We start from the raw sequence: 217718 nt of genomic DNA on the forward strand, positions 1-217718 counted from the left end.
ATTTAAATAATACATGTATTGAAACCCAGGTCTGGTAGTCATGCATAATCATCTTAGATGTTTTTGTTGTTGTTTGTGCCTCTTGGAAAAGAAGGTGTAATGCATTGTGAAACATTTGAGAGTTGTTTATCAGAATTATGCCATGTGTTAAGAGGAAAATATCACAGTATTAGAATTCTACAAATGATGCATAATTCATACCATTAAACTTCTCTTAATTATACCATTCACCAACCACTCCATCACCATCAATAGTTAATTACTGTTCTCAGAAACCCTTCCACAAACTGAAACAAATACTAGAAAACAATCATTGAAAGCAGGGATGGGCAACTTTGATGGGGGTGGGGGCCACCAAAAAAAAAACAGAACTTATCATGATGGGCCGCAATGCCCGTTTTTTTTGTGCAGTTTTACAACTAACTTCCTGCAATTCTACACATTTTGCCATAGGCAAATGTTTTCAGTTTTTAATATGATAACTGATAATCAATGGGCCCCACCCTGGTCGGTAATTGGACCATGCTTACTACAAGTTTAGATAGCTGGCCATTAGACTAACTTACCAATTGAATTTTTTTTGTTGACATGGGCTAATTGAGTGGCTGCTGATGCACAACTACATTTCGAAATTGCACCTTGTGTATTCTATTATTTTAACTCTCAACAGTAAGTTGAGATCCCAACTGAGTTCTTAAAACCTTGAAATTGGTCCGCGGGACTACAAAAGGGGGGCCACAGGCCAGTTGTCCATCCCTGATCTAAAGAGCCCAGGTAAATACCTCACCAACTGTCATCCATCCACCCATCCCCCGCTCCACAGCAGGGAAAGGAGTAATGACAGAGAGAGAAAAAAGGAACTCAAGGACAAGTTCCAGGCAGCTAGCTTGACCATTCAGCAGCGCTAACTTTTTCTCAGAATGAGTAGGAGTGGGAACACAAAGGCAACTCTTTGCCTTTTCTCACTATTCAATCCTGTGCCTCTCGCTTGCTGCTTATTGAATAGGGCCAGGGTCCTTCAACACTGTACTGTATTGCCTCCTGGGTGCTCTCACTCTCTCTCTCTAACTCTCTCAGCTCAGGTTACCATAGGAACCATGTGTTCAGCTAGCTGGTACACCACACAGGTAAGAACGACAATCTTTAAAAGCGAAATTAGGATGGAGGTTTGGCTGATCAATATTTAATACATTAGAGCATTGATTACAGTGAACAGCACTGGTTAATGTACACAGGGTATTGTACCTACGAACAGTGTAGGGTTTGTGTGAGACCAAAAAATGGATGGGACTACTTTAACATGGAAGTGACACCAACGACCAAGTGGGTTAAGTCCTATTTACAAAAGCACTCTGTAGACTCAGTTTTACTCTCTTGGAGGGGGAGAGACACGGTATCAGGAGTGCTCAGTGTCCTTTTACCGTGTCTTTAAGTACATGCTGTGTAGAGAGAGAGAGAGAGAAAGAGAGAGAGAGAGAGAGAGAGAGAGAGAGAGAGAGAGAGAGAGAGAGAGAGAGAGAGAGAATGTGAAGGCTCCATCTTGTCAGAGCTATAATGTAAACCAAAAGACAAGTGATTTGCTGTGTAAGGCTATCTGACACCAGCTCTCAACCATATGTCACTTAAAATAGCTAGAAAATTGCTTTTCCGACAGTGCTATAGCAATTAAATCAGTACTTAACGCTTAAAATGATGCTCCAGAACTTTACATTTAATTTCAGCCAGTAGTTTTGAAAGTGGTGCTCACGAGGTAAAACGCGTCCCTGTTTTGTGTGTACAACGTCATCCAATTGTGTACTATGCCATCCATTTCATTTGATATGTTACACCCTGCACCATTTTTTTTGTATTTTTTTTACAATTCGTATGACACTGTATGTTACGGATCCAATTCGTACAATATGTTATGAATTTGTTGTGCTTAAAAACCCGGACTGCATCTTTAAGATTCAAAAGGAGACCTGTATGTAAAATGAGGGTATTTACAAGCTTTTCTTGCAATTGCAATTAGGCCTTACCATCGAGAGAGAGAGAGAGAGGGAGAAAGACAGGGAGAGGAAGAGAGAGAGAGGGATAGAAAGAGAGAGAGAGAGCGAAACGGTGCAGTGGTTTGGCTACTCCTTCAATAACAAAAGGGCCAAGACGTGTCATGGATGACTTGCTCGGATGACTTGAGTTTAATTGGTAGTTTATGCTATGACCTTCCTCTTCTGAGCACAAAAGCCCCCGGCATCCCTCACTTCTTAACACACAACCCTGTCTCATACCCCTCTCACTGTCTCTTGCGCTCTTTGTCTTTCTCTCTCTCTCCTCTCTCTTTGCTGTATATACAGTGCATTCGGAAAGTATTCAGACCCCTTGACTTTTTCCACATTTTGTTATGTTACAGCCTGATTCTAAAATTGATTAAATAATTGTTTTCCCTCATCAATCTACACACATTACCCCATAATAGCAAAGCAAAAACAGGTTTATAGAAATGTTTGCTAATTTATTCAAAATAAAAAAACAGAAATATGACATTTACATAAGTATTCAAACCCTTTACTCAGGACTTTGTTGAAGCACCTTCGGCAGCGATTACAGCATCGAGTCTTCTTGGGTATGACGCAACAAGCTTGGCACACCTGTATTTGGGGAGTTTCTCCCATTCTTCTCTGCAGATCCTCTCAAGCTCTGTCAGGATGGATGGGGAGCGTTGCTGCACAGCTATTTTCAGGTTTCTACAGAGATGCTCGATCGGGGTCAAGTCGGGGCTCTGGCTGGGCCACTCAAGGACATTCAGAGACTTGTCCCGAAACCACTCCTGCGTTGTCTTGGCTGTGTGCTTAAGGTCGTTGTCCTGATGGAAGGTGAACCTTCACCCCAGTCTGAGGTTGTGAGTGCTCTGGAGCATGTTTTCATCAAGGATCTCTCTGTACTTTGCTCCATCCATCTTTGCCTCGATCCTGACAAGTCTCCCAGTCCCTGCCACTGAAAAACATCCCCACAGCATGATGCTGCCACCACCATGCTTCCAGGTTTCCTCCTGACGTGACCCTTGGCATTCAGGCTAAAGAGTTCAATTTTGGTTTCAAAAGACCAGAGAAACTTGTTTATTTTGTACCTTTTACTGAGGAGTGGCTTCCGTCTGGCCACTCTACCATAAAGGCCTGATTGGTGGAGTACTTTAGAGATGGTTGTCCTTCTGGAAGGTTCTCCCATCTCCACAGAAGAACTCTAGAGCTCTGTCAGAGTGACCATCGGGTTCTTGGTCAACTCCCCGACCAAGGCCCTTCTCCCCCGATTGCTCAGTTTGGCTGGGTCGCCAGCTCTGGGAAGACTCTTGGTGGTTTCTGTAAGGGCTGTCGTCGGAAGAAGACCAAGGTGCAGCGGAGTTAGTGTTCATCTTGACATTTAATTTCAAACAAAGAGAACACTATACAAAAAACAGGAAAACCGACAGCCAAACAGTACTGACAGGAAACACACTGAACAGAAACAATTACCCACAAAACCCAAAGGAAAAACATGCTCCTTATGTGTGACTCCCAATCAGCAACAACGAGCTTCAGCTGTGCCTGATTGGGAGCCACACACGGCCCAAAACAAAGAAACACAAAAACATAGAAAAAGGAACATAGAACGCCCACCCAATGTAACACCCTGGCCTAACCAAAATAAAGAACAAAAACCCCTCTCTATGGCCAGGGCGTTACAGTTCCAGACTTCTTCCATTTAAGAATGTTGGAGGCCACTGTGTTCTTGGGGACCTTCAATGCTGCAGACATTTTTTGGTACCCTTCCCCAGAACTGTGCCTCGACACAATCCTGTCTCGGAGCTCTACGGACAATTCCTTCGACTTCTTGTCTTGGTTTTTGATCTGACACGCACTGTCAACTGTGTAGACAGGTGTGTGCCTTTCCAAATCATGTCCAAATCAATTATTTACCACATGTGGACTCCAATTAAGTTGTAGAAACATCTCAAGGGGGATCACCGGAAACAGGATGCATCTGAAGTCCATTTCGAGTCTCATAGCAAAGGGTCTGAATACTTATGTAAATAAGGTATTTCTGTTTTTTATTTGTAATGCATTTGAAAAAAATTCAAAAAATCTGTTTTTGCTTTGTCTTTATGGGGTATTGTGTGTAGATTGCTGAGATGTTTTTTTATTTAATCCATTTTAGAATGGACTTAACAAAATGTGGAAAAAATCAAGGGGTCTGAATACTTTCGGAAGGTACTGTATATATACAGATGAAGTCAGAGGTTTACATACACTTAGGTTGGAGTCATTAAAACTCGTTTTTCAACCACTCCAAAAATGTCTTGTTAGCAAACTATAGTTTTGGCAAGTCGGTTAGGACATCTACTTTGTATATGACACAAGTAATTTTTCCAACAATTGTTTACAGACAGATTATTTCACTTATAATTCACTGTATCACAATTCCAGTGGGTCAGAAGTTCACATACAATAAGTTGACTGTGCCTTTAAACAGCTTGGAAAATTCCAGAAAATGTTGTCATGGCTTTAGAAGCTTCTGATAGGCTAATTGACATCATTTGAGTCAATTGGAGGTGTACCTGTGGATGTATTTCAAGGCCTACCTTTAAACTCAGTGCCTCTTTGCTTGACATCATGGGAAAATCAAAAGAAATCAGCCAAGACTTCAGAAAAAAATAAAGAATACAAAAATTGCAGACCTCCACAAGTCTGGTTCATCTTTGGGAGCAATTTCCAAATGCCTGAAGGTATCACGTTCATCTGTAAAAACAATACTACTAAAGTATAAACACCATGGGACCACGCAGCCGTCATACCGCTCAGGAAGGAGACGCGTTCTGTCTCCTAGAGATGAACGTACTTTGGTGCGAAAAGTGCAAATCAATCTCAGAACAACAGCAAAGGACCTTGTGAAGATGCTGGAGGAAACAGGTACAAAAGTATCTATATCCACAGTAAAACGAGTCCTATATCATCACAACCTGTAAGGCCACTCAGCAAGGAAGAAGCCACTGCTCCAAAACCGCCATAAAAAAGCCAGACTGCGGTTTGCAACTGCACATGGGGACAAAAATCGTACTTTTTGGAGAAATGTCCTCTGGTCTGATGAAACAAAAATAGAACTGTTTGGCCATAATGACCATCATTATGTTTGGAGGAAAACCGAAGAACACCACCCCAACCGTGAAGCATGGGGATGGCAGCATCATGTTGTGGGGGTGCTTTGCTGCAGGAGGGATTGGTGCACTTCACAAAATAGATGGCATCATGAGGCAGGAAAATTATATGGATATATTGAAGCAACATCTCAAGACATCAGTCAGGAAGTTAAAGCTTGGTCGCAAATGGGTATTCCAAATGGGCAATGACTGCACTTGAAGAAACTTTCAAAGTTCTTGAAATTGTCCGCATTGACTGACCTTCACGTCTTAAATTAAACATTGACTTCTCTTTGCTTATTTGAGCTGTTCTTGCCATAATATGGACTTGGTCTTTTACCAAATAGGGCTATATTCTGTATACCACAACTACCTTGTCACAACACAACTGATTGTCTCAAACGCATTAATAAGAAAATAAATTCCACAAATGAACTTTAACAAGGCAAACCTGTTAATTTAAATGGATTCCAGGTGACTACCTCATGAAGCTGGTTGAGAGAATGCCAAGAGTGTGCAAAGGTGTCATCAAGGCAAAGGGTTGATACTTTGAAGAATCTTCAATATAAAATATGTTTAGATTTGTAACTTTTTTAGTTACTACATGATTCCATATATATACACTGCTCAAAAAAATAAAGGGAACACTTAAACAACACAATGTAACTCCAAGTCAATCACACTTCTGTGAAATCAAACTGTCGACTTAGGAAGCAACACTGATTGACAATAAATTTCACATGCTGTTGTGCAAATGGAATAGACAACATGTGGAAACTATAGGCAATTAGCAAGACACCCCCAATAAAGGAGTGGTTCTGCAGGTGGGGACCACAGACCACTTCTCAGTTCCTATGCTTCTTGGCTGATGTTTTGGTCACTTTTGAATGCTGGCGGTGCTTTCACTCTAGTGGTAGCATGAGATGGAGTCTACAACCCACACAAGTGGCTCAGGTAGTGCAGCTCATCCAGGATGGCACATCAATGCGAGCTGTGGCAAGAAGGTTTGCTGTGTCTGTCAGCATAGTGTCCAGAGCATGTAGGCGCTACCAGGAGACAGGCCAGTACATCAGGAGACGTGGAGGAGGCCGTAGGAGGGCAACAACCCAGCAGCAGGACCGCTACCTCCGCCTTTGTGCAAGGAGGAGCAGGAGGAGCACTGCCAGAGCCCTGCAAAATGACCTCCAGCAGGCCACAAATGTGCATGTGTCTGCTCAAACGGTCAGAAACAGACTCCATGAGGGTGGTATGAGGGCCCGACATCCACAGGTGGGGGTTGTGCTTACAGCCCAACACCGTGCAGGACGTTTGGCATTTGCCAGAGAACACCAAGATTGGCAAATTCGACACTGGCGCACTGTCCTCTTCACAGATGATAGCAGGTTCACACTGAGCACATGACAGACGTGACAGAGTCTGGAGACGCCGTGGAGAATGTTCTGCTGCCTGCAACATCCTCCAGCATGACCGGTTTGGCGGTGGGTCAGTCATGGTGTGGGGTGGCATTTCTTTGGGGGGCCGCACAGCCCTCCATGTGCTCGCCAAAGGTAGCCTGACTGCCATTAGGTACCGAGATGAGATCCTCAGACCCCTTGTGAGACCATATGCTGGTGCGGTTGGCCCTGGGTTCCTCCTAATGCAAGACAATGCTAGACCTCATGTGGCTGGAGTGTGTCAGCAGTTCCTGCAAGAGGAAGGCATTGATGCTATGGACTGGCCCGCCCGTTCCCCAGACCTGAATCCAATTGAGCACATCTGGGACATCATGTCTCGTTCCATCCACCAATGCCACGTTGCACCACAGACTGTCCAGGAGTTGGCGGATGCTTTAGTCCAGGTCTGGGAGGAGATCCCTCAGGAGACCATCCGCCACCTCATCAGCAGCATGCCCAGGCATTGTAGGGAGGTTATACAGGCACGTGGAGGCCACACACACTACTGAGCCTCATTTTGACTTGTTTTAAGGACATTACATCAAAGTTGGATCAGCCCGTAGTGTGGTTTTCCACTTTGATTTTGAGTGTGACTCCAAATCCAGACCTCCATGGGTTGATAAATTGGATTTCCATTGATTATTTTTGTGTGATTTTGTTGTCAGCACATTCAACTAAGTAAAGAAAAAGTATTTAATAAGATTATTTCATTCATTCAGATCTAGGATGTGTTGTTTAAGTGTTCCCTTTATTTTTTTGAGCAGTATATATATATATATAGTATATATATCCCTCTCTTTCCTCTCTCTCTTTCTCTGACTCTCTCTCCTTCTCCCTCTAATTTGTGCTTCGGCCACCTGAGAGCAGTACTACATGCATTGTGACGTCTCTTGTCAATGTCACAACCAGGGACATTTTCAAAAGGTTGAATCGCATGATCTTGAATATTCAAATATTTTCCCTCTGCATTGCAATACTGAATATTACTTTCCATCTACGGTTAATTTTCATCTCAAGAGTAATACCTACCGCACAGTAATTTATGTTTAAATATTGAATTTCACAGTGGTTATGTAGCCAGGCGGAGTTTGACAGAGAATACACTAGTGTGGTGCAGTACACTCAGCATCACAATGCTTTCCCCTACCAGATGCCCAGAGCATTGGCCTGACCCTCACCTTTAACCTCTAACCAAAGACCGATGTCCACTCCACAGTGTGGATGGAACAGACTTGACTAGGGGATATACTGTATATGTTGTTATTGTTCCTGAGTTAGCATACTAATGGCCTTGAGGTAGCTCTGTTGACCGGAGCAATTAACTCAACCCTTTCAGTCAGTCTCCTCTCGTCCACCATTCATTGCCACTGGGCTGGCTTAGTGGGCGAGAGAGAAGACATGCCAGCGTTCCACTTCTACTGCTAAAGGCTCTGACCTTGTGAAAGCAGGTTCAGGCACGCACACACACACACACACACAAGGGCATGCAAAAGATTGCATAATGGTAGTGTGATTGTGTGAGCAGCCACCAACCACATGCTGTGTAGTCTTAGAATCATGCCAATCATGACAGCCTGAAATATGGTGAGGGTAAAGGTCTCAGGATATAAGGAATAGCCCATGACATAGTGAGCGATTGACAAGTTGATCACTCAACAAGAGAACTACACTGCTGTAACAGTAGGGGAGAGTGGTGTAAGTTGAGCCATTTTGTACATTCAGCATCACTCCGTCAAGGGAAATATAATATTATTTCTAACAAATGTATCTACATATATTTTCAGGATGTTGTGTATCCCGGGAAATAATCAGAATTCACGTCAACATTACAGTTTTGAAAACGTAGCTTGTCCAAAATAAAGTGGTCTCTTGGCATAGGTTACCCAGGGTATGGGGTAAGTTGAGCTGCGTAACAGGGTAAATTAAGCCGCCTATACATTTCTGTACTGAATTAAATATTACCACTATCTTTTTAAAACCATGTCTGATGTCTGTCTTTATTTCCCAAACACAATCACAGCTGTGGTTTTGTTTTTTAATTATTTTAAGCATCGTTAAAACACAGGTTTAACCCCTAACAAACACTTTTTTACTTTTTAAACACTTTTAACATAGGCCAGGCCCTGTTGTTACTTTATATCCCAGTGATAATGCCTTGCATTACGCCTGGGAAGAAAACACTTCAATTTGCTCAACTTGCCATTGACTCAACCATTGGGTCAACTTACCCCATGGCCATTGGCTCAACTTACCCCAAGGCAAACATTTTCATTATTTAGCCCAAACAGCTACAAGGATGGGAAAGGGGGATACCCAGTCAGTTGTACAACTCAATGCATTCAACTAAAATGTGTCTTCCACATTTAACCCAACCCCTCTGAATCCGAGAGGTGCGGAGGGCTGCCTTAATCAACGTCGACAGCGCCTGGGGGAACAGTGGGTTAACTGCCTTGCTTAGGGCAGAACAACAGATTTTGACCTTGTCAGCTCGGGGATTCGATCCAGCAACCTTTCGGTTACTGGCCCAACGCTTCTACCCGCCTTTCATGCTAGGTTTAGGACCTCATATTGAAAGTTATATGCTAGGTTTAGGACCTCATATCGAAGCTTATAGAGACCCCAACTAATGTATAGAACAATCTTTAAATGATCTACTTTGGTTTAGATACAAGCATCGTGAAACCTCTAAACACAATAAATTCATTTGACTTAATGAAAATCTTCTTTTTTTTTATTTTCAATGTGGTTTCTTCCTTCAAAGACCCCATGAAATGATGATCTTCCCCCACTCCCCTACATGAGAGAAAAATGTTGTCCTGCAGTTCACCTTTCACACCACTAGATAGCGGTCTTTCCTCTCAAAAGGAATGCACTGAAGTAACTGCATGAGCTATGACCACAATAACAAAGTAGCATCTCATGGATAAGACTACCACACATTGGCAGATACTTGAACAGATTACGCTATGATAGAATGGAGCTCAGATGTGAATATTTATATGTGTCTGCAAGTCCAGGGGGGTCTTTCAGATAAGGCTTGCCCTGTCACACACACCCTCTCCTCCTCTTGGCATACAATGCCATGGGGCACAGATGTTATCCAAAACAGGATCTCAATCATGTGGAATGAGAGAATCAGATTTTGCGTCAACCACGAACAGCATTCTAACCAAATTGTTGGAAGCTGAAGTTGCATTTTAAATCATAATGAATAAGCTATCCTAGATCAGCATTGCTATGCTGAAACGCTTTGTCAATACAGGCCATGGTTTAAAATGCAACATCATATTAATGGTGATCATCCCATTATCAGCCTGAAAACATCATCCTGGCACATTTTTGCAAAAAGGTCAAATGTCACAGAAGCTGTCATTTTTCTCAAAACATTGTAGTCAGTGGGATTAGATGAGTGTCACAGGGTTGACGTTTTTCTCAACACATTACAGTCAATGAGGTTAGGGTTGAGCCAAGATGTGGAGATGAAGCAAGGGTTGAGCCGGGAGTTGATATTAAGCTAGGGTTAGGGTTGAGGCTAGGATTAGGGTTAAACCGGGATGTGGAGATGAAGCTAGAGTTGGGGTTAGGGTTAGGATTACGGTTAGGGATGAGCTAGGAGTGGACGGGAAGCTAGGTTTCGGGTTAGGGCTTCAACCCTAGACATAACCCTGACCTTAATCCAATTAACAATTCATGATTTTGCCCCTCCCCCCACTACATGAAAGGTAGGCCTCACTTGAAGCCTGACCTACAGTTAATGTGCTTTTGAGTGACATCGGCAGAAAGGTTGAGCCAAGATGTGGAGACGAAGCGAGGGTTAAGGTTAGGGTTAGGGTCAGCGTTACAGTTAGTGTTGAGCCGGGAGTTGATATGAAGCTAGGGTTAGGGTTAGGGTTGAGGATAGGTTTAGGGTTGAGCCAGGATGTGGACATGAAGCTAGGGTTAGGGTTAAGGGTTGAGGATAGGTTTAGGGTTGAGCCGGGATGTGGACTTGAAGCTAGATTTAGGTTTAGGGTTAGAGTTAAGGTTGAGCTGGGAGTGGACATGAAGCTAGGGTTAGGGTTAGGGCCTCAACCCTAGACATAGCCCTAACCTTAATTAATTTCCCCCTCCCACCACTAGGTGGCAGAAAAGTAGGCCTCACTTGAAGCCTAAGCTAGTTATTGTGCTTTTGAGGGACATTGGCAGAACGGTTGACAAAATTCACGCAAGAGATCATTCAACAGACGCTCCCGATGAACGCAAACCTACATCTGACCATGTGAAATTAGCTCTTCACAATGAAAACTTGTTCCCACAGAGAACAAGGCTTTTCTTCTATAGAAAAGCATTACCTACAGTTCTCACATGACTGCGATTGAGCTAGCTAACCGTCCTTGCACACAACCAATCGTGGCCTTATAGCGATGCTCTATGTTGAGGTTCAGCTTCCAAATTAATCCTCAACATGGTCCTTCATTCTCTCCCTGCACTGTCTGAAACTCAGGGCATCGTTAAAGAGTGTCCCCAGGAGACTGTACATAGAATTTTAGCTTCCTGCGATTACAGGAAGTGACTTAATAGGGGGGTCATAGGGTTAAAAAGGTTTAATCTTCCCAAATTGTACATATTTGTGACCGTGGGATATGGCATATGAAATTTGAAGTTAGTCAACCTCCATTGGTACACAATGGTCTTGCAGTTCTAGAAATGAAGAGCCTTGCTATGAATTAATTCATTTTTTTAGATTGACTTGAAACTTGAAGCTCTCTGGGTCTGTCTAAGTGTCTGCCTGCTTACCTGTCTGTCTGACTTCCTAACTGCCTGCCTGCCAGTCTGTTTGAGTGTCTGTTCCTGTCTGTCTGTCTGTTGGTGTCATGGTTGTCTGAATGATCGGACCAAAATGCAGCGTCGGTTTCGTTCCACATATTTATTTGACAGGGAAACTTAATGCGATACAAAAAATTAACTGAAGGAGCAAAACAACAAACCATGACGCAGGAGGCACAAACACACTCACAAAATATAATCACCCACAAAACACAAGTGGGACACACATCAACTTAAATATGACCTCCAATTAGAGACAACGACAACCGGCTGCCTCTAATTGGAGGTCATGCCAAACAAAAACCAACCTAGAAATACAAAACTAGAAACTAAACATAGAAATACAAAAACGGACAAACACCCCCTGTCACGCCCTGACCTACTCTACCATAGAAAATAACAACTTACTATGGTCAGGACGTGTGACAGTCGGCCTGTCTGTGGGAGAGAGGAAGGAGAGAGGAAGGAGAGAGAGGAGGGAGAGAGAGATGAGAGGAGAGGAGGGGGAGGCAGAGAAAAGAGGGAGAGAAAATGATGTGGAATTAGACAAAGAAAAGTAGAAGAGTGAGGAAGGGTGAAAGAGGGGGGAGAGAGAGAGGGAGATGGTGAAAGAGGGATGGGGAGAGAGAGGAGGGAGCGAGACAAAGGAGAGTGCGAGAGAGAGATGAGAGGAGGGGAGAGGGAGAGAGAATAGAGGGGGGAGGGAGGAGGGAGGAGGGAGAGAGAAAGAAGAGGGAGAGTGAGAGTGAGGGAGGGGGAGAGAGGGAACAGAGAGACAGAAAGGGTGAGAGAAGGGAGAGGATGGGGGAATAAGGGGAGGGAGATAGAAGATATAAATTGGAGGTAGAGAGTAAGAGAGATGAGATAAACGAGAAAAACATCCATCCTGTGACACTCATCTTTTCCCATTGACTGTAATGTATTGAGAAAAACATCCATCCTGTGACACTCATCTTTTCCCATTGACTGTAATGTATTGAGAAAAACATCATCCTGTGACACTCATTTTTCCATTGAAAATCGTATTGAGAAAACATCAATCCTGTGACACTCATCTTTTCCCATTGACTGTAATGTATTGAGAAAAACATCCATCCTGTGACACTCATCTTTTCCCATTGACTGTAATGTATTTTGAAAAACATCAATCCTGTGACACTCATCTTTTCCCATTGACTGTAATGTATTGAGAAAAACATCAATCCTGTGACACTCATCTTTTCCCATTGACTGCAATGTATTGAGAAAAATGTCAGCTACAGTGACGTTTTACCTGTTAGCAAAAACATGCCAGGATGATGTTTTCCTATAATATCGTGTTGCGGCGATACCATATCTTGGTAATTCATTTATAGTTGAAGTCGGAAGTTTACATAGACTTTGGTTGGAGTCATTAAAACTCGTTTTTCAACCACTCCACAAATTTCTTGTTGACAAACTATAGTTTTGGCAAGTTTGTTAGGACATCTACTTTGTGCATGACACAAGTAATTTTTTACAGACAGATTATTTCACTTATAATTCACTGTATCACAATTCCAGTGGGTCAGAAGTTTACATAAACTAAGTGGACTGTGCCTTTAAACAGCTTGGAAAATTCCAGAAAATGATGTCATGGCATTAGAAGCTTCTGATAGGCTAATTGACATCATTTGAGTCGATTGGAGGTGTACCTGTGGATGCATTTCAAGGCCTACCTTCAAACTCAGTGCCTCTTTGCTTGACATCATGGGAAAATCAAAAGAAATCAGCCAAGACCTCAGAAAAAAATTTGCAGACCTCCACAAGTCTGGTTCATCCTTAGGAGCAATTTCCAAACGCCTGAAGGTACCACGTTCATCTGTACAAACAATAGTACGCAAGTTTAAACACCATGGGACCACACAGCCGTCATACCGCTCAGGAAGGAGATGCGTTCTGTCTCCTAGAGATGAACGTACTTTGATGCGAAAAGTGCAGATCAATCCCAGAACAACAGCAAAGGACCTTGTGAAGATGCTGGAGGAAACAGGTACGAAGGTATCTATATCCACAGTAAAACGAGTCCTATATCAACATAACCTGAAAGGCCACTCAGCCAGGAAGAAGCCACTGCTCTAAAACAGCCATTAAAAAGCCAGACTGCGGTTTGCAACTGCACATGGGGGCAAAGATCGTACTTTTTTGGAGAAATGTCCTCTGGTCTGATGAAACAAAAATAGAACTGTTTGGCCATAATGATCATCGTTATGTTTGGAGGAAAAAGGGGGAGGCTTGCAAGCCGAAGAACACCATCCCAACCGTGAAGCATGGGTGTGGCAGCATCATGTTGTTGGGGTGCTTTGCTGCAGGAGGGACTGCTGCACTTCACAAAATAAATGGCATCATGAGGCAGGAAAAATATGTGGATATATTGAAGCAACATCTCAAGACATCAGTCAGGAAGTTAAAGCTTGGTTGCAAATGAGTCTTCCAAATGGACAATGACCCCAAGCATACTTCCAAAGTTGTGGCAAAATGGCTTAAGGACAACAAAGTCAAGGTATTGGAGTGGCCATCACAAAACCCTGACCTCAATACCATAGAGAATGTGTGGGCAGAACTGAAAAAGTGTGTGCGAGCAAGGAGGCCTACAAACCTGACTCAGTTACACCAGCTCTGTCAGGAGGAATGGTCCAAAATTCACTCAACTTTTTGTGGGAAGCTTGTGGAAGGCTACCCAAAACATTTTTTCCCATGTTAAACAATTTAAAGGCAATGCTACCAAATACTAATTGAGTGTATGTAAACTTCTGACCCACTGGGAATGTGATGAAAGAAATAAAAGCTGAAATAAATAATTCTCTCTACTATTATTCTGACATTTCACATTCTTAAAATAAAGTGGTGATCGTAACTGACCTAAGGGAATTTTTACTAGGATTAAATGTCAGGAATTGTGAAAAACTGAGTTTAAATGTACTTGGCTAAGGTGTATGTAAACGTCCGACTTCAACTGTATTCAGTATTATTGTAACTTTCATTACTGTATGTTAGATTACGCACCATGGTCATATGCTGATGTAGAGCGATATACAGTATCTTATCACTATTTGACTAGTCTGAAGCCACTCTCCTGCTGGCTAAATTGCCATGTTCCTACTACACAGTATGTGACTTTTCACCCCATTACACATGAAACGCCCCTCCATTCAGCCAGGATTAGGATGTAAACAAGTGGGTTTGTGACAATCTAATTTGCAGTCATCAAACTGCTATTGGAGTAATACATGTAATTTCAACACATTTCCATTTCCTGTTTACAATAATGGCTCCTCAGTGCACAGGCTCATGGGTAAATGCTCAGGCCTTGCACAGCTGGGATCAGATCATAGTCCAGTAGATAAGCTTTAAAATAGTTTGATTTGGTATAGAAGTTGAAAATGCTTTTTCATGCTGAGCAAAAGCCAATATAGTGCCATTTAAGCAAAGCCCTGGGTCGACCTGTAGGGCCCCCTACAGGTCAATGGTGAAAATGCTTTTAACTATATTGACGTTTTGGGTAATGACTTCCCCTGTGTTGGGTCTACATGTCTCCAAAATTGCTTAAAATGTTTGGATTGGTTTGGGGGAACACATTCAACCAACAACCAAAACCATATGACCTTTTTTTGTCCTTTATGATCATAAAATTATGAAAAAATAACAGAAATTGCAGTAAAGTTTTTATATTTTCCCTTTCGAAGTGATGTATTAAATACAAAGTTACCTTTGACACTCTAAAAAGATATATAAATGTTCCCTGACGTCTACTGATTAAAATGCTATGAAATATGATATTATTTACTTATGAGAAACTTTGGACAGGAAACCTGCACTGTACACATCACTCTAGCTAAAATCCCATAGGAATGTCCAGCAGGGACAGAGGTACCCCATTTTAGCAAAATCCCTTTATGATGAGACCACACAACTTTTACAAAAAGCCAGGATATGTCTCAATAAAGATGTCCAGCTATAGCACCATTGCAGATTAAACCGATTACACTCTAAGGCAGCACTTTTGCAAAATGGCCACCAACCAGCTCCATGGGGCCAAATAGGACAGCTAGAGCGGTGTTTGTCTTATTTAGGCCCTCTGGTTTGACGATTAGATTGAGTGTGAAACAACTAACCAGATGCTGATGAATTGCAGTGTAATTACTATCCTCTATAATCTATCAACCCTACTGGGCTAAAACATCCACTTCCTGCAATTGTTCAGCTGACTATACTGTGCAATACCCAGAAAAGAGCATGATTTGTTGGATAAATGTCCTACTGTATTTGGAAGCGTACTGCCTGTTTTCACTGTTCATATACAGTATCATCTATCAATCTTTATACAATTATCAACACAATACTTCATCTCTAATATGACAACAGCCCCATACTGTGAATACAGTATAATCTGAGGACTGTAGCCTACAGGAGAGACTTGAGAGAATACAGGCAAACAGCACCACACCACAAGGCCCCTCTCTCCCCACTGAGGTTCCAAGGGAAGCATTAACGTAACCTTGGTGAGAACATCATGGGGGACAGATAGATGATATTTTGGTGTTTGTCTTGGGAGGCAGCAGGACGCTAGAGCTGTTGTTAAAAACGGAAACCTTCCATGAAAAGGAGAATAAAAGTTTGTGGAATTTTGCCCCATAATTGCTTTTTGTTTTGTAGATCAGCTTTAATATTGCAGCTAGCTTGTGGGTTCTATCAATTGCTAGAGTTGTCAAGTTGATTGGGCAGGACTACACAGAATCCACAATTACTTAACAACAACTGCAGCATAACAACCTGAAGTTTTTTTTAATTTATTTTTTTACATAGCATACACATATAACACTTTAGTTTAAGCTTGTTAGCATATTTTCGTTGTCCAATATTAAAATTTCAATCAGAAATTCGACTGAAAAAGCGCTGAACCTGGACTAATCTATGCTGTTCACACCAGTCAGTATTGCCTTTTCTCAGAATGGATGTGTTGATTAATGTAATGTGCTTAGTTAGAGTGGTGGTAAAACAGACAGAATTTACTAGACACCCTTCCTTCTCATCCAAAAAACTAAGTAGCATGGTCTTTTTTCTGGGAAAATGCATATTTCATAGTGACAAGAAGGCATATGAATAATGGAATAATCATATACCAAAATACAACATTACAGAGAGACAAGGGATCCGGTTCTTTTTCATTATGCATAAAGGCGTGCTGAATGTTTTTTTTAGCTTACCACTAAAAGTCTCCGACACGGTCTCTAGAACTCTCGCGACTCCTCTACTGTCCTGTGCGTTCAGCACCTCGGACAGCGACCTCCGCGTGCTCTGTCCACTTCTCTGACACTGGAGCATGGTTGATCTAAGGCTTCTCCGCTTGCTTCCGTTCCGGACGGACTGGCTTCGCTCCGGCTCTACTGATGAAGACACCTGCACGATGGTGTTGCTTGTTTTTGTCAACGCCGAGGTAACGGAGCCCATGGCAGCAGTGTTAACTTTATAAACTTGTTTCAGGAATCTAGCCTAATAAGTCTACCGCCTATTTTTTCTAAAACTTTCGAAGTCTCCCGAGGCTATTTACTTTTCACTTGGTCGACTTGAAAATTGTCATGCCAAAACTTCCTGTCCAACTCATGAGACCAAACTAACTGAGTTTTAGTCAAACAGACTGTTCTGTTGACTGACTAGTTGTTTTTAAAGGCTTCTCTTGCAACAGTCAATGAATGTAGTCTAGTCTATAGCCTAATGACTAAAGTTCTCCATCGGTTTTCCACATAAAACTCCTAGGGGAAGGAACTGACGCAACCAGAATCGTTCAAGGTCGGTTAAAAGCTCCACACGTTCAATTATTGACTTTATAGTCACGTTTCCACCAAATTGGCGACAGAATTTCATGCGAATATTAAAAAATCAGGATGAAACCTATAAAACCTTTCCCATCAGAGATTTGTTTCCATCAAATTAACCTGTTGTGGATACAAGTCAGTACATGATGACGTAGTGGCATAAAAATCACTTTTGCAGTTAAATTCCCATGTAAGTCTACCGAATAAACAATACAAGTTAAATGGGTTTCCATCGCATTTTCAACTCTACTGGTGGTTTAGTCCCCCAAAAATTGCGTTATATAGCAAATGTGCCCAGACTGGTCTTGGCACATGCGCTCTAGCCAACAGATTGGCTACCTACAGTAGTATGCATAGCCACGGGCAGTAAGGGTGCTGCAGAACCCCCTGAAAAATGTGAGAAAAATAATAAATTAAAAATACATTTAATTAGCCGACGGATATAGCCGTCTGTAACACAGGGGATTTATTTTTTTTGCCTCCAAATGACACGCGCAAACTACTATGATTACATGATGAGATTATTATGGATAAGAGCAAGATTCTTTTTATTTGTCAAATGGCAGCCGAGCATTGATCATCATGTAACCAGAATAAGACTCTCGATATTTATTGGAAAGCAGCATCAAGCTCAGCACCATACACTTCCACCACCCTGTGAAGTACATCATAATTTATTTCACGTAATAAACTGCATGCTTTCCCGAGTCGTAGTGGGAGGACCACATAACATATCATCACTTTACTCCAAGTTAACTTCGATATGATGGTTATTATATCAATATTTGCGCATAAAGGCATTTCCACTGCCATTTCTCGCATAATTAATCTTACAGACACAAAAAGATCCAACCATGTCAAACGAACTAATTATGTGTCAGCATTTATAAAACTGTACCGAAACTTCCTGTTTCCATCACAGCTGTAGTGATTTTCTTTTTTTATAAAGGATGACTTTACTCGCATAAAAACTTTACTCGCATGGAAACGTGATTATAGACATTTGTAAATTAGGTGAATGTATTTTCTTTTGTTATTCCCTGAGATCCAAGTACATAAATGCAATTGTTATGATATTATTGTGGAAGAAGGATGATATTAAAAAGGTTGCAACTTCTGAATTTTTGAAGAACAATTTCATAATGTTGCCAGTTTGGTATTCCTTCCTTCAGCAATGCTCCCCCTCAATTAAGATTGCATAGACTATACTAGTAATTTTAAGAGGCAGGCTATCAAGGATAATTCTAGCTGTGATAAAATACCTTGAACTGTAATTAGGCCTACTGAGTGCTATTATAAGGTTGGCCCAGCAATAGGAGGCTTGAAAGGATTGAAACTAAGGCAGTGGTCATCACAAAATATGTGGAGTTCTGGGAATTATAGCCTATAGCGCAGGAGGAAAAGGACATAAACTTGAGAAAACACAAAGGCTTAAACTTGGTTTTAGACTACTGGTATGCCTGTTTCTATAGCCTATGCATTGGCATGGGCCCTAAAAAGTTAGGCTAAGCTACATGCTACACGCATCAGTATTCCGAATATCACCTGACAGAGCCAACCCAGCAGCTCTGGGCATACTCTAGCCTTTATATAGCCGTAGCTCCTCCTACAGAGACAAACCAAAGAGAGTTAATCCAAACAACAAAATATTCAAAATTACAAATACCATTCTCGAAAATATAATATAAGGTAGGGAGGCTACCATAAATGAATCATAGTGAAATGGAATAAAATAGGATCAATTCCAGACTGTTCACAAATTCCCCGTTTATAACCACACTAATGCCGCATTCACGTGCTAGTCGGAACTAGGAAACTCAGAAATGTCTGACTTTGTAACTCGTTGTAGAAAGATTATCCAGAGTTTCCCAAACTGATAGAATCAGAATCAACTAATAGGAAGCTCTGAACAAATAACGTATGTTCATTTTTACTCGGAGGTTCCGAGTTTCCGATAGGTTCTGAGTTTCCGGTGAACGAGGCATTAGTTTGAACCCCGGGAAGCCTTCTACAAGGTTGAAGATGACATCAACCTAGCCCTCATAGTTGAGCCCAATTCTATTGGTGCTTTCAAGACAACTCGGAAACTCGGAACCTCCAAGTTTAAATTTGCTTATGTTGTTTGCGTAGAGCTTAATATTGGTTGATTCTGATACTTTTCAAGTGGGAAAATTTGAGCTCATCTTTCTACAACGAGTTTCCAAGTCAGAAATTCCGGAGTTTGCGAGTTCTGAGTTGTATTGAATGTGGAATGTACAGTACCATGTGAAAGTAACCACCTCTTTTGCTTTACTTCCGTATCATGTCCCCTAATCTTTTGAATTGGCCTGATGATTATGTCATTAAATTCACGAAAATGTGGTTATTTAAGATATACAATTATATTTGTGTTTGTGGATGAATTTACTTCTGCCAGATGCCTTTTATGAACTTATTGTGCTGAAAACCTTTGCGCTACGTTTTTGTCCATTGAATACAATTCAAAAATCCTACAAAAGTAAAACATATTAAAAAATAAATAAAAAGCCTACTTCCAGGAAAACGATGCATGCGTACATGCTTGCATAGCCTATTGTCCTTGGAATGAGCAAGTTTGTTTTTCATGGCCCGATGCCCCGGGTGGGTGGACATATCATCTTACTACCAATGGAATTGTTAAGTTATGAAGTGAGCGGACACTGACACCAGAGTTAGTAGGAAAAATGAATGACTTTATCTGGCTTCAACACAGTATTTATTAACTCGGTCACCTTGCGCCCCCTTATGGAGGGGGAGATGTAACTACTCCTACATCTCCCTTCCTTAAGGAATAAGAGAAAACACAGAACTGCATTGTCTAACATCAAATCGTCAACAACTGTAACAGTTCTTTGAACTAGCATTTCAAAATGTCGGAGTGTTTCTTTTGGTTGAGCTTAGATTGTCTGTCTTTGTCTGTAAACTCAGAAATATCTGTCCACCCTGGAGTCAACTACAGTGTTGTGTTCGAGACCACCTAAATTGAGACCAATTCAAGACCAAGACCGGAGCAAATCGATTCTAATTCAAGACCATGATTGTAATTGTGTCAAATCGCCACCATAATAAGAGTTCAAAATGTCCAGTATTTCTGTGTTCATATTTCAGAACAACATTTGGATTCTTTAGACATTCAGAATGTTGATAAAAATGCACGTCCAGGTTTCAATAGACGATAAGATATTAATGTATCATCAAATGAGTGTGGATATTTTGATTGGAAAAGTGGATTTATGCGCTTACTGAATGGAAGCTGATAATTCTGAATGTTTTATTCCACTGATCTCGGTTGGTCTCTGTCACATCCTGACCCTAGTAAGATATTATTTTCTATAGTAGAGTAGGTCAGGGCGTGACAGGGGGTGTTCTTGTGTTTTTCAATGTTTTCAATTTCGATGTTTGTGTTCTAGGTTTTCTATTTCTATGTTGTTGTTTTTTGGGTTGATCTCCAATTGGAGGCAGCTGGTCCTCATTGCCTCTGATTGGAGATCATATTTAAGTGGGTAGTTGTTTTCCGCTTTGTCAAGTGTACCTGATGGAACTGTTGGCTGTCGTTTTGTTGTTTTGTTTAAGTTCTTCATTAAAGTTAAGAAATGAGCACTCTACACGCTGTGCCTTGGTCCCCTTTATACAACTCGCGTTACAGAACTACCCACCATGACTGGATCAAGTGGCGTGCCCGGGCAGAAATGGACACCTGGTCACATACGGAGTGGATGGAGAGGAGGAACTGGACTTGGGGCCAGGTAATCAATAGATATCGGAGCCTACCTGGGAAAAACTAGAGGCAGCCCCCCAATTGTTTTTTGGGGGGGGGCACACGGGTAGTTTGGCTGGGCCAGGGGTGAGGCCTGAGTCAATTACCCATGCTTTTTGTGGTAAGCATGTGCCTGCCTCTCGCACTCTCTCTCCAGTGTGCCTCCATAGCACAGTACGTCCTGTGCCTGTTCTTCGCGCTCTCCCTCCAGTGCGCCTCCATAACCCAGTACGGCCGGTGCCTGCTTTGAGCACTCGGTCCTCAGTGCGTCTCCCCAGTCCGGTGAGGCCGGTTCCTGCTCCACGTACAAAGCCTCCAGTGATAATCGATGGTCCGACGCCTGTAGAGATGATCCATGGCACTAAGCCTCTAGTGATGATCCATGGCCCGGAGCCTGAAGAGGTAATCCATGGCCTGGAACCTGAAGAAATAATCCTTGGCAAAAAGCCTGGAGGGATTATAAATGGTCCGGAGCCTGTAGGGATAAACCATGGCCCGGCACCTGTAGAGATAATCCATGGTAAGAAGCCTCCAGTGATGATCCAGGGCGCGGAACCTGTAGAGATGATCCATGGCATGGAGCCAGCAGCAACAGTCACTAGTCCGGAACCTAGTATGACGCCTCCCAGTCCGGAACCTCCGGCGACGTTTCTCCGTCCGGAGCCTCCAGCGACGCTCCTCAGTCCGGAGCCTCCAGCGACGCTCCTCCGTCCGGAGCCTCCAGCGACGCTCCTCCGTCCGGAGCCTCCAGCGACGCTCCTCAGTCCAGAGCCTCCAGCGATGCTCCTCAGTCCGGAGCCTCCAGCGACGCTCCTCAGTCCGGAGCCTCCAGCGACGCTCCTCAATCCGGAGTCTTCAGCGGCGGTCCGCAGCCCGGAGCCTTCAGCGGCGGTCCGCAGCCCGGAGCCTTCAGCGGCGGTCCGCAGCCCGGAGCCTTCAGCGGCGGTCCGCAGCCCGGAGCCTTCAGCGGCGGTCCGCAGCCCGGAGCCTTCAGCGGCGGTCCGCAGCCCGGAGCCTTCAGCGGCGGCCTGTAGGTCGGAACCTCCAGTGGTGGTCTACAGCACAGAGCTTCCGGTAATGATCTACAGTCCGATTCCTCCGGTAATGATCCACAGGCCAGTGTTACAGAAGTGGAGGGATCTGCGGGCGGAATGGGGGTTTCGCCCTGAGCCGGAGCCACCTCCGTTGCTGGAGGATCGGAGGGAGAGAAAGGTTCTGGGTGTAGCACATGAGCTGCCATAGACTTTTGTCATCCTCCCTGCCCTCCCTTTGTGTTTGTGGTTGTTTTTGTTGGGTTTTGTTTGGGTGCATTCGGAGTCTGCACCTTTGGGGGGGGGGGGTACTGTCACGTCCTGACCCTAGTAAGATATTATTTTCTATAGTAGAGTAGGTCAGGGCGTGACAGGGGGTGTTTTTGTGTTTTTCTATGTTTTCTATTTCTATGTTGTTGTTTTTTTGGGTTGATCTCCAATTGGAGGCAGCTGGTCCTCGTTGCCTCTAATTGGAGATCATATTTAAGTAGGGGTTTTTCTTCCTGGGTTTTTGTGGGTAGTTGTCCATTTTGTCACGTGTACCTTACGGAACTGTTGGCTGTCGTGTTGTTGTTTTGTTTAAGTTCTTCATTAAAGTTAAGAAATGAGCACTCTACACGCTGCGCCTTGGTCCCCTTTATACGACCCGCGTTACAGTCTCGGGAAGAAATTGTCCTAGACCAAGTCACGACCGATGTAAAATTGAAGTTTATTTCCAAAACACTATATCCACCAATTTTTTGCACTTGTGTTTTTTTTTTGTCTGAAGGTAACCTGTACTGGTTTGAATTTGTTTTAGTTTCGTGCCTACCCCAAAACATGGGTTAAATATGTGTAAAAATATGTTTACTGAGCTTTCTTATATCTCCTAGATATAGGATAGAGGCTTCAAAACCTTGTTTCTTATGATGATTTGTTTTGCCATTTATGTGTGTTATTCAATGCATTTCTATAGGCAATAGAAGTAAAGGTCAAATTCAATATTTTATCAGATGAATGCACTCTGGAAAAGTCCGTCTGTAAGTCACTCTGGAAAAGAGCATCTACTAAATAACTAAAATATCAAATGTAATTAATACATTTAAAAGAAAACTTTTTTTGGTGTCAAATATGTATAATTTGTGACATTTAAGTAATTTTTTCAAAATGTAGTTATTTGTTACATTTGACTATGTAAAACCTAACAGTACTACTTATTTCTCTGAGTAAGGTGTATATAGCTCAGCATTCAACACCATAGTACCCTCCAAGCTCATCATTAAGCTCGGAACCCTGGGTCTGAACCCCGCCCTGTGCAACTGGGTCTTGGACTTCCTGATGGGCCACCCCCAGGTGGTGAGGTAGGAAACAACACCACCACTTCGCTGATCCTCAACACAGGGGCCCCACAAGGGTACGTGCTCAGCCCCCTCCTGTACTCCCTGTTCACTCATGACTGCATGGCCACGCACGCCATCAACACAATCATCAAGTTTGCAGACGACACAACAGTGGTAGGCCTGATTACCAACAGTGACGAGACAGCCTACAGAGAGGAAGTGAGGGCCCTGGGAGTGTGGTGCCAGGAAAATAACCTCTCACTCAATGTCGACAAAACAAAGAAGCAGATCGTGGACTTCAGGAAACAGCAGAGGGAGCACTCCCCTATCCACATCAATGTGGCCGCAGTGTAGAAGGTGGAAAGGTGAAGGTGGAAAGTACCTCGGCCGACACATCATTGATGATCTGAAAAGGTCCACACACACAGACAGCGTGGTGAAGAAGGCGCAACAGCACCTCTTCAACCTCAGAAGACTGAAGAAATTTGGATTGGTACCTAAAGCCCTCACAAACATTTACAGATACACAATTGAGAGCATCCTGTCTGGCTGTATCAACGCCTGGTACGGCAATTGCACCACCTGCAACCAAAGTGCTCTCCAGAAGGTGGTGCGGTCTGCCCAACGCATCACCGGGGGCAAACTACCTGCCCTCCAGGACACCTACAGCACCCGATGTCACAGGCAGGCCAAAAAGATCATCTTGGACAACAACCACCTGAGCCACTGCCTGTTCACCCCGCTACGATCCAGAAGGCGAGGTCAGACTGAAAAACAGCTTCTATCTCAAGGCCATCAGACTGTTACTAAATAGCCATCACTAGGCGGCTTACACCCAGTTATGTAACCCTGCACCATATAGGCTGCTGCCCCATATACAGTTGAAGTCGGAAGTTTACATACACCTTAGCCAAATACATTTAAACTCAGTTTTTCACAATTCCTGACATTTAATCCTAGTAAAAATTCCCTGTTTTAGGTCAGTTAGGATCACCACTTTATTTTAAGAATGTGAAATGTCAGAATAATAGTAGAGAGAATGATTTATTTCAGCTTTTATTTCTTTCATCACATTCCCAGTGGGTCAGAAGTATACATACACTCAACTAGTATTTGGCAGCATTGCCTTTAAATTGTTTAACATGGGAAAAAATGTTTTTGGTAGCCTTCCACAAGCTTCCCACAATAAGTTGGGTGAATTATGGCCCATTCCTCCTGACAGAGCTGGTGTAACTGAATCAGGTTTGTAGGCCTTCTTGCTCGCACACGCTTTTTCAGTTCTGCCCACAAATGTTCAACAGGATTGAGGTCAGGGCTTTGTGACGGCCACTCCAATCCCTAGACTTTGTTGTCCTTAAGCCATTTTGCCTCAACCTTTGAAGTATGCTTGGGGTCATTTCCATTTGGAAGACCCATTTGCGACCAAGGTTTAACTTCCTGACTGATGTCTTGAGATGTTGCTTTAATATATCCACATCATTTTCCATCCCCATGATGGCATCTAGTTTGTGATGTGCACCAGTCCCTCCTGCAGCAAAGCACCCCAACAACATGATGCTGCCACACCCATGCTTCACGGTTGGGATGGTGTTCTTCGGCTTGCAAGCATCCCCCTTTTTCCTCCAAACATAACGATGGTAATTATGTCCAAACAGTTCTATTTTTGTTTCATCAGACGAGGACATTTCTCCAAAAAATACGATCTTTGTCCCCATGTGCAGTTGCAAACCGCATTCTGGCTTTTTTATGGCAGTTTTGGAGCAGTGTCTTCTTCCTTGCTGAGCGGCCTTTCAGGTTATGTCAATATAGATACTTTTGTACCTGTTTCCTCCAGCATCTTCACTAGGTCCTTTGCTGTTGTTCTGGGATTGATTTGCACTTTTCGCACCAAAGTACGTTCATCTCTAGGAGACAGAACGTGTCTCCTTTCTGAGCGGTATGACGGCTGCGTGGTCCCATGGTGTTTATACTTGCGTACTATTGTTTGTACAGATGAACGTGGTATCTTCAGGTGTTTGGAAATTGCTCCCAAGGATGAACCAGACTTGTGGAGGTTTACCATTTTTTTTGGCTGATTTCTTTTGATTTTCCCATGATGTCAAGCAAAGAGGCACTGAGTTTGAAGGTACGCCTTGAAATACATCCATAGGTACACCTCCAATTGACTCAAATGATGTCAATTAGCCTATCAGAAGCTTTTAATGCCATGACATCATTTTCTGGAATTTTCCAAGCTGTTTAAAGGCACAGTCAACTTAGTGTATGTAAACTTCTGACCCACTGGAATTGTGATACAGTGAATTATAAGTGAAATAATCTGTATGGAAACAATTGTTGGAAAAATTACTTGTGTCATGCACAAAGTAGATGTCCTAACCAACTTGCCAAAACTATAGTTTGTTAACAAGAAATTTGTGGAGTGGTTGAAAAATGAGTTTTAATGACTAAGTGTGAGTAAACTTCCGACTTCAACTGTAGATGTTCCATTTTAAAAAATCTACCGTTTCCAGGTACAGTAGTCATTTACAACATTAACAATGTCTACACTGTATTTCTGATCTATTTTATTTTATTTTAATGGCCAAAAAATGTGATTTTTTTTCAATAACAAGGACATTTCTAGGTGACCACAATCTTTTGAATGGTATGTATATACTGTATTCTATTCTACTGTATTTTAGTCTTTGCCACTCCGACTTTGCTCATCCTAATATTTATATATTCCTTAATTCCATTCTTTACTTGTAGTTCGTGTGTTTTTTGTGTCTGGTTAGATATTACTGCACTGTTGGAGCTAGAAACACAAGCATTTTGCTATACCCGCAATAATATCTACTAAACACGTGTATGTGACAAATAAAATGTTATTTTGCAAAAAAACATGATTATTTGTCTCTGAAATGAATCCATCAAGGGATAGATTTCAAACAAATGTCTGTCATTGACCAACCCTATGCCATGATTAGATATTGAAAAAAAACACACAAATCTGTTTTATAAGTTCTTTAAACAATAAAAGCTAATTTTCCAATATTTCTGAGAATGGATAGTGTTTTGAAATTAAACTTTCCAAATGGAATGGTCATATGCAGCTTCCTGCATTGCAACAACTCTGCTGGGCTCAGTCCATTGGAGGGGTTGTTGGTCTGTACTCTACGCCAGGTAGAGGTTTGAGGATTTAAGTAAGGATGCACCTTTGCTTTGGGGGAACAGCGGGCTTGAGGTTGTGTGTGTGAATCCCCAGGTATCTGCAAACATTTTGAATGTCTTTGAGGAAAACTGGGGGCCATTGTCTAAGATTATAAGAGTGACCCCGTTATGAGTGAATCATGACTTCATCCTCTCCACCACTGTGCTAGATGTCGTTGAGGTCCTTTTTGGCACCTCCCTGAATCTAAAGAAAGAATCAAAGATAATGAGTTAGGTGGAGTTGTCAAGGTGAAAAAGGTCAGCCCCTAGCGTTTGAACTTGGGAGGAGGGGCTCTGGGACCTGCCTTCTGTATTTGGCACAAGTGTCACCACATTGTTTGACTTTCAATCGAAACTGCTTGCTGAGACCTGGCCACCAGACGGAGGACTTCGTTCTCTCTCTGGATTTCGTAATGCCTTGGTGGCCCTCATGCAACCGGTTAAAAATGTCCTCATGCATTTTTTAGGGGATGACCAGTCTGCCTTTTAGTAAGAGTACTTGTGCCATAGTGAGGTCACCAGAGGCGGCCCAATAGGGTTTCAGAGCGTGGTCGTGTCTGCCTTCTTCTGGCCAGCCTGGTTCACAGTACTGCCTCACTAGGTAGAGAAGAGGTGTTCAGAGGGGGGGGGGGTAGAGTCACGCCTGCTCCCGCTCTCCCTCCCCGGCACTCGAGGGCGTCAGGCTACCCAGCATTACGCACTCCTGCCACCATCATTACGCACACCTGCTTCCCCCGTCACGCGCATCAGCGATTCATTGGACTCACCTGGACTCAATCACCTGTGTTGTTACCGCCCCTATATCTGTCTGTTCCGCAGTTCTGTTCCCCGCTTCAGCATTAATTGTCCTATGTCATTTTGTTACCTTGTTCTGACTCTGTTCCTGTCCTGTTCCATGTCTCTGCTATATTAAATGTTCAACTCCCTGTACCTGCTTCTCATCTCCGGCGTCGGTTCTTACACCCTTCAATCAGATGTTCCTCAGGTTGGTTGCTCGGGTTGTCTGTTGAAGGGTTCTGGAGTACAGATGCTCTGGACAGTGTGTCGGCCGTGGCCAAGCTCTTACCAGGCACATGTGCAATGGAGAAATTCTCGTGCATGAGTTCAAATTCTGAAACGCTCAAAATAATGTCCGGAATGGAGCAAATGGAATGGCACCAAACACGTTTGATGTATTTGATACTGGTCCGCTTTTCCGCTCCAGCCATTACCACGAGCCGTCCTCACAAATTAAAGTGCTACCAACCTGTGATCTGAACGTCTCTACGAGGTGAGGGTATGTGACGATGCTGTTCATTGACTACAGCTCAACGTTCAGCACCATAGTCCCCTCATAGCTCTTCACCAAGCTCGGGACCCTGGGATAGGAGGTGAGGGTGGATAACAACACATCTGCCACACTTACCCTCAAAACATGGGCCCCCCAAGGGTGTGTGCTTCATCCCCTCCTGTACTCTCTGTTCACCCATGACTGTTTGGCCATGCACAACTCCAACACCATCATCAAGTTCACTGTCATCCAGGACCTCTATATCAGGTGGTGTCAGAGGAAGGCCCAGAAAACTGTCAAAGACCCTAGCCACCCAAGCCATAGACTGTTCACTCTGCTACTGCACGGCAAGTGATACCAATGCACCAAGGCTGGGACCAAAAAGCACTTGAACAGCTTCTACCCCAAGCCATAAGACTGCTGACCAGTTAATCAAATGGCTACCTGGACTATTGCACTGACATTTTTTTCACAGACTCTCTGAAACTGACTCTCTCAAAATACCTCCTACACCATGCACACTGAATAGGTACCAGTACTCCTTTTATATAGCCTCGTTATTATTATTTATTGTGTTACTATTTTCTATTTTTACTTTAACATTTTCTTGTTTTTAAACTCTGCATTGTCGGGAAAGGGCTCGTAAGTAAGCATTTCACGGTAATGTCTACACGTGCTGTATTCTGAGCATGTGACGAATAACGTTTTATTTTATTTGAGGGATGTATTCCCCAGGTGGTTGACTATTGCCCATGAATCTCCGTACCTCGCTCACATGTGTTGGTACTGGCAACTGCTGTGACCTTGTCTGGGTCAGCTCGAACGTCACTCCCGTTGATGATCTGGCCAAGGAATTTCACTTTTTGTTTGGAGAACTCACATTTTGCATTCAGCATCAGTTCTCCCTTTTCAAGGAGCTGGAGAACAGCAAACAGTCGGTTGTTGTGTTCGTCCTGAGTTGCCCCGTACATGGGGTTGCAAAATTCCAGGAACTTTCAATAAATTCCCTGGTTTTCCCAAAATCGCAGTTGGAAGTACCCGGAATCAGAAGGGAATGAGCAGAAAATATGAAATCCTCCATGCAGCAGTTTTGACATTCTGTGCTAGAAATGTTCTGAGGCCAACAAGAATTCAAATGGGAGCCTCCAAAAGCAGTATCGGCCAAAGGGGGTGATGAATGTGGTGAGTTTTGCAGAGTCTTTTGACAAAAGGATTTACCAGAACCTTAACTGTGTGTCGAGCTTGGAAAAGATCTTGGCGTCCACACAGATTCGCACATTTCCATCAGGTTTGAGGACTACCACCATCCAAGCAGACTATTCCGTTGCTTCTTCCATTCTTGTGATGTCTTACCCCACCATGCCGCCAAGTTCCTTTTTGACCTTTGTCAGGAGGGGGAGAGCCATTTGTCTGGGCGTGGACATCGTAAATGACTGAGCTTCACGTTTGAGTTTGATGTGGTATTCACAGGAGGCTGCTGAGGGGAGAACGGCTCATAATAATGGCCAGAACGGAGCAAATGGAATGGCATCGAGCACCAGGAAACCATGTGTTTGATATATTTGTTACCATTCCACCTATTCCGCTCCAGTTAATATCACAAGCCTGTTCTCCCCAATTTGCGTGCCACCAATCTCCTGGAGTGGGAAATCGCCTTCCAGTTTTCCTGTGGAAAAGTTTTGGACATTTTTATTTTATCTCTTGTTCCAGATCTGATGACACTGTGCAGTTGTAGATGTTCAGTCCTTGTGACCAGTCTGAGTTTAGTGACAGCGGGACGGCCCAGTACTGGAGTGCGAAGGCCACGAATCACATCGATAACTTGTTGAGATGAGTGTTCCCCATGTATAAGTGTGGCCTGAAATATTCCTTTCAAATTGAGCTATTTGACTGGGGCCCAGAATGACTTGTGCTGCACTGGGTCTTTGGTCAAGTTTCAAGTTTTATTAGTCATATGTACGGGATACACATGGAATACATTGTCCAACGAAATGGTTACTTGCAGGTTCCTTCTTTACGATGTAACAACAATCAGAAATAATAAAAGATATGAATACGAACATAAAGTAAATGACTCAGCTGTTGGTATAAGGTCTCTGGAATGACATCTGCGCCAGTGTCAATTTTGAATTTGACCTGTTGATTACACAGACTGAGTGTATTTACCCATGGCTGGTCTGTATCTGTCCCGATAGAGCCAAGACATGCAATTTCAGACTCTTCCTCTAGGAGTTCTGACACTGCAGTTTAGTGATCTTTTTTCAATTTCTGCAGATAACGTCTCTGGCTGTGCTAACTCGTCTGTTATATGGGGGCCCTTTCCACACCATGAACATGGTTTGGTCTCTTGATTCGTGTTTTTCCACTGTGAGTCACTTCTCTCTGTAGTCCTGTTTGGTTCACTAGCAGTGTTTGTGTATCTTGGTCTCCCAGAGTGTTGGAAAGGCGACTTTGTGTTTGCTATGGCCTCTACCATTTGTCTTTGCTCGCAGTCATCACTGAGTAAGGATAGTTGATTCTTTATTATATTTTTTTGATGGGCCATGGTTTTTGCTTTCTCTAAGGTAAGGGCTGAATCCATCTGCATTTGTTCTGATAGGATTCTGTCACAAAGACCTATCACTAATGTGTCCCTTATTAGATCATCACATAATTGTCCATAATCACAATGTTCACTAAGCTCATGCAAGGCAATGATAAACTTGTCCACTGATTCCCCACTTTCCTGAATGTGTTTATTAAATCTGTCTCTTTCAACAATCACATTCCATTTTGGTACAAAGTGGCTGTTAAGAACTGCTGTGACAGTGTCATAAATCATTAGCTTGTGAGCGGTCATATTTCTGGAACGTACTATAGCCTCAGCAGCCATTGAATATAGCGGCATGTGCACTTGCCTGTCTCGCAGCTACTTGTTCAAGCCAGATGCCTGTCTGAAACATTGGAAGCGAGTGAACCACTGTGACCATTCTTCTGGGTGAGTGAAGTTGAATTCAGATGGGGGAGATATTTGGAATAATGTTTGTTTTGCCATCTCATTCATGTTAGCTTGCACGTTCTGCATTTTGGATGATACCCGGTGCTGGTTCTGCGATCTTGCTGTGGTTCCGACGTGGTCTTTAGCTAGTTAGGTTCTGCCACTTGTTAAATAGCACTGTCCTTGATGCAGCTAGCTTGCTGGCTAGTTAGTTGAGAACATTAGCTGCAGAAAATGCTGGTAAAACATGTTCTCACATTTACTCTTTCGTTTGAAACATGACATAATAAGCCCGACTACTTCTTCTGAGTCTCTGAGTTGCGAGCACGGTGGTTGTTAAGCACTTCTGATACCATGTTAAGTTATGAAGTGTGTGGACACAGACACCAGAGTTCGTAGGAAACAAGATGCAAGATCAAGATGGCGCCGACAAAGAAGAGTTCCAAATCAACTTTGCTATGTAGTGTATTTTATTGTGTTTATCTTAACTTTTTTTGTACTGAAAGTTAATACTATTACCACATATGACTGCCAAGCACTACTGGACATCAGATCGACAATTACTAACCTCGATTTCGACTTCAACTTCAACTCAGTTGTTCCACTGTCCATACCAGACCCTATTCCTTTGTTCCATTGGCTACCAAACTCCACAGGCATAGGCACGGGACACCAGCTGGAGTCCTGGTGAAATTAAGGCGAAGAGAAAACCGAACGACGCTCCTCTCCATTCTGTTAGCGAATGTCCAGTCACTCGAGAATAAGATGGATGAGCTTATTTCGTGTGTCTCCTATCAGAGAGACTTGAAAAGGTGCAATATTATATGTCTTACTGAAACGGGGCTGGATGATGACGCTGTGTATGTAGTTCTCAGTGGATTCTCCTTGGAGCAGCAGGATTGTACAGTGGCTGTGAAGAAGTCGAAAGGAGGTGGAGTGTGTTTTTTTCATAAATAATAAGTGGTGTGCTGCTTCAAGTGTGAAGGAAATTTCAAGTTTTCGTTCAATGGATATAGAATACCTCATGTTAAGCTGCAAACCCTTTTATCTACCAAGAGAGTTCACATCAATGTTTATCATGGCTGTCTACATCCCTCCCCAAGTCAACACCACTCTGGCACTCAACTGTATGAGTCCATAAACAAACAAGAAACCACTCACCCAGAGACAGGTTTTGGTGGACGGATAGTTTAATGCAGAGAGACTTGAAACTGTCCTACCTCACCTCTACCAACATGTCTCCTGCAATAGGGTCGCTAAAACACTAGGCCACTTTTATTCTACCTACAGAAATGCATAAAAGTCACTCCTTCATCCTCCCTTCTGCAAATCTGACCATGACTCTATTCTGCTTCCTGTTTACAAACAAAAGCTCAAACAGGAGGTATCAGTGATGCGCCCAATACTGAAGTGGTTGGATAAGGATGACGCAAGGCTACAAGACTGTTTTGCTAGTACAGACTGGCATATGTTCCGCGATTCATCTGATAGCATCAAACAGGAGGTACCTCGACAGTCACAGGCTTCATCAATAAGTGCATAGACGATGTCATCCCCACAGTTACTATAAGAACGCATCCAAACCAAAAACCATGGATTAGAGGCAATATCGGCACTGGGCTAAAGGCTAGAGCTACCGCTTACATGGAACTGGACATGGACGCATACAAGAAAGCCCGCTACAACCTCTGACGAGACTTCAAAATGCAAAAGGACAATACAATTCCATGTAACTTAGTAGAACACCCCCCCCCCAGGTTTAGACAGGGCTTAGACAAGTTAAGACGGGGCCACGTTCACTAGCTTGCTCTCTGAAGTTGTTTCCATCTGGAATATTAGCTATGTTAGGTTAAAGCCAGACCAACCGAGGCACCGGGTCATGCAAAACGAACTTTCCCATTCCCACCTCAGGTTTGTCACTTCTTATTTGGAAAGAAGACTACGGCAAAGATGGTGGATAAAGGAAGATGTCTTAGTCAGGCCGTTTACCTTTGAAAAAAATTGTCACAGTTCCGGTCTGCTTAAGGCATGGCTCTCCCATTTTGGGACCAATGCGATAGCAGCTGGATCTGGTCTAATTAGGTCATTGACTATATCTGAACCAGAAAAAAAATTGCGAGTGGGATGTTTCGTTTCCTCTTCCATCTCTGACTGCAGTTAAGTGAGTTCAATGGCTAATCTGGACTCAGGGGTAGACGTAACATAGTAAACTTACATTTCCTATGATATTACATTTCGTATGGTATGTATTAATTTGTGGATGTCCAGTGGTAACAAACAATTCTCTTTTCAAAGTTTTAGGCTACAATAAACTTAATGCTTCACAGTATAAAAACTATCGGTTGATAAATACGCAACAGTATATTGTGCGGAGACATACTGGCAAAAGGAATGTGCCTTTATGCCTTTCCTGACCACAAGTAAAAACTGGTTGAATCAATGTGTTTCCACGCCATTTAAGCCCCAAAAAATACATGTGATGACGTTGAATCAACGTGGAAAGCTGATTGGATTTGCAAAAAGTCATTGGGCATTCAATAAGGGCATCGAATATTTTTTCTACACACATTTGAACTTAAATCCAATGACATGGTGAAACGTTTTGTTGATTTCACATAAATCAAAACTAGATGAACTAACGTCTGTGCCCAGTGGAAGGCTACTACAAAAATGACCATAGAATAAAGTGTGGATGCATGGATTATGTGAGCAGCGCTAACATGTTTAGATTGATGAATATGATTGACTTAGGTAGGCCTAGGTGTGGGTGTATGTGCTTTGATTCAGCATTTTCCACTAGGAGGTAGTCAAAGACAGGAAATCTACTCAGGAACTACAGATTGTAGACTACCTGCACTACCTTTTGACAAGAGCCATATGGGCCCTGGTTAAAAGTGCCGCACTATAAGGCATAGCGTGCCATTTGGGGCACAGACCTGGTTGCCAACACAATTTATGATGAACTACTCATTTACTCCGCCACACAGCAGGAGTATGTGGATTTATGTCCAGGCTATGTAGAGAATAGGGCTTAAATTAGTTCTTTAAATGCCCTGATACCAAGACAGCGTCACTAGTGGGAATGAAGCAGTCTGAAAACAGATCTAACCCGAAACAGCACCCTTTCGGGTTTTTGGCTGTCTCGGTCCCAGAATACTCACAGGAATGTTACCCCCAAATAGAGGTCAGAGGGACTATCAAGGGACTGAGCTCTTGATCCAGCTTTCTTGTGATTGGTGCAAAGGGACAAGGGTTAGAGTGAGGAAGTTAGAAACATGAGCTTGAGAGGTTCAATGCTTGTTAGCATCCTAGTAGAGACCATGGTTTTGTGCTTAGTTCCCCCACAATTAGTCCACCTACTTATTGCTAAGCTGCATCTTGCACTTAATGTATAGTGACCATTCCTCATGACCATTACATTACCTACCAAATGCATGAGAACTCAATAAGGTAGAATGACAACTCTACCAAGCTGTATTTAGCTCGCTCATGCGGTTGTCTGGGGTTATAGAGAGCAGGGTTTGGGAGGTTGCCTTAGTGCGAGTAAGCAGGACCTGACATTACTGTCTTTTTGATAATGCTCTGTCACTTCCTCCACTGTAGAGGGCCAGGAGATAGGCAGCGGAAACAGATGTGGACTTGGTAATTATCAAGAGGACAGTTGTGTAGGGCCCTAAGGTTTCATGATAGTGTTTAAGTCCAAGTTTGAACTTTGTAGTAGATAAATATAACAATAAACATAGCATACTAGCAGTGTGGAATTGGAATTTACCCCAATTCTTGAATGCACTCATGAAGTGGAGAATTTGTTTAATTCAAGTTATGGAAATGAAATTAGACTGAATTGGAATTGAAACATTTAATCTTTGGAATTCCATATTTTCACATTACCCATGATGGAATTAATGCACTCACTATCAAAATGTTGACTCCAGGATTTGTTTTAAATCATTTCAACTTGTATCTAAATTTCCAGTGTAGCTAGGCTGTCTGAACACTGACATGATCAGCCTGAAAGCCTGAGGGAATTGAATTTGAGGAATTGTCAGTGATAATATTGACTTGGGAAATTAATTATTGGAATTTACCTAACATAGGAATTGAGACTGACCTGGAATTTGAATTAAACAGAATAGGAATTAATCAACACTAAGTACTAGTACTTCAGCCATTAAACTAAAAGAAAGTATAATTCAAGACACCTCAGAATGGATTTTATTTTCCTCAAAGCTTTATTGACTTACAGAAGCGTTGACAGTTTGGTGTTGGTCTTGTTTGTGTACATGAAACAGTGCTTCAATCCTTTCCATGATTTTGGTAAATTAGAATAGAAAAACAGCCATTGCTCAAAGTGTTGCTATGGTCTAAGTCTAACAGCTCAAGTGTAAACTAGAGACTCAGTGTGGTTGCATCACAAATGACACCCTATTCCCTTAGTGCACTACTTTCACTAGAGCCCTATAAAAAGTACAGCGCTATAACAGAAAAAGTGTCATTTGAGACTTGCCCAGTGTCTGTGGTCAAACAGAAACATTCAGTAAAGCTGGTTTCATCTCCTCTAAACAGTGTCTAGCCTACCTAGCAACAACCCTACCAGATCAGCAAGTACCCTAACGTGTCAAAAAGGCACTTTTAAAGCTGTTTTTGTTTAGTTTTACTCACAACAGAAATATCCCATTTTGCCTTCTCATCCCCCAACAGTGTATTTTTCCCCCAGTATGCTGCTGCTAACTATTTTCTCTTCTCAATAGAGACATGCTATGTGATGTTCACTCCAAGTCATCATGGTTCTGGGTGGACTCATTGATCACCTGATGATGAGAGGGAGGTTATAGTCAGTATGGCAACACAACTTGCAGCTTAGAGGTATAATGCATAATAACTTGTCATAACAATGTATGTGCCTTTATGATGTCTTAGTATCAGGCCTCAGTGGACTTATGTCTAACATGAAAGTTGAATGGACAGACTTAAAACTCAGCCTTCACTGATGTTATGTATTCTTAAATTCTATAGACTTAAATGGAGTCTAGTACTTACATGACCATCTCTAGTTTCAATGGTCTTGATCACAACCTTCTTTGACATGTTGTCAATCATTGGTCTTGCCTCAAGCATGGATTCTGCAATAAGACAAAATATTGAATAGAGTGCAACTTGGATAAATGATATTAAAATGTTCCACTCAAGACAACACCATATGATTAACCGTTCTAGTCAAATCAGTAACTGAATTGAATTATTGCATACAACCTTTATGTCGCCATATAAGTGGTTACATTCCATTACATAATTTCTCTTTGAGAAGGACTTTCAGAGTCCCATCTACCAATAATTCAAAGGCTCAGCTGCATCACTCCGAGGTTATATGAGGATAGTGCTGCTGGTTCTCTGGTGAAGTTGTCAAGCTAGTGTTAAGTATATCCTCATGACTAACATTTCCACAGGAGGTAGTGCTCTGTTCTAAAGCTTTATCAAAGGGAACCTACCTCTCAGGTTAAATGATGAGAAGTTGGGCATGGGAGTGGTGATTCTAGGAGGGTTAAAGAGACAGGGGGTAGGAGAGAAGGAAAAGCGCATTAGACGTCTGAGGTTGAGAAACTGGCATGCAAACCACAGAAACACTAATCTTCCTTACAGGCCCATTTAATACGCTTATCTACAGTCCAGAGGAGAACACAAGATAAAACCTGTTTGTTTCAGTCTTGACTCATCTGTCTCTAGTATAAGCCACCATAAACACCAACACAGGCAAATATATTTCCCTATATACATACACACCTCCCTCTTTCCCCCCTCATTAACTCTACATCCTCATTCTCTGCCCTCTTTCTACTTTCTGTTTATGTCACCTGCTCCCCTCCCGCTCCAGCAGCTTGGTAGGCATCTGTTCATCATGACCTCACCTGCTCTCCTCTCCCTCCAGCAGCTTCCTGTAGGTGGCGATCTCTATGTCCAGGGCCATCTTGACATTGAGAAGGTCCTGGTACTCTCTGAGGTGACGGGCCATCTCATCCTTCATGTTCCTGATGTCGTCCTCCAGGCGAGAGATGGTGTCCTGGAAGTTATTAGCCTCGCAGCCAAAGCTCTCCTCCAGCTCCCTCATCTGACGCTCCATGGACTCATTCTACACATCATAGGTTGATAAGAGATGACTGATTGTCTCAGGTTAAATTACGCTATGCTCTCATATATAGGTTTCCCTGAGATGTGGCTGTAGGAGTCGAAGTAAATATATAGTAGAGACAGGGAAGGACTAGCTCCATGACAGGTCATTGTCTGAGGTAAAGGGATGCTACACTGTAGTACATTTCAAAATGCTCTGCAAGGACACTTCCAGAAATTCCGTTAACATTGTATTGCATCTGGGTTGTTAAAATCACATCTTGGGAGGACACCAGAATGCATTCAGTCAGCCGAGGTTGTTTTGCTAGTCTATTTTTGCATTCAACCACTCATTTCATTAAAGTTGCATTTCATCTGACTCAGCACAGGAGATGTTCTGCCAGTACTCCTCACTCTAGTAGTACACTACATTTCCTCTGGAGTGAGACGTAGGGTTTGCTGGAGACTCACTAGCGAGGCGCTTTTCATATGGTGTTTGCTCCACTAGGAGCTGAAAGGAATAAGTAATGTCAGTCAATAGAGGAAGTGAACAGGGATAGTGGTTGCACAGGAAGTACTTACAGTTCCTTTGAGAGAGTCCACCTCACAGGTTAGGGCCTGTACCTGACGCCTGTACTCATTAGCCTCCTGCTTGGCCTGCCGGATGGCATCGGTGTTACGGTTCGCAGCCTCCGACAGGTCAGCAAACTGAGGGGGATGGGGAGAAATAAAGATAGATGGGAGAGCGAAAGAAAGCAGGCAGAGAGGCCTTGTTAGTTGTCATTAGAGATTAAAAGGCTTTTTTAATTAGCCTTAATTGATGTGTGGGAGTCTGGGAGGCAAGGGGATATAGACAGAAGGTGAGCGTGAGCAAGAGAGGGACTTGTGTGAGAAAACTCTGCTCTACTCCTGAACCCTGAGATTAAAAGGTGAACGCTCAGCCTCTTTCTCACCCTGGCTGTAAGCCCAGACGTTTAGCCTTAACGCGAAACAGGCAATTTGTCTCTCGCCCTCTGAAAACACTTTTACATTATCCAATATGCATTGTCCTCAAATGTTTCCATTTTAGGTTCCCATTGAGAAGATCAATATGCTTTAGAGCAATGCACCCTGCGGTCGCAGACCATTGTCATTGACTCAGTGAGTGGTCAGCTGTCCACTCAATCCACTGAGCCCTACAGCACCATCTGGCCTGTTAGGAGACTGAAAAGATAATCCTACAAGGAAAAGCCCTGCTAGACATTTCTACTCTGTCATCCATAGAGTGATCATTGATGCAGCTGCACACCAGAACTGCTACAGTGCATTGTCATGGTAGGACAGCTTTGGATTCGTAAAACAGTTAACTAAAGAGCATTTGCAATCAATCTTCAAAGATTTAAAAGCCTGATGTTGTTCAGCTCCATAGCAAGACACTAGCCTACTACATCCTCTAAAAGTATAAACGTTCATTCTGATTAGTGACAGACGGGGCCAAAGAGACACGAAGCCAGTGTGAGGGATTGAACGACAGGTAGAGGACAGACAGTGTGAGGGAGACAGATGCATCCCAAATAGCACCCCATTCAGATCACTACTTTTGACCAAAGCCATTATGTGAGTGAGGGGGTACTGACCTTGGACTTGTACCAGTCTTCAGACTCCTGGAGGTTCCTGCTGGCCAGGGTCTCGTACTGCACACGCACGTCCCTCAGGGCAGCTGTCAGATCAGGCTTAGCCACATCCATATCGATCTGGACATGGTGATCCTGGATCTGTGCCTGCAGCTCAGCAACCTCCTACAGAGTGGATAAAGGAGAGGGACGGTTACAATCCTGATCTTAGATCAGAAGGTTACCTCACTGGCTAACGTCCAATAATGTACCGTGGTCACAGGTGTGTTTGTTACAGTATACTCAATGTAGATGGGTAACTTGAGATGTAAACCACCATATTCAGCCAAACACCTTCAAACGGGATTTTTCAAACTGATTTTGCTGAAAACTTCCTGTGTGGGGGTTTTCCCCCTTGAGCTAAGTCTTTGCGCCACCTGGCATGCATTTATCCTCTAGACAGTAATTCCCCAGACTTCCGATCCGTTGAGAGTGTGTAATCACCATGGCAATGACCCTGCTGGCCAGGCCAATACCATGATCCTCTTAGGCCTTGGTGACGGCGGAGGTGGCCGGACAGACTGTCTGAACTTGGCACAGGTAGGGGTGTAAGGTTAGCTGGACAGACTGTTAAGTGACAACACTATGAGGACAGGTGATGTCTATGATGTCTGTTGGGACAGGTGGGAGGTGTCAGGTGAGACACTAATATGGTCATTCAGCTTCCTAATAAACACTAACTATCCATTGGGACGTGTGGGTGTCAGGTAAGGTTGGAGGGGCAGGTGTTAACCACTGTCATAGTCACCTCGTCATGCAGCTTCCTGAGGAAGAGGATTTCCTCCTGAAGAGACTCCACCTTCCTCTCCAGGTCGAGACGAGCAAGGGAGGCATTGTCCACATCCTACACACAGGAAAAATTTTGTACAACGTTTTACATCACATTCTAGATCCCGTACAGTGGCATTGCAGAAAATAGTGGTCCACATCCTCAATACTGAACCACATGGCATAAATGGCCCACTGTAGCTCAGTTGCTAGAGCATGGCACTTGCAATGCTAGGATAGTGGGTTCAAACCCAAATCACTTGAGGGTTTCATGTCATATCAAAATGCTATGTCCACCTCACTCTCAAAGACAAGTTCAGTCAAATGTAACAAATAACTCAATTTTTAATAAAGTAATGTACAAATTATACATGTGACAATGTTATAATTCAATAAAGTCCTGAGTCATTTAGCAGGTGGTCTTATCAAAAGGGATTTACACTAAGTGCATTCATTTTAAGATTGTGGTTGTCACCTCACGATCAGAGTTAAAAATACAGGATACAAACATTCCATGCCAGGTAAACAATGGCTATATAGCATTTTGCAACAAATATTATTTTCATACACATAAAATCTATTAAGCATTTTTTTTTGCACATACACGATGCAATCATTTGATGAAAAACCACAAATGTGAAAAGTGTGTATATAGCATTTTAAAAATAAACTAATATATTATACAAAATGCCTTTAATCAATTTTCCAAATCCAGAGACATGGTCTCCTTACTACGTCTCAGGTAACTTCTGTATAATGCATTGTATTACACCCATATTTCTCACATCTTGAAGGCCTGTCAGTGCTGATCATCTTGAGCCAAACTCCCAGCTTCCTGTACTGTCACAGCAACACCATGACATTAAATCACAGAAGCATTAATTTCCTGTATTTAAAAGCCCCAATGAGGAATAAGTGAACAAGCAGCGTAGTTACTGGGGGAAAATAATTAGTCAGGAAACATAAAAATATATTAAAAAATAAAAAAAAAATCAGCCTCATGTCAATAAAGCTCAATTTCTAAGTCTTTCCAGCGTAAGTGCCTTGCTGCTGGACACACATACAGATTGCTGGCCTCTGGTCTCGGCTCTGTCACCCTCTGGCCCGGATCTGGAGAGCCCTTGTTGCCAGCGCCAGATGTACTTGAACAAACACTGTCTCAGTTTGTCTGCTGCCTGCCAGCCGACCAGTGTGCGGAGGTCAGTCAGTGCCGCTCACCCACCCCTCCTCATCCCCGCCACTGGTACCGCCCACCCAGACAACAGCTTGCTTTGTCATTTAACCCACAACCCCCCTCTCCATCTCCTCATCAACAGAACAGAAACAATGGCATTGGAGAGTCAGCTTTCCTGCCATAATTTCCGACTGGGACAAAGCTGTCCATTGAGCTCTGTGTTTAAAACAGACAGTGAAACGGTGGCTGGCCCGGAACAGACCTGGATGGAGGAGAGCTGCTGTGGACCTTCCTGTTCAGTTCTGACAGCCGTTTCAACAGCTGGGTTCTTGTAACATTATATTTGACAACCTCACCACACTAAGTGTTCCACTGGCAATTCCCCAAGGGGAGAACAAAGGGATAAAAAAAGCAATTTAGGTTAGAAAGTGGCATCTTGATGAGTAGTATCCATAGAATTATGTATTAGGTTGTGTATATGTTATCAGGGAGGGCCACTTGATTCCATGTCCTCTCCAAAACAAAATTGTATTGCTCATTTGAATGGGACTGCATTCTGAATGGGGAGCCCACTGAGGTAAGAGAGGATCAATAACCACCAAGGTCCTCAGTAACAAAGCTGCTCCTCACTGCAATGCCACCAAATGAATGAAAACCAATGGAGATTTGATCTAAATCATCAAAATACCTTCTAAAATGTCAAGAGTAACACTTGAGTAGCCAGCATCAGTGGAAAGGCAGTCATTCTAATGTAAACTGCACATATTTCCCCCCCCATGAGTGAACAGCAAAAAAATATATTTTACCAGGGCGTGCCACTGAGACCAATGTCTCTTTTGCAAGGGAGGCCTGCATCTTACAATTACATACACTCGTGTCAAAATGACTTTGGTCAAATGGAGTTGGTTGCAACACACCCAACATGGCTGACTGTTCCACGAGATTGTCACTGGAGGTGAAACATCTCTACATAGGACCTACGCTACCACGCAAGGCAACTTCATCAGGCATGAAGTTAATCTTCACATTTCAAAAGACATGCTTTAGTAGGAAAAACAACCACAAGTATTCAGTATGAAATGAACTGGACTATGTAGTTTACTGTTGAAAATAAAATAAGAGATGGTGTCACATGTTTAAAAATAATGTTTGTTGTGTTTACACTTTTTTTTTTATGAAGAATGAAGGAATACTGTGAATGGGACTTTCTACCATACCTGTCTGAAGCTCTGCAGGTTGTGCTCCGCTTCCTCTTTCTGGATCATCTCATCTTGAAGCCTGAAAATAGCATTAGAGAGTATTATATAATGCATTTCAATTGCCACACCCACATTTGGTGGGGAAGTCCTGAAGTATGGAAGGCTGTAGTGTTGAGTTCCCAACTGTAATATCACCATAACAGCTTGAGTCTTTTATCTGAGGTTACTTTCACCAATAACTTACTCTTTGCAATCGGCTACAACGTTATTATATGCCTTCTTTGCCATATATGTGATTATTTGAAGTGTACGAAAGGAAAATCGTTCCCCTTTCTTTAAAAACAGCTAAAATAGTCCAATGGAAAGTTGCCATTGGAAGAATGAGCTCATTTAAGTATTTCGTGATTGCATAATATGTTCAGTGCAAAACTGCATCCAGGCCTTGAACAAAACAGCTAAAGCTATGACAGTGAAGAGCGCTTAAAAGCCCTTAATCTGCGTGTAGTTCTGGGGCTGTGGGCTAATGGCTTTACAAAGAACTAAAGAATGCATGGGCCGTTGCCAAGAGAAACATTTTTGGGGAATTAATGAATGCACTCCAACAAAGGTCTTGTGGAACAAAAAGTGAAGGGACGTGTAGTCGCATTAATAGTTCATATAGTGTTTCAGCGATGGGGGGGGGGGCATTTAGAAAATGAAATACATTGGTTGCCTACTTCTCTCTGAGCCTCTCGATGTCCTCTCCCAGGTTGTCCCGGTCCACTTCGACATGGGCTTTCTCATTGGTGAGCTGGTCCACCTGCCTCCGCAGATCCCTCATCTCATCCTCGTACAGATCACCGATACGGGACGCGCCTTTGCCCTTCAGCTGCTCCAGCTCTGCTAACAGGATCTTGTTTTGCTGCTCCAGAAAGCGCACTTTGTCGATGTAGCTGGCGAACCGGTCATTGAGGTGCTGCATCTCCGCCTTCTCGTTGGTCCGGTTGGCTTTGAACTCCGAGTTGATGGCATCGGACAGGGCGAAATCCACCGTTTCCGACGAGAGCCGGGGCATCGGGGCGCTGCTGCGAAGACGGATATTCTTGGAGGCGTAGATGCTCGGCGGAGCGGAGGAGACGCTGTAGGACATCCGAGAGGAGCGCACCGGGCTCGAGTACTGGCGGCTAGACAAGGTGGACCGAGCCATCCCGACACCGGGCCGTCCTTCGCCGCCGAACATCCTCTTGTAAGAAGATGAAGAGGTGGTTTGCCTGTTGGTTGTCCGGTTCATATTGTAATCCTTTGGTCCCTAAGGTTTCTTCTTTCTTAAAAAAAGTGGTGTAAATGCCTTCTCTCAAACTGGACTTCCACTTCAGTGTGTGATAAAACCTCTGAACAGTACTACCCCAGCGAGAACTCTGCAGTACGCCAATGTCGGATTTTATAGTCCACTCCTTTATGCAAATCACATGTGGGTGTGATTGACGAAGCCCGGAGCCTGTGAAAACACTGGTATGCGCGCTCAGGGCATTGGGCCATTCTTCTATTGTCCGGCAGACCCTTTTGTTCGGAGGTTGTTTTTTCCCAGTTGCCATTTGGCAAAAGCCAGGACACATCCACAGAGACACAAAAAGTGTTTACTGATGGACCTTACCGTTTTAAATATAGCCTATAGGAGACTTCGCATGTAAGGGTGTGCCATCGTGACATCCTTTTACGCATCCTTTTACGGATATTGTTATCTTCTGGTACATTTCTTTCAAAAAGTGATATTGGTCACTTCCTTAACTTATTCATTACAGGGCCCATAATAAAAATGACATTTGCATTAGATTGCCAAGAATACAGAATTATGCAGCCTAAATAAATAATTTATGCAACTATGCGATTTGGCTTTTCTTCTACATTTTATATGTATCATTAGGCTACCCACCAACATGTGTCCAACATGAGAGTCAAGGTTGATAAAGAACTGAATGGCACTCATTATTCAGATCAAAGTTGACTCCCCCTTCCCCCACCTCATTTTATATGTGTTGCTATGGGAATGTGCATATTTACCTCATAGACTTGACCCTTCCCTCTGGAGGGTTTTCTAAGTGCACACACACTATAGCCTGCATCTCATCTTAATTTCTTTGTGTTGGGGAAACAACTTTAGGTTTCATATTGCAACTTTACCTCTTGACATGAAAACTATTAAAGCTGACTGTTTCCTGATATAGCATGTGTCTATTTTAGCAAGGTAGAAAATAATTTCAGGCAGGTTTTAGGATATAATGTAGGCTTAATTAGAATAAAATACAATAGAACAGAATATAATAGAAAATCACACATTTTTAACTAATGACATTACAGTGTATTACATATTTATAAACCGCATGTCGCCTAATATAATTAGCAGCCTAACTATTTACACAGTGTTTACAGATAATGTCTATGCAAATTACATAGTACACATTTAAGTGCGTGTGCGGAACTTTAATATCCGGAACCTTTCTTTTAGTACTCTACTCTGATCGGAAACGCACCAGTAATGCGTTATCTTGTTTACAATGTGTATGCTGTCAAACCTAGATAGCTCAACTTGGGACAAAACATGGAAAACCTCAGAGTACTAGAATTGTACAGCGGGATCGGGGGAATGCATTATGCATTAACAGGTAACGTTATGTGAAATATGTAGTTAGTCACTTGTGAGTCTGTCTTGTTGTGTCCAAGCATGCTATAAAATTGCTAGCCGCGTCCGCTAACGGTAACAAGTGAATGGTTTTCTTACTGTTGATAGCTAGCGTTATCTTGTTCTTAATTGGAGTTGAAATACTAAGTTATTGTTTGCAAAGATGACTGGAAATTGATTTGAAGCTAGCTTCTCGCCTAGTTATTAATCTCGTTAATTTACCCTAACTTTCGCTCATGTTCAATTAACCAAGGTTAATAGCACCTGTCCAGCCAACTAACCCTTTTTCATTCCAATAATATATATTTTTTTCTTGAAGTGTGCACTCGTTCACTACTCCCCACAAATCTTAAAGCATTGGATTGGTGGAGGCATAGCGGACTAAACTCCACTCCATGGTGAAAGAAGTTTCAACTGTGGAGTTTACTTCGTTAGTGGAAGCATGGCTAGCGGGAATTCTTACCATATTAGTTATACCAGTCATTTCCTTTCAATTCAGTGAAAGGAAGTGAACGAGTGTACACTTTGCTCAGAGAGTGACGTTAATTTGGAATCCGAAGGTTGACGCGGCCTGTCATGCTTTGGCTTACAACAGGTGTCACTGTCGGTATTCATAAAGTCTATGGGACAATACCTGTTGATCGTTAGCTTACCAGGCTCATCAGCAAACCACTAGACCTTAGTGCCTACTGTTGTAAGTTAGCTGTCCATCTTTTGTATTTTTTTTATTTAACCTTTATTTAACTAGACAAGTCAGTTTCATGTTGATTTACACTCCTATTTCTTTCTCTGCGCAGAGAGTGGTGTGGCAGCAAAGGTGGTAGCTGCAGTGGATGTGAACACCACAGCCAATGAGATCTACAAACACAACTTCCCCAACACTCCTTTACTTCCCAAGACCATAGAGGTGAGCACTCTTAGACCACTGAGGTCCCGGGTTCACAAGAGTTGCCATACTGCATTCTTAACCAACAGGCTACACTTCAGGGGCACACTTAACCAAAGGAAATAAACAATTTAACTGAAATTGTCAGCTCATGTTAAGCCACATACACCTGTACTTTGAGAGACATTCAGACATTCAAAGTACCAAGGCTAAAATTAAAGGATATGAGAAGTCTTACTAAAGTCTCTCAAACAACCAGCGATTTTAGGTTAAAGAGATTATCCGGTACATGTGTATACTTTTTAGCCAATAGTTCTGAAAGTATCCTCAAGAGCCAAAAGTGGTCCCTGAAAATGGTGTACTACTTCACATATGTGAACCACATCGATTCTCTCTTGCTCACTCTGCTGTGTGCCTCTTGCTAGCGGTCACTCAAATGGTGAGGGGCTGATGTTCATTGGCTAGAATTTGAATTGCTAGGGGGCTGGCCCACATGGAGGAAAATGTAGGGTTGTCTGCTCTGTCAGCATCCAGTCAGTGATGATGAACAACGTGCACTGTCTTCCTAATAATATACAGTGAGGGGAAAAAAGTATTTGATCCCCTGCTGATTTTGTATGTTTGCCCACTGACGAAGAAATGATCAGTCTATAATTTTAATGGTAGGTTTATTTCAACAGTGAGAGACAGAATAACAACAAAAAAATCCAGAAAAACATGTCAAAAATGTTATAACTTGATTTGCATTTTAATGACAGAAATAAGTATTTGACCCCTCTGCAAAACATGACTTAGTACTTGGTGGCAAAACCCTTGTTGGCAATCAGAGGTCAGACGTTTCTTGTAGTTGGCCACCAGGTTTGCACACATCTCAGGAGGGATTTTGTCCCACTCCTCTTTACAGATCTTCTCCAAGTCTTTAAGGTTTCGAGGCTGACGTTTGGCAACTCGAACCTTCAGCTCCCTCCACAGATTTTCTATGGGATTAAGGTCTGGAGACTAGCTAGGCCACTCCAGGACCTTAATGTGCTTCTTCTTGAGCCACTCCTTTGTTGCCTTGGCCGTGTGTTTTGGGTCATTGTCATGCTGGAATACCCATCCACGACCTATTTTCAATGCCCTGGCCGAGGGAAGGAGGTTCTCACCCAATATTTGACGGTACATGGCCCCGTCCATCGTCCCTTTGATGCGGTGAAGTTGTCCTGTCCCCTTAGCATAAAAACACCCCCAAAGCATAATGTTTCCACCTCCATGTTTGACGGTGGAGATGGTGTTCTTGGGGTCATAGGCAGTATTCCTCCTCCTCCAAACACGGCGAGTTGAGTTGATGCCAAAGAGCTCCATTTTGGTCTCATCTGACCACAACACTTTCACCCAGTTGTCCTCTGAAACATTCAGATGTTCATTGGCAAACTTCAGACGGGCATGTATATGTGCTTTCTTGAGCAGGGAGACCTTGCGGGCGCTGCAGGATTTCAGTCCTTCACTGCGTAGTGTGTTACCAATTGTTTTCTTGGTGACTATGGTCCCAGCTGCCTTGAGATCATTGACAAGATCCTCTCGTGTCGTTCTGGGCTGATTCCTCACCGTTCTCATGATCATTGCAACTCCACGAGGTGAGATCTTGCATGGAGCCCCAGGCCAAGGGAGATTGACAGTTCTTCTGTGTTTCTTCCATTTGCGAATAATCGCACCAACTGTTGTCACCTTCTCATCAAGCTGCTTGGCGATGTTCTTGTAGCCCATTCAAGCCTTGTGTAGGTCTACAATCTTGTCCCTGACATCCTTGGAGAGCTCTTTGGTCTTGGCCATGGTGGAGAGTTTGGAATCTGATTGATTGATTGCTTCTGTGGACAGGTGTCTTTTTATACAGGTAACAAGCTGAGATTAGAAGCACTCCCTTTAAGAGTGTGCTCCTAATCTCAGCTCGTTACCTGACTAAAAGACACCTGGGAGCCAGAAATCTTTCTGATTGAGAGGGGGTCAAACACTTATTTCCCTCGTTAAAATGCGAATCAATTTATAACATTTTTGACATGTTTTTCTGGATTTTTTTGTTGTTGTTATTCTGTCTCTCACTGTTCAAATAAACCTACCATTTAAAATTAAAGACTGATCATTTCTTTGTCAGTGGGCAAACGTACAAAATCAGCAGGGGATCAAATACTTCTTTCCCTCACTGTAGAATAGTCAAACAGTTATAGGTATATGTGTCACTCTCTTCAAATTAGCCCAGACAAAATGTAGGGAAAATGGCGCAGCTTCCAGAAAAGCAGTAACTTGCAAACTAGGGATTTCGTGGCTAATTAAGGCAAGACAGTAATTCTGCTCATAAATTATGAACTACACATTGACACATCCAGCCCAAAGCGGGTGGTTTAAAAAATACTTAGTAGTCGCCAAAGTTCCGGAACATTTCTTTTAAGCTTTAACCTTCTAAATTTTCTCTTCGTTTCAAAAGGAAGCACTTTGCTGACTCGTGCAGATAATTCAGTCATTTCAGTGTAACTATTGTTAGATGAGTTTAACTGATCTTTGACCTGGATAATAGAAACCAACATGGAATTATTGTCAATTAGCCTAGTCCTACAGGAGTAGCTGTTATAAACACAAGATTGTTAATTTGGATAAATATGCTTTATTAATAGTGGGCGCATACCACAAAATGAATGCCTTTCGTGTCCATTTGATATTTTAAGTAGAAATTGTGCACAAATAGAGCATTTTAAAAGCCTGTTATATTAAATGAAGTGCCCTTTTTAATATAGACCATATGGCTAATTCAATCAGATTGTTAACCTGTTTGGGATTTTGGGACATGTATTAAATCTACCATAGGTTGAGGGACTTGAACAGGTCTCATAATATGCAAAATGATATGTGTATTTTTTTTTAGGTTTTTTTTTGTCTGCTGTTAAGTACATTTTGCGAAATATACAGTCCAAGTGATCAATTGTTATTTTTAAACCTGTACAATGTGTTGAAGGAATATTGGAAAATGGGGGTGCTCTACCGCTGGTGCCATTATGATTGAATTGCTGTGTCTCTCTGGAACAAAGGCTATCGGAAGTAAACAGAAATGCCTATGAAAGAAAAGTTTCAGGTCTATTTTTCAACGTCGCTTGAAAGGATTCAACTTACCTTTCACAAGTCTTGTTTGGTTTCCAATTTGTAAGTCGCTCTGGATAAGAGCGTCTGCTAAATGACTTAAATGTAAATGTAATGTAAATGGGATAGGGGGCAGTATTTTCACGCCCGGATAAAAAACGTACCCGATTTAATCTGGTTATTACTCCTGCCCAGAAACTAGAATATGCATATAATTAGTAGATTTGGATAGAAAACACCCTAAAGTTTCTAAAACCGTTTGAATGGTGTCTGTGAGTATAACAGAACTCATATGGCAGGCCAAAACCTGAGAAGATTCTATATCCGAAGTGCCCTGTCTGTCCATTTCTTGTCCTTCTATAGCCTCTTTATCGAAAATACAGGATCTCTGCTGTAACGTGACATTTTCTAAGGCTTTCATTGACTCTAGGAAGGTGCCAGAACATGGAATGATAGCTCTGCAGTCTCTGGGCGAAAAACAGCAGGGGTTTTGGAGAGTGGTCCTTCTGAGAACAATGGCCGGCGCGTCACCCTTCGGATAGTAACTTGAACGCACGAACAAAACGGAGGTATTTGGATATAACTATGGATTATTTGGAACCAAAACAACATTGGTTGTTGAAGTAGAAGTCCTGGGAGTGCATTCTGACGAAGACAAGCAAAGGGAATCCAATTCTTCTTATAGTAAATCTGAGTTTGGTGAGTGCCAAACTTGGTGGGTGTCAAAATAGCTAGCCGTGATGGCTTGGCTATCTACTCAGAATATTGCAAAATGTGCTTTCACCGAAAAGCTATTTTAAAATCTGACACCGAGATTGCATAAAGGAGTTCTGTATCTATAATTCTTAAAATAATTGTTATGTTTTTTGTCAACGTTTATCGTGAGTAATTTAGTAAATTCACCGGAAGTTTTCGGTGGGTATGCTAGTTCTGAACAAAACATGCTAATGTAAAAAGCTGGTTTTTGATATAAATATGAACTTGATTGAACAAAACATGCATGTATTGTATAACATAATGTCCTAGGAGTGTCATCTGATGGAGATCATCAAAGGTTAGTGCTGCATTTAGCTGTGGTTTTGGTTTTTGTGACATATATGCTAGCTTGAAAAATGGGTGTGTGATTATTTCTGGCTGGGTACTCTCCTGACATAATCTAATGTTTTGCTTTCGCTGTATAGCCTTTTTGAAATCGGACAATGTGGTTAGATAAAGGAGAGTCTTTCAAATGGTGTAAAATAGTCATATGTTTGAGAAATTGAAATTATAGCATTTTTAAGGTTTTTCGTATTTCGCGCCAGGCGCTACCATTGGATATTGGCGAGCGGAACGCCTGTCCATAAGAGGTTTTAATATAAATATAGACTTACTAAAGGGTCAAAATTCCACATTTTGACATGTCCCTCTGTGCACCCTCTGTTACTTCTAGGAAGATTTGAACCCACTTAACCCTAACATTTCTCCATGTTTTCAACATCATTGTAAAGCTGTGGTTATTTTGTTGTTTTGACAGTCATTTATAAAGATTCATATTTAGGCAATTTCATGTGATTATTAGCCTACTGATTAATTTACTTCTGTCCCTAATTTTAAGGCCAACCCTGTTACGTGAACTGAACTCGCTTTTTAATATGGAAACTATTCCTTTAAAAAAATGTAATGATAAAGAAACATTGATCATCTACTCAAATCATAGTGTAAAAGCAGGTGAGCTGGTTCTATTCTTTTTGGCCATTTGCTGTTTTGTGCTGGAAAACTCAGCTGGTCGAGCATAACACATCAACCAAGTTGCGCATAGATACAGGCTAGAAATGTTTTAACAATTACATTTCTTTGTGAAGCTTGCATTCAATTGCCACTTCCTGCCCAACCATCCATTCCCCCTGTCACAAGGGGATTGATTTATGGCTGATTTATGAGGAAATCGTCAACCTTGTTACTTTATTTGGCACTTACTATAGTCATTCTTTATTTAACCTCTTGAGATGGGGAAAACATGTTTTTTTTAAATTAAATTAAACATGTGCTCTTTATGACAGAATGTAAAAACTGTGTGAAATCCAAAGTTTTTTCAAAGTTTCTCAAAAGGCACTGACTTGGTGGAATACCCATTGAGAGATAGGGCCGACTCCTTTAGTGTTGCATAGTCTAGGATGTTTTGTTTATTTAGCTTTTCCCTACATCATCCCATGACTTGTGTTTTTAATAGGCTGTTTGGGGTAATTTAGTAACTGAGGAGCAGGTTAAGTGAGGGGTAAAGGTTGTCTGCTCTGTCAGCATCCAGTCAGACATGATGCACAACTTGCACTGTCTTCCTAACAGGATAGAATATTCATGCTGTTATAGGTCTATGCGTCACTCTTCAAATTAGCCCAGAGTTTCGGTGAAAGCAGAATTATGCCCAGACTTTTCTTTTTTTTCCACTTTAAAATATATAACAAACAAAAAACATTGATTTTAAAGTTTAACCAACCAGAGAACTCTATGCACAATTACTGTTTTTAACAAATTTTACCAAAACACATTTTTTTATTTTTTTTTTATTTCCACTACCGTTGAAAAGTTTGGGGTCACTTAGAAATGTCCTTGTTTTTGAAAGAAACTGCCAGTTGAGGACTTGTGAGGCATCTGTTTCTCAAACTAGACACTCTAATGCACTTGTCCTCTTGCTCTGTGTGCACTGTGGCCTCCCACTTCTCTTTCTATTCTGGTTAGAGACAGTTTGCACTGTTCTGTGAAGGGAGTAGTACACAGTGTTGTACGAGATCTTCAGTTTCTTGGTAATTTCTCACATGGAATAGCCTTAATTTCTCAGAACAAGAATATACTGATGAGTTTCAGAAGAAAGTTATTTCGTTCTGGCCAATTTGAGCCTGTAATCGAACCCACAAATGCTGATGCTCCAAATACTCAACTGGTCTAAAGAAGGCCAGTTGTATTGCTTCTTTAATCAGGACAACAGTTTTCAGCTGTGCTAACATAATTGCAAAAGGGTTTTCTAATGATCAATTAGCCTTTTAAAATGATAAACTTGGATTAGCTAACACAACGTGCCATTGGAACACAGGAGTGATGGTTGCTGATAATTGGCCTCTGTATGCCTATGTAGATATTCCATTAAAAACCAGCCGTTTCCAGCTACAATAGTCATTTACAACATTAACAATGTTTACACTGTATTTCTGATCAATTTGATGTTATTTTAATGGACCAAAAATGATCACATTTTTGATCACATTTTTGGTCCATTTTTGGTCCATTAAAATAACATCAAATTGATCAGAAATACAGTGTAAACATTGTTAATGGTGTAAATGACTATTGTAGCTGGAAACGGCTGGTTTTTAATGGAATATCTACATAGGCATACAGAGGCCAAAAACAAGGACACTTCTAAATATATATATATATATAAGTGTCCTTGTTTTTGAAAAAAAAAAGCACATTTTTGGTACACACACACACACACACACACACAATGACCGCCAAACCCAGACGGCGGTGGGCCCTATAGGACTCCCAATCACGGCCAGTTGTGATACAGGCAGGTTTTACAGGAAGAAATGTGCAGATGCAAAGTTTGGTAACAGAATAACATTTTAGGAGATTTTACTGTAATTCTGTTACCAAACTTTGCATCTGCATTTACTGTGTACAGTTTCAAAGTAGGCCCAGTCATTTTGCATAGAGTTGTATGGTTTGTTAAGCAATGTTTTTTGTTTACCATGCATGCTTTTAAAGTGACCAGGCCTGCTTCCCTTTCCATAGAATTGCCCAGAAGTAAATGGAAATTATGTTGTTGTAGTGTCTTAAATCCAGGGACATAAAAAGACAATATAAAGGCTCATAAGCCTGCGTGCTTATAACACATTAAACAGCAGTATACCTGCAGGCTTTTAGTATGATGTTACCAAATCTTTTATTGGTTGTAAAAATAGAGACTAATGTTATGGGCATACCACTGAGAGTTAATGGTTACACATAGACTTACACTGAGTAGGTTTCCATGACATAGACTGACCAGGTAAAAGCTATGATTCCTTTAGTGATGTCACTTCAATCAGTGTAGATTAAGGGGAGGAGACCGGTTAAATAAGGATTTTTAAGCCTTGAGACAATTGAGACATGGATTGTTTCTGTGTCCTATGCAGATGGTGAATGGGCAAGACAAAGATTTAACATAAGTGCCTTTGAACGGGGTGTGGTTGTAGGTGCCAGGCGCACCAGTTTGTGTCAAGAACTGCAAAGCTGCTGGGGGTTTCATGCTCAATATTTTCCTTTGTGTATCAAGAATGGTCCACCATCCAAAGGACATCCAGCCAACTTGATACAACTGTGGGAAGCATTGGAGTCAACATGGGCCGGCATCCGTGAGACACTTTCAATGCCTTATAGAGTCCATGCCCTGATGAATTGAGGCTGTTCTGAGGGCAAAAGGGGGGTGCAACTCAATATTAGGAAGGTGTTCTTAATGTTTGGTACACTAATATACATGCATGCATGCATACAGTTGAAGTCGGAAGTTTACATACACTTAGGTTGGAGTCATTAAAACTTGTTTTTCAACCACTCCACAAATTTCTTGTTAACAAACTATAGTTTTGGTAAGTCGGTTAGGACATCTACTTTGTGCGTGACACAAGTAATTTTTTCACCAATTGTTTACAGATTATTTCACTTATAATTCACTGTATCACAATTCCAGTGGGTCAGAAGTTTACATACACAAAGTTGACTGTGCCTTTAAACAGCTAGGAAAATTCTAGAAAATGATGTCATGGCTTTAGAAGCTTCTAATAGGCTAATTTACATCATTTGAGTCAATTGGAGGTGTACCTGTGTATGTATTTCAAGGCCTACGTTCAAACTCAGTGCCTCTGTGCTTGACATCATGGGAAAATCAAAAGAAATCAGCCAAGACCTCAGAAAAAAGATTGTACATCTCCACAAGTCTAATATATATATATATATATATATATATATAATTAGTTAGTTAGTTGCTTTCATAATCAGTCTTATACAGTAGCTATGGCTTAAATAGAAAGCTGTCAATCAGTCATATTGCCATAGCACAATCACAGCTTTGAGTAGAAGATGAAATGCTGTTTTTTATCTGTTTTTTATTTATTTTTATCTGTCATTTTGTGTAGCTTAAATCAAAGTATTTTTGTTTGGTTTCAGGGAATGACATTGGATGATTTCAACAAATTGTCATTTGATATGATCTTGATGAGCCCTCCATGCCAACCTTTCACTAGGTATGTGCCTGTGTGTGTGTGTGTGTGTGTACTAGAGGTCGACCGATTATGATTTTTCAACGCCGATACCGATTATTGGAGGACCAAAAAAAGCCGATACCAATCAATGGGCTGATATTTTTTTTATTTTCGGTCATATATATAATTATTTTTTTGTTGTAATAATGACAATTACAACAATACTGAATGAACACTTTTATTTTAACATAATATAATACATCAATCAAATCAATTTAGCCTCAAATAATTAATGTTCAATTTGGTTTAAATAATGCAAAAACAAAGTGTTGGAGAAGAAAGTAAAAGTGCAATATGTGCCATGTAAAAAAGCTAATGTTTAAGTTGCTTGCTCAGAACATGAGAACATATGAAAGCTGGTGGTTCCTTTTAATATGAGTCTTCAATATTCCCAGGTAAGAAGTTTTAGGTTGAGGTTATTATAGCTATACTATACCATTTGTATTTCATATACCTTTGACTATTGAATGTTATTATAGGCACTTTAGTATTGCCAGTGTAACAGTATAGCTTCCGTCCCTCTCTCCCCTACCTGGGCTCGAACCAGGTACACATCGACAACAGCCACCCTCGAAGCATTGTTACCCATCGCTCCACAAAAGCCGCGGCCCTTGCAGAGCAAGGGGAACAACTACTCCAAGTCTCAGAGCGAGTGACGTTTGAAACGCTATTAGCGCGCACCCTGCTAACTAGCTAGCCATTTCACATCGGTTACACCAGCCTAATCTCGGGAGTTGATAGGCTTGAAGTCATAAACAGCTCAATGCTTGAAGCACAGTGAAGAGCTGCTGGCAAACGCACGGAAATGCTGTTTGAATGAATGCTTACGAGCCTGCTGCTGCCTACCATCGCTCAGTCAGACTGCTCTATCAAATCATAGACTTAATTATAACATAATAACACACAGAAATATGAGCCTTTGGTCATTAATACGGTCGAATCCGGAAACTATCATTTAGAAAACAAAACATTTATTCTTTCAGTGAAATACGGAACCGTTCCGTATTTTATCTAACGGATGGCATCCCTAAGTCTAAATATTGCTGTTACATTGTACAACCTTCAATGTTATGTCATAATTATGTACAATTCTGGCAAATTAATTACGGTCTTTGTTAGGAATAAATGGACTTCACACAGTTTGCAACGAGCCAGGCGGCCCAAACTGCTGCATATACCCTGACGCTTGCACGGAACGCAAGAGAAGTGACACAATTTCCCTAGTTATAAGAAATTCATGTTAGCAGGCAATATTAACTAAATATGCAGGTTTAAAAGTATATACTTGTGTATTGGTTTTAAAGAAAGGCATTGATGTTTATGGTTAGGTACACATTGGTGCAACGATAGTGCTTTTTTCGCAAATGCGCTTGTTAACTCATCACCCGTTTGGCGAAGTAGGCTGATTCGATGAGAAATTAACAGGCACCGCATCGATTATATGCAACGCAGGACACGCTCGATAAACTTGTAATATCATCAACCATGTGTAGGTAACTAGTGATTATGTTAAGATTGATTGTTTTTTATAAGATAAGTTTAATGCTAGCTAGCAACTTACCTTGGCTTCTTGCTGCCCTCGCGTAACAGGTAGTCAGCCTGCCATGCAGGCTCCTCGTGGAGTGCAATGTAAGGCAGGTTGTTAGAGCGTTGGACTAGTAACCATAAGGTTGCAAAAACGAATCCCCGAGCTGACAAGGTAAAAATCTGTTGTTCTGCCCCTGAACAAGGCAGTTAACCCACCGTTCCTAGGCCGTCATTGAAAATAAGAATGTGTTCTTAACTGACTTGCCTAGTTAAATAAAGGTGTAAAAAAATCATATAAAAAACAAATCAGCCACAATCGGTGTCCAAATACCGATTTGTTATGAGAACTTGAAATTGGCCCTAATTAATCGGCCATTCCGATTTAATTGGTCGAACTCTAGTGTATACACGTGCCTAAGATCTGGTGTTAGCATTTACAGATAATCTCCGTTAGTTCATAGATGTGTTGATGAAGGGACACTGCAATCGTCTTCCTCTCTGTAGGATTGGATTACAAGGTGACATATCTGACCCCAGAACCAAGAGCTTTCTCTACATCCTGGACCTTCTACCAAGGTTAGACACATACATTTACACTCCCTATTCATCTTTCCACTTGGTCTCTCTTTCCAAGGCCTTGTTTGTTTTATAGGTAGCTAATGGGCCTACTCTGTTTTGTACTATTTCTAGCCATATGATTGAAGTTCATTCATTCTTTTCCTCCACTGTAGTTACTCAGTTTCCCCTCTTTGTTGCCTAGTTAGTAGCTATTTCTGGAGTCATTGATTCAGTTCCTGGTCACTGAAACCATTGTTCGACACCATCGTGACCATGTCATTTTCTTACTCATTACATTCTGTTCATAGATAGACTGATGTAATCATATTCTGTTGCATATTGCACATTCAGAGTGTAATAATATTAGCATCAATATGAATTCACCTCTCTGAATTATGTTTATTTTTTTATGAATAAATACATGGTGTGTGGTTTGACCCTCATTTCTCCCTGTAGGCTCATCAAGTTGCCACGCTTCATTCTGCTGGAGAATGTGAAAGGCTTTGAGACGTCCTCCGCCAGGTAACCATGGAGACGGGTTCCCCTGCTCTGGAAGGTCACCATAGTTACCCTGTTGGTGGCCAATGGGGTCCCGGGACAGGCTGTGTGTTTAGCCTTTCTCTGTCGCTGTGGATCAGATCAGTGTACAAAACTTTCTCTGAGCACCAGAGAGCCTAGTTCTCTACGAAGTCCTGTAGGCCTATACATTTTTCAGCTAAATGCTATTTTTTCGATTTCGGTTACCACATCACTTCTCTAAAGCCCCTTTACTTCTCAACTGTCATGTACAGTGCATTTACTACAGTCTTATAAAAAAATATGATCTTACATTGTCTGTGAGATGGCAAAAGGTATGCCAAGAGTGATGTCTGAATAGTTTTTTTCTACTCTGCCTAGAGACTCTTTGGTGAAAACGCTAAAGGAATGTGGATACAACTATCAGGAGCTCATGGTTTCTCCTACATGTGTAAGACATCACCTTTCTTTACATTTGCTTACACTAAAATGATGAGCAGCATAGTGAGCTTACCCATTTTCATTCTGTCTATCTCTGTTCACAGCTGGGGATGCCCAACTCCAGACTCCGGTATTTCATGATTGCCAAAGCTCCACCAGGATCTTTCTCCTTCCACACCACTTCAGAGGTGGGGCCCGGTCACCTTAACATCAGTCTGTATTATGTTATGGATATGATGTACCTAACTACATGTAATGATGTCTACTTTGCATTCCTGAAGGACAGTAGCTCCATACACTTTGGGCACCATTGTCTTCATATACATTTTGTAGACAACATCCTGGTTTTATGTATTTGTCATAACCAACTAAACAATGTGAGGTGAACTTATTTCCTCCCATGACCAGATCCAGGAAGGTTTCCCGCACCCCGCAGACAAGGTCTTATTAGAGCCCAGTTCTCCAATCTCACCTAGTCCCACTACAACTGCCTACCAAGAGGAAGATCACAAGGAAGATGAAGGTGGTATCCTGTACAAGCTGGAGCGGGCCCAGGATGCTGAGAGGAAGAGCAGTCAGAACAGAGACCAGTCCCTCAGACAGATCAGGGTCTACCTGGAGGACCAGGGAGAAGGGGAGATGGAGCAGTACCTCCTTCCCCCGAAGACCTTGCTGCGCTACGCTCTGCTCATGGATATAGTCAGGCCCACCTGCAGGAGATCTGTCTGCTTCACCAAAGGGTATGGCATCAAGCTGCGCTGGAGCATAGACACAGTAGGGTTTTTTTCCTGGATCAAAAAGGGCTTTAAGTGGTGGGCGTGGTAAGCCCGTTGGTGCGGCTGAATTTCAGAGAACGTTTTAGAGGCCCCCATCTTGGCGGTGTAGTGACATTTAGGAATTTTTAAGCTAATTTTCTGCATTTCAAAACAATTCTCCATAGAGCGGAGAGACATTTTTGCAGCTTTAAAGGAATTTCCTGCAATTTGACATAGTCTGCTATGGAGCTGAGAGAAAATGTTGCAGTTTTAAAGGTAGACTTAGTGATATGACGTAGATGCAGAAAGTAAACAGCATTGTGGGACAATTTCCGCAACAACAAAGAGCGTTGTGCGAGGCTCAACTTCTCCAGTTTTGGTCTCGTGGCTCCCACTCTGTAAGTGTGAAGCGAACCCGTACACACAAATCTCACTCATCTCAATATCTGCAGTGCTGCTTGTGGCAACCTCATTTCGCTGAGTCTACCGCGAAAGCTAATTTCCTGCAGTTCTATGCATTTTGCCATGGCTAATGCTGTGTACATTTGCTCAAACATAACAAAATCTATACTGCTAAATTCATTGTTCTGGGAATTTTCAATTCTCCCTGACTGTCTAGCTTTTATTTAGGTAATTGTTAGTTTTCAAAGATTCTATTATTTAAAAAAATATATACAGGTCCATTATCTTTTCTACATACTTCATATCTGGTTTTAGTCATCTTAAATTTACACTGAAAGCGTTTTTCCATCCCCATTTTTTAGTAACATTTAATTTTTTTAAATATATATATATATATATCTCCATCCTTCGGAAAGTATTCAGACCCTTTGCATTTTTCCGCATTTTGTTACGTTACAGCCTTATTGTAAAATGTATTAAATAAATACATATCCTCAGCAATCTACACACAATACCACATAATGGCAAAGCAAAAACGCTTTTTTGAAACCGATCGAACATCTCTGGAGAGACCTGAAAATAGCTGTGCAGCAACACTCCTCATCATACTCCCCAAATACAGGTGTGCCAAGCTTGTAGCGTCACACCCAAGAACACTCGAGGCTGTAATCGCTGCCAAAGGTGCTTCAACAAAGTACTGAGTAAACGGTCTGAATACTTATGTAAATATCATATTTCTGTTTTTAATTATGAATAAATTAACACAAATTTCAAAAACTGCTTTTTTATTATGGGGTATTGTGTGCAGATTGAGGGGGAAAAAACTATTTAATACATTTTAGAATAAGGCTGTAACCTAACAAAATGTGGAAAAAGTCAAGGGGTCTGAATACTTTCCGAAGGCACTGAATATATTTATTTCACACTGTTTGTACTTAGGCGACCTGAAAAAACACTAGGCGGCCCGCCGAAGGATTTCAGTGGCAGGAAAACAGTGTAGAGTAGCATAGTTTTACATCTAGCCTGGTATAACATGTATTTTACCTTACATGTTTTCCATGTGTTGGTATCGTTCTTGTGTAAACTTTAGTATTTTCTGATTTTGTGTCCCCTATTTTTCCACAGCTATGGACACTACGTTGAGGGAACAGGCTCTGTGCTTCAGTCCTGTATGGAAACAGATGTAGGTTTTTGACCTTACAACCTTACACAAGTCACACGTGTCTTCTAATAGATCTCTTAGACAGCTTATGGATACATCCACCCTCGCAATGTCTAGGAGGTCTTAGGCCTGTTTAGCTTCTCCATTACCTGTATCAATGTGTACATTTAACGTGACAGGAAGCAGAAGCGAGCAGGGTGTTGCGTGTGCCTAGGAGAACAGGGTGAGCTCTGCCCTGACAGATATATTCTTTGTTTTGTGTTTCCCCTCAGATGGAAGCAGCGTTTAGATCACCGGAGTGTCTGTCTGATGAGGAGAAACTACAGCAGCTGTCCAGGTTGAAGCTCCGCTACTTCTCCCCCAGAGAGATAGCCAACCTCATGGGCTTCCCCAAGCACTTCAGTGAGTCATACACACCCATTAGCCAATAACATAAGACCTCTATTTGATTAGTTAGTTAATCAAGAATATGTCCAATCAAATGCAGTACAAAACTCCATAAATCATAGGCCTTATACTGTAGGCCATGTGAGGACCTTACTCACAAAGTGATGAAATTAAAACTAGCCTGCAGCCTACAGTAGTTAATTAGTTTATTGTCGTCACAGCAAACACAGCACGGCTAATGCCTAGTCTTATGCACTTGGTAGTTTTCTCCATGTAACCAGGTTAGTTACGGTGAGTGCTAAGCTTAGTTAGCTGCTGTGTTTTTCTGTGCAAAGGTTTTAGCGTAAGGAGCTTTCTAGGTGGGTGATATAATTAGAGAGTAGAGGACGTAGGAAGCAGGCCAAGGTAACAAGATGAGAGAGACCAGAGAGTAAGGGCCTGAGGGCTAATGGGATGACAAAAGAAGGGATCTTAATACTAAGCTAACATATGGAATTATTTTACGGTGGTCATATCATGGATCATTTAACTATTGGATTTAGAATTTCTGGACCCCTTTAGGTATAAAACAAATATAGATATGTTTGTTTAGGTTAAGATATAGAATTTGGCCTTTACTACTATAGAAACACATCGACTAAGACATTCATAAATTGCAAAAAAAATGACAGTCGAAAATAAAACATAAGGAATAAGGTTTTGAAGTGTCTGTCCTATATCTAGCTGTCCTATATCTAGGACATATAAGAAAGCTCAGGAAATATACAATTTAATTTGTACACATACAGTGCATTTGGAAAGTATTCCGACCCCTTGACTTTTCAAAGTTTTGTTACGTTAAAGCCTTATTCTAAAATGTATTAAATTGTCCCCCCCCCTCAATCTACTCACAATACCCCATAATGACAAAGCCAAAACCTGTTTTTGCAAAATGTTTGCAAATGTATTAAAAATAAAAAACTGAAATATAACATTTACATGCAGTACCAGTCAAAGGTTTGGACACACCTACTCATTCCAGGGTTTTTCTTTATTTTTACTATTTTCTACGTTGTAGAATAAAAGTGAAGACAAGAAAACTATAAAATAAAACTGATGTAGTCATGTAGTAACCAAAAATGTTAAACAAATCTAAATATATTTTATATATTTGAGATTCTTCAGAGTAGCCATCCTTTGCCTTGATGACAGCTTTGCACACTCTTGGAATTCTCTCAACCAGCTTCATGAGGTAGTCACCTGGAATGCATTTCAATTAACAGGTGTGCCTTGTTAATTTGTTGTATTTCTTTCCTTAATGTGTTTGAGCCAATCAGTTGTGTTGTGACAAGGGGGTGGTATACAGAAGATATCCCTATTTGGTAAAAGACCAAGTCCATATTATAGCAAGAACAGCTCAAATAAGCAAAAAGAAACGACAGTCCCTCATTACTTTAAGACATGAAGGTCAGTCGAATTTGTGTCAAATCTGCAGTTGCAAAAACCATCAAGTGCTATGATGAAACTGGCTCTCATGAGGACCGCCACAGGAAAGAAAGACCCAGAGTTACCTCTGCTGCAGAGGATAAGTTCATTAGAGTTAACTGCACCTCAGATTGCACCACAAATAAATGCTTCACAGAGTTCAAGTAACAGACACATCTCAACATCAACTGTTCAGAGGAGACCACGTGAATCAGGCCTTCATGGTCGAATTGCTGCAAAGAAACCACTACTAAAGGACACCAGTAAGAAGAAGAGACTTGCTTGGGCGAAGAAACACGAGCAATGGACATTAGACCGGTGGAAATCTGTCCTTTGGTCTGATGAGTACAAATTGGAGATTTTTGGTTCCAACCACGGTATCTTTGTGAGACGCAGAGTAGCTGAACAGATCTCAGCATGTGTGGTTCCCACCGTGAAGCATGGAGGAGGAAGTGTGATGGTGTAGAGGTGCTTTGCTGGTGAAACGGTCTGTGATTTATTTAGAATTCATGCCATACTTAACCAGCATGGCTACCACAGCATTCTGCAGTGATATGCCATCCCATCTGGTTTGTGCTTAGTGGGACTATCGTTTGTTTTTCAACAGGACAATGACCCAACACACCTCCAGGCTGTGTAAGGGCTATTTGACCAAGAAGGAGAGTGATGGAGTGCTGCATCGGATGACCTGGCCTCCACAGTCACCCGACCTCAACCCAATTGGGATGGTTTTGGATGAGTTGGACCACAGAGTGAAGGAAAAGCAGCCATCAAGTGCTCAGCATATGTGGGAACTCCTTCAAGACTGTTGGAAAAGCATTCCAGGTGAAGCTGGTTGAGAGTATGCCAAGAGTGTACAAAGCTGTCATCAAGGCAAAGGGTGGATACTTTGAAGAATCTAAAATATATTTTGATTTGTTTAACACTTTTTTATTTTTTTTTGGTTACTACATGATTCGATATGTGTTATTTCATAGTGTTGATGTCGTCACTATTATTCTACAATGTAGAAAATAGTAAAAATAAAGAAAAACCCTTGAATGAGTAGGTGTGTCCAAACTTTTGACTGCTGCTGTAAGTATTCAGACCCGATCGGGTTTAAGTCTGGGCTCTGGCTGGGCCTCTCAAGGACATTCCTAGACTTGTCCCAAAGCCACTCCTGCATTGTCTTGGCTGTGTGCTTAGGATCATTTTCCTGTTGCTTAGGGTCATTGTCCTGTTGTAAGGTGAACCCCCCCCCCCCCAAAATCTGAGGTCCTAAGCGCTCTGGAGCAGGTTTTTATCAAGGACCTCTTTGTACTTTGTTACTTTCCCTCAATCAGGACTAGTATCCTAGTCCCTGCCGCTGAAAACCATCCCCACAGCATGATGGATCCACCACCGTAGGGATGGAGCCAGGTTTCCTCCAGACGTGATGCTTGGTGCTCAGGCCAAAAAGTTCAATCTTGTTTATCATGGTCTGAGAGTCCTTTAGGTGCCTTTTGGCAAACTCCAAGTGGGCTGTCATGTGCCTTTTACTGAGGAGTGGCTTCCGTCTGGCCACTCTACCATAAAGGCCTGATTGGTGGAGTGCTGCAGAGATGGTTGTCCTTCTGGAAGGTTCTCCCATCTCCACAGAGGAACTCTGGAGCTCTGTCAGAGTAACCATCGGGGTCTTGGACACCTCCCTGACCAAGTCCCTTCTCCCATAATTGCTCAGTTTGGCTGGGCAGCCAGCTCTAGGAAGAGTCTTGGTGGTTCCAAACTTCTTCCATTTAAGAATTATGGAGGCCACTGTGTTCTTGTGGACCTTCAGTGCTGCAGAAATGTTTTGGACTCCAAGTTGCAGAAACATCTCAAGGATGGTCAATGGAAATGGATGCACCTGAGCTCGATTTAGAGTCTCATAGTAAAGGGTCTGAGTACTTATGTAAATAAGGTAATTCTGTTTTTAAGCGTAATAAATTTACAAACATTTCTACAATCTGTTTTTGCTTTGTCATTATGAGGTATTGTATGTAGATTGAGGTAAAACAGAATAAGGCTGTAATGTAACAAAATGTCTTAATACTTTCCAAATGCACTGTATTTAACCCCTTATTTTTGTTGGCTCAAAACTACTTCCATTAGTTTGTATGTGTTACCTTCAGATGAGTCCCAATCACACATGGGGTTCGTAGAGCAAAACCGAGAGAGTTACCCCTGGCCTTTTATAGGCCAAACCATTCAGACGCTACAGACGTTTTCGTGAGAAAAACGATTTTCGAGATGTCTCATGGTCTGACAAACACAGCTGTAGCTCGGCCACCTTCCACCACAAATGCGGAAGATCAACATAGGCGGATTTGGTGGATTGAGACGCAGCCCATTCCAAAAAAAAATTCAACAAATATCTTTAGCTTAAACTGACAGATTTTGATGGTGTTTTTTTCATTATGTTACTTAGATGTGTCAATAGACTCTCTTAAGGATTTTAATGAGGTATGGACATTCTCATAATACTGTTTAGTCTCTTGACAATATTGGGAAAAACTAACCTGGAAATCAGGATCTGTTTATTCTTGTTCATAGGATAATATGTGATGTAATGATTTTGTGTTGTTTTTTTGCAGCTATCCCAAAGAACATTTCCACCAAGCAGCAGTACCGAGTCCTGGGGAATAGCCTGAACGTACATGTGGTCGCCCGGCTCATAGAACTCTTGGTATCCTAACCAGGCATATACAACTTATGGTATCCTAACCAGGTGTACACAACTCATGGTATACTAACCACAAATACGATCTGCCTCGGGAAAAATAATGTAGCCACAGTCTCTGTCCTACAGTCCACAGTTGATCCAGAGGGACAAGTTACATTCTGTATTTACTGACTAAACTGTGTAAAGGATGTACTACATGACATGGATTGGGATCATGGAATCAACCTTTGCAGATGCCTTTGCTAACTGAATTAAATAAAATGTTTTTTGTTACATTATTTTGTTCTGATTTTCTCAACTTGTATGTACTGTGATGGATCTTCTTTTTGGCAGTAATTATGAATATGATTTAAGCCTTCCTCGTTTATCAAGGAAGTTCAAAAACCTTTAACCTTTTATCGATGAGAGAAACTCATCTCATTTGGACCGTACACTCATTTGAACCATACACTAAGGAAGAAGCTTCAAACAGCCAGGTCCCTGCATGTGTTACTGTTAGCTAACTAACGTTCACCCCAGCCGATCCCTAACCTCTGGTTATTCATCTCTTAAATCATGTGATGGCTCGTGTCAATCACCCAATAAAAGGACATAACCGGTATGTAATAGTGTTTAAAATGCCCCCCCCCCCTTCATCGTTGGGTAGGTTTGGGTGTTTTATGGTTCTATGTGGCTGCCAATGCCTGCTTCCAGAAGAAGACCAGTGGGGACAAAGTGCACCCCTGTCCTCCCCTGTCCCTTTCTAGAGGCATTAGAGTGTTACATCAGGTCTGTACGGCAGTATAGTGTCTGAAGAGCAGGTGTCCAGGGCCCAGACTCTCTCAGCATGGCTCGGATACAGCAGCTCTCCTGGTTGCTCTTCGGCCTCCTCTTCCTGGTTGGACTACAGTGTGACCAAGGGGAGCACGCCGCCCAAGGACCTCGCAGCAAGAGGGACATCAGTAATGACCAGTGAGTTTGGTGATGAAAGAGGATTTTAGTGATGGCCAGTGGTTGTTGGAATTGTGGTTAAATATTTTTTTGGGTTTATCTGCAAGAATGCAGTGTCTGCTAAAAGCAGTTGTGTAATGTAATAATTATCTTAAGTGATTGAATGTTTTTACATGAACTTCACATTGCAAAGGGTAAAAATGAAGTTATCTGGAAATATTTTTGCTTCAGTCAAACAACTCTGATCTTCAAAGCTCAACCAAGCATCACCTCCAAAGGGTGAATTTAATCTATTGCTAATGGAGAATGAGCTCATTTTGTCAACAAAATCATAAAAATATAAATTAACAGCATTTAGTACTTAACCTACATGCTATATTATATCTTCTGTATAGTGGTACGTGTTGTATATACAATTAATGTATCAACATTTTAAATCTGTTCACATGTAAATGAATGATTTGGAATAAATATCTGGCCCTCCTAGGCCACGCATGGTATCAGAGAACGGTCACCTGGTCTTTTCCACCCATAACAAAGAGATCCGCTTCCAGACCTCAGGGTCAGGCAGTGTCAAAGTGGGAAATGAGGACCTCACTCAGCTGATGATTCAGGTACACACACACACGAGAGAAAGTCTTAAATGGATAAACATATCCACATTGACAGACAATTTGTAGAAATGTTTTCATGTTTTGTACCGTCTTTTCGAAAAGCATCCATCTCTAACTGTTTTTTTCCAGCTAAAGTTGTAGAAATCATATCAGATCAAGTGGTGGATATCACCATGGATATGGTAATTGGAACATTGGGAAGTGATTTAGTTTTCTTATCTTGTTCACATAACTATCTTTATGAAAATATGTCCAAAAAGCACATTCTTCAAAATATTCCATCTGTTCAGGACTTTGTTCTGTCTCCCAACATCTCTGTAAGCGAGTGTTTTCACATGATACTACGGATCATTAACAACTGTGAAAGAGCAGACTCTGCAATTCAACCAGCATTTGACCAAAGATCAAAATGTATTCATGTCTAGTTTTATTGTAGCATGGTTATTACTCTTTAGAAACATTAATTTAATAATGGTGAAGAAACATGTAACATCAAAACCTCTATACCAAGTCTTATTTACTTCTTACTTCATATAATTTCAGATCAAAACAAACAAAGCTGACATCGACAATATAAAACAAAATGGAGGTGGAACGTCCCCTGATGTCACTAACCAACTCAATACGCTCAACACAAAGGTGTCATCACTTGAAACTAAAGTGACAGCACTTGAACAGGTAAGTACAGTAGGGCCTACTTCTTACATGTTACATATTGAGTATGATGAATGTTACTTTTACTCTTATTATAACAAATAATAATTTCCCTAACTCCAACCCCCTTTATCCTCTTCATCTCACCCTTACCCTCTGCCTCTGTCCTCTCCTTCTTTCTCTCCTTTCTCTCCCTGCCTCTCCAAGACGGTCCAGAGAAAGACATGTACCAGTAATCCCTGTCAGAATGGAGCCACCTGTCTAGACCTGCTGGACTCTTTTCACTGCATGTGTCCCAGCAACTGGGGGGTAAGTGGATACTGGAGTTGACACAGAGAGAGAGAGAGAGAGAGCCCGAAGCCGCATGTCTGTGTTATTCCTGTTTAAATCTTGTTTTGTGTGTCTGCAGGGTCCCATCTGTGCTGTGGATGTGAATGAGTGTCAGATCTTTGTCGGGACCTCTCAGGGATGTCAGAATGGAGCCACTTGTATCAACACACCTGGATCCTTTACGTGAGGCCACACAGCCACACACACACACACACTGAGACAGACACACACACACACACACACACACACACACACACACACACACACACACACACTGAATCTGTCTTCTTGTATTTCTCTTCCAGTTGCACCTGTTCACCAGAGTGGTCTGGTACCCTGTGTACGACCCGCTATGACGACTGTCAGGGTGTTGCTCAGGACCTGTGTGTCCATGGGACATGCATCGACGCAGACAGAATCACACCGAACGTGGTAACTGTCAATCATCATTCAACAGTGTTGGTCTCCTATTTGATTTCCTGGATCACAGCTGTATAAAAACAGAATTGTCCTCATTTTTTTTCTTAGCTGTAGCCTGCCCTGTTTAACGAGCCCAAGATACTTTCATTTAATTAATCAAGACTGTCTAGACAAGGTCATTTATTTCAGCCAACGTCTTCACCCTGGTCCCTTGGCTTCAAACAATTAGTTTAATGTGATAAATGCCCTGTGAAGAAAGCAATTACTAGATTAGATTTAGCACTGCTAGCTACCATAGCCTTAATGTTTCTTTAATTTTATTAGAGTAGACTAGAGCAATGAAACACTTATTTTTCATAGTGATGATAGATCTGAGACCTGCATTCGAGTAGTAGGGACCGATCCATTACCAGTAGTACAGTGCCAGTGGTCTTACATGGGAGTAGCTATAACCATTTACCCCTTGAATATCGAATCAAATAAATTATTTGTAGGCAAAGATGCCTTCATCCTCCTTTTTTTTTTTTAAAGGCCCTTTACTAATCTTATTGAGTCTCGGCTCACTAGGCCATGATCATCATGGAAATAGAATGACTCTAGAATGACTGTATTTCTATGACGCAGGTCATTTCACATCAGTGATTCACTACTAGTGCATCTAAATGTGCTCGGTACACATTCTGTACATGTTCTATTCATGGGAGTTGACATTAATCCAGGCCATGCCATGTTTTGTTATTTCCTTCCAGCCCAAGTTTAAGTGTGTTTGTGATGATGGTTGGATGGCCCCAGCCGGCAACCCGGCCTGTATCTCAGACGTGGATGAGTGTAGCCTTGCCCAGAAGCCTTGCTCCACCAACCCCCCTGTGACCTGTTACAACACCCAGGGCTCCTTCTACTGCGGCTCCTGTCCTGCTGGTGAGAGCCGCTCAGTGCTCACAGTTTCCTTATCATCAATGGTATAGTGCATTAGGTGTGAGGAAACTGATGTTTGCTGACCCAAAATGGCTGACATAGTTGGTTACCTCCATGTGGTTGCCAGATGGATGCTTCTTCCGTCTTCCAAAATAGCATGTTTTGATCTTGAGTCGAAGTGCTCTCAAATTCAGTTATACAAGAGTACTTCTTAAGACATAGACATTGCTCCAACAAATCTGTACTTTACTGTATTTGTTGGGTTTGAACTTGGGAAAGTACAAGAAAGCACAAGATTTGCGATTCGTGAGCGTTATTGAATATCATTTGGAAATGGCTGTCCTTAGATCCTAGCGGGACTGCCCCTCTCAGGTGATACTCTGAGATTAAGGGATCTGGGTCCTATTTCTTTACTCTGGGAACAGCCCCATCATGATTAACTTAACTCTACAGAGGAACACAGGCTGTTCTGTGTGTGAAGATGTGTGGATCTTTGTGATGCTTATTGTGCATAATGTGTGGTGTGTGTGTGCATCAGTAAAGAATACATTTTATGCTTGCTTGTATATCATTACAATAAACAAAGCATCTGTAAACTAAATGTAAACGTAACCTTGAATAATATGCCTATGCCTAACTGTGTAATAAACAATTATTTCCTGTATTACAGTAAATGTCGTTAGCGCTGTTTGTTGTGCATTCCTCCAGGATGGCAGGGCAACGGCTACAGCTGTCTGGATGTGAATGAGTGTTCCACTAATAACGGAGGATGCTCCACTACTCCCATGGTCCAGTGTCTCAATACCATGGGCTCCTTCCACTGTGGAACCTGTCCTCCAGGTACCCATATCTGTATCTGGAGGAATCTCTTCTGGATCCTCTCCCTCTTCTTTCTTTACCTTCCTCTCTGTACTGTTTTCTGGTATTTCTCTAGCAGTTCGAAAATGTTTTCTGTTGCTACAACTGATCTCTTGGTGACACACACACACAACATTTAGACCAACATGGTTTTGGTCAGGTTACTGTAAGAGTGTCCTTACACAACCCTTGGTTTGAAAGTCAAAACTGAGCTGGTGGATTTGGTGTACCACAGAAGAAAGCTGTCCTTGTTTTCCTGTCCGTGGTTACGGCAGATGCCAGCTGGCAGGTGGATGCTAGCTGACTCGTGGTAGTTTTCAGTAATATAGCTCTGATGAAAAGCAGATGGCTGACTATGTAATGTGTTCAGCGCTAGCCCCATTCAGAGATCTCTGTGTGTATACTCTCTACCCCTCTGGCACAGTTTCTGTCTCTCTCTTTTTCAATCTCACTTTGTCGACCTCTCCTCTGTCTGTCCCTGTCTGTCTCTCATAATTAGTCATTGTGCTCAAAAGCATTGTATGGCCCTTTTTATAATTCAAAATGTTGCTTTTTGACTGATGTATAGACTCACTGGTTCATTGGTGGATTGATTGATTGATTGATCTGTATCCAGGCTATGAAGGAGATGGGAGAACCTGCACTCAGGCTAACATCTGTGCCAATAACAATGGAGGGTGCTACCCCCTTGCTACCTGCTCTTCCACTCCAGGTAAACATGCGGACACACACCTACCTTTTAAGATACCTAATGACCGCTGGCCGTGAGGATAAGACAGGGCCATTATAGCAGGTGTTGACAGCTCTGCTCTCTCTCACCTCCTGATGGCTGACATCCACTATAAAGACTGTTACAGCCAGGAGACTAGATTAGGATGCTATCTCATGAGTAGAGGCTGTGAGTGCTGAGAGAGCAGAGACACCAGAGATCAATGACCTATTCACCTATGGGAGGAAATGTAGTATACTTTTATTGCATGGTAGTTAGGGAGATTTGGTTTATTTCTCTAACAAATTGTCCTTGTTCGTACTATATCCCTTGTCCCCCATCTGTATACCGAGTCCAGTAAATGCACCTGTGTTTTTTAATGTTATGGTGAGTTAATCAGGTATCCTAACCATGTCTCTGTGCTTCCAGGCTCCACCCTCCCAGTATGCACCTGTCCCCCAGACTACACAGGAAATGGCTACGGCCCAACAGGATGCACCCAGAGCAGCAATATCTGCCAGACCAACAATCCATGTGTCAACGGACAGTGTGTGGTGAGCGTGGGTTACATGGGACTCTAGCAGCTTCACAGTTTCTCAGGACCAGGATTTTACTCCTTAACCTATGATTTGTCCAGGAGGTTTTCATCCATACAGTATATTATTTAAGCAGTAAGGCATGAGGGGGTGCGGTATATGGCCAATATACCACGGCTAAGGGCTGTTCTTATGCACATCGCAACGCGGAGTACCTGGACACAGCCCTTATCCGTGGTATATTGGCCATATATCACAAACACCCAAGGTGCCTTATTGCTATTATAAACTGGTTACCATCGTAGTTAGACCAGTAAAAATACATGTTTTGTCATACAAGTGGTTACGGTCTGATATACTACAGCTGTCAGTCAATCAGCATTCAGGGCTTGAACAAACCCAGTTTATAATTGGGTTTTGGTAACATTTTTTCTGTATCTCCCCCCCCCCCCAATCCAGCCTACTTCCACAGGGTATCTGTGTACCTGTAGTCCTGGCTGGGGAGGGGTGAACTGTGACCAGAATGTCAATGAGTGTGCCAGCAACCCATGTCAGAACGGAGGTACCTGCAACGATGGACTCAATGGATTCACCTGTACCTGCACTGACCAGTGGACAGGGCCAACCTGCCAGACTGCACAGCAGGGTGTGTGCGCGTGCATGTGTTCGTGCCATCACTGCTTTCCATGTATATCTGTGTCTTTATGGAATGATAGAGAGAAATGGACTTATTTCAGGGAGTTTCGCTGTGTTTGTACAGTGTGTGTACTGTGTGCTTCACTTACCTGTGTGTGTGTGTGTTGTCAGTGTGTGGAGGCTACCTGACTGGCCCAGCTGGTACATTCAGCTACCCCAATACCCCTGGTAGTGACCAGTATGACCACCAAGTCAGCTGTGCCTGGGTCATCAGAACAGACGCCAACAAGGTCGGTGTAATCTAATGCCACACAGTCACTTACACACGGCAGGTCCTGGACCCGACTACACATGACAAGTCTAACAAATGCTCTTCCATGCTGTTACATCAGTAATAATGCAGTATCCCATGGAATAAGCATTTTTGCTGATTTGGACGATTTGAATGCCTAACAATATGTGGCATTTGTTCTATTCGTTGTGCACACCAAGTAGCTACAGAAGATGAGTGAGTACAAGAGAAGTGGAATAGTTCTTTAATGCTGTGTTAATACTGTGGTGTTAATTTCTTCCCAGATTCTACGGATCACCTTCCCTCACTTTGAGCTGGAGAACAGTGCCAACTGCAACTTCGACTTCCTTCAGATCCACGATGGCGAGAGCGCCTCGGCCTATCAGTTAGGGAAGTACTGCGGTACCAGCTCCCCCGCAGAGCTCTTCAGCTCCCACAATGCATTGTACTTTTGGTTCCGCTCTGACCATTCCGTCAACGCAGGCGGCTTCACTGTGGCATGGACCTCACAGACACCAGGTGTGTGTCTGCGCTTGTGTGTGCCTGTGCGTGTCTGTGTTAGCAAGAGACCTAGATAAAATGTATTATTTGCAATCTACCTGATAGCTTAGTCAGGTGTTACCCATGTGCAGTCCTCTCCTCACTGCAATCTGTACCTGTTTGTTCCACCTCCAGTATGTGGCGGGGAGTTGACCGAACCCTACGGTAACATCAACTCACCTGGTTACCCCGGCAACTACCCACCCAACCGCGACTGCTATTGGACAGTTGACGTGGCCCCCGGCCTGCTCATCACCTTTGCCTTCGGAACCCTCAGCCTGGAAAACCACCCTGACTGTAACTATGACTACCTGGAGGTGAGGCAGGCACAATGGCAACATGTCCCTTCAGCTATGGAATATATAGAAGTATATATTTATAGCACCACACATTATGTGAATATTAAGATTTTTCATTTTCATCCGCAACTGTGAAAGTTCTAAGTCTGTTACTGTAACGGCTGTCTGCCCTTGGTTCTGTGTTCTAGATTCGGGATGGTCTCCTCCCGGAAGATCCGGTTCTACAGAGGTACTGCCACAATGTGTCTCCCGCCCCTCTCCAGACCACGGGACCTGCAGCATGGATTCGGTTCCACTCGGACTTCTCTAACTCTGACCGTGGCTTCCACATCACATACACCACCTCTCCATGTAAGAGATCTCTGTCATATCAACTACTGTTAACAACTGACCTTTGATAGGGATAGGATTATTACAAGGATTCTCCATGCTTTGCAATGTCGTATGCAGCTTTTTTTGGTCCCAGATCTTTGTGCTGTTTTGCTCATTCCTATGGTCATTCCATAAATGAGCATAGGAGTCGGCTAAACATCCCAAAGTGATCTGAGACTTTTCTAAAGGATCTCCCTCTACAACTGAAGTTCATGTGTCCGGCTCTCTCTGTTCTAGCTGACCCTGGTTGTGGAGGAACCTTTACAGAGAGCGAGGGCATCATCATCTCCCCGAACTGGCCCAATAACTACGCCCACAACCGCCAGTGTGTCTACATCATCCGCCTGCCGGCCAATGAGATTGTCTCGCTCAACTTCACGCATATGGACTTGGAGTCCCACAGCGGTTGTGTGTTTGACTATGTGGAGGTACAGTAGTGTGTGTGTTTTTGTTTAACTGTCCTTGTGGGTACCAGAAGTCCTCACAAGGAAAGTAAAACAAAGAAATTTAGACAAGTGGGGACAATTTCCCAGTCCCCACAATGAAAAATGCTAGGTTAGGTTTGGGATTAGAATTAAGGTTAGGGTTAGGCATTACGGTTAGGTATAGTTTTAGGGTTAGGAGTTTGGGGGGTATGGTTAGGGTTATGGTTAGGTTAAGGGTTTGGGGTTAAGGAAAAAAGGATTTTGAATGGGAATAAATTCTTTGGTCCCCACAAGGATAGCAATACAAAACTGTGTGTGTGTGTGTGTGATTGAGATGGTTGCTGGTGTCAAGGTGCTTTGTCTCTGGGAGGGGGATTAGCTATGATGTGTGTACCTGTATCTCTGTGCCCTCGTAACATTGTTCGTGTTTGACTCTCCTGGTTGTGTTTCCCAGGTCCGTGATGGTCCCACAGAGACAGACGCTCTGATTGGGAAGTACTGTGGTGACACCATCCCTGCCCCCATCCTGTCCTCCTCCAATGCCCTCTGGATCCGCTTCAAGTCTGACGGATCAATCACCCGGGCCGGGTTCAGGGCCACATACGAAGTCGGTGAGAAACACAAGCGCTGTCTAACCACACCAGTGGCAAAACACTATCTCTTCACCGTCTTGTCACTGGCAAACCCCAACAGTGACAAACCACAAGCTCTTCAGATATGCCAAAAACCATGACCCGGTGACATATAGGGGTACTGATAATGTACTGCACCCATATAGTTCTTCTCACTAGGTTTCTAAGCAGTTAAAATCTCTAGTCCTGTGACGCGTTTCCCCGATCTCTACCTCTGTAGTAATCACATTTCAGCACAGCTGCCTCGCAGAGCTTATTAAAAGTGTGAGGGTTTTATGTGAAGGATAAAAAGGGTTGTGTATTCAGCTTCTTCTGCCCCCTCCCCCACCATGCAGTTTTGTGTGTGTGTGTGTGTGTGTGTGTTTGTGTGTGGCCATCTCATATGTCTGTATGCCTGGCCTGTATGTTATTTAACAGCTGCTCGAGAGACTAAGGTTATATCAGCACAATTCAGTTATTGACATAGTCGTGTTCTGTTCAATGTTCTCTACCTCTCTTATTGAACCTTAAGTCTTCCTGCGGCATTGGCAATCTCTGGTGATTAAACACACTCTTGACACGCACCGTGAATAGTGTGTGTGTGTGTGTGTGTGTGCACTTTAATGGCCCACCCTCCACTCCATCTTCTGCACCTGGAAATGGCCTGTCAGACTGGACTCTACTTAGTGTCACAGCCTGGGATGAATATCCAGTGTGATTCCCAATGCTGGTTCTCTTCGCTCCATATTTGCATATACAGTATGTGAAGTGTAACAGTCGTGTATGGTGATCTGAGCCAAAAGACTTGGCATTTAAACCATTTACAGTTATGTCATTTAGCAGGCTCTCTTACAGGTCATTACAGTTCATTTTCATTATCTGGCAACTGGTTTGCAGTCCATTAGAATTAACTTGACCTCCTTTTCCAATTAGTTTGTGCATAGCCATCTAGAATTGTCACAATGGAGTTCTCTCTTTCCCAGGCTGTGGTGGCACCTTCTCTGGGACAGGTCAGATCCGGTCCCCCTACCACCCTGATGCCTACCCCCACAACAAGGAGTGTGAGTGGGTCATCAACCAACCACAGGGCTACGTTGTCACCCTCAACTTCCTCACCTTCGACATTGAGAGCGGCTCCTGTGTATATGACTTTGTTGAGGTATTCAAAATTCACTCCAGACTTTCATTCTTGAATCCTGCCTCTGATTGTCCAACATCGTCAATGAATATACAGACCAGTCAAAAGTTTGGCCACCTACTCATTCCAGGGTTTTTCTTTATTTTTTACTATTTTCTACATTGTAGAATAATAGCGAAGACATCAAAACTATGAAATAACACATATGGAAACATGTAGTAACCAAAAAAGTTTTAAATCAAAATTTATTTTTATATTTGAGATTCTTCAAAGTAGCCATCCTTTGACTTGATGACAGCTCCATGAGGTAGTCACCTGGAATGCCTTTCAATTAACAGGTGTGCCTTGTTAAAAGTTAATTTGTGGAATTTATTTTCTTCTTAATGCGTTTCAGCCAATCAGTTGTGTTGTGACAAGGTAGGGGTGGTATACAGAAGATATCCCTATTTGGTAAAATACCAAGTCCATATTATGGTAAGAACAGCTCAAATAAGCAAAGAGAAACGGCAGTCCATCATTACTTTATTACATTACTTTATTATTCTACAATGTAGAAAATAGTCAAAATAAAGAAAAACCCTGGAGGTGTGTGTGTGTGTGTGTGTGTGTGTGTGTGTGTGTGTGTGTGTGTGTGTGTGTGTGTGTGTGTGTGCATAAATGTTTGTGTATGTAAATGTATATATTTACTATTGTTGTCATTACATACACAAACATTTCTAAAGAGACGAGGTGACTTGATCTAAGCGTCACCTCTCTCTCTTTTTCAATTTTTGGCATGGGATACATAAACTCAGGAAAAAAAAGAAACGTCCCTATTTCAGGACCCTGTCTTTCAAAGATAATTCGTAAAAATCCAAATAACTTCCCAGATCTTCATTGTAAAGGGTTCAACACTGTTTTCCATGCTTGTTCAATGAACCATAAACAATTAATGAACATGCACCTGTGGAACAGTCGTTAAGACACTAACAGCTTACAGACGGAAGGCAATTAAGGTCACAGTTATGAAAACCTAGGACACTAAAGAGGCATTTCTACTGACTCTGAAAAACACCAAAAGAAAGATACCCAGGGTCCCTGCTCATCTGCGTGAACGTGACTTAGGTATGCTGCAAGGAGGCATGAGGATTGCAGATGTGGTCCAGGGCAATAAATTGCAATGTCCATACTGTGATACGCCTAAGACAGTGCTACAGGGAGACATGACGGACAGCTGATTGTCCTCGCAGTGGCAGACCACGTGTAACAACACCTGCACAGGATTGGTACATATGAACATCACACCTGCTGGACAGGTACAAGATGGCAACAACAACTGCCCGAGTTACACCAGGAACGCACAATCCCTCCATCAGTCCTCAGCCTGTCCGCAATAGGCTGAGAGAGGCTGGACTGAGGGCTTGCAGGCCTGTTGTAAGGCAGGTCCTCACCAGACATCACCGGCAACAACGTCGCCTATGTGCACAAACCCACCGTCGCTGGACCAGACAGGACTGGCAAAAAGTGCTCTTCACTGACGAGTCGCGGTTTTGTCTCACCAGGGGTGAAGGTCGGATTCCCGTTTATCGTCAAAGGAATGACCATTACACAGAGGCCTGTACTCTGGAGCGGGATCGATTTGGAGGTGGAGGGTCCGTCATGGTCTGGGGCGGTGTGTCACAGCATCATTGGACTGAGCTTGTTGTCATTGCAGGAAATCTCAATGCTGTGCATTACAGGGAAGACATCGTCCTCATATGATATGACCCTTCAGCATGACAATGCCACCAGCCATACTGCTCATTCTGTGTGTGATTTCCTACAAGACAGGAATGTCAGTGTTCTGCTATGGCCAGCAAAGAGCCCGGATCTGGGACCTGTTGGATCGGAGAGTGAGGGCTAGGGCCATTCCCCCCAGAAATGTCCGGGAACTTGCAGGTGCCTTGGTGGAAGAGTGGGGTAACACCTCACAGCAAGAACTGGCAAATCTGGTGCAGTCCATGAGGAGGAGATGCACTGCAGTACTTAATGCAGCTGGTGGCTGCACCAGATACTGACTTACTTTTGATTTTGACCCCCCCTTTGTTCAGGGACACATTATTCCATTTCTGTTAGTCACATGTCTGTGGAACTTGTTCAGTTTATGTCTCAGTTGTTCAATCTCATGTTCATACAAATTACATTTACATTTTACATTTTAGTCATTTAGCAGACGCTCTTATCCAGAGTGACTTACAGTAGTGAATGCATACATTTCATACATTTGTATAGCAGACCCTCATGCAAAATGTTCTCTTTCTTTATTTTTCTTTCTTTCTCTCTTTCTTTCTCTCGCTCTCTTTCTCTCTCTCTTGCGCTCTCGCTCTTTCTCTCTTGCGCTCTTGCTCTTTCTCTCTTTCGCTCTTACTCTCGCTCTCTCTCGCTTTCTCTCTTTCTCGCTCTCCTTTTCCTCTTTCTTTCTCTCTCACTCTCGCTCTTTCTTTCTCTCTTTCTTTCTCTCTCTCTCGCTCTCTTTCTTTCTCTTTCGCTCTCTCTTTCTTTCTCTCGCTCTCTTTCTCTCTCGCGCTCTCACTCTTTCTCTCTTTCTCGCTCTCCTTTCCCTCTCTTTCTTTCTTTCTCTCTTTCTCTCTTTCTCTCTTCCCTCCCCCAGGTAAGGGATGGCTCCACGGTGAGCTCTCCTCTGATTGGTACATACTGTGGCAACACCATGCCAGCCATGCTCCAGTCCACCCAGAGGTCCATGTACATCCGCTTCAAGACTGACATGTCTGTCTCCAACCATGGCTTCACCGCAGCCTACGACTCTGCTATGGAGGGTAAGCCCCTGGTACTCATGTGATATGTAGTTTATCTGCCTTAACTAAAAGCTCAAGTATCTAGTACTGTGTATGTGTTGTCAGTGAGTGGTATCTGTGAGCCTATGTGTCCTGGGTATTGTGACAACAAAATGTTTACCAATCCTTTGTCTCTATATAATGTTTCCAAAAATATTTGTGTTGACTATGAATGAGGTGTACAAAGAACAGTAATTTTGAGCCTGTTTCCATGTTTGATACCACGATGCCAGGTTGTGGCGCTACTCTTAATGCCCCATCGGGCTCCCTCACCAGCCCTGGCCATCCCAACAACTACCCCCATGGAGCCAACTGCACCTGGTACATCTCTGTCGCTCCAGGCAACCTCATCCGCCTGTCCTTCACCTCCTTCAACATGGAGTACCACATCAGCTGTAACTATGACTACGTGGAGGTGTATGACAATGGCACCGTGGCGACTGGGACCAAGCTTGGCAGGTAGAGTACAGTACACGCAAACAAACCCATGTCAAGGTGTTAAGAACCTGTGGCAATATGGTGATTACCCTAAATCATTTTAATGTGTGTGAACATTGGCAAGATTCAAAGTCAATATGCACTCTAGAAGTGATTCACTCACGTGATAATTTACTCCAACTCGACGTCAACTCAAACTTCAGTTAACTTCTGTTGGTGAGTGATCAGGTTTATTGTTTGGGAAAGAATGACAGTTTTTTTCCCCCTCCGCATCTGGCCTATCTCTTTCCAGGTACTGCGGTCGGTCTGTCCCTCCCTCTCTGACCAGCACAGACAACCTGATGACTGTCCTCTTTGTCTCCGACATCAGCCTAGCAACCGAAGGCTTCTCTGCCAACTATGTCTCCATCGATGCCGCCACCGGTACGGTTACCCTTGGCAACCGCTATTTCCATTTACAACCCCCCCCAACAACGCATTCATTCACAGAAAAAGTCACAGAAAATGTGTGTTATACACTGCTCAAAAAAATAAAGGGAACACTTAAACAACACAATGTAACTCCAAGTCAATCACACTTCTGTGAAATCAAACTGTCGACTTAGGAAGCAACACTGATTGACAATACATTTCACATGCTGTTGTGCAAAATGGAATTGACAACAGGTGGAAATTATAGGCAATTAGCAAGACACCCCAATAAAGGAGTGGTTCGGCAGGTGGTGACCACAGACCACTTCTCAGTTCTTATGCTTCCTGGCTGATGTTTTGGTCACTTTTGAATGCTGGCGGTGCTTTCACTCTAGTGGTAGCATGATACGGAGTCTACAACCCACACAAGTGGCTCAGGTAGTGCAGCTCATCCAGGATGGCACATCAATGCGAGCTGTGGCAAGAAGGTTTGCTGTGTCTGTCAGCGTAGTGTCCAGAGCATGGAGGCGTACCAGGAGACAGGCCAGTACATCAGGAGACATGGAGGAGGCCGTAGGAGGGCAACAACCCAGCAGTAGGACCGCTACCTCCGCCTTTGTGCAAGGAGGAGCAGGAGGAGCACTGCCAGAGCCCTGCAAAATGACCTCCAGCAGGCCACAAATGTGCATTTGTCTGCTCAAACGGTCAGAATCAGACTCCATGAGGGTAGTATGAGGGCCCGACGTCCACAGGTGGGGGTTGTGCTTACAGCCCAACACCGTGCAGGACATTTGGCATTTGCCAGAGAACACCAAGATTGGCAAATTCGCCACTGGCGCCCTGTGATCTTCACAGATGAAGCAGGTTCACACAGCACATGTGACAGAGTCTGGAGACGCCGTGGAGAATGTTCTGCTGCCTGCAACATCCTCCAGCATGACCGGTTTGGCGGTGGGTCAGTCATGGTGTGGGGTGGCATTTCTTTGGGGGGCCGCACAGCCCTCCATGTGCTCGCCAGAGGTAGCCTGACTGCCATTAGGTACCGAGATGAGATCCTCAGACCCCTTGTGAGACCATTTGCTGGTGCGGTTGGCCCTGGGTTCCTCCTAATGCAAGACAATGCTAGACCTCATGTGGCTGGAGTGTGTCAGCAGTTCCTGCAAGACGAAGGAATTGATGCTATGGACTGGCCCGCCCGTTCCCCAGACCTGAATCCAATTGAGCACATCTGGGACATCATGTCTCGCTCCATCCACCAACGCCACGTTGCACCACAGACTGTCCAGGAGTTGGTGGATGCTTTAGTCCAGGTCTGGGAGGAGATCCCTCAGGAGACCATCCGCCACCTCATCAGGAGCATGCCCAGGCGTTGTAGGGAGGTCATACAGGCACGTGGAGGCCACACACACTACTGAGCCTCATTTTGACTTGTTTTAAGGACATTACATCAAAGTTGGATCAGCCTGTAGTGTGGTTTTCCACTTTTAATTTTAAGTGTGACTCCAAATCCAGACCTCCATGGGTTGATAAATTGGATTTCCATTTATTATTTTTGTGTGATTTTGTTGTCAGCACATTCAACTATGTAAAGAAAAAAGTATTTAATAAGATTATTTCATTCATTCAGATCTAGGATGTGTTATTTTAGTGTTCCCTTTATTTTTTTGAGCAGTATATGAGGGTTAGGAAGAGGAAATCACTGCCACCATGAGTACTGTTACCCCGTTACCCATCAGGGTTAGAGGGGGTTCAAACCTTTGTAACAAAATAACCAAAACAAAGCAAGAAAACATACAGAAAAGATGGCAGTAGTGAAGTAGAAGATTATATCCGAGTTTGACCAATGCTTTGCCTCTTGCTTGAATGGTACTGTAATTTACTGCACACAACATTCCCCCCTTATTCCTCAACTCCAGTCGAAGGAGAATATGGTGTTGAGGTCTGGTACTGCAAGACTACCCTTAAGTTAACCCCATCTCTTTCCCCTCATATTCACAAAATCATATTCCTCTCATGTCTTCCCCAGACTGTAGTGAGACGTTCACCTCCCCTACAGGAGAACTCAGCTCTCCTAACTTTCCCAGTAACTACCCCACCAACCGCCAGTGTATCTATAAGATCATCGTTGGGGTCAACATGCAGATCATGCTCAACTTCACCGACTTTAATATGGAGGGCTCACCACCCAACTGTGCTTTCGACTATGTAGAGATCAGGTGAGCACCCAGTCATAATGAGCCTGATCTTATTCAGCTGTTACAGGAGGATGTTTGTCAGTTGTATGATTCAATTTCACTTGAGCAGTCATTTTGGTGTAATTAGTAGCTAGCCAGGCAAGAAAACCCATGCCAAAGCGAGTGACTGTGAAACCAATGTACAATAATGTGATTAGAATCAAATGAGAACTATGTCAGCAAGCGTGACGAGACGAAAGCTGTTAATATAGCTAGCAACTTAAAAGGCACTATTTTTATCTCCCACGGTTCTCTCTGTCCCACAGAGATGGCGGTTATGAAACCTCTCCTCTGATTGGCAAGTTCTGCTCCAACCAGAGGCCTCCAATGATGGTGTCCCATAGCAACCGCCTGTGGCTCATGTTCCATTCTGACTCCTCTGTCACCTTCCCTGGCTTCAGGGCACACTGGGACGGCACGCAGACAGGTGGGTGTGTGGGAGAAATGTCTATTTCATTAGCATCATCTTCAACAGGTATTGTGATACATACCATAAAATGTACTATACTTTAACTACTCAATCTTAACTCCATCCCTCTGTTTGTACCTCCCTCCTCCTATTCCTCTCCTTTTGTTCCTGCCCTTTCCCAACCTAGGCTGTGGAGGTACTCTGACCACCAGTTCAGGAGGGTTCTCCTCTCCTAACTACCCCCTACCCTACCACACTAACGCTGAGTGTTACTGGCTGATCAAGGCCGATGCTGGGAGCCTGATCACTCTCAGCTTTGGTGACTTCGATCTGGAGTCCAGCACCAGCTGTACATATGACTACCTGGCCGTGAGTACAGAGCACTGTTCAAGGTTATCACACCCACATAACAGTCAGTCAGTACAAACTGAAATTGAACACGAGAGACAATGTGTGTTCATGACGTTGCTGAAAGAAAAGCATATCCCTTGCCCCTTTCGATATCTAACATAATGTCTGTCTGCCTGGCTGCTCATCTGTCCGCCCGTCTGTCCGTAGGTGTACGATGGGAACAGCACTAATGCCCCACAGCTGGCCAACCTGTGTGGGTCTCAGTTGCCTGCCCCAATCAACTCCAGTAGGAGTGAGCTCTATGTGAAACTACGCACAGACAGTGTCGTCGCAGCTGGAGGCTTCCTGGCCATGTATACAACCAGTGAGCATCTATATCTCTCTACACACACACACACACACACACACACACACACACACACACACACACACACACACACACACACACACACGAGTCTAGCTTTACACAAATATACCTCCCCAGTAGCCACTCCATGTAATTGATGTGTCAACGTGTCCTAATGGAGCTGTTGGGTGATTATAAGCCATCTGGCTTTCCAAAGACATTCAGCCATCTCTGTTTGCTGCTTGAGCTGGTACGCTCATGTTGATTTTGTTATCATTTTGTAGGTTCCATTTTACTTTCTTGTTATCCAATTTGTACACGTTTACTTTGACATAGTTACGTTTGAATCTTGAGATACAGTAAACCTTACTACAGTTCATGCCGTACCATGCCTAAGTGGCTTACAGTGGTATCCCAGGGGGCCTTTTGTTTGGTTTCCATGGAAATTGGAGTTAGGGAACGCACTCTTGAGGTTCGAGAGGTGAGGAGACCGAGTTGCCAGAGGTACTCGCACTACAAAAGAATGTCAGAGTGGGGACTGGCTTTTGTTCTTGTTGTCAAATGGGCTTTCTGGAAGTCATGCTGAAAGGACAAGAGGTCACTCTTAGTGAAGTCTATCTTGTTTTGTTTCTGTCACAGCGCTTTGCAATTTGGCCCTGGACTCATGTTCTCATTCTGTCCCTGGAACACTAATTGTCACTTAGGTTTATACAGAGAGGTCAGCTCTGCTCTGAAGCTTTATTTAGTTATTCCTGGAAAAATAACACAGTTTCAGTTTGACTCTCAGTTGAAAAGTACAATGCTTGCCTTTTTGTTGGCTCTCATGCTTAAGCTTGACATTTCTGTCCAAAAACAATGTACATTTAGTTCCTTTTCCATTTAATATTGGAATATATTTTGGTAACAAGCAAATATATTCTTATATCACCATGAAATCCAGGAAATTCAATACTGCTAAATTCACTAAACACATTACTATGAGCTCACTCTCTGTCTTCCTAAGACTGTCAAGGTGTGCTGATCGCCAACCAGGCGCGTGGGCAGATTGAGTCTCTGAACTACCCCAACACCTACCCCCACAACTCCATGTGTAGCTGGACCATCCAGGCCTCCATGGGCAACACCATCAACTACACCTTCATGACCTTTGACCTGGAGGGGACCAGCGTCTGTAGTTACGACTACGTCAAGGTGGGTGGCGCCCTTTGGGAAACAGTGCAAGATAATGTGACGCTAGTGTGGTTTAATGAACTCTAATCAGAGTACCATCATAACATTTGGAAACTGAATGGATCTAAATGATAGAGGTTGAAACTGAGAAACTGATCCCTGTTGACCTGGCCTGAGCTTTCTGTTCTCCCAGATGACATCACTCCAGGAAAGGCATCGTCAGGTCAGGAGGTCAGAACCCCCTTCGTGTGATTAGTGTTGCGTGTTAGTAGTCATGGGTGATGGGTTCGCCTATTCAATTCTGGGAGGAAGTATCAGTTTCCTCTGCTGTGCTCTACTGACTCACCACATGGACAGGGAGCAGGAGACAGATGGACCGCTGACTCTGCTTATACTCTGGAGATAGTGTACACAGTGACTGGTTCTCACTACATACATCAACACTTTTGACATTACCTGATAGTTGTGAGTTTTGATGCAATTTTTGAAATATATTTCTTAGTGAGAAGTTGGATTTCAGCTCTCTCTCCTCTTCACGATAGGTACTAGTGTCCTGGACTAAGCTGAAATAGAATGTGGTTGAAGCCTGTATTGAAAGTAGTTGATAGACAGTTTGCTGTGATCTGCACAAGTTCTCACAGGTTTTCGTCAGGGCTTCCTTTTGACATGATTTTCAAGGAAGACCTCATTTCTTAGAACATGCTACAAGGCTGGCCTTTCATGGCTTACATAATACAAGTGAGTTCTATGGCTCTTCATCTAACTCACTCACTGGAAATAAATGTCTTTGTGGAAACAAAATAGTGCTGTTTTCAACTGGCCCCCTGGTCACCATGACAACCCCAGCACACATGGATGACATCATGGGCTCCTGTAGTTAAATAGACTCATTCTGTGTGGGTCTAGATTTCCTGGAGACTGGTAATTCACATCCTCCTGCTGCACCTCTATTTGGCTAGGCTGATCTCACCACTGTTTTTGTTGCCTATACTCTATTCCACAGACCTGCAACTTTATGGTGCCAGTCTAATTATTTAACTCACAGAGCACTGTGTGGCCTATGGGCCCTGGTCGAAATGAATGCCAAACATTTCATAATTTTCAGTGTACAAAACAGGAATGTCTCATGAAGATTGTCATGACATTGTACTCTCAAATAATGTTGATTGTAACTGAGGGAACAATAACCTTGTTGCAAATCACCAATAACACATAACACAATCGTAATTCAACTCTGTAGTTATAGTGGTCTGCATTTTCCTTTAGTCCTCACAGTATATCCACAAGCTTATGGTAATCTTTCTGTTTGTTTACTTTTGGATGTAATGAATCTGAGATGTCAAGCTTTGTATTCCATGAAAGGTCATATTCTTCATCCTCGTCATTACCTGGTCTAACATCTGACCTCTAACCCCCCATAGAATGTATGGCCTGGTTAGTGCAGATGAGGTAGAGTAGGTTAACATCAATAACACAGGGAATGATTAATCTATCCAGCTTTAATTTCACCTCTTCAATCTTAGGCCTCTAAATCCATTCACTGACATACAGTGGGATCCATAATTATTGCACCATTGATAAAGATGAGCAAAAAATACTATATCAAATAAATAATACAAATACTGAGCTATATTGTATGCTAAAAACATTTGGACAATTATAATATTTTATACTAATACAGTTGGTCAGCGAAATAGATTTTATTTAACAAGTAATAAACATAAAACCGTCTAAAGAAGATGGGGGTACATTTTTAACACCCGTTTTCAATACTCTAGCACCTTACCCTTGCGAGGATAATGACAATGAGCCTTTTTATTTAAAAAAAATATGAGACTGGAGAATACATTGGGAGGGATCTTAGACCATTCCTCCATACAGAATCTTTCCAGATCCTTGATGTCCTTTGTCTGCGCTTATGGACTGCCTGCTCCAATTCAAACCACAAGTCCGGAGTCTGTGATAGCTATTGGCTCGTTTCACCTCAGAAAGCAGAAGAGGATGTCTGACAAGTAGTATGGAGCTGCAACTCGGAGTATTATTTCTTCATCCTATGTAATGTATTCTCAGTGAATTTGGTGAGTTTTTAGGTGCATAGGAGCCATAGGACACATCTCCTTCGCATAGAGTTAATCAGGCTGTTGATTGTGACCTGTGGAATGTTGTCCCACTCTTCAATGGCTATGCGAAGTTTCTGGATATTGGCGGGAACTGGAACGTGCTGTCGTACACATCGATCCAATCTTTTTCACAACGTTGACATCAACAAATCGCTCACCCACACGACACCATACACGTGGTCCGCAGTTGTGAGGCCTGTTAGACATACTGCCAAATTCTCTTAAATGGCATTGGAGGCGGCTTATGGCTGAGAAATGAACATTCAATTCTCTGGCAACAGCTTTGGTGAACATTTCTGCAGTCAGTGTGCCAGTTGCACGCTCCCTCAAAACATGAGACATCTGTCTCAGTTCTTCAAGCTTTGTCAAGTTGGTTCTTGATCATTGCTAGACAGACATTTTCAATTCTTGCCATAGATTTAAGTCAAACTGTAACTAGGCCGCTCAGGAACATTCAATGTCGTCTTGGTAAGAAACTCCAGTGTATGTTTGGCCTTGTTTTAGGTTATTGTCCTGCTGAAAGGTGAATTTGTCTCCCAGTGTCTGTTGGAAGGCAGGCTGACCCAGGTTTTCCTCTAGAATTTTACCTGCGCTTATTTTAATCCTAAAAAACTCCTTAGTCCTTGCCGATGACAAGCATACCCATAACATGATGCAGCTACCACCATGCTTGAAAATATGAAGAGTGGTACTCAGTGATGTATTGTGTTGGATTTGCCCCAAACATAATGCTTTGTATTCAGGACATAAAGTGCATTTCTTTGCCACATATTTTACGGTAGTGTTTTATTGTAAACATGTTGCATGTTTTAGAATATTTTATTCTCTACTGGTTTCCTTATTTTCTTTCTGTCATTTAGGTTAGTATTGGGGAATGACTACAAGGTTGTTGATCCATCCTCAGTTTTCTCCTATCACAACCATTAAACTATGTAACTGTTTTAAAGTTACCATTGGCCTCATGGTGATATCCCTGAGCGCTTTCCTTCCTCTCTGGGAACTGAGTTAGGAAGGACGCCTGTATCTTTGTAGTGACTGGGTGTACTGATACACCATCCAAAGTGTAATGAATAACTTCACCTTGCTCAAAGGGATATTCAGTGTCTGCTTTTACCCATCTACCAATAGGGGCCCTTTGCGAGATTAGGAAAACCTCCCTGGTCTTTGTGGTTGAATCTGTGTTTGAAATGTATTGCTCGACTGAGAGACCTTACAAATAACTGTATGTTCGGGTTATAGAGATGAGGTAGTCATTAAATAAGAATGTTAAACATGTATTATTATACTCTATTATACACTATTACACGACTGCGTGGCCAAGTACGACTCCAACATCATCATTAAGTTTGCAGACAACACAACAGGCCTGATCACGACAACGACGAGACAGCCTATAGGGAGGAGGTCAGAGACCTGGCCTGGTGGTGCCAGAATAACCTATCCCTCAACGTAACCAAGACTAAGGAGATGATTGTGGACTACAGGAAAGGAGGACCGAGCACGCCCCAATTCTCATAAACGGGGCTGTAGTGGAGCAGGTTGAGAGCTTCAAGTTCCTTGGTGTCCACATCACCAACAAACTAGAATGGTCCAAACACACCAAGACAGTCGTAAAGAGGGCACGACAAAGCCTATTCCCCTTCAGGAAACTAAAAAAATTTGGCATGGGTCCTCAGATCCTCAAAAGGTTCTACAGCTGCAACATCGAGAGCATCCTGACTGGTTGCATCACTGCCTGGTATGGCAACTGCTAGGCCTCCGACTTCAAGGCACTTGAGAGGGTGGTGCGTATGGCCCAGTGCATCACTACTACCTCAATTAGCCCGACTGCCGGTGCCCCCGCACATTGGCTACCCGGACTATCTGCATTGTGTCCCGCCACCCACCACCCGCCAACCCCTCTTTTACGCTACTGCTAATCTCTGTTTATCAAATATGCATAGTCACTTTAACCATACCTACATGTACATACTATCTCAATTAGCCCGACTAACCGGTGACTGTATACAGCCTCGGTACTGTTATAGCCTCGCTTCTGTTATCATTCACTGTCTTTTTACTGTTGTTTTTTATTTCCTTACATATCTATTGTTCACCTAATACCTATTTTTTTACTTAAAAATGTCACTGTTGGTTAGGGCCTGTAAGTAAGCATTTCACTGTAAGTTCTACACCTGTTGTATTCGGCGCACGTGACAAATAAACTTTGATTTGATTTTTGCACACAGAGTGAGTCTATGCAACTTGTTAAGAACTTTTTTTACTGCTGAACTTATTTAGGCTTGCAATAACAAAGGGGTTAAATATTTTGCTTTTCATTTTTAATTGATAATTCCACTGACATTAGGGGCATTGTTTGTAAGCGAGTGACACAAAATCTCAATTTAATCCATTTTAAATTCAGGCTGTAACACATCAAAATGTGGAGAAATTCAACGAGTGTGAATACTTTCTGAAGGCACTGCACTTCTTAGATTAGACCCCCCCCAGTTTCCACCTCCCTTTCAGGCCTCAGAATATGTCAGGATTCATTAATCTCATCTCCTCTCTCCTCCCCTCTCTCTGTTCTGGTCTGTTACATAAGAATACATCATGCCAAGACAATGGGGCTTATTGTTGCATTGTCACCACCTCACCACTATACTAATACAACATGTTTTCAATAGGAAGCCATTTTTCAGGTTATTAGGACATGGATGTCTGAATTTATATACATTTCCTGTAGCTCTGAAGTCCCGTGAAGCTAGCCAAATATGTGTATGCTTGTATTTGTATTTGTATCTTTATTCTAATATTTATTCAGTTTTGTCAGAAGAGCTAAGAGTTCCTAACCTGTCTTGATATTTCCCCAGCTGTACAATGGTCCCAACGATCAAGCCCCTCTGATTGGCTCGTACTGTGGGAACACGCCCCCTCCGGCTAACACCACCACTAGCTCCTCCCTTCATATGGTGTTCCACACTGACTCCTCAATTGCCATGACGGGCTTCCAGATGCTCTGGTACCAGAACGGTGAGACCACAACCACAACTAACTCTTGTACCACAACACAACCACAATACTATAAGTAATAGAACCATAACAACCTTACACAACAAACTGTCTGTGTCCAAAATGGCACGCTATTCCCTTCATAGTGCAGTACTTTTGACCAGCAAAACCTGCCCATCTGGCACTCCAGGTAAGCTAGAGCAAATATTTCAAATAGTAATACCAGGCCTGGCTGTTAATATGAATATCACGTTTTACTAGCTAGATCGTAGAGGGACCACAAATGCCACGCCCCCCCTTCCTCTTACTGCTGTGTTCAATTATGATGTCATCTGTTCCTACTCTTCACTTTTTTCCCAAACAACTCTGGGAACTCCCCCTGACCTCACTCCCACATAGGAAAGGGCCTGGCCCAAACACCCAGTGTTACTGGACGATTCATTGTAAATAGGCCTGAAGTACAGCCAAAGTGCTCTGTGTTGAATTATTTAGTATAAGACTGAATGGAGGGAATTGGCAAGAGGAATTGTCAAATGTGACTGCTTGTGGAAGAATATGCATTTGTCATAACATTTTCAATTTCATCCCTTTTTCTCACTACTCTAGCTGCATCCTTATTTACCAAAGTGTTGGATTGGTACTTTGGCAACCTAATTTAAAGTAATCCATGTTTCAGGGATATTCAATCATTTGCAACACAGCGATAGTCTGGGAAAATACCCCCTCTTTTGTTCTTCGTCATGTTTTTCACCAAAGGAAAAGTTAGATCAAGACTACCTGGAAAGATGTAAGAGGCTTATGGAAGATAAGAGATGCCACAAAGTTTAGAGGCCAACATTCCTGTTGATTTTTCATCAAGGATTACACTCCAATTTAGTTAATTTTTAAGGAGTTGTAATTAGCTCAAAGTTGTTTACATATTCATTGTTTGTGCTCTTCATTGCACAATTACGGACATTTGCATTCACATTTGCAACACATACAGTGTACATACAGTATCATTTTTACAATTTCTTCACTAGCCGTTTGGTCCCCTGCTTTATTTATATTCCACAACACTGAGATTTATTGAGTGAATAGCAGAATGCCATTGATGTTGCTGAAATGATCTTGATCGTCGTAGAGCCATCTAGATTCCCATAGACGAACATAGATCTCATTCCCCTCCTCCAACTGCACAGTGATTCCATTAGATACACTAGCCCAGTCGCCAGCACTGTTTCCCTTAGAAGTTACAAGTAATTGACTATTTTTCATCAGCGACGTAAAAGATCGGCCTGCATTGTAGATATGATATTATGTGAAGTGATGGAGATTAATGTACACATGCTGTGCAATAGACCATAATGCAGTTATCTTCATTCATCACTATGTGGAGATTACCTGTATTTGGGCTTTAAGCGTCACCGATGTTGGTGAAGATCTTGCTGTAGATCAGGGTGGTGTCCGAAGTACCCGACACCTCGTCCAGCTAAGAATGCCCCTTTTGGTTTGTCCAGGGTACATGCAGAGTGTTTGAACTTGCGTGATATAATCACTCTTGTTAAATGCTGTAACAAACTATAGTGAACAGTTACAGTATTAGCATATTTCATCCAAACATTGGGAAAGGAAGTTAGGCTAACCCTTTCATCATTAAAAATATTTGATGAAATTAATGAACATATTGATAATATGCAGATAATTAATAACAATCCTAAATCATAATTTGACAGCTTGTGCATACCGTATGCTCGGGGATAATACTGTACGATTTGGAATGGAAATGATACTCACAATCTTTAAATAAAATAACTGTCATGACCACAGACTTGGTAAATGAGATTGTAGAATCTGCATTCTCCTCCAGCTCCCCCACCTGGCTCTCCATGTCCCTGAGCTCAGCCACTGTGATGCCCAGTTGGGATGTAAGACCTGGAGAAATATGAATAGCAAGCTTTCAGAATGAAAAGCTTTCAAGACAGATTATTGTAAGGGCGTAGTGTAAATCTATGAATTTCGTATTATCTTCATTCACTGTCTGTAGGGTAGCCACTGTAAACTCAGCCCCTGTCAGTCTGGCCTTCAAGTCCCTGAGCTCAACCACTGTGGTGCTCAGTTGGGATGTAAGCTTTAGCAAGCTTTCAGACTCAACTAGGCTCCACCTGCCTCACGCTGGCACTCAACTCCAATGCTTGACCTATTGTATTGTAAGTAGAAGTGTTTCAAGGGCCATCGTTTGAGAAATTACAGACCTTAACAATAATGGACAAAACAGCAGAGAGTTAAGGTGGGCTCAGTCTATGAATCAGCCAATTTTGAATCCATTATTTATTTGAAAAAATATATTTTTTTTTTTAAAAGAACATGTCGAACGGGTTAAATAGTCTATTAATTGATACCTTTGATCTCAGTCTGTAGGACAGCCACTGTAGATTCCTAGCTGCTTAGCTCCTCCTCAGTAGCTTTCAGCCTGGCCTCCATTCCTTCTATCTTTATCAGTAAAACATGTCAGGCTGGCAGCTTCTCCCTGAGTCTCCTAGAATTTGACTATTAGCTTCCTGACTTTCTGCCCTCTCTCCCTCCACATGTATCTCAGAACTGATCTCATTCTCTGTGAATATGCCCTCTATCTCTGCCCCAGTCCGACCGCCACACAATAACACCAACAGAGCTGCGACACCCCTCATTCTTTACCTGGACACTCAACGCCGTTAGCCGCCTATGTTGAGCCCACTAGGCTCTTCCAAGCCCTGTATACACATATCCGTGTGACGTGTTTAGTGAGGTCCATGTGTCTTTATGGGAAAATAGGACATGCTCTGGCAGTCAAGGTTTTGAGGAATATGCTTCTGTTTGGTTAGTGTTGCATTGCCAACTCATGTGAGCGTGTTATCATCATGGTTAATCTTGTTCATGTTTAATATTGTGACAACAGCATGACTTTTGCAGGAACATGTCGATGGTCTAGTTAGTTGCCCCCTACCAGAGGTCAATTGTTCTGTGTAGTTACGTTGGTGTGGTATGGTAACACCTCATACAGTATGGACAGGATCTGTTTAGCTGGTAATCAACTGTATAAACACTGTATGAAATTACACACCTTAATGACAGGTGGATTTTTGTCATGATTAGTCTCTGTGACCAACACTAACCAGCATCTCTTTCATCTTTACTATCACTGTGTCCCAATTACCTCTTTCCTCCCATCTTGCACTTGTTCACTTCCCTTCAATGAGTTGAAAGGACTGGTATAGCAAATATGGTGGAAACTCCCAACTAGCCCACAGCTTCAACAATCCAATGCTTTTAGATATGTGGGAAGTGGTGAGCAAGTATACACTTCAGGTTAAAGGAGAGATTAGTGGGACCCACCCCTTTTCTCCATCAGCCTCACTGACTCAGTGTGGCCCCCTACAGGTTGTGGTGGGGATCTGTCTGGTCCCACGGGTTCCTTCAACAGCCCAGGATACCCCAACAGATACCCCGACAACAGAGAGTGTTTCTGGTACATCCAGACTGCCACAGGAAGCAGCATCACCATTACCATCTATGAGTTTGATGTGGAGTACCACCCTGACTGCAACTATGACGTACTAGAGGTAATGTGTGTGATGTGTGGGTCTTAGGGAGTGTGTGTTTGATTCTGCGTGGTGTATGCCAGAGTTGTGTTGTGCTCCCTCCTGTGCTAGCTGTACCCAGAGGGCCTAGCGCAGAGTAGCTCACGCCAGTGGAATGCTGACTTCCACCAGACAGAACAGTGAATGGAGCCAGTGGGGCAGAAATGACCTGGAAATCGCAGCTTAGGGAGCTAGCAAGCTGGCCTTTATCTGGTCCAACTGCCTCCAACGCTGGACTAGCCCCGACCACTGCCACACTACCCAAAATCCCAAAGGCTGGTGCCACACCCTAACGTCCCACAAATGTCACTTCATGATCATCATCAGCTGCTTCTTCCTGTCCTGTAACTGACCAAAGATGTTTGTTGTTGAGGAAACCGTCTGTAGCCCAGCAACACTTTTAAAGGATGGTCTGACAATTAGCTAATTTGATTCCCATATGTCCTATTTTTAAACCAGACAAATAAGCATAGATAAGGACATGAACATAGTTAAGTGATAACCTCAGCTCTAAATATGCAGTGACAGTCTGAATATGCATTCTGTAGGGTCTTTGTACCCTTCAATGGCCCGTTGTTGCTACATTAGGTTGTATGTGCACTGAGTGTACAAAACATTAGGAACAACTTCCTAATATTGTGTTGCATCCCCTTTTGCCCACTGAAAAGCCTTAATTCGTCGGGGCATGGAATCTACAAGGTGTCGAAAGCGTTCCACAGGGATGTTGGCCCATGTTGACTCCAATGCTTCCCACAGTTGTGTCAAGTTGGCTGGATGTCTTAAGGGTGGTGGACCATTCTTGATACACACAGGAAACTGTTGAGTGTGAGAAACCCAGCAGCGTTGCAGTTCTTGACACACTCAAACCGGGGCGCCTGTCACCTACTACCGTACCCCTTTCAAAGGCACTTCAATCTTTTGTCTTGCCCATTCACCCTCTGAATGGCACACATACACAATCCATGTCTCAATTGTCTCAAAGTCTTTAAAATCCCTCTTTAATCTGTCTCCTCCCCTTCATCTAAACGTATTGAATGGAACACTGGTCACTTTAATGTTTACATACTGTTTTACCTATTTCATATATATATATATATCTATACATCCCATAACATTAGCACATTGCTCGTGCTAATATTTAAATAATTTTTCATTCCATTATTTTACTTTTAGATTAGTGTGTATTGTTAGATATTACTGCACAGTTGGAGCTTGGAACACAAGTATTTCGCTAGGTCCAGACCTGTCAGCTCTCTGTCCACCACCACCATAGCCCTGAACCTCTAACCCTTAACCTCTAACCCCTGTCTTTCCACAGGTATACGGAGGCCCTGACCTTTCAGCCCCGAGGCTGGCCCAGCTCTGCACCACCACCTCCAGCCCCCTCCAGGTCTCCAGCACAGGGAACATGGTCACAGTCCGCTTCAAGTCTGACCCCTACGTCAGTGGCCGAGGGTTCAATGCCAGCTGGGTCGAGGTCCAGGGAGGTGGGTGATAGTGGGCTGTAGACACAATGTACCGCACCTACACACAAATACACACGTTTTCACTAAATCCCGTTTCCTCTCCTCTCGCCTCTCTTCCTCCCCAGGATGTGGAGGTCCGATCAAGGCCCCCAGTGGAGAGATCCACTCCCCCAACTACCCCGCCAACTACCCCAACATGGTGGACTGTTCCTGGACCATCTCAGTGGACGTAGGCCACCGGGTCCTCTTCAACTTCACTGACCTGGACATAGAGCTCCACTCCACGTGCCAGTGGGACCATGTAGCTGTGAGTGATTACTTTCTGAATGATGACGTGTGTGGTGTATTATGACTCCTGAGATGAGGAGGAAATGAGGGATGTGGTTGTGGCTCTGGTATCTTTATGCCACTATCTCTCTCAATGTCACGGTATTGGCATGTCCACACTAACAGATGTCAAGGTCCTCTGAAAGAAACTTGGCATCTGAACACTGAGACAATCTATTGAAATATCAACCGCTGTTCTGAGGGCAGTTTCCAAGCTGTCCCTCCCACTGCCTCTGTCGTTCTAAGTGGCCTTTGTTACCATCCTCCCATCCCCCCCATCACAGAGAGAGAAAACGCGAACAGAGCAGAGCTCTTTGTCTCTCTGTGGTTTGGCCGTCTTCTTGTCATCTTCCAGGGCCCATTGTTAACACAGTAAAGGGCAGACAGTACCACTGAAATGATGTGAATGCTAACACCCTGATGTCCCACTGGTCAAGTGCACTAGTGGTCTGTGACAAAAGCTAGTGCTACAGATTCTGTTCAGGGAAACAAGTAGCATTCAGTCTATGCGAAAGAGCATTCAGTGTGTAAGATACAAGCTGCTATGAAATACTGCGTTGAGGTAGCCAACAGAATAGTTATCCTTTGAAAAGCCCCTGTATGAGTCAGGCAGGAAGCCTAGTGGTTAGAGAGTTAGGCAGGAAGCCTAGTGGTTAGAGCGTTAGGCAGTAACCGAAAGGTTGCTAGATCGAATCCCCGAGCTGACAAGGTAAAAATCTGTCGTTCTGCCCCTGAACAAGGCAGTTAACCCACTGTTCCTAGGCCGTCATTGAAAATAAGAATTTGTTCTTAACTGACTTGCCTAGTTAAATAAAACAAATAAAGAGCTGGTGAATGACCAATCATATGTCATTTTTTCACTTCATTGTGAGACACGAACTACAGGAAACAGAAATTATTCCATATTTTCCATTCTGAATATCAACTTCTCATCTTTACGTTGTGTGTGTGTGTGTGTGTAGATCTATGATGGACCCAGTATATCTGCTCCGCTGCTGGGTCAAGTGTGTGGTCAGACACGGCCCGTCCCCATCACCTCCACCCAGAACACCATTTTCGTGCGGTTCAGATCTGATGCCAGCCTCAACCACCGGGGCTTTGCTGCCACCTTCTCCGAGGGTGTGTCATCAGCACAGCTCGCACGGCAATAGATACAAATATTGATACATATACTTTACCTCGCTTAGCCATTATTGAGACATTAAACACATTTCTGGTTTATTATAAAAATATTTATGTGGACGAAGTCTGTTCCAACATTGAAAAACATGTTTATAAAACATATTTTGTTATTAAAGTGTAGATTTTGGTTTGGATTCTTATTGGTAAGAAATGTTTATTTCTCTCAGCTTGTGGAGCCACCTTCTTGACAGATGACGTGGGTGGGGCCATCGCATCGCCACGGTACCCTGCTGTCTACCCAGCCAATCAGAACTGCAGCTGGATCATCAAGGCTCAGTTGCCATGTGAGTTAGCCAATCACATCACAGATACACACCACTCTATCCACTGCACTACAACTCCCATTCATTTCAATGGCCTGCCAGCTTTGGTATTTGTATTAACCAATGATACTTTGTTTTTATATTGCAATGTAATTGATAGTTAGTTATCTGTAACAAACTGAAGTGATGCGGTGTCTTGTTTTCTCTTTCCACACACTATCCAATGCACAGTCAACCATGTGACCCTGTCGTTTACGGACTTTGAGCTGGAGAGTCTCAACTCCAACTGTTCCCACGACGCTGTGGAGATCCTAGATGGAGATAACTACATGGCACCAGTCATTGGTAAGGTCATGTTACAGAAAATAAATAATATAAAATAATACAGATCAGTGCTACACAGTGGATACTGGTCCTCCGAGGCTACATACTATAGAAGAATATAAACAAGAACGGGATATAACAGAGACTGTGTAACCCTTTACACTCGTAACCGTAGACGGTTGAAAATGGCAGATTTGAGCACTGATCACCTCCTAAATTGGTACACTGTGGCTGTACCGTAACATGCTCATAAAAGCAAATTCCCAAGAGTGTGAAGGGTCATGTCATTGTTGCAGCACATGGCCTTTAACATGGAAAAAATACTGTATCGAAGTATTACTGATTACTACTCCAACACAATGATAGATGACGTTTTCCATGTTAGTTGTGATGATATTTATTTTCCTCTCAGGTCGTTACTGTGGCACTGAGATCCCTCACCCAGTCACATCGTTCAGCAACGCCCTGGTCGTCAACTTTGTCTCTGACTCCTCTGTCGCCATGAAGGGCTTCAGAGCAACCTACACAGGCTCCACCTCAAGTAATGCATCTAGCTGTGTTTGTCAGAATGGTCAACTATTAGTGGGACCCAATGGTTGTCTCACATAAGGTCTTAAAGTACCTTCAGAAATTGAGTTTGATTCCACATATCTACTGCTGTCTATTGCCTATCTCCATATCATCTGACAGTGATCAGTTCTGACAGCGACTAACTCTAACCCTCCTCTCACTAATCTTAACCCCGTCTTCCTCTCGCAGGCTGTGGCGGGGACTTGCTCATGGAGACGGGGGCCTTTAACAGTCCTAACTACCCTGATGCCTACCCTCCCAACGTGGAGTGTGTCTGGACCATCACCAGCTCCCCCGGCAACCGCCTCCAGCTCTCCTTCATGTGAGTCTCCTATACTTATTACATGGGTCATTACATGGGTCATTACATGGGTCATTACATGGGTCATTACATGGGTTATTACATGATCAAATGCCTCCATATTGCATCTTCTACGTATTCTGAATATTTATTATACTGTAAGACATTGCCTCAGGGAAGATCATTAAATAATATGTTCTTTCACCATGGAATAGGTTCTAAATACGGTGGTTATAAAAGTGTTATTACATAGGTCGTTACACATCAATGACTAAGCTATTAGTTATTATTTACCTCTCCTGTGCCAGTATGTTCCAGCTGCAGCCGAGTTCTGACTGTAACAACGATTACCTGGAGATCCGGGAGGGAAACTCTACAGGCGCTCTGGTTGGTCGGTTCTGTGGGGTCTCCCTCCCCTCCAACTACACGTCTCTGATTGGCCACATCCTGTGGGTCAAGTTCCGCTCAGACTCCTCTCTCAGCGGAGCTGGATTCAGAGCTACCTTCTCCCACTGTGAGTGTGTGTTGGGTTTTTGTGGGCGCGTGCATGCGTGTGTTCTACTGAGGGCCGTAGTGTCTTCCTGTACAACCCACTCTCTCGATGACACAATGCATCTCTTCAGATGCTTATCCGTTCTGTTAATTCCATGCCCAGCATCACATCTCTGTCGACGCTCTATCTTCTTCTACTGATGCAAAAATGCTTTCAATGACAAGATACAGTACTTTAGCTTTAGATGCGTCCAGTCATACTCGGTATGCTAAACACAGGACATGTGGTCTCCTTCTCCAGTGTATGGGAATGACATCACAGGTACGTCAGGACAGATAGCGTCTCCACTGTACCCCCGGACATACCCCAACAACGCAGACTACCGCTGGACCATCACTGTACCCGGAGACGATTACATTCAGATCCACTTCCTAGACATGGACATCGAGGACCTGTACGACTGCTACTATGACCAGCTTAAGGTGTGCGTCGTCGAGGCGACTGATTCTTTTGAAATGACCTCTTTCTTCCATAGAATTCAAAACATCCCCAAAAGTCATCTTCGTTTTGATATTAGGAAATGTTAGATCACTATCATACTTGAAAAACTCACTGTGAACATGAATAATCTCATACGAATGTTATATAAGAACATCATATCGGGAACCATAAACAGTTTCCCCAGTCTTTTTCATAACTTCTAACCTCTCTCTCTGTGTGTGTGGTCAGATATTTGACGGGCCCAACATCCATGCCTACTCCCTGGGGAAGTTCTGCGGTCTATCCCTGCCCGCCTCGGTCAGTAGCTCCGGCAGCACCGTGACTCTGGAGTTCCAGTCGGACACTGTGGTGGGGGGAAGAGGCTTCCTCGTTGAATGGTCAGCCATACAGAGCTCTGGACCCCTGCCCACCATAGCACCAGGTGTGTGTTTAAGCCAGTGGGTTTTTGTGCACCTGTCCGTGCACCCATCCATGTGTGTTACTATACTAATTTCTATCTCTCTCTCTGTATGTAGGTGCCTGTGGGGGGGCTCTGATGCCAGGCGACAGCCCCAGGTTCCTCTTCTCCCCCGGCTGGCCAGACAGCTATGGCCCTAACCTGGAGTGTACCTGGGTCATTCGTTCCCCTAACTCTATTGTGGAGTTCAACCTGCTGTCTCTGGACATGGAGGACTACCCCACCTGCTACTTTGACAGCCTGGTTATCAGGGATGGTGAGTGAGAGAGAGTGAGAGAGAGGCCTGGATCCTGTTCATTAGGCCACACTGTCGCAAAAAAATCGAGTATTTCTCATTGGACAAGTTCAGATAGTACCTGTTTGTTTCACTCTGTGTTCTTCTGTATCGTGCAAACTGAACATGACCATGGTCACTACCACAGCACTGTACAGTGTGTTCATGTTTTAGCTAAGCAAATGGACACGTCTCCTCAGTGAACACTGCATGTCCTTTCCTTTGTGTTCCTAATGTTTACCCCAGTGTGTGTTCTCCTCCCCCAGGTGAAACCAACCTGTCCCCCCTGCTGAACACTGTGTGTGGCCGTGAGCTGCCTGGTCCCATCCACTCTACAGGGGACTCCATGTTCCTCCGCTTCACCTCAGACAGCAGCGTCTCCGGGAAGGGCTTCAACGCTTCCTACTCCAAGGGTGAGCTCACTCACAACCCTCTCTGAAGCAATCCAATCACTGGAGGTTGTTGACCCTGCTAACTTGGTTGACATGTCATGTCGTTTACCCTGCTAATGTGTCATCGGTTGACATCTCATTCTCTTAACCTTGCTTGTGTCTTATTGGTTAAAATCCCATGCTGTTGATTTCATATTGGTTTGTATCATAGGTTTTTGATCTTCCTGGATTCTGTTTCTCTATGACTTTGACAATGCAGATCATTCTGATTTCATAGAGGTTGAAATCATTGACTGTATTTATCTAAAGGATAAAGAAAACTCTCAGTATGTCTTTGACAAGTGACAATAAAGTAATTGTTTTCTAATTCTCCTTCTAGGTTGTGGTGGTCTGCTGCACGTGGACAGGGGTGTACTCTCCACCCCGCGATACCCCGAGAACTACCCGTCCAATCTGGACTGTAGCTGGCACGTGATGGTGACCCCAGGCTTCAGAGTGTCTGTTAACATCCAGAGCCCGTTCCAGGTCCAGGGCTTCGGCACCGCCTGCAGCTCTGGAGACTACCTAGAGGTGAGAGACGGTGCATTTGGGAAGTATTCAGACCCCTTGACTTTTTCCACATTTTGTTCCGTTTCAGCCTTATTCTAAAATGTATTAAATTGTTTCATTCAACACACAATACTGACAAAGCAAAAACAAGTTTTTAGAAATGTTTGCAAATATATAAAAAATAAATATTATATTTATATAAATATTCAGACCCTTTACTCAGGACTTTGTTGAAGCAGCTTTGGCTGCGATTACAGCCTAGAGTCTTCTTGGGTATGATGCTACAAGCTTGGCGCACCTGTATTTGGGGAGTTTCTCCCATTCTTCTCTGCAGACCCTCTCAAGCTCTGTCAGGTTGGATGGGGAGCGTCGCTGCACAGCTATTTTCAGGTCTCTCCAGCGATGTTCAATCCGGTTCAAGTCCGGGCTCTGGCAGGGCCACTCAGGGATGTTGTCTTGGCTGTGTGCTTATGGTCATTGTCCTGTTTGAAGATGAACCTTCGGCCCAGTCTGAGGTCCTGAGCGCCCTGATGCAGGTTTTCATCAAGGATCTCTCTGTACTTTGCTCCGTTCATCTTTCCTTCGATCCTGACTAGTATCCCAGTCCCTGCCGCTGAAAAACATCCCCACAGCATGATGCTGCTACCACCATGCTTCACCGTAGGGATGGTGCCACTCTACCATAAAGGCCTGTTTGTTGGAGTGCTGCAGAGATGCTTGTCCTTCTGGAAGGTTCTGCCATCTCCACAGAGGAACTCTGGAGCGCTGTTAGTGACCATTGGGTTTTTGGTCACCTCCCTGTTCTTGGGGACTTTCAATGCCGCAGACATTTGTTGGTACCCTTCCCCAGATATGTGCCTCGACAATCCTGTCCCGGAGCTTTACGGACAATTCCTTCGACTTCATGGCTTGGTTTTTGCTCTGACATGCACTGTCAACTGTGGGACCTTTTAAAATATAAAGACAGGTGTGTGCCTTTCCAAATCATGTCCAATCAATTAAATTCACCAGAGCTGGACTCCAATCAAGTTGTAGAAAAATCTCAAGGATGATCGATGGAAACAGGATGTACCTAAGCTTCATTTCGAGTCTCATAGCAAAGGGTCTGAATACTTATGTAAATAAGTTATTTTCAAAAATTTCCTGAATATTTTCCCAATGCCCTGTAATAGAGTCAAATAGAATAGAGTAGAGAAGAGAAGAGCATTGCCGAGTAGAGTAGAATATAATAAATTAGATATTAGATTAGAGAAAAGAGTATAATATAGTATAATATAATTGAGTAGATATTGAATATAATATTTACTAACATCAAATGCATTGTGACATGTTTATATTATTTTATATAACTTGTATAGTTGTATATCACATCAATGGATGCTGCTTAGACAAATAGTTATTTGAAGCATGATCAGGTTGATTATAAACTCAGCAAAAAAAGAAACGTCCCTTTTTCAGGACCCTGTCTTTCAAAGATCATTTGTAAAAATCCAAATAACTTCACAGATCTTCATTGTCAAGGGTTTAAACACTGTTTCCCATGCTTGTTCAATGAACCATAAACAATTAATGAACATGCACCTGTGGAACGGTCGTTAAGACACTAACAGCTTACAGACGGAAGGCAATTAAGGTCAAAGTTATGAAAACTTAGCACACTAAAGAGGCTTTTCTACTGACTCTGAAAAACACCAAAAGAAAGATGCCCAGGGTCGCTGCTCATCTGCGTGAACGTGCGTTAGGCATGCTGCAAGGAGGCATGAGGACTGCAGATGTGACCAGGGCAATAAATTGCAATGTCCGTATAGTGAGACGCCTAAGACAGTGCTACAGGGAGACAGGACGGACAGCTGATCATTCTCGCAGTGGCAGACCACGTGTAACAACACCCGCACAGGATCGCTACAGCCGACCATCACACCTGCTGGACATGTACCGGATGGCAACATCAACTGCCCGAGTTACACCAGGAACGCACAATCCCTCCATCAGTGCTCAGACTGTCCGCAATAGGCTGAGAGAGGCTGGACTGAGGGCTTGTAGGCCTGTTGTAAGGCAAGTCCTCACCAGACATCACCGGCAACAACGTCACCTATGGGCACAAACCCACCGTCGCTGGACAGGACTGGCAAAAAGTGCTCTTCACTGACGAGTTGTGGTTTTGTCTCACCAGGGGTGATGGTCAGATTCGCGTTTATCGTCGAAAGAATGAGCGTTACACCGAGGCCTGTACTCTGGAGCGGGATCGATTTGGAGGTAGAGGGTCCGTCATGGTCTGGGGCGTTGTGTCACAGCATCATCGAACTGAGCTTGTTGTCATTGCAGGCTTTCTCAACGCTGTGTCCCTTACAGGGAAGACATCCTCCTCCCTCATGTGGTACCCTTCCTGCAGGCTCATCCTGACATGACCCTCCAGCATGACATTGCCACCAGCCATACTGCTCGTTCTGTGTGTGATTTCCTGCAAAACAGGAATGTCAGTGTTCTGCCATGGCCAGCGAAGAGACCGGATCTCAATCCCATTGAGTACGTCTGGGAGCTGATGGATCGGAGAGTGAGGGCTAGGGCCATTCCCCCCCCAGAAATGTCTGGGAACTTGCAGGTGCCTTGGTGGAAGAGTGGGGTAACACCTCACAGCAAGAACTGGCAAATCTGGTGTAGTCCTTGAGGAGGAGATGCACTGCAGTACTAAATGTAGCTGGTGGCAACCCCATATACTGACTGTTAGTTTTTATTTTGTCCCCCCCTTTGTTCAGGGACACATTTTTCCAGTTCTATTAGTCACATGTCTGTGGAACTTGTTCAGTTTATGTCTCAGTTGTTGAATCTTGTTATGTTCATACAAATATTTACGTTAAGTTTGCTGAAAATGAATGCATTTGACAGTGAGAGGACGTTTCTTTTTTTGCTGAGTTTATATAGTGAATGAACCAGTCTCCTAAATGATTTTTAAAGTCACAGTTATTTACTACACTACACATAATATACTACACCTTGTTATAGCCAGGAAGAGTGATTTGCTCTGACAGATTCAATTTACCCAGTGAGTGATATGGATTGTAACATGACCCTTACCCCTCTGTGTGTGTGTGTGTGTGCGTTACTGTGTGTGTGTGTGTGTGTGTGTGTGTGTGTGTGTTCAACCCGCCGCCTCTCTGTCTTAGTTGAGGAACGGTCCGGATGCCTCAGCCCCCTCTCTGGGGGGTCGTCTGTGTGGCACCAGCCCCCCTTCCATCACCCAGACAACAGACAACAACCTCCACATACGATTCATCTCAGACGCCACCAACGAGGGCAGTGGCTTCAAACTGATCTTTGAGGCCCACAGCCAGGGTGAGACTGTAATAACAGTAAATTGTTATAACATGTTTATAACACAGACAATCAAAGGTTTAGATAGAAACACTAATGTATGTTATTACATGACTGAGACATCACTGTATTTTGGGCTTAAGAGCATTGAAGTCGAAGTGTATGTGAGAAAATACTTTCTGATTTCTAGATTTTCCGAATCACATGTATTTCCTCTCCTCCTGTAGCTTGTGGAGGAAGCATTGTGTTGAGTTACTCAGACCCTCCAGGCTATATCACGTCACCCAACTACCCCCAGAACTACCCCCAGAACATGGACTGTATCTGGGTCATCACCGTGCCCAACAGGGAGTCTGTCCAGATCGACTTTGATGAGGAATTCTACATCGAGCCTACGTCCAAGTATGAAAATGTCCCATTTGATATCATCGTCATGTTGTAATTCTTCATCATGTTTCTTTTTACTTGTACTTTTTATAAGTTCTTATGTCACATTTCTTATATACGAGTACAGAACGCCATATGTTTCTTATATATGAGCACAGAGTATGACAGTGTTTCTAATAGACTGGATCCAAGAGCTATATATTGTACCATTCTGTTGTTGTTCAATTGTTTGAAGGAAACAATTTAATGAGATTTACCCCCAATGTTTTGTCATCAGCTGTTTATATGACTACGTTGAGCTCCGTGATGGTGCCACCTCTGATGCTAACCCCCTCGCAAAACTGTGTGGCAACACCAGGCCCTCTACCGAGCATTCCACTGGCTCCACCATGTACCTGCGCTTCCGCACAGACGCCAGCATCACACACAAGGGCTTCAAGGCCAAGTACTCCATCGGTGAGTGTGTGTAACTCGAACAGAATCAACCCACTCCGCCACGCTCTCTAATACAGTCTCGCACACGCTCACACACTCACTCAAATACACTTTACCACCTACATAGACCATGAACCCTTTCAGTGGGCATGTTACAGTATCAAACATATCTCAGAAAGCAGATGTATTTTGCTGCCTCTTCTACAAGATACAGGAGATGCAGGAGATACTTGGAATGACCCGGATCTCAATCTCAGTTTTTTGGTCTTTTCAATCCAAAACAGCCACGTGTGGAGGCACATACACTGGCCAGAGTGTTAACCTTAAGAGCCCAGGTTTCCCTGCGAACTACCCAGACAGCTTAACCTGTGAGTGGTACCTGGAGGGCCCTACAGGACACTACCTCACCATCAGCTTCAACAACTTCAGCCTGCAGAGCACAGTAGACTGCAGCGGTGACTATGTCGAGATACGAGAGTACAATGCCTCAGGTAACCTGTTCTATGTTTAGGGATTCTTAACATGTTTCTAGCAATGTTCTGCCTAAAAATGACAGCGGTGTGTGCACATACAGTTGTGTTATATCTCTTTTCTAAGAAGTCTAATTCAGTTTGTCAATTTGTGTAATTCATTTTGTCTAATGTGATGAAATAAAAGTTGACGAATGTGTTGCCGGTATGTCCTGTTCCAGGGCGCTTCCTGGGAAAGCATTGTGGGAACAGCATACCTAGCCCTATGGAAACAGGAGACAGCTTTGCTTATGTCAAGTTTGTCAGCGACAGCAGTGTAAATGCCCCAGGATTCACTCTGACCTTTGTGGGCAGTGTGGAAGGTACAAGTCAATTAATTTAAGACTTACAGTGCATTCGGAAAGTATTCAGACCCCTTTACTTTTTCCAAATTTGGTTACGTTACAGCCTTATTCTAAAATGTACACATAATACCCCATAATGACAAAGCAAAAACAGATTTTTAGAAATTTTTGCAAATGTATTACAAATAAAAAACTGCGCTCGATCACACATAGTATTCAGACCGTTTACTCAGTACTTTGTTGACGCACCTTTTGGCAGCGATTACAGCATCGAGTCTTCTTGGGTACAAGCTTGGCACACCCGTATGTGGGGAGTTTCTCCCATTCTTCAGATACTTTTCCCAAAGCCACTCCTGCGTTGTCTTGGCTGTGTGCTTAGGGTCATTGTCCTTTGGAAGGTGAACCTTCAGCCCAGTCTGAGGTCCTGAGTGCTCTGGTACAGGTCTTCATAAAGGGTCTCTCTGTACTTTGCTCCGTTCATCTTTCCCTCGATCCTGACTAGTCTCCCAGTCCTTGCTGCTGAAGAAAAAAAACAGCATGATGCTGCTACCACCATGCTTCACCGTAGGGATGGTGCCAGGTTTCCTCCAGACGTGGTCCCGTGTGGCTCAGTTGGTAGAGCATGGTGTTTGCAACGCCAGGGTTGTGGGTTCGATTCCCACGGGGGACCAGTATGGGGGAAAACATTTATGAAATGTATGCATTCACTACTGTAAGTCGCTCTGGATAAGAGCGTCTGCTAAATGACTATAATGTAAATGTAAATGTAGACGTGCCGCTTGGCATTCAGGCAAAGAGTTCAATCTTGAAATCATCAGACCAGAGAATCTTGTTTATCATGGTCTGAGAGTCTTTAGATGCCTTTTGGCAAACTCCAAGCGGGCTGTCATGTGCCTTTTACTGAGGAGTGGCTTCCGTCTGCCCACTCTACCATAAAGGCCTGATTGGTGGAGTGCTAAGAGATGGTTGTCCTTCTGGAAGGTTCTCCTATCTCCACAGAGGAACTCTAGAGCTCTGTCAGAGTGACCATCGGGTTCTTGGTCACCTCCCTGACCAAGGCCCTTCTCCCCCGATTGCTCAGTTTGGCCGGGTCTGCTAGCTCTAGGAAGAGTGTTGGTGGTTCCAAACTTATTCCATTTAAGAATGATGGAGGCCACTGTGTTCTTGTGGACCTTCAATGCTGCAGAATGTTTTTATACCCATCCCCAGATCTGTGCCTCGACACAATCCTGTCTCGGAGCTCTACGGACAATTCCGCGACCTTATGGCTTGGTTTTTGCTCTGACATGCACTGTCAACGGTGTGTGCCTTTCCAAATCATGTCAATCAATTGAATTGACCACAGGTGGACTCCAATCAAGTTGTAGAGACATCTCAAGGATGATCAACGGAAACAGAATGTACCTGAGCTCAATCTAGGTGTCTCATAGCAAAGGGTCTGAAATACTTTTTGTTTTTATTTTTTATAAATTAGCAAATGTTTCTGAAAAGCTGTTTTCGCTTTGTCATTATGGGGTATTGTGTGTAGATTGTTAAGGAAAAACAAGATTTGATCTGTTTTAGAATAACGCTGTAACGTATCAAAATGTGGAAAAAGGGAAGGTCTGAAAACTTTCCGAATGAGCTGTGTGTGTGATTTCTGTGTCATAGCTTTGTGTAGTATTGGTATTAGCAGTGAAAATGACTGACTGACAGTAAAAGTTAATAAGCTGTGTTGATGTTAACAACCCGTTCTTTTCTTTCTCATTCTTTCCGTCCTGTCCCCCTACAGTGTGTGGAGGTGAGCTGAACGCTCCCTCGGGGACCATCTCGTCCCCTAACTATCCCAACCTGTACCCTCACAGCCGTACGTGTCGTTGGGAGATCACTGTGGTCCCGGGGAGAAGGGTCACTCTCACCATCAACGACCTTCGGCTGGAGGGCACCAGCAGCAGCAGCTGCTACGCCGACTATGTGGATGTGGGTCTCACTTATCTTTCAGCTTCTCTTCTTTTAGGTTCACTTTTTCATCATTTAAGTCGGTGTGTTGTTTTATTTTCTCATTTGCCTCCACTTGCTGTGTAGTCATATCATCTAAGATTAAATTCTACTCAATTCTTCTAGCACATAATCAGCCAGGTCACAATCATGGTTCTTTCCATGCTTCCAGTATGACGTTATCGGTTCTAATGCAGTTCTAATGGTTCTAACTGGTTCTGATGGCATGGTTCTGCTCCCTCAGGTGTTAAACGGCGTGGCGGTAACCGCCCCTAATATCGAGCGGTTGTGTGGCACCGTGCCAACAGGCTACCAGGTTAAGTCGTCAGCAAACACCATGACTGTAGTGTTCCGTACCGACTCCTCTGTCTCCAATGGAGGCTTTACAGCTACCTACTCCTCCAATGAAGATGCATGTGAGTACAGCTTTACTCTCCTCTTCCTCGCAACTTTTCCCAGGATGTTAGTATAAGATCATGTGTTCTCAGTCAACCTACAGTACCTACCTGGTAAAATAAGGGTTAATAATAAAGGCGGCCATTGCAGTTTTAACCTCTTTCAAAGACATTTAAAGACACTTTTTATGCAAAGTATGTCTTTAATGTGTAAAGTGTGTTGCCATCCTCATAGGGATGTTAACATTTGGATTTGAATTATCAGAACTGCTCTCAAGTGAAATATCATACATTTAAAATACCCTTCAGTGCTTTCTTGTTCTAAACCTCTATGTCCTTCTCCATAGTGTGTGGTGGCATCCTCAATGACCCAGCTGGAGGTAACTTCACCTCCCCGGGCTACCTCACCTCTAACTACAGCAACAACCTGAACTGTGAGTGGCTGATCCAGAACCCTACACAAATCAACTCGTCCATCGTGGTCATCCTAGAAGACCTACACCTGGAGAACCATCAGACCTGCAAGTTCGACTACATAGAGTTCCGCCTCGGTGAGTCACAACGCTGGATGTGTCGTTTTGCTAATCGAAGAATATTTACGTTCGTATCCAAAGTAACTACTCATTGGGGCGGTTTCACAGACACAGATTTAAGCATAGCCATAGAAAACAAAGATATATATATTTTTTGCATTTAAATTTTACCCCTTTTTTCTCCACAATTTTCTATCTTGTCTCATCGCTGCAACTCCCCAACGGGCTTGGGAGAGGCGAAGGTGGAGTCATGCGTCCTCCGAAACATGACCCGCCTGACTGCACTCCTTAACACCCGCCAGTTTATCCAGGAAGCCAGCCGCACCAACGTGTCGGAGGAAACACCGTTCAACTGGCGACCGGGGTCAGCCTGCAGGCACCCGACCCGCCACAAGGAGTCGCTATAGCGCGATGAGCCAAGTAAAGCCCCACCTGCCAAACCCTCCCCTAACCCGGATGACGCTGGACCAATTGTGTGCCGTCCTATGGGACTCCCGGCCACGGCCGGTTGTGGCACAGCCCGGGAATGAATCCGGGTCTGTAGTAACTCCTCTAACACTGCGATGCAGTACCTTAGACCACTGCGCCACTCGGGAGGCCCTAAAAAGCACTTTTAATGGAGATTCTTCATTGAGCTTGCTTTTTATTCCAGGACTAATCGTAATCTATGTCTGGGAAATTTCCCCTAAGTGATAAAGACAAGTGATTATGTGCCTAACCTTTCTGTAACTGATCCCCAGAAACAGGCTGTGTGACTGTGTGGATGTTGTGCATCTTCCCTTCCTAGGTGGCTCTAGCGGGGAGCTGCTGGCCCAGTTCTGTGGCCAGACCACTCCTATGATTCCCCTGGTGGTGTCCACCCCAGAACTCTGGGTCCACTTCCAGACCAACCAAGCTATAGGAGACCTGGGCTTCAAGGCCAAGTACCTATTCTCCGGTGAGCTTAGCCCCATCTCTCACGTACAGTTCCTCAATGTCTGTAAACTCAACATCTTGTGGTCCAAGCACCACTAGTTTTATTCTGAGGGATATCAGACACAGATCGATGCTCCACTAAGGCAGCAAGATATGAAATGTAGCATTACAATCTTCATAACCTCTCCATCGCCCTATATAGTGTGGTGGTTGGTAGACTGGGGAAGGAAGTATAATCCTGCCTTCCCAAACATTTACCTTTTTACTCAGCCATTGTGTCTAGCTCCTAACCTCTACCTCTGTCTCCTTACCTCCCTATAGAATGTGGTGGTTGGCAGACTGGACAGGGAGGCGTAATCTCCAGCCCTGCCTACCCTAACCTCTACCCCAGCCCCAGTCGCTGTGCTTGGTTACTGGAGGCCCCTGAGGGCCACACCATCACTGTGAGTAGTAGAGAATCCCTCAGCAGCACGTCCTGGAGCTGGGTTAAATCTTGTGTGTGTGTGGTTTGGTAGCTAAAGTTAGCTACATAGCTAACACTGTAACCAATATCAATCAGCATGTGAACTAGCTAGCTAGCCGTATTGGGAAGTGAAGAGGATTTGTGATGCGTTTCTCTAATGTCTTCTGGTAGATGGTGTGATTGTATATTTGTTTACCTGGATGGTCAATTTCTTAGGTAATAGTGACATTAATAGTAACATTGATGTAGTGTATCGTATTTATGCAGAGCTGGTGCTATAAATTGGATGGTATAATATAAACTAAACTTGTGCAACACAAACAGCCATCACATACCATACAGATTTACCTTAAAAAACATTCAAACCAACCCCTCCATTTACCCCCTGTTGTCCCTGTCAGCTCACCTTCAGCTACTTCAACCTGGAGCCTCACAATACCTGTGGATGGGACTCTGTCACCATCTTCAACGGGGGCTCCCCAGGGTCTCCTGTGATTGGCCAGTACTGTGGAACCACCTCCCCGGGAACCATCCAATCAGGGTCCAACAAGCTGGTGGTGGTTTTCCTGGCCGATCACTCAGTGTCCAGAGGAGGGTTTGTGGCCACCTGGTCAACTGACACCTCAGGTAGGCTATGGGCCGATGAGTGACCAGGATGTCATCTTGGCCAAGGTTGAGGTCAACGCAGGGAGTTAACAAAAATTCCAAGTCATTTTAAAAAGCAAGGATGGAAATCGGACTTGGAATTTCAGTTTACTTTCTGGATTAACTGAATTGAAATGGAATTCACCCCAGCCCTGGCCTTGGGATTGTTCTGTGATAGTGTGATATGTTGTGAAAACAGGATGTACTGCTGTATCCCTACAGGCTGTGGAGGAGTGATACACGCTGACACTGGCGTCATCAAGTCTCCCAACTACCCCCAGAACTTCCCTGCCAACATCGAGTGTTCCTGGACCATCATCGCCCACGAGGGTAACCACCTGGAGATGAACTTCAACTCTGACTTCCAGATCCCTGATGCCAACGGGCAGTGCCAGAGCAGCTACATCAAGGTGAACACACCCTATTGAACCTCCTATCTCCTACACTTGCTTGATAAGATTGTGCCCTCTATTAAAATAGCCTTTGGTATTGCAAGGTTGATGCTCCGTTGACATCTTATGACTAAAATAATGAACCCAAGGAGTGGGAATTATTTTGTATAATGGTTCTGTGCAGGGGTGTGTGGTACGCCACTGGTTCTGTGGTCTGCTAGCTGCAGGGTGTGACGGCACTGATCCAGTCGACATCATCACTCCCTACTGTACAGTACATACTGAACATAACGTCTGTTTGTTACTATCTCTGTGGTATTACCTGTAGGTGTGGTCAGGTGATAGTGACACAGCTGATGGACTGCTAGCTACAGGTTGTGGTACCACCGCCCCAGCCCCCATCATCGCTCCCTACAACACCATCACCACTAGGTTCCAGTCCACTGGAACCCCAGGAAGAGGCTTCTCAGCCAACTACATCACACGTGAGTAGAGTACTACTAGTGTCTGTTAGGTACACATTTACAGTCGTAATATATCAGTGTATTTTAACTACTATAAAGTTCTCTCTGTTGGCGTCTTCTCTCAGGGTGTGGAGCTAACTTCACTGCCCCCACCGGCCGGGTGGTGTCGCCCAACTACCCAGCCGACTACCCCTTATTCTCCGACTGTAGTTACCTCATCGACGTTGGACCCCAGACTGTTATCATCCTGGAGTTCCGCACCTTCCAGGTAGAAGGTAAGAAGAAGGACCATCTAAATGGTCATCTTGGCTCTCCTGCAACATGATAGCTGTGTAACAACAACTGCACAAGAGATTTGTCTCTAGCTCTTTGCTGTTGAGAAAGTCAGCCCGATATGCTGCTTCCGAAATGTGTGTCGCTTATTCTACCTTCAAATCGCATTCATAATACTATGATTCTTTTTACAGTTATTTTCCCCCCATGTTGTCCTAGCCTGTGTCCTTTGTGTCCTGTCCTAGCCCACTCCACGTGTATGTTTGATGGGGTGAAGGTGTACGGTGGTACCCACCCTACGGGGACCCCTGTAGCCACAGTGTGTGGCAGCTCCATCCCAGGGCCCTTCAGCACCCTGGGACCCATGCTGGTCAACTTCTACTCCGACTCCATCATCAACGACAACGGCTTCCTGGCTGAGTACAGAGCTATACGTGAGTATCATGCTTCAAGTCTGAGGCCCAATTCTAAATCAACCCTTGGACCCTAAGCCATCTACCAGAGGTGTCAAACTCAATTCCTGGCCGTGCCTCTGCTGGTTTTTGTTATTTCCAATTTAGACCTAGACAACAAGGTGAGGAGAGTTCCTAACTACCTTCAGAGGACTGGAGTTTGACACATTTGCTGTATGTACTTGAAAAGATCTGAGAAGATTTTATTTATGTAAGCAAATGTGGTGAAACGTCCACCTAGCTTACAAAAGGCAAGGGGGAGCTATTACCATATTGAGTATTTGTGCGTTCTGGCCCTGACTGGATCTGTCTGGGCCTCTGGGCTAAGAGTTTTGGGCTTTTGGCCTCATAGTTCTGGGGTTGTTTACCATTAAGAGGGGAATGCTGCCGTTGCGCTGGCGCTCCATTCAGCCCAGTGGAGAATGTGAGGAATGGAGAGAGACTGCGCTTTCTAACAATTAGAGGGGATTTGAGAGGAGAGAGGGCTCTGGATACAAGGCCGCAGCAGATGGATACCAGGCCAGGGACAACACATACACACAATAGACCCACACACACACACATACAGTGCCTTCAGAAAGTATTCACACCCATTTTACTTTTTCCAAATGTTGTTGTATTACAGCCTGACTTTAAAATTGATTAAAGTGCATTTTTTTGGTCACTAGCCTACACACAATAATACCCCATAATGTCAAAGCGGAATGATGTTTTTTTTTTACAAATTAATACAAAAATGTAAGCTGAAATGTTTCGAGTCAATAAGGATTCAACCCCTTTGTTATGGCTAGCCTAAATAAGTCCAGGAGTAAAAATGTGTTTAACAAGTCACATAATAAGTAGCATTGACTCACTCTGTGTGCAATAATAGTGTTTAACATGATTTTTTTTAAATCTCTGTACCCCACACATACAATTATCTGTAAGGTCCATCAGTCGAGCGGTGCATTTCAAACACTGATTCAACCACAAAGAAGGGCACCTATTGGTAGATGGATTAAAAAAATGAAAGGCAGACATTGACTATCCCTTTGAGCAGGGTGCACTTATGAATTTCTCTTTTGGATGGTGTATCAATGCATCCAGTCACTACAAAGATACAGGCGTCCTTCCTAACTCAGTTGCCGGAGAGGAAGGAAACCGCTCAGGGATTTCACCATGAGGCCAATTGTGACTTTAAAACAGTTTAATAGCTGTAATAGGATAAAACTGAGGATGGATCAACATTGTAGTTACTCCACAGTACTAACCTAATTGAAAAAAAATTATATATATTCCAAAACATGCATCTTGTTTGCAACAAGGCGCTAAAGTAATATTGCAAAAAATGTGGCAAAACAATTAACTTTTTATCCTGAATACAAAGTGTGTTATGTTTTGGGGCAAATCTAATACAACACATTACTGAGTATCACTCTACATATTTTCAAGCATGGTGATAGCTACATTATGTTATGGGTGTGCTTGTAAACATTAAGGACTGGGGAGTTTTTCAGGATAAAAAAAATATGTAATGGAGCTAAGCGCAGGCAAAATCCTAGAGGAAAATCTGGTTCAGCCTGCTTTCCCCCAGACACTGGGAGATGAATTCACCTTTCAGCAGGACAATAACCTAAAACACCAGGCCAATTCTACGCTGCAGTTGCTTACCAAGAAGACCGTGAATGTTCCCGAGTGGCTGATTTACAGTTTTGACTTAAATCTATTTTCATTTTCAACAAATTTGATAACATTTCTAAAAACATGTTTTGATTTTGTCATTACAGGGTATTGTGGTAAATGGGTGAGAATTGTTTTTGTTATCCATTTGAATTCAGGCTGTAACACAGCAAAATGTGGAATAAGTCAAGGGGTATGAATACTTTTCTGAAGAGAGAGAGACACACACACACACACACACACCAATTCATAAGGATTAAACTCTGACCTCTGTAATATTCAGACATGCAGCCTGTCAGACAGAACAGTAAATATGTATCATCATCAGTAGCTAAATGACTCAGACGGGCACCCACACACTTCAGACAGGGCAGCCATTATAGCCTCTATAATGGGGGAGACACCACTCTCCATCAACCCTTTTAGATGATTCATGTCTAGAGGGGCAGGGTAAGCGTGACTGTCTGCACATTGAAAGCTCAGAGTAGTCAAAAACAAAAAGCCTTATTGCTTTATTTTTTGTGTGCTTCATAATGTAAACAGCTCTTCTCTCAGAGCCAAGACACACAACAAAATACAGCCTGAAAATAAACAGAATTCATTTAAGTATGATTCATTCAAGTATATTTAATTCAAGTAGCAGAAAAAGGGTGGAGGAAGGAGACTAATAAAGGGATTTGTGTTTCTGGTATGGTCAGAATGGTATTAATCAGTGTTTTTTTACTATTAGCATGTGGAGGTGTGTTCAACAGCACTTCTGGTACGGTCAGCAGCCCGGCTGGCATCGATAACTACCACCACAACATGAACTGTACCTACCACATCGTCGTCACTGAAAACAAGATCATCAGCCTCAAGTGAGTCCAAGGGACATGCTGCTTTGTCGACTAACCCAGAGAAGGTCTAATAATGATCAGAAAACCAACACAATCCATCATCATTAAAAATTTAACAGGGAGCAAATGCAAGGCTCAAGCTGAAGTGTTGACTTAGTCTAAAGCACATACAAGACTGCATTCTTAGCTAACAATAAGTACCTCATGTCTGTAGTGTAGTAAGATCATTCTGATTCTGAGAACAGACCGTCTCATGTCCCCCGATTCCACCTGCAGGTGTTAATGCCGTTGTGTCACACCATAACCCCCACAGAGAGAGAGAGTGTGTGTGTGTCGGTGTATGAGGAAAGATTTCCTCTATGGACCAGGCACCTCCTAACTCAAAAACAATTACTTTCCTCCTAAGGGACTTTCTGTGCGTGACAGTGTTTTAACAAACCCACATGAACAGGTTGACACCTTTTCCAGAAAGTCGTGTCGGGCTTTAAATGACACCACATCTCCTCAGATGTCCCATAACCCTCTGCCTCTCCTTCCACCAATCAGGTGGAACACCTTCCATCTGGAGGCGTCGTCGTCCTGTCACTATGACTATGTGATCGTGTACGACGGGCCCAACGCCATGGCTCCTATAATGGGGCAGTTCTGTGGCACGGAACTCCCGCCCAACCTCCAGTCCACAACCAATCAGATGTTTATCGCCTTCAGGACCGACTCATCCGTGTCTGGGATTGGCTGGAGGGCCACCTACATTGAGACTCTGGGTAGGTGATCTTACACATGGCTTCTCTATTGGTCTATTAAAAAACAGTGGATGGTGTTACATTTTTCTTATCTAAGTGTCCCAGACACTATATGGGCTATTTGAAAACAACGGACTGTATCTATATAAAAGATGGTTACATATCTTACATTGTCCTATACTTATTCAGGCCTCAAGCTACTGTCGACGTTAAGTTAATATAGTTTGTTTTACACTCACTCTAGAGAAGTGAGAGGCCAGGATTGTTGTTCTACTCTCTCCAATATTAACCCACATGTCTTAAATCGCTATGTGGGGAGTGGGGGGCTGTACATTCCCAATGACTGCCCCGCTGCGCATAAACAGCCTTTTGTCCATCCGATGGGCAGGGGGCCAGCCAGCCATATTAGTGTACTCAGACCAGGACAAAAGAGAGAGAGAGGCATTCTGCATGCATCAAGCTAGTGAATAAAAGGCGTGAATGTGAGAATGTTTTTTTTATCTCTTTTGCCATTTATTTTAATGCATTTTATCTAGTTGATTAGTGTTTGATAGTCTAGATACAAATGTCTCTATAAAGTATAGAGAGGGTTGATTTGTGTTTGATAGTCTACTGTAGATACAAAAGGCTCTATAAAGTACAGAGAGGGCTGAGAAAGAATCCAAGATTCCAGCATTGTCATAGAAGAGAGCCATGGTGAATCACCCCACTCTGTGTTACACTTAAATCAATCTCCAGCTGTGGTTACCCCTGTTTCCCATGAAGCAGAAGGCCCTCCGAGGGATGTGAGCAGCTGAACAGACTGGGCAGAGGGGGAAGATTTATGACGGCGCACACAAACGCTCCTCTGTCTCTAGGAATGTTAGGAGTTCTATAGGTTTTAACATATTATGTTCAATGTTCACAGCATACCCCCTCAGAGCTCAGACATCCAGTCCCTCAGTTAGTTTTGATGCATACAGCGCAGCAACAGCAGGAGGGACAACTGAGTATATGGGGACATGTGATATCTTGATGTGATATTAAATATCACTTGATGGGTGGATACTCAACAAGTGCTGTTTTGAATGTGTACCACCCTTGTTTGATTATGTAGGCCTATACATGTGTAATAACAGCCATGCAATCTTTGAGAATTCATGGATATTTAGCGCTATCTGCTGTTCACTTATGGAAGCCTGCATGAGAACTCCCGAAGCCCACACGAAATATCATCACTCTTTATCACATATGCCCATGTCTTCCTCTTCCACTTTTCTCTTCCTCCCCTGTCTCTCTCTCCAGGCCCGGCTCAAGGTTGTGGGGGTTATCTCTCTACACCTATAGGGATGTTTGGCTCTCCGGACTCTAACGGTGATGGGAACTATGAGTACAATATGGACTGCCTGTGGACCATCACCATGCCCATCAACAAAGTCATTAACCTCACCTTCTCCTCGTTTGAACTGGAGGGAACGTCTACATCTACCTGCCATTACGACTACGTCAAGGTTAGGAGATCTAGCATTCCTTCCATTCATTTGTTCACTCATTCGTTTATTTGCTCTCTTGTTTGTTCGTTCTTTCACTCATTAATCTGCTCTTTCTTTCTTTCTTTCTTTCTTTCTTTCTTTCTTTCTTTCTTTCTTTCTTTCTTTCTTTCTTTCTTTCTTTCTTTCTTTCTTTCTTTCTTTCTTTCTTCCCCCTTCTACCCTTCACCGTCAGATCTTTGACGGAGACAATATGAACTTCCCTCTGGTGGGGACGTACTGTGGACGTGATGTAATCCCGGGACCCTTTGTGTCTGTTAGTAACTTCCTGACTGTACACTTCGTCACTGACAGCTCTGTCAGCTACAGGGGCTTCAACGCCACCTACAGGGCACAGGACAGTAAGACACCCTTATGGTCTATTCCCTCCCTTTCTTTCTATAAAAGTTTACCTGCCCTGCACTCATTGGCTAATCCATCACACTATTATTAATAAAAACTTTGAACACATATTTACAGTACCAGTCAAAAGTTTGGACAAACCTACTCATTCAAGGGTTTTTCTTTATTTGTTACTATTTTCTACAATTTAGACTAATAGTGAAGACATCAAAACTATGAAATATCGCATATGGAATCATGTAGTAACCAAAAAAGTGTTACATTCTTCCAAGTAGCCACCCTTTGCCTTCATGACAGCTTTGCACACTCTTTGAAAACTCTCAACCAGCTTCATGAGCTAGTCACCTGGAATGCATTTCAATTAACAGATATTCCTTGTTAAAAGTTAATTTGTGGAATTTCCTTCCTTCCTTAATGTGTTTGAGCCAATCAGTTGTGTTGTGACAAGTTAGGAGTGGTATACAGAGGATAGCCCTATTTGGTAAAAGACCAAGTCCTTATTATGGCAAGAACAGCTCAAATAAGCAAAGAGAAACGACAGTCCATCGTTACTTTAAGACATGAAGATCAGTCAGTCCGGAAATGTCAAGAACTTTGACATTTTCTTCAAGTGCTGTCACAAAAACCATCAAGCACTATGATGAAACTGGCTTTCATGAGGACAGCCACAGGAAAGGAAGACCCAGAGTTAACTCTGCTGGAGAGGATAAGTTCATTAGAGTTAACTGCACCTCAGATTGCTGCTCAAATAAATGCTTCACAGATTTCAAGTAACAGACACATCTCAACATCAACTGTTCAGAGGAGACTGCGTGAATCTGGCCTTCATTGTCGAATTGCTGCAAGGAAACCACTACTAAAGGACACCAATAAGAAGAAGAGAGTTGCTTGGGCCAATCACGGTGGAAATTTGTCCTTTGGTCTTATGTGTCCAAATTTGAGATTTTTGGTTCCAATCGCTGTGTCTTTGTGAGATGCAGAGTAGGTGAATGGATGATCTCTGCATGTGTGGTTCCCACCGTGAAGCATGGAGGTGTGGGGGTGCTTTGCTGGTGACACTGTGATTTATTTAGAATTCAAGGCACACTTAACCAGCATGGCTACCACAGCATTCTGCAGTGATGCGCCATCCCTTCTGGTTTGCGCTTAGTGGGACTATCATTTGTTTTTCAACAGGACAATGACCCAAAACACACCTCAAGGCTATGTAATGGCTATTTGACCAAGGAGGAGAGTGATTGAGTGCGGCATCAGATGACTTGGCCTCCACGATCACCGACCTCAACCCAATTGAGATGGTTTTAGATGAGTTGGACCGCAGAGGGAAGGAAATGCAGCCAACAAGTGCTCAGCATATGTGGGAACTCCTTCAAGACTGTTGGAAAAGCATTCCTCATGAAGCTGGTTGAGAGAATGCCAAAAGTGTACAAAGCTTTCATCAAGGCAAAGGGTGGATACTTTGAAAAATCTAAAATATATTTTGATTTGTTTAACACTTTTTTTTGTTGGTTACTACATGATTCCATATGTGTTATTTCATAGCGTTGATGTCTTCACTATTATTCTACAATGTAGAAAATAGTAAAATTAAAGAAAAACCCTTGTATGAGTAGGTGTGTCCAAACTTTTGACTGGTACTGTATATTAATTGGCGTTTGGGTATTGCAATTCAAAAGACGTGTGTGTGTGTGTGTGTGTGTGTGTGTGTGTGTGTGTGTGTGTGTGTGTGTGTGTGTGCGTTATCCAGGACTCTGCGGAGGCACTCTGAACGCTACATATGCGGTCCAGACCATAACATCTCCTATGTACCCCAACGCCTATCCCCCGTTCATCTCATGTCGCTGGGTCCTGGATGCCCCTCCTCAGGAGAGCGTTAAAATAGCCGTACAGCAGTTCAACCTGCAGCCCAGCCAGAGCTGTAACACCAACTTCCTGCACATGAGTGACTGGCCTGTGGTGAGACAGGCTAGCCAATTTTTTGTTGTTGCTTTTTTTTATGTGTTTATTTGTACAGAGTGTTGTTGGGTCACTTGAAAGTCACCTACAATTAAACGTTGTATTATATACTAAATTTGTAGGATACTACTACTCTAGATGTCAGCTCTTTTAAACTGTTAACCATAACTGTGACAGTAGCCGTAACCGTTACTGTACTGACAGGCATACTTACACCTCCTTGTGAAGCTGACATGTATTGCATGTCAGGACTGGGAAGATTATTTTAGAAAGTTCATCTTCACTTACTCTGTGAGTCTCCAAAAAAGACTTCCTCTAATGCCCTTAATCTTTCTGTATTGTGTGTTTCACAGGGAGACTACGGACAGGCACACAAGTTCTGTGCTGCGGACCACATCCCAGACTTCTACAGCTACGGGAGGACCATGCACATCGTCTTCAAGTCTGACGCCTTCATCACCGGCAACGGAATGAGTCTGACCTATCAGGTGGCAGGTATGCTGATGGCAGACTTCCAACCGTTAAGAGGGAGAGGCTCCCTCTTACCCTATTCTCCTTTTACTAGTGACTTATTTTAAACATCTGTGTTTGTCCCATGTCTTTATCTTTAATGTATGTGTCTGGTGTTTTCTCCCTTGTCTGATTACTCGTCTCTCCTGTGTGTTCCTCCAGGTTGCAGCAGGACCTATGAGCAGGCCTACGGCTACCTGAAGAGCCCCGACTGGCCTAACATCTACCCCCACGATGTCGACTGTACCATCATCCTCATGGCCCCCCAGAACAACTCCATCTCTCTGTTCTTCAACAGCTTCAACCTGGAGTCCCACTCCACCTGTAGTTATGATTACCTAGAGGTGAGAACACAGACAGTCTGAGGACACACTGGCTCAGTCTGCCACTTTACTTGATGCATGGCCATTTTATACCATACACGGGCCTGGTTGAAATTCTCTCCTGACAGTCTGTTCTAAGTTATTTTTTATGCCCATTTTCATATCTTGGAATGTTACATTTTGATGGCATTTGGATGACCACATAAAATATTATTTAGCTGCTTTATGAATTCTGTGTATCCCAGTCAGTCATTCCTTGGTGTTGTATGTTTATAAAAGGCAACGTCTCGTCCCTGTTCCTCAGGTCCGGAATGGCAGTACAGAATCTGCCCCACTGTTAGGAAAGTACTGCGGGTCCACACTTCCCAATCCTATATTCCCGGGCACCAACCAGCTTTACTTGCGCTTCAAGAGTGACTTCTCTGGTGCCAAGGACGGCTTTGAGATCACCTGGACCTCTTCTCCAGAGGGTGAGTGATTTAACCCTGTAGAGTGTCTCCATCCTGAAAGACAAGAGAGACACATTCCTAGTCCTAAACCATCTCCTCCTTCTGTAGTTTACCGTATGATGCAACCGAGGTAATGGTCAAGATCTATCCATTTGAATGACAAAATAGCGGTTTGGTTTATTAAAAAAGGAGCCTACCAAAGGTTATAACAGTGTATCTGTAGTACACAATTGTATAAGGTGATATCAACAGAGAGGTTGCTCGCTTTAACATTGTAGGTGTGTGTCTGTGCAGTATGTGTATTTTCATGTGTGTGTCTGTGTGTTTTCTCCTCAGGTTGTGGAGGGCGGTTATACGGAGACCATGGCTCTGTGACCAGTCCTAACTACCCTGGCACCTATGCCAACGGTACCCACTGTGAGTGGGGTATTAAGGCTCCTAATGGGCGTGTGGTGACTGTCACCTTTGCCCAGATCAGCATTGATGACCCAGGAGACTGCCAGAACAACTACCTGAAGCTGTTTGACGGGGAAGATGCTAGCACTCCTCCTATTGGCCCTTACTGTGGAGCGGTACGTAACATAGGAATTCATATTGAACTTTAGTTTACTTTGTTGATTTGTTTCCATTTTATTGTGGGCAACGTAGGTGTCATCATACTCAACCTCAAATGGTCTTGTTTTGGTGCGATGAACCAATAAACAATGAAGTTCAGAAAATGAACGGTGATTCGCACTAAAAACTAGACCACTTATTTTTCCTTGCTTTTCAGCAGGCAAAGGAAAATAATTTACATTTTATTGAGGAACAAAAGATCATATCCGGATTATGTGGCATTTGTACAATTTATCAATGGCGTTTATTATACAGTTAATATACAGATTATAACATACAATGAATGATTGTTGTCATATAAGGGCAAGGGTTATGTATGTGGTACCCCGTTTTTCTCCTCTAGCCCTCCCTTCTTTCTTGTCGTTCACAGGAGACGAATATCGCTCCGTTCACAGCATCCTCACACCACGTCTACGTGGTGTTCAACGCCCAGTACTCTGTCCTGCCTTCTGGGTTCAGGCTTACATGGAGCAGCTGATAGGACACACTAAGCACATGCTTGTTTACAGATTCTCTAATCATGCCAGTGAAGCTGGACATCTGCCATGAGATCTTAGCAGACCAATTAAATGTAAATAATGAAAAAGCTCTAAATTGGACCATAGAATGTTTGAATCATCTGTTTGTAGATAATTTTCAAAAAAATGGCAAATATGTATTTTATGGAGTTGCAATTGTGTAATAAATGAATGTATTTTTTCATATAAGATCTTTGATGTGCCAGCCGACATAGCAACCTTTTAATAAAAGTTATGTTTTAAACGTATTATGGGGGTATCTATCTTACAGGGCAGCAGTTGTATTGAATTGTAAAAGCATGTATTACATCAGGAGACAACTTTATGACCAGACTGACGTTCCACATACACATATTATTAGTGGAATGTGTTTGGGTTCTGAGAAGCAACAGTCATGCAAAACATGAAACAAGCTCCTTTTTTATTAGTAGGGATCTCTCTTAAAATACTTACGTCTCTTAATCAAAAGATGTTGTTGGTATACACTGAGTGTACAAAACATTAGGGACGTTAGGAGCATAGATGAGGATATGATAACCTCAGCTCTAAATATGCAGTGACAGCCCGAATATACATTCTGTAGGGTCTTTGTACCCTTCAATGGCCCGCTGTTGCTACATTAGGTTGTATGTACACTGAGTGTACAAAATATTAGGAACAACTTTCTAATATTGAGTTGCCCTCAGAACAGCCTTAATTCATCGGGGAAATGGACTCTATAAGGTGTCAAAAGCGTTCCACAGGGATGCTGGCCCATGTTGACTCCAATGCTTCTCACAGTTGTCAAGTTGGCTGGATGTCCTATGGGTGGTGGATCATTCTTGATACACACAGGAAACTGTTGAGCATGAAAACCCGTTCTTGATACACTCCAACTGCTACGCCTGGCACCTACTATCATACCCTGTTCAAAGGCACTTTAATATTTTGTTTCTTGCTCTTTCACCATCTGAAAGGCACACATACACAATCCATATCTCAAGGCTTAAAAATCCTTCTTTAATCTGTCTCCACCCCATCCACAATGATTTTAGTGGATTTAACAAGTGACATCAATAAGGGATAATAGCTTTCACCTGTGTCCAACTGGTCAGTCTGTCTTGGAAAAACAGGTGTTCATGTTTTGTACACTTCTATTATGTTCATTCCATTTATCAACAGGAACATTTTGGCTGGCCCTTTTCGCTCCCATTTTGTTTCCCCCTAAACACACACATGCATACTCCACAAACACACACACACCTTCTACACAAGCTCCCTGTCAGTGAGTGTGTCTAATTCCATCAGTTATTGGACTGTCTAATTTGAGTGGAGTTTCAAACCCTCTGGCTCTGCTAGTGCCCCTGGACACGCCTCAACTGACATGACGCCTCTGACAGCCCTGATCAAACAGACAGTAAGAGAGAAGGAAAGAGGGGGATAGTAAAGAGAGATAGGAGAGACGGGGTAGCAGAGAGCAAGAAAGAGAGGCTGAGAGAGAAAGTAGAGCGGGAGGAGAGGGAAAAGGAGAGAGATGGATAGCGGAGAGGGAGAAGGAGAGAGAGATTGATAGCAGGGAGAGAGGGATCAGAGTAAATGCTGTCAGAACCAGACTTACACAGACAGTGCTAATATTGTTCTGACAGCTCTTGGTTATGGGAGAAAAGGATCAGGAAGGCTAGCGCTCTCAGGGGAGTAAGAATGGTCTGCGGGACTTAAGCGGTATTATTCTGCAGGAACTGATAAAGGGACATCAGAAATGCAGAGTATCTCACTTAGTGTGTTCGGGTAAAGCCTCCCACAGCAGGTCTACAGACAAAAGCCCAGGTAAACGTTTACATTTGAGGCATTTAAGACGATCTTATCCAGAGCGACTTACAATCAATCAATCACATGTATTCATAATGCCCTTTTTACATCAGCAGATGTCACAAAGTGTTTAATCTAAAACCCAGCCAAAAACCCCAAACAGCAAGCATTAATAATAATATAATAATAATAAATTACATTTGTAAAGCACTTTTCATTATACAGAATAATCTCAAAGTGCATAAAATACATTTAAAAACAAATATAATAATGTTTTTTTTGGGACAACTAGACCAGGCAACTGACACAAAGAACACAGCTGACGCTACAAGGGACAAAGACAAGCCCAGCTTTCTTTATCTAACTTTGCATTGTTGGAAAAGGACCTGTAAGTAAGCATTTCACTGTTAGTCTACACTTGTTGTTAACGAAGCATGTGACAAATACAATTTGATTTAAAAGTCTTCCTAAAGAGAAAGGTCCTTAGGCCCATTTTAAAGGAGCCCAGAGGCTGAAGTGCCTTCAGGTGGTCCTGGAGGGCATTCCAGAGGCTGGGGGCGGTCAAGCTGAAAGTCTGATCCCCCAAGGAGCTGAGCTTGGTCCTGGGGGCGTGGAGTCGCTTGTCCTAAGGGTGCAGGTGGGGTTATGGAGGGAGAGTAGTTATTTTAGATAAGGAGGGGCATTGCCATGAACACACTGGAATGTCCGCAGGAGGGTTTTGAATTCAATCCGTAATGAGATGGGGAGCCAGTGCAGAGAGATGCCGCGATGGGGTTGATGTGATGGCGTTTCCGCACTCTCATCAGGATCCTGGCAGCGCCGTTCTGGATGTACTGGAGCTTCTGGAGACTCCTGCCTGGGTTCCCGATGAAGAGTGTGTTGAGGTAGTCCAGCCTTAAGGAGATAGAATGACGCTTTACGCGGTTGTTTGACGTGGCTGTCAAAGGTCAGGGAGGAATCAAGCTTTACACCCAGACTGGAAACTCAGGGGGAGAGAGGCGTGTTCTGTCCTGCTATGGTGAGGTGTGTTATTGGTGAGTGCTGGACCTGATAGTGGGTGCCAACAATGCAGGGCCTCGGTTGTGCTGCTGTTCAGTTGAAGGAAGTTTTGCTTCATCAAGGCAGGTGTTCAGATGGGCACATGCATCAGAGGGACTTGGGGCAGGGTGGGACACGTTCGCCCCTCATAGTCAAGCATACAGCATTAAGGCATGTGGACTAACGGACAAAATAATTGTCACATTAATGCCATTGGGGCACCACAGCCGGTTGAGTAAAATGGACTAATTCCCTTATAGGCCCAAGTTCACAGGGTATACAGAGTTCATCAACGCAAGCAAAGCAGAGCTCAGCTGGAGTGTGAGAATAGGAGAGTGAGGTTATAGTCACCAACACAAAGCCATTGCAGTTATAGTCACCAACACAAAGCCTGACAGTGCCATCCCCACCAGGACAATGCCATCCAGGTTAGCATCCATGCCGTCCAGTCCGGGAACCACAGGTTAGAGGGGGTCTAGGCCAAGGCAGAGGTTGATCTTGCCCCCCACATAGCGCTTCATACTGATCAGGTAGTCTTTGCAACACAGCATGAGGCCTCACTCTCCGATCAACTGCTTGTTCTGATTGTAGGCAACAGTAAATGCAATGACTAGAGAGTGAGAGAGATTGGGGAAGTGTGAGGTGCCCTCTTACACTCAATAACTTGTTGTTTCACCTGTAGCTGCAATGATTGCAGCAAAGCATCCCCAAACCATCACACTACCACCACCGTGCTTGACAATTTGCATGAGGTTCTTACTGTGGAATGCAGGGTTTGATTAATGCCAGACATAACGGGACCCATGTCGTCCAAAAAGTTCCACATTTCACTCTGTCCATAGAACATTCTTCCAGTAGTCTTGACAATCATCCAGGTGCTTTCAGGTGCTTTTTCGCAAATTTGAGTCTACTTTTTGGATGGCAAAAACCAAGCGCTGCGTTCCGCAGTAAGAACATTGTACTAACGGTCAAGCACGGTGGTGGTAGTGTGATGGTGTGGGATGCTTTGCTGCCTCAGGACCAGGAAGACTTGCCATCATTGAAGGAACCATGAATTCCACTCTGTATCAGAGAATTCTACAGGAGGATGTCAGGCTATCCGTCTGTGAGCTGAAGCTGAAGCGCAGCTGCGTCATGCAGCAAGACAACGATCCAAATCACACAAGCAAGTCTACATCAGAGTGGCTGAAAAGCAACACAGTTAATGTTTTGGAAGTCCAGACCTAAACCCCATTTGAGATGTTGTGGCAGGACCTGAAACGAGCAGTTCATGCTCGAACACCCACAAATGTTGCTGAATTAAAGCAGTTTTGCATGGAAGAGTGGGACAAAATTCCTCCACATCGATGTGAGAGACTGATCAACAACTACAGGAAGTGTTTGGTTGCAGTCATTGCAGCTAAAGGTTATTAAGTGTAAGGGGGCAATTACTTTTTCACACAGGGACATTGGGTGTTGCATAACTTTGTTTACAAAATAAATTACATAAGTATCCACATTGTGTGTTACTTGTTCACTCAGGTTCCCTTTCTCTAAATTAGGTTTTGGTTGAAGTGTCAAAAATATGCAAAAACAGAGAAAATCTGAAATGTGGGAAATACAGTTGAAGTCGGAAGTTTACATACACCTTAGCCAAATACATTTAAACTCAGTTTTTCACAATTCCTGACATTTAATCCTAGTAAAAATCCCTGTTTTAGGTCAGTTAGGATCACCACTTTATTTTAAGAATGTGAACTGTCAGAGTAATAGTAGAGAGAATGATTTATTTCAGCTTTTATTTCTTTCATCACATTCCCAGTTTTACATACACTCAATTAGTATTTGGTAGCATTGCCTTTAAATTGTTTAACTTGGGTCAAACATTTCGGGTAGCCTTCCACAAGCTTCCCACAATAGGTTGGGTGAATTGTGGCCCATTCCTCCTGACAGAGCTGGTGTAACTGAGTCAGGTTTGTAGGCCTCCTTGCTTGCACATGCTTTTTCAGTTCTGCCCACAAATTTTCTATAGGATTGAGGTCAGGGCTTTGTGATGGCCACTCCAATACCTTGACTTTGTTGTCATTAAGCCATTTTGCCACAACTTTGGAAGTATGCGTGGGGTCATCGTCCATTTGGAGGACCCATTTGCGAGCAAGCTTTAACTTCCTGTCACGACTGTGTGTAGGAACGGACCAAGGCGCAGCGTGAATATTTTTATTATAATGTGAAACTATGCAAGACATACAATAAAACAAAAACAAAACAACAAACCGTGACGAAGAGGTGCTACATGCACTAACTCAAAATAATCTCCCACAAACAAAGGTGGGAAAAATAACTACTTTAATATGATCCCCAATTAGAGACAACGATGTCCAGCTGCCTCTAATTGGGGATCATCCAAAAAACCCAACATAGAAAAACAGAAACTAGAACCAAACACCATAGAAAAATAAAACTAGAATAAACCCCCCCAGTCATGCCCTGACCTACTCTACCATAGAAAATAGGAGCTCTCTATGGTCAGGACTTGACACTTCCTGACTGATGTCTTGAGATTTTGCTTCAATATATCCACATATTTTTCTTTCCTCATGATGCCATCTATTTTATGAAGTGCACCAGTCCCTCCTGCAGAAAAGCACCCCCACAACATGATGCTGCCACCCCCGTGCTTCACGGTTGGGATGGTGTTTTTTGGCTTGCAAGTATCCCCCTTTTTCCTCCAAACATAACGATGGTCATTATGGCCAAACAGTTCTATTTTTGTTTCATCAGACCAGAGGACATTTCTCCAAAAAGTACGATCTTTGTCCCCATGTGCAGTTGCAAACCGTAGTCTGGCTTTTTTAATGGGGGTTTTGGAGCAGTGGCTTCTTCCTTGCTGAGCGGATTTTCCCATGATGTCAAGCAAAGAGGCACTAAGTTTGAAGGTAGGCCAAAATGACCTCCTCCACACTGATCCTCAACATGAGGGCCACACAAGAGTGTGTCCTCAGTCTCCTCCTGTATTCTCTGTATACCCATAACTGCGTGGCCTAACACAGTTCCAACTCCATCATCAAGTTTGCTGACGACACGACAGTAGTAGGTCTAATTACCTACTCCCTCCCTAGGCACTATAACGGTGTAGTACCAGGTAAACAACCTCTCCCGCAATGTCAGCAAAATAAAGGAGCTGATTATGGACTTCAGGAGGAACCAGGCTGGGCATGCCCCCATCCTTATTAATGGGGCCGCCACGGAGACAGACGTACACATTTCAGAGGACACCACAGAGATGACTCCGGGGCCAGACCCTGGTCTCTACACATTGAGAACAGTTTTTTTTACTACAGATACTGTCTGCTGTGAATTATAAGTAGCTTTCATACAAATCTTAACCTTGTGACCCATTCTATACATCTGTTGTTTGTCATGTAGACTGAAGGGTGTGTATCTACAATAATTCCACGACACTCCTTTCATATTTTCTTTAATGTAATCTATGGACATATTGTGTATTGGGACCCCAGTGAAGACTCCCCTCAACCTAGCATAAGCACCATGGACACAGCTTTTAACCTTCTACCCATTAAGCTTTTCCATTTGCAACCAGGCTTCCCTTGCTGAGCCTGAGTACCATAAAATATTAGCATTCTACCATTTCTAATGAACCAGGCTAGATTGACTTCACCTATCTCTTTCTCTATGGCATTGGTTAATCGGATAGCGTGTAAATGAGACCCTGTGGTCTCATCAAACACCATCACAACTTTCCACTCTGACACATTATTACCCTTGCTTCTTACCTTGGCCCTCTCCATGCTTTCTTTAATAGACGCTCCACTGCTTTCAGTATCATGATCTCTCTTCTTTCTATGTCTTTCCACTACAGACCATTCAGATCCTTGACCCTCATCCTCCCGCTCCATATCAAATCCAAATCTCTTCATTCAAAGACTCAATCATGGACACTCTTACTGACAGTTGTGGCTGCTTTGCGTGATGTATTGTTGTCTCTACCTTCTTGCCCTTTGTGCTGTTGTCTGTGCCCAGAAATGTTGCTACCATGTTGTTGTCATGTTGTGTTGCTACCATTCTGTGTTGTCATGTGTTGCTGATGTGTTGTCTTTGGTCTCTCTTTATGTAGTGTTGTGTTGTCTCTCTTGTCGTGATGTGTGTTTTGTCCTATGTTATTTATTAGTATTTTTTTATTTTTAATCCCAGCCCCTGTCCCCGTAGGTCTTTTGCCTTTTGGTAGGCCATCATTGTAAATAAGAATTTGTTCTTAGCAAGCTAACTTATCTAATAATAAAGTTGTGTTACCTTGCAATAACTCATACAGCATGCTAATAACTGACATACTTGAGGCTAATATTTCATTATGAGCCTAATACAGACCCACTAACATTTTTTATAAGATTGTGGCCCCACTAGTGTGACACTTGATCTACAAAAGTATGTCTTTAAATGGCCCTCATCCTGTGAACAGGGTTCTGGAAGAACACCTCATAAATCAATGCGGAAACTAAACAGGGGTAGTCCCTCATGACAAAGTACTACTGAATTACTACTCATCACTACTACACCAAACCAACTGGCAGTGGTGGAAAAAGTACCCAACTGTCATCCTTGCGTAAAAGTAAAAATACCTTAATAGAAAGTAACTTAAGTAAAAGTATAAGTCATCTACTCAAATTCTATTTGAGTAAAAGTCTAAAAGTACTTGGTAAAAATATAGTAAAAGTATAAATAATTTCAAATTCCTTATATTAAACAAACCAGATGGCACCATTTTCTTGTTTTTTAAATTTACGGATAGCCAGGGGCACACTCCAACATTCAGACATCATTTACAAACGAAGCATGTGTGTTTAGTGAGTCCGCCAGATTAGAGGCAGTAGGGATGACCAGGGATGTTCTCTGTTTAGTGAGTCCACCAGATTAGAGGCAGTAGGGAGGACCAAGGATGTTCTGTTGATAAGTGCTTGAATTTGACTCTTTTCCTGTCCTGCTAAGCATTCAAAATGTAACGAGTACTTTTGGGTGTCAAGGAAAATGTATGGAGTAAAAAGTACAATATTTTCTTAAGGAATGTAGGAATGTAGTGAAGTAAAAGTAGTCAAAAAAATGTATAGTAAAGTACAGATAACCGACAAAACTACTTAACTAGTACTTTAAAGTACTGCCTACTGGTTTTACTACTTGGTATTGAGATCTGTAATAAACCAATAGGGATGTATATAGTAATTTAAGTAGTAATAAGTGATAGATTGGGACATACAGTGCCTTCGGAAAGTATTCAGACCTCTTGACTTTTTACACATTTTGTTACATTACAGCCTTATTCTAAAATGGATTAAATTAAACAAAAAATCCTCAGCAATCTACACACAATATCCCATAATAACAAAGCGAAAACAGTTTTTTTTTATTGGCAAATGTATTAAAAATTAAAAACAGAAATACCTTATTTGTCATTATGGGGTATTAAAACAATTTAATCAATTTTAGAATAAGGCTGTAATGTAACAAAATGTGGAAAAGGTCAAGGGGTCTGAATACTTTCCCAACAGCACTGTATGTCTACTGGTGAACACCACATATTTCCTACTCAAATCAGTGCATCATTCACTACAATATTGAGGAAGTATTGAGCGTTTGGGTATCTACTACTTAAAACGTACACATTCCTAAGCAATTCCTACATATTCACTATTGAATTACTATACAATGCCTACAGGTTACTGCTGTATGCCTACTCAATCCCTATTGAATTACTACTGCCATCTGTGAAATAAACCAGTAGTGATTTATGAAGTAATTTAAGTAGTAATGGGTGGTAATAAGGACGAACAGTATGTCTACTGGTGAACACTACATATTTCCTACTCAAATATATTTGTATCTACTACTTAAAACCTCCACATTCCTAAACAATTCCCCCATGTTCATCAAACAAGAAATAATCTTATACAAACTTAATTGCATTTTTATTTTATTAAATTAATTAACATTGATTACATTTCTTAAATTCCTTAATTACAAAACGTTTAATCCATTTGCCTTCATTCAGCTTTGACTTAACTGTCTTCAGATCGTCTTTTTTGTTGGAGCCACATTTCTCTACCACGTAACCTTAAAGAAAATAAAGACAAGAACAAGAGACAACCAATTATAACTTATGCCATTACCAATAATCTGCTAACAGAGGTCGCATAAGATAACACAGAAAGGGCCTCCCGAGTGGCGCAGCGGTCTAAGGCACTGCATCGCAGTGCCAAAGGCATTACTACAGACCCGGGTTCATTTCTGGCTGTGCCACAACCGCCCGTGGCCGGGAGTCCCATAGGACGGCGCACAATTGGCCCAGCGTCGTCCGGGTTAAGGGAGGGTTTGGCCGGTGAGGCTTTACTTGGCTCATCGCGCTCTAGTAACTCCTTGTGGCAGGCCGGTTTATATGGACCAACATCGCACAGGGAGCAGTGCGAGCAGCGATGACGTCATTCCGTCATCTAAAAACTTGGCAGATATTGGATGAATAGAAAATGTTATTATCTTCAGCTGTGAGTTATATAAACTGCTAAAGAACGACATGAAAGTATTCAAAAAATATAAAGGAAAGTTACATTTACAGATGATCCCAGCATAAGGGCTGTGAAAGACAGAATAAGAATGATGGAAGATGATTACATTAGGGATTGTCAAACAGTAGCTAGCTAACAACAACCAACTACTTCCTTTTTTGTGTTGGGTCATTGTCCTGTTGCAAATCAAACGATATAATCAGTCTATAGATAGAGGCCTCTGTTTTGCTGTTTTGCTGTAGAAATCACCAGCCCCAGCCTACCCTGAAGCTAATATCGTTGTCTCCCAACTAAGCGGAAAACAAGATGGGATGGCGTATCGCTGCAGAATGCTGTGGTAGCCATGCTGGTTAAGTTGCCTAGAATTCTAAATAAATCACTGACAGTGTCACCAGAAAGCATTCCCATACCATCACATTTCCTCCTCCATGCTTCATGGTGGGAACCACAAATGCAGCGATCATCCGTTCACCTACTCTGCGTCTCACAAAGACACGGCGGTTGGAACCAAAAATCTCCAATTTGGACTCATCAGACCAAAGGACAGATTTCCACCGGTCTAATGTCCATTGCTCGCGTTTCTTGGCCCATGCAAGTCTGTTCTTCTTATTGGTGTCTTTCAGTAGTGGTTTCTTTGCAGCACTTCGACCATGAAGGCCTGATTCACACAGTCTCCTCTGAACAGTTGATGTTGAGATTTGTCTGTTACTTGAACTCCGTGAAGCATTTATTTGGTCTGCAATTTCTGAGGCTGGTAAATCTAATGAACTTATCCTCTGCAGCAAAGGTAACTCTGAGTCTTCCTTTCCTGTGGCGGTCCTCATGAGAGCCAGTTTTTAATATTTTTTTTTTTATTTAACCTTTATTTAACTAGGCAATTTAATTTTAGCGCTTGATGGTTTTTGCAACTGCACTTGAAGAAACTTTTAAAGTTCTTGAAATGTATTTGAGCTGTTCTTGCCATAAAATGGACTAGGTCTTTTACCAAATAGGGCTATCTTCTGTATACCACCCCTACCTTGTCACAACACAACTGATTGGCTCAAACGCATTAAGAAGGAAAGAAATTCCACAAATTAACTTTTAACAAGATACACCTGTTCACTGAAATGCATTCCAGGTGACTACCTCATGAATCTGGTTGAGAGAATGCCAAGAGTGTGCAAAGCTGTCATCAAGGCAAAGGGTGGCTACTCTGAAGAATCTCAAATATAAAATATATTTTTATTTGTTTAACACTTTTTTGGTTACTACATGATTCCATATGTGTTATTTCGTAGTTGTGATGTCTTCACTATTGTTCTACAATGTAGAAAATAGTAAAAATAAAGAAAAATCCTTTATTGAGTAGGTATGTCCAAACTTTTGACTGGTACTGCATGAATGACTGCATTATCCATAGCAGGACCCATAGACACCCAGCACTCACAGCCCTGTCCTCTGTCCCTTGTGCCTCCCAATAGCTAATATCGTTGTCTCCCTTATGCGCACACATACACAAGCACACACTTCTTTCATCTCATGTTTTTTTCTCTCTCCTTTTTTGGATGTGAATTGAGTAAAGTTAAATATTTTACAGTGCAAACAGAGAGTGGCCCTGAATCCCAGGTTTCTCCCCGGCTCACAGTGAAGGCAAAGTTCATCTGTGCTGCAAGCATCTGTTGCCACTCACCGTCCGCCAAATATAATCAGTCTATACATAGAGGCCTCTGTTTAGCTGTAGAAATCACCAGCCCCAGCCTACCCTGAAGAACAAGGGCACAGAAAATGAGAGGGAAAGAGTGAAAGGAAGAAAGAGAAAGGTTGGGAAGGAGTGAGTGAGAGAGAGAAACACGACTCAGGGAGTGTTGTATGGAGGCTCGTCAACCCAACACAGCCAAGCACGAAGAAGGTAGCACTCAGCCAGGGGAGCCCTCTATGTTTACCTCCTCCTGTTCATGCCTGTCTAGGTGTTCTACGCTGGAGGAAGAGCAGGAGGAGAACGGGGAGGAAGCTCAGGTTGCAGTGTATTGTGTTATGGTGCCGTGTCTGAGCCAGGCGACTAGGAGCCAGGCCAGAGAATGTGTCTCCCAAGCAAGGTAATGTTAGAAAGGTATTACTACTATAGTGGGCCAAACTAGGAGGCTTGAGAGCTGATACTAGGAGAGAGCAGCTGCTATGGACTGGACTGACTGGCAGCTGCCCAGGAATTCTACTACTATTGTGTGATGTATTCTTAAACTCTGTTTATCATCATGTGAAAGAAAGAGAAAAGTTATTTGAAAGAAATAAGCATTCGTTGTTCACTGTTATGCCCAGTTTTGGTTGTTTTCAAAAATGATTTATTAATGAATGATTAAATTGCCTATTGTTTAACGCTCAATCCAATAGATAGCCTACATATGGGTCGTCACTAGTGACCTCAGCCAGAAAGTCAAAGTTAAAATCTGATTTTAAGCCTAACCCTAAGTTTAACCCTAACCTTAACCACACTGCTAACCTCATGCCGAACCCTGACCTTAAATTAAGACCATAGCTAATTGTTGTTTTCATACATTTTTATGACAGCGAATTTTGACTTGGCAACTAGTGACAACCCTACAATGAACATAGAATAAGTATTTATAAATTGGGAAAAACACAAATAGATTAAACAGATTTGTTAGATATATTGTTTTATAATAACCGGTAGTTTTTATAATAATAGCAATATAACAATTCAGAAAAAAATAAATAAATAAAGGAAGTCGTTTTTTATTTATTTGGTTGAGGAGTTAACAGTCAAATTAACATTTTAATATATATATATACACACACACACTGATTATAAACTGTTCATTATCACAGATTATCGCAATTTAGTTTAACCCTAAACCTGTTCAAATCAGTAACCAGTTGATTATTGCTTATTAAACTGTCTATTAAACTGTCCATGTAATTTTTACAATGTCGGCTATCCGATACAGTCAATGATGCGTCGGATACAGTCTATACTGTAGAAGAAGATACTGTATATGAATTTTGCGTCGTTCGCTACATTGTTTCACTGCGGAGCATATTTATGTTGCACCATCCTTCTATCCGATTGGCTAAATAAGGACAACAGAGCATTCGGTTAGGATATAACCGTGGATCCAATTGGATATCCTTGTTAACGTTCTCTTTTTTTTCTCTGGGATTGTGGAAAACGATTGGATGGAAAAGGGAACTATGCTCGTAGAATGTTTGGGATACATTTGGTTTGTAGGAAGTGCCCTTTTATGGCATGCAGAACATTTTACAGATCATCGCACATCAACTTCCGGTTGGGTGTGTGCAGACGCTTAGTCTAGGAAGTAAATTGGAAATATCTCGCCTTTTAACACAATAATTGTTCACGGAGTTCATACCAATCGAAAGGTAACCATTTCCATCGTTTCCGACATACAATGGACGGTTTTCTAACGTGTTTTACTTATGCTAGCCTATTCCATATTATCTGCAGTCAATCTAACTTTCTTGGCCATGTTCATAGAAAGTAAGATATCCTGCTCATTCAACAAGGAAAAAGTAGCAACTCAACTAACTCCTTGACTTTCCCCTGGTTACGTTGTAGAAGATGTCCAAGTCTTTGAAGAAAATCGTAGAGGAGAGTCGGGAGAAGAATATACCCGAGGTCGATATGTGCGACAGGGGTGTATCAAACATGTTGGACATTCCAGGGTTATGTGAGTAGGGGCCTACCGTTGCTGTTTCATGCCATTTTTTAATCTTCTCTATAGAAAACAGTTGAATAGGGCTTGCTGATTAGTTGACAAGTAGAATCTGGGGGTACTCGAGGACCGGAGTTGGGAGACTGGGGATAAGCGAGGACCGGAGTTGGGAAACGTTTGTCTAGCCCTGAATTCCTATTGGTTGACTCTGGGGATTCTACAGTATTAGGCCTATATCAACATCAGGCTGATGATGTAGCATATAAATATGAAGCAAAGCAGTGCCTTTGTGATCACAGTTTTTTTGTATGCCAAATTGATTTACTGTTGCCAAATGTATTTTTCATAGTAACTGTTACCAAATGTATTTTTCATAGTAACTGTTACTTGGTTGATGTTTGGATTTGGTCAAATTAATTATAAACGGTGTACCCTACAAACTGCAGCACGCTTTATGCATCTTTAGGCCAAACAGTGATTTTTTTATTATAGGATTGGTCAGATAGACTCTTTTTTAATTGAATAGGGAGTTCATTTTCACACATTCGGTCACACTTTACATGTCAGTGTCTTTGTTACTGTATCTAATCAGGCCGAATTATTCCTGTAAGTACAGTTGTAGTAAGTAGATCTTTTATAAGTAATAAGTCAGATAATGCTGGTTCATGTATAACATGTCCTTTGTGGTTTTTACTTTGCAGTCACACTGTCCAACATTACCCAGCTGGTTCTGAGTCACAACAAGCTCACAAGTAAGTTCTGACTGTTTATCTGTTGTTTATCCAGCTGTGAAGCAAGCAGACTTTGACAGACGTATGTCTCAACCAATGTTCCCTCCAATAGTTTGGGGCACTGAGCAAATTTTAGGTCTTGTGAGCGGAAACTTGAACTTTGAGAGAATTTTGTGCAACTTACGGCGCATTTTACAGTGAACACTGAAGCTGTACTCTTACAGTTTGACAGTAGCCAATAGGCTATTGTGGCTATTTGAGGACAATGTAGGCCAACCAACAAAACCAATGGAGTGAATCCCAGAACATTTTCACATGGAAATAGCTTTTGATTTCTATGATATAGCCTACAGTAGCCTATATGCGGTGTTCAATGCAGGGCTACATTGCATGAGACTTTTTTTACATTATGAAGGGCTTGACATGAATTAATGATTGTTAACTTGGTCTGTAACACCATGGGCCAATTAGGTGACTGTAAAATGCATTGTGTTGTATGATGCAAGAAACCACTTTACAAAGTAAAATATATTATTATTACCATACAGCGAATTAGACAATGTAGGCTAATTCTCTGCATATTGACTTTGCATATTCAAGCCTGTCTCAAAATACAACACTGGCCCTTTAATTAAGACATAAGCTTTTTACCTGACTGGCTTTTCAAAGAGCTCTTGAAATGTAGCCTACACATTTTGTGCTCTTGTAGGAAGCAGTGTCGCGCGGCTCTGTGCTCTGATCTGAAAAGAGCATTCACTTGTGGGTGATTGAAAGACCTCTCGTGGGCTACACCCTCCAATAGAATCCTACTCCGTTGCACTCTGGCTCTGCCTACAACAAAATCACACACTCAGTCTTGCAAAGTTAGATTTGTTTTGGTTTGTTGCATTGAAAAGGGGCTGATATAATGTTGATTCGATCACAGGAAAAAAACGTTGATCTGTATTGTGCACACTAATGGGGCGAACTCAGTGAAGTTCAATCTCCTCTTGCGTCTCTGCGCGGCCTGGCATTTCTTCTGTTTTCCAGTCCTGGAGGAGGTGCGTGGCTGCGCAGGCGGCCGCATAGAGGGAACATTGGTCTCAACCCTAGTTTCTGTCCAATTTGGACATACTCTGAGTGTACAAAACATTAGGAACACCTGCTCTTTCCATGGCATAGACTGACCAGGTGAAATATTTGATCCCTTATTGATGTCACTTCTTAAATCCACATCAATCACTGTAGATGAAGGCTGTTCTGAGGGAAAAAGGGAGTGCAACTCAATATTAGAAATTAGTTCCTAATGTTTTGTACACTCAGTATACACATACGTCCAGTGGCCAGTTTATTAGGTACACCACCCAGTTCACAAAAATGGTTTGCTCCTACAGACAGTGAGTCATGTGTCTGTGGCTTGCTATATAAAGCAAACAGACAAGCATCAAGGCATTCAGTTACTGTTCAGTTGAATGTTAGAATGTGCAAATTTAGTTACTTTGAGGGGCAGCAGGGTAGCCTAGTGGTTAGAGCGTTGGACTAGTAACCAAAAGTTCGCAAGTTCAAATCCCTGAGCTGACAAGGTACAAATCTGTCGTTCTGCCCCTGAACAGGCAATTCACCCACTGTTCCTAGGCCGTCATTGAAAATAAGAATTTGTTCTTAACTGACTTGCCTAGTTAAAGGTAAAATTAAATAGTATGTTCGTCAGTGCCAGGTGCGCCGGTTCCAGTATCTCAGAAACGGCCAGCCTCCTGGACTTTTCACGCACGACAGTGTTTAGGGTTTACAGAGAATGGTGCGACATTCAGTCAGCGGCAGTCCTGTGGGTGAAAACAGCTCGTTGAGAGGTGGAAGGAGAATGGCAAGAATCGTACCAGCTAACAGGCGGGCCACAAACAGGCAGATAGCGGCACAGTACAACAGTGGTGTGCAGAACGGAATCTCGTCGGCCCTTGTTACAGATAGGCTATTGCAGCAGACGACCACACCACTCCTATCAGCTAAAAACAAGAAGTAGAGGCTCCAGTGGGCTCGCCATCGCCAACACTGGACAATTGAGGAGTGGAAAAACATTGCCTGGTCCGACGAATCCCGGTTGCGTCATGTCTGATGGCAGAGTCAGGATTTGGCATAAGCAGCATTAGTCCATGGCCCCATCCTGCCTGGCGTCAACGGTACAAGCTGGTGGCAATGGTGTGGGGAATGTTGTCCTGGCACACGTTAGGTCCCTTGACACAGTGTATATTATTAAAAGAGCTATGTTTACAAAATGACATGCATACACAGCTATGAATAGCAACTCAAGGGTGTGAAATTGTGCTTAATACCACTAGAGGGCACACTTGTGCTGTAGTACTTACCTTAAAAGGCTCACTTTCCGAGATGAGCATTGGAGACCAAGACCTTTGTAGTCAGCTTGAACAACGAAAATTCCGCTCACGAGTCAGTTCACTTCTCTGTGTTTTAACTGGGGGTGTCTGACAAAGTATGCATTTACTTGAGGATTTTTATTTAGGATCTCAAAGCCTAGGGTTCATGGTGTTATGAGTAATTTAAAGAAGAACATAATTTAAGTTGCTAATATGTTTATATTACGTTATTATATTGTTAATGCATTAATATGACATAAAGCCAGGTAATATAGCAAAGTAATCACAAAGAGTGAGGCAGAGAATCATGTCTGTCTGTTAACTAGTATATCATCTGTACAAGAGTCTGTAGTTAATTTTGGGACAAGCCCACTAGGGATACACTTGAAACAAATGAACAAAAAAAAATCGCAAGATCTCTCTTGGCGTCTTCAGTCTGGTTGGGCTGATATTGAAACTACTCCAGACACCAGCTACAAGTTCACATCTAACTACCTGCATCATGTTGGCACATTGTTTATCTCATACTGCTGGTATCTTGAGTTTCCTGTTCTGTTCCTCACCCTAATCCCCATTTTAAGATGTCACACATTGAGATTACATCCATTATACATTTCTCTCTCCATGCTATTTATAGCAGAAGATCAGAGACTTGTTTTTGGAATAGCTAATTACCATTATCATCCATGCCCATTTACCTGCAGGGGTTTCAGGTGCGATCATCTGATCTGTCTGTTAGCAATAATGTTCATAGCTGTATTTAGTTTTTACACAACAAATCACTGTATTGTGAATATGGAGCTGTGGTTTATGGCTTTTCTCTTCGTCTTGGCGTACCTCTACTGGGTTTTTCCCCCTCTCTCCCCTCCGTGGCTCTGATCTTGTCCTGCCTGCTTTAAAGCGCTCCCAGATATGAAAGATAGCATGCCGTCTTTTTGAACTTTTCAAGGTAGTCCGATATTACAGTGACATTTGGAAAGTCTTTCATTAGAGAGGAGGAAGAGGAAGGTGACGAGAAGGGTGATCTGGGTGAGCAGGGTGCTTACTTAGCCTATGGGAGGGAGGAGAGAGAGCGGCGTAGAGGGAGAGAGTCGTAGAGAGAGCGAGAGAGGCATAGGTAGTGAGGGGGAGAAAGAGGGGAAATGAGATGGCTGTTGCTGCTTAGCCAAAGGTTGGGACCGTTTCCCTAACACGTCTCTCCCCTATTACCATCAATCTATCTATTTGATCATTAACAACTCCCGAGTGTCATAGGGTCCCCATGCAGGCTGCACCAACCTGAACCCAGCCTCCTCCTCACACACACTCACCCACTTAATACCACACACTTAATATCACACGCACACACACTATTCTCTCTCTCTCGCTTGCTCTCTCTCCCTCTCGTTTATCTCCATTGAGACTAGCAATTAAACACAATTAAGCATAAAAGTGTTATTTGTAGTACGAAATCGTATCGTCTTCAGCATGTCTAAGAGTTTAACTTTACTCACATGAATACAGGGCAGGTGTAGTAAATGAAGAGTGTGTAAAGAGATCACTGGAGTGTTCTATCGATTGAGGCGTAGGCCTAGATCTGTGTGGCCAGGTCCAGTACTCTGTGACCCTATGTTCACTCTGCATTGATTCAATGGACATTCACAGATCTATTGAGACTGAGCCTGAATGGAATTGATTTTGTGGTACGGGGTAAACCACTGGGATAGATGGAGAGAAATGGACTCTAAAAGTCCAGGGATCGGAATCGAGTCACGATTTTTCACAACTCAGGACTCCACTCTAAATCAATCAGTGATGACATGGATTCAGACTGGACCGGTTGTGACATGGACTTGGATTCAGACTGGACCAGTTGTGACTTGGTTGACAAAGTCTCTCTCCCTGGTATACTTTTAATTCCACATGCTTCTAAGCTTTAGTTACAGACTACAGAGATTACACACACGCACTAGGGTTGGGAATTGCCAGGGACCTAACAATACAATATTGTCACGATACTTAGGTGCCGATGCGATAAGTATTGCGACTCATATGATTGTCAGTATTTACGGGAGTCTATATTTACGGGATTCAATATTGTGATTTGATCTTCCAATGATATTGCTCACTATATGTCTGCTGCAGAGAGTGAAGGGAGAGAATGAGAATTAGTTTTGATCAGTCATGGAAATTAGTGCTGAAAACAAACATATTGGCTCACTATTTAAAAAGATGGGAAAACAAGCTATAAGATGAGCAATCCAGGAGTTTTGGCGCAGGTACAGCCGACTAGTGCTAGCTAACGATACCTAGCAACAACAAAAAAATCCCAAGTATTGATAAAATATCGTCCTAAATAATATTGTGATATGTAACTATCCATTTTGTCCCTCATCACTGAAAAGCACACCCCTCAAAAGACTAGCCTTTGTGACATGTTGTCCCTGCGATATGGAAACAGTGTGGCAGGGGCACGTTCAGTCACACTGATCTCCCCAGGGGCATTCCTGTCAGGTACACCTGTTCTGTTTGTGTACCCCCCCATCCCTTCTTAACCAACGCCTCCATTGATCAGGCTTCTAATCGGATAGAGGCATCATCTCGTTATCTCCCTATCGATCTCTGTCCACCTCTCAAAAATTGACTCGGGGAGGAAAGGATGAGGAGCGGGAGGATAAGGGTGAGAGGGGAAAATAGGGGGAGGTGTACGGAACAAAAGAAATGGCCCCATTAAAATGTCAAACCTCTACCCTGATTTCCCTGGCCATAGAGCAGCTAAATGAGCCATCAAAGACATACGGGATGATAATTGACTCGTTAAGACGCTGTACCGTCAGCCTGACTATAGTGGTTCTTCAACTGGTCGTAGTTTGACTCCATGGTTGTGTTGTAAAGTGATGAAAGAGTATGCAATGTTCAATAACAAAAGGCTGGGCGGAAGAAATACTGGGGGTCTGTATTTTTATTCCATGTTTTGTCTCTCTCTCAGCCATTCCTGCCAACGTGGCCGACTTGAAGAACCTGGAGGTTCTCAATGTGTTCAACAACCAGATAGAAGAGCTGCCCACTCAGATCAGCAGCCTGCAGAAGCTCAAACACCTCAACCTTGGGTAGGCCACCGAATGTCTTTTTTTTTTATTTTCTGTCCTGTGTGTGTGTGCGACTGTGGCTCTTCAGCTATGCCACTCCTTCATCCTCATTCCAAGCTCACAAAGCCTACGTTGTCAGACAGGTGAGAGAAAGGGCGAAACTGTTCATTTGAACACTTGTTTATTTGCGGGTCGCTCTCTTCCCCTCAGGACATGGCTGTATCTCTGTGCTCAACTGAATTGCTGTTGTCAGGGCAGGGATCCTGTTATTTTCTCATCTCCGTTTGTGACACAAATCACTTCACCCTTGTAATTTACCCGTAACGCTTTACCCATCACTTCACATTCACATAGTGGAATAAACCGCTATGAACCAGTATGCACACATTTATCTTAGAACATTTTAGATCACACATCTGGCTAAGCAGTGTAAGAATACGAGCGTATGCCATTTCTTCATATGGTGATCAGTCGATCTATGTAATGCCATATTAAAGACTGGCGGAATTTACCAGCTTGCAATAGGTTTGATTTGATTAGATTGAAGGACTATAGAAGACAGCAAGCTATGTTCCCTACCTATACCAGTCTGCCAAAGACGATGAATCCCAAACAATTTCAGTTCTCAGGTCAAATTGTGCACAGCACAAAGGGACAAGGCTAAACCCAAGAATGGTGTGCGTGAGGCATGCTGTGTAACTAGCTATTTGCCAAGACAACATCGAGAGGCTCAGAGACAACTTCATATTGTGTTTCTGTCCTCTGTTTCCTACTCTCATCCTCTCATCCAGTGCTCGACATTTAACGCTTTTCCTTTTGTCTGGGACAATTACCAAAATTTGTTGGACAAGAAGAATATAGATTTAAGTTGTCAAAATGGACAAGTAAAGACTTCTTTTTTTCCACAGAAATTACAATATCAAACAATTACTCAGATCAGAGGCCAACATTGGAGTAACATTCAAATGCATTTTTCATGTACATAAATAAAAAGGCTACAAAGTGTAGGTGATGAGGCTGTAGCCAATGTGCTCATCTCCAAACCGATGCTGACATGAGGCGACAGAAAATGTAGCCAAACTTTAATGAGGCTTTTAATTACACAGATATCGGCTAAACGCCAGTCATGTTTGACCAAATACAATGAAGGATAATTCACATTAACGTCTAAAGACTTGATTCTGTCGACGTGCTGGAGGCCCCGTTCGTTCAGATGTGATGGTCGAGTGAAGGACAGTGCCTGTTGCGCCCCGCACCTCACCCACCTTGAACCTGAGCGGAGGCGGTCAGCATTTCAAAACTATTCCACCATAAACTTAACTGTTTTAAAACCTGCATGTTTTATGTCATTTTACGAAGCATGTCTTGTTTGAAAGAAGCCAAATTATGACCATAGAAAGGTTTTCAAATCGACGTTATTTTATTGTCCAGCAGCCAAAGGCATAGTCCTAGTCACGGCCGTCAGTAATCCATCATGCTAGTTGATGCATCTTTTACATTTTCCTTTTCTTCATTTCGAATGGATATTTTCATCTCTGTCACGTGAAACCGCTTGTGCGTGGGTGCGCGTTTGAGAAGTGTTTTCTGCTAATTGCATTTTGGAACGTTCGCAAATAGCCTACAGCCATGTGTGCGTTGTTGAGCTTTATCATATGAAGAAATAAACCTCTATCAACACTTTAAGCTAAACGGTCTGATCTGTTGCATCAGCCTCTTTCTTTAAACAATGTTTATGTGCAGTGGTTGTATGAATTTTGAATCTGTCGTTCCAGAACTTCCCAGACACTGTTTTGAACCGTAGACATATACAAAAGTAATTGGAACGTTGAAATATTTTAAAAGCTACCAAGGGTGGCCAACCATCCTCCAGGACAGCCTTAAAGGGGCTGTGTTGTATTCAGAGGCTTCAATATGCAAAGATGCCAATAGGCAGTGTAGCCTATATTCCTGTCTGATTCTCGATGGTAAAAAAATATGGTAATGCATTTTATTTTGTAGAGTGGTTCCTTGCATCTTACAATGATGTCAGAATAGTGTTACAGGCAGGTTAAAAAATATATTTTTGATAATTATTTTGGGACAAGTGACTTGTGCTTTTGGACAGGTAACTACAAGTCGTACTTGTAGATTTTTTTTCTCCTTTCTCTTCCTATGTTCTACTCCAGTTCAGTCACAGCCCAAATGTGTGGAATTAACAGTTTTAACCCCAAATACTATTGTTGGCGAGATATTGGTGGAACCCCTCTCGCCACTGAAAGATGGGGGCTGGCGATAAGGGATTGGTCTCAATGTCACGCGGGATTACCAAAGTTTTTACAATCTCCTCCACCGCTCTGACATTCTGCGTCTCTTATGGATTGGCTGTCAGCTGCACCGTCTCCCAACCATAATCTAGGAAACATAAGCCTCGCAGACGTATTCAGGACCCACTGTCCCTTTCAGCGCGGTGTGTGTACTCTGTACTGTGTGTGTACGATGTGTTTGTGTGTGCAAGCGCATTTGTGTGTACCTACCAACCTGATCTCATTTGTCAAAACAATCTCTGCCTCCCAACCTGTAATTGCCTTGCAAACATATCCTGGCGTCGCAGAATCAATTTGTTTTTGCTTTTCAAATCCGCCCTGAAAGCAAGGCGCTCCACTGTGTTCCCTGTGTCTTTGAGGCGGCCTAGCCTCGTGTGTGTGTGTGTGTGTGTGGATATTGATAATGTAATACCTGGAGATGTATAGACTGATGCTTAAATGGTTGGGCTCAATCAGAACCTGATCTCCGGCTAGACCCAGTGACACCTTGATCCTCTCCTTCTCCCTGAGCTCATTCTATAGAATCCTTAAACAGTTCTGCCTAACACAAGGACTATATGTGACCTTACATGCAGAATGTGAGATTATACAATTGAAGAATGAGTTATTTCCCCCAATGTGAACGCCAGCTAGTATGAAAAAAGAATGACTCTGCGTTCACTGTACATTATATTGGATTTACTGTAGAAATAGTGTCACAGCCTCAGGAAACCGATGTCTTCACCATTAGACCAAGTGGAAATGTCCTCTTGTGCTGAGGGTGACACTGATTTTTTTCTTCAGTTGAGGACTACCTCAGGAAATGCCGTTGTAAAGCTGTGAGTTGGTTTAACTGGTTGTTTTCTAACTGTCATTATGCGTGCAGTATGAACAGGATGAGTGCTCTGCCCCGAGGCTTCGGGTCCCTGCCTGCTCTAGAGGTCCTGGACCTGACCTACAACAACCTGAACGAGAGCTCGCTGCCCGGCAACTTCTTCTACCTCAGTGAGTCACTCCCTCTCTCTCTCTCTCTCACACACACACACTGCATCGCACGCACACACGTCCACAGAAGCCTGTGAAGAAATGCACACGTGTACTCAAGTGCGACTGAAATATTTCTCCTGTCACCACACGCAGAGCAGACCACCGTTCTTATTACTGACTCAAGCACATCATTATCATGGGCCTCATCATCTTTCCAATCAACTCCTCCGTTCTGTCCACCACCCTGTTCTGGTAATTGACGCGCTCTCTCTGGTAAAAAATGTTAATAAAATAAAAAAACTGAAAAGGGAATGTGAGAAGGGAGAGAGTTAGGAAGGAAGGAGAGAGTTAGGAAGGAAGGAGAGAGTTAGGAAGGAAGGAAGGAGAGAGTTGAGGAAGGAAGGAGAGAGTTAGGAAGGAAGGAGAGAGTTAGGAAGGAAGGAGAGAGTTAGGAAGGAAGGAGAGAGTTAGGAAGGAAGGAGAGAGTTAGGAAGGAAGGAGAGAGAGTTAGGAAGGAAGGAGAGAGAGTTAGGAAGGAAGGAGAGAGTTAGGAAGGAAGGAGAGAGTTAGGAAGGAAGGAGAGAGTTAGGAAGGAAGGAAGGAGAGAGTTAGGAAGGAAGGAAGGAGAGAGTTAGGAAGGAAGGAAGGAGAGAGTTAGGAAGGAAGGAAGGAGAGAGTTAGGAAGGAAGGAAGGAGAGAGTTAGGAAGGAAGGAAGGAGAGAGTTAGGAAGGAAGGAAGGAGAGAGTTAGGAAGGAAGGAAGGAAGGAGAGAGTTAGGAAGGAAGGAAGGAAGGAGAGAGTTAGGAAGGAAGGAAGGAAGGAAGGAGAGAGTTAGGAAGGAAGGAAGGAAGGAAGGAGAGAGTTAGGAAGGAAGGAAGGAGAGAGTTAGGAAGGAAGGAAGGAAGGAAGGAGAGAGTTAGGAAGGAAGGAAGGAAGGAAGGAGAGAGTTAGGAAGGAAGGAAGGAAGGAAGGAGAGAGTTAGGAAGGAAGGAAGGAAGGAGGAGAGGTAGGAAGGAAGGAAGGAAGGAAGGAGAGAGTTAGGAAGGAAGGAAGGAAGGAAGGAGAGAGTTAGGAAGGAAGGAAGGAAGGAAGGAGAGAGTTAGGAAGGAAGGAAGGAAGGAAGGAGAGAGTTAGGAAGGAAGGAAGGAAGGAAGGAGAGAGTTAGGAAGGAAGGAAGGAAGGAAGGAGAGAGTTAGGAAGGAAGGAAGGAAGGAAGGAGAGAGTTAGGAAGGAAGGAAGGAAGGAAGGAGAGAGTTAGGAAGGAAGGAAGGAAGGAGGAGAGTTAGGAAGGAAGGAAGGAAGGAAGGAGAGAGTTAGGAAGGAAGGAAGGAAGGAAGGAGAGAGTTAGGAAGGAAGGAAGGAAGGAAGGAGAGAGTTAGGAAGGAAGGAGAGAGTTAGGAAGGAAGGAAGGAAGGAAGGAGAGAGTTAGGAAGGAAGGAAGGAAGGAGAGAGTTAGGAAGGAAGGAAGGAAGGAGAGAGTTAGGAAGGAAGGAAGGAAGGAAGGAGAGAGTTAGGAAGGAAGGAAGGAAGGAAGGAAGAGAGAGGAAGGAAGGAAGGAAGGAAGGAAGGAGAGAGTTAGGAAGGAAGGAAGGAAGGAAGGAGAGAGTTAGGAAGGAAGGAAGGAAGGAAGGAGAGAGTTAGGAAGGAAGGAAGGAAGGAAGGAGAGTTAGGAAGGAAGGAAGGAAGGAAGGAAGGAGAGGAAGAGTAAGGAAGGAAGGAGAAGGAAGGAAGGAAGGAAGGAGAGAGGAAGGAAGGAAGGAAGGAAGGAGAGAGGAAGGAAGGAAGGAAGGAAGGAGAGAGTTAGGAAGGAAGGAAGGAAGGAAGGAGAGGAGAGAGGAAGGAAGGAAGGAAGGAAGGAAGGAAGGAAGGAAGGAGAGAGGAAGGAAGGAAGGAGAGAGTTAGGAAGGAAGGAAGGAAGGAAGGAAGGAAGGAGAGAGTTAGGAAGGAAGGAAGGAAGGAAGGAAGGAGAGAGTAAGGAAGGAAGGAAGGAGAGAGGAAGGAAGGAAGGAAGGAAGGAGAGAGGAAGGAAGGAAGGAAGGAAGGAGAGAGGTAGGAAGGAAGGAAGGAGGAGAGAGTTAGGAAGGAAGGAAGGAAGGAGAGAGTTAGGAAGGAAGGAAGGAAGGAAGGAAGGAAGGAGAGAGTTAGGAAGGAAGGAAGGAAGGAAGGAAGGAAGGAAGGAGAGAGTTAGGAAGGAAGGAAGGAAGGAAGGAAGGAGAGAGTTAGGAAGGAAGGAAGGAAGGAAGGAGAGAGTTAGGAAGGAAGGAAGGAAGGAAGGAAGGAGAGAGTTAGGAAGGAAGGAAGGAAGGAAGGAAGGAGAGAGTTAGGAAGGAAGGAAGGAAGGAAGGAAGGAGAGAGTTAGGAAGGAAGGAAGGAAGGAAGGAAGGAGAGAGTTAGGAAGGAAGGAAGGAAGGAGAGAGTTAGGAAGGAAGGAAGGAAGGAAGGAAGGAAGGAGAGAGTTAGGAAGGAAGGAAGGAAGGAAGGAAGGAAGGAGAGAGTTAGGAAGGAAGGAAGGAAGGAAGGAAGGAGAGATTAGGTAGGAAGGAAGGAAGGAAGGAGAGAGTTAGGAAGGAAGGAAGGAAGAGTTAGGAAGGAAGGAAGGAAGGAAGGAGAGAGAAGGAGAGAGAGTTAGGAAGGAAGGAAGGAGAGAGATAGGAAGGAAGGAAGGAAGGAAGGAGAGAGTTAGGAAGGAAGGAAGGAAGGAAGGAGAGAGTTAGGAAGGAAGGAAGGAAGGAAGGAAGGAGAGGAGGAAGGAAGGAAGGAAGGAAGGAGAGAGTTAGGAAGGAAGGAAGGAAGGAAGGAAGGAGAGAGTTAGGAAGGAAGGAAGGAGAGGAGTAGGAAGGAAGGAAGGAGAGGAGTAGGAAGGAAGGAAGGAGAGAGTTAGGAAGGAAGGAAGGAGAGAGTTAGGAAGGAAGGAAGGAGAGAGTTAGGAAGGAAGGAAGGAAGGAAGGAAGGAGAGAGTTAGGAAGGAAGGAAGGAAGGAGAGAGTTAGGAAGGAAGGAAGGAAGGAGAGAGTTAGGAAGGAAGGAAGGAGAGAGTTAGGAAGGAAGGAAGGAAGGAAGGAGAGAGTTAGGAAGGAAGGAAGGAGAGAGTTAGGAAGGAAGGAAGGAAGGAAGGAGAGAGTTAGGAAGGAAGGAAGGAAGGAAGGAGAGAGTTAGGAAGGAAGGAAGGAAGGAAGGAGAGAGTTAGGAAGGAAGGAAGGAAGGAAGGAGAGAGTTAGGAAGGAAGGAAGGAAGGAAGGAGAGAGGAAGGAAGGAAGGAGAGAGTTAGGAAGGAAGGAAGGAAGGAGAGAGTTAGGAAGGAAGGAAGGAAGGAGAGAGTTAGGAAGGAAGGAAGGAAGGAGAGAGTTAGGAAGGAAGGAAGGAAGGAGAGAGTTAGGAAGGAAGGAAGGAAGGAGAGAGTTAGGAAGGAAGGAGAGAGTTAGGAAGGAAGGAAGGAAGGAGAGAGTTAGGAAGGAAGGAAGGAAGGGAGAGAGTAAGGAAGGAAGGGAGAGAGTTAGGAAGGAAGGAAGGAAGGAGAGAGTTAGGAAGGAGAGAGTTAGGAAGGAAGGATGGAAGGAAGGAAGGAGAGAGTTAGGAAGGAAGGATGGAAGGAAGGAAGGAGAGAGTTAGGAAGGAAGGAAGGAAGGAGAGAGTTAGGAAGGAAGGAAGGAAGGAAGGAAGGGAGAGAGTTAGGAAGGAAGGAAGGGAGAGAGTTAGGAAGGAAGGAAGGGAGAGAGTTAGGAAGGAAGGAAGGAAGGGAGAGAGTAAGGAAGGAAGGAAGGAAGGGAGAGAGTAAGGAAGGAAGGGAGAGAGTTAGGAAGGAAGGGAGAGAGTTAGGAAGGAAGGAAGGGAGAGAGTAAGGAAGGAAGGGAGAGAGTTAGGAAGGAAGGAAGGAAGGAGAGAGTTAGGAAGGAGAGAGTTAGGAAGGAAGGAAGGAGAGAGTTAGGAAGGAAGGATGGAAGGAAGGAAGGAGAGAGTTAGGAAGGAAGGATGGAAGGAAGGAAGGAGAGAGTTAGGAAGGAAGGATGGAAGGAAGGAAGGAGAGAGTTAGGAAGGAAGGATGGAAGGAAGGAAGGAGAGAGTTAGGAAGGAATGAAGGAAGGAAGGAAGGAAGGAAGGAGAGAGTTAGGAAGGAAGGAAGGGAGAGAGTTAGGAAGGAAGGAAGGAAGGAAGGAAGGGAGAGTTAGGAAGGAAGGAAGGAAGGGAGAGAGTTAGGAAGGAAGGGAGAGAGTTAGGAAGGAAGGAAGGAAGGAGAGAGTTAGGAAGGAAGGAAGGAAGGAGAGAAAGGAAGGAAGGAGAGAGTTAGGAAGGAAGGAAGGAAGGAGAGAGTTAGGAAGGAGAGAGTTAGGAAGGAAGGAAGGAGAGAGTTAGGATGGAAGGAAGGAAGGAGAGAGTTAGGAAGGAAGGATGGAAGGAAGGAAGGAGAGAGTTAGGAAGGAAGGATGGAAGGAAGGAAGGAGAGAGTTAGGAAGGAAGGAAGGAAGGAAGGAGAGAGTTAGGAAGGAAGGAAGGAGAGAGGTAGGAAGGAAGGAGAGAGTTAGGAAGGAAGGAAGGAAGGAGAGAGTTAGGAAGGAAGGAAGGAAGGAAGGAGAGAGTTAGGAAGGAAGGAAGGAGAGAGTTAGGAAGGAGAGAGTTAGGAAGGAAGGAAGGAAGGAAGGAGAGAGTTAGGAAGGAAGGAAGGAAGGAAGGAGAGAGTTAGGAAGGAAGGAAGGAAGGAAGGAGAGAGTTAGGAAGGAAGGAAGGAGAGGTTAGGAAGGAAGGAAGGAAGGAAGGAGAGAGGAAGGAAGGAGAGAGGAAGGAAGGAAGGAAGGAAGGAAGGAGAGAGAGAGTTAGGAAGGAAGGAAGGAGAGAGTTAGGAAGTAAGGAAGGAAGGAGAGTGTTAGGAAGTAAGGAAGGAAGGAGAGTGATAGGAAGTAAGGAAGGAAGGAGAGAGTTAGGAAGTAAGGAAGGAAGGAGAGAGTTAGGAAGTAAGGAAGGAAGGAGAGAGTTAGGAAGTAAGGAAGGAAGGAGAGAGTTAGGAAGGAAGGAGAGAGTTAGGAAGGAAGGAGAGAGTTAGGAAGTAAGGAGAGAGTTAGGAAGGAGAGAGTTAGGAAGGAAGGAGAGAGTTAGGAAGGAAGGAAGGAAGGAGAGAGTTAGGAAGGAAGGAAGGAGAGAGTTAGGAAGGAAGGAAGGAAGGAAGGAAGGAAGGAGAGAGTTAGGAAGGAAGGAAGGAAGGAAGGAGAGAGTTAGGAAGGAAGGAAGGAAGGAGAGAGTTAGGAAGGAAGGAAGGAGAGAGTTAGGAAGGAAGGAAGGAAGGAGAGTGATAGGAAGGAAGGAAGGAAGGAGAGAGTTAGGAAGGAAGGAAGGAGAGAGTTAGGAAGTAAGGAAGGAAGGAGAGTGATAGGAAGTAAGGAAGGAAGGAGAGAGTTAGGAAGTAAGGAAGGAAGGAGAGAGTTAGGAAGTAAGGAAGGAAGGAGAGAGTTAGGAAGTAAGGAAGGAAGGAGAGAGTTAGGAAGGAAGGAGAGAGTTAGGAAGTAAGGAAGGAAGGAGAGAGTTAGGAAGTAAGGAGAGAGTTAGGAAGGAGAGAGTTAGGAAGGAAGGAGAGAGTTAGGAAGGAAGGAAGGAAGGAGAGAGTTAGGAAGGAAGGAAGGAGAGAGTTAGGAAGGAAGGAAGGAAGGAAGGAGAGTTAGGAAGGAAGGAAGGAAGGAAGGAGAGGATTAGGAAGGAAGGAAGGAGAGAGTTAGGAAGGAAGGAAGGAGAGAGTTAGGAAGGAAGGAAGGAAGGAGAGAGTTAGGAAGGAAGGAAGGAAGGAGAGAGTTAGGAAGGAAGGAAGGAAGGAGAGAGTTAGGAAGGAAGGAAGGAAGAGAGTTAGGAAGGAAGGAAGGAAGGAGAGAGTTAGGAAGGAAGGAAGGAGAGAGTTAGGAAGGAAGGAAGGAAGGAGAGAGTTAGGAAGGAAGGAAGGAGAGAGTTAGGAAGGAAGGAAGGGAGTTAGGAAGGAAGGAAGGAGAGAGTTAGGAAGGAAGGAAGGAAGGAGAGAGTTAGGAAGGAAGGAAGGAAGGAGAGAGTTAGGAAGGAAGGAAGGAAGGAGAGAGTTAGGAAGGAAGGAAGGAAGGAGAGAGTTAGGAAGGAAGGAAGGAAGGAGAGAGTTAGGAAGGAAGGAAGGAAGGAGAGAGTTAGGAAGGAAGGAAGGAGAGAGTTAGGAAGGAAGGAAGGAGAGAGTTAGGAAGGAAGGAAGGAGAGAGGGAAGGAAGGAAGGGAGAGGAAGGAAGGAAGGAGAAGGAAGGAAGGAGAGAGTTAGGAAGGAAGGAAGGAGAGAGTTAGGAAGGAAGGAAGGAGAGAGTTAGGAAGGAAGGAAGGAAGGAGAGAGTTAGGAAGGAAGGAAGGAAGGAGAGAGTAGTAAGGAAGGAAGGAGAGAGTTAGGAAGGAAGGAAGGAAGGAGAGAGTTAGGAAGGAAGGAAGGAAGGAGAGAGTTAGGAAGGAAGGAAGGAAGGAGAGGAGGAGAGTAGGAAGGAAGGAAGGAGAGAGTTAGGAAGGAAGGAAGGAGAGAGTTAGGAAGGAAGGAAGGAGAGAGTTAGGAAGGAAGGAAGGAGAGAGTTAGGAAGGAAGGAAGGAGAGAGTTAGGAAGGAAGGAAGGAGAGAGTTAGGAAGGAAGGAAGGAAGGAGAGAGTTAGGAAGGAAGGAAGGAAGGAGAGAGAGTTAGGAAGGAAGGAAGGAAGGAGAGAGTAAGGAAGGAAGGAGAGAGTTAGGAAGGAAGGAAGGAAGGAGAGTGTTAGGAAGGAAGGAAGGAGGAGAGTTAGGAAGGAAGGAAGGAAGGAAGGAAGGAGAGTTAGGAAGGAAGGAAGGAGAGAGTTAGGAAGGAAGGAAGGAGAGAGTTAGGAAGGAAGGAAGGAGAGAGTTAGGAAGGAAGGAAGGAGAGAGTTAGGAAGGAAGGAAGGAAGAGAGAGAGTTAGGAAGGAAGGAAGGAAGGAGAGAGAGTTAGGAAGGAAGGAGAGAGTTAGGAAGGAAGGAAGGAAGGAGAGAGTTAGGAAGGAAGGAAGGAAGGAAGGAGAGAGGAAGGAAGGAAGGAAGGAAGGAAGGAAGGAGAGAGTTAGGAAGGAAGGAAGGAAGGAAGGAAGGAGAGAGTTAGGAAGGAAGGAAGGAGAGAGTTAGGAAGGAAGGAAGGAAGGAAGGAGAGAGTTAGGAAGGAAGGAAGGAAGGAAGGAGAGAGTTAGGAAGGAAGGAAGGAAGGAAGGAGAGAGTTAGGAAGGAAGGAAGGAAGGAAGGAGAGAGTTAGGAAGGAAGGAAGGAGAGTTAGGAAGGAAGGAAGGAAGGAAGGAGAGTTAGGAAGGAAGGAAGGAAGGAAGGAAGGAGAGAGTAGGAAGGAAGGAAGGAGAGAGTTAGGAAGGAAGGAAGGAAGGAAGGAGAGAGTTAGGAAGGAAGGAAGGGAGAGTTAGGAAGGAAGGAAGGGGAGAGTTAGGAAGGAAGGAAGGAGAGAGTTAGGAAGGAAGGAAGGAGAGGAGGAAGGAAGGAAGGAGAGAGGAAGGAAGGAGAGAGTTAGGAAGGAAGGAAGGAGAGAGTTAGGAAGGAAGGAAGGAGAGTTAGGAAGGAAGGAAGGAAGGAAGGAGAGAGTTAGGAAGGAAGGTAGGAAGGAAGGAGAGAGTTAGGAAGGAAGGAAGGAGAGAGTTAGGAAGGAAGGAAGGAAGGAGAGAGTTAGGAAGGAAGGAAGGAGAGAGTTAGGAAGGAAGGAAGGAAGGAAGGAAGGAGAGAGTTAGGAAGGAAGTTAAGGAAGGAAGGAAGTTAGGAAGGAAGGAAGGAAGGAAGGAGAGAGTTAGGAAGGAAGGAAGGAAGGAAGGAGAGAGTTAGGAAGGAAGGAAGGAAGGAAGGAAGGAAGGAGGAGAGTTAGGAAGGAAGGAAGGAAGGAAGGAAGGAGAGAGAAGAGTTAGGAAGGAAGGAAGGAAGGAGAGAGTTAGGAAGGAAGGAAGGAAGGAGAGAGAGTTAGGAAGGAAGGAGAGAGAGTTAGGAAGGAAGGAAGGAGAGAGTTAGGAAGGAAGGAGAGAGTTAGGAAGGAAGGAAGGAAGGAGAGAGTTAGGAAGGATAGAAGGAAGGAGAGAGTTAGGAAGGAAGGAAGGAAGGAGAGAGTTAGGAAGGAAGGAAGGAGAGAGAGAGTAAGGAAGGAAGGAAGGAAGGAGAGAGAGTTAGGAAGGAAGGAAGGAGAGAGTTAGGAAGGAAGGAAGGAGAGAGAGTTAGGAAGGAAGGAAGGAAGGAAGGAGAGAGTTAGGAAGGAAGGAGAGAGTTAGGAAGGAAGGAAGGAAGGAGAGAGTTAGGAAGGAAGGAGAGGAAGGAAGGAAGGAGAGAGTTAGGAAGGAAGGAGAGAGTTAGGAAGGAAGTTAGGAAGGAAGGAGAGAGTTAGGAAGGAAGTTAGGAAGGAAGTTAGGAAGGAAGGAAGGAAGGAAGTTAGGAAGGAAGGAAGGAGAGTTAGGAAGGAAGGAAGGAAGGAAGGAAGGAAGGAAGGAGAGAGAGTTAGGAAGGAAGGAAGGAGAGAGAGTTAGGAAGGAAGGAAGGAGAGAGTTAGGAAGGAAGGAAGGAAGGAGAGAGTTAGGAAGGAAGGAAGGAAGGAGAGAGTTAGGAAGGAAGGAAGGAGAGTTAGGAAGGAAGGAAGGAGAGAGTTAGGAAGGAGAGAGTAAGGAAGGAAGGAAGGAAGGAAGGAGAGAGTAAGGAAGGAAGGAAGGAAGGAAGGAGAGAGGAAGGAAGGAAGGAAGGAGAGAGGAAGGAAGGAAGGAAGGAAGGCAGAGTTAGGAAGGAAGGAAGGAAGGAAGGTGAGAGTTAGGAAGGAAGGAAGGAAGGAGAGAGTTAGGAAGGAAGGAGAGAGTTAGGAAGGAAGGAGAGAGTTAGGAAGGAAGGAGAGAGTTAGGAAGGAAGGAGAGAGTTAGGAGAGCGTAAGGAAGGAAGGAAGGAGAGAGTTAGGAAGGAAGGAAGGAGAGAGTTAGGAAGGAAGGAAGGAAGGAAGGAGAGAGTTAGGAAGGAAGGAAGGAAGGAAGGAAGGAAGGAAGGAAGGAAGGAAGGAAGGAAGGAAGGAAGGAAGGAAGGAAGGAAGGAGAGAGTTAGGAAGGAAGGAAGGAGAGAGTTAGGAAGGAAGGAAGGAGAGAGTTAGGAAGGAAGGAAGGAGAGAGTTAGGAAGGAAGGAAGGAGAGAGTTAGGAAGGAAGGAAGGAGAGAGTTAGGAAGGAAGGAAGGAGAGAGTTAGGAAGGAAGGAAGGAGAGAGTTAGGAAGGAAGGAAGGAGAGAGTTAGGAAGGAAGGAAGGAGAGAGTTAGGAAGGAAGGAAGGAGAGAGTTAGGAAGGAAGGAAGGAGAGAGTTAGGAAGGAAGGAAGGAAGGAGAGAGAGAGTTAGGAAGGAAGGAAGGAGAGAGAGAGAGTTAGGAAGGAAGGAAGGAAGGAGAGAGTGAGTTAGGAAGGAAGGAAGGAAGGAGAGAGTTAGGAAGGAGAGAGAGGGGGTAAGGAAGGAGAGAGAGGAGGGGAGGGAAGGAAGGAGAAAGGGGGGGAAGGAAGGAGAGAGTTGGGAAGGAAGGAAGGAGAGAGTTGGGAAGGAAGGAGAGAAGGGGAGAGTTAGGAAGGAAGGGGAGAGTCAGGAAGGAAGGAAGGAAGGAAGGAAGAGGACAGACAGAGAGAGAGATGGTCTCCATGTCTCTGACTGTCTCTCTCCGAGGCTGCTGTGCTAGCTCTACTATTGGCCTGTTATTTTAATACAGATGATGACATAATGAAAGCACTATTCACACAGCAATCAGCTCCATTTTAATCTTATACCCACCCCCCCCCCCCCCCTCGCCTCGCACACTACCTCCTCTCCTCCCTACTCCATCTATCAAAGCTGGAGGAGGCTACGATGCCCAGACACACACACACACACACACACACACACAGATCGCTACTAGTTCCCTGCCCAAATTAAACAGCCACTGATTAATGAATGAGGTGCATATGATTAAAGACAATCAGAGATACAAGGAGGAGGATATGCGCTTTCATTGTTACTATTAGAAGCCTGTATGTGGCTATTTTTGGTATTTTACTTTGCTCCAAAGGATCTGCTTCCCTTACAGTGACATACCAGGAAGTATGCCTGTCTGTCTGGATGTCTCCCCAAATCCCTGATGGAAGAATAGTGTCAGTGAATCTGAAGATTACCCTTTTGGTCTAGTCTGTCTCTGTGTGTGTGGGTGTGTGTCTCTGTGTGGGGGTGTGTGTGTCTCTGTGTGTGGGTGTCTCTGTGTGGGTGTCTCTGTGTGGGTGGGTGTGTTTTGTGGGGGGAGGGGGGTGTCTCTGTTTGGGTGTGTGTCTCTGTTTGGGTGTGTGTCTCAGTGTGGGTGTTTTGTGTGTGCATGTGTGAGAGAGAATGAGAGGCAGTGTGAGCTGCTGTCAGTATGTGTGTTTCTTTATATAGACCCCCCCCCTGACTAGACAAGCAGCAGTAAATCTATGTTTGACCCATGTGTGTGTCAGCTGCCCAGAGCTTGCAAACGGTTATTAATCAGCCGTGACTGGTCTTATTGATCACGCTTCGGCCTGGTTAGGACTGAAAGTCCAGTGCACACACACACTAACCAACTCCTGTGTAAATTGCAGCTACCCTGCGTGCACTCTATCTCAGTGACAACGACTTTGAGATGCTTCCTCCAGACATCGGCAAGCTGGGCAAGCTGCAGATTGTGAGTCATTTATCTAAATATCTCCCTCTGAAAATCAGTGGTCTCCTTTCTCTCCTTCGTATTGCTTGGTTGGTTCCGTGTATTTTCTGTCACCTAGAACTGCCTTAATACAGGAGGGACGGTTCCCCACAATAAGGACTTCAAATGGAATATGTGTTTCTCCTATTGTGACGTCTCAAGGTTTTTTATTCTGATTGTAGTCGGGAAATCATTGTTTAGTATACAGTTGAAGGCGGAAGTTTACATACACTTAGGTTGGAGTCATTATAACTTGTTTTTTCTTTTCAAAAACTCCACACATTTCTTGTGAACAAACTATAGTTTTGGCAAGTCGGTTAGGACATCTACTTTGTGCAGGACACAAGTAATTTTTCCAACAATTGTTTAGACAGAGTATTTCACTTATAATTCATTATCACAATTCCAGTGGGTCAGAAGTTTACATACAGTAAGTTGACTGTGCCTTTAAACAGCGTGGAAAATTCCAGAAAATTATGTCAGGGCTTTAGAAGCTTCTGATAGGCTAATTGACATAATTTGAGTCAATTGGAGGTGTACCTGTGGATGTATTTCAAGGCCTACCTTCAAACTCAGTGCCTCTTTGCTTGACATCATGGGAAAATCAAAAGAAAGCCAAGACCTCAGAAAAAATATTGTAGACCTCCACAAGTCTGGTTCATCCTTGGGAGCAATTTCCAAACGCCTGAAGGTACCACGTTCATCTGTGTAAACAATAGCACGCAAGTATAAACACCATGGGACCACGTAGCCGTCATACTGCTCAGGAAGGAGACACGTTCTGTCTCTTAGAGATGCACGTACTTTGGTGCGAAAAGTGCAAATCAATCCCAGAACAACAGCAAAAGACCTTGTGAAGATGCTGGAGGAAACGGGTACGAAGGTATCTACATCCACAGTAAAATGAGTCCTATATCATTATAACCTGTAAGGCCACTCAGCAAGGAAGAAGCCACTGCTCCAAAACCCCCATTAAAAAAGCCAGACTACGGTTTGCAACTGCACATGGGGACAAAGATTGTACTTTTTGGAGAAATGTCCTCTGGTCTGATGAAACAAAAATAGAACTGTTTGGCTGTAATGACCATCGTTATGTTTGGAGGAAAAAGGGGGAGGCTTGCAAGCTGAAGAACACCATCCCAACCGTGAAGCACGGGGGAAGGCAGCATCATGTTGTGGGGGTGCTTTGCTGCAGGAGGGACTGGTCCACTTCACAAAATAGATGGCATCATGAGGATGGAAAATTATGTGGATATATTGAAGCAACATCTCAAGACATCAGTCAGGAAGTTAAAGCTTGGTCACAAAGGGGTCTTCCAAATGGACAATGACCCCAAGCATACTTCCAAAGTTGTGGCAAAATGGCTTAAGGACAACAAAGTCACGGTATTGGAGTGGCCATCACAAAGCCCTGACCTCAATCCTATAGAAAATTTGTGGGCAGAACTGAAAAAGCGATTGCGAGCAAGGAGGCCTACAAACCTGACTCAGTTACACCAGCTCTGTCAGGAGGAATGGGCCAAAATTCACCCAACTTATTGTAGGAAGCTTGTGGAAGGCTACCCGAAACATTTGACCCAAGTTAAACAATTTAAAGGCAATGCTACCAAATACTAACTGAGTGTATTCAAACTTCTGACCCACTGGGAATGTGATGAAAGAAATAAAAGCGGAAATAAATCATTCTCTCTACTATTATTCTGACATTTCACATTCTTAAAATAAAGTGGTGATCCTAACTGACCTAAAACAGGGAATATTTACTAGGATTAAATGTCAGGAATTGTGAAACTGAGTTTAAATGTATTTGGTAAGGTGTATGTAAACTTCCAACTTCAACTGGATGTGGATGAATGTCTGCTGTGCAAACAGTACAAATGTGTATACTGTATTCTATTCTACTGTATCTTAGTCTGTGCTGCTCTGACATTGCTCGTCCATATATTTATATATTCTTAATTCCATTCCTTTACTTAGATTTATGTGTACTGGGTATATGTTGTGTAATTTGTTAGATATTACTTGTTAGATATTACTGCGCTGTCGGAGCTAGGAACATTTCGCTACACCCACAATAACATCTGCTAAGCACGTGCATGTGACCAATAAAATGTGATTTGATTTTATACAGAATGTATAAATCCCTATTTTTTCTCTCTGTATCCTCTTACTCCCTTTGTCTTTCTCTCTCGTCCTTCATCTCTCCCTCTATGTCTCTCTCATTACCCCCCCCCCTTCTCTCCCCCTATCCTCCTCTCCATAGCTGAGTCTGAGGGATAATGACCTCATCTCTCTGCCTAAAGAGATAGGAGACCTGGCCCAGCTCAAAGAGCTCCACATTCAGGGCAACAGGCTCACTGTGCTGCCCCCTGAACTGGGTAAGACTGACCACACGAACACACTATTGTACACAGACCACACACAGTCACTGTATGTGGGCGCAGGTGTAGTTGACTGCTCCTCTGGTTGGCTGGCCTCTCCCAGCGTCGCCCCACTGCCCTCACCGTCCCACTGTGTGTGTGCCCCAGACCGCATGCTTCACAGATCCACAAACCCATGAACCCCCACAGAGGTCACCAGGGGTCAACCCTCTCTCTGACAGCCTGTAGAGTACAATGTGTGGACCCTCGCCACTGGAGGTCCTGCAGCTCAACCCAGCTCACTTTACAGAACTGAAACACCTTCCAGTACAATACGAAGGAAATATTTTCATCAGTTAGTTAAAAACAAAAAAGGGAATGTCTTCAGCTAAGACCTAAACTCGGAAGAGAGAGAGTTCAGGAGGGAGAGAAGAGGGAGGGAGAGATGGTCTCCTTTTTCTCTCACTCTCTGTGTAGAGCTGATTAGAATCTTCCTGTCACGGCTCCCTAATCCCAGTGTCTCACTGCTCTGGCCTTGTTAGAGCCACAGCTACACCACCAGCCAAAAGAGAGGATGGAAGATGGGGGAGGGAAATGATGTGGCGGAAGAGAGAATGTTAGAGGGACGGAGGGAGGCACAGGCGGAGGGAGCGACTGAGGGACGGGGTGCTCCAGAGATGGAGCAGAGGAAAAGAGGGGAGAAGGAGATGAAGAGGGAGTGGCCCATCTAACAAGGAGCAGCCAAGTGCACAGGAGAAGTGCACGTTTGGGGATAGAAGATCAGGCATTGTAGCTGTCAAGACCACACTGGAGAGAAGAAGGACTAACACCTACCTCATCCTGTAACCAGGGGAGAGGGATGATGGAGCGGTGGGAAGGAAAAGAGGAAAAATAAGGGAGATGAGGTTTCAAATGTATGTAATATAAATCTAAAAAAGTGTATTTCAGGCAGATTATTACAGTTTAACCATACTGTAAAACCATCAAATCATTCAGTCTCTGAATTCAACCCTAGTTCGTTCTCACAAAAAAATCCCAGACAAAGCTGAAAGCAAGAAGTTGAGTAAGAAGAGCAGTGAAACTGTAGATTCTGTACTATTATAGATGAACAGCTGAACAACCCTAACTGACTAGCTAGCATGGGGCTGCTGGTGTTGGCTTCCTCTGACCAGGCGTAACGTTGGGTTGAGGTTGGGGGGGGACCTTGGGGTTTTAGGTTTTAGGCCCAGACAGCTCTCTCGGTGCTGGGCTAATCAGATATGTGTTAATTGGTCTCTGAGGTGCTACCACCGACCACATTGGCACTGTGACCCGTCGCCCGCGCCACAATGTTGTCAGAACGTTGTTCACTCTTTCGCCCTTTCTCTCCCTCTTTCCTCACTCCTCTTCTCCCCACACCTTCATCTCTCCACCCGTTGACCTCTTCTCCCTCCCTTCTTTCCTCCCTGACACATTTCTATATCACTCTAAATCTCCTAATCTCTCTCTGTTCATCCCCTCTCCCTCCCTCTTTCTCTTCAGGTAACCTGGATCTGACTGGGCCTAAGCAGGTGTTCAAGGCTGAGAACAACCCGTGGGTGACCCCCATTGCAGACCAGTTCCAGCTGGGAGTCTCCCATGTGTTTGAATACGTCCGCTCCGAGACCTACAAGTAGTAAGTAGTCTAATCTACAAACACCCCTCCACCTATAGCAGTAGTGGACTCACTGACTCTGACCTACTGAGGGAGAGGGCTCTAAGAGGAGAGAATGGTGTGTGTGTGTGTGTGTGTGTGTGTGTGTGTGTGTATTAAGGACTTTCATGCGTGTGACTGTCTGTGTCTCCCTCTCCCGCTGGTCTTGTGGCTGTATCATGGTGTTGTTGGACCCTCGCCCTGCCCTGCTCTCTTCTGGGCCCTCAAACCTTTACTTCTCATTAGGGACAGAGCGGGGGATGCGTGGATCCTCTGTCCTCTCCCTCCTCTCCTCTCCTTCCCTCTTTTCTTGTTCTGTCCATTGAGTTGCTGGACTGCCACGTCAACGCAATCCTCCAGCCGAGACCCACTCACTTTTATAGACCTGAGGGAGGGCGTCCGTTCCTCTACCGCCGGTGTACAGTACCTTTCTGTTGCGTCTAGTAGAGGTCGACCGATTATGATTTTTCAATGCCGATACCGATTATTGGGTGACCCCAGGGGGGAAAAACCGATACCGATTAATCGGCCGATTATAATTTTTTATTATAATTTTTTTTTTCATTCATTTCTTTTTTTTAATTTTTTTAATTATGATTGGTATTATTTATTTTGTTTTATTTATTTTTAAAATATATTATTTTTTGTTGTAATAATGACAATTACAACAATACTGAATGAACACTTATTTTAACTTAATATAATACATAAATAAAATCAATTTAGCCTCAGATAAATAATGAAACATGTTCAATTTGGTTTAAATAATGCAAAAACAAAGTGTTGGAGAAGAAAGTAAAAGTGCAATATATGTGCCGTGTAAGAAAGCTAACGTTTAAGTGCCTTGCTCAGAACATGGGAACATATGAAAGCTGGTGGTTCCTTTTAACATGAGTCTTCAATATTTCCAGGTAAGAAGTTTTAGGTTGTAGTTATTATAGGAATTATAGGACTATTTCTCTATACGATTTGTATTTCATATACCTTTGACTATTGGATGTTCTTATAGGCACTTTAGTATTGCCAGTGTAACAGTATAGCTTTCGTCCCTCTCCTCGCTCCTACCTGGGCTCGAACCAGGAACACATCGACAACAGCCACCCTCGATGCAGCGTTACCCATGCAGAGCAAGGGGAACAACTACTCCAAGTTTCAGAACGAGTGACGTTTGAAACGCTATTAGCGTGCACCCGGCTAACTAGCTAGCCATTTCACATTGGTTACACCAGCCTAATCTTGGAAGTTGACAGGCTTGAAGTCATAAACAGCGCAATGCTTTAAGCATTGTGAAGAGCTGTTGGCAAACGCACGAAAGTGCTGTTTGAATGAATGCTTACGAGCCTGCTGCTGCCTACCACCGCTCAGTCAGACTGCTCTATCAAATCATAGACTTAATTATAAAAACACACAGAAATACGAGCCTTAGGTCATTTAATATGGTCGAATCCAGAAACTATCATCTCGAAAACAAAACGTTTATTTTTTTCAGTGAAATACGGAACCGTTCCGTATTTTATCTAATGGGTGGCAACCCTAAGTCTAAATATTCCTGTTACATTGCACAACCTTCAATGGTATGTCATAATTACATCAAATTCTGGCAAATTAGTTCACAACGAGCCAGGCAATGAACGCAAGAGCAGTGACACAATTTCATGTTAGCAGGCAATATTAACTAAATATGCAGGTTAAAAAATATATACTTGTGTATTAATTTTAAATAAAGGTGTAAAAAAAAAAGTGTAAATCGGCAAATTGGTGGCCAAAAATACCGATTTGTTATGAAAACTTGAAATCGGCCCTAATTAATCGGCCATTCCGATTAATCGGTCGACCTCTAGGCTCCGACCCCAGCTGTCTATGTCCCAGACTCCCTCAGCGCCAGACTCAGACACAAGGATGGAGAGCTGGAGGAGGGAGGTGATACAGACCTGTAAGACTTGGCCATTGGTGTGAGCCAATGTTCTCTCTAAGCCACACACTTCCTCCAGGACTGGCAAACAGAAGAAACGCCAGCCCACACAGAGACGCAAGAGGAGATTAAACTTCACTGAGTTCGCCCCATTAGTTTGCACAATACAGATCAACGTTTTTTTTCCTGTGATCGAATAAACATTATATCAGCCCCTTTTCAATGCAACAAACCAAAACAAATCTAACTTTGCAAGACTGAGTGTGTGATTTTGTTGTAGGCAGAGCCAGAGTGCAACGGAGTAGGATTCTATTGGAGGGTGTAGCCCACGAGAGGTCTTTCAATCACCCACAAGTGAATCTGCTTTTCAGATCAGTGCCGCGAGTGTGCACATTTTGTTGATATTCTTTGCTAGTTAGCAAGTTAACCCAGTTATTGGTAAGTATAGGGCAGCAATAGGGAGTTAGTTTGGTGGGAGCTACCCAGAGACCAGAGCTAACAGCATGAAATAACACTCACAACAACAGCACAGCCCTGTCTGACAAGCCCTGGAGCTGTCAATGTCTGCTTTGAGTTACCTCTACTGTCTGTTCACTGCTGAGCCCATCTTTACTATAAAACCTCACACACACTTTCTATTTCTCTCTGTGTCTCGCTCTCTCTTGTAATATGTTTTTCTGTTTTAAAAGAGCGGAGACTTTGAAAGATTTCCTGTGTGTGGATGGTAAGGCTAATTTTAGTCCTCTTATAGAGGGCAGTTTTATTTTGAAGTCTTTGTTTCTGGAACAACCCAGTCAGGTCATTCTAGTTAATGTCTGTGTGTCTAGTTGGTTCTATTAACCCAGAATCAGATCAATTACTATGACGGGCTTGAGGCATTCATTTTGTCTGTCTGTGACTGGGGACTGGTATTGTAGTAGAGTATCGGCCCATTTCAAAGCTATTTATGCACTTAAACATTATCTATGCATTGAAACCCGTAGTTTTGGTTTGTACTGTACCAGATATGTTCTTAGATGGCACAGTTGAACTAGCCTTGTCCATTGCTCTATGTACTGTAGCTAACTTCTGGGCTCTCGAGTGGCACAGCGGTCTAACTCTTCGATCACACCAACAGCGTCATTACATTTCAGTACATCAGAATTACATTCATTTCCAATGAAACGCTGCGTTTGCCTTGCAGCATTGCGTTTGCAAAGGCAGTTGCAGTGTGTTCTGTGTGGTGCCTACGTTGGGTTTATCGAACATATGCGTCAGACTGTATTTGTCGACGGCTTGACAGAAATGGCAGCAGAAGGTGAGTGTTGAACTTTTGTTGTGTACATATTCAGATGATGCTGCGTGCTATTTTGCACATGGACGCTGGCGGTGTGTTCGAAGCGTAAGGCTAGAGGCGTCACTACGGACCCTGGTTCAATCCCGGGCTGTATCACAACCGGCCGTGATCGGGAGTCCCATAGGGCGGTGCAAAATTGGGCCAGCGTCGCCCAGGTTAGGAGAGGGTTTGGCCGGGGTAGGCCGTCATTGTAAAATAAGAATTTGTTCTTAACTGACTTGCCTAGTTAAATAAAGAAAATACAAAATGTTAAACTAGAAGACCAGAGATACAGTCTAGGTTGAGGCGGTGAAAAATTGGGCCAGTGTCGCCTGGGTTAGGGGAGGGTTTAGTAGGCCGTCATTGGGAGGCGAACGCAGAACAAATCCCTCTGTTGAATACTTTCATATCCAGCTGATCCTACATCTTCAGAGAGACTCGACCCACACACTGGAACTTATCTTCCTACACACGCTGTGTGTGTGTGTGTGTGTGTGTGTGTGTGTGTGTGTGTGTGTGTGTGTGTGTGTGTGTGTGTGTGTGCCTCTGTGACCTGGTGCAAGGAAATGTCTGTCTGGGTTTATCCAAAACTATGGCATCCCACTCTACTGTTGAACTGTAGTAGATTCTGCAAACATACAATATGCACTGTCATGCTCATAGTTACACCTTTTGTTGCAATCAAACCAACAGCAGTTTTTGTCAATCCAATATAGTACACTTATTTTAGCGTTCTGTTTACAAAGTGTACGTTTTCTTGGACGTTTCCTTCTGTGTTTTGATTGGCGTATGCTAATGTAGCGCTGGCCACTGACCAACGGCAGGTTTGATACACAATCAATGCTGTCTGCATCAGTGATGATGTTAAACGCTGCTGGTCAATGAAAATGCCGGGTACCATAAATCACTACTCAGACAGGCCAAGTCAAACCGGCGTCGCTGCCGCTGAGATTATACTAGACCTCTCGCTTTATCTGTCTCATAAGTCATCTTTATATTTCCTCATCGATTCGCTGATTCATCAAGACAAAAGTGGTGGTGAATGTGCTGTTGGAAACATCACTGTCTGCTGTAGATACTGCCATTTTTATTTGGTATTGCAGGGGACCGATTGCAAGTTTCACGATCGATGATTGTTCCTGCTAATATTATGTATTATATAGTGTTTTGTATAAAGTGCCTCAACTGTACCTTCGTTTAGTGTTCTCCTTGGTACAGAATTCAAGGCCTCTAGGCCTAAATCTATTATGAGCTGGCAAAGTTGCACCAATGTTTCTTCCTTCCTTGTCAGTCAGCTTACATCCTCCTCTTCTGTAAAGTGGAAAATACATTTCTCCAAGAGACAAAATAAGCATTTGCTTGCAGAAGTTCCGTAGTCGCATGTCTTCCACAATTTATTTAGATGCCATTCTAGCTTTTTTGTGTTAAAAGGTTTTTTAATGACTCATTTGCTAGGAGTTAATAGGTTTTGTCTCTTTGAGTCTAGTCAGTTGGTACATGGGTTATGCTCGTCATGGACATGGTGTGCTGTAGCACTCTGTGAAATCACTGTGAGGTGGATTTTAAATAGGCTATTCAGACAATGTGATCCTCATTTTCTGTTAGTGTGTTAACGAGGTGCAGACTTTGTGGGGGATGGTGTTATTAGTGTACTTTCACTTTACTGGGCCCCTTCCGTGTGTGTGTGTGTGTGTGTGTGTGTGTGTCAGTCAGACCTGGGTTCAAATTCTATTTGGGGTTTTGAATTGACTTACAAAGACATTTTGAAGGTAGTAGTTAAATATTGGAATATATTTGGAAATACACTTGAAATGTGTTGGCATGTATTTGAAAATATTTAAATACACAGTATTTTCAAATACAAATATTTAAATGCTCCCAATTGTTTTGAACCAAGGTCTGTGTGGTATTTGGAAAAAACGTATTTATAGGAAGTTATTAGAAAATACTTTCAAATAGAAGTACCTGATTTGGGCACATTATTTGAAAATGCACAGAAAATAAGTAAACTAACTAATAATTAAATATGCATGTATTTCAACCCAGTTCTTGTGTGGGGGGGTAACGGTTATCTCACATTAGACAGGCGTTAACAGGCCTCCGGGTTGGGTCTGGCCCCCGAAGAATTCATACGCGCAACAGCATCCTTCTCACTTTCCTCAGTGTCCTTCAGACACCACTACTCAAGACTCACTCTCTATTCCTCCTTCTCTCACTCCCTTTTCCCTCTCCCACTATTTCTCCTTCTCACTCTTTTCCCTTCTCTTACTCTGCCTCCATCTAGCCCTCTTTCTCCTATCACTCTCTCTCCCTCTTCCCTTCTGTCTCTACATCAGTTTACTCACCAACATGTCATGGAGTTTATTTCCATTGCTTGCTCAGGGATAAGAGTATCAATGTGCTTTTCTTGCTATGTCCTCTTGAACAAAGAATACATTGCAGTTGGTACTACACTATAGAGCATTAGACATTTCTGCATGAGTTTAGTTCAACCCTACCTTCACCCAACTAAGGTCTCTTCTATCACGATCACTGCTTTCTCTCGGCGTTGTCAATAGTATCCAGAAATAGCTGTGTGGAGATTTGTCTTCAGTCTTCTGTGGTTTTCTGAAGCCCCAAACCATAGTGCAACACCAGGATACTCATCCGTTTAGGAGCGGGTGTTTTGAGGAGGAGGGAATGGACTGTTAAGTAGTGCCCTCTCTCCTCTCTTCCCTTCGTCCTTCTTAGTTCTTCAAATGAAGTGTGTGTTTGTGTGTGTGTGTTTTGGCTTAATTGTGTTTTCATTTCTCAGTCAGCTCTGGACAGCTGTGCAGTGACGAACACTAGCCACCCTCTCTTATCAGCAACCATTAAGAGAAGAGAGAGAAATGGAGCGAGAGAAATCTGTTGTGTGTAAAGGAGTAGCATTTGAGTTTACCATGTGTTATTGCTTTATGATTATGCCATGGCTTTCCCTTCGCCTCTGTCTGTCAGTCCACCAGTCCGGCTGCCAATTATTTCTGTCAAGTTAACAAGCTCCATATGAAATATGCATGACAGGTAGACACACACACACACACACACACACACACACACACACACACACACACACACACACACACACCTGCTGTGAAACTACTACTGCTGGCTTCAGACAGACAGCTTCAGACAGACAGCTTCAGACAGCTGAATAGGCTCTAGGTGTATCAGTTAAAAAATACTTTAAACCTATTAGGAAGTGTTCTCCTCAATGCTGTGTGGGCATTCGGATCATTAGGAACCAATCAGGGTTTGTCTGGTCTAGACACAGGTGCTCAGCACTTTACAAACCCACCCGCTGAGTCTGCCATCTAAATAGTACCCTATGTAATGCACTACCTTTGATCAGGGTCCGTAGAGCAATGGCCATGTCAGTCACGTGATATTTTTTATTTTTTTAAATGATGTGTTTTTTAAACCATAGACCTCTGTGGAGTTGTTATTTTTGTAGGACTTTTGAGTTTTATTTTGAGTCCGACCTCAAAGTACAATGAGAGAGGCAAGGTGATAGATGATGTTATCAAGTGTTTAACTCTGAATTCAACTAACACGTTAGTGTCATAACGGTAGGAGAGGGGAGGAAAATCCTTTGCACTAAGCTTCTCTCTGGTGTAGCTAACCCCGAACACACAGACACACACACTTTTACCTTAGCATATTTTATCAGGCGTTTCTGCATGGCTAGCTAGCCCGAGTTCGTTAATTCTGCTGAATGTGCTCAGAAGAGTTTTCAGACTTTATCCTCCGAGCTAATTATATTCATGCATTAATGAATACGCCCCGCCTCGCTGACATGGGTGGACAGGGGCCCACTGGCTACTGGGTACGTCTGCCATTTGGGTCTTTGCTCCCTCTGTGACTAGTATGTGTCTGGAGCTAGCCGAGGCTGATGAGCTAGTAGTGCAGCTGTTGGTGTATGAGGCTGGTGAAATGGCTGATGAGCTATAAGCAAACTTTGTCAATCTCAGTACGGACTGAAGCAGTCCGTGATAGTTGAAACCTGAACGTCCAAAATCGACTGTATATTCACAGATCTAGAGTCTGCCCATTAGAAAGAAAAACACTTCTGTGCGGAGGAGGACAGTGAAGACCTGGCGTGTTATTGTCTTGTAGTGGCAGATTGCAGATCGTTTTCCATACTGTCCAACACTATACAGACCCTGTATAGTATATAACCACAGTACATCAGACCCTGTTATGGTATATAACCACAAACCACAGGGATAGAATAAACTGTCCAGCTCCCTGCCTCAGCCTAAATCCATAGTGACAAGGCCACAGGAAATCCATGGGGAGGCTCGATGAGACTAAATGACAATAATTAAGACGCATGACAAACGAGCTGTGCTCCCAGCCTATGACAGATCTTCCCTCCACTCCTACTCTCCTCCCTGCCTGCCCACATCGTTAGCTGTAACCTTAAGGATGATCGAACAGTCTATTGTTGCTGACTGACCAGCCCAGTGCTATGCCTACGTGTCTCACCGACCAACGAGGGTAAGAAAAATTTGGGATATTCTACCTCCGCTTTTACACAACTCATAGCACCAACGTATTGTAATGCGTATACCCCTGAGAGAAATGATAATACCAATGACCCTAATGTAGATCCTCAAGAGTCGTGTATCATTCTAGGCAATTAGTGCAGGCCTACTACTGTGTGTACGAGGTTGTAGGACTGTATTTGTGCCTTAGAAGTGGATGGCTACTTCGTTAATAATGCATGTTGTACAGAGGCTACTTTGTGATATTGTTACATCATTGATTTCTCTGATTTTTCTTCCTCACGGGGGCCTCAATCGTGCTGTTTGGGGCCCTCGATTGGCCCCTTGTCCCCATTCATTACGGGGACTGAGAGAAAGAAGGAGAGAGAGAGAGAGTGGGGAAGAGAAAGTGTGGGGGAGAGAGCAAAGGTAGAGAGACAAGGCCCCTGTATGTTTGTCCTTTAATGAGGCGTCTGATTGATAACCTGTAGGAGGCCCCTGGCCACTCAGGGGCCCGTGTTATAGAGCTGTCCTCGAGGCCCGGCTAATGAGAAGTGATGGGACTCCAGTGATCTCTCACCCCATTTGACCTGACCTATAGATACTTTCTTCTCTGAGGTATGCAGATTCCGATGCATAGTACAGAGAAAGGTATACTTGGAAATTTGCAATGACTGTAATATGTGGTTGTTTCCCTCCTATTAACCTTAGTTGAATGTACTGACTGTAAGTCACTCTGGATGAGAGTTTCTGCTAAATGACAAAAGTAATAGTTTGTACGTATTTCTAGGCGCCATATGAGTTTGAATTAACTTATAACTAGAGCAATTGATAGAAATGGTAGATCTTGATTTCACTCAGAAGTATATTTCCATCTGTAAAACCTATAGTAATGCTATAAAATAACTGTTAAACTGAAAATGGAACGGCCTCCCGAGTGGCGCAGTGGTCTAAGGCACTGCATCGCTGTGCTTGAGGCGTCACAAAAGACTCGGGTTTGATCCCGAGGCCGTGTTGCCAGCCGGCCGCGACCGGGAAACCCATGAGGCGGCGCACAATTGGCCCAGCATCGTCAGGGGAGGGTTTGGCAGGCCGGGATGTCCTTGTCCCATCGCGCTCTAGCGACTCCTTGTGGTGGGCCGGGCACAATGCACGCTGACGCGATCGCCAGTTGTACGGTGTTTCCTCCGACACATTGGCGCGGTTGGCTTCCGGGTTAAGCGATCAGTGCGTCAAGAAGCAGTGCGGCTTGTCAGGGACGTGTTTCGGAAGACGCATGGCTCTCGACCTTCGCCTCTCCCACGTCCATACAGCGATGGGACAAGACTGTAACTACCAATTAGCTATCACGAAATTGATGAGAAAAGGGGGTAAAAAGGACCCCCCAAAAATGATTAAACAAAAAAACATCTAAAATGGAACAGGATGATAAAGGATAGAGCTGGGACGATAAACTGAAAATCTTCGACACTGACCATACCGATCACTTATCATAGGCATTTTGCAGATATTGTTCATTACAATAAGCAGCCTATACTAGCGAAATTTATAATGGATTAAGTTTGCTAATATGTGTGATTTGTTAATGGGACAATTGATGGCAATAACCATCAAACTGGTAGTAGTAGTTTAAAGGATAATAAAAAATATAAATACTTTGGTGCACATTGCTATAAACTTATCTTGTATTTATTGTTATCGCAAGGCAATTTATTGCGATTTTTGTCCATATCCCCCAGCTCTAATACAGGACACCTGATATCAGATCAATGATCCATGGTGGTGCACAATTATCAAGAGAGAGAGAACCTATGGACACAGACACTGGCAAGTGCCTTGATTATTTAAGCCGTGTAAAATGGAAAATAGAAAAATCCTTATAAAGAGTCTCTAAGACCACACCAGGACCCATTAAGTTCTCCGGGCTGCTTTCCCCCTTTTAATGGCCCTAAGTGTTCACAAGGGTCCTATCCAGTCCCCTCTCCACTCACAATGCTATGGGAAATCTTTGTGTTTATGCAGAGACAGAACTGCTGCCGCTGCCCATGTACAGTAGTAACAAGACTCTAGTCGGCACCGCAATGATTTGCGCTGTATGTATGTGTGTTTGTGGCAAGGGGGGGGGCAGTTCTGTGGATATCCCATCTTCCCCTTGGGCTCTGGCCTCTCCAGTGAACAACAGACTGTGACAGAGTGAGGAAGAGAGGGGGGAGAGAGAGGGAGGACAGAGCACACGGAGGAGGAGGAGGAGGAGGAAGAGGGGAATGGGACGTCTCGGTGTAGACTTTCCCATGGGATGGAACGTCTAGTTTTTGCCCCCAATATTTTTATGAATATCGCTAGCAACAGAATCAACTAATTTTAAATGACATATCTACAGTAGAAAATAGCAGAATAAAACTGCAGATAAGCTTTCTTGACTTGGGCATACATTTTTGCCATCATGGCTAACCAAAGTCGATTGACACTTCCGTGCGCCACATGGTCACTTCATTATGAATGTTGAATAGCTTGCCGTGTATTTATCCTAGAGACTTAGTTTATTGTAGTGGCTGCAGCTCAATCCCGTCTCTACGCCGTTATAAAGTTTGTGCATAAGCCATAAATGGCATTTTTCTACACACGAGGTTCCAAACAAGAAAATCGTAATTAAATAGTCTGTAAAACCAAAACTGTGTGAGCTACAAACTAATATGACTCCCACAAACACTACAGTGTCAGTTGTTTGGCTCTACGACATCCACAAGCTTTACAGCAGTCATCTGAAGGTAACTCCATACCGACTGTCAAAATAGCAAAAGGGGTCAAATGTGCCAAAAATAAATAACGTGACCAAAACCTGGGTCTAAACATTGGATCGAAGTTTTCTCATATCTCATAGATGCCTATACAGACACTTCAAAACCTTGTTCCTCTGAGTTATTTTTTGACTGGGCAATAGCAGTTTAGGCCTAATTCTGCAGGTGTCCTAAAATTCAAAATCAAATGGCTGAATGATACATTTTTTGACTATCTTAAAGCAATTCCATATTTTAGCTCAGTAGATTTTGTGATCTAAGGGATTAGACCTACAGGTTAAACGGCTGTTCTTAGCAGACTTTTTTTGAATTTAGGTGTATGTGACGCAGTTCGTTTTGCAGCCACGGTCCCAGCAATTTTGCCAATTCTCCCCAATTGGTAGTTAGTCTGGTCCCATCGCTGCAACTCACGTACGGACTTGGGAAATTCTTGACACAACGCCCGCTTAACCCCGGAAGCCAGCCGCACCAATGTGTCGGAGGAAACACTGTGCACCTGGCGACCTGGTTCGAGTCCAGGCTCTGTTGCAGCCGGCCGCGACCGGGAGACCCATGGGGCGGCACACAATTGGCTCAGCATCGTCTGGGTTAGGGGAGGGTTTTGCCGGCAGGGATGTTCTTGTCCCATTGCGCTCTAGCGACTCCTGTGGCGGGCAGGGCACAATGCACGGTGCAGTGCCTTAGACCACTGCACCACTTGGGAGGCCTCTCACATGGCCCATTATATCGGCATTTATTGGGCTACGTCAGCCAATAGGGTAGACCTAGTTTGAAAGAGAATACAGTTATAAAGGAGAGTGGATACTTATTTGACTTGAGCTACGTTTTGCATAACTGGATGATTCTACAGAGCAGGATGATTTGCAAGCAGAGTAAAATACATGTGTTATCAGTATTTATTTCCAGTCGGATTCTGGAGTCTAAATGAGCCTCTCATATTTAGGAAGTTAAGGACAACTGCGCAGTGCGTCAAAGCCCATATAACCTAGTCTACCGGCTATTTAATTGTGACCACACATATAGGCCTACTTGATCTCGCACGCCCAACAAAATATAATAAATGTAGGCTGCTGAACGTAAATCAGCAAAAATTAGGTTATTTGATTTGGTGAATATTGCGACGGGGGATTTTAACACACTAGATAACGGATAGCCTACAAAGCAAAAGACAACCTTTTTCGAAATCACCTTGCATAACTTTGATAGGAGCCGGCAGACATAAATAAATGTGTTATCAATATTGATTTCCAGTCAATGTCGGAGCCTAACCCAGCCTATTATATTTAGAAGTTCATTTCCATGGAAAGACAGGCTACAGGCTATTTAAGTGAGACCACGCATAGCTGCGTTTGATCTCGCACGCCCAACACGAGAGGAGAGGTCGTTTACTGAACTTGAAGCAGAATTATCCTATGAGAGTGTGTGAGTAGTACGACAAGAGGTGCTTTAATACAATAGTTAACACATACCAAACAGAAAGACAACCGTTCTAAATAATCTGTGGCGCGAAGAAATATTTTCATCCCAAAGTTGTCTGTCTGACCGCCCACTACCGCTGCGCAGCATGAAAAATGTAGACTGTGCCGCAATGCTCTCTGTCAGGGCCCGCGGGATGCCCTCGGGAAAGCGGCTCTCTAGCCCAGAGCAGAGAAACAATAGCATGCTGTTCAGGTGGCATGATAGAGCATATCTTTGCTGTGTCTCCCTCTTTTCTCCCCCGTGTCTACCCCCGCCCCCACATCTTCCCCATGGTTCCTCAGTATTCCACTCATGTTCCTCTGCCATGTCATTCCTCTGAGACTGTCAGAAAAAGAGAGCGGGAGGGAGGGGGCTGGGGATTGATGGATGGATGGAGGGAAAAGGGGGGGTTGAAAGGAGGGTGGGAGAGCGGGAGGGCTGGGGGAGGAGGAATGCTTTGTTGATCCCACCGCAGCTTCCTCTCCCCTTTCCTCCCCTCCACCTCTCACCTCTCTCCACCTCATCAGACCAATGTAAAACAAGACCAATTAACTCCTGAAACAGTGTTGTGTGTCTGTGTACGTGTTTCTGTCAACACTGATCCTTCTGACAAGCCCTGGTCTGATCAGCCTCTATCTGCATGTCTCGGTGGGGAATAAACCAACTCTACCACTCCTTCAGATGACTCCCAACAACATCATCACACACAGCCAGGCTACATGAACTATGTTACACTGTATGACCTCCACACCATAACAGTCATCCTGGTAACAGAGAGCCTATACGAGGACATTCTAGACTGAAAACTAAAAAAAAAAGTGAAAACTTGCAACGTTTCCAATGACATGTGTAAGACCTGATGTGGTCTTGCAAACCTTGCGAGGTTTCAACCTGTTATGCTTCATACTAGATGTAGTGCCGAGACCGCCAATGAGACGGTATGTTGTTGTCAACATTCATGATATATTATGTCAAGCTTTAAGTCATGTTTATAACAACCCAATGTAGGCATTAGTATGCTTTCAAATGAAATGTTACTGGTGTTACTGTATGTGTGTTAACTTGAATATGAGGTCATCTTTGGGTTTCAAAATATACTGAACAAAAATATAAACGCAACAATTTCAAGGATTTTACTGAGTTACAGTTCATATAAGGAAATGTGTCAATTTTAAATACATTCATTAGGCCCTAATCTATGGTTTCACATGATTGGGCAGGGGTGCTGCCATGGGTGGGCCTGGCATTGGCCCAACCACTGGGGAGCCAGGCCCAGCCAATCATAATTGGCTTTTCCCCACAAAAGGGCTTTATTACAGACAAATACTCCACAGTTTCATCATCTGTCCGTGTGGCTGGGCTCATACGATCCTGCAGGTGAAGAAACCGGATGTGGAGGTTCTGGGCTGGCGTGGTTACAAATTGTCTGCGGTTGTAAGGCCGTTTGGACGTACTGCCAAATTCTCTAAAATTACATTTGCTTATGGTAGAGAAATTAACATTAAATTATCTGGCAACAGCTCTGGTGCACATTCCTGCAGTCAGCATGCCAATTGCATGCTCCCTCCAAACAAAATTTGAGACATTTGTGTCATTGTGTTGTGACAACTGTACATTTTAGAGTGGCCTTTTGTCCCCAGCACAAGGTGCACCTGTGTAATGATCATGCTTTTTTTCCCCCAGCTTCTTTATATGCCACATCTGTCAGGTGGATGGATTATCGTGGCGAAGGAGAAATTCTCACTAAGAGGGACGTAAGCACACATGTGCACCAAGTTGGAGAGACATAAGCTTTTTGTGCGTGTGGAAAGTTACTGGGATCTTTTTATTTCAGCTCATGAAACATGGGACCAACACTTTATGCGTATGGAAAGTTACTGGGATCTTTTTATTTCAGCTCATGAAACATGGGACCAACACTTTATATTTTTGTTCACTATAATTAGTGTACTACATTTCCAAACACATCTTTATCATACACCCTAGCAATTGTTCATACAGTTCCTATCCCTCCTCTTTAGTGACTCCCTTGATCCAAAACACTCCATCATTCATTTGGGGGTATTATTCTCCTCAGATTGATTTTTTTCTTTATGACACAATGGATTGTTTTCTCTTCCTCTCTGCATCCCCTTCCTCTAAATCATCCATCAGCGGGGCGAGAGCTACAATTATGCAGAAACACAGTGGCTTGTTATGACACTACTGAGTGCTGCGCCCCACTGCATGTTATTGACAAAATGAGTAAACCAGCTCTTTTAAGCAGCTCCCTCCATCAGTCTCCCCCCCAACCCCCCCTTCTCTGTTCCGCTAGATCTCTGCTCTCTTATATACTCAAAAACACGCCTATTTTCCTCTTGTGTCTCTCTCTCGCTTTCATTCTTACCTGATTTCTCTATTAGTTGAGTAATATACTGGTAAAACAGCATAGGCCATGTGAATGCATTCCAACGGTAATGCTGTGGCTTTATGCCGCAGTCTGTCCCTGCTCTTGGTCATGGTAGTGAAATGGTTTTGATGTCCAAGTAGAAAGAGAACTATATCTCTTAGGACCCTGGTTCTTCCAGACACTGGGGGCCCCCAGGGGCCAGTGGAGTGGCTCCTAGCCCCCAGCCAACCCCCTTCTCCTGGGCCATAGCACCACGCCTGGCTGGGCAGCAGCTCTGGAAGAGGGGGGGGGGGGACAACCGCTCCCAAGCCCCAGGAGGGGGACCTGACACTGGGCCAAACACAGAGAGATGTGCCTGTAGAGCTAGAAGATTCCAGGTTCTTCCATCACACAGTGACAGACAGGGGATGACAGAATCTAGACTCCATTTTTGATTTGTAGCTACTTTATGGAAAGTAGTGGGAAGGAAATTCAAAGGAATGACATGTTGACAAACCGTCATTAAAAATAAAAGTGCACTATCCAAAGTTGAGTTTGGCCACACTTAAACCAACATCTTGGTGTTCTATTTGAAGGGGTGGGGTGGGCGGGTGGGGGTCATCCAGATGGTTGCAGTGTTAACCCTCACAGTAGGGGTTAGTTAGAGCAAGAAGCCGCAACAGAATTTTGTTTATGCTGATAGACAGTAAAAATATCGCTCTGTCAAAAGTGAAATATTAACTATCTACATAATTAATGAAAAAATGTGTTTGATTTATGCAGCGTGAGAGTCAGTCAACACCTTTGTGTGTGTGTGTGTGTGCGTGTGAGAAGCTCTGCATGGCTATATCTCAAATTTCTGTATTAGAATTGAACTTCTTCCATAAAGCTAATCAGACTCTTGACATTTGCCTAATCTGCAATTATAACTATTTCTGAAATGGCACTCTTCATTTACCCTCAACAAGTGGCCAGGCAGTAACATGCACTCAGCTGTCTCCTGTCCATCAACCTGCTCTTTACCGTTCCTCCTTTTTCCTCCTCTCCTCTTTACCTCTTTCCAGACAGTTGTTTACAACCTCTATCTTTTCATCGATGGCCTCGGTTCCTTCTTGTTCTTCTCATGCCCCCACTACCCCTCTCTATGTATCCCTCTCTTTCTCCATCTTCTGCACTCTTTCCCTCCTCTCTCTCTCTCTCGCCCTCTGTCACTTTGCTCAGCCCCATGGGTGGCTCTCCCTTACAGAGTGAAAGAGCAGTGGACTGGAAAGGACTGTTCCTCCCTCTTCCCTTCCCTCTCTTTTTTTCCCCCTAGCCAGAGCGGCCCAGTTCTAAAGATAATTGTCTCTGTGTATTCCCTGTTCTTCTGCAGGATAATCCCCAACTGGGGCTGTTTAGCCTCACAGAGATAGTGTTTCCCCATCTCTCTCTCTTTCATCCGTCTTTTGATTATGTCCTATTTATTTAGCCCTGTTTATTAAAAATGGGCATAAATGCTGTAATGATGTTTAATTAATTGTTAGACTAATAAGAGGTTGAATTAAATACTGTACATGTTTGATGATACATGAGGAGAATAGTCAGGACAAGAGATGTTGAGCTGAGATTCAGTGTAGCTGTGCATGAATGCATGCGTAGAGTATGTAACACAAATCCCTGTTGTTTCTTCTTCTACCACAGTCTGTACGGCCGACACATGCAGGCCGACCCCGAGCCTCCGAAGAAGAACAACGACAAAACCAAAAAGATCAGCCGCAAGCCCCTGGCCGCCAAAAACAAATGAGGGAGAGGAGGATGAGAAGGATGAAGAGGAGGAGGAGCTGACCGCTTGTTTGCCCCTTTTTTTTATGTATTTATCAGAGGAACACAGAACTACATTTTATACTGCTCTATGTTCAGGATGTCACACTAGTGTTAGAATGGTAGTCCACCATGCATCTTTATTCAACTGCCACAGAGGCCGATTTTATTACAGCACCCTTTTAAGCAGACTAAAGGACTGATTCAGTCAACCCATCCTCTTCAAACCAATTCATAAAGCGTCTTTTATTAACTTTTCTCAGACAGTATGATTTTAAACCATTAGCAATTTGTTTCTTAACTTAATTTGGAAGATAAATCATTTCCCAAGCCATATCTGTAGTGGTGAAGTCGTTACACAGGTTAACGGGCTCTGGCCCCTGTGGTCCCACAGTAACTGAATTAGCCTGTCCTGGTGGGGGAGACTAGTGTGAAACAATGCTAATTTGTGTAGGTATCTGCCGACACAAAACGCCTTGTAGAGTAACCACCAGAGAGATGGCATTAGCTTCACCCCGCGTTTGATTTGATCCAGCTTACCAGAGAGCGAGTGAGACGAGGGACGCCGGGTGAGGGAGGAGAGGGGGGGGGGAGCAGGCCATTTTGGAGAGCGGGGATGAGGGAGGGTGAGGAGAGGAGTAGGCCATTTGGAGAGCGGGGATGGGGGAGGGTGAGGAGAGAGGAGTAGGCCATTTGGAGAGCGGGGATGAGGGAGGAGGAGGAGAGAGGAGTAGGCTATTTGGAGAGCGGGGATGAGGGAGGAGGAGGAGAGAGGAGTAGGCCATTTGGAGATGGTCATATCCGACCCCCTCCAACACTCCCTGGTGACTCCTTGTCTCCACTGTAGTGAGACAGGTTGTGTAAAGGCAGCCGCTGCAGCCCGAGTGGATGGAGGGATTTCAGACGGCTTTAAAGGGTCTTAACTGCATCTGTTGTATCCTGCCCTCGAGGGGAGTAGAGGGGTATAAAGTCACTGACTGTTACCTTTTCCTGCATTTTCTCTTCTTACATTCTTGTTTTGTAACACAGGGATATGTATCCTCACTGTCTCTTGTGGTCAATTGTACATGTTTGCTGTCTACGAGCTATGGGAGCCAGCAGTGGCCAAAATGCCCCCAGAGCTCATTTTTATAAAGGATAACAAGTAGCTCTCAACAATGGGGTGGCCATGTACCTTAGATATCAGTCATATGGGACATAACACTGAAACAATATGGCGTCCTAAAGTTGCAATCCACTATAGTCTGGTACGGTGCTCGGTCATAATCCACTTTGTAAAACCATTGTCCAAGTCTTTTCAATGACCTGGAGTATTTTGATTGTTCCATTTTGTCAAGTGACTTTGAAATGCGTCCGCAACTATCTGGGACAAGCCATAGAATAGCCATTGATAGCCTGAGTCTTTTGCTGAAAGTGTTATTTTTAAACGTGCCTCGGTAACACGCTTCCTGACAACTGTCCTTAACATTTCAGCTTAATAATGTCAATGAAAAGCGTGTACTCCTTTTTATTATGCTTTTATCAAGCCATGCGCCAGATGCCACAATATACTGTACGTTACATGTGTTCTGTTTTCAATATTTTAAATAAAGCAATCCATTTGGTTTGAGATTAGATTTTGGTCCAAATCTGCTGTATAACTTTGATAACCCATATGGGTGGGGTTTCTAGGAGAGTTAAACACTGAACTTGTGGACACACAGCAAGTCAGTCAGGGAGATCACACACCCTAAGACGGCCCTGTCACGCCTCACACACCTGTCCTACACACACACACACACACACCTCCCCTGTTGTCATGGTGGAGGGAGGTGATGAGATCTCCTTAGAACTGACCTTTCAGCAGTGTCTCCTGGTAACCAGCTGATGACTCTTAGGATGGTGTGTGTGTGTGCATGCGGGTGTGAATCGGTGTGTGTGTGTCAGTTGGCCACCATGGGGCTGCCTGTCCTGCTCGTTCACACACCACGCTCACAAGCACAGCGGGCACATCTGTCCATCTCTTAGAGCCGACGCAACAACTCAGAAGATGGAGCTGGAGACCTGACACGCATCCACACACCCCCCTGCTCTCACACACACACACCACTCACCTCGCCCCATCGAGCCAGCATACCCCTTACCTATTCCTCCTCAGTGCTCCTCTCTCTATCTCTCAGACCTGTCTCCTAACACTGTCTACGCTACCTTCTCCCCGTTCCTCATTAACACCAGTAAATCATCCTCTTCTCCTTATCCAAACATCTCATCACTCTGTCCCCTGTGTTCATCCACAGCCTGTCTCCCTCTCCAATCTACTCTCTCTGCCCCATTGTCTTCTAACTGGTGGCATCACTTCTACACGACGCTTGTCCCTCAGCCAACAGTGCAGATGGATTCGTCACGCTTTCCAACGTACCACAATGCCCTCTGCCCTCTATGCTCTTCCTCCTTCTCTTCACTCTACAATACTCTCTGGCCGTTATGCTCTTCCTTCCTCCTACTCCTTCAGTCTGGCCAGAGGGTTTCATCTGATCCCTCAAAAAATCTGAACAATTACAAGTCCAAAACGGGGTGTGGTTTTTAAACTTTGCAAAGGGTATTGGCAATTCATTACTGTCTGAGAGTTTAGAACCAATCCATCTATTTGTGGATCTAGAATAATGGCAACCTGACCCATTCTCTACAGCAGTTCAATTGTGTTGTCAGCCTCCATTAGAATGGGAGGACTGGCCTGAGAAATGGAGCTCGTCAAGGGAAATGCATCATTATGCGAATGGTAGATCAGTCAACGACAGCAATGAATCTATGACCTTTTCCAACTATTGTTGTTTTAAGTTAAAACTTCACAATGCTGCATTGGAATAGATTTCATTCTGGCCCCCTCTTTGATTTTGGTAAAAGTCATTACCTCAACGTTTTGTTTTTTATGCTTGTTTTTATTTCCTTTCTGCTACTCCTTCCTTTAAACAGATGTTATTCCTTCGTTCCTTCTTCTCAATTCATCTCACGGCCTCAAGGACACAATAGGTCCCCAGCTAACCAAGGCCATTGATTTTCACTGGGTGATTTATAGGGTCCACTGTGTGTTAGGGTAGACCTGATTGGCTAGGGAACCTGCTCTATGCCACCTTAATGGGTGAAGAGGGGGAGATGGCATATGGCCGATTGGTGCCTACAGGCACCTATGCCACCCAGACCATGCCAATCTATAGAATATGAGTCACAGAGAACGTGTGTGTGCGTGCGCAAAATTGGTCTTGGGTGGCCTTAAACAGTGAAATATTGTCACAGCCACCTTTTTGGTCCCAGCGCTACGTCAAAGCTCTTCAGACAGGACGTGCTGCTTTTATGCATCTAGCAAATCGTTATCCTTATGACCTGCAGTGCAGGGCTTTGCCCACATCCAAGTGCAACACAGCAATCGTGTTTGTGGTAACAACCTGTTGAACGTGTGAAAGGAGCGTAAAGAATATCACCTAAACTGTTCAAATGTATACCTCATATTTACCTTGGATACCAGGGCCAAGCAGCAATAAGCTACATTAAGATATAGTTTGTGCTTACCACAGCAATGTGCTATAATTTATCTTCTGCTGTTATGATATTGACAGAAGTGTCATTATAATGATCGCCCTGTTACCTTCGTAGCTCATTGTCAGGGACTTGTATAATGTATCAACTAAGTGGTCTCAATAATATTGGATTTTTTTTGGGCGGTATAATAACCCGGAACCATGGTTTGATTTAAAGGACATAAGAGTCCGCGACCAGCGATTACCTTCTCGTGGCTCCTGATGTCCTAAGTTTGAGTTACAGGAATGTAACCATGTATTAATCATGTATTGATATTAGTCTAAAGAAACATATAGAGATGTTGCCACAGAGCCCTGAGTAAACGCTAAAATAAAACAATCCAATGTGTCTAAGCTTGAAACATTTCTCATGTATATCCTCTAAAGCAGTGATTAATGCCATCTTTGTCCAAGGCCTGATTGCACCCCTCCAAGCCTCTCCTCTGGTCCTAGTGGTGCCAAGTCTGAGTTTTGGACCGAGCGAGATATCAAGACAACGGAATGGGTGGTGTTACTTTGCGCTAGATTTCCATCTTTTATAAGACGGTGCACTATCTTGCCCTCCCTCTCTGTTTTTTCTTCTCTCTGTGCAGTGCAGAGTACTGCGCATACAACTCTGTAAAGCTACGCGCTCTGATCAGAGGCACTCCGCTCTCCACACAGGGCTTAATGACATTACCAGCGGTTTATAGAGTCGTGCTTACACCTGATATGCTGCTATTCTTTAACCAACTCTGGACTGTGTACACAGTGGTAGACCTTTAGACCAGTTGGCTTTGGATATAATCTGTGGAGCGTTGGAGAATATAGGAGAGGAAGGAGTGCGTTCTCCCACCGAAGTGTTTTTTTTTGTGCTACGCGTCCACACGTGGCTGCTTTACAGCAGGGCTTTAAAGTACAGCCGCCACCTCACAGAGATGCTGAAGACAGTGGGTTTTTTTAAGCACTGACGACTTAAAGCGCGAGCAGCCAGGAAAAGGGCTGAACTTTACGATTCGGTGAGACTTAAATAAGCAAACATCAGCACAAAAAGTAAAGAGCGGAAAGAAGAAAAAAAACAGACGCGCAGGGGGCTTGGCCCAAAAAAAGTTCATTACCATTAACTTACCAACAAACCAATATTGGCTGTATATTTTTTTCTTTTTAAAAGCGTACCTCATCAACCACCAAGATTTCACCCAAAAGCAGACAAGAGGATCGCCCTGCGCTGACGAGACTGGTCGGCAGGAAGCGGCTAATAGCGGCTGGAGTGCTTGGAGTCGTCATGGTGTTAGTGCTGGTGATTCTGATCCCAGTTCTGGTTAACTCCGCTGGAACTTCAGCGCACTATGAGATGCTGGGAACCTGCAGGATGGTATGTGATCCATATGGAACCAAGTCACCGACCGCTACGGCAGACACGGTGCGAGCGGACAACAGCCTCATGCAGTCTTTACCAACTTTTATAACAGGTCCGAAAGGAGAACCGGGCCGCCCAGGGAAGGCTGGACCCAGAGGCATCCCAGGTGATCAGGGCCCGCCCGGTCCGATGGGGCCACCCGGGGAGAAGGGGGAACCGGGGCGGCCTGGACTACCGGGGCCACCGGGACCCAATGCCGCGGCGGGGGCTATCAGCGCGGCTACGTACAGCACCGTTCCCAAAATCGCGTTTTACGCAGGCCTTAAAAAACAGCACGAGGGCTACGAGGTGCTGAAATTCGACGACGTGGTCACTAATCTGGGGAACCATTACGACCCCACAACAGGGAAGTTTACCTGCTCCATACCTGGGATATACTTCTTCACTTATCACGTCCTGATGCGTGGAGGGGACGGAACCAGCATGTGGGCAGATCTCTGCAAAAACAATCAGGTATGGACCGGTGCACAAAGAATTACGCACACACTGAGGCATATATTGTTGTAGCCTTTGTGTGTTTATTGGCAAATATAATGTTTCAACGTTTGTCACTTGTCACTGAACTGGCGTTCGAGTGATCTCTTTTTTGTTTCATGGGAAAATAAGTAGGGACCGAAAAGTGACCAAATGCATAAACCATTAAAGCAGACATTACTCAACATGATACATATAATGCTATTAGCTTATTTCACGAGTGTAGCTGAAGTCAGTTTTACGCATGTATGAATGTTTCTATTTAAATAATCACTCCAGCATATATAGTAGCCTATAGGCTAAAGCCAGGCGACAATTAAACGAAAGTGACACTTTTACCCACTCAAACATTGCGTTGAACTTCCTCAGTCATGCCCGTGTGCGCGCTGACAGGAGGCGTATGGATGCTTGATTGAAGATGCCCGGTGTTGCGTGTAATTGATGCAAACGGAAGAAATAAAATAGCGGGACAGCGCTATTAGGACAATGTACCTGAGGCAAAGATTGTCCGTTGTTATCATAATACATTTTCAACACTAATTGGGTTAATGAATTGACATTGGGTTGACATTCAATTTTTCCTACGACTGAATGATTGAGTTTAACGAAACGAAACAAATCTCTATTTTACTTTTCACACCAATTAGAAAAGGTTTTTTTAAAGGCCAAATAATAAAATGTATTATACCCTTTCCTGTCTTTGTGACTTGATTACATTATGCTAAATCTGATAGATCATCATAACAATTGTTTATTATTTTCATTACAAGTTTTAAAAAAAAGACAAAAATAGGCCTATCATATTTTTTTTAACAAAAAACATTATTATTATAAAATCCTTAATCATAATATGATTAGAATATGTAGATTTAGCAATATCTTGTTACTCACACTGTACATGGCTACAAATCATATTTTATCTCCTTTTTCAACAGTGCTTCAACGATCAGAATTTACAGAATCTGCTCATAATACTAGCTGCTGTCAGAGAGCACATCTAATCCCTATTCCCTCGGGACATCCCGTGTCACCAAGCCACTGTTAGTCTCCTCGACTCACAGAGCTCGCTTCGCCATGCGCATCCCCCTGTCAACGGCTACTGCGCTCGGTGTACCGGGCGACCAGGCAGCCACTTAGGCTGAAGCCCGGAGCTCATTCTGCACAACACAGCTACAGTACGGGCCAATCAGTTCACAGCACAGACAGACAGGTTCATCTGAAGCAAAAACGGTACTTTTGGTGTGTAAAAATAAAAAGAACTAAGACTCTGCCAAGAGGCTCTGGTTTTGTTTTTATTGTCACATCCAGTGTTTGAAAACAGCATGCTGATCTGAGGACTAGTAGAGGTCAAGCGTGAGCTAAAGCAGAAATAAACAATTACAAATAATAAAATAAATACTTTATTTATTCACTCACTCAGATAATTAAAATAATTTTGATTAGACTAAAATATGCTTTTAGGCACGAGCGTTTACAGTATAATTTTTAAATAAAGTCGTCTTAAATAATTCAGATGTTACTCCTAATTTTATTATAGTGAATTAACAGAGCTTGCTGTGCATGCCTTTAATGGCATTTAAAGGTCGTTTTCCATTTGAATCTCCACACACAGAACATCAAAATAGTGTTATGCAAACAGTGGATTTATACCAAATTCCCTAATTTACAGTCTCATGTTACACCTTACAGAAGGTGTCCGAGGAGACTCATTTGAATAAACAACAGCCCACAATTCTCTGCTATGTTTCACTTTCTAGATCGTAATGATATTCATGTTCATCAATCAATGAAGACTGATGATTAGTAGGCTAATTAGGGCGATATTGCTGAACAATTTCTGGTTGATGAGAGGTCTGGATAGGTGTAGCCTAATTGAGCTTAGGCCTATCCTTCATATGGAAGTTTACCATCCCTTTCTCTATGTGATGTTGATATAATGTTTTTATTAGTTGTTTTAATTCATTGTGGTATTTTGTTATCTGGCTTAAATAGTTATTTTAGCAATAGTTAGGGTCAGAATGCAGAATTCAAGCCTCTTCCTGATTTTGAAATCTTCCTGACAAGTCTCTGGTGTCTGGGTGTTCGGGTGTCCGGGTGTCCGGGTGTCCGGGTGTCCGGGTAGGCCTATTGTGTATTGGAGCTGTCCATGGGTCTGAAACAGTTATCGCCTCTTCTTTATAATCTACATCGGAAGCAAGACCAAGGCCTACCCTATGACTCTAATATGTTGTTTTTAGAAGAGTGAGCAGTCTACTACAGTACAGCAATTTGGAGTCATAAACATTAGATTATGTACACATGTTGTATAAAAACTCCCCAGAAGGCAATTCAATGAAGTTGCATAGTGACATAAAAGGAGTCTTTAATATAATTTGCATTAAACATTTATGAAACTAAAGATAATGTTCTTGTTAAAATGTAAGCAAACTTGTTAGAGTAACCTTCGGGGGGGGACCTGTTATGGGACTCCAATGAGAAACCTTAGGTTAAGGTGCTGATTCTATTCCATTCAATACGACTTTAATTATCCACTCAAGGGAAATTAAGAAAGGCATATTGCATATCTACATGGCTATTCTCCTCTAGGCTTGAGCCAGTGCCACAGTGAGTTGATGGCAGTTAACTATATACACCTGTCTCCATTACCTTGTAGGTTTGAGCCAATGCCATGTGTTCATGATAACAAACTGTGTCTCCATACATTCCCCTCTAGGTTCAAGACAGTGCTACTGTACCCATTACTCCATTCCCTTGTAGGTTGGAGCCAGTGTTAACTAATTATACACATGAACTAACTATGTAAATATGTCTCCATCCCTCTAGGTTCGAGCCAGTGCCATAGCCCAGGACGCTGACCAGAACTATGATTATGCCAGTAACAGTGCCGTGCTGCATCTGGAGCCTGGAGACGAGGTCTACATCAAACTGGACGGGGGCAAGGCCCACGGGGGCAACAACAACAAGTACAGCACCTTCTCTGGATTCATCATCTACGCAGATTAGCTAACAGACCTAGCCTCAACCCTCAGTCAACCTACAGCCTCACCTCTCAGTCAACCTACAGGCTCACCTCTCAGTCAACCTACAGGCTCACCTCTCAATCATACGGAACACCATCTCCATGATCTGTCCTATAGTAACTATATTAACTATAGGCCCTAGTTACTATAGTGACTAGTACTATATTTGATAGTTGAGGCTATAGGAGCTTGTTACTAAAGTTACTATAGTGACGAATACTATATTTGAGAGTTGAGGCTATAGGACCTAGCCTCAACTCTCAGTCCTCCCTACAACCTCAACCCTCAGTCACATACTTACAGAACACCCTCTCCATCTATATGATCTAGCCTCAACTTTCAACCCTCAGTCATCTAATATCGCAGCCCCCCCCTCCCCTCTTGGAGGAAGGCTGTTGAGGGTGGGTTATTCTCAACAACAGAGTAATTTAGTTTTTTCCAATCCTGCTACTGGATCCAAAACTGCCTGTGTGTAAAGAAAATTAAAGAAGAATTGAAGAAGAGTTACAGAAGAAAAATGTCAAAACATAAATTGTAAGTCAAACAGAAGTGCTGGCCTTCATTATTCTACCACCAAAGCAGTAAACTAGTGTACATCTTTTGTTGTGTAGCTATATAAATGAAGCCTAATCGTGTGATGAGAGTTTTTATGAACACAGAACCAGATGATTGTTTGCAATAACCCACATAAACAGACCATAATTGTCCTTGCTGTGGCGTGACGTGTTAAAACCTAAGGCAATACAATACTTTCTGAGGGTTGCCAAGCAACTCGGATGCTTACATGTTGGAGAAAGGTTGGTTGTGTTGTTGTAGGGTTGTAGGGAGAGGGGGGACGATGACATCATCTTAAATCTGGTTTCAGTTCATGGTCAGGAATGGACTGTGTATATGGTGAAGTCCCTACTAGCTCTATAAATAGTCATACCTTTCCCTTATTAATTAAGTAGACTTTAAGGCCTTATAGAAAAATACCTTCAACATCATATTTGAAGGGATAGTTCCTTTATGGCAGAGCTGCTTTCTTATGGTTATAGCAGAAACAGCTTTTTGGTTTACAAAAGGTAGACATGGTTTCTATACATTTTTTGAAAAAAAGGTGCTATCTAGAACCTAAAAGAGTTATTCGACTGTCCCAATAGGAGAACCCTTTGGAGAACCCTTTTTGGTTCAAGGTAAAACCCTTTTGGGTTCCATGTAGAACAGGTTCTAGTTGGAACCAAATATGGTTCTAGTTGGAACCAAAAAGGATTCTACCTGGAACCACAAAGGGTTCTCCTACGGGGACAGCTAACAAACCCTTTTGGAAGCCTTTTTTTCTAAGTGTACAGTATGTATACTTTTTCTGAAGGTCAAACCTAGACTGTTTAGTGGTTAAGTCCACTTAGCCCACCTTGTTTTACACTAGATGAATCATCGAGTGCTGTGTAGGAGTGACGCTACCTGACGTGAAACAATGCTGAGCCCCATTAGCTCAACACAACAGTGTGAAGTTACAATATTGGAATGCTACTGGAAGAAAGCACTATGCAGAACTACGAGTATGGCTACTATGTAAATGTATATGTATGTATCCTAAAGAAAGTTTAACAAGAATGTGGATAGCACCACTGAATTATTGTGTAAATATTGTAGTGATTATGAAATTGTTCTTATTTTTCGCCCCTATAAATGTACAAAAATGTTGAAAGAAAGAGCACAGGTTGGATAACCTACCGCTTCGTATTAGAACCATAGTCTAAGTTAATGGGACATGCAGTACCAGTCCTATACTTACTGATATGTGTGTGACTATGTCTGCGTCTGAAATGGCACCCTATTCCCTATATAGTGCACCGCTTTTGATCCGAACCCTATGGGCCCTTGTCAAAAGTAGTGCACTATATAGAGAATAGGGTACCATTTCAGACAGAGGCTATTAGATCAGGACACGTTCTTCTATTGTATTCCCTGGACACACTTCACCTGTGTACTGTTTACTCAAATCATGTTGCCATTAAATGGACAAATCTAATCAGATGATCAGATTCCTGTCTTTATTTATCTTTCTGATTAGTAATATGTATTACGATACAACCATTAAAACAACTGTCTGGATGGGCGCTCAGTCCTCACTGAGTTGTTTGTCTGTGGTTGGTTGGAGGGGAAAAGGAGTCTCCTCAAACTTTAATCAGATAGAATGTCAATGTTTCAACTCACTAAACTTTCTGTCTGTGAAGGTGGTTGGTTACACAGGAGAGTAAAGTCACTGAAGTGTTCAGTCGATTTTAAGTAAAGGCATCCTCACATGTAATTCCTGCACAGTAATTGTGCAAGTCTTGTAGAACTCAGAACATGAGCTTCCACAGTTCAGCCACAGTGTTTCTCCTCCAGGAGGTCTCACAGTATGACAACTGATGTAGCCAGTTCTTAAAGAAACGATCCAACCCACACTTTCCTCAGTGGTTGAATTGTTCCCCATCTGTGCCTCTTGGGAGTGAATGGAAAATTCTGGTCCACCAAGTTCTGTCCATTAGGAGTGAGGATTATTTGGTCATGGGCATAGGTTAGTACTTGTCACTGACTCTCTCTACACCTCTTATAGAGAGATATAGAGCTTGATTCAAGCCGTATCGCTGAATTTAAAGGTAATCTCCGACATATGCAGCATTTACCGTCTCCGCTAACGTGGGAACCATTGCCTTTAAATGTATTTTGCGCTGTAGCGCAGCTCTTCAGCACTACGGATTGAACCGAGCCCTTATATTTGCTTTGTTGTGAGTCACTTTGGCTCACCGCAGAGTTCCAAAGGGCCATATGGGCACTTTAGAAGTCATCTGAGTGGAAAACAACATTGGACAGACTCAGACAGAGAGAGAGGAGAGAGGAAGAGAAGAATGGAGAGCGTGAGGGAATAGGTGAAGGAGAATGGTGTCAGGGAGGACAATGCAGCGGTGTCAGGGAGGACAATGCGACGGCCTCACACCTCTGTTAGCGCTCCAGATGGGGCGTCGGTCTGGCCGGTGGTACAGATGTCAGATCTTAATTTGAGCCATTTCTCTACGGCAGGAAAATAATCCTGCATCAACAGGAAATGAATTATTATGTGGATTATAACTATTGGACATTTTCGTATGGTAGGGGTTGATACATTTTTTGTAAGAGAAAATCAAGTCTGAAATGTAAAAGTGGAAATAACAAACTTCAGAAGCCTTTTTAAACATCAAATAAACTACAAGTTTTACATTTCTTGCATTTCAGGAAATTTCTCCTGCAACAGGGTGATCAAGTTAAGATACTTCATCTGTACAGGCGAGGGGTGTGTCTGTTTATGGACAGGACAGGACAGAACACAACTTGACTTCTTGATTTATTCCTTTCATCTCCAGCAAACTCTGTTTACGAAACAACATACCCACTCTATACAACACAGCAGGGGTCAAAGGTTATACACAGACAGGGTTATGTGTCAATATTGAATATTACATAATATTATATTGATAAATGACTGCATTGTCATGGCTTGTTAGTATGGTGTTGATAAAAAAAAATCTGTCTATGCGCAATGCTGCTGTTTTGGGGAGATTTCCCTTCAGAAGGTTATTGAAATCTGAAAGATTTATTTCATACTGTCAGAAAAAAGTGAATGAAATATTCACAGTATCCTGGCTGTTCCATTATCTGATCATGCAGTACTAATTTAACCACACCCCCCAGGCTCAATTGCTACCACCTTATGTTGGCTGGGGACGAGATTTGTCCTATAGGCCAGTAAACATCATTGGATGACGTAGTACTGACAATAAATTATATTTGTGAATTTGAAGTGAATTTAATGTTTAGATTATAAAAACATCGTCCTGGAGGTGAGTTTGGGCCAATCAGTGAGCTGTGGGTCATAGGTCAAAGGTCATGACACTGTGAGGTCAGAGTGATTCCCAAATGACCCTGCAGGAACACAAACTAGGATGGTAACAATACCACACACAGACACACCTCCAACCTCTCTATTGAGGACGATCTGTGATATCTACAGCCTTCATGCAACATGTCCATACACTGGCGATCAAAGCGTCTCTTCTTACACACACACACACACACACCAAATGGAGTGACCTTTTACTCTCAGGTAATCAATAACATCCTCAGCGTCTTCAGTACGGGGACTTTATTAATCATTATAATGACTCTGATGTTGACAGCCTCTATATGCCACATGAAAGAGGAGTTATATCACACAATTATCTCAGAACTGCAGCTAACACAGTCAGATTTCTCCTCATTACTCGTCACAAATCACAATTGCTTCTTCAAACCAACAACTCCGTCAATAAATGGATAAATGAAAAAGATGCTACGTCAGCGCTAGTCACTCTGCACATGCCAGTCCTCTAGCCTCTCCTAATGTGTCATCAGACATACGTCTGTTACATAAAAGATACTTACTTCCTCAATACAATCAAATCAGACTTTCTTTTCCCTTCATTCACAAGGAACCAACCAAGGACATCTGTCTGTGATGGGTCTAAACTTGGTGTTCCTTCCTTTCTTCCTTCTGTGTCTTTTCTTCTCCTGATGGCCTGTTTTAATAATGATAATGTCCAGGTTGGGATTGCTCCTATGTGGCTGTCAGACGGTGATTTGTCACACAGAGTCCTGCCTAGCGGAGCCACCTGTTCAGAAGGCTGCTGGCTGGCTGGCTGGCTGGCTGTGTGTGTGTGTGTGTGTGGGGGTGCTTGTGTGTGTGTGTCTCTCTGTGTGAATGTGTGTCTATGTGTGTGTGTGTTTGTGTCTCTCTCTCTCTCTCTCTGTGTGTGTGTGTGTGTGTGTGTGTGTGTGTGTGGGTAGGTGGGTGCTTGTGTGTGTGGGTGGGTGCTTGTGTGTGTGTGTGTCTCTCTCTCTCTCTGTGTGTGTGTGTGTGTGTGTGTGTGTGTGTGTGTGTGTGTGTGTGTGTGTGTGTGTATCTCTCTCGTGTGTGTGTGTGTGTGTGTGTGTGTGTGTGTGTGTGTGTGTGCTGGCTGCTCATGTCCTTCATTATGAGCTGTCTATCCCAGAGACCCCATTAATCACACATCAGTTACCAGCAGGGGACAGGAGACAGGGGACACTGGACAACTTTGTTTGACTGAAACCCAACCTATAGATCATACACATACAGGTACACGTGTGAGACTCACAGTCTGTATCTGATCTGAACCAACACAACAATAATATTCTATTCCAATGCCGTCCTTCCTCTCCTCTACTCGTCTCCAGTATATTGTGCTGTCCTATAAAGTACCCATCCTTTCTCTCCTTTTTCTGAGCCTCGTGTACTCTATTGCCCAAGCCGAGATCTACAAAGTGTAAAAATAACACTGTCTACAAAGTTGGAAGACATACAGACATTATCGATACGATTTTTCCTGTTGACGTCTTCTTTATACAGACAGCCCTGTGTCAGGACTGAGGACAGAACAGCTGAATATACCGATGTAGGATCTTAATTTGAGCCAGTTCGCTACAGCAGGAAAATAATCCTGCAGTAACAAGACATTTTAATTGTTATGTGGATTATAATTTATGAACATTTTTGTTGGGGTTGATACATTTTTCACAAGGGAAAATCGATTCTGAAATTTCAAGGTGGAAATTACATACTTCAGACTTTTTAACATCAAATACACTACACGTTTTACGTTTCCTGCATTGCAGGAAAGTTCTCCTGTAACAGGGGTATCAAATTAAGATCATACATCTGTACTTTCTCCAATCAAAAAATCACAATGGGAAACAATGTCCACATTACCAGAGAAACTTGCAGGTCAGAAGATAGATACACACACACACACACACACACACACACACACACACACACACACACACACACACACACACACACACACACACACACACACACACACACACACACACACACACACACACACACACACACACACACACACACACACACAAAGCTCGTTGAAAAGTTACCCTTAAGTGCCATTACTGCAAATTGATAAAAATTCCAAGGGAATATGCTGGGTGTCATTTATCTAGTGGAGCAGCGCTCAAAGATTCTAGGTCTAGAGTCTGGAGGAGAAGCCTGAAATCAATCTGTATGGTTATTTCTGAGTGCTGTTATATCTGAGGGGCATCTGTAATGTTGACATGTTGTCCTGCTTAGGCCTATTTTATAAGGAGCACAGACAGCCAGTCACAAACAGACAATGCCAACAGGCAGGATAGTCTCCCCAGAAGAAGCTACTCTCCATGGCTGCACTCCAAATTATTACCGTCGTTACGTAACAAGTTATGGTTTCAAGGTACATTGCAGCCAATCCAGTAAACAGTTGAAAGTGACCCAAGTAGCCTGTGTGGAACAGGAACAGTTGACAACAAAAGCATAAATGGTTGTAACATTTATAAAACCTCATCTTTTTTGCACAGCAGTCATTGGAGTCAGATATCTTAGCTACTTTACTTGTTTGAACTATCCTTTAAAAATAAGACATCACAATGGAAACCTCTGATCAATATTTGATTCAATGAGAACTGCCTGTGCAATGTTATGGTGTATCGTGACTCAAACTCATTCAAAGGTTTATTTAAATTTCAATGAATAGTTCTGTCTGGGGAATGGGCGAGAAAGCCTGAGAGAAAGAGAGAAGAGAAAGAGAAGGGGAGGAGAGAAAGAGAAGAGGAAGAGAGAAAGAGAAGGGGAGGAGAGAAAGAGATGATAGAAAACAAGAAAGGAGGAATGCATTAATCAGAAGGTAAATCGATGGCTGTGTGTCACATTCAGGAAGAAGCTATATCTGTATGTGTCTTTCCAGAGCGAAAAAATTGCCCTGCGAGTTGTGTGTATGCATGTGTGTGTGTGTGAGTGTGTATGTGTGTGTGTGTGTGTGTGTGTGTGTGTGTGTGTGTGTGTGTGTGTGTGTGTGTGTGTGTGTGTGTGTGTGTGTGTGTGTGTGTGTGTGTATGCGTGTGTGTGTAACAGTGTCAATGCTCACCCCACACCACCCCTTTACGCCCGCATGCATACACGCACACACATGCACACGCACATGCAAACACACATACACGCAAACACACACAAACACACACACGCACACGCACGCACGCACGCACACACACACACACACCCTTCCAATGTTTTTAATCAGGAAAGGTCAGAGCAGAGAGAGCAGAGGGGGGATGTGAGGTGTTTAAATAAGAGGCAAATTATAACGACGAGAGAGAGGAGGGCTGAAGAACAAACATATTAACAGCATCCCATCTGAAAGGAAATTAATGTGGGAGTTAGGAGGGAGTGAAATGTCACTGGCCTTGCTGTCTCATACTGGGTAGAGGCCTCTGTGACTCAAGGAGATCAACTTTCATCTCTAAGCACAACAGCTAAATGCTAACGAACCATGAAAAGCTAACTAAATCAAATCAAATGTATTTATATAGCCCTTCTTACATCAGCTGATATCACAAAGTGCTGTACAGAAACCCAGCCTAAATCCCCAAACAGTAAGCAATGCAGGTGTAGAAGCACGGTGGCTAGGAAAAACTCCCTAGAAAGGCCAAAAACCTAGGAAGAAACCTAGAGAGGAACCAGGCTATGAGGGGTGGCCAGTCCTCTTCTGGCTGTGCCAGGTGAAGATTATAACAGCACATGGCCTAGATGTTCAAATGTTCATAAATGACCAGCATTGTCAAATAATAATAATCATAGTAGTTGTCGAGGGTGCAACAAGTCAGTAACACAAGAGTAAGTGTCAGTTGGCTTTTTCATAGCCGATCTTTGAGAGTATCTCTACCGCTCCTGCTGTCTCTAGAGAGTTGAAAACAGCAGGTCTGGGAGAGGTAGCACGTCCGGTGAATAGGTCAGGGTTCCAGCAGGTCTGGGACAACAGGTCTGGGACAGGTAGCACGTCCGGTGAACAGGTCAGGGTTCCATAGCTGCAGGCAGAACAGTTTGAACTGGAGCAGCAGCACGGCCAGGTGAACTGGGGACAGCAAGGAGTCATCAAGCCAGGTAGTCCTGAGGCATGGTCCTAGGGCTCAGGTCCTCCGAGAGAGAGAAAGAAAGAAAGAAAAAGAGAGAATTAGAGAGAGCATATTTAAATTCACACAGGACACTGGAAAAGACAAGAGAAATACTCCAGGTGTGACAGACTGACCCTAGCCCCCCGACACATAAACTACTGCAGCATAAATACTGGGGCTGAGACAGGAGGGGTCAGGAGACACTGTGGCCCCATCCGATGAAACCCCCGGACAGGGCCAAACAGGTAGGATATAACCCCACCCACTTTGCCAAAGCACATCCTCCACACCACTGGAGGGATATCTCCAACCACCAACATACCATCCCGGGACAAGGTCGAGTATAGCCCACAAAGATCCCCGCCACGGCACAGCCCAAGGGGGGGGCGCCAACCCAGACAGGAAGACCACGTCAGTGACTCAACCCACTCAAGTGACGCACCCCTCCCAGGGACGGCATGGAAGAACACCAGTAAGCCAGTGACTCAGCCCCCGTAATAGGGGTAGAGGCAGAGAATCCCAGTGGAAAGAGGGGAAACTGGCCAGGCAGAGACAGCAAGGGCGGTTCGTTGCTCCAGCCTTTCCGTTCACCTTCACACCCCTGGGCCAGACTACACTTAATCATAGGACCTACTGAAGAGATAGGTCTTCAGTAAAGACTTAAAGGTTGAGACTGAGTCTGCGTCTCTCACATGGGTAGGCAGACTATTCCATAAAAATGGAGCTCTATAGGAGAAAGCCCTGCCTCCAGCTGTTTGCTTAGAAATTCTAGGAACAATTAGGAGGCCCGCGTCTTGTGACCGTAGCGTACGTGTAGGTATGTTCGGCAGGACCAAATCGGAAAGATAGGTAGGAGCAAGCCCATGTAATGCTTTGTAGGTTAGCAGTAAAACCTTGAAATCAGCCCTTGCCTTAACAGGAAGCCAGTGTAGGGAGGCTAGCACTAGAGTAATATGATCACATTTTTTGGTTCTAGTCAGGATTCTAGCAGCCGTATTTAGCACTAACTGAAGTTTATTTAGTGCTTTATCCGGGTAGCCGGAAAGTAGAGCATTGCAGTAGTCCAACCTAGAAGTAACAAAGGCATGGATTAATTTTTCTGTGTAATTTTTGGACAGAAAGTTTCTGATTTTTGCAATGTTACGTAGATGGAAAAAAGCTGTCCTTGAAACAGTCTTGATATGTTCTTCAAAAGAGAGATCAGGGTCCAGAGTAACGCCGAGGTCCTTTATTTGAGACGACTGTACAACCATCCAGATTAATTGTCAGATTCAACAGAAGATCTCTTTGTTTCTTGGGACCTAGAACAAGCATCTCTGTTTTGTCCGAGTTTAAGAGTAGAAGGTTTGCAGCCATCCACTTCCTTATGTCTGAGACACAGGCTTCTAGCGAGGGCAATTTTGGGGCTTCACCATGTTTCATTGAAATGTACAGCTGTGTGTCATCCGCATAGCAGTGAAATTTAACATTATGTTTTCGACTGACATCCCCAAGAGGTAAAATATATAGTGAAAACAATAGTGTATCTAAAACGGAACCTTGAGGAACACCGAAATTTACAGTTGATTTGTCAGAGGACAAACCATTCACAGAGACAAACTGATATCTTTCCGACAGATAAGACCTAAACCAGGCCAGAACTTGTCCATGTAGACCAATTTGGGTTTCCAATCTCTCCAACTACAGGCCTTAATTTGCAAGCACTAGTTTTATGACATTGTTATGTAAAAAAAGAAATGTCTTCACTGTTTTATCCAACTCTTTATGGGAATATCCTAACTTTCAACTTTTTTTTAAGGGGTAATAGGCCTGTACAGTCTATTTACATATATTCCCACAACAAACTTCCATAGGACCACACTCAATAAAACGTCACAAGAGCGTTCAATTTGGAAGTTGTCAATTGTTCGGGGTCTCCTTGCCCCCAAGAAGGCAAATTGAATGCTCTGCACCTTACTGTGATGTTTTATTGATAACAACCTATATTGACCTGCATATACTGTGCACCAGGCCGTACTATTGTCTGAATCTATAAATACCTATAGGGCTCTATTCAATCCATAGCACTGAAGATCCGCTTTATAGCGCAATTGACAATTAAAGGCAATGTTCTCATGGTTGTGGAGACTGCATTCATGATAAATGCTGGATATGTCGGCTCAATTGGAAAAAACCTTTACATTTTAACCCGGCTCTTCCGCGACACTACGGTGATACGGATTAAATCCAGTCTACGGTCTTCAGAGAGGTATTTCAGTTCAATCTAAGCTCTTTTTGTCTCAAACCCTTTTGTTGTTCAGACATAAATCCCCAGCTCTCCTGATGGCTCTGAGGATCTGCAGAAGGCCTGAGCAGTGTGTGTGTGTGTGGTAACACTGCGCTTTGAAAACAGGCTCTTCTCCTCGGGCACGGATCAGCTCACACTCTGCTCCCCACTCTCCTACTCCCTAACCAGATCTTATCGTCTCAATGGCAGCCTATTCCCTACATAGTGCACAACTTTTGGCCAGAGCCCTGGTCAAAAGTAGAGCCCTTTATAGAGGATAGGGAGCCATTTGGGACTCATATCCCAGTGAGATAATGAAGGCCAACCCCGGAACGCCACGGGAACGCCATCTGACAGCCCCAAATCCTCCCTGACTTTGACTGATCGTGACAGGAACAAAAACACGCAGCAAAAAAGTCCAATTACCTTCAGTGGCCGGTTCCCCCCTCTACTCTCCTCTTTTCTGGTCAATGTGGAGGGAGAAAGTGAGAGAGGAAAGAAGGAGAGGAGAGGGAGGGAGTTAGAGTGTGCGTTGCGGGATTGGCCCCATGTTCCACTTAGAGCTGGGAAATGGAATGGATAGGATTGATTTAAACAACTCAAACTAAACATGATGACCTGGGGCTAGGCTCTGCTGCAGTTGCCCTGGCTGTGACAAACTGTTGAAGGTGCTAGTTGTGAGTGAGTAAGGGCAGAGTGTATTCTTACAGTATTAACTGATTTGACTGTATAGTATGCCTTGTGTACCCACACACCAACTGGTCTTATAGTACTGTATTGCAGTACCCAATCCGCTATGAAGTCTACAGCACTGTCAGATGCAGTTGTGTCAGGTGTGCAGCACGACAAATTGCTGATACCAATCTACAGTGGTAATCCCCTGTAAACAACTGGTTTGATGTCAACGATGCCAGGCACGCACGCACGCACACACACACACACACACACACACACACACACACACACACACACACACACACACACACACACACACACACACACACACACACACACACACACACAGCCTTTTCTCTTTCCTGAATTAGCTAGGTAGAGAGAGGCAGAGAGGCTGAGCGCGGTGAAGAGATGAGAAGTGACAGGTACTGTGGAACTATTTGGACGGGGATGGGATTCACTTCTCTCCTTACTGATCAAATCTCCCTGAGAACAGACTATTAACTCCAAGCAAATTGTGCCAAGTAGCTTAAAGGGCCTGTTGTCTCTTCTAATATCTTTGATATCTCCATTTGTTGTCAGGGTGTAAAACACTCTGCTGCTGCTGCGGATCTATTAGGACAGGGGGATGTGATAGCAAAAAGCACATTTGTCATGGTCCCCATCACCACTCCCCACCTCTCTCTTACTGTATCTCTCTCTCTCTCTCTCTCTCTCTCTCTCTCTCACTTCCACTCCCTCTCTCTCTCTCTCTCCCTCTCCCTCTCTCTCCCCCTCTCTCTCTCTTTCTCTCTCTCTCACTCTCTTTCTCTCACTCTCTCTTTCCCTCACTCACTCTCTCTCACTCTCTTTCTCTCTCTCACACGCACCCAACGTGCGCACACCCACGCACACACTACCCATCTGATGTCTCCTTGCAGGCGGCTGTTTGCTGCTGGTACAGAAGTACTCTTCACGTTACATGGGTGAATGCTGACATTGGTCTCGTCTCAGTTTCTTTGAGAAGTGTGAAATTGTGAACACTGGTTCCAATTCTAAATGGTTTTTTTTCTTCTTCAAATCAGCTGTCCATTGCTTTTCTCAGCTAAATAGATACAATTGAAATATTTGATTTGATTGAGTTTGATTACTTATTTATCTACATATTTGTGATCATCAATCATGCACACTATGTCAATGTAATGTAAACCAGGTGCGTGTGTGTGTGTGTGTGTGTGTGCGCATGTTCTTGTGTGTGTGTGTGTGTGTGTGTGTGTGTGTGTGTGTGTGTGTGTGTGTGTGTGTGTGTGTGTGTGTGTGTGTGTGTGCGCATTCCTGCGTGTGTGGGTCCATGCCCGAAGCTGCCTGCCACCAATTCTTCTGGGATGGGCCTGTCACACACGCACTCTTCGGACGTCTATCCCTGTGGATATAGGACTATGGATTTCCAGACAGCAAATGAGATGGCAGCGCGATGTCTGAGTTCCTCAACACAAACCAGTTCTGACACCAACAAGACAAGACACCAGCGGACAGTGGAGAGGACTGGCACAGAAGAATTAGGGGAAAGAAATAAAGTATCTAAGAGATCTGGCCCGAAGGACCATGTAAAAAATAAGGCTACAGTTTGTAGTATGTTGTCAACTAAGGGGAGGGGGGAATGCTAAGGTTTGTAGTGTGTTGTCAACTAAGGGGAGGGGGGAATGCTAAGGTTTGTAGTGTGTTGTCAACTAAGGGGAGGGGGAATGCTAAGGTTTGTAGTGTGTTGTCAACTAAGGGGAGGGGGGAATGCTAAGGTTTGTAGTGTGTTGTCAACTAAGGGGAGGGAGGAATACTAAGGTTTGTAGTGTGTTGTCAACTAAGGGGAGGGGGGGAATGCTAAGGTTTGTAGTGTGTTGTCAACTAAGGGGAGGGGGGAATGCTAAGGTTTGTAGTGTGTTGTCAACTAAGGAGAGGGGGGAATGCTAAGGTTTGTAGTGTGTTGTCAACTAAGGGGAGGGAGGAATGCTAAGGTTTGTAGTGTGTTGTCAACTAAGGGGAGGGAGGAATGCTAAGGTTTGTAGTGTGTTGTCAACTAAGGGGAGGGAGGAATGCTAAGGTTTGTTGTGTGTTGTCAACTAAGGGGAGGGGGAATGCTAAGGTTTGTAGTGTGTTGTCAACTAAGGGGAGGGGGGAATGCTAAGGTTTGTAGTGTGTTGTCAACTAAGGGGAGGGGGGAATGCTAAGGTTTGTAGTGTGTTGTCAACTAAGGGGAGGGGGAATGCTAAGGTTCGTAGTGTGTTGTCAACTAAGGGGAGGGAGGAATGCTAAGGTTTGTAGTATGTTGTCAACTAAGGGGAGGGGGGAATGCTAAGGTTTGTAGTGTGTTGTCAACTAAGGGGAGGGGGGAATGCTAAGGTTTGTAGTGTGTTGTCAACTAAGGGGAGGGAGGAATGCTAAGGTTTGTAGTGTGTTGTCAACTAAGGGGAGGGGGAATGCTAAGGTTTGTAGTGTGTTGTCAACTAAGGGGAGGCAGGAATGCTAAGGTTTGTAGTGTGTTGTCAACTAAGGGAAGGGGGGAATGCTAATGTTTGTAGTGTGTTGTCAACTAAGGGGAGGGGTGAATGCTAAGGTTTGTAGTGTGTTGTCAACTAAGGGGAGGGGGAATGTTAAGGTTTGTAGTGTGTTGTCAACTAAGGGGAGGGGGGAATGCTAAGGTTTGTAGTGTGTTGTCAACTAAGGGGAGGGGGGAATGCTAAGGTTTGTAGTATGTTGTCAACTAAGGGGAGGGGGGAATGCTAAGGTTTGTAGTGTGTTGTCAACTAAGGGGAGGGGGGAATGCTAAGGTTTGTAGTGTGTTGTCAACTAAGGGGAGGGGTGAATGCTAAGGTTTGTAGTGTGTTGTCAACTAAGGGGAGGGAGGGAGGAATGCTAAGGTTTGTAGTGTGTTGTCAACTAAGGGGAGGGGGAATGCTAAGGTTTGTAGTGTGTTGTCAACTAAGGGGAGGGAGGGAGGAATGCTAAGGTTTGTAGTGTGTTGTCAACTAAGGGGAGGGAGGGAGGAATGCTAAGGTTTGTAGTGTGTTGTCAACTAAGGGGAGGGGGGAATGCTAAGGTTTGTAGTGTGTTGTCAACTAAGGGGAGGCAGGAATGCTAAGGTTTGTAGTGTGTTGTCAACTAAGGGCAGGGAGGAATGCTAAGGTTTGTAGTGTAGTTTATACAAATAGAATGTTAAGCGCCAAACAGCTTCAGTTAGAGAGGGACTGTGCCTCAATTTAGAGTGCCACTGTAAGGATAATATTGTTTGTCCAATCCTGGAACAGCACTGAAGGAGAGCATTTCAAACCCTTTACTCCAGTTGGGCCAATATCCCCAATCTCTCACCATGACAACCATATAGTGGGGTAGAAATAATGGAAATTGCTGCAACGTAGTTCACTACATGGTCAGTCCTTTCAAAGATAAAGATGAGTTGAGAATAGGTAGGGATTGTTGTTAGCGAGGAAAAGAGAGAACCAGATAGATAAACAATCTGTCCCTGAGTGAAAAAAGAACAAGACCAATAATAAAATGGATAATTCTCATCCTTGGCCCAAGTTCCTACTCATTCTGTCCTAGAATGTGTATGTAATGTGGTAATGTGTTGACAATTCAACAACAACATCTACCATAGGGGTTTTGTGTGAATGGTGTTGTTATTGTGTTGTAAATACAGTGGTGGAAAAAGTACTCAATTCCCATACCTTAGAGCATTTTATTCATATTGATTTTTATTTAACCTTTATCTAACAAGGCAAGTCAATTAAGAACAAACTATTATTTACAATGACTCAAGTAAAAGTGAAAGTCACCCCGTAAAATACTACTTTAGTAAAAGTCTAAAAGTATTTGGTTTTAAAAGTAAATGCAGTTGCTAAAACATACTTAAGTATCAAAAGTAAAAGTACAAATCATTTAAAATTCCTTACATTAAGCAAACAAGACAGCACACTTTTATTTAATTTACGGATAGCCAGGGTCACTGTCCAACATTCAGACATCATTTAAAAACAAAGCGTTCAGAGGCAGTAAGGATGACCAGGGATGTTCTCTTGATAAGTGTGAATTGAACAATTTTCTGTCCTGCTAAGCATTCAAAATGTACAGAGTACTTTTGGGTGTCAGGGAGTAAAAAGTACATCATTTTATTTAAGAATGTAGTGAAGTAAAAGTAATCAAAAATATAAATGGTAAAGTAAAGTACAGATACCCCCAAAAATTTCTTAAGAACTACTTTCAAGTATTCTTACTTAAATACTTTACACCACTGTGTAAATATAGTAAGTTATCCAATAAGGTCACAATAATAGTAGGGAAATAAAACAATAATCCTTAAAAAAAAATCTGTAGCGTAGTCATCAACGTTATAAATCAAACATTTGTTGGTCACTAAGGTCACTTTGAATTGGCCTCAAACTAAAGGAACATCAACAACATGTGATGTAGACTGATAGACATTGTATTGACCAGAAAGAGAGTTCATCATTGTTTTGTTCGAGCCAATGTCAACTGCTCCATTCAGCCTATTGCTGTGAACTAACAAATGGCTCCTTCGTGACTGTGTGAAATCAATGTTCCCTGTATGTCACGATCAGAACCGGCCTGCCAAGCTAGTTATTATTGAAGATGGATTAGCTGTATGTTCCATTGCTTCCTACACAATGCACACAAATTACAACCATTGACTAACTACACAACCTGAACATAGAGAGACTCACATTTCAGGACATGCAAAGGTTGAAGGCACTGGATGAGGAAAAAACCTGTCCATGTTCATAACAGCCCAACCACTTTCTCAGCTGAAGTCTTGAAATAAAATTGCAGCTCGCGGACGGAAGACAGATCAATTGTGACATTTCTGGACGGAGTGTGAAACATTTAATTAGCACAAGGCAACACTGGTGAAAGCTTGAATTACTCAATAAATCAGCCACAGACGACGCCTGCTCGGACCGGGAGCAGTGAGGTGTCGGTTGAGATGCGGGAGGAGCAGGAGCAGGAAGTGTTGTCCATTTATTTGGCACTTTCCACAAATTTTTCACAACAGGAGCCAGTAATACTTGACAGCATTTAGGGGCTAATTGAGGCCCAGTCGGCACCTTGATGAAGTAGTCAGCTGATCCCCTGCAATTGGCTTTCTGAAACAACCAATTCCTTCTGGTAAATGTAACCTCTATCTCCTTGACGTTTCCAATTAATACAGTGCATACATTTCGAGACACTCAAGTTTGAAAGTAATGGATAATTGTAAAGTAATTCAGGTATAAAACAATAGAGAAAAATGAAGCCATGGAGTCTAGGATAAAGTTACCTGTATGTCTAATGGTTGATCTAAGGTCTCTTTTTTCCCTTTTCTTCCAAATATTGAAGGTTACAATTGGGGTGGGGTAAACTGATCAGGTCAAACCTACAGTCACCTCTGAAATTATTAGCTAAATTATTTAAATTATTGGCACAATTATGTGCAAAAAATACCACATCAAATAAATAATAACAAATACTGAGCTATGTTGTATGCTCCAAAAAATGAGAAAATTATATTATTTTATACTAATATAATTGCTTGGAGAAGTAATATCTTTTTTTTAAAGATAGGTGTCATAATTATTGGCAACGCTGTTTTCAATGCTTTTTGTACCCTCCCCTTGCGAGGATAACGGCACTCTGTCACGTTATCCAAGATAGCAGGAAAGGGGTAAGTCAGGCGCAGGAGACTGAGGTCCGTTGAACAGACGTTTAATACAGCCAAGAGCAAACACAGCAACAAGGCAGGGTGCACAGTCAACAAAAGGAAGGAGAACAGCTCCAAAATCCAAATAGACGGGGCACAGCCCGGCAACCCTAATGCCTAACAAAAAACCGTTGTGCAGTCCAATACATACAGTAAACCTGCCCACTACAATAAACGTAACAAGCAACAATCCTGCACGAATCCCAAACGAAACAGACAAACTAAATACCCCCCACTAATGACAAACAAGGAACAGGTGCAGACTAAAACAGACATAACCAACAGACACTGCTACATGGATCGGTGGCAGCTAGTAGACCGGTGACGATGAGCGCCGAGCGCCGCCCGACCGGGGAGAGGTGCCACCTTCTGTGGACGTTGTGACACACTCAGCCTTTTTCTATAATGTTTTATGAGATTGGAGAATACTTTGGGAGGGATCTTCGACCATTCCTCCATTATAGAATCTTTCCAGATCCTTGATATCCTTTGGCCTTCACTTAAGGACTGCACTCTTCAATTCAAATCACAGGTTTTCAATGGGGTTAAGTCCAGAGACTGAGAGGTCCATTACATTTCTTTGATTTTGTGGTCAATTAAGCATTTCTTTGTGGATGTTGATGTGTGCTTGGGGTTATTGTCTTGCTGAAAGATCCACATGTGGGCAAGTTTCAGCCTCCTGGCAGAGGCAACCAGGTTTTTGACTAAAATGTCCTGGAACTTGGTAGAGCATACCGAACCTATTTTTCTCTCCATATCCCTGGATTTCTATCGCAACCTCTGGACATTTACACCTGGATCTTGCAGCTGGCTAGCTGCTATCCGAGTGACTATTGGCTAATGTCGGTCCCAGAGCTAACATCAATTATTCCAGAGCTAGCTAGCTGAAGAGTTCCATCAGCCACTCCTGGGCTACAATCACCTATCCGGACCCGTTTTACTGCCGATGTGGAGCTCCACCGGGCCTTCACGACAGGACTACCGACGTTATCTGCCCGAGGGAGTTATCCAACTGGCCCCTCCGTCGCGACGTAACCTGAACGCCCATTTGCGGCCCGCTAATCGTTAGCTGTCTTATCGGCTGCTATCTGAATAAGTCTATCGGACAATTTTCTTGGACCACTATAACTATAACTATTTTGCCAATTGGATTGGTCCCCTCTACCACACGGAACACCAATAATCTACAGACGCAAACGCACGAGGTGGCTAAAAACAGACCTCCCTCCATCTTCTGCCAGCTTGCTACCTATGGCCCGGCTAACTGTCTGAATCTCACTGGACCCTTATGATCACTCGGCTAAGCATGCCTCTCCTTCATGTCAATATGCCTTGTCCATTGCTGTTCTGGTTAGTGTTTATTGGCTTATTTCACAGTAGAGCCTCTAGCCCTGCTCATTATACCTTATCCAACCTTGCAGTTCCACCACCCACACATGCTATGACATCACCTGGTTTCAATGATGTTTCTAGAGACAATATCTCTCTCATCATCACTAAATGCCTAGGTTTACCTCCTCTGTATTCACATCCCACCATACCTTTGTCTGTACATTATACCTTGAAGCTATTTTATCACCCCCAGAAACCTGCTCCTTTTACTCTCTATTCCGGACGTCATAGACGACCAATTCTCATAGCATTTAGCTGTTCCCTTATGCTACTCCTCCTCTGTTCCTCTGGTGATGTAGAGGTGAATCCAGGCCCTGCAATGCCTAGCTCCACTCCTATTCCCCAGGCGCTCTCTTTTGATGACTTCTGTAACCGTAATAGCCTTGGTTTCATGCATGTTAACATTAGAAGCCTCCTCCCTATGTTTGTTTTATTCACTGCTTTAGCACACTCTGCCAACCCGGATGTCCTAGCCGTGTCTGAATCCAAAAACTCTGAAATCTTCATCCCTAACTACAACATTTTCAGACAAGATAGAACGGCCAAAGGGGGCGGTGTTGCAATCTACTGCAGAGATAGCCTGCAGAGTTCTGTCCTACTATCCAGGTCTGTGCCCAAACAATTTGAACTTCTACTTTAAAAAATCCACCTCTCTAAAAACAAGTCTCTCACCGTTGCCGCCTGCTATAGACCACCCTCTGCCCCCAGCTGTGCTCTGGACACCATATGTGAACTGATTGCCCCCCATCTATCTTCAGAGCTCATGCTGCTAGGTGATCTAAACTGAGACATGCTTAACACCCCAGCCATCCTACAATCCAAGCTTGATGCCCTCAATCTCACACAAATGATCAATGAACTTACCAGGTACCACCCCAAAGCCGTAAACACGGGCACCCTCATAGATATCATCCTAACCAACTTGCCCTCTAAATACACCTCTGCTGTTTTCCACCAAGATCTCAGCGATCACTGCCTTATTGCCTGCATCCGTAATGGGTCAGCGGTCAAACGACCTCCACTCATCACTGTCAAACGCTCCCTGAAACACTTCAGCGAGCAAGCCTTTCTAATCAACCTGGCCCGGGTATCCTGGAAGGATATTGACCTCATCCTGTCAGTAGAGGAGGCCTGGTTATTTTTTTTGAATGCCTTCATCACCATCTTAAATAAGCATGCCCCATTCAAGAAATTTAGAACCAGGAACAGATATAGCCCTTGGTTCTCTCCAGACCTGACTGCCCTTAACCAACACAAAAACATCCTGTGGCATTCTGCATTAGCATCGAACAGCCCCCGTGATATGCAACTTTTCAGGGAAGTTAGAAACCAATATACACAGGCAGTTAGAAAAGCCAAGGCTAGCTTTTTCAAGCAGAAATTTGCTTCCTGCAACACAAACTCAAAAAAGTTCTGGGACACTGTAAAGTCCATGGAGAATAAGAACACCTCCTCCCAGCTGCCCACTGCACTGAGGATAGGAAACTCTGTCACCACCGATAAATCCACCATAATTGAGAATTTCAATAAGCATTTTTCTACGGCTGGCCATGCTTTCCACCTGGCTACCACTACCGCGGTCAACAGCACTGCAACCCCCACAGCTACTCGCCCAAGTCTTCCCCATTTCTCCTTCTCCCAAATCCAGTCAGCTGATGTTATGAAAGAGCTGCAAAATCTGGACCACTACAAATCAGCCGGGCTAGACAATCTGGACCCTTTCTTTCTAAAATTATCTGCCGAAATTGTTGCAACCCCTATTACTAGCCTGTTCAACCTCTCTTTCGTGTCGTCTGAGATTCCCAAAGATTGGAAAGCAGCTGCGGTCATTCCCTTTCTTCAAAGGGGGGGACACTCTTGACCAAAACTGCTACAGACCTATATCTATCCTACCCTGCCTTTCTAAGGTCTTTGAAAGCCAAGTCAACAAACAGATTACCGACCATTTCGAATCCCACCTCACCTTCTCCGCTATGCAATCTGGTTCCAGAGCTGGTCATGGGTGCACCTCAGCCACGCTCAAGGTCCTAAACAATATCGTAACCGCCATCGATAAGAAACAATACTGTGCTGCCGTATTCATTGACCTGGTCAAGGCTTTCGACTCTGTCAATCACCACATCCTCATCGGCAGACTCAACAGCCTTGGTTTCTCAAATGATTGCCTCGCCTGGTTCACAAACTACTTCTCTGATAGAGGTCAGTGTGTCAAATCGGATGGCCTGTTGTCCGGGCCTCTGGCAGTCTCTATGGGGGTGACACAGGGTTCAATTCTTGGGCCAACTCTTTTCTCTGTTTACATCAATGATGTCACTCTTGCTGCTGGTGAGTCTCTGTTCCACCTCTACACAGATGACACCATTCTGTATACTTCTGGCCCTTCTTTGGACACTGTGTTAACAACCCTCCAGACGAGCTTCAATGCCATACAACTCTCCTTCCGTGGCCTCCAACTGCTCTTAAATACAAGTAAAACTAAATGCATGCTCTTCAACCAATCGCTGCCTGCACCTGCCCGCCCGTCCAGCATCACTACTCTGGACGGTTCTGACTTAGAATATGTGGAGAACTACAAATACCTAGGTGTCTGGTTAGACTGTAAACTCTCCTTCCAGACTCACATAAAACATCTCCAATCCAAAGTTAAATCTAGAATTGGCTTCCTATTTTGCAACAAAGCATCCTTCACTCATGCTGCCAAACATACCCTCGTAAAACTGACCATCCTACCGATCCTCGACTTCGGTGATGTCATTTACAAAATAGCCTCCAATACCCTACTCAATAAACTGGATGCAGTCTATCACAGTGCCATCCGTTTTGTCACCAAAGCCCCATATACTACCCACCACTGTGACCTGTACGTTCCCGTTGGCTGGCCCTCGCTTCATACTCGTCGCCAAACCCACTGGCTCCAGGTCATCTACAAGACCCTGCTAGGTAAAGTCCCCCCTTATCTCAGCTCACTGGTCACCATAGCAGCACCCACCTGTAGCACGCGCTCCAGCAGGTATATCTGTCTGGTCACCCCCAAAGCCAATTCCTCCTTTGGCCGTCTCTCCTTCCAGTTCTCTGCTGCCAATGACTGGAACAAACTACAAAAATCTCTGAAACTGGAAACACTTATCTCCCTCACTAGCTTTAAGCACCAGCTGTCAGAGCAGCTCACAGATCACTGCACCTGTACATAGCCCATCTATAATTTAGCCCAAACAACTACCCCTTCCCCTACTGTATTTATTTATTTATTTATTTTACTCCTTTGCACCCCATTATTTCTATTTCTACTTTGCACTTTCTTCCACTACAAATCTACATTCCAGTGTTTTACTTGCTATATTGTATTTACTTTGCCACCATGGCCTTTTTTGCCTTTACCTCCCTTATCTCACTTCATTTGTTCACATTGTATATAGACTTATTTTTGTACTGTATTATTGACTGTATGTTTGTTTTACACCATGTGTAACTCTGTGTTCTTGTATGTGTCGAACTGCTTTGCTTTATCTTGGCCAGGTCACAATTGTAAATGAGAACTTGTTCTCAACTTGCCTACCTGGTTAAATAAAGGTTAAATAAAATAAAAAATAATAAATGCCGTTGACCTTAACAATGCCCCTAGGACCAGTGGAAGCAAAACAGCTCCATAATATAAAATATCCACCAACCATATTTTACAGTAGGTATGAGGTTATTTTCTGCTGATGCATCTTTCTTTCGACACCCAACCCACCACTGATGTGGGTGGCCAAAGACCTCTATTTTCATCTCATATCACCATTGCACTTACTGTAGTTCCAATTCAAGTGCCAATTCTGTTTAACAAGCCCCAGGCATTTATATTTGTTGGTTACTGTCAATAAATGCTTCTTTCTGATAACCCTTGCAAATAGCCTACTGGCATAGAGGTGGCGTCTAACTGTAGATTTGGAGACTTCCTGACCCGAAGATAAAATCAAGTTCAGTAATTCTCCAAACCCTTTCCTTGGACTTTTCTTTGCCACCCAAACCATCTGGTAGAGGACCCAAGTGTATCTTGTGTCCTCTACCAGGCAGGTAGAGGACACAAGTCGTTCCAGTGGTTATAAACGTCTTAATTATTGTCCTAACAGTGGTACATGGTATATTCTTTTTGCTCTTATTTTCTCCCTATTGCCTGATTTATGAAAGTTAACGACCAATTGTCTCTTTTTGCTTGATAGTTAGTTCTTTGTCTTTTCCCATGGTATTGGATGACAAATGGATTTTACATGTGTTACCTAATTTTTATACCCCAGCGAAACACAAAGCCATGGAAGGCCACAGAACAGTCCCTTAAGCTGAGATGAACATTAAAATGAAAAATGTTAATGCTGATTTAATTTATAAGAATTTTTACGGGTGGCCATAACTCTGACACCTACTCTATCTTTTATTAGATTTTTTCCGCCCCAAAGAAAACAAGGGAAAGGCAAAACAGGACAGATAAAAAAACAGGTAAAAATGATGTGCAGGTAAGGTTGGAAACCCGAAACGGCTCATGTGAAAATCACATCACAAAACCAACGTACAAATATTACTACAAAAACGTTTGATCAATCAGTTACACAGAGCATACTAATTATAAATGTACATGATATACTCAGTATATAAGAAAAGCCATGTTTGATTATGTGTGTGCATGTGAATGTGAGAGTTAGGGTACATGGAGGGGATTACTGGGTAGTTTGGTTCATCAGGTTGACCCCCTTGAGGGATGGTGATGTTTTGGCAATGTGAAGATAGGAATTCCAGAGTATGAAATCTCTGTATATGATAGAGAATTGACTAAGTGAGGTGCGGCAGTGGGGAGGGTGAAGGTTATCGCAGTGTCTTGTGTTGTATGCATGGATTTAGGAATTCACTTGGAAGAGTCCTTTGAAGGTTTAGGGCCCATAGGGCGGCGCAAAATTGGCACAGCATCATCTGGGTTTGGCTGGGGTAGGCTGTCACTGTAAATAAGAATTTGTTCTTAACTGACTTTGTCACGCCCTGATCTGTTTCACCTGTCCCTGTGATTGTCTCCACCCCCTCCAGGTGTCGCTTATTTTCCCCAGTGTATTTATCCCTGTGTTTCCTGTCTCTCTGTGCCAGTTCGTCTTGTATGTTTAGTCTGGTCAACCAGCTTGTTTCTTCCCTTACTCCTTTTGTATTCTCTTTTGCTAGTCTTCCCGGTTTTGACCACTGCCTGACTCTGGACTACTTTCCTGCCTGCCTGATCATCCTGCCTGCCCTGATCTTGAATCTGCCTGCCCTTCGGTACCTATTGGACTCTGAACTGGTTTTGACCTTTTGCCTGTACACGACCATTCTCTTGCCCACCCCTTTTTGGATTAATAAACATTGTAAGACTCCAACCATCTGCCTCCTGTGTCTGCATCTGGGTCTCATCTTGTGCCTTGATAGTATGATCTGGCCATGACAGACCCAGCAGACTTGGACCAGCTCTGCCACGTTGTCTGCCTGCAGGGAGCCGCCATTGGGAGACATGAGTTACAAGGCCTTTTGGAAGGGCTCAGTTCCTTGACGGAACGCCACAACCATGGGTTAAAGGCTATTATGGCGCAAATCAGGGAGTTAGCTCAGAGGTTGCCTGCCACCTCTGAAAAACCCCAATCATCCAGTAATTATTTTCCCTCTGTGGAGAGTTTGTACAGCTTATCCCAGCTCCCGAGAATGTCAGGAGGAGCGCTCTCCTGGGCTACGGCAGTTTGGGAGCAACAATCTGCCATTTGTGTTCATCTGGAGGAATTTATGGCAGAGGTGAGAAAGGTATTTTAGTCTCCGGTATCCGGGAGAAAGGGGGCCAGTAAACTGCTTGACTTATGTCAAAACTCACGTAGTGTGGCAGACTACGCGGTTGATTTTCGCACGTTGGCCTCTGAGAGTGCCTGGAATCCGGAGTCTCTTTTAGATACTTTCTGCATGGATTATCTGAGGCGGTAAAGGATGAGATAGCTGCTTGGGAATTGCCGGTGGACCTCGACTCCCTAATCGCCCTAACCATTAAAATTGATGGACGCCTAAAGGAACGCAGGAGTGAGAGGAGGTCTGGTCTGGGGCACACTCGTGCACCCGCTATGGCTAGTTCACCTTCGAGGGAATCCAGAAGTTTCCGAATATAGATTTTCCGAGAGGATTCGAAGCCAACTGAGCCTCTCGTGAGTTGGATACTCCTGAGCCTATGCAGTTGAGAAGAGCTAGGTTATCAGTTGGGGAACGCTCAAAGAGGATGAATAGTAACTGTTGTCTGTACTGTGGAGGGGCAGGACATTTTATAGCTACCTGCCCTATTAGGAAACCCTTGTCTCTAGTGAGTACCAGTACTATGGTGAGTCAGACTGGGAGTTCCCTAATTCCCATCACCCCCACACCCTTTTTTGTGCTGTGGGGAGACCAATCTAAGTCTCTCCGAGTGCTCATTGACTCTGGGGCTGATGAGAGTTCTATGGATGCCACTATTGCTTCGGAGTGTGGTATTCCCACTCAGCCTCTCTCTGTTCCCATGGATACTAGGGCACTGGACAGCCCCTCTATAGGGGAAGTCACCCATAGTACTGTGCCCGTTCAATTATGGGTTTCTGGTAACCACAGTGAGACCATACAGCTCCTCCTCATTGCATCTCCCCATGTTCCAGTTGTTTTGGGATTTTCCTGGCTCCAAAAGCACAATCCTGTGATTGACTGGACCACATGCTCCATCCTGGGTTGGAGCCCATTTTTCCATTCTCACTGCCTTCAAGCAGCACAGCCTTCCCCAAGTCGTCTTCCTCAGGATGTTAGCAAGACTGTGGATGTTTCTGCTATTCCCACTGAATACCATGACCTCCTGGAAGTGTTCAGTAAGGCACATGCTACTTCCGTGAAACTCTCGACCTGCTCCACTACAGCCCCATCGACGTGAATGGAGGCGTGATCGGCCCTCCTTTTCCTGTAGTCCACATTCATCTCCTTTGTCTTGCTCACATTGAGGGAGAGGTTGTTGTCCTGGCACCACACTGCCAGGTCTCTGACCTCCTCCCTATAGGCTGTCTCATCGTTGTTGGTGATCAGGCCTACTATTATTGTGTCGTCAGCTAACTTAATGATGATGTTGGAGTCGTGCTTGGCCAAGCAGTTGTGGGTGAACAAGGAGTACAGGAGGGGACTAAGCACGCATCCCTGATGGGCCCCCGTGTTGAGGATCAACGGGGCAGATGTGTTGTTGCCCACCCTTACCACCTGGGGTAAGTCACTGGTACTTCCTGCTTTAGTTTTTGCTTGTAAGCAGGAATCAGAAGGATAGAATTATGGTTAGATTTGCCAAATGGATTGCGAGGGAGAGCTTTGTACACGTCTCAGTGTGTAGAGTAAAGGTGGTCTAGAGTTTTGTTCTCTTTGGTTACTTATGTGACATGCTGGTAGAAATGAGGTAAAAACGGATTTAAGTCCTCGGTCTCTCGGAGCACCGCTTCTGGATGAGCATTTTCTTGTTTGCATTGGACTAGTAACCAAAAGGTTGCAAGATCGAATCCCCGAGCTGACAAAGTAAAAATCTGTCGTTCTGCCTTTGAACAAGGCAGTTAACCCACTGTTCCTAGGCCGTCATTGAAAATAAGAATTTGTTCTTAACTGACTTGCCTAATTAAATAATGGTACATTTTCTTTAATGAAAAATGGCCTTATAGAACTTGTTGAGTGCGGTTTTAGTGCCAGCGCCGGTTTGTGGTGGTATATAGATGGCTACGGAAAATGTAGATGGAAACTCTCTTGGTAGATATTGTGGTCTACAACTTATCATGAGGTACTCTACCTCAGGCGAGTAATGCCTTAAGACTACCTTAATATTAGACATCATGCACCAGCTGTTATTGACAAATAGACACACACCTCCACCCCTCGTCTTAACGGACGTAGCTGTTCTGTCCTGCCGATGCATGGAAAACCCAGCCAACTGTATATATATATATTTTTAAATTACCCCTTTTTTCTCCCCAATTTCATGGTATCCAATTGGTAGTTAGTCTTGTCTCATCGCTGCAACTCCCGCACAGATTTGGGAGAGATGAAAGTCGAGAGCCGTGCGTCCTCCGAAACATAACCCAACCAAGCTGCACTGCTTCTTGACACAATGCCCACTTAACCTGATATGGATAGGGGGCAGTATTTTCACGGCCGGATGAAAAAACGTACCCGATTTAAACTGGTTACTACTCTTGCCCAGAAACTAGAATATGCATATTATTAGTAGATTTGGATAGACAACACTCTGAAGTTTCTAAAACTGTTTGAATGGTGTCTGTGAGTATAACAGAACCAATATGGCAGGCAAAAACCAGAGAAATTCAACCAGGAAGTGTAGGATCTGAGAAATGTAGTTCTTCTTTCTAGTCCCTTTCGAAACTACAGTATCTGTGCTGTTACGTTGCACTTTCTAAGGCTGCCATTGGCTGTCTAAAGCCTTCAGAAAGTGTTTTGAGCATTCCCCTGTCACTGGGCAGAGTATAGTAGCTCAGTTTCTGAGCGGACTGCCTGGGGACAAAGAGATTGGATATGCGCGTTCCCGTGAGCATGCTGTTTTTTCTTTTCCTCCATGAATGAATACACTATTGTCCAGTTGGAATATTATCTCAATTTTACGTTAAAATACCATAAAAATGTATTTTAAACAGCGTTTGACATGCTTCTAAGTACGGTAATGGAACATTTTGACTTTTTGTGTCTCGAAATGCACTCGCGCGTTACCCTTTGGATAGTGACCTGAACGCACGAACAAAACGCAGCTATTTGGACATAACTATGGATTATTTCGAACAAAAACAACATTTCTTGTGGAAGTAGCAGTCCTGGGAGTGCATTCTGACGAAGATCAGCAAAGGTAATACAATATTTCTAATACTAATTCTGAGTTTAGTTTGCGCCGAACTTGGCGGGTGTCTGATGGCGAGCTATGTACTCAGAATATTGAAAAATGTGCTTTCGCCGAAAAGCTATTTTAAAATCTGACACAGCGATTGCATAAAGGAGTTCTGTATCTATAATTCTTAAAATAATTGTTATGTATTTTGTCAACGTTTATGATGAGTATTTTTGTAAATTCACTTGAAGTTTTTGGTGGGAATACATTTTCTGAACATCATGCCCCAGTGTAAAAAGCTGTTTTTGGATATAAATATGAACTTGATTGAACAAAACATACATGTATTGTATAACATAATGTCCTAGGAGTGTCATCTGATGAAGATCATCAAAGGTTAGTGCTTCATTTAGCTGTGTTTTGGGTTTTATTGACATATATGCTTGCTTGGAAAATGGCTGTGTGGTTATTTTGGTCTATGTACTCTCCTAACATAATCTAATGTTTTGCTTTCGCTGTAAAGCCTTTTTGAAATCGGACAATGTGGTTGGATTCAGGAGAGGTTTATCTTTCAAATGGTGTAAAAAAGTCGTATGTTTGAAAAATTTTAATTATAGGATTTTTGAGGTTTTGTATTTCGCGCCATGCGATCCCATTGGCTGTTGGCTAGGGGTTCCACTGGCGGAACGGCTGTTAGAAAAATGACGAATTGTGCAGACGAATTGTGCACCACCCCATGGGTCTCCCGGTCGCAGCCGGCTGCGAAACCAGAATCTCTAGTGGCACAGCTAGCACTGCGGTTCAGTGCCTTAGACCACTGCGCCATTCCGGATTCCAGTGTAGAGTTGTTTTTACGAAACCATATTGGTGCTCATATAGAATATAGTGTTGGTTTAAATGTTTCAACATTATTAATATAATTTATTTTATTCAACTAGGCAAGTCAGTTAAGAACAAAGTCTTATTTACAATGACAACACCAGTTTCTCTAGGACTATTGGTGCATAGATTTGTCATTAAACATACAGTACATTGGTCAACCATGTTAATCATTTTTCTAACAGCCGATATAGCTAGCCAGACTCAAATGATCACTCCCACTTGACCTTAGCTTAGTCTGTTTGCTCACTGTCTTTTCTCTGGTCCGTCCACTATACACTCATATACTTAGCCAAAACAGTCAGAGCCAAGCGAGAGAGCGAGAATATGTTGTGTTGGGGCTGCTGGATACAAGAGTTCATCTTTCATAAAGCACCCCCCCCAGCCATGTCCTAACCTGGCTGCACATTCTTAGCTTCTCTCCCCTGGGGCCTTAGTGGGGGGGATCAATACCAATACAGCCAATTGCTTAGCTGTGCATGCCTGACCACACTACTGCATACTCATACATCACAGCCAGTAGGCCATGAGTGGCCAGGGAACTCTTCAATGTGTCCCTATGGGACTCCCAATCACAGCCAGATGTGATGCAGCCTGAATTTGAACCAGGTACTGCAGTGACATCTCATACACTGAGATGCAGCATCTTAGACCATTGCACTACTCAGGAGCCCTAAGTGGTCAATTTGGGCACTCGGCCACTAGAGTGCCCCCGACCCAAAAATAAATAAATATATATGCTGTATATACAGTACCAGTCTGGACACACCTGCTCATTCAAGGGTATTTCTTTATTTTTACTATTTTCTACATTGTAGAATAATAGTGAAGTCATCAAAACGATGAAATAACACATGAAATCATGTAGTAACCAAAAAAGTGTTTTATAGTTGAGATTCTTCAAAGTAGCCACCTTTTGCCTTGATGACAGCTTTGTACACTCTTGGCATTCTCTCAACCAGCTACATGAGGAAGTCACCTGGAATGCATTTCATTTAATAACAGGTATGCCTTGTTAAAAGTTGGTTTGTGGAATTTCTTTCCTTCTTAATGCGTTTGACACAATCAGTTGCGCCGTGACAAGGTAGGGATGGTATACAGAAGATAGCCCTATTTGGTAAAAGACCAAGTCCATATTATGGCAAGAACAGCTCAAATAAGCAAAGAGAAATGACAGTCCATCATTATGGAACATTTCAAGAACTTTGAAAGTTTCTTCAAGTGCAGTCTCAAAAACCATCAAGCACAATTTTTTTATTTTACTAGGCAAGTCAGTTAAGAACAATGACAGCATAGGAACAGTGGATTAACTGCCTTGTTCAGGGGCAGAACAACAGATTTTCACCTTGTCAGCTCAGGGATTTGAATTTGTAACCTTGCGGTTACTAGTCCAACACTCCAACCACTAAGCTACCTGCCGCTATGATGAAGCTGTCTCTCATGAGGACCGCCACAGGAAAGGATGACACAGAGTTACCTCTGCTGGAGAGGATAAGTTCATTAGAGTTAATTGCGCGTCAGAGTACTGCTCAAATAAATGCTTCACAGAGTTCAAGTAACAGACACATCTCAACATCAACTTTTCAGAGGAGACTGCATGAATCAGGCCTTCATGGTCGAATTGCTGCAAAGAAACCACTACTAAAGGACACCAATAATAAGAAGAGACTTGCTTGTGCCAAGAAACATGAGCAATGGACATTAGACCAGTGGAAATCTGTCCTTTGGTCTGAAGAATCCAAATTTGAGATTTTAGGTTCCAACCGCCGTGTCTTTGTGAGACGCAGAGTACAGCAGGTGAATGGATGATCTCGGCATGTGTGGTTCCCACCACGAAGCATGGAGGAGGAGGTTTGATGGTGTGGGGGTGCTTTGCTGGTGACACTGTCAGTGATTTATTTAGGATTCAAGGTACACTTAACCAGCATGGCTACCAGAGCATTCTGCAGCGCTAGGCCATCCCATCTGGTTTGCGCTTAGTGGGACTATCATTTGTTTTTCAACAGAATAATGACCCAACACACCTCCAGGCTGTGTAAGGGCTATTTGACCAAGAAGGAGAGTGATGGAGTGCTGCATCAGATGACCTAGCCTCCACAATCACCCGACCTCAACCCAATTTAGATGGTTTGGGATAAGTTGGACCGCAGAGTGAAGAAAAAGCATCCAACAAGTGCTCAGCATATGTGGGAACTCCTTCAAGACTGTTGGAAAAGCATTCCTCATGAAACTGGTTGAGAGAATGCCAAGGGTGTGGAAAGCTGTCATCAAGGCAAAGGATGGCTACTTTGAAGAATCTCAAATATAAAATATATTTTGATTTGTTGAACACTTTTGTGGTTACTACATGATTCCATATGTGTTATGTCATAGATTTGATGTCTTCACTACTATTATACAATGTAGAAATTAGCAAAAATAAAGAAAAACCTTTTAATGAGTCGGTGTGTCCAAGCTTTTGACTGGTACTGTACATTTTTTGGAATCTCAGTTGGTTTCTCAATTTACTATTGAGAGTAAGAATAGTATAATACCAGCAGCCTGGTCACTGACATCAGGTTAATAATACAAGAGGTGCAATTTTGAAAATGTGTTGTGCATCAGCAGTTTTATTTTGTTATATCAATCACTGAGAGTCACTCAATTAGCCATGTCAGCTAACACTTTTTGATTGGTAGGTAGTGTAGCCAGCTATCTAAACTTGTAGAATTCATGGCTGAAATACTGACTGGGTACGCAGGGCACTTGCCCATGGGCCCTGAGCTCCAGGGTGCCCACATTGATTTTGTTAGTCATTGGGAGAATCTCAAATGCATACTCCTCACATCCTCTCTTCTTTCTCCTGTCCTCCTTCTCAAAACCCATTGGATGAGAAAGCCAGAGGTCACTCCCCGCTCTGATCTCCTTTTAGAGAAGGAGGCGAGGAGAGAGGAGAGAGAACGCGAGGAATATGCAACTGAGATTCTCCCATTCTCACTCAGACTGTATCCTATTAATATGGTATAAATCATTACAAAATGTGTAGAATTGCATGAAATTTGTTATAAAATTGCCACATTTTCTCTACACCCCACGGAAAAAGGTGTACATTTGCAGGAAATTAACTTTAAAACTTAAAATGTTCTGTCCACAATCAAGAGGGGGGCCAAGAAAATGGATTGCAGCTAAGGCCCCCAAAAGGCTAGAGCTGGCCCTGCTGTCACACACTAATAACAAAATACGTGGATAGCTATTGCTCAATATAGAGCTGATATATAGTCAAGAGATATTTTTAACTCTCATCTATAATCTAAATAATCCGAACCTCTCTCATTTAATGGAAATTGCTTTTCACCACTCTGACCTTACCAGCCAGGACTCAAGCAGAACTAATTTCTGAATACTGATTAAAGTGCTTTTGGCTGAAATCTGCTCCTGTCTGCTCCCATCTGCAATTTCCAAAGACAACTGAGCTAAAACAGATGAACATCTTCTCCCCTTGAAACACTTACACAACCACGAGAGTAATCAGGTGTTGGTCAAGAGATTAATTTGTTTTGTAAAGATAAAAAAAAGAATACATATAACCTTTACTTAACTAAGCAAGTCAGTTAAGAACAAATTCTTATTTGCAATGACGGCCTACCCCAGCCAAACAACACTAGGCCAATTGTGCGCTGCCCTACAGGACTCCCAATCACAGCAAGATGCGATACAGCCTGGATTCGAACCAGGGACTGAGATGCGGGAGCTGATGAAGATGATGTGTTCTTAGTCAATAAACCTGGCATAAGGTAAATTAAGGTACTCACACTCAAAACCATGAATAGGAATAACCCAAGGAGGCCGAGATGCAAAAATTATAATATCATGAATTTAATCCATGCTCAAAAGAATACAAAAAGTGAAAGTACAAGGGGGGGGACAACACAACTTTATATCAGTCACAGCATGATTAGCCTTATGAAACTATCTGGCCACTGGTGATTTTTAGCAAGAAGTGGCCTCACCAGTGTCAGATATTTTCATGAGGCTAATCATGCCGTGACAGATCTTAAGTTCTGTTCCATTGACCGTGTTTGATGCCGCAATACGGATGAGCGCCTTCTTCAGTGCGAAGCCCGATGGATCTTCTACTTAAAAACTCTATACCCCCAAGGGCTTAATGAGGAATTGGACCTTGTATGTTTCCAGTATTTGTATGGCATTGTGTTATTTAAGATTTCATAAATTAATTTCCTGTTTTTTTCCCCTTACATTTCCTTGAATGCGAGATTTCTTTCACAGAACGAAGGCACTTAAAATATGAAGTATAAGTGAAAGTATTTTTTCAAACCCCCGCTGCTCTCTGAGTATTTCATATCTATTGCTTCTGATATTGTTTTGTAACCCAGACTGTTGTCTCTTTCCAATTATATGTGACATTTAAATTGTCCATTTTTGATATTCATATATATTCCTTGTTAATATGCATTGACTCCCGATTAGCCAGTCTCTAATCAACTATCTGCTTGCAACTGTTGTGCCTGTTATGCACAGCAGGTGTGTCTTCATAAGTGTCTTCTTAATTTGTTTGTACAGCACTGACGGCATAAGGCTGAAACGTATGCTTCGTTCCCTTTTTTTTAACTGAACAAAAATAAACAGTATCCTGGGCTTGGGAGGAGATCAAGGAGGAGAAGATATCCTGGACATGGGAGGAAATCTTGGAGGGACATGAAAGCCTTCCTTGGAAGAAGACGCAAGGAGATAAGGGAGGTCAGCGACGACGCCAGGGTTCGCGGCCACAACAAAAGCCCAAAAAACAGCCCCAAAACTTTTCTGGGGGTGGGGCACACGGGGTGGTCGGTGGAGCCGAGGAGTGAACCAGAGCTAGTCTGGGAGAAGATGGAGAAATTGAAGGAGAGTGAGCAGAGGGAAGAGCCAGAGACCACATGGGAGGAGATAGAGAGGTGGTCGGTCGACCTAAGGAGAGTACCAGAGCCCGCCTGGGATTCGATGGAACAGTGTGAGGAGGGATACCGGAGAATGGAGTTGGCTAGGAGTATGCGGCAGCACAGGCGGGCTGAAGATCGGGTCATCAGTCCGGTGCCACCTGTGCCTGCTCCTCGCACTCGCCCTGAAGTGCGTGTCCCCAGTCCGGTATGTCCTGTGCCTTCTCCTCGCACTAGCCCTGAAGTGTGTGTCACCAGTCCGGTGCAACCTGTGCCGGCCCCATGAATCAGGCCTCCAGTGCGCCTCCCCAGTCCGGTACATCCTGTGCCTGCTCCTCGCACTCACCCTGAAGTGCGTGTCCCCAGTCCGGTACGTCCTGTGCCTGCTCCTCGCACTCGCCCTGAAGTGTGTGTCACCAGTCCAATACCCCCTGTGCCGGCTCCATGCATCAGGCCTCCAGTGCGCCTCCATAGTCCGGTACATCCTGTGCCTGCTCCTCGCACTCGCCCTGAAGTGCGTGTCACCAGTCCGGTGCCACCTGTACCGGCTCCACGCACTCGGCCTCCAATGCGCATTCACAGTCCAGAGCTTCCGGCGACGGTCCCCAGTCCAGAGCTACCGGCGACGGTCCCCAGTCCGGAACCTCCTGTGACGGTCCACAGTCCGGAACCTCCTGCGACAGTCCACAGTCCGGAACCTCCTGCGACGGTCCACAGTCCGGGACCTCCTGCGACGGTCCACAGTCCAGGACCTCCTGCGACGGTCCACAGTCCGGGACCTCCTGCGACGGTCCACAGTCCGGGACCTCCTGTGACGGTCCACAGTCCGGGTCCTCCTGCGACGGTCCACAGTGCGGGACCTCCTGCGACGGTCCACGGTCTGGAACCTCCAGCGACGGTCAACGGTCCGGAACCTCCAGCTCCATGGCCGGAGCCTTCCCTGTGCCGATGCCCAGGTCCACAGTCCGGAACCTCCTGCGACAGTCCACAGTCCGGAACCTCCTGCGACGGTCCACAGTCCGGGACCTCCTGCGACGGTCCACAGTCCGGGACCTCCTGCGACGGTCCACAGTCCGGGACCTCCTGCGACGGTCCACAGTCCGGGACCTCCTGTGACGGTCCACAGTCCGGGTCCTCCTGCGACGGTCCACAGTGCGGGACCTCCTGCGACGGTCCACGGTCTGGAACCTCCAGCGACGGTCAACGGTCCGGAACCTCCAGCTCCATGGCCGGAGCCTTCCCTGTGCCGATGCCCAGTCCGAGCACGGCGTCCAGTCCAGCTCCAAGCCAGAGTCTTCTTCTGCGCCGATGCCCAGTCCAGGCATGGCGTCCAGTCCAGCTCCATGGCAGGAGCCTTCCTCTGCGCCGGTGGCCAGTCCGGCATGGCGTCCAGTCCCGCTCCATGGCCGGAGCCCTCCTTTGCGCCGGTGCCCAGTCCAGGCACGGCGTCCAGTCCAGCTCCAACGTCGGAGCCTTCCTCTGCGACGGTGCCCAGTCCAGGCACAGTGTCCAGTCCCGCTCCATGGTCGGAGCCTTCTTCTGCGCCGGTGCCCAGTCCAGGCACGGCGTCCGGTCCAGTTCCATAGCCGGAGCCTTCTTCTGCGCCTGTTCCCAGTCCAGGCACGGCGTCCGGTCCAGCTCCATGGCCAGAGCCTTCTTCTGCGCCGATGCCCAGTCCAGGCATGGGGTCCAACCCCGCTCCAAGGCCGGAGCCTTCTTCTGCGCCGGTGCCCAGTCCAGGCACGGCGTCCAACCCAGCTCCATGGCCGGAACCTTCTTCTGCGCCGGTGCCCAGTCCAGGCACGGCGCTCAGCCCGGCGCCATGGCCGGATTCGGGGTCTGGGCGGGGGATACGACCTGCACCGGAGCCTCCACCAATGCTAGATGCCCACCCGGACCCTCCCCTATAGAATCAGGTTTTGCTGCCGGAGTCCACACCTTTGGGGGGGGTACTGTCACTCCCTGATCATAGAGAGCCTTTTTATTCTCTATGTTGGTTAGGTCGGGGTGTGACTAGGGTGGGTAATCTAGGTTGTTTATTTCTATGTTGGCCTGGTATGGTTCTCAATCAGAGGCAACTGTTTTTTGTTGTCTCTGATTGGGGATCATATTTAGGCAGCCATTTCCCCACTGTGTTTGTGGGATCTTGTTTATGGGTAGTTGCCTGTGAGCACTTTATTTGCTTCACGTTTCATTCGTTCTTTATTGTTTTTGTGCGTTTCATTCAATAAACATGTGGAACTCATATCACGCCGCGCTTTGGTCCGAATGTTATTACGACGATTGTGACAACTACTTCACAGGAGAGTTGTTTGAATGTTTTTTATATATATTTATAAAAAAAACTTGTATGTCATCTGTAAATAGCCATTTCATTAGCTGTTAAGGAGTATTATGGCTTGGGGGAATAAGCTGTTAAGAAGCCTTTTGGACCTAGACTTGGCGCTCCGGTACCGCTTGCTGTTCGGTAGCAGAAAGAACAGTCTATGACTAGGATGTCTGGAGTCTTTGCCAATTTTTAGGGCCCAGTGATGTACTGAGTCGTATGCACTACCCTCTGTAGTGCCTTGCGGTTGGAGTCTGGGCAGTTGCCATACCAGGCAGTGATGCAACCAGTCAGGGTGCTCTCGATGGTACAGCTGTATAGTTTTTTGAGGATCTGAGGACCCATGCCAAATCTTTTCAGTCTCCTTAGGGGGAATAGGCATTGCCGTTCCCTCTTCAAGACTGTCTTGGTATGTTTCGACCATGACAGTTCGTTGGTGATGTGGACGCTAAGGAACTTGAAGCTCTCAACCTGCTCCACTACAGCCCACGTTGATGAGAATGGGGGCATGCTCTGTCTTCCTTTTCCTGTAGTCCACAATCATCTCCTTTGTCTTGATCACGTTGAGGGAGAGGTTGTTATCCTGGCACTACACGGCCAGGTCTCTGACCTCCTCCCTATAAGCTGTCTCATTGTTTGTGATTAGGCCTATCAATGTTGTGTTGTAGGAAAACTTAATGATGGTGTTGGAGTAGTGCTTGGCCATGCAGGCATGGAGTACAGGAGGGGACTGAGCACACACCCCTCAGCGGCCTCCATGTTGAGGATCAGCATGGTGTGGCAGATAACTTGCTACCTACCCTTACCACCTGGGGGCAGCCCATCAGTATGTCCAGGATCCAGAGGGAGGTGTTTAGTCCCAGGGTCCTTAGCTTGGTGATGAGCATTGAGGGCACTATTATTATATATATATATTTTACCTTTATTTAACTAGGCAAGTCAGTTTAGAACAAATTCTTATTTACAATGACAGCCTACCAGGGAAACAGTGGGTTAACTGCCTTGTTCAGGAGCAGAATGACAGATTTTTTACTTTGTCAGCTCGGGGATTCGATCCAGCAACCTTTCGGTTACTGACCAAACACTCTATTCCCTAGGCTACCTGCCACCCCACAATCATGTTGAACGCTGAGCTGTAGTCAATGAATAGCATTCTCACGTAGGTGTTCCTTTTGTCCAGGTGGGAAAGGGCAGTGTGGAGTGCAATAGAGATTGCATCCTCTGTGGATCTGTTGGGGCGGTATGCAAATTGGAGTGGGTCTAGGGTTTCTGGGATAATGGTGTTGATGTGAGCCATGACCAGCCTTTCAAAGCACTTCATAGTCCCTGTGTCTGTAGCTATGGTGGTCTGCTTGAAACATGTTGGTATTACAGACTCGCTCAGGGACAGGTTGAAAATGTCAGTGAAGACACCAGTTGGTCAGCGCATGCTCTGAGTACACATCCTGGTAATCCGTCAGGCCCTACGGCCTTGTGAATGTTGACCTGTTTAAAAGTCTTACTCACATCGGCTATGGAGAGCGTGATCACACAGTCGTCTGGAACAGCTGATTCTCTCTTGCATGCTTCAGTGTTGCTTGCCTCGAAGCGAGCATAGAAGTAATTTAGCTCATCTGTTAAGCTCGTGTCACTGGGCAGCTCGTGGCTTTGCTTCCCTTTGCAGTCCGCAATAGTTTGCAAGCCCTGCCACATCTGACGAACGTCGGAGCTGGTGTAGTGCAATTCAATCTTAGTATCATTTACTTTTTTGAATTTTGAAGTAAATATGTTTTCCATATTTATGTGATTAAAAACTACTGCAATGTAAAGGGGCAGTACACCAAAATTGGAAATATACTTAAAAATTCTATTGACAAGAGTGATTCATCTATTGATCGTGAGAGACAATTACCAAAAATATGGCTTCATTTTCTTTATTGACATACCCCACAGCCAGCATTAGCATCGCTGCTAGTGAAACAATGAGAGTGGTAGGGCCTGTGGCAGGATGCTTCAAAAATCATACCCAAATCTTCAAAGTCACTTCAACCCAAATTATATAGCAACCAACATACCATAAGAAGATGCGTATATTTAATATTGGTGGGTATTATAGGAATTCTGGTATTAATATAACATTTTCAGTAGGATAACTATTTTTCAGAGAAAACACACCAATACAGCACTATTTGTACAGTACATTCAGAGGGTATCTGGTTTCTGTATTACAGCTCTACCAAGTATTC

The 217718-nt window shown here is 43.7% G+C and overlaps 5 protein-coding genes across 6 annotated transcripts; 4 read left to right on the forward strand and 1 right to left on the reverse strand.

Annotated features, from left to right (window-relative positions):
• Positions 1 to 34996: 34996 nt before the first annotated feature.
• Positions 34997 to 43054, reverse strand: vim (vimentin). Its single transcript, NM_001140475.1, is given in 9 exon segments — positions 34997 to 35594; positions 35824 to 35906; positions 36273 to 36316; positions 36690 to 36910; positions 37471 to 37596; positions 38505 to 38666; positions 39289 to 39384; positions 41700 to 41760; positions 42398 to 43054. Coding segments are annotated over 9 exon segments (1389 nt in total). The 5' UTR covers positions 42952 to 43054; the 3' UTR covers positions 34997 to 35552.
• Positions 43055 to 44171: 1117 nt separating this feature from the next.
• trdmt1 (tRNA aspartic acid methyltransferase 1) lies at positions 44172 to 63780 on the forward strand. The gene is made up of 11 exons (XM_014157414.2): positions 44172 to 44323; positions 45138 to 45247; positions 53516 to 53592; positions 55642 to 55713; positions 56152 to 56217; positions 56593 to 56662; positions 56757 to 56840; positions 57061 to 57392; positions 58935 to 58992; positions 59244 to 59373; positions 63414 to 63780. Exons 1-11 carry the CDS (start codon positions 44260 to 44262, stop codon positions 63512 to 63514), a joined length of 1164 nt encoding a protein of 387 aa, XP_014012889.1. The 5' UTR covers positions 44172 to 44259; the 3' UTR covers positions 63515 to 63780.
• Positions 63781 to 64214: 434 nt separating this feature from the next.
• cubn (cubilin (intrinsic factor-cobalamin receptor)) lies at positions 64215 to 118947 on the forward strand. Its single transcript, XM_014157416.2, has 66 exons — positions 64215 to 64453; positions 64920 to 65046; positions 65590 to 65724; positions 65908 to 66009; positions 66110 to 66213; positions 66336 to 66462; positions 67200 to 67368; positions 68074 to 68205; positions 68840 to 68935; positions 69362 to 69486; positions 69928 to 70114; positions 70276 to 70394; positions 70681 to 70915; positions 71072 to 71253; positions 71424 to 71586; positions 71845 to 72035; positions 72487 to 72643; positions 73627 to 73802; positions 76411 to 76576; positions 76828 to 77053; positions 77325 to 77455; positions 79470 to 79659; positions 79944 to 80104; positions 80274 to 80455; positions 80645 to 80801; positions 81787 to 81974; positions 86926 to 87085; positions 90464 to 90645; positions 91982 to 92150; positions 92255 to 92436; positions 93419 to 93575; positions 93806 to 93922; positions 94133 to 94246; positions 94638 to 94766; positions 94985 to 95117; positions 95405 to 95610; positions 95890 to 96071; positions 96319 to 96511; positions 96606 to 96803; positions 97088 to 97234; positions 97593 to 97783; positions 100927 to 101095; positions 101302 to 101476; positions 101739 to 101917; positions 102181 to 102387; positions 102588 to 102728; positions 104482 to 104669; positions 104932 to 105103; positions 105430 to 105633; positions 106403 to 106552; positions 106852 to 106973; positions 107395 to 107620; positions 107861 to 108048; positions 108359 to 108515; positions 108620 to 108769; positions 109013 to 109201; positions 111609 to 111735; positions 112261 to 112478; positions 113742 to 113947; positions 114162 to 114327; positions 116076 to 116284; positions 116638 to 116779; positions 116957 to 117138; positions 117422 to 117587; positions 117903 to 118138; positions 118552 to 118947. The coding sequence occupies exons 1-66, from the start codon at positions 64329 to 64331 to the stop codon at positions 118657 to 118659; spliced, it is 10890 nt and encodes a 3629-aa protein (XP_014012891.2). The 5' UTR covers positions 64215 to 64328; the 3' UTR covers positions 118660 to 118947.
• A 10815-nt stretch (positions 118948 to 129762) lies between these two features.
• Positions 129763 to 173629, forward strand: rsu1 (Ras suppressor protein 1). Of its 2 annotated transcripts, none has more exons than XM_014157417.2 (9): positions 129763 to 130154; positions 131651 to 131762; positions 132449 to 132499; positions 137798 to 137918; positions 141066 to 141184; positions 151727 to 151809; positions 154091 to 154205; positions 155709 to 155841; positions 171896 to 173629. In XM_014157417.2, the coding sequence occupies exons 1-9, from the start codon at positions 130137 to 130139 to the stop codon at positions 171996 to 171998; spliced, it is 855 nt and encodes a 284-aa protein (XP_014012892.1). In that variant the 5' UTR covers positions 129763 to 130136; the 3' UTR covers positions 171999 to 173629. The 2 variants fall into 2 exon arrangements, with proteins under 2 accessions (XP_014012892.1, XP_014012893.1); XM_014157418.2 differs by lacking the exon at positions 129763 to 130154 and adding an exon at positions 131147 to 131454.
• A 2528-nt stretch (positions 173630 to 176157) lies between these two features.
• c1ql3a (complement component 1, q subcomponent-like 3a) lies at positions 176158 to 180832 on the forward strand. Its single transcript, XM_014157420.1, has 2 exons — positions 176158 to 177421; positions 180266 to 180832. Exons 1-2 carry the CDS (start codon positions 176834 to 176836, stop codon positions 180443 to 180445), a joined length of 768 nt encoding a protein of 255 aa, XP_014012895.1. The 5' UTR covers positions 176158 to 176833; the 3' UTR covers positions 180446 to 180832.
• The last annotated feature ends 36886 nt before the right edge of the window (positions 180833 to 217718 follow it).

Source organism: Salmo salar, chromosome ssa19, assembly GCF_905237065.1.
Source record: "Salmo salar chromosome ssa19, Ssal_v3.1, whole genome shotgun sequence".
In the NCBI taxonomy this organism is placed as follows: domain Eukaryota; kingdom Metazoa; phylum Chordata; class Actinopteri; order Salmoniformes; family Salmonidae; genus Salmo; species Salmo salar.

What these genes read in the sequence shown, in the direction of transcription:
- c1ql3a (XM_014157420.1), top strand. Translation starts at nt 176,834, where the DNA reads ATGGTGTTAGTGCTGGTGATTCTGATCCCAGTTCTGGTTAACTCCGCT. An exon ending in ATCTCTGCAAAAACAATCAG is followed by an intron (nt 177,422 to 180,265) that starts GTATGGACCGGT and finishes CCATCCCTCTAG; the next exon opens with GTTCGAGCCAGTGCCATAGC.
- trdmt1 (XM_014157414.2), top strand. Translation starts at nt 44,260, where the DNA reads ATGGAAAACCTCAGAGTACTAGAATTGTACAGCGGGATCGGGGGAATG. An exon ending in ATCCTGGACCTTCTACCAAG is followed by an intron (nt 55,714 to 56,151) that starts GTTAGACACATA and finishes TTCTCCCTGTAG; the next exon opens with GCTCATCAAGTTGCCACGCT. An exon ending in GGGCTTCCCCAAGCACTTCA is followed by an intron (nt 59,374 to 63,413) that starts GTGAGTCATACA and finishes GTTTTTTTGCAG; the next exon opens with CTATCCCAAAGAACATTTCC.
- rsu1 (XM_014157417.2), top strand. An exon ending in GTTGGACATTCCAGGGTTAT is followed by an intron (nt 131,763 to 132,448) that starts GTGAGTAGGGGC and finishes TTTACTTTGCAG; the next exon opens with TCACACTGTCCAACATTACC. An exon ending in CTCAAACACCTCAACCTTGG is followed by an intron (nt 137,919 to 141,065) that starts GTAGGCCACCGA and finishes TTATGCGTGCAG; the next exon opens with TATGAACAGGATGAGTGCTC.
- cubn (XM_014157416.2), top strand. Translation starts at nt 64,329, where the DNA reads ATGGCTCGGATACAGCAGCTCTCCTGGTTGCTCTTCGGCCTCCTCTTC. An exon ending in CTGGGTCGAGGTCCAGGGAG is followed by an intron (nt 92,151 to 92,254) that starts GTGGGTGATAGT and finishes CTTCCTCCCCAG; the next exon opens with GATGTGGAGGTCCGATCAAG. An exon ending in GGCTGAGTACAGAGCTATAC is followed by an intron (nt 109,202 to 111,608) that starts GTGAGTATCATG and finishes TTTTACTATTAG; the next exon opens with CATGTGGAGGTGTGTTCAAC.